This window comes from Poecilia mexicana, unplaced genomic scaffold (assembly GCF_051168715.1).
Source record: "Poecilia mexicana isolate PSO_F unplaced genomic scaffold, ASM5116871v1 scaffold_17, whole genome shotgun sequence".
Lineage (NCBI taxonomy): Eukaryota > Metazoa > Chordata > Actinopteri > Cyprinodontiformes > Poeciliidae > Poecilia > Poecilia mexicana.
The window spans coordinates 23,368,618-23,653,623 of NW_028263386.1; the positions used below are offsets into that span (position 1 = coordinate 23,368,618).

General features: G+C 40.1%; 16 protein-coding genes across 29 annotated transcripts; 5 read left to right on the top strand and 11 right to left on the bottom strand.

Moving 5' to 3' along the window:
• Positions 1-1,227: 1,227 nt before the first annotated feature.
• Positions 1,228-9,843, bottom strand: ankrd33bb (ankyrin repeat domain 33Bb). Its single transcript, XM_088014936.1, has 5 exons — positions 9,297-9,843; positions 5,638-5,767; positions 3,074-3,218; positions 2,768-2,927; positions 1,228-2,666 (listed from the first exon to the last, which is right to left on the bottom strand). Exons 1-5 carry the CDS (start codon positions 9,792-9,794, stop codon positions 2,010-2,012), a joined length of 1,590 nt encoding a protein of 529 aa, XP_087871062.1. The 5' UTR covers positions 9,795-9,843; the 3' UTR covers positions 1,228-2,009.
• A 3,136-nt stretch (positions 9,844-12,979) lies between these two features.
• On the bottom strand, positions 12,980-30,523 carry LOC106924066 (E3 ubiquitin-protein ligase MARCHF6-like). Its single transcript, XM_088014521.1, has 26 exons — positions 30,301-30,523; positions 28,774-28,873; positions 28,474-28,547; positions 27,782-27,925; positions 27,606-27,678; positions 25,809-25,989; positions 24,757-24,994; positions 24,407-24,465; positions 23,828-23,860; positions 23,592-23,643; positions 23,437-23,495; positions 23,269-23,349; positions 22,874-22,942; positions 22,627-22,701; positions 22,337-22,471; positions 22,130-22,249; positions 21,089-21,189; positions 20,820-20,957; positions 20,376-20,568; positions 20,217-20,286; positions 19,042-19,223; positions 18,831-18,965; positions 17,807-17,896; positions 17,056-17,188; positions 16,609-16,744; positions 12,980-16,008 (listed from the first exon to the last, which is right to left on the bottom strand). Exons 1-26 carry the CDS (start codon positions 30,317-30,319, stop codon positions 15,927-15,929), a joined length of 2,772 nt encoding a protein of 923 aa, XP_087870647.1. The 5' UTR covers positions 30,320-30,523; the 3' UTR covers positions 12,980-15,926.
• A 43-nt stretch (positions 30,524-30,566) lies between these two features.
• atpsckmt (fATP synthase c subunit lysine N-methyltransferase) lies at positions 30,567-34,268 on the bottom strand. Its single transcript, XM_014997574.2, has 4 exons — positions 33,764-34,268; positions 31,865-32,002; positions 31,245-31,295; positions 30,567-31,114 (listed from the first exon to the last, which is right to left on the bottom strand). The coding sequence occupies exons 1-4, from the start codon at positions 34,040-34,042 to the stop codon at positions 30,917-30,919; spliced, it is 666 nt and encodes a 221-aa protein (XP_014853060.1). The 5' UTR covers positions 34,043-34,268; the 3' UTR covers positions 30,567-30,916.
• A 305-nt stretch (positions 34,269-34,573) lies between these two features.
• On the bottom strand, positions 34,574-46,178 carry LOC106924067 (neuropilin and tolloid-like protein 1). The gene is made up of 9 exons (XM_088014831.1): positions 46,073-46,178; positions 45,033-45,266; positions 44,711-44,959; positions 40,560-40,601; positions 39,241-39,368; positions 38,184-38,412; positions 36,542-36,655; positions 36,309-36,453; positions 34,574-35,870 (listed from the first exon to the last, which is right to left on the bottom strand). Exons 1-9 carry the CDS (start codon positions 46,176-46,178, stop codon positions 35,345-35,347), a joined length of 1,773 nt encoding a protein of 590 aa, XP_087870957.1. The 3' UTR covers positions 34,574-35,344.
• Positions 46,179-48,281: 2,103 nt separating this feature from the next.
• Positions 48,282-63,424, top strand: LOC106924068 (cysteine-rich secretory protein LCCL domain-containing 1-like). 2 transcript variants are annotated; one of them, XR_015765838.1, is made up of 16 exons: positions 48,282-48,744; positions 49,239-49,526; positions 54,514-54,632; positions 55,521-55,653; positions 56,029-56,144; positions 56,236-56,336; positions 57,024-57,185; positions 57,287-57,347; positions 57,457-57,523; positions 58,374-58,504; positions 58,614-58,657; positions 58,746-58,818; positions 59,741-59,810; positions 59,923-60,056; positions 61,586-61,726; positions 61,807-63,424. XR_015765838.1 is itself a non-coding variant. In XM_014997572.2 (15 exons), the coding sequence occupies exons 2-15, from the start codon at positions 49,260-49,262 to the stop codon at positions 61,635-61,637; spliced, it is 1,530 nt and encodes a 509-aa protein (XP_014853058.2). In that variant the 5' UTR covers positions 48,282-48,744; positions 49,239-49,259; the 3' UTR covers positions 61,638-63,424. The 2 variants fall into 2 exon arrangements, 1 of the variants encoding a protein (XP_014853058.2); XM_014997572.2 differs by having other exon boundaries at positions 61,586-63,424.
• Positions 63,425-73,091: 9,667 nt separating this feature from the next.
• LOC106924071 (solute carrier family 12 member 7-like) lies at positions 73,092-97,470 on the top strand. Of its 5 annotated transcripts, XM_014997576.2 has the most exons (27): positions 73,092-73,840; positions 78,816-78,907; positions 78,991-79,116; positions 82,124-82,270; positions 83,496-83,550; positions 84,528-84,658; positions 84,755-84,864; positions 84,936-85,040; positions 85,599-85,771; positions 85,889-86,053; positions 86,165-86,263; positions 86,386-86,443; positions 86,664-86,838; positions 87,520-87,638; positions 87,727-87,825; positions 88,402-88,521; positions 88,797-88,901; positions 89,000-89,168; positions 90,581-90,776; positions 91,701-91,870; positions 91,994-92,125; positions 92,258-92,365; positions 93,558-93,656; positions 94,984-95,153; positions 95,464-95,478; positions 95,752-95,885; positions 96,483-97,470. In XM_014997576.2, exons 1-27 carry the CDS (start codon positions 73,693-73,695, stop codon positions 96,572-96,574), a joined length of 3,312 nt encoding a protein of 1,103 aa, XP_014853062.2. In that variant the 5' UTR covers positions 73,092-73,692; the 3' UTR covers positions 96,575-97,470. The 5 variants fall into 5 exon arrangements, 4 of the variants coding, with proteins under 4 accessions (XP_014853062.2, XP_014853063.2, XP_014853064.2 ...); XM_014997577.2 differs by lacking the exon at positions 95,464-95,478; XM_014997578.2 differs by lacking the exon at positions 93,558-93,656.
• Positions 97,471-117,156: 19,686 nt separating this feature from the next.
• Positions 117,157-153,456, top strand: col15a1b (collagen, type XV, alpha 1b). Of its 2 annotated transcripts, XM_088014567.1 has the most exons (43): positions 117,157-118,138; positions 124,240-124,427; positions 124,609-124,818; positions 127,030-127,182; positions 129,580-129,654; positions 130,574-130,663; positions 131,118-131,247; positions 134,811-134,851; positions 135,032-135,202; positions 135,700-135,726; positions 135,821-135,883; positions 136,480-136,557; positions 136,636-136,698; positions 136,766-136,903; positions 139,110-139,163; positions 139,326-139,361; positions 139,508-139,645; positions 139,821-139,880; positions 139,957-139,992; positions 140,379-140,420; positions 140,748-140,810; positions 141,637-141,672; positions 141,768-141,851; positions 142,122-142,187; positions 142,518-142,553; positions 142,835-142,897; positions 143,239-143,328; positions 143,727-143,762; positions 143,886-143,939; positions 144,072-144,128; positions 144,269-144,328; positions 146,017-146,061; positions 147,194-147,275; positions 147,388-147,413; positions 147,805-147,903; positions 148,142-148,286; positions 148,363-148,427; positions 148,502-148,633; positions 149,123-149,221; positions 150,047-150,121; positions 150,209-150,406; positions 150,546-150,661; positions 151,762-153,456. In XM_088014567.1, the coding sequence occupies exons 1-43, from the start codon at positions 117,757-117,759 to the stop codon at positions 151,982-151,984; spliced, it is 4,125 nt and encodes a 1,374-aa protein (XP_087870693.1). In that variant the 5' UTR covers positions 117,157-117,756; the 3' UTR covers positions 151,985-153,456. The 2 variants fall into 2 exon arrangements, with proteins under 2 accessions (XP_087870693.1, XP_087870692.1); XM_088014566.1 differs by lacking the exon at positions 146,017-146,061 and having other exon boundaries at positions 117,171-118,138.
• Positions 153,457-154,501: 1,045 nt separating this feature from the next.
• Positions 154,502-156,645, top strand: si:ch73-71c20.5 (PNKD metallo-beta-lactamase domain containing). Its single transcript, XM_014997596.2, has 3 exons — positions 154,502-154,715; positions 154,947-155,193; positions 156,210-156,645. The coding sequence occupies exons 1-3, from the start codon at positions 154,517-154,519 to the stop codon at positions 156,370-156,372; spliced, it is 609 nt and encodes a 202-aa protein (XP_014853082.2). The 5' UTR covers positions 154,502-154,516; the 3' UTR covers positions 156,373-156,645.
• tmbim1a (transmembrane BAX inhibitor motif containing 1a) lies at positions 156,482-167,510 on the bottom strand. Its single transcript, XM_014997595.2, has 12 exons — positions 167,315-167,510; positions 163,272-163,589; positions 162,096-162,163; positions 160,619-160,683; positions 160,483-160,536; positions 160,323-160,373; positions 160,198-160,237; positions 158,774-158,811; positions 158,614-158,701; positions 158,440-158,535; positions 158,294-158,347; positions 156,482-158,208 (listed from the first exon to the last, which is right to left on the bottom strand). The coding sequence occupies exons 2-12, from the start codon at positions 163,582-163,584 to the stop codon at positions 158,059-158,061; spliced, it is 1,017 nt and encodes a 338-aa protein (XP_014853081.2). The 5' UTR covers positions 163,585-163,589; positions 167,315-167,510; the 3' UTR covers positions 156,482-158,058.
• Positions 167,511-170,555: 3,045 nt separating this feature from the next.
• On the bottom strand, positions 170,556-177,846 carry casp8 (caspase 8, apoptosis-related cysteine peptidase). 4 transcript variants are annotated; one of them, XM_014997594.2, is made up of 10 exons: positions 177,648-177,846; positions 176,831-176,958; positions 176,564-176,739; positions 175,547-175,652; positions 174,831-174,978; positions 173,262-173,320; positions 173,052-173,166; positions 172,794-172,921; positions 171,660-172,027; positions 170,556-170,897 (listed from the first exon to the last, which is right to left on the bottom strand). In XM_014997594.2, the coding sequence occupies exons 2-10, from the start codon at positions 176,936-176,938 to the stop codon at positions 170,762-170,764; spliced, it is 1,344 nt and encodes a 447-aa protein (XP_014853080.2). In that variant the 5' UTR covers positions 176,939-176,958; positions 177,648-177,846; the 3' UTR covers positions 170,556-170,761. The 4 variants fall into 4 exon arrangements, with proteins under 4 accessions (XP_014853080.2, XP_014853079.2, XP_014853073.2 ...); XM_014997593.2 differs by having other exon boundaries at positions 176,831-176,961; XM_014997587.2 differs by having other exon boundaries at positions 177,652-177,845.
• Positions 177,847-178,197: 351 nt separating this feature from the next.
• Positions 178,198-183,865, bottom strand: catip (ciliogenesis associated TTC17 interacting protein). The gene is made up of 9 exons (XM_088014433.1): positions 182,207-183,865; positions 181,909-182,094; positions 181,755-181,810; positions 181,021-181,107; positions 180,566-180,736; positions 180,350-180,474; positions 180,144-180,220; positions 178,949-179,016; positions 178,198-178,813 (listed from the first exon to the last, which is right to left on the bottom strand). Exons 1-9 carry the CDS (start codon positions 182,850-182,852, stop codon positions 178,625-178,627), a joined length of 1,605 nt encoding a protein of 534 aa, XP_087870559.1. The 5' UTR covers positions 182,853-183,865; the 3' UTR covers positions 178,198-178,624.
• Positions 183,866-184,013: 148 nt separating this feature from the next.
• Positions 184,014-187,139, bottom strand: LOC106924079 (caspase-3-like). Of its 2 annotated transcripts, none has more exons than XM_014997600.2 (5): positions 186,472-187,139; positions 186,348-186,379; positions 185,168-185,273; positions 184,528-185,077; positions 184,014-184,372 (listed from the first exon to the last, which is right to left on the bottom strand). In XM_014997600.2, the coding sequence occupies exons 1-5, from the start codon at positions 186,797-186,799 to the stop codon at positions 184,225-184,227; spliced, it is 1,164 nt and encodes a 387-aa protein (XP_014853086.2). In that variant the 5' UTR covers positions 186,800-187,139; the 3' UTR covers positions 184,014-184,224. The 2 variants fall into 2 exon arrangements, with proteins under 2 accessions (XP_014853086.2, XP_014853084.2); XM_014997598.2 differs by having other exon boundaries at positions 186,348-186,382; positions 186,472-187,138.
• Positions 187,140-187,677: 538 nt separating this feature from the next.
• LOC148154814 (caspase-3-like) lies at positions 187,678-194,145 on the bottom strand. Its single transcript, XM_088014832.1, has 5 exons — positions 193,371-194,145; positions 190,394-190,428; positions 188,993-189,098; positions 188,338-188,887; positions 187,678-188,175 (listed from the first exon to the last, which is right to left on the bottom strand). Exons 1-5 carry the CDS (start codon positions 193,732-193,734, stop codon positions 187,989-187,991), a joined length of 1,242 nt encoding a protein of 413 aa, XP_087870958.1. The 5' UTR covers positions 193,735-194,145; the 3' UTR covers positions 187,678-187,988.
• Positions 194,146-196,953: 2,808 nt separating this feature from the next.
• LOC106924080 (interleukin-5 receptor subunit alpha-like) lies at positions 196,954-206,192 on the top strand. 3 transcript variants are annotated; one of them, XM_014997601.2, is made up of 10 exons: positions 196,954-197,070; positions 197,638-197,720; positions 198,417-198,454; positions 198,530-198,690; positions 198,800-198,975; positions 201,528-201,655; positions 202,727-202,868; positions 203,006-203,111; positions 203,590-203,671; positions 204,726-206,192. In XM_014997601.2, exons 2-10 carry the CDS (start codon positions 197,651-197,653, stop codon positions 204,810-204,812), a joined length of 990 nt encoding a protein of 329 aa, XP_014853087.2. In that variant the 5' UTR covers positions 196,954-197,070; positions 197,638-197,650; the 3' UTR covers positions 204,813-206,192. The 3 variants fall into 3 exon arrangements, with proteins under 3 accessions (XP_014853087.2, XP_087871197.1, XP_087871198.1); XM_088015071.1 differs by lacking the exon at positions 196,954-197,070 and adding an exon at positions 197,102-197,553; XM_088015072.1 differs by lacking the exons at positions 196,954-197,070; positions 198,417-198,454.
• A 2,250-nt stretch (positions 206,193-208,442) lies between these two features.
• On the bottom strand, positions 208,443-215,584 carry LOC106924081 (SH2 domain-containing protein 1A-like). 2 transcript variants are annotated; one of them, XM_014997603.2, is made up of 4 exons: positions 215,442-215,584; positions 211,056-211,116; positions 209,522-209,663; positions 208,443-209,325 (listed from the first exon to the last, which is right to left on the bottom strand). In XM_014997603.2, the coding sequence occupies exons 1-4, from the start codon at positions 215,582-215,584 to the stop codon at positions 209,276-209,278; spliced, it is 396 nt and encodes a 131-aa protein (XP_014853089.2). In that variant the 3' UTR covers positions 208,443-209,275. The 2 variants fall into 2 exon arrangements, with proteins under 2 accessions (XP_014853089.2, XP_014853088.2); XM_014997602.2 differs by having other exon boundaries at positions 209,122-209,325; positions 215,433-215,584.
• A 2,995-nt stretch (positions 215,585-218,579) lies between these two features.
• Positions 218,580-223,257, bottom strand: LOC106924082 (uncharacterized protein CXorf38). The gene is made up of 6 exons (XM_014997604.2): positions 223,017-223,257; positions 222,795-222,929; positions 220,950-221,072; positions 220,705-220,854; positions 219,301-219,498; positions 218,580-219,184 (listed from the first exon to the last, which is right to left on the bottom strand). The coding sequence occupies exons 1-6, from the start codon at positions 223,221-223,223 to the stop codon at positions 219,062-219,064; spliced, it is 936 nt and encodes a 311-aa protein (XP_014853090.2). The 5' UTR covers positions 223,224-223,257; the 3' UTR covers positions 218,580-219,061.
• Between the last annotated feature and the right edge of the window lie 61,749 nt (positions 223,258-285,006).

The window sequence follows — 285,006 nt, forward strand, 5'->3', positions numbered from 1 at the left end:
TTTAATACAACATATGAGAAATATCATTGTATTTTTTTATAATTGAAGAATTCAATAATTTGTGTGGGTTTTTTTATTTGTACCTTTCAATATAAAGATCTAACAGTAGGTACTAATCCTTGCAATGTCTCGTACCAAAAGGGAAAACAATTTGAATGAAGGACTCGAGCTTCAACATAAAATGTAGTCAGCATTTTTCTTTAACTGCATTAATTTGGAAGCCAACTCTGTTTTCCAAATGTTTGATAGCAGCATTTGGGAAAAATGCTACCATCAATGTGTAATATTATTCCCAAGCTTGAGCTCTGATTTCCAAGACAAACCCAGCATCGTTTTTTAGTAGTGATGCTACATATTCAGCATAATTGTTTGGCCAAACTGACATTAACTGCAACGCTAACTTGGATGCTAACTGTCTTCTTTATGAACAAAAATGAGCTTAAAAATTTTTAACGTGTAGTGTATAAAATAAGTAAATAACTGTTTTTATAGAACTGTAATGATTTGTTGCATTATTTTCCACAACTTAATATGACTTAGAAACCCCCTGATCCACTCCAGCATTTTGAAACCTGAAAATAGGAATTCAGTGATATAAACTATCAGATATAGAGATATAGTTTATATCACTATCCATTTAGATTTGGATGCTAACTGTCGTTTTTGCTCAGGATTGTTTTTGTTTAAAGATCTTTATATTTTCATTATCAAAAATAACTGTCAAATTAAATGGGCACTTCGAAGAAAAACACTTTTTTTGTACCATAGCTTTTCTTTTTCACTGATTAATGTTTTAGCCCCAGCATTTTGAAAGCTAAAGGCGTTTTGGTCTTTGCTGTACTTTGTAACAAAACCAAAACAAATTGACAAAAGTGAACTGCTGAGCTTTACTGCTAGAGCTAGCTAGCTGAAATAGCACATCTGGTTTAAACTGCAACATTAGCTTAGATGCTAACTATCAATAAAAATAAAAAAACAGAAAAAAAATAAATAATTTCTCTGTATTTAAAGTGGTGACCCTAAACCATGCAATCCTGGAACTACAATGTTTTGAAATTAGGCTATGCTCATTTTTCACTGACGCCTCTGCTTTTGCTTCATTTTCCCCTAGTTTAGCTCCTTTGAAGCAAAAACGGCTAATGACAGCTTTAATATGGCACAACTCACCGGGCCGGTAGCCTGCAGACAGGAAATTGTACCGTGATAACTTTAAAAGTCAGCATGTCAGAGTGAAGAACTAAGCTGTTTATTTTTGGCTCTGCCTTTCAGCTTCTTCACAAAGCCCTAACAAAGCCGCTGTGAGCTAGCTCTTCCACTCAACTCTAAAATGCTGCTTAGCTGCTCCTCGTCCTTAAACATACTCTGCAGCAGTGAAGAAGGATCTGTTGTCTTGTTTCGTTGTCCTGCTGTACGATCCATAGTCTCAACTTCCTTTATTTCATTAGGTTGTATTCAAAATTCTCACCATCTTTTATCTGTCTGGCCGGTTGTAAGATTATTTCTTCTTTGTGAGCCTATTCCTTTAGGCTTTTGTCTCCATATCTAAGTGAAAACTGACTCTAGCAAATTATTTTTTTATTAGCCCTTTTCTTTTTTACTGCTGTTTGCCACTCGAGTCTGTCCACGCAAGCATGACACGATGTAGAGAAATAAAAAAAAAAAGATTTGTGGCAAATGTGGGGAAAGAAGTAGTCTGATCTCCAAAAATACCTGATTCCCCTAACATTTTAATCCAAGTCACATGTTTATTTTTCTTTCCTTCTGCTCCCTCCTCTGCCATTCCTCATTACAAATTACACCTCTCAAGGGAAGTGTGCAAGTTCAAGTAGAAACAAGGCAAAGCAGCATCAGTGATCTGAACAAGTAGAAACAACAACTTGCAGTTAAATTCACAATAGAGGTTCAGATTTGCTAAGGCTGGGACGCTGTGCTTCGTGCCCGCTTTGCCACAAGACACTTTTCAAGCTCGATCTGGGACGCGCCGCAAAGTCATGTCCTCCTTCGATCCTTCACCTCCTTCTTAGTGCAGATAGCATTCGTTGCCTCTCCTCTTCCTGCCTCCTCTCTATTTTCTTCATCTTGTAATCCCATTTGGGGATCTGGAGCTGGCTGTCGTTGCTGTTCCTGCTCGGCTTTTCCGGTATGAAGCTCGGAGGCGGGGCTTTGCAGAGAGTGACCTTTGGCACCACTAGGCCTGGCCGCACGCTGCTTCTCCTCAGCATGTTGAGCGGCAGGAGGCTGGCTCGTCTGATGGCCACCGTGGACGCTGCCGCCACGTCGCTGAGCAGCTGGGGCTGCAGGCTCGCCCGTCGGTCCCTCGCTTTGGGGATGAGGAGGACCCTCGAGTTCTGGAAAAGCTTCTTGTAGTTGTTCAACCTGTCGGGTCCCAGGCGTTTGAGCTCCGCCACCCGTTGCCGCCTCAGGATCTCCTGTACAGCGTGCCGGCGCTTTCCGACGCACGGCGGGCTGCCCGGGGAGACGGTGTGGCACGCCGTGGCCATGAAGGGGCTGGAGATGCCCGTGGTTATCCTCACCATGTGTTCAAGGACACCATCGCTCACAGGGTTTACCTTGTTGTTGAAGTAGAGCCTATAAGGGCAGCAAGAGATGAGTTTCATCAAGCGCTGACAGAATGTCTGTGGGTTTTGTGCCTTCCACACGAGTTCCTGCAAAAGAACATTTTTTTGTTTTGTTTTGAAAACATGTTTGAACAAGTACCGGTCAGTGCATTTGATACTAGAACTGAAATCAATCGCGATGCATTAACCTCTAACAATGGCCACTCCAGGGGGAAGGAGTCGCAGAACTGCTCGGCGCAAGGCTTTGATATCAGCCGAAGTATCAAATCTGCCGTCTCGTATCGACCGGTGAAGAGAGCCCACTCTCTGGGGGTCATTCTCCGTCCATAGTCCCGAGCCTGGATATCACTTCCTACGTAGAGACATATTCTGGTGATTTCAGGTGTCTAACTTTGGCACAATTTGACATATCCTCTACACAAACAAACGAGTTCAGTCTACGCAACACTACAATCATGGAAATCTGATTCACTGCGAAGTGATAACTTTATAACTTGCCTGCCAGCATGAGGGCTCTGACACACTCAAGCCTCCCCTGCATTGCAGCTTTCATCAACGCCGTGAAACCGTGACAGTTCCTCCTCTCGATATCCAAACCGGGGAAGTAGTTCAACAGGTAGTTGGAGATAAACGCGTGACCTGTGAACCACAGAGAAAGAAACACACCGTGCATCACGAAGCACGGTGCTGGTTTTCTGAACCACCTGTCCACGTAACGTGGCATTGGAATTATCATCACAAAGTAATGCCTAATTGTAGAATGAGAGTAAAATAATGCAAGGTTTTCAAAACTACAAATGGTAGTTTTCATTTGTGCTTGACTCACTTTGGTACCATAACACAAGGCAAAATCTAGAGGAAAACTAGATTTTCCTCTAGATTCCATCAAAAACTGATTCCATCAAAGAATTTTCATTTGTTAGGATATGAGTGTTCTCGAAAGATAAAGAGAGATTTTTTTTTGTCAAAACTTTGATTCTTAGCATACTTCACGTTCAACAACAGAATTGCTTCTCCATAAAAAAGTTTTGAAGTGGTCTCTGCCAAAACCTGTGGAGTCAAAGTTAGACGACTGTTTTTGAGAGGAGATGCTGAATTTGGATCAATTCCAAGAACTCTTGCAAAATAAGTTTGGGGAACAAACACAGTAAAGTCAAGGTGAAGAAGACGCAGAGTGGAAACCAAATCAAAAGGTATGTGACCAGAGCATCTGCTAAATCGTTAAAGCAGTTTATTGATTTTTCTTTATGCCTTTGTTTTTTTTGAGCTGTGATACGATTTGTTTCATTCAAGCGTCAGAAAAACTTGCCACATCCCAGGGAAACGTCCACTGTTAGCAAAAACAGACCCTGGCTTGGATATTTATCACGAACAATGTTTCAACCAGTCAAGCTCACAAGGCTAAAGTCAAGGTAGAACCTTTTAATTCTTTTAAACAAGCACAAAAAATTATTGAAGCACGCCACGCGAATTTGTTGGCAGAGCTGATTGGAAGACTAATGATGCTTGAACTTCATCCTGGCCCTGAGCTGAAACCCCATGCTAGATCTGGAAACTGTATACTTTTTTTTTTTTTTTTTGCAGTCTGCTCTTGTAGCATGATGGAGCTTTTTTTCTTCTTTTTCCTTCCTTTCTTTTTTTTAATGAAAGGGGATCAATACTTCTTCTAACGAAGCAAAAAACAAGTCCTCGACTATTTATCACCGTCTCCAGAGAGCTATTTGTCATCATTAGGTGATAAGAGACTGGGGCGCCGTGTCTGCCACATCTGGCTGAGTCACTATGAAATTACTGATGATGCTCCTCCGTTATGACAAACACTTTGAGGCAATAAGCCTCATAATCTTCCACGAGGTTTTAAACTGGGCATACAGCTAATGACAACACGTTATCGTTATTGTCCGCTATTGTAAATTATTCTTAAACAGTACAGCTACAGTGTTGGAAAGTCGAAGTTGGCTTTCAAAGCTGAAAAATGCACTAAAATGTGACTATTGACCACTTTTTCAAGTATAATAACAATGAAGATTGCATAATCTGAACATTTTAGACTGATTGCTAGTCACTAGGCTCACATACAGAAATATATTGAAATACTACCATTTAAATCGTAGGCCAATCATCGTGATTTGTTTTGTACATCAAGTGCAGTAACACTGGGAACAGCTGCTGTACCGAGATGTGAGACACTTACTGTAAAGGTTAAAATGATCACTACTTAATATCTCTCCACTTTTTGTGTCATTTTAAGTCTCACAACTATTCATTTACTGGCAACCATTAATCGACGGGGCCACGGTGGCTGTAAAAAGTGAGTCATGGTGAGATTCCAGATTTTTGTGACGTAAAATTAAGACCATGAAGTTTCCTCTCAAAACTTGCTCCACCCAAAAAACATAAGCAAATCTGTTTAAAGGGAAAATAAAATAAAATAAAAATACTTGGTGGCTTCGAGCTGTTTGTAAAATCACATGTTAAAAATGTTGAAGGGATTCTGGGTTCTAAGTTTTAATCTTGCAGAACAGAATAGCTCTGGTAAAAATAAATAAATAAATAAATAAATACCATATATGTATTTTTTTAAACTGAGACATTTATCCAAAGTGAAACCAGTTTCCTTTACTCTCTACATCCTTTCCATCTGATGTTCATCTGTGTTTAGTTCCTCATCCAAAATGGCAGACGTGTGTGACCAAAAGAACTCACGTTAGCATTGTTAGCATCAAGGGACAGCGACCCATATTCCCATACTTTAAACAAATGGAGGACAGAACCAGGCGACTTATGTAACCTTTTTTTAAACAAACCTTTAGGTTTTGTCCTGCACAATCATCCAACCCTGGTCCATCTACAGCTCAAGTAAAATAATTGTGTGTAAAACTAATGGCATCGATGCTCCTGTTAAGTACTGACTACAAACATAAATAAGCAATTCCTTCTGTTTTCTTTCTTTTTCCCCCAAAAGCATACAGAAAGTATCAGTTCAAACAGAACCTCAGTGTCAGACGGAAATGAAACAACCGTCTGTGTGATAATCAGCGGTCTGAGCTGTGTTTACCTGCTTGAGCCGCAATAATAAGGGCAGTGTTGCCCTCGTTGTCCTGCCAGTTCACATCCAGGTAGGGACACTGAGCGAGGGCCATGACCACGTCCACGTAACCATGGTAACACGCAGCAATGAGGCCAGACTGTATAACACACACACACACACACACACAAAATAAATAGCAGGAGACTGATTTGTTTTCTTCTTTCAATTAGGATCTTTAAAAAATATCCACGTGGTTCGCTGAGGCGGACGAAGGCCCTGCATGTTTTCTGACTTTAATGAAAACTAAAAAAAAAGTTAAACTAACTGAGCTTCACACCATTTTATGGCTTTATTTGAAAAAAGAAAAATAGCCAAGTTGGATGCCAGAAATGGGTTTTTTGATGTTGATATAACAACTGATATAAAAAATATGACTTAATGTAAATTTACCCACAGTCCAGTGGGTAAATTTCTTGCTTGTTTAGTTGTCTTTGCCATGTTCCTCACTCAGACTCCTGTTAAAGTGGTTATAATATTCATACTTCAATACACAAATATGCACTGATTCCAAACTGGACTGGACATGTAAATAAAATAATTAAAATGGGAAAGGTATATCACTTATGCATCACTTATGTCTTACCTTTTTTTCTCCTATTTTCTCCTTTTACTCGGAGATCAAACTTTAAGTTCTGCTGTCCTGGGCGGTAAACCGTATGAACAAATTATGGTTTACATACTGTAAAAAAAGTGTTAAGAAATGTTTTTTTCCCCTTGTTCTCTCCAAGTAAACCCCATTCTCATATTGTGAGTAATGAATGCAGAGAAAGTGTAAACAAACATATTTTCATCAGTTATTTCTGTTTGTTCTGGAAAAGAGAAGCCCGAGACAGAGGTCTATTAATCATGCTGTTTGGTTTCTGGGTAAAAAAAAAAATAAATAAATAATAATAAAACAGCTGGAGGTTGCTAATCAAAACTGACATTGTTAAAAAATAAACTAATGTTGGACACCCAGGCGGTCCATCTGGCTGTGATAAAACAAAGACGGCAGATGGCGTACAGTTTGTCATCATTTACAAAATGAATTTTAAAAAAAAATTAGCATTTGATAATGTCTCCTGCTTTACTTGACAAGGCAGAGTTCAGCGACCACATCTGGAGTAAAATAAGCCCACAAAAGGATTATTTTAAACTTCTAGATAAGCGGTACAAACCTGGGTCTGCCAAACCTTCCCACAGTCCCAAGGTCAGTGTTTCTGTCCCTGTCCACGTCCATCAGCCTACAGCGTCTTTTACCCGGCACCAAGGTCAGTGTCTTCAGTGAGCTCTTTAAAAGCTGAGCCCTCGACTCAAGCTGTTTCTTTACTTTGACACCGAGCAGTTTACGCTCTCCATCTGTCCAGGAGGCTTAAAGTCCTCCCTCCAGAACCGGCTTTCTGCTGAGGATCGCCCTCGTTCTGTTTGGCTCTCGGTTAAACCTCACACCACCGTCACTGGGGGGGTTTTCTACTCTTCCATCACGTATCAAAACATTACATCACTTCTACGGTCTGCGAATTGAACTTATAACTTGCATCACTTATGTCTTGGCTATGTCTGCTGAAAAGATAGTTTCTTTCTTTGAGGCTGGTTTAGAAATAATACTTCCATCCATTTTCTACAGCCAGTTAATGCTTAAAGTGTGAGGAAAAGGTCAGCAGACGAGAGAGTTTGCCCAAAATGCTAAAGCATATGTGACTGGTTTATTTTCTCCTCTCTTTTTCATTTTTGCTTCCCTCAATCTGTGGCCTTCAGCATTTTTGGGCAATGTCACTTGCATCCGGTGTAAACAATATATTTTGCAACTAGCCGGAGAACGCGGAGAAAACTGAGTCCATGTGAATCGTTTGGAATCTTGTTACCTTTACGACTGCCTCATTTCTTCATGGTATAGATACGTATAAAAATTCTTGGGGAGATTTTTCAGAGATTTCGGTCTCTTTTCACAAGCTAGCATCACGCAGTGGCTTTGGGTTGGCTACATGTGTATCACGCTAATCTGCAGTCCTACCACATTCCAAAAGAGCTTTGTTGAAATATGATCTTGTGATTGGGTTATAATCTGCATCAATCTGCAGGAAGCAGCCATCAGTAGATGGGCACACTGTGGTCAAGAAGGGATTGACATGGTCAGCAATGGTACTATGGGAGGTGGTGGCAATTAAATGATGCTTAATCAATGCTAATGGGCTCAGAGTATACCAGGATACACCACCACCATTCTCAACCACTGAAACAGCAGGACAGGACTTTTTTTTGTATATGTGAATGCCAAAATCTGACCATACAATCTGAACCACTAATGATATCTCATTGGATTTGGTTGTGTTCTTTTTTTCTGGCTGACAGAGAAGGCACCCAGTATGGTTCAGTATGTTGTTCATAGATGGATGATCATACAAACAGACTATTTAGAAACAAAAGAAATCAAAATGTTCAAATTTACTGACATAGTTTGGAGTAACAAGCAGTTACCTTCTTTAAAACCAAAATTAATTTATCACTGGGAAACATTCAAAAGCTCTTCTTAAAAAGAAGGAAGGGCTTTATAATTTTGAATAAAAATGTGAATTCAAAAATGTAAAATTAAGAACCACAAGAAAAAGCTTGTGTACATCAGTACGTGTGGTGAAGCTGGAATGAGTTCAGCAGCAGCTTAAACATCGTTGAAGAAGCTGGTCGTCACTATCACAATATGAGAAATATTGTGATAGTGACCAATAATAATTGGTAATTACCAATTATTATTGGTAATTACCAATAATAATTACCAATTATTATTGGTAATAATTATCAATTATTACCAATATCTATTATCAATGTTATTGTTACTACTTAATGAGATTGTGACAATAACCACATTATGATGTATTGATTTAGAAAAAAAAAGATTCTTGCTCATAATGGCATGTAATTATGAATGCACTGTACTAGTTATAGATTAGGATACAGAAAATTACTAAGAAAAGTGTTAAAACTAAGTTAATATGGATAGTAATTTACTGGATGACGCTATAGATGTAAGAGAGGTGAGTGTAAAAAATAAGTTTGTACTTCTACCCACTTCTTTGAACATCTAAATATACTTTAACTTTTTTATTATTTTATTGTGGTACGTTCAATAAGGTCAAACTCAACTCAAGTCAACCCTACCAGTCTTTCCATTTCCCTCTGACATCAACATGCTGCTCAACAGATGGGTTTTTTAGACCACGTGAACCCGAGGATCCCAAAGTGAGACAATTAGGTCAAGGAGAAACATTAAGGTTATAGCTGGTTTATTTAACAACATGGGTGGTATGTGACTGTCTGGGTTACTGATATAATGTAAATCCTCACACAGTTTAATCTGAGGAAGCTTTAGCTTGAGAAGTGAAAAATCTATTAGAACAAAAGAGCATTTTGGTTCCTTTCTGAAAAGGGTTAAAGTGACCTTAACGTCTAAGTCTACAAAGGAGGTCTCCAACTCCAGTCCTCAAGAGCTACTGTCCTACAACTTTGAGATGCATCCCTTGATGGTATGCTGATTTGACTGAGGTATGCTGAAACAGAGATTGGTCTGAAGGTCCAGGACAGCAGCTCTTAAGGACGGGAGTTAGCAGAAAATAAAGAAAATGTAAAAGGTACTGAACCCAGACACCTACTCTTCTGTTTCGGTCGGTCTCCTTTACCTCTTCTTCAGTCACTCCTTGTCTGATCATGATCTTTACTATGATGGCATTGTTGTTGCAGCAGGCCTTAAAGAAGGAGATCGGTTCGGGGGTTTCCAGGTGGTAGAGGGAGCGGTTAATTTGGGAGATGACTGAATCGTCTAGGGGATAGAAGGAGTCTTCTGTGGTGATGCTGTGGGTATCCGAACGATCCGGTAGGGAGTCGAAGTCCAGTTCCTCAAACTCTTGATAGATATCGTCCTCATCCTCCCAGTAGTTTCGTGTGTAATCGACTTCAGCCTCTTCATTAGCGTCGTCTTCTGAGACCGCACACTCAACTCCATCTTCATCAACCTTGCAGATGGACATAATGGGTACATCCCCAGCCAAGATGTTGGCTTTACTCTTAGTCTTGCCAAGGGCAACTCCTCCAGCAAATCCATTCTCTCTGACCTTTGAATCTTTACCTTGTTCCTCTGTTATTAACACCATTTAAAGCATCCCCAGGCCCCGCTTACCTTTTGAAATTCATGTGGGGCGCCAACAAAAACCTTTATAGAACCCAGAGTTTACATCCAACAGCCCATGGCATCGTAGTTTCTCATTCTGTGAAAGAACCGTCTAACGGTTGACTCCTAAAAGTCTCACATTCAAATAACTAAAAGAAGTGAGAAAAAAGCCACAGGAAACTTGGCACTCCATCGAGAATCCTCCAACATCTTATTAGAATTCCTGTGAAATCAGGATTCAGCAGAACTTTGCAACGTATTGGCAAAAGTTTGATCATATGCATGATCTGAGGCAGTCACTCTGGGCAGTCCATTAGTGGCCAAAAAGAGTCAATGACAACAAACTGAACTTGCCGTTCTTCCATAATGACTTGTCAGTGACACAGTTTTGAAATAAATGAAGCTTCAAAAGTCGAAGATTATCCATGAGTTTCAGAACACAGACAAGCCTCGGCTGTCCTCCGCATGCCTTTCGACAATGTCCCCGCAAGTCCCGTCTTTCACATTCTTCGATCCTCACGCTGGAAAAATTCCTGGATTCTTGTGGTCCAATTCCAGAAACTAGAATGAGAAGAAGCCGACGATGCTGAGCAACTAATCCCGTGTTTCCCTGTAGGGGAGCACTTGGCTGTCTGATGGCCAGCAATGGGATGAAAGGGATTCTGTTGAACTGCTTCTTGATAATCCATTTAGTCTCTCTCTCTCTCTCTCTCTCTCTCTGACCTAAAACTGACTGAGTCAAACACAGGGTTGAAACTTAAAAAAATTTAAAAAAAACTCTTGAATTCAGACACTTTGGAGAAAATCTATTTCCCCCCATTACCTAAAGGGAACTCTAGTCAAAAAAATATGTTTGTTTTTTTACATTTGCCATCTTGGTTTGACACAAATATGCCTATCAGTGAATTGTCATTAGTTTAACTAAGCTGACTCAACCCCCTCTTTCTTTTATCTCCTGTTGCACTTAACACAACCATCTTAAATTGGATTTTCAACCCACGTGACCTCATCAGTATATAGGCTGCAGTGGAAAAACTAGGAGCAATCCAAACTTTAGCCATGCCACCTTTTTCAAGAAATGACTTTTGAATCGAATTCACCTCTACCACTTAGTAAATGAAGGAGATTCTTGACAAAGAGGATAGGAATTAGAAACACACAAGTGTCATTTTTAGCTTTCTGGTCAAATAAAGGTCCCAAAGAGATCCAGACCTGTCATGACAACAGGCTGTGATGAGGGTCTAAAATGGAGGAAGGAGCGGTGAACCTTTAAATGAAAATCCAACAAGTGGAGAATAAGCCCGACAGAGAAAACAAAACCAACAACTGGAAAAGCGTTGAGCAGCATAACAGGAGGAGCCGACAAGGAATGGGAAAAGAAACGGCCTCCAAAAAGAATGGGGTGGTGATTACTGGATGACATTATGCTGCAGCTGTAGGAAAAGCAGCAAGCTGGTAAAACCATGAGTGAAATGAAACAGAGGGAAAGTGAAACACAGAAGAAAATAACTAAATGGAGCATGACTGAAGAGGAGGGGTGTGGCAAGAACAAAAGTGACAAAACAGTCAAAGAGGTGGAAGAGGGAACAGGAAGTAATTATCTCACAATGTACAAGAAAAACAGCAACTGTAGGGTCTGCAAAGGGGTAGAATAACACAATGTAAGACTAGGCACTCTGCACACCACTGCATCTTGCCAATTATTGAGCCCTGATTGGTGCCTTCGAAGATAAGATATGGTTTTAACCTTATAACAGAACCCACTCTCCAAAATGTGGGCAAACCCTTTAATTTGATATGATGCGAAAAGGGAACATAGTTGAAACGGTTCCTACATGGCTGTACGGAGTAGGAAGTGAGATGAATGAGTTAAAAATAACACAAGGGGAAAGTGTAACATTTATGTATACAAGCCTGTTTTCATACCCAACATATGATGTGATATAAAGTTGCTGTTTAGGTTTAGCATAACTAGTCATATAATATTTTATGAATCCATATTAAATGTGCTAACCCTGTTTTTTTTTACAGCATAGCAGAAGGAGAAACTCTTCTCGACACCCTGCTAATCTGTCCAGAGCTCCTTAAGGAGCCACAGACGCTTACTCCACGAGTTGATCGCCATGACAACACAGATCCCATTGTGCTCCTGAAAAACGGAGAACGGGAGGGAAACATTTGGTCTGGCTTGGCAGGGGAACTCTGGCGTTAGCTGCATATGCTCCTAATCTGTGCTTGGACTAACTGTTCAGACTGCGCTTTGGCTCCAAGGTAATTGGATTCAAGAGAAATAACTCCACATCCTGTTTCCTGGAGCTGCAGCAGAAATGATTTGCATGTTAAGAGCCAGGCTGTTATTAAACACGGGAAATCGCAGTATGTTTTACTTGATGACGAAAGACTGATAGGAAGCATCGCAGTGCTCGTATATATCCCTGTGGCACAGCTGCAGCAGCAGAGTTAAAAGCTTCTCTTTTCTCTAAAATCTTTTTGAGTAGTTTTGGAATATTAGAGGGAAGATGTAATCTGGAGCAAGGAAGACAATTTAGATATTCCTTCTTCTGATTAGGGCTTTCTACAGAACAATTTAAGTTGTTGAGATCAGATCAGATCTTTGGAGATCCCTCAGGGCAACATTCTTGGACCACTTTTCATTTTTATATTTTGCTAAAGATTTACAAAATGTGTGCACATATGTTTTAAGTCCAAGTTTCTTAATTCTTCACTATTTATTGGTAATCAATATATTTTTAGGCCCTCTAAACCCTGGCGTTTATGTAAAATCAGAAAACTTTTAATGTGATGCTACACCAGAAGTTTGATTTAGTAGAAGTTTCAATATTTTGTCACCTATAAAAATCCTAAAAACTGTCCAATACATTATAATACTTTTATTAAAAAATACAATAAAATAAACACGACCATATTATACAGTTTATGCTTGTAGGTTGTCCATTATGATTTTATTATTGAACAGTTGTTTTTTTTTGTAGCAAGTGCATATTTTCTTGTGGCAAATTAACTTCCAAAAATGAATACTTTTTAAAATAAAATTTGGCGTTTTACAGGCCAGTTTAAATTTCATAAAAATACGAGATTCCAAAATAAGTTTGTCAAGCTAACATTGGTATTTATCCAAAAAAAAAAAAAAACAAAACAAAAAACTAATCCAGTCTTAACATCTGTTTATTGTTTATATCACAGAATCAACAATCAATTGAACTTTTAAGATTTGATTTTTTTCACCTTTATGTTACAGTACATGCCACTGCCTTTTGTTTTTATGCACATATAAAAAAATAGAAATCATTTGCTTCTAGAAATTGAAATTTAACATTAAAATTCAATGCGTCCAGCTCAGTTCAAAGGTACTAAAAAGGTCACTTTATAGCATCTTTCTAAAATGTGAGCGTTTCACACAGCAGCAGAGCTACGGGGTACTGGAAAGAAAGTCAAATTCACAATCCGCCTCGACGGAATAGTAGTAAATTCCAGCTAAAATGTAAAATTCATTACAAGGAACAGATGCAAAAGTCATTTCGTCCTTTAGGTTAAAAAAATCCGGGGCGTCGCCGCCGTCTCCGTCTCTTGGCGTCCGACTCAAAATAAAAAAAAAAAAAAAAAAAAAAAACCCAGCCATGTTGGTGTCGTCACAACAGACCGAAATGATTGCAACCGAAACATAAAGTGCGACACAGTGAAACACGTGGATGAATAAAAACCTTTTAACTCTTCGTGACCATTGCTGATCCGAAACAAATAAATTAAATGAAACGTCTCTCTAAGATTATAAAAAACAGCTGAAAATGGGATTTTCTCAAACAGCAGCAGTAAGAATTCAGAGAAGGGCCTTTTCCTTTTCTCTCTTTTGCCTTGAAAAACAACTGAACACTTGTGCACTTCTAAAGCATCTCAGCTGTCTGATTTTTTTTCTATAGGAGTGGTTAGAAAAAGGGGGATAGCAGAGAAATCCAGAGAACTCGGTCACACAATTGAGAAGCTCAGCGACCGACGACCAGTTCGATTTCATATTCACACGCGGCGAAATACGACGTGTAGTTTAAGGTAAAAAATTGCTAACTGAGATGTTCCCCTTTGAAATGAAAACCACATAATCTTAATAAAATTATACGCTTAAAAGGAAAAATAAAAACACAAAACTGCCATGCAGGTAACAGTGATTATCTCAGGACCGTGTTTTGTTGTCGCGGCTGACTCGTCGTTTTACAGATGCGCGTGGATCATTTTATGATTCCGTCATCTGTGAAATATGATCACGCGCGTTCACAAGAATATAAAAGTGTTTAGCTGCCCTTTGCATGAGGCTTGGCCTGTCTGACCAATAGACTGCCAACTGGGGAGCAGCTTTCTCTGATTTCTTGCTATGTTGCCGTCCGATGCAGTTATGAAGACATGTGAAGCTTAAGTTATGCCAGTTGGATTAAACAAAAGAACACATAAGGCCAAAGAAACGACCCAGTGAATTCCCAGATGGATCCCCCGTTATAAGCATGTCCTTACAAAGCGTCCACCAAAGAACCACATCTGAAGGGAACATCAGGGGAAAAATAAAAAACAAAACTCCAAGCAGCTAACAACTTTCTGTCCATCAAGAAAACTCTGGAGCTCACTGATCATTTCCCAGCTTTACTGTACAAACGTTATGAGTCCATGAAGAACTGCACGGTAAAGCTGGGAGCTGCGATTTGCGCGCTTGGCGTCGTTCAGTTGCGCAGCTCTCGCTCCAGTCACCGTTTACCGAAAGATGAGCAGAGCAGCTCAGTTTTACTGAACTTTTCACATTGTTTTGTCGTCGCATGACGGCCACAGACTTCTAATTTTACTGGGACAACGTGGATTTTACTCACCTGTTCAAATGAGTAAAGCTGGCAAATGAGTAACAACAAAACATTCAAATAAGCGTCTAGTAAAAATGAAGGACTAACAGCAGCTGAGTGGAACATAGTTGTTTTGATCTCTGAAACAAACATCCTCAGAGCATTGTCTTGTTTTAGATGCTGGTTAATCTCCTCTTAGTGTTTTCTTCAGACTTTTTTTTTTTAACTGTTGTCTTTTGAGTGTTTCCAGGCTGGTTTAGTTTGAGCATTTTCCAAAGTACTCTTCACAGAGTAAACATTGGATGACGAGCTGAACTCTGTGCAAATTCTGTGTTAAGAAGGTTGACTTACACCCTCCCCCTTCCCCGTCCCCAGTACTGGAAAGGACACTTTGTGTCTCAAAGTGTTACTTAATCAAATGTTTTTGGGTTCAGCCTAGAAGACGTAAGACAGACAACAGCCTTTGTCCTCTGTTTTTGCCCACATCTAAAAGGATTCAGTTTTAAAATGTCTAAAAAAAACTATGAAGAAGCCTAACGCTAAAACTCAGAGTGACATCAGAAAAATAAAAACATGTTCTTCACATCTTCACATTTTTTTGTTACAACTCTCCCCCCCCCTTACTCTCACCCATCTTGACCAATCAGTTTCCAACTCTGTTCTTTTCTTACAGATCCTCTGAGTACCGAAGTACACCAACTAAAGTCCAAACATCTCCTTCACAGCTCTAAGAAAATATATATATTTTCTTAGAGCTATATATATATATATATATATATAGCTATATATATATATATATATATATATATATATATATATATATATATATATATATATATATATATATATAAAATGGTGCACATGTTTATTCTACAATATGTTCAAAGGAAGCTCAATCTGAGGTAAAAGCTATGCTCATCTGACCTGAATTTTGAAGCAAACTTCCAGGAAATAAAAACAACAAAAAAAACATCCCCACCTGAGCAGGCGACTACAACGGAAGGACCGGCGAGTTGATTTTGTAATCCCACAAAGTTTGACTCAAACTGAGCGCTAAACAAGCTTAAAGACTTTGTTTTGATTTTCAGCCTCACACGAACACTTCGGAGGCAGAGTTTTTGCCTTCGCTTGTCGTCGGCTTTGCTTCCCCCGAGCGCTACTGTGGGAGATTGCTGGAGAAGAAAGGGATGAGGCTGCAGTCAGAGGTTTTATATGCAGTGTTTGAAGACGGGAGGCGAGGAGCTGCCGCTCCAGGTCACCCCACACCAGTGTCAGACTTATGAGGAGGTGGCGTGAGGGGTGGAGGAGCTCCGGCCCATCTTCCGCTCGTAGTTCACCAGTCGCTGTCCTACCAGGTATCTGGTAGAGAAGTGAGGGATAAGAAACGCAAAAGGATGTCACTTACAAAATACAACAGCGTCTCGCAACGGGGGAATAAATCTGTGAAAAAAAAAACGAAGTAGTAGAAGTAGAAAGCCATGAATCCTTTAATTTGTTATTCACATTCTAACACAACTCAAGTCTATGGAGAGAAAATGTGAAAAAGTTCAGAAACAATCAATCGGATTAATCGTGATAATTCGATTTTTGAAATAATAGTCAAATAACTTCTAAACTAATCGTAAAAAAAAAATCTAAAAAAAAAAAAAAAAAAAAATATTTTGCATTTAGGTAAAAAAACAAAAACAAAAAAAGCCCTAGGTTCACCAGGTTTAAATTCACTAACAGAATGCCATGGTGTTGCATTTTAGGCAATAAAATGTTTGTTTTCTTATTTTAAAAAGTAAATAAATCATTGCACACTGGTTCAATGATAAATCTGCATAATCCGTCAATTGTTTTTTTTTTCTCCAATTAATTGATTAATCGTCAGAATAAAATACTTGATTGCCGCCCTAGAGTCCTTTAGCAAGGATCTGTAAGCTGAAAGTAGTTAAAATGATATTAGATTTTACTGACTTGTCGTTTTTGATGTGTTCATAAAGTCGTTTGAACTGGCGAATCTGAAAGGACAGAAAGGCCAGCAGTATGACCACCATCAGCAGAAACGGATAGATCTTCCTCTCCACTAGTATCTGCATCTTCGGCTGCACTCCTGGATAAAAACAAAAAAAAAATCAGAGAATGAGGAATGGAAATGACTGGAGTGCGTGCAGAAATGATGATCACTTAATAAAACACCAAGCAAAGTGGGGGAAAACTCAATCACTGGGGATTTATTAGCTGTTTCACATTTAGCTGTTGAGGAAACAAAAATCTTCCCAAAATGCAATCCGAATTTTTTTTTTTTTTTTTTTGGAAATCGGCAAAGCTTTCTGAAATCTTTATAATTTCCTCAAACACTACTGTAGAGAAATCTGTTGAAACGGTAAGACATGGAAGATAAACATCCAGAGCTGTCCTCACCCAGCAGTGGTGTGAGGCCTTTAGAGACGGTGTAGGGAACACAGAGCAACAGCAGCAGGAGGCAAATGACGGGGGCGGCCAACCGCCGCACGATGAAGTGAAGGTCGATGTTTCTGATGCCGTTGGCGTACACCTGCGAGGAGGAGCGAGGAAATGCTTACGGGATTCCAAAACTTTTTTTTTCTTTTTTTTACAGACAAATAAGCGAGGATAATTTTGGAATCCCTTTGTTTTCTGCTGGATCCAAAACTAGCAACAGTACCAAGGAATTAGTTTTATAATCTACATATAAGAATTTGAATGAGCTCCTCTCGAAATCTGGATGGGCAGAAATCGAAAACAAACCAGTCATACTTTGAAGAAAAAGAGGACGCTGGTTCGACATGGAAAAGTCAGGATTGTAATTAGAACAATAAAAATAAGAAATTGGAATAAATTCCAGAGTTTGCATCTTTCTGTAGGATTCCACTGCAAATACCGAAACTTAAAATTCAAGATGGCTGGCAGCCGATATCTTAACCTATAGTCATTCTTAGCTTCCTGGAGGCAGATGTTTCAAATACAGTTTAAACAGTTGTCAAATTACCACACAGTTAAGAAATCAGATGTTAATCATTAATGCCTGTTGATGCATATAACACGCAGTGCATAGTTCTAAAGCACGTCTCTAAACAAGAGGCTTTAAACGTTTTAGCATCAATCGTCCCCGTTTCTGTTTTCTCCTTTCTGATTGGCAGGAAGTGAGACTGACCTGCTCTATGACCGCTTTGAGCCGCCACTGGGGGCCCATCAGTGTTATGGCAGCGATGATTTTTGCATGAAGGACTCCCAGGGCCCAGTCCTGCAGCACAACAAGAAGCCTTTCAAGTTAGAACACTGAGACAAGACATATTTAAAGACATGAAGACATATTTTTTAAAAACATTTTTAACTTGATTCCAGTTCTCCGGTGCAAACACAATGATTTTTCTACAGACCATTAAAAAAAAAAGAAGCTGGTGGCAGGCTTAGATGTTTAAAACTCTGGAGTTAGTTTGCTTCAGGTCTGTTTAATTTAAGACAATAAAAGCTGTAAAAAGCCAGCGTTCCAACACTAATAAAAAACTGAATTAGTCCATCACAGAGTTTCAGTAGGTCAAACATGTAGAGCTCATATTTTCCACAAAAAAAAATCCATAAAGATGAGTTCCTTCTCGCTTTTTAATTAAACATATTAATATCACCAGGCGGAGTTAAGCACGTAGTAAAGGTGCTGTTTAATTCCTTCTTTCCAGCACCACTGGTGCAGATGAGAGATTATCTGACTGGGATTATGAAGCATTCACAAACAACATTCAGAAATGCAGCTGTTGATATTAAGATTTTTTTTTTTTTACTGGGACTTTGAGATAAATATTCTAATTTGTGAAGGTAAGCTTTATTCTCGTACCACCATCCAATATTAACTGGAGGAAAAACAGGAGTTGTTTCTAGAGGTTGTAGAAAACCAATCCAGTTCTTTTCTGGCATCAGTTAAGAAGCAGCTGTAGAAAAGTTCAAATTTATCACCTACATATTATAAGCCTAAAACCTGGTAAAGTGGACAACTAGTCCAGGAGGAAAGGAAAAATGATGCTAGACAGTAACTATCAGGAGGAATTCATGTTAAGCTCTTTTGTAGTTCCAGAAAAAAAAAACACAAAAAAATACTGAATTTAAATCCAACAAAAACTGAAATAAAATGATAAAAATGATCACACTCTGATCCCACCGTGTATCTTACTGCATATTCCTACCTGCCAAGGGTAGAAGAGAGGCGTCTGGTCCATTGGGACTCTGAGAGGAGCAACGACGACCAGGTCAAACAGCAGGCCCAGCAGCAGGGGGATGACCCCGGCTAACATCACGGCCACCACCACCGTCTTAAAGATCTGCCAAACGAAAACAGTCCAGATTTCACTCGCCAGAGGTTTTCGTCGTCGGGCAGCGGCGGAGGCGGGACGTTACCATGAGCGTCCACTCTTGGACTTTGAGCATGATGACCATCCTGCCCTGCGGCATCCAGGACAGCAGCACGGTGGCGGCCCGGACGGACACCCAGCAGACGTACAGGCCGCTGGCTGTCGTGTACAGCTCATGGACCACTGCGCTGCCCATCCACAGAGACATGAGCCAGCGACCCACGCACACTGAGGAAGAGGAGCGGAGGGCCATCGCAGAAAGATGAAATATAACAACTGGACATAAGGGCACTCTGATGATATCCTTTGTCTAGGGCACTTCAAAGTTATCTGATGTATTCTGTGAAGGACTAAAGTGATAGTCGCCTTGTAGATTGTAGAGACGGCTATGCGAGTTAGGGCTGCAGCTGAAAAATCACTTCATTACTTTATTATGACTGTTGATCATAAAGAGTTTACAAAAAATGTACAAAGAAAGAGAGAAAGAAACATCTAGTTCAGGGTTTCCCTTCAGAAACGCCACATTTTTGTTTTAAAAGATGTTAAAAGTTAACAGGAAATTTAATGTTAATACGTTACACACACAACTATATAGTCTTAGGTTTTGGCTTGGAATGTAATGCTGGTCACATCCGCAGACCACCTGATTAGGGTCGCCATAACCGTCAGGGGCCCCCGTTAAGGTTTGAATTTGAACATTTATTGAGGATGACGACAGTATTAAATTTGATTTAATTGTTTCTGCATAAATTAAAAGCCTTAAATTGTTTAATGTTTACATTTAAGATTCAAAGGAAATGGCAAGTTTACTTTGCAAAAGTGCCAAAAATAAATCTTCATAGTTTGGCTTGTAGCATTACCATAGCTACAATCTGACGCTACGAGTTTAATCTTTGTATTTGTTTACAAATAATAATAATACAATAATAATAAGATTAATCAATTAAACTTGGTCCCTCTATCAGATTCCACCAAATCTGTATAGATAGTGTTGAAGTTTTTACAGGAGGGGGGTTGAGGGGCTAAAATATATTCTGCCTAAGGCCGTATAAAATCTTGGCCCAGCCCTGACCACATTTAAAAGTAAAATAAATTATTTAAAAAATGGCCTAAAATGGACAATAATATGTATTTGTAAACTTAACTAAATATACTTAGGGCACCAAAATGTAAGTTTTATTAGCCTAAGTTATCTGTGAATGCTCTAATTCCAGCGCTTACCTGGGAGTGTAAGACAGATTAGACTCGCGAGTAAAAGAGTCACACACATGAAGACCACCAGCAGAACAATCTGAACAAGAACATATGAAAGAAAACTTTTTAAAAAATCAGGGCGATGCGACTGACGTGGATTTGTTGAAGCCGTCTGTGAAAAGGCACCTTGAGGAGGAAGTGTGGGGGTCGGTGGTAGGGCTGGAACGCCTGAGGACCGACCCGCTGCAGGATGGCTTGGTGGGCGGCGTGAAGCCCGCCTCTGAGCCCCGGGTTGCGGTTGTTGTTCAGTCGATTGGGCAGGTTGTTCGGTTGGTTTGCATCGTCTTCGTCGTCCCCCAGGAGGTAGGAGTGAAGGTCGCTGTTGGCAGGATGTTTATTGCTTATTTCACAATTGGTCGCTGAATTATGTGTTTATAGCGTAAAGCACTCTGAGCCGCCTAAGTGATGACATGTTATACAAATAAACCTTATTTACTACTATATATACCAAATCCTACGACACGAGGACAAGAGAAGAACACTAACAAAAACTAAAGTAATTTCAACTTCCATTTAAATCTCACAGCTCGTTCTACAAAGACAAAAGCTTAGCTCGTGTGTCAGACCTACAGCACATATCCAGCCATGAAGGTCCAGGCGTGGACGAGACGTTTGAGCCACTGCCGGGTGTGACCCTGCTCCAGTAAGGCGGGCAGGACCACCTGAAGCAGCAGCAGCTCCAGCGACAGCTCGCTGACCGGCGCGTCACTGTGGAAGCCACACACCCACCAAGTCCCCCATTCACTACATAATGGTAACATCACTGTTGATAACCATTCATTTCTCACTTTACCTATGCGTGGACCGGCCAAATGAGGCTCGGTTTGAATTTGCCGCACCTGTACAGCATGACGTTGTAGGGGAGGAAGGCCGGGGAGAGCAGCTTAATGATCCTGATTGGAAGCCACAGCATCAGCAGGACGATTGAGCCGAACACCACCTGGTGGGAGCGTACACACACACACGCACACACAGTCGAATGTGAGTAGCTGTTCAGACTGATGGGCAAAGGCGCTTCAGCCGTCAGCCTCAAGGCTGAAGCGTGGGCTGTCTGGTAAAACACACAGCAGCAGCGTGACGAGGTTAGGATGAGGAAGAGACACAGAGAAAAAGAGAAGTCTGATCACCGCCGAAGGAGAGCTCCGAGTTGAAACCAGAGCGGCAGCATTTATGCAGACATTAAAATACAAGCAGGTGGCCTTTATTGGGGATTGGTTGTAAACAAGGCAGGTCACAATAGCAAATTTTGCTGGACGATAAATTGTCCCAGACCTTATTGCGATAAAAGATCATGTTTGGAGAACGTTTTCAAGTAATGGTGACAATAACGCCAGAGCACGTTCTCAAAAGGTCGATAAACTTTAAATTCTAATGAACATGTGACACTGGAACTGGAAGACATTTTAAATATCCAAAATAAATAAACAGAACAACAAATAAAATGGATTATAAAGGTTCATTAAACAAAAATTATCCTTCAGGGAAAAAAAAGGACTAATAAAAAAGAAAAATGGCAAATCATGCAAATGGAAATTATTCAGACAGTTTTAATTTATCATGCGATTAGTTGATGTATCGTTTATTGTGACAAGCTGTTGTTCAGGATATCATTGAGGGGCGTTAGCTTAAAAGTGCAATGGGGGATGAATTCATATGTAAAATAATAGAACATTTTAAAGCAGACAAAAAATTTGTCTAGTAGAAATAGTATTATTTTGTTTTGTGAAAAGAAAAAATATGAAGATTGTCCTTGAACGTAGAAAAACATTGGCTTCCAAAATATACTTTAGATATCTAAAATGTATTTTTTTTGAGAACCATTAATAAAAAAAAAATTAAAAAAAGAAAGTTTGTTGGACTTTTTTTCTTTTTAAACTTACCACTGAGAGTGTGAATCTCCGGAGGTGTCTGTAGATTGGGAGGTGAATCATCTCCTGCACTGGGTTGAAGTCTGGGTCGTTCAGGTTCCGCAGGAACCACAGCACACCTGGGCGAAGAACCTGCTCACGCGCAAACCAGAAATGTATCTCGGAGGGACGCTTTTCTCAAACGCAACTCTTCACACGTGTGAGCAGGTGTGGCTTTACCTCTCTGAGCAGGAGGATGAAGGAGGCGAAGTAAAAGACGTACACCATGCCAACCAGCCAGTGAAGGAACATTGTTGTACCTGGAGCAGAGTCGAAACTCTGCTCTCTGTCCTTCAGCGTCGCATCAAACATTTCCTGCAATGAAAACGATTACTTTTTAGTTCGTATAAGGATTTAGGCTAAACGGTCAAACGTTTAAACGCCGTTATTTTAACAAAAATCTTCACGTTGCCCAGGATGCAACTGAAGTAACACGACCACAATGTTTCCTCTCCACTCGTTTGCTTTACCAGTGAACAAATGTCGAGCCACCAGCCGCAAATGAGAGGGAACAAGCCGATCTCCATGACAACCAGAAGGGAAACCTGAGAGAGAGGGGGAAAAAAAACCCCAAATAAACAAAGTCTTGCAATTAAAGTTTGTTTTCATATCATTAAAATTATCCAAATTGCCTTTGAGATTGAAAGCTTTGCTACAAATGAACTAAGTGTGTGTGTAGAGAGGGATGGAGAGCAGGTGCTTCCAGTGTTTCTTTACCTTGACAACAATGTAGCAGACCCCCAGCAGGCGTCTGGGCCGCTGGAACTTAACGAGGGAAGCCAAAGCCTGCAGCAGCCACAATAAGGACTTATACAAATGGGCAAGAGAAACCTGGATTTGAACATGTTTGAAAACTCTCCATGCCGTTACTTGCACTTCACAAGCAAAAGCATACGGAGCAATTCAACGAAACCCCCAATAAAACACATTAAAGTCTGTGGTTGTAATATGATAAAACATATTCAAGGGATGCAAACACATGAAAGACATTGTACGACAGGAACACTGACTCAAACTGAAATTCTTTTGGATAAATGTTAAAGATTTCAAGATCATGTGACAATCATTTCCCCCCAAAAAATTTTTTAAAAAGTGCAGCTTGAAGAGGATACATGGCAGACTACGAGAGTAGCAGCCAGGAGGATGTACCCCACTACTGTGGTGATGAGGCCGTCGAAATGTGAGGCTTTGATCTGCAGATAGGGGGAAAAAAAAAGAGAGATGTTTTTGACCATGCTGTCTAGGCAGAAGTTCCTCATTGTGTATTCTGGTGAACTTACATAGTCTTCAAAGCCCAGCCCGACAACTGAGAAATGGCCGATGTGGTACGGGCAGAAAGCTGGAAGAAAATGCAGGAAGGTTCTCATGTCATTAAAAAAAAAGACAAAAGTTTGTCAAAGCTTGTGACCTCCATATAAAGACTGACTGAACTCACCAAACACCAAGATGAAGAGTGTGTTAAGAGACACCACCCAGAAGACGTGTTCCTGGAAACGGACGCACAACAAGGTTCATGTTTAATGTAATTCACACAGCTTAACTCAGCACTGAAGTTCTCATGGAAGCCTTTCGCTTTAGAACTTTTGGGCCCTTTAAAGATGCGTATTAATCTAACTTACAAGATTTTAAATTATGTGTGAAGAAGAAGTGCAAGAAAAACAATGCACCTACCAAGAAAACAAGGGAGCCATCCAATCCAAGCATCTGAGAAATAAATGGAGAACAAGACTAGAACTTAGCCAAACTGAAACAATATGTCTGTCAAGATGTGTGTGCAGCTCATTCCGGCTGCCAGAGAGCAAGAGAAAGCAAACCGTACAGAAAGAAGCAGTTTAATCCATTTGACCTTTCGACCTCTATCAGAGAACATGTTGGATTTAGAAACATCAGCAGCCTTGAGGAAAGTTCACAGTTACCACTTTAGTTTTTCTAGACTGCTGTTTTTCTAAAATGCTAAGATGCTAAAGACGATTTAAAATGTCAGTTCTGAAATTGTTGCCTTAGTTTTCAAAGATGAGAAAAACCTTACTTTAAGCTGTCATGTTGTAGCGTCTTTCCTCTTAAGGCAGATAATTATGATTTTTCACAAGAGCAAGTTAAAACAACAATCGGAGCTCGGAAATTAGCCACAGAATCTCTGATCTTTGCATTTCCATTAGTAATGGAGGCTATTTCTGTGCAATTTAAAAAAAGAACTTCAAATAAGATTAAATCAAGGGCAGCAATAAAAAGGGAAATAAAGATTCCTACCCTTTCCCAGGTCAGCTCCTCTGCTGCTCGGTCCCATTCCAGAGCGTTCCAGTTCAAATCTTTTGAAAAGAAGGAAGATGCTGTACTGACAGCCTAAGAATTTATTTTTTATTTTTTGTAAAATTATGTATACTGTTTTAGGCACGTTGAGTTACAACTTAAATTTATCCAAAGCTAAATCTCAGAAGTCCTAATCCCAACAATGTTAATTTCCCAACATTTACAGAAATGCAGTAAAATCCAAATGAGCAAAACTTATATAAAAAAAAATGTGTTTGAGCGCTGAAACAAAAGCATCACAAAACAGCAAGCAAAAAAAAAAAAAAAAAAAAATTAGGTTCTTTCCTCACCTTGCCCTGCATTGTTGGCATCAGCGGCGTCCTCCTCCCGCTCCTCTTCCTCGTCTTCCTCATCATCTTCTTCCTCGTCATCATCCTCGTCCTCTCCGTCGTTGTCGTCCAGTTCCGCTTCGTCGCCGGCTTCCTGCTGATTGGCCCGGTCCGGTTCGTCGGCGCCGTGCTCTCCAGGGCGCCCTGCCTCATCTGCGGCAGCAGGAACGTCGGCTGCTGCGGCGTCATCAGCCGCATTCTGCACAGCCATGAATTGTTTAAAAAATTAACGGATGAATTGTGGCTGCTACTATATGCAGCAGATATATTCATCCTACACTGCAAATAAATCTAACTCTTACCAAGTCTTTTTGTCAAGTTTCTAGTGTAAATATCTTAGAAAACTTGAAATACAGCAAAACAACCTTACAAGGAACTTTTCAGCAAGAAATGGGAGCTTGTTTTAAGTCAATAATTCCTTAATGTTAATGAAAAAGTGCTAGTTCCACTGGTAGATTATTTTATTTATAACAAGACATTTTCCCATGTAATATGTGAAATAATCTGCCAATGGAGCCGGTACTTTTCCCATTAATGTTAAAGCAAGTATTGACTTAAAACAAGCTTCTATATCTTGCTGAAAAGTTATTTGTAAGTTAGTTTCGTCTTATTTCAAGTTTTGTGAAATACTTGGTAGGATTTTGATTTTTTTTGTAGTGTATTTGCATACAGAAAATATTCAGCTTCCTATTTCCACATCCGCCAGCCTCACTCTCAGAATTCCCAGTGGCGGGTTTTGATTCAACAATTCGAAACCTGCTTCAGGAAGGCCTGAAGTGTTTTAGAAGAAGTGCACTTAAATATAACCTCAATTCCAATAACGACAAAAACACATTTTTTTAGTGATTTTTACCAATAGTTTTCCTATCATTCAGAACATATGATACACATTTATCAGATCGGTTTGCTATTGTGGCATGTTCACGTAGGAAAAACGGGGAATTAGTCGAACACATCCACATGCAGGAAAATTTTTAAAAAAGTAGCCGACCTTCAGCATGAGCGGCGCTCACCTCGTTAGCTTGTGCGGGACGGTTGGGCTGGTTTGGAACCAGAGGGGGTTGATTCGGCTCCAGCCACTGTGGGGCTCCACCGTGGACAATCTGCTCTCTAAGCCACACCAGGCTGATGAAGGCACACAGCGTGCAGGTGACCACGAAACAGCCCTGGAGGCAGTCGGCGAGCAGGTTTTGCCTGCAAAGTGAAAAAAAATAAAAATAAAAAAATGTTGAAATGTGCTCCATGATTCGTCTAATGAGGGGAGATAAAATAAAAATAAAAGTAGTGGGAAGATGAAAACATTGGTGAAATGAGCAATTAGGGGGGAATTGGTAGTTGGTTAGGACAATGGGACAGAGGGGTTTCTGTACATTTTCACCTTAAAATTTCAAATTTACTATAAAAATAAGAAAAGATAACTTTTTAAAAATGCATTCTTTTGGTCAAATGATTTAGAAAACTGACCTCTGCAAGTAATTTTATTTTTACGTTTGAGTGTTTTTACTTGCTTTGCAAATGTTAATAAAAAAAACAAACAATTTCTTCAGTATGATTTCCAGTGCTGATAGCCAGTGGTGGTTTGTGATACGGGCAGATGCCCAGGGCGGCATTAGAAAGGGATGGGTCGCCCTAAAAACTAGAAAATAAAATATCTGTAAGCTCGACTCTGAACGCGTTTGCTGCTAATTATATGCTTGCGCAGTGGAGTAATTCAAACTCAAATTCAGAAATACTTTATTGATCCCAAAGGGAAATTAATTGTTGAAAAAGAGAAATTAATGTTGAGGTAAAGTTTCTCCCGGCCGCGCAAGAAATAATTAAATATTTCCGCTTTATGTATTATTTGATTCTGGAGGATCTTTTATTTTGAAAATTCTTTAACCGGATTCTCTCAGTTACTTGCGCGCCAACACTGAACCCACAAGCAGCAAAATGAGTAAGAAACAGACCAGATGTCTTTGGAAAGTTTCTTTGCAAAGGGAAAAGGCCCAGAGAAGAGACAGGAGGATGGATTTATCCCGGACCGGTAGGTGAGTCAAACATTACAAGCCGCTCTGTGTAACACGGCGACCGGCTGCTAATGAGGCAATGAAGCTTCAAACTGCTTCGCCACGTAGAGACCCAGCAGGCTGTGGATATAAGCAACACTTCGGGTGTCATTGTCTCCATCACTCCCAGATGGGACCGTCTCGTTGCAGAGAAACAAGCTCAGGGCTCCCGTTAGTCTTTAAGAAACAAAAAGAAAAGGCGGTGGATAAAAGACACCGGGAGCAGCCGCTCTATTTGCTGCACTATGATTTGGAGGCGACTGTTTTTTTCATAGTTAACATTTTTAACTGAATAAACATAAACATATATAATAACGACCTTTACATATAATAATAAACATTTCCACATATCATCTCTGATATCCACGGACTCTCGGTTACGCGATATGTCAGCTGTTTGGGATTCCCCTCTGTTCTTACATCACTGAGCTTTCTGATTGGCTACCTGTCACATTCAGCAGGTTGTGTTCTCCCAGTCAGGGTAAACCCCACAGGCTGCGATAAAAAGGCCAAGACAACCCAAATTGGACATATTCAGTATTTAGTGGGAACACCAACATGCAGAAGCCTTATCTGACGGTTCACCCCTCCCAATTTTCCAAGTCTTGACCGGTCCGTGGTAATAAAAAGGTTGGGGACCACTGCTTTAAAGAATGGAAGAATGAATTTCATAGCTGGCTTTTGAAAGCTCAACAACATGACGGCCAGTGAAGAGCTACAAAAACCACAAACAGGAAGATAAACTCAAGGACAGACACTTACGTGGAAAGCATATCTAATGGCAGGGTAAGGAGAGAGCTCACGGAGCCGGTAAACAAACACTTGTAGATGCGACCTGGCAGGAAGACACAAAACGTCAGTAAGAACAAACGTGGTAAAAGCCTGTTTTCAGTTCTTCTGTTTATTTGAGTTGCTTTTTGTTTGTTTTTGGGACTTACATGCGGTGAGAGGCACAACGCCTAGCCAGGCAAAGGCCACCAGAGTGTAGTGGAACCAGTATCTGATGGCCGTCCCGATGCTGGTGACCAGCCCTGCAAAGATGTCTTGGACAGGCAGACGGGACGGCATGTCTGGAGAGTAGACTGGAGGAAACACAGAACAGATATGTGGAATGACTCGTTTAAGTTAAATGTCTCCGATGTTGATGAACCTTTTCACATTCTGACATGTTACAACCACAACTTTTCTTTTTGTTGACTGATACAAATTAGCACATAAAAATAAAGTGGAAATTAATGGGTTTTTTTTAAATATTTTTTTGCAACAAATAAAAATCTAAAAAGTGTGGTGTGCATTTTTATCCACCCACCTTTTGCTGTATTTAGAGTTCCAAGTACAGCTGCAAGTCTTTTAAAAAGTGTATGCATAATAATTTTATTTGCAAAACAACTCGAGCTCAGTCAGGTTAGGAACACGAATTAGGATGGTCTTTTCATTTGGCTTTAGGTCTGGACTTTGACTGGGCCATTTCAAACACATAAACATAGCTTCAATCTAAACAACTTGAGTGGCAAATTTAAAAAGTGATTTATAAATGTGTATTTGTCAAAATGTGAAAAAGCTAAAGGGGTGTGAATTCTACTGCATGGCACAGTTTTTTTTCCTCCTTTCTTTTTACAGAATGACTCACTTGGTGTAAATGCAAACCTGTGTTTGCATAATTCACAGTATTCTTTCCGACTGTGTTTCAGCCACTGCAGTAGGCTGTGAAGACAAAACACAACAGCATGAGTTCAACAGCTTCATCTGTGGTATTTATTTCCAAAGTAAAGTTGTGCAGTTAATTCTAATCATAACTTCCTTGTTTAAACATTTGGAGTTTGATGTTTAATATTATGACTTATTAAAGCAACGGCTTGACATCGAGAGCAACAGACAGTAGAGCTGAAAACACCTTCATTAGAGCATATTAATGTTTTCACACTCGTACCATTCCTGGTGGATAAACTTAATGCTGCCAGTGCAAACACAAGGGTGGTAGAGAGGCTTTTCCTGGGTTCCCTCCGAGCGACACACTCGACAAATGTCCGCTGTAAAACACACACATAAAAACATAAAATTAGGAAGGTTTTGAATGTTTTTGACAAAATTACTCCCGACACACCATTTCTCTCTTACAGATCACCTACAACCAGCAATAATAAATTCAATAAATTCATGAGTGACTTTATTGAACTTTTTCTTTCCCATAGTAAACAAATAAATGTCCTGAACAAAAGAAAACTATAAATGATTCTGAATTTTAGAGCCAGTATACGTTCCACAGGTCCAGTTCTCTCTGACGTTGAAGTTGTCTGGAGACTATAAAAGTGTTTCAATTTATTTTTTTCCCCCTCCATGTGCATTCAATCAGTAAGTCAAAAGAACAAAAATACTAACATATAAAAGTCTGAAATTCAGGACTGACTTCGCAAATGGAAGACACAGTATGCCACTTTTGGCACATTTGTACAGTGTTATTATTACCAGTCAAGTTGTTACTATTATCATTGCTATTATTTATTAGACTTGTGTCCTTTGGAGAATCAAATATTTTCTTGTCCACATCTTGAAAATGATAGCAACTCGCATACTTTTCCAAGACTGCTTAGAAACCCTGTATTACCTGAAAACGCAAATCTTGAAGCCTAACAAATGTATAATAGTCAGGTGAACAGGACAGGGCAACAGCGCCAAACTATAATCCTTGGATTACCCTTTGTAGTTCAGTGACCAAAATAAAATGCCTATAATTAGCCAGTGATGCTGCCGTGTGATGGCATTTAGAATACCCTCGTTTGGTTATCCGCAACCGACTACCAGCGTGAATGTCAATTTATTACAAGCCAGGCATAAGGGAAGCGAGTTGGGCGTTTTGAAAGATTATATAATTATGTAGTATGTAATGTAGCATCTATGGAACACCCGAGTAGACTGATTAGAAATCAACATAAATCTGGAAATGTAGCATTTTCAACTGTTACAAGTGCAAAAACTATAAAACAGTGCTGCCTAATTAATGGTATGCGTAGCTAGCTTGTTACTGTACTTAACCGTCTGATAACGGTGCAACTTAATCAACGTTATCTTGAAAAACCATAGAGAAACTTTGCACGGGGTTATACCAGAGTTGATTTGTATGTCGTAACTATTTGAGGGGTTTCAAGTGGAACCTTTCGGTATTTCATATCATGTTTCTAAATGCCAAACCGCAGCAACCAAACACAGCTGTTTGTATTTACAGCTCTGGGCTAACAGATGGAAGCTAATACCCGTTAGCTGCGGAGCTAACACTAATTGGCTAACGGTTTCTTAAATTTCACTCAACACTGGCCATCTCTACAGAACGCATAAAGCCCTCCTTTGACTCTGTCGTTGGTTCATACCTGCGCAAACCACGACGCGCGTAGCTTCAACACGAGCGGCATAATAAGTTGCAACACAAAATTAGATAATTTTAAGTTTGAACATTAGCTACCTTCTTCTGCGGTATCCATCTTGGCTGGCTGCTAAGCTCCACACATGCAGCCCGACGGTGGGGTGGAAAAGAGACAGCCGTCAACTATCTCCGAGTAAACATTTTGGCACCGTGTTTACTTTCAAACGGCCAGAATAACATGCGTTTAAAAAAATCCGTACGCTTTTTGATAGTTATTCGGCTAGCAGTCACTACATACTCAAAGCGACAACACGTGATAGTACGGTTTATTCACCACTAGATGGCACCAAATATCAATGAGACACTTTTTTTACATTACAGCATTTATTTTTTATTAAATACACACAAACCCAACAAATTATACAAGCATTAACGAGAGTAGCACTCTGTTGCTGTGAGAAATATAGCTCTCTCAACTTACCATCACCATGTTTGATTTAGAGAGTCTCGTTTTGAACACAAGATAAATCATTTCAAAAATACATTATTTATCCCAAAGGGAAATACAAATTACCCATGTAATCCAATTTTCTTCATACAGCAATTTTGGATAGGGATGCTGTGGGCAGTATACTTCTGCAAATAACAAAAAAATAAATAAATAAAATCTGGGAGCTTTAGGAAACACTGAATGATCTCATCAGTATGGGTGAGATCATTTTTGTTCTAACAATGTTTGGCCCGTTTTTCTGTGCAGATCTGAGTGAAATGTTTTGGCGTCATACACCCACACGGTGTCTATGCCTTCCCCCTCACTGCTTTCAGGGACCCATGTGGGAAAGGGGAAGCGGCAGGCAACCACCTTGGCTGAACTTGGCAGCTCATTTGCCAGCTTGACCTCTAGCTGATCCATCTGCAGTCATGGAAAAAAAACAAACACAAAACATATTAGGGATTTTGAATACTAAATACAAGCAACATCTTATTTTATTTGTACCGCAATTTCCACCCAGCAAGATTTTATACCAGAGTTACAAACTCACCATTTGAGGAACGCCAAAAATAACCACATTGGAATACTGAGCAAAGCTAGCCTGCCAAAAAGGACAAAAACATTTGGGTTTTAGAGAGTAGAATTAAATAGTTTTACCGTGTATTTGTCACACTAAATCAGGGGTCCCCAAACTTTTACCTGCGAGGGCCACATGACTGTTCCCTTTTCTGGTCGGGGCCGATCTTAGTTTTTCGAGAAAGAAACCTCAGAAAAGTTTTGTTGAGGGGGGGGAGGGGGGAGGGAGGGAGAGTGTAACTGTGGAGGGGGGGGGGGGGATAGGATTACTGCCGACGACATATTCATGTTTGTAGATAGATTTTTACCCAGAATGCAAATGGAAAAAAACCGTGAGCGAAATGGTGACTGGTACTGACTAGTATATATTCCATTGAGGGAAACTAAATTTCATATCTGCTCAAGAGCCCCCCTGGTGGTTGAAGAAAAATCCACATATATATGAAAAAAAACACTGAATGCTCTCTGGTATTGTTCAGGGGGCCGGACTAAATGAGAAGGCGGGCCAGATCCGGCATTGTTCAGGGGGAGCTTGGGGACCCCTGCACTAAATGAACACTCGTACGCGATCCGCTAATCATGAGCCAACCACACCTTCCACAAATCCGAGATGTGAAAGGAGGTGGAGTGGTGGACGCCCTCTCTCCAGGCCCTGTAGCGAGAATACCAAACCAACCAAGGGTTCAGCTCCAAACCAGAAGCCTGAAATCCACACTTTGCTGCTGCGATCACCTGCAAAAGAAAAGAGAGGAGACAGTAAAGTTAGAAGTGAGCTAATTTTGTTGTTTTAATAAGTCATTATTAAAGCAACAATAAAGTAGGAAATGGAATAAAGTATTCCATTTCCTGCTTTATTCCATAGTAGGAAATGGAATAAAGCCATCATGAGACATAAGTGGACTTTTCAGCTGCTGCCGGCTTCCCGCAGGACAGAATGTAGCAATACTGAAGATAATTAAGGACAGGCATTCAATTTATTTTTTTTTAAATTTCCTAAAAGGGGAGAAACCATTTTCTGGCAGGATGAGATTAGAGGGATCTGACTTCATTATGTGAGATGGTCATATTCTGCAGATTCACATACTTTATTCATGAATTAAATAACTGACTGGTGAGGCTTCGAATTCTGAAAACAAATTAAGTAAGCCATCGGTTTCCACCTGTCTGAAATGTTATTCTTTAACAGACTCGACGAAATCAACAGAAGCTATTGAAGTGAATAAAGAGAAAATACCAGACCAAGTTAAATTGCGTGAATTAGCTGTTTAGTCAACAAAACAAGGGGGTAAATTAAAAAAGTACTTTGTCTGATCAAAGTCCTCTGTTAAGTTTTTCATCTCAGGAAAACTTACTAGTTGTACTACAGTAATGGATATTGAAATAAGATCAAATGATCGGAGTAGGACATTATTCAGCATTCTAGGCTGCTATGCTTGTGATATATTTGGTGACACATGTTGCTTAATGCAGGGTAAAAAGGTATTACAAGGTAAGCTGGTGAAAATTACAAGTGAGTTGTTTTAATTCCAAAAACAGCAGGCACCATTCAAAAAAAAAAAAATCAATAAAAATGAGCAGTTGAGACAGAAATATCAGATTTTCGTTAATTTGTTCACTAAGCGCATGTATTTCTCACTGAATCCACCAATATTATTGTATCTGTTCTCAATGTTGTGCAGTTGTAGTTCAAATACATTAAGATTACATGCATTTAATTCAATAATTGAATTCAAAACTACTTTATTAATTACAAGGAGAAATTAAATTTTAAAAAATCAGTTCACAAACACGTTAGACAGCATGTAATCAGGGAAGTTGTAATTTCTCCATTTTCTGTTAGGTTTTTTTAAAAAATTGTCACTGTCAAAAAACCTGGAAAAGATTTTTGTGGGTTTACAACTTAAGGTTAAAGTTTTTAGAATATCATTTGTTATTAATTTTTTCTACAGGAGGTAAAATGATCAGATTATATGAAAATAATTTACAATTAATTTACTCTTAGGATCTAAACATATTTACTTTGAAAAAGAATGGTGATATTCTCTTTCACTGTTTAAAATTGAGAAAATATCAGAATAAACTGATTACAAGTCCAAATGAATTTCTAATGGTTCCCCCAGTTGGTAGAACATTCATGGGAAATTGCATGGTGACTGTTTTAGACTAATAATAATAATAATAATAATAATAATAATAATAATAATAATAATAATAATAAATGACCTATTTTGTATGAGCTTTAATGTAAATTTAAAAAACTAGCCAAGATTAAATTAGTTTTGTAAATCCAGCAACTGCATAATATTTAATTAGTATATATATGAAAATGATCATTTGAAGCTATTTTATTTGAAACTATAAATTTTGACATAACTGTTGTAAATTTGAAAACAGCCGAAAACAGTGTGTTTGATGCGTGCAGTATCCAAATTAAAATCCTGCCCGGGGCCTCAAAAAGCCTGGGAGCGCCACTGTGCATATACGCGCACTTACTATCCTTCCATCTCCGCTTCCGATGTCCACCAGAGTCCCCGTTCTGGGCCGCAGCACCCTGAGGACGTTCTCCACCTGAGCCGTGGTGGCTGGAACAAACGGGAGGCAGACTCTTCTGAGGGCAGGGGCAACAAACGGAGCGGCCACCACGTAAAGAGCGACCAGCGACCCTCCAACAACACCGGTGACGACCAGCCCGAGTCGACTTCTGCTCCGTCTCCCCTCGCTGACAGCTCCGTTACCCTGTCCAGTGTCCAGAGCCAGCTCATGTTGTGACATGATGCTACCCCCACAAGCTAAAAGTCAGCTAGCGTTAGCTAATCTCCATGAACAGAGAGGGTTAGTAGATATTAAAGTGTTAGCAGATATTTAAAAATCTCACTAAGCAAAAACAACAACAAAAACAGTTATTTATTAACCCTCTGCCACTTTTAATGTCCTACAACCGATAAAAACTGAATTAAAACTAGTTTTTTCTTCGGGATTTGTTTAGGCTCTGACTGCAAGCTGAGTGGTACACGACTGCCACCTACCGATATGGAATATGTTTTGCAATTGTTAAGCCTTTATTTTGATGTCATTCTACCACTGACATCAATTTTTGTTGGTTAATTTTATGATTCCACTACAATAAAACCCTTCTATAAATTACTTTTTCTCTTGAAAACTACAATGAGGTGTTTCTGAAGGATGTTTGTTGCTTTACACATAAAGTCCAGTACAATCTCTTTCTCACATCCAAGTGTACGACTATTCACAATCACACTTTTACAATCCTATTAATTCCATTAAAAACGCACAACACACATCTTCATACATGCATATTTATTTTTGTTAAAATATTTGAAGTTAAATATATCATTTTCCTTCCACTTCATGATTCAGCACTAATTTCCGTTCATCACATTGAATCCCATTGAAATACATTTATTGTTGTATCAAAATGTGGGAATGTTTAAGTGGTAGAAATTCAAGCACATAAAACATACTTTCACAATTAAAAGGAGCATGAAATTAAAAGAACAATGCCATGCTAGCTGTCAGGGAAAAAAAGAAAAAAACATTTAATCAAATTAATTAACAGTTGGGTGAAAACAGACACGGTACAGTATCTAGTACTCAATAAAACATTTGTTTTTCCTTTGGTGGCAGAAAAATTTGAATTCATTCATTTCTTCATAAAATAATAAATAGGGCAGTTTATACCTATCCATTAGATAAACAGGGCAGAAATACAGGAACAAAAAAAGGGAATTTGGATCCAGTAGAACTTCTGACCCAACTTTGTTGCACTTTACTTTCTTCCTTTGTGCCACAAGCAGCGTGGTATTTAATACCAAACTTAATTCTTTGGCTTGAGGGAACATGCATTAAAACGATCTCTAAATGCTCTTTCTGTTTGCTGAATGTCAAACATGGACTTTAGGAAGACGCACTCAAAGGAATCTAAGTTTTAAGAATTCCAGGATTTTCAGAAGTAAAAGGAGCAATAAGTCCCAAACTACTTTCTCCTGCGAACATTTCTCATCGACTTCAATGCCAACCGATTACAGACGACCCGATTTTCTAACTTCCACCAAATCAGAAGTCATTAGACAGCGTGCGGTCCAGCCCTGAGGTGCTGTGGTGGATGTGGTGGTGGTGCATGCGGTGCTGGCTGGTGGTGGGGCCGACGTCCATCATCAAGTCGTCCTCATCCTCTGCCCTGTATGCCTCCGCCCCGTCCTGCGAGTAGCTGTGCTTCATCACCAGGATGCTCCTCCGACCCGCCGGCGTGTTGTGGTGAGAGAGGTGCGGAGACATCTGCTTCGCCAGCCTCGGTGACATCGGGGGTACGGCGGCCCCTCCGTCGGGCGCGATGGTGGCGTCCCTCAGGCTGAGGTTGCTGCGGCTGCCGTGGATGCTGCCGTGGATGCTTCCCTGGTGCGAGCCGCAGTGGTGGTCGCGGATGCACTTGCTCTCCGCGCGCCTGAGCTTGTGGAACTTGTCGAAGTCGTCTGCCAGGGCGGCGTCGGCGAGGTCGCCGGAAGGGGCGCGGCGCAGGGTGCAGAGCTCGTAGTGGGGCGGCTCAAAACCCGGGTGGAGCAGGGCCGGGTCAAAGTCGTCTCTTAGGGTGCAAGAGGAAAATAACAACAAAACGTTTAGGATTGGTCCAGTCTGGGTCGGATTTGGAAGAAGGTGGACTCCTGGTGTTTCTTTTACGTATTCGTATTACAGTAGTTTGATAGTCGGATTGCACATTGGTAGGTACAACTTGATGAATAATGCCTGGAAGATGAATCCGTGTTGTTCTTAAAAAAAGAGTTGTACCACAACTAAGTAATTTTAAAATGCTAATATAGTTTGAATAAATAAATTAATCAATATTAAAACACCCCGTCTGATTTAGGCCTGTGAGCTTTATAGAAACTACAAAGTTGCAGTTGCAAAACAAGTTACTACCCACCTCTGGCAAGTATTAGTTTGTAACTTCCACATTGCACCAAACTATTAGCGGTAAACGTGTTGGTAACAAACCACACTACACCGGGTTTTCATCCCTCACCTGCGGATGACGTATTTCTTGCGAGGTTGCTTGATTTGAATGATGACGGAAATGATGAGCAGGATGACGACCAGGCCGCACGTGATTCCGATGATTGTGAGGTTGGTGTTGTCCAGCGTGTCCAGGATGCTGGCCTTTCTCTTCTCTGTAGGTGGACAACAACCACGGCTCAGCAGACAGAAACAAAAACAGAAAAAAAAGAAAGATGTTGCAAATGTAAACCGTCAGTGCACCCTTGCAGCGATTCTCGTCCCACGGGTAAACGCAGTTCTGCACGCCGTTGCAGACGAGGGTATTGTTGATGCACATGTTGCTGTGGCAGAAGAAGGTGTCTCCTTCACACGGAGCTAAGACGAAAGACGAGTGACATGCAGAGGTCAAAGTTTAAGGTAAACTATTTAAGTAGACTATTTCAGGGATTCACTCTGTTATTTCTCACCATTACAGATCTTTAAAAAAAAAAAAAAACATCACTCCGTACAAACATGTTGATATGAAAGCTAGTGGAGATCGCTTTTTTGAGAACTTTGAACTGATCGTTTATTATTTGTTATTTATACGACAAATTTGAAGTGTGAAACTTAGGCGGTGAACTGTGGACACAGATTAATTCATTTTTACTGAGTTTAGAGCAGGTTCTTATGAAAGGATGAACATATGCACTGCAAAACATTTGAGCCACATTTAGTGGTGTCTGCCATCTTCTGCTGTTTTAGTCAAATAAAACTTGTGAGTTTTAGATTTCTGACCTAAATGTGAGTTTGCAAAAGATAAACTTACAGTGGTACGTTGTGTTAACTTTTTAATTTTGTCAAACCTCCGAGAGTTGAATAAACGAGGGTTCTTTGGTTAGCACTTAAAACAAAATTGAAAGAAGAAAAAGACAGGAATGGGAACGATTTCCCAGTGTGCTTAGCGGCATGTTTTTGTATCCTGTGTGAGTAAAATGGAAGTGCGTCACACACTGATCTGTCTTAGTGCACATTTTCATGCAACTGTCAGTTTGCAAAGCTTGACGATAATGTTCTGTTCACAATAAATATGTTAGAGCAGAATTTGTTGTGATTTTTAATAAAATTCATTATGAGATCAGAAATTTTTGTTCATGCAATGTAAAACAAGAGTTTAAATTATTCTAAAGTAAAATAAGTAATTGTCACTCAATATTGTGAGTGAAAATAATACAGAAATGTTCTTTAACTAGATGAGGGCAGTTTTTTTTCTTGCATATAGTAAAATAACGACATGGTTAAAACTCACAATTCGAGATTAATAAACTTCAAAGAAAGGAAAAAAACAATGTTTAGACAACTTGTCTCTTGTTGTTAAATCAACTTCATAAACTTTAATTTCTGAGTGAAACCCAAACCAATTTTCTTGTCCACCTGTTGCATTTTCAAGTCAGCAGGTGGACATTTATTTTCAGGTTAAGACACCTTCAAGTGTTTTGCAGTGTACAACACTGTCAAAAAAGTGAACAAGAAAGATGTCCTCGTATAATCAGTGTGATTGGTTGAACGGGACTTTTGGCATCATACTAGCATAAGACCACAAAAACTGATAGAGTAAATTGCTATAATATTGCCTACATTGATCAACTACTGTAATGTCTTCTTGGAGAAAGAGATTGTCACACTTAACCAAGAAAAGACCATGAAAATGTTATCAAAAGTTTTTTGTTTTTTTTACGTGATTCAAAAAGAGTGCCATACTGACTGGTGGAAACAATTCATTGACTTCAAGAAACATACATTGTGTCAAAGAACACATGCCTGTTATCTTTTTATTTATCAAAGAAGCAAATTGAACGGAAAAATGCAGCAGTACCACACGCAAATGCATTTTTTCCTCATGCACGTATTGACTTTCGCTCACGTTCGTGGAAAGTGGTAAAGAGGATCTTGAATCTGCTCTTCCTGCTGCCTTCGTCTGCCCAGAGCCTCACCACACCCACAGAGGTCACCAGCATGACGTCGTTGGCCACCGTGGAGCAAAACTTGTTCTTCAGGTGTTCCACTCCGCTGCTCCCGTCGTAGATGGCGACGAAGTTGCGCTTGCACTCGTTTGAGTTGTGCATTTCGTACTCTAAGAAACGCATGTAGATCTGTGGGAGGGGGGGATCGGGATTGGGCGAAAGGCAAACCAACAAGCTGAAACTCTCCAAAACACACACACACACACACACACACACACACCCACAACAAAAGCCCAACACATAGATTAAGCTCCGAGGATAGGAATCCAACTTGGGGGGGAAACTGACAATCTGCCGATATTCTTTTGCTTATGTTTTATTTTTTAAGGTAAAAACTATATTTTTTGGTGGCCCAGCATTCAGCTGAAGGTTAACAACGCAGCGCTTCTAAGACTGGCATAGAGCAATCTTTTGAGCTGAAATTATTGCACGTCAGACATCAGAGTCCACCTACAGTAAAAATGTTGCAGACTCGTTTATGCCCTCGTAAAGACAAATATCATCTATCAGATTCAAAAGACACTTGCTACATTTATTTGTAACCAATATATATTATTACATGGTATAATAACACCCATTTGGTGACACTTTATTTGAGGGGTGTGCATAAGACTGACGTGACCCTGTCATAAACACGAAGGAGTCTTCATGAATGTTTGCAACTGTTGTCATGAAGTGTCATTCGGTAAATAACGACACTATAAATGCAAAGTTCTATTAAAATTTGCATTAAACGTCCATTAAAAGTGTCAATTTTGCATTAAAAGTGTCATTATTCACCGAATGACACTTCCTGACAACAGTCATAAACATTCATTAAGACTTCTTCACGTTCATGACGGATGTTATGTCAGTCTTATGCACACACCTTCAAATAAAGAGTTACCAAACATCTTTTGTTTCTTTTTACTATTATTATTTTTTACAATGAATGAACATGCTCTGTAGCGTGTCTACCTTTGCTCTTGGTGGAGCTCTGATGTACCACCTGCAGTCCACTGCTTCAGTCAGCTGCGCCTTTCCCTCTTTGCCTATCTGTGTGGATTCCACGAAGCCCTCTGGACCGCTCAGCTCAAAATCACAAGCTGTGTGGGGAAAAAAAAGAAATTTGTAGTACAAAGCAAAAATAGATAGATAGATAGATAGATAGATAGATAGATAGATAGATAGATAGATAGATAGATAGATAGATAGATAGCATTTATTGTCATTGAACAGAATTCAACGAAATTTCCATTGCAGCTCCCGTGCAAGAGGTCAAATATATACAGTATAAATAAGCAAACACCCAATAATAATACAGTATTATAAGACCCTTTTGTCCATCTAGCAATAACATCTTTGTTTACTGATCTGAAAGCTCTCAGTATGTTGGGATTTAAGCCTTCATAAACCAACGTAGAGCTATTATAGATCCACTATAGTGTTTTTATGTTGGTGCATGTGGAATAGTCTGCTCTTAACCAGATCGAAATTTTAAAAAAGAAAAGAAAAAACAAGAGGTAAGCAGAGAACCACACAAACACTACATGGCAAATTTATCTGAAGCTTTTAAACAGGGACAAACTACACAGAACTGTGTTGACCCACTTGAAAGACAGAAAGGCAGAAAGAAAGAAAGAAAGAAAGAAAGAAAGAAAGAAAGAAAGAAAGAAAGAAAGAAAGAAAGAAAGAAAGAAAGAAAGAAAGAAAGAAAGAAAGAAAGAAAGAAAGAAAGAAAGAAGGAAAGAAAGAAAGAAAATAAAAATTCTCCAATCCCAAAAAAGAATGACCGAAAAAAAGCAAATCAACAAGTTTCAGAATATGTTAGATTATCTTTGTCTTGTTTTAATCCAGTTTGATCTCCTGAGCTCGGAAAGCCTCTAACAGATTTTCTCTTCAAGCTAAAAATACAAAATAAAAATGCATGAAGATTGTCAACATGAGCACTTTATCCCAAGTCCCACTAATCCGTTAAATCATACAAACTGATTGATGCCATGGTCAAATAACACAAAGTTTGCTATGTAGTCAAAATTTAGAGGACAATGATGCTGCGTGTCAAAAGGTGGGTTTGTTCTCAAAGCCACATGCCACTGCTCATCTGACAATGCGCTTGAAAAGTAAGATAAGCGGTTGAATAGCGAATAGCAGTAGCAAAAGAAAAAAAAAATCTAATGAACCCAGATCTTTATCTCCTATGAAGCTGAGTAATAAAAATACTCCAAAGTCATAAAGTTGGATTTTATTTGTCTCCGCCTAGATGGTAAAATGTGGTCAGTAAAATGAATACTCACCTGGCAGAGCCGGCAATTCTCCAATTTCATCGAACTCGGGATCTGAAATTGAGAGCAAAAATTGTGGGGGGTGGGGAGAAAAATTCTACACATATGAAGAATTCAGATACTCTTTAAAACCTTACTTGAACGGCTGTTACAGCCTTATATGAGACACAGGATACTTCTGGATTTATTTAAGTCTTTCTGTTTAATTTAGTTATTGTCCTTTTTATTTTTCATTTCTCTTGTGTGGAGAACAGCCGGCTTTTATGCAAGCGATGCACTACCCGTGACAGTGTGGGACCTGGGGGTGCCTGGGAGCCGTTTGTGGCTCTTGAAAGGGTTTTGTTTGGCCCCTCACCACAAGTAAAGAGTGGTCGACAAAATAGAAAACAACCAAAAAATAATAATTCAGTTCAGTTTATCCAGCTATGTCTATCTTATATTTCTCTTCAAGTTATACGCTGCTCTGTACATTGTAACTACAATAGCAGATTTCATTGTGCACCCAACTTAAAAAAATGTATGATCTGTTGTTTAGTGGTGTGTAAAGCAGTAAAATGAGATTGAAACAAAATCACTGACCAAAGATTAAAAAAGAAAAACAACAACAACAACAAAAAAAAAAAAGAAGTAAAACCAGTAATACTCCAGGCATATTGAAAGGCATATGAAACACACAGCTGGCCGGAGCTTTAATAATGACGTTGCGGCACAGTTCTGCTGGCCTCGTTTAAACACTCAAAAACACTGATGCTCTTCCTAAAAAAAAAAAACAAAAAAAAAACACATATTGCGTCCTGAACCCTTTGTGCTGTATTAAAAATTTCAACAGACCAGCTTAGTTGAGGACAGATTAGGCTCCAGTGGTTTCTACCAACCTGGAGATAAAAATCACTGGTGGCTTCTCTTATGAAATGCTTTATTTAAAAAAAAAAAGAAAGAGAAAAAACATCTCATGTTGATGTAAGAGAATGTGTGCCGTAACAGACCTGTTAAGAAAAAGGAGAATGATTTTTCCCATCTATAATTTTTTTTGCCACCTAAAAGTTTAAAAAGTAAGAAGGTAATGTGGTGAACTGAGAGGTTTAAAACAACCAAGACTCTCATTAATCCTCTCTGTTTCTTAACCTTTCTGCTCCAGGCCAGGCCAGATTACTCACATTTATTCCTGCAAGTCTATGTGTGTGTGTGTGTGGGGGGGGTGGCATCTGTATGAGACACAACAATTTATCCTCAGAGGCTTTATGCCAAAAAGAAGAGCAAAACTGTAAGGCTGAAATAAAAACAAGATGCATGACGGTTAGCAGAATTCATCCTTATGTGGAGCACAGAGTGAGTAGGTTTACAAAAATAAAAATAAAGTTGGAGAATGTAAGATTAGATTGTTTTTTTAAGTATAAATGAAAATGCAAAATGTTAAAACCAGGAAGTAATATTTAAAAAGACATAATTTTTCGACATATTTCCAAAGACCTGGATTGCGGGTGAAAAAAGGCAGAAAAGATGTTTAATAACTGATCAAAGAAACCTACACAAACCCCGACTATGGATCAGCGAAAGAGTGAGCAAATTCTGAAAGAGGGTCAATGCTCAACCCTGATAATGACGATTCGTTTATAAAGGATCCACCGTTTCACTGCCCCATTTACATGGATGGATGGAAGGATTGATTGATAAAACTATTTTTCATGGACATCGGGAAAAATCTCCCTGATTTTTAAAGCTTCTGTTCTCAGGTCTGGAGAATCCTAGTTCAAGTTTGATCAGCTCTGGGCTTTGGGCCCCATAAGGAGCAGTGGGTCTGCTCAACGTAGTAGTTGGAAAGATGGAAATGCTAAACCACACACAAACACTCACACACACTGATTTAGTAATGCAGTTAGAATAGAATATTGAGACGTCCTATTTTTCAACGTGTCTCACATGACACATGAAAACACATCAGATTTTTTTAAAAACTGTGGTGATGATACCATGGTAACGCTTATCAATCATTTGTAAGGGCTTAGCTTTTACCACAATTCCTTCCACAACTTCATCATAACCATGACACATTATCCACAAACATTTCACACTGCTTGCACTCTTCACAGAAATACTTTAAAGAATACTGTCATTGCGTCAGTCGGTAAATAAACAACTTAAACACTTTCTTTCATTTTGGTTGACAAACTCTGTTATCAAGCACGCGGGCCTGTGGCCAAATTCTCTCCTGCCTCATGAGATGACTGGAATTAGGGATGAGATTAACTTTTGACTTGAACAATTAATTACATAAGATGTAGATGCACAAAAACCAGTCTTTCCTTCTTCCTCCCCCCAAAAGCCAAAAAAAACAAAAGTCCTCTCAAAGGAACAAATCATGTTAGGGGTTTCCTAACATGTATTTCTTAATTTTCAAAATACATAAGCGTCACCAAAATGATAGCGATCTTATAAAAATATATATATTCAACTCTTCTCTGTGACACGTATAACCAAATTCTTCAGGACTGACTGAGGAAACTCTAGCTGTGGTAATCACTTGAAGGAACAAAAACAATAGCAGAGACATTTTAATGCTTAAAAACAGTCTAAAGAAAGATACTCTGGTGGATGGACAGAGGGACGCGGATTAATCTCTGCCCCTTGTCGGTGTAGGTGGCCCATAAACTCTGTGGTTAATAAAGCCTCTGCCTCGGACACCCTTAAGCTGCTACCGCGGCTCAGCGCTGACAAGCCGCATTCCCTGAAGACAAGCTTTCATTAACTTGTGTGTGTGTGTGTGTGTGTGTGTGTGTGTGTGTGTGTGTGTGTGTGTGTGTGTGTGTGTGTGCGTGTGTGTGTGGGTGTGTGCGTGTGTGTGTGTGTGTGTGTGTGTACATGGCAGACGGACAGAACAAGAGCCTCTGTGTGTATGCCTGTGCTGCCCTTCTCTTGTCAGCTGCAGCTGCTGTGCCTGCACAACAAAACGGAGAGCAAAACATCCTACGGGAAGGACCGATTTTATTCTTGTCGATTACGATTTCCACAGCTAAAATAACTTCAAATACTCAAAATAATGTTCTAAAGGTGTGTATTTTTTTAAGTAATTGTGCATTATCTAGTTAAGGAAAGGAAAATGGCAGATGGGTACAGACAAATTCGAAGGAGGCTTTAGTTGAACTGCAGTTCATCTGCCTATAAAGTCAGGTTCGTTTGGGGTTGGCGTAGTTCTGGAGCAGTTCGAATGCTATATGGTAATAGCGCAAGGCATTCTGGGTAATCTCAATCAAAACAAATGCACCTGGCTAACACTAGCGGGGAAAAAATAGCTGATAGTCTTTTGGCAAAGACAAAAGAGAAATTCTACATCCTCTTAAATCTGATGCTGCTCTCTCTCTCTATTTAATTTTCTTAAGTTGTGTCTCCTTCAGAGGTTTTCATGTCGGTTTCTCCAGTAGTTCTTGGTGCAGCGCCACCACAGGCGAGGAGGTAAGCAGTTTTGTTTTTTTTTTCAAAGGTTTTGGTTGGTTGGTTTGTTTGACACTTGAATCACACCAGCTGAAAAAGTAATAAAATGTCGCAAATTTGGTTCCTAATCAAACCAAGTCTACCGGACTATAAGGTGTGAAAACACCCCAAATCTCCTGTTCGCAACTGGAAACTGAGACCCTTTAAAATTGGTGTTAATGCTCTCCAGCTAGTCTGACTGGAGAGGAACTACTGCAAATCTGGTAGACATAACCCAAAAGACTTAAAGTAGCATTTTCAGTACAAGTGGTACATTGTAACACTCTGGGATCTGAATACAAATGCACAACCCAATCAATTCCTCCCATTTCACAGTAATGTATTGCTTCGAGTTGGTCGATGCACAAAACACAATAGAATTTGATTGGGGCTATAAGGTCACTATACTCCAACAGACCGGGATCAGCTCTACAGAGGCCTGATAAGGAGCCATTCATTTGATTCAGGTTTGTTGAAGCAGGGATGCATCTGAAAGTTGCAGGATGGTAGCTGTCGAGGACTGGACTTGGGCACCCCTGCTATAGAGTACAAACTAAACTCTAACAATGAGTTCGATTGTGCCCAAACCTACACCAGTCGATCCTAAATGTAGACTTTGTCACAGCTCAACACTACGACGCAACAAGCTCACATTGCGAGCATGCAACCTCAAAACATCTCCACTTCTTGCTCACCTTGCGTGAAGTTATAGCGGGCTGAAAACCCGATGGCCTCCAGTTCGCCGTCGGCCACGAACTTGATGTAAAGGTACCGCCCGCTAGAGCGGACGTAGGCAGGACTCTCCTGGCCGCAGTAGCGGCCAATGATCGGAGAGAACCCGAAGGGCCCGTCGCGGATTTCAATGTGGTCAAACCGACACTCCCAGGACGGCTCGATGGAGTATTTATCGTCGAAGAACAGGTCGATGCACTGTCGAGGCGAGGCTGCAGCAGAAGGGACCGTTTAAGAAGTGGGAGGGAAGATCTGCAGCAGGATGGGACGGTCATTGTGTCTCACCTTCTATGATGTAGATGCATTCCCTCTCAGGTGGGTATTTCTCAGGGTAGTTTGGAGAGGTGAAGCACCCTCCACTGGGCTCCTTCACCCATGTTCCACACTGTCCAGCAGGGGTCACGCCTGAGTTGTTTTTCACTAAAAAAAAATTATAATAATAAAAAAAATTTTTTTTTTTAATCGAATTGGGTTTTGTCAATTTTCCACATGTGTTCACTTTTATTTTAGTTTTGATTTCTGTAAAAATTCTAATTTACAACAAAAAAGACAGATTGCTACAAAAAAGTAGGAGTGGCTGCTGTGAGATTCTCGTGGATTTCCTCGAGAGTACATATCTATGGACTTTTTAAAAAGGTATTTAAGCTTATTCAAAGCAAAAAATGTAAACGATAATCTAAGCGATTACAAGGTAATAAAACTTAACTTCAATCAGAGAGCTCTTCAGAGTCGTTGCAAGACTGACTGCTATCGGAGATTCATCCCGCCCACATCAATTATCACATTTCCTTATTCAACATATACTTGGATGATATGACAACATTTAATTTCCCTTTAAGATGAAGTATTTTTCATTTTGAACTGAACAGGATTAAAACCATAACCTTTTTAAACCCCTTTATTCTCTCTGATTTACAACACGAGCCTACACTGGGGGGTATTTCACTGAATTATCTGAATTTAAAAAAGTAGAAAAACATTCTTTTTCAAAGAAGTATTTCTAAAATAAGCACTAAACGACAAATAATTTGTTTGAGTGACGTTAAAGGCATCAAACGTATTACATCAAACTGTAATAACTTGTGCTAAGTTATACCTTGAGCTTTTTTCGTGTTTGCTGTTGAACCACACAGCTCAGGTGGAATGAGGCTCGCTGCTACAGCTGGGGAGCCAGAAGAGAGAGAGAGAAAGAAAGAGAAATAAGAGAAGCAGGGGAGAACAAGAAGTGAGCGAGACAGTGCAGCAGTTGATGAGTCTTCGCAGATGGTTTGCACTTGATTTTTTTTTTCTGCCAGTGGTTATATGTTCTCATTCAGCGAACTCACCGATGGGCAGCAGAAGTTTTTGCGCCATGACAGATCCCCGAAGATGCGCAGATCTCTCACATGGCTCCATGAAACTCCTGCGCGGTGCGGGCGCGTCGCCTCTCATCGGTCTCTGCGCGATGCAACATACCGTTGCGCCTTTCAGCTTACCGTGCATAATATGCGCCAAAGCAGCAGACACTTGTCCATCCATCCATCCACCCACCCCTCCCTTTTTCTCCCGGCAGCTTTAAGGATTAACTTCTCTGACACAAACCTTCACTTTTCACCCTCCTCCTTCTGTACCACCACCTCTACAGGCCGTTTTATTGCGCTTCAAACATATACATTTTTTAAAAAGTGATTTATGTAGCATATCCGCGTTTTGTTGCAAATTTCGTCATGTTATGAATTTTGCAGTTGTTTATTCATTTGTTTCACGTTAGAAAATACGATTCTTACATCGTATTGACATCTAGCAATCAAATCGGACATTAGAACCAACATTTATATTTTCATACCGAATTATAAAAAAGTATTTCCAGAAAATACTTTCTGGAAATACTTTCTATATATAAGACAAATACAACAGTTTATTTATTATTATTATTATTATTATTATTATTATTATTATTATTATTATTATTATTATTATTATTTAAAAGTTCTGGTCGTTGGTTTGATGGTTGGGTGTATGATTGAAGGATAGTTATAGGGAACTGAGTAATTTCTGAGGAAAAATCAATAAAACATTTTTTTATGGAAATTTCACATATATATGATTTGTGCTTTGGGATATTTGTAGAGTCCAGATTTGACAGTTCTATGTTGTGCGTTTTCACTGTTGTCTCATTGTAATGTGACCCCCACAGCCTAAAAGCATTCAAAATGTGATTTTTGTTGCGTTTATACAATTAAAATAAATGATTCACAAATCATACACTGTTCTTTCAATATATATATATATATATATATATATATATATATATATATATATATATATATATATATATATATATATATATATATATATATATATATATAATGAGTTTGAGCTTTAACCTTATAAAATATAGATTTTCAGTTGTAACTGCAGACCCTTTTAAAAAACACTGACTGACTTGGCACCAAATCATAAGTTGCCAAATTGAAGTTTAGCAACTTCATCCAGCACCACGTGGGGGCGCTGGTTTCCACTGAAATAAGCAGCAGGAAGCATGCAGTGATTGTGCTGTTAGTTCAGAAAACCTTAACAAGTCATTTGAAACCCGTTTTGAGGTTTGCTGTTGTCATTTTAATGATCAGTCAGAAGCTGGACAAGTAAGGAGGAATATGAACCTACATGACTTTACTTTATACTGAGTCTTGACAGTCTGTCTACGCAGCCCAAGTAGAATCAGAAGATGGTTAATATTTGACATTGACCAAGGCTTGATGTATGTTCATGTTTTGCAATCATGACTAAGTTGGAGTTCGTACTGTTTAATTTTTAACAAGTACACTATTTGCTAGTACAGTGCATATACTTCTGGTCAATATTTTTAACCTAATTTTCTAAATGATTGAGAATTGATTTCAACTGGAAGTCAAGGCCTGACATGTTTTTGCTCCAAGTAATGTAAATAATATATTCTGCGTGGTTTTTGAAGAGTTCCGCTGTAGCCAGAAGGGGGCAGCAGAGTCCAGAAAAAAGAGATGCAATTGATTACATTCTAATCTATCTATCTATCTATCTATCTATCTATCTATCTATCTATCTATCTATCTATCTATCTATCTATCTATCTATCTATCTATCTATCTATCTATCTATCTATCTATCTATCTATCTATCTATCTATCTATCTATCTATCTATCTATCTATCTATCTGGCAGAAGGTATATACATACTTGTACTCTAATTTAATATACTTTTATGGTGTATGGCACAAAGAATGAACTATAATTACCTAATATAACTTGCTAGCTAAATGACTAACTCACTCACTCACTCACTCACTCACTCACTCACTCACTCACTCACTCACTCACTCACTCTATGGCTCTCTAATTGTTTTTGAATGAGAGGTTGCCAAACTTTTATGTTATTTTCACCTCTTGCACCCTCTTGTTTCTCCTACTCCAGCCCAAGTGTTGATTTTGTCTACCTGTCAAAGCTAAAAGCCTTGAACCAGCAAAGCTCGCAGTATGAAAAAGGCATCATTCACTTACTCTCAACACGTCACTTCTAGTGGGAACCTGTTCCTCCTTAAATAGATAAACCGGGACTCTCAGACTGCTCACCATCGGCCTGTGTGTGTGTGTGCGTGCGTGTTTGTGTCGGTGCGCACGCGCGCGCACCTCGAAAAGGGGGAGAGCGCGCGTTGTCAGGGGGCGCGGCCGAAGCCTCGCGCCCGCGTTGCTAAGCGCAAATTTGTATATAAGTGCAAAAATGAGCGGCGATCCCGCTCAGCCTGCGGCGTCCTGAGGAATTCAGCAGGTACCGACAGACATTCAGCAGCTCTCTGTCCTGCTGCGGCGTGGATGTGGAGCTTGAAAGAGAACCCGGCTGTCTGAGCTCATCATGTCTGATGGATGGATTTAAGTGCTCTCTGTCAGTCCGCGCTGATCTCACGACGGTTCCGCATCTGGAGGGTTAAATCAGGCAGAAAATCAAGAACACTTTAGGACGAAGAAAAACTTCTTGCTGCTTGTAAGTATAAGATTATGCTTTTTGCTTTGGTTGCTAATTCCATTTAGGTGTAATAATAATAATAATAATAATAATAATAATAATAATAATAATATTTGCTACCTAGTAAGGTTTTACTCAATCTTTATTTAAGTAAGCATGCGCAGTGAGGCTTTGCTGTATAACATGTCGTGTGAACGCTGTGTTTACACTGGTCCTAGTGTGTGTACTGATGCAGTGACCTGCAGATGCACTCAGAGCGCTGAAAGGTGTATTAGTCTCACTGTTTTGAAGTTTTCTCCCTCCTACTTAAGGAATTATTAAAGTGGGGCCGAGAGTAAATTCAAGACGATACTGTTTTTATTAAGCTGCTTCAGGCATGAGAGTAGATATTAGTTTTATTTAAAAAAAAAAAATGTGTGGAGAAAAATGCAAGGTTTGACGTCAGATGAAATCGAGCTGATTGGTAAGAATGCCTAAAAGCTAAATTAAAACCTACTTCCTGTGTTGTGCAGTGAAAACAAACGTCCTTCGTCATGAGGAGGTCTCTCCCCTTGTCTTGCTGGGTCAGGGCAGCCGGCCTGATGCTCTGCCTGAGCCAGAGCGCCGTGGCCGTGTTCCTCTCAAACTCCACTCGGCTCGACTCGATCCTGGACAAGTACAAGGGCAAGGACGGGGAGTGGTGGAGGGCGAGGTCGAGAGGGAAGAGGGCCATCAGCGAGGAAGACAAGCACCTGATCCTCGACCTGCACAACAAGCTGCGGGGACAGGTCTACCCTCCGGCCTCCAACATGGAGTACATGGTAAATTTAGAGCAAGCCGTCTGTGCTGTGATGTTTCTCAACCTAATTACATAAAAGAATGATCATTTGGAAAGAAAAAACAACTTTTTGTCAAGTCACAATGTGGATACTGGTGTTTTCTGACTTTTAATTCACTGTTTGTAAAGGATCCTTGCTACAGCTATCAGAAGATTTGTATTTGTTTCACCAAGCTTGAGCTGGTACTTAAGTCCTGAGTGGAAGACCGAAACACTGAGGTGGTGAAGAAGGTTTGGTCGGGGAGCGCAAGCGTAAAACTGATGTAAAATGACATTCACTTTCAGTTGCTTCCTGAACATGTTCTCTGTTGCTTTAATGCATGCTCAGTCAATGGGAAGTTGACGCCTCCGGTTATGTTGAGTTGCCACCCCTCGGTTGATTGAGTGCTTTGTGGAGGATTGAACTGCATTTCTGTCTCTGAAGCTCAAAATATTTGGTTAAGTTGAGGAAGAAGGGCACAATCCAATGAAAAACTGCTGCCTTCACAAGTAAAGTTGAAGAAAGGTTTCACAAACTGCAACATTCGAAAGAATCTATAATCAATGTCGAGAAACCCAGTTCAGGTTTTACTACTGGTAAAACAAAAAAACATTAAAAATACCCGGTCTTCATATATTTTTTATCTTTTAAAAACGTTCTGCCCAGTGTAGAACTAACAATAAGACTGAAAGTGAGACACAATCAAATGCATCCCAGACTCATCAAAAAACTGTGAAATAGTCTTTTAGTTTAGCACTAACAGGAGCTTTAGAGTTGTTAGTTATTTGGTAGCATATAAGCAACCAAGCAACATGTTCCCTAAATGTTTGTACAATGCTTATGTGCAAGACTTTTTTTGTACATTTTTAGGGACCCATATTGGATTTTGCGGTGAGAGTTAGAGGGAACCATGGGATATTCATGTTGATTTTTCTGAATATGAACTCACAACCAAAACACATCATGGCTTTTGTCCTATTTACATTGTGTAATACTGCATAACATAACCACGCATAAAGTTGTTGATGTGTTTTGGGCCAAAGAGGCTTTAGTACTGCCACTCTCCACTGTTGGAGATATTCATATAAAAAAAATATTTAATGTCCAATATACATTCATATATTTTTGAGTCAACCAAATACTTTTTTGTTTGTTTGTTTTGTTGTTTTTTTTTTTTTACCAAATATGAGGCACTTAAAATCAATTAGCTGCATCGACTGTATACTAAATTTAATTAGTTTCAGTTTAAATCTACTTAAATAGCAACAATTCACAATGTAGATAATCCCAAGACACTTTACCCACACAATTTAGAGAAACCAATTATTCTTACAGTCATGGTTTAGGACTGCGGCAGGAAGCTGGAGTACCCTGAGAGAACCCATGCATGCACAGGAAGAACATGCAAGCTCCATGCAGAGAGATTTGAACCAAGGATCTTCTTGGATCTTCTTCAACAGTACTACCAACTGGACCACTACTGTAAAGATAAATCATGCAAATACAGTTAAATACAATCTGATCTTACATGTAATGTCAGACAGTCTAATTTAGACTTATACCAATTGGTTGAAGGGTATCTACAGAAGCCCAAGTCGGGTTTCAGTGAGAAAGCATCCTGAGTGTACAGAGCTGGGAATAATGAAACTGAGCTCTGCAAGCCTGAGCTACTGTCTGGCTCGCCCCTAAGTCATGCCTCCTTCTTGGACGCCCTCACTGACCCTGGCCCAGGTCCAGCTTTCACCCCCGCAGTGTTGTCCTGTCCTCCACCTCAACCACCCTGCCCATCGGCCTCCACTTCCTGCCCTGCCTACCCTCACTCCATCATTCCATTTCTCTCCATGTTGACTTTTTTTTTTTTTATGCTTTACTTGCTCAATCTTCTGCCTCACTCACTGGCTATTCTGCACACATTTCTTCACCGTTTCTTGCTTTCTCTCTAATCCCCGGGCCACATTTCTCCCTATCCATCACAACTCACTCAAACCAATGCTGTGCTTTCTCTGATCCCCCTGATGCCTCTAATTTTGGACGCAACATTGGGGAGCTTGTTTCAAACGGGGTAGACTTCACTGGCGTGGGGCCAGATTAGAGCCAACTCGCGAGTTTCTCAACTCGCACGCGAAAAGATGCCCGGGGAAGTTGTTTTATTGAGCCGAGTCATGCCAGTTCCCTCAGCAGACTCTCTTGATAAGTCAATAACAATCAAAAATGTCCATCATCGCAACCTTTTAAGATGCTACCTTGAGGAAAAACTAACTAGATAGACAGAGAAATACTTAAGCAAAGTATGATTTATTATATTCATCTAGATTTTATTCTTGTCCTCCTACTAATTTTTACATTGACGTTTGTAGTTGGACGCACGTCTGCATTTCGAAAAGTTCTGTTCCTTGGGAAGCGAAGACGAATTGGTCACTTTCCGCGAACCTCTCAGTGGGAGGATTTGTGGAGTCGATTTTCTCCTAAGCTGGATAATTGAGTTGGAAGAATAAGACTGACAAGAAGAACACACTGAGCTGCCAGGGATCGTTAGAAACTGCAGTAAAGTTGGCGCGGTTAAGGCTTCATTTTAATTTATTTTTTTTTCGTAAGTAGCAATGATTAATAACTAGGGAGTGAGGGCAGATTTGGGGTTTCCAGTTCTTCAAATGAACGAGGGTCATTGAGCTCTTAATCTGCCAGTAGAGTTAAAAGAAACAATCTCTGCCACTGTTTAAGTGTAAAAAAATAAAAAGAACGTACAGTACCAGCTGTGCTGCAAGCACAGTGCCTCAGAAAAGTATCATATCCTTTATGTGAAAGAGAGATCAGTGTGAAACAGTACAGTAGAAAGAACATGATTTACTTTGGCATGAATGAATGAAATTCAGTGCAACCAAATGAGTTTGCAAGCTGTGAATAGCTTCACTCAGAGTGAATTCATCTGAGTAGACATACAAATAAACTCTAAGACTCTGGCAGGTTTATGTGGTGACAAAACCGTGTTTTTCTGATGACATTATGTCCTCTAGAAACATAAAATGAAAGATAAATAGCAATCAAGTGAAAGAGGTACATCATATGCCGTGTCATATTGTTTCCACTTACCTCTGTTTCGTAAAGGTAAGCACACCATTTTCTACCAGTTTTCTTCACTTGGTAGTTAGTCCATTTTTAATATCCATGTAAGTACATAACGCCAAAACCGCATATACGATTTCGTTTAATTGCATGTAGGACAGATTTTATATTGCAGTAAGTTCTATTTTTGATTCTCTTTCACATTTTGGGGGCAGTCAGGATTTACTACTGCCCCCAAAATGTGATCAGTAATGATCCCTGATCAAACTAAGTTAACTGCGGAGAGCTTCCTTCTGGGTCATAATTTTGAACGGCGTGGCATAACCAGACAGAGTAGAAGATGCAGAAATTTTCATTGGGCGCGACCAGCATGGACGAGATCAGAGGAACAGAGAGGGAAGGCTGAGATGGTTTTGACAAAAGATAGACAGATAAGAATAGATGATGTTGGACATGGGAGCTGCCAGGCAACTCCACATCTGGCAACTTGCTATGTCATGGACGTAGCGAAGGAAGACAATGCGATGGTCTACGAGACAGCTGAAGAGGCAAAGGATAGACACAGCATTAATATGTTCTGCAGTTCAAATCTAGGCATTCTAGTACGTCCTCAGAGGTTTATTGGAAAGGACTGGTGAATTAAAAACCCTCACAAAACCTTAATAACACAAGGGATAGATTTAGACGTCAACTTGTGATCATCGTCTATGTAGCAGGCAACCCAAAGCGTCAAAGTCATTAATTGTAATAGAAAAAGTAAAACAATATCTTCAAGATTGGGAGGAACAAATGAAAATGAGAGGCATGTTTTGTTTGATTTTGAACAATCATTATCAATCTTAACCTAACTTTATTGTTTTAGGCATCTTTTTGTAACAGAATAAAAGGGGTAAACGGCGTCAGGTCTCCCTTCATAAACTTTGGCACCGGTGCGTTAGCTTCACGCGGAGCATATGGTAAGCATTATGGTGGTCCACAGTTAAGCATTATCCTATTACTGTTGACACAAGATAGGCATAATGCAGCTAAATGGCAGGCCAACAACAGTGCACACTGCATCTATTCTTTGCCCTCCCCAAGTCAACAGTACATTAATTTCACCATGGCATTTAAATTACCCAACCCCCTACGCACAGTCTATTTTGTTTTTTCTTTTTTTTTTCTGTTTGCTTCAGAACAAGATGTGAGTGAACTCCATTCAGGTATGTTGGCCTGAATTCACCTCTGTTTTGTTCAGTTCTTACATTTAAGATGGCATCAAGTAGCAAAACAGAGACTTTCTGTGTTGCTTGTTTTTTTTTTTTTCTTTGTTTTTTTTTAAGATCAGTTACTGGAAACAAGCTATGAAACAACCACACCGAATAGTAGCACACAGCTGCAAGCTGATGTGGTGGTCTCGCATGTACGTGTCTGTGTGAAGGGAGGCGGACGTGTGTGTTGATGAGGAGAGGCCTAGCTCTTACTGCCTGGTGTTAAAATTGCAAAAAAAAAAGAAAAAAAAAAAAAAGGGCCTTTGAACTGAGAGTAGAGAGCAGATTCCTCCTTCGGGTTCAGCCTGCCTCATGTACGGCTAGAGCCAAGCTGGTTTTGGTAGAACCTACAGTGGTTCGGTGTCCTTGTACAGAATGATGAAATCTTCAGACAAGTTGCTATGTGTGGCACTTACATCCACAAGTACGGTAAGTGGCCAATTAGCCAACTTAAATCAGCAGGGAGTTTGAGGTTCCCCTGGATGACCACATTTTTTATTTTTTTTCCCCCCAGATCAAACTTTCTCCCAGCAGCAGCAAGCTGACGCTCCCAGCCCCTTGCTGGGGGCTGATGCTGACCTGAGTTTACCTTTTCTTGTGAAAATAGCATTTTTTTCCCCCACCTCTGTGAACGTCGTCCGCTGATCTGTGTGTTCATGTGTGCTTTTGTTTTCCAGTTATGGGATTACGAGTTGGAGAGGAGCGCAGAGAACTGGGCGCACGCCTGCCGATGGGAGCACGGGCCGAGCCACATGCTGACACAAATAGGCCAGAACCTGGGAACGCACTGGGGCAGGTGTGTATGAAGCAGTACTTTTTAATGTTTGTTTCAACTGCGGATGTTGCAGGACTTATATCTTCACTCAGAGTGGAATGATACTTCGGTATTGGTGTAGAAAGTTTCAAAGTAAATCACTTTTCTACTGCGATCGCAGCACACTTTTGAAAAGTTATTTAATAAATGAGAGAGGGAGTGGGGCGGGGGGGGCCCGGGGGAGCACACATTGAGAAATGATGTTGCAATTTGACTGGTGCCTTCAGTAGCTGCCATCACCTACGTAAAACTGAAGCTTATCTTTTGTAGAGCTGGATCAGTTCTTTTAGTTGGTGATCCATGATTTGGCCTTCACGTCGTGGCTGAGTTGCTGCCCCAATCGGTTCCACCTTCTCTTGCCCCGGCAATATTTAGCAGTGAGAAAATTTCACAACTCGGACATGTTGCACGGGTGCCGTCACGTCATCGTACCTTGCTGTAACTTACAGAACTCCTGACTTCAACTAATAATAATAATAATAATAATAATAATAATAACATATCTTTGTAGATGAAATCTCCATGATTTCATTCAGCAGTGGATACTAAAAGAGTTCTGACAGGGAGGCATATCCTCTGTGATAGTATCGTTTAAATAAAACCTGATCTTCAAAAAACCCATCTCAATCTTCTTCAGTTCATTTGTGGCACATTTGGCAGACTAACATATTTGCTGGGGAACGAAATATCAAGAGGTTTCATAAACACTGAATTGTATTCAAATGGTCTGTTCATAACAATGTTTTTAGTTTCTTTTCCCTGCCTCATAGAAATCAACCGTATATGAAGATAAAATACTTGATTATATATATTGTAGTTCTTATTGGTGACAGTCTTTATGTTTAAAAATGCATAATTCTTGAACTTTAGAGACAGACCACCGACCTACCACGTGCAGGCCTGGTATGATGAGGTGAGGTACTACAGCTACCCGTACTCCCAGGAGTGTAATCCACACTGTCCGTTCAGATGTTCGGGGCCGGTTTGCACGCACTACACTCAGGTAGGAATCATCCTGTCACTTTTCTCAGAAGCTAAACGAGTACTTGTCGATCTTTTTTTTGATCAAGTTGTTGATTCCGTGATTAGGAGATGATCTTAACTGACCAAAGCTTGTCTAAAACAGACTGAGTTCAAAAGCTTGTCATAAGACATAGACATCATTCTTTAATTGTGCGACATCTTTAAATCTATTCCATCACTAGTGAAATACATTTAAAGCCCAGTGGTCTATTAATGTGCGTGTTGGGGTTTGATTTTCTAAGTGTGTGAAAGACTGATTGAGTGAAATGAGAATTGTAAGTGTGACAACGGAGGTGTTTAGTGTGTTTAGTTCACCTTCAAGCAGCTTGTAACGTTTAAACATCTTCCTTTTCAGCTGGTGTGGGCCACCAGCAATCGCATTGGCTGCGCCATCAACACGTGTTACAACATGAATGTTTGGGGAATGATCTGGACCAAAGCAGTTTATCTGGTCTGCAACTACTCCCCTCCGTGAGTCCGTGGACAAAGTGCAATTGATCGCAGACGTGGTTTTGGCTGTTTTCATAGTTTGACAGAAAATATGGAAATGTTGTTTTCTCAGGGGAAACTGGTGGGGTCATGCACCGTACAAATACGGCACACCTTGTTCTGCCTGTCCAGCCAGCTATGGTGGAGGCTGCCGAAACAACTTGTGCTACAAAGGTAGGGCAGACTTTCGTGCTGGTAGACGATCACCTCAGGGCAGAGGTGGGTAGAGTACCCAGAAATTGTACTCAACTACAACATCTTCTTATTCACAAAGATGTAAAAAGTAGCCGTCCAAGAAACTGCTCAAGTAAGAGTAAAAAAGTATTTGGTAAAAAGTCTACTCAAGTACTGAGTAACTAATCAAATTTTCAATCATTTAATATTTAAAAACTACATCATCAGATGGACCAAAAATGTACACTTAAGTGGAAATTTTGGTGTTTTAATGAGCAAAATGATAAAATCAGAAAATTTTTCAGGATCCGTTTCTTTCAATTTTACTCAAATAAGATACTTCATAATAACATTACTTAAGTAAAAGTAAAAAGCACAGTGTAGTAAAAATACTCCTAAAAGTATTTTTTATCCAAAAAGTTACTCATGTAAATATAATTGAATAGATCTAACTAGCTTCTACCCAGCTCTGCCAAAGGGCAATGCATTTTCTGACCCAGTAGGTCGTTTCACCTTGTAATGCAATTTTGAAGCAGTTGTGACCTCGAAATACTTTTATTTAAGCAGGTTAACCCTTTTATTCTCATTTCTGAAAACTGTCACTCGATGCAACTTCAACCATTAAAGAAAATGTTATAAGATGTTGAAACACAACACTTGAATGATAGGACGTCGCGTTGTTTCTAGACGGTGGCGTCGAACGGCATCCAGCTCCTGAAACGGAGGAAAACAACTACATTGAACCAGAACCAGTAAGAGACAGAGAGCCCCAGCCGAGGGTCCGAACACCAGACCCATCACTGAATGAAAACACGGAGGGAAACCAAGTTGCCAGTACAGAGCAGATGTGTATGCACGTCCCTCTTTAATAAACCTTCTTTACCGATACGTCTATTCATTTCTTAAAGCGTTTTGACTCCAGCTAAAGTGATTCTTTGTTGTCTCACAAGCCCAACAGGTTGAGTGTGAGACCAAGCTGAGAGATCAGTGCAAGGGAACAACCTGTAACAGGTAAAACGTCAGCTAAAAGAATTCAGTGCGCACACCGGAACCGTTTTGCCACGTTTGCGTAACATCGGTGCTGCGGGACTGTTGACCCACATGTGGCCTCTGTCCACAGATATGAATGCCCACCTGGTTGCTTTGAGCGACCTGGAAAAGTAGTTGGGACTTCTTACTACGACATGGTAAGTGATCACATAAACGGAGACAGTTCGTGTCTTTTGGAATGAAGTTCTGTCGAAAGGTTGTAACCAGTTGAGCTTACGTACAGTAGATGACCCTGTTGGTGTCTTCAAATCTAAGAAGGTAAATCCAGATGAATTGGTTCCCAGAAGCTGAAGTCAGCAGGTTGTGTGAGGGGCCAACACTAAAGCCAACCTCTGCTGTTCTGAAATAAATCTCCAATATGTCACAGCAGTTTACTGATGATTATATGCACAGGATATGGAGGTGAGAGGCGGCTTGCCACCAGTGGTCTTTGTGTATGAAACATGTACTAAGAAGAGAATCTGAAAGCGCTTTTCCTCTCACAGTAACTGCTGTAACAGTAAAGTGTGTTAAAAGTAAAAAAGTAGAGAATAGTATTTTAATTATTTTTACTTTTTTTGCTAAACAGATACTATGAGAGACAATATATATGTTGCATTTTCAGCACGTGTTTCACACAGGAAGAACATTGGTGGTACACCGCCTCCAGAATACATTCCCTCTGTAAATTATTATTTAATTCTTTGGAAACGACTACATAAGGGAAACAATATCAGAGTTGAGAGATTCCTAAAATATCTCTTATATAAACTGCGAGGATACGTTTGAATTTCTACTTTAGGCTGCTAGAAGTACACTGCGGTCTCATTAGCTTTATCTTCTGGGATCAATTAACTTACATTTATGCCAAAAGATGAGAAAAGAGTCTTTTACCAGAATCCCAACAAAAACTCTGAAGTTTCACTGAGAGACAACCACCAACACCATTACTGTATGTCGTAACGCCTCGTTTGTAAAGCCTGAGATAGACTTTGACTCATCTTTCAGCAATCCAGTGTGTGTGGAGCTGGGCTGCACTCTGGGGTCATTGACAATGACGGGGGATGGCTGGATGTGACCCGACTGGGTAGAAAACAACTATTCACCAAATCATACAAGAACGGCGTCCAATCCATTGGGTAAGAAATTTAACGTCGTGCCCGCACGGACATCTACAAAGTTTCTTACCCTGCATTTGTTTAAGTACCATACATCACCCAGGCCACTACCCTTTAATCATCTTTGCAGGAAAAATAGAAGTGCCAATTCCTTCAAAGTGGAATCAGTACCTGGTAAGAATGATTTCTTTTTCTTTTTGCTGTTATTTGCATAAGGACATACTGCGGAACAACTTTTAGCTGCATCTGCTTTGTTTTCCAGTAAAAGCAATAAGATGCGATACAACAGTGGCACATTTCTGTCCTTTCAAGAAACCCGTTCGACACTGTCCCAGGTACGACTCAGAGACTCTTATATTAATCACATGTTGTTTTCTAGTCATGTTGTAATCAAATGCATCAGTTTCTCACTGGCAGAGGTCCTGTTTACAATAAAATATATTTATATTGCTCCCATTTAAAAAAAAAAAGATGCCATCCCAAGGCACTTTAAATGACGTAACAGGTTCAGTTACATAGAGTTGAACTCAAATCAGTCCAATTCAATGCGATATAATCCAATCATAAAGTCAAAATAAAATGACATTACATGCAGTCTATTCCAGGTGACAGTTCCAAACATCTAAAAAGAAAAAAGTTGGTGGTGGCAGATTACAGAGTAATTGACCTCGCAGCAATCCCTCATCCTTAGCAAGCATGTGAGGACAGAGTGGAGGAGCTGCTCTCACTTATCAGATCAGGAGGACACAGAAACAATGAACGACAATCTTTATTGGGAAGGAAAATAAAGAGCAGACATAGTCACAATTTTTGTTCTAGTAAGACACAAATTTAAAACACTGGGACAGCAGTAACTTCTACTGGAAGGAAAAAACACGATGATCTAAGGGCAGCAATAGCTCGATTCAGGAAAGAGACGCAATTAAGCTCAGACTTCATGAGTACTGTCTATGGGAGGAAAAAAAACCCTGGATTTTTCATCACATTCTTTGACGTGGGACCACATGGAGAAAAACTACAACGGCAACAGCCAAATTGTCAGAGTTCAGGTTTGCTATGGAGCTACCGTGGAGAAATCAGCATCCTTTTCGTTTCCCCCCTTTCCCATCTGGAGAATGGGAAAAGGAAAACAAAATAGACATGGGGAAAAAAAGTGCGACTTCTTACATATCTGATTATTTATTCACTCACTCTACTTTCTTGCTGCTACTTGGAAAAAAACATCAGGAAATGTCCTACGACTTTACCTTTTTCCAGGTTGTATTGCCCCAAGAACTGTTTGCATGACAGTCGAGCTCGCGTCATCGGAACAAAGTACTACACAGACGTAAGTGTTTCCATCATTAATAACTCCTGTTCTTTGTTATTGTTTTATTTTATTTATTTTTCTTCACCTTTTGCAGAACGGTAAATAATTTGCTTTATAATATGTTGTGAAGAAATCTAGCATCTGCAGAGCTGCCATCCACGCAGGAGTAATCCGGAGCGAGTCAGGCGGCTACCTTGATGTGATGCCGGTGGACACACGGCGGCAGTACAGCGGCAGCTACCAGAACGGGATCAACTCAGAGAGGTAGATCATCTTCAGATCTCCTGGATCTCACGTGAAGCTAACAGCTGTACAGTTGAAGCTAGATACTTACAGACATCGTAAAAACAGACATTTTCTTTCTTTTTTTTTATGCTTTCACATCATCTGATATTAAATCAGACTGAACATTTGCTGGGTCACGCCAGGTACCGTTACTGTTATTATTCTCGTTTTGTAAATGCCAGAATAGTGAGATCGATTTCTATTACTATTTCTGCATCGTCAGAAGTTCACATGCGTCACGATTAATGTGCCACAACTTGGAAGCCCCAGATGTTGGTGACATGACTTTGCATTAAACTAATGCACACCTGTGAGTCACACAGGTGTGCACAGGTGTCACACAAAGCTCCCTTGTGTGACGTCTGGGAAAACTCAAAAGAACTCAGGCAGGACATAAGGGGGCTGAATTGTGGGACTCAACAAGCCCTGTGAAACCTTTCTGCACAGTGATGCCACAACAGAAAACTGTTTAGTTTATTACTTTTAGAAATTGTGGAGTATTCATTACTGTAGATCAACATTTAGCTTTGTACTTTTAATATCGGAGCAAGACCTAGAGAAACTCCTGATAGTTTACAAATCTAGAACAAACTTTCAAAGTACCATTTACTTACTTAACAACCAGGAACAAGAATCAAACATGGAGAACCAACATTTAGCTTTATATTGTACAAATTTAATAACCCAACCCAGAACAACTGGAACCAACATTTAGTTTTATACTTACTAAAAGAATCAAACATGGAGAACCAGCATTTAGTTTTTATCAAAACAAGAATCCAGAGAAACCCTCAATAGTTTATAAATTATGGACTACCTATTCTTATTCTTATTCTTACATGGGGAACCAATAGATGTAGTTTTATACTTTTACATTTTGTCTTTCTTTTGGTTTTGTTGTTTTGTTCGTATTTCCTTCTAATTCATATAAAGCACTGTGAACTTCTTTGTTCACAGTGCTACACAAATAAAGTTACCTTACCTTACATTCATCTGTTCAAACAATTATGTATGTGCAAGTGGGCAAATATTTAGCATTGATACCATTCAGAAAGGAAACATGTACCGAGTCCCAGAGGTGGATGTGTTTTGGTGAGAAATGTGAAATTAGTCTTTTACTAACATGGACTGAAAGACCAGTCTGAGAGGAAGAAGCAAGAAATTCAAAGAAATTGGAAAGAGGTTCGCTTGGCAGCCTGAAAACATCATCCTCGAGGGTTGCAGCATCGTGTTGGTGAACTTCACAAAATATTGGCAATCAGCTTTAAGACATTGAGCAAAAATGTTTAGCTTCAGCAGAAATGGCATACTGCCAAATCCGTTACAAAGAAACCTAAGAACGGTATTGTCAATCTTTTTTGAGTGGCCATCAGTTACATTTTCCATATCTGTTTTCAGTTGCATTCATTGATTAATGACACAACATTCGTACTTTGTTCAAGCAACATTCACGTTGTTATGTGTCTCAGCAGAATGTCTTTTTTACTCTCTGACTCGTGTTCTTTCAGCTTTCTGAACCCCACAGGAGGAAAAGCCTTCAGAGTTTTTGCAGTCATCTGAGGAAAAGCCCCGAAAGGACAAAGTACCGGCGATCGTATCTGAGAAGCCCACCCAGCATGAAATCAAAAACCGATAATTTTGCCCCCAGAGTAAATAACCCAACTTGTCTGACTCAAACACTTCCAAGTTCCTACGTGTGTTTTTCCTCAAGGATTTGCTTGTTTCTTAGGTCATCGGTGATCTGCTTTCCAGTCGGCCTGTGGCGAAGGATTTTCTAGAATTATAGTTTTTCAAAGTCTTCTGGTCTGAACCTTCAGAGTCAGCCGCAGAATACACGTGTGCCCACAATGCGCTTGTGGCTGCCGTGATATCGTGACATCATGCTTCTTAACACTTAAAAATAACTATTACGCAACCAGATAGCTACGCCGTTCCAGCATGTAATTTTAGGCCTTAAGGTCAAAGCCTGATATTACTTTTAGTCAGAACATTTCAGATCTCCTTAAGTTTTTTTTCTACATGCAGCAACTAAATAAGGGGGAAAAAAATGACTCAACTAGCATTAAAGTAGGAAGCATTGGCAGGAATTACCTATTAACTTTGAGGTGTTAAAGATTTATTTGAAATGTTAATCTTCCAAACAAGAATCCAATCCACTGGTTCAAAATCTAATGTATACACAGATTCCTCGTTATTATTTGGCCACAAGAATCCTTAGCAAGTTGCATTGTTTTCCGACTGGACGTTCAGCCGCTCTTCTGTTTTAGAAGAGCTTTAGTTGAGTTTTAAATTGGTCCGTGTCCTGGCCTGGACTCAGGAAACTCTAACCCTAATCTTTCCTAAATCCGATGAAACGCTCAGGTGTCTCCAAGTCTCAAACATCTGACTCAAAGTGTTGCCTTCGGATGAAAAGGAAACATCTTAAAGATAACAGCAGTGTCGCTGTTTGCAGTGAGTCAAGCTTACTTTCAACATGGCCCAGAAGCAGGGAAGAAAGCCTCGCTCCAAAGTCGACACCGTTGAGCCTGAATTCACTGTTTGGCTGCCCAAACGGACGAGCTGGATGCTTTTAGGTGTCAGACGAGACAAAGAAGGTTTCGTCTGACGCGTGTCAGAGACTTCAACATCAGCTCAAATCAGGAGCAAGACCGACGGAACGAAGACGCGTAACGGTGTTTTAAACTCTGGATGAGTCAAATTAAATCCAAGCTCATGGAAGGAGAGCAACATAAACAAGCTATACAGGTTGTATTGAGGAATATTTAGCTTCTAATAAATCATCAGAAGCCTTAAATTAGTGTCAAATTCATGTCAGCGATGACTATACGTCAAGTTCTGACTGGGAAAATATATGAACGAAATACATTTTTCAATTTTAACTTTAGAAGTTAAGTATTTCTCCCTATGTTAATTTATTCATTGTCCACTTATAACTAAACAGGCCACAGGGATTGGCTGCTGAACGGAAACATAACATGGGCTAAAAGGCACATTGTATATTTTTGTACATAGTTCTGTTGTACATAATGCTTAAAACATGCTTGCTGTTGTCGTCTATTTCTGTCTACATTTTTTCTTTTTTTTTTTTTTTTTCAAATTTTTGGAGGCTGTACAAAAAAAAACCCCAAAAAGTGTTAAATGATGAAAGTCAAACAACCTGCATGCAAAGATATATATTTGCAATGTATGCATTTCTTTTAATAAATTAAGAAATCTACACTAATGTCAGTTTTGTATAAAAATTGTAACATATTTGATGTTTTTCACTATATTTTTTCAGCTTCTGTTTAACCCTGGCTGGCCAGGAACCTGCATGGCAGAATCACGATTAAAAGAGTTCAAACCTCTTCGTGTCGTTTCTTGTCATATTTCAGATACTCACCTACAGATCCATTATCTTTGTGTAAAGTAAGGGTTAAAATCTAGTATAACATATAATCAAAAAGGATAAATGGAAGTTTGTGAGATACACTGATATAAAGTCTCTAGTAACAAAGTTTATTATTTAACAACGAGGATCCATCTGAAAGTATTACATGAGTTTATGGGGCTGGATATTCACATGTTTCTTATTTCTTCCTGCTCCTTTTTGAGCACGTTCAGATTATTGTGCCACAGAAATGTGTGTCTTTTGCATTCTTTGTTCGTGTGTGAGCTTTATACTTCTATCATGTTCGAAATAAAATAAAAAAGAAAACATAAAGCGATAAATGGTTTCATATTGCACTTATATGTATCCTCTTTTACCTTAAAAAACAAGCAAATGACTTTCTGAAGTTAACAAATTATTTGTAGAGATTTGAATTAATATCTTGGTAAAATTAAATTATTTTATGTTTCATCAGTCTCACCTAATCGATCAATCAACTTGTCTGTTAGATGCAAAATATTTCACTTCCCTGGAAGTGATTGCATTTAAAAAGACCAGGCGTGTCACTCAGACAGAATCAATAAATCATACTGCAAAATAACAACAATCCAGAACGCTAGCACTTTTATTTATTAAATATTCATTATATCCACCTTACTCTTGTGTTCTACTTTATTTCAGTATATCATGTAAAACCCAATAAAATTCCCATATATCAAAGAAAAAGCCTAATCAAATTTGTTTTTACATTTAATGTGATCAAAAATAAAGAACCCGAATGGGTATAAATGCTGTTGCAAAGCTACATCCTCCTAACCCCAAATGAAAGGTGAAGAGATCACTCCACTTCCCAGTGTATATTTCAGATATGCATTTTGTGTTTTTGTACATGTAAAACTTTAAATGTGTGTTAGAGCAATCATATTACACCAATCGTCCCACCATTTAGTTTGCCTGGTAGTAAATATTCAGAAGTCTCAAGCTCAGCCACGGATCAGGTTGTGGAGAACTCCGTGTATTTCCAGGAACTGAGGGAACCGCAGAGGAAAAGAAAGCTGGCTGCTGCAGGCCCAAGGAGGAGATCTTATCTGAAGCAGAGTGCAAAAATGTTTTTGTTTTTTTAACACCCAACATTAAGAATCAAAACACACATAATCTGTTCCGATTAGGATTTCAAAAATATTTAAAGTCGTGAATACAATTTATACCATCACAGTTAAGGGCTCCATTAAGGAGAAAATCACAACTCTGCACTGAAGGCTTCATCTTTAGCGCTGCTTCCTGTGCCGCTTGTTATCGCCTCAGCTTGTGGAGCTTTTGATCTCTATGCCATTGTGAGCGAAGAGATGTCAAAGCGTCCATCCCCTCCCCTCGCTGTGGCAGTAGCCGACATGCACAAAGACCAACTTTGTGTTTTGTGGATCTTATCGCTGAGACTCTCTTATCATCCCAGGATGCATTTCCTCTCCTTCCTCTGGCTCAGATGTGTTGAGGTCCTGGCTCAGAAATCTTCCTTTGATCAACTTTTATTTGCAGATGGAGCGCTCCACACAGGACAGATGGAATGAAGGGGCATGCACCACCCAAACAAAATCAATCTGCAAAACTATAAAACGATCCATGTGGGTAAGTGTGTATGATATTGAGGAGATTACGTTGCAGAAAAAATAAAGACAAGTACAGCTGGTGCAACAGTAACACAAGCCTGCTTGAAGTGGACGTGGCCTCCCACTGCATGTGAAGGATATCGCAAAAAGAAATCTAGAATAAAATGTGCTGACTGTGTCTGAGCCAGGTCTTCCTGGAGGAGGGAGCAGCGCAGCCCTGCTAAAATTCACAAGACCCTGCTGCAGGGGCAGCTGCTAGCACATGGACCTCTCTGGTCAGTTGCCCAACTCCTCAATCAAAACGGATCCATTTAACCAACCTTTCGATTAGCTTTTCCAAGCGTCAGATACAGGCTTATTTAGTCACGTCTCCATTCAACAGAAAGGTACTAAAATTTGCTTAGAAAAGTACCTACAGAGTCTATCAGTGTTAGAATAAATGAAGAAAATGGCGCATTGTCAGGCAAGTGGGTGACCAGTCAAACGAATGTCAATCAATTAAATCAATTCATGAATTAAACCAAACTGTCTGTTTTCTAAATACCAGAATTTTTTAGTTTTCCCCAAATTTAAAAAAAAAAAATCCAGCCATGTTCAGTTGATATTTTTAGTTTTCATTGGAAAACGAGTCATTTCAAAAACCTCCCAATTATAAAGTCACAAAAATGTATGGTTGTATAACTGCGCGCATTTCTTTGTAGCCGTTTTATAAACATGGAGCTGGGGGCCGAGTGGGGTGTGACCAGTAACAGCTCATTTGCATAAAAGTGACAGAGCCCTAAAATAAAACAAAGCTCATTCTGAGATGAGCTCAAAATAGGCAGAACTGAGCTGGTAAAATCTCATTTATCTGAGAATTATTTTTGCACAGAACATGTAAGTAACATGTCTTGTTAATTATACTACCTTGTTTAAGAGGAAGGATATTAGGTCTCCTTTAAAGTGGGCTACAGTTAGTTTTATAAGGCTACAGTGCTGCACATGTATAGACAGGATAATGCTTGTGAATGTCTCTAAGAGAAACTTGGAATATGTTAGACAAAGGACGTGGATGCTGAGGCATTTAAAAGGACGCTGAACTCGCCAAGGATAAGCTAAATCTTCTGAAGAAACTGAGAAATCGTTAGCAAAATTTCAAAAATAAGATATCAGCTGTTTGGAAGACCAAAACAAATCCTTGACAGTGTGGATGCCTGTTTTGTGTTTCATTTACACTTCACTCTTTTCAGATTTTCACTCATACAAAAAATATGGATGTATACTTATCATTCCATTTAACAGCTAAGCGTTACTTATGTCTACGACGTAAAAGCCTCAAGAAAATACATGGAAGATTACAGCTGTAATGTGGCAAAATGTGAAAAGTTGAAGAGGAATAAACACTTTTGCAACGCACTGCAACCCGGTAACATTACATTGTTTGTAATGCGTTTGTAATTTTTCTGTGATTTTGTTCCTTCACATAGACTTGAACCTACTTTAAAAACACTGATGGTACATTTCTTTGACAGTTAATAAACTCAGAAAATACTGCTACAGCTTAAAGGTAGCCTTAAAAAAAGTAAAAAGGCAGTATTTGTATCTACTTTAAAGTTTCTTTATATGGCAAGAGTTTGAAATTATACATCATCATCCCTTTAAGATTCAAGCTAAATAAAAGGAACAACGTATATCCTCGGGACCCTTCGTTGAATCTTTGCGTGTTGAACCTGCTTACACAAAGCCTGCAGCTTATAGCTCTAAAATGTATGTTCTTTCCACAGAAAGTGAATAAACACAGCTTCCTGGTGTTTGCATAGGGCTAACAACATACCCCCGTGTAGCCAGTTTTAGCGATAAAGTCTTTTTGATTGTGTGTGTTGGCCACTAAAACACAGAAACGTCAAAAAAGACGTGGCAATTATGTTGCGTGGGGGGTGGCGGGGGGAGGGGGGGTTGAGATATGGTTTAAATTTGAGCGCAGCTGGTCAGGCTTGAAGCATACCATCGTGCATGCGTGGACGTGCACACGTGTTTGTGTGCACATACACCTCTGCGGACTAATGCGTAATTGTGCATGTGTTCTGGGCAGCCCTTTTCTAAATATGTCTCGGGCAATCACGCTCATGCTTTACTGTCGGCTGAGCCGGCGGTTAACGTTTGGGCGGACACACACCGTGTACGTGGGCCAACAATGGCTACGGTGTGTGTGTGTGTGTGAGAGAGAGAGAGAGAGAGAGAGAGAGAGCGCGTGTGGTTGGACTACCTCCTCTCCGCTCTCCACCACTCACAGATATAGATGATGTTATTATTTTAACATACTTAGCAGCTGTGTTTTTGGTGGCGAAACAGAGTATTCATTTTCCCACCACCGACATCTCTGATGGTGGAGGTGTATTTATATCTGGGGACTGTTTCGCTCCACTTTCTCATGACAAGAAACCGACCTGGAAGCTTCTCAAAGTCAACCCTGGTTAGTCGTTGTGTCACTCCATTTGCTCTAATAGAGGCTTTTGATATGGACAATTCCTTCTCTGTTTGTTTGACATGGCTTCAGCGTTTTTAAACAGTATTTTTTTTGTCATGCAACGTCCATCCTAAAAATGAAATCATGCTTTCAAAGTCAACCGCGTTGCAACAATGTTCCCAGGGTCTTTGGACAGCCTTTAGCTACTGGGATGAGACTCTGTTCCACGTTTTCATTATTCGTTTCACCGCAAACCCATCTGGGGGGTTACTAAAACAAAATCTGTCTTAGTCTCATCTAGATCTAACAGATTAATAACTCATTTAGGTGCTTGTGTGCGTCTGAATATGGCTGCTTGTTCTGTGTTGCCTTGTGATGGATGGACTGGCAAACCTGTCTCTTGCCCAATGAATGCTGGAGAAAGGCACCACCTGCCCACTGAAACCTGTTGAGTATAGACAATAAATGTAGACATTGGATAAAGAGAATAAGAACACAAACTTAAAGTGCTTGTTTTAGTTTCGCAAACAAAATTTGAAGGTTCTCCCAAACTTCAACCGAAGCTGAACGGCTGACGAGTGGTCAGGTGGTTTGCGGGACTTTTGTATTCACACACACTTTTCAAACATGGCGCAGACCAGCTGGGGGGGCTCCCCCCTAGCTTTTCAGGGTAGGTCATGCCACATTCAGGTCACTAAACGGTCATGTGGAGAGTGCCGCAACCTCCTCCTTGGACACCAACAATTCAATTTCCATCCGCTTGACCATCTTCGTAGGTATTTTGTGAAAAAGCGTACAAATGATAAATGCTCCCTAAAAGTTGTCATAACAGGACTAGTTGAAACACAATGTCAACAAAATGTCAAATAAAAAAATAATAAAACACCCCAGCAAACTTTCTAACCAATCACAGAACGCCTCACACAGACCTCTGTGCCAAACAGCGTGGCCTGGGTTTGGTGTCGAGAAGGGGAATCGGATGCCTTCCTGTTACATGATGGCCCAATTTTTGTGACTCGGCTACACCACGAGAGTCGATTTTGACACTTTAGACGAAATATGGGAGAGCCTTAAGGGTTCCTGTTAGAACAATCTATGGACTTGGCCAAAAGTTAGCTGTGATTGGTTCACCAGGTAACCTTCTCGTGAATTAAATTAAGGTATCGCTCCTATTTGTAATTTGTTCTTGTCAAACTCTATCCTCCTTGTTCTAACCAGTAGATTTCCTCTACCTCCACAGTGTTTATTACTTGTTGACTGTCCTGCCATGTTTGTCTCATTTCAAACTGCTGACACAGAAATACCCACTGATTTAATTTCAACCGTTTCAGATTGTACTGCAAGGCTTTTTTTTTTCTTCTTCTTCCTCATTTTGCAGTTTAAATGTATTTTGAGAAATATTAATTCTGGCTGAATCGACACTTACCGCCCACACAACAAACACACTGACACTCACTTACCGGTCCCAAACTGATATTATGGGCTCGGCATCCCTCTCCTCCTGTTTTATTGGTAACCCACAGGGAGACTTTCAGTGCCAGCAAAGCGTGGCAGAGGGTCACTGGCTCCCACAGCGCCACAAGATTCATATTCTCGCTCCTTCCACTCAGATCCTTCACTGTTGATCCACCTAAGGAGCAAAATTTTCCACTCGGACCAAGAATAGTTTTCAGACTCCAGGCCGGTTTTCAGACTGCTTGGTTACGGTAGACTGAGTACAAACAAAGTTTCATTAGGTACAAAATGTATACATTATTTCTATTTCTTCCCTTAATGAAGAGAGCAGTTTTAGTTGTGAGTCTTGGTGAGAAAAACTGGCAGACGGTGGGATTTAGACAGAGAAATCACAAGCTTGTACTGTAAATACAGGGAAAACAACTGAAGCATACACTAGGGATATAGGGAGATCCGTGGTCGATATAACAAATCTTACTGGACGATAAATTGTTCCAGAAGTTTTATTGCGATAAACGATAAAATTGTTGTTTTGAGACCATTTTTAGATAATATAATGGTAATGGCAAAATAATATTGCAAGAACACATTCTAAAAGATCAATAAACTTTAAATTCTATTGAACATTTAACACTGGAACTGGAAGACATTTTAAATAATAAAAATAAAATACATTTTGACATTTTTGTAAACAAAATTCTTCTTCCAAAAAAGGCCTAGTTGAGACCAAATCCTCAAACTGAAGGCTTTTATCCTCCAGTTTTTGGTAGAAAGGAAAAATAAAACAAAAAAAAAGAGATAAGCGATAAATCAGGCCAAAGGAAATTATTGATCTTGTTTAAATTTATCATGTGATAAATTGATTTTTTAATTATTGTGACATACTGCATTATCTTTGTCAATTTAGCCTGCTACCAAACACAAATGCTAAAAAGGAGGCTGAAAATGATGCAGCACTTTCAACTTGCATTGTGTTAAATATCAAATTTATTCATGACATTTGCTCTCTCTAAGACAATGGCAACAGCAAACAAAACAGTGTAAATTTGAAGTTGTGCTGTGCTGCAGGCACCACTGTCCCTGGTTTATCATGTCAAAACAACAGCTTTATATTGGTTAGATGTTTTGACGGAATGACCGATGTCCGGTGTTGAATTTCACAGCTAACATCGGCCGATAGTGATACCACGCTGATAGTATCATCCATCCCCAGAGAAGACTTCAAACAACCGAGGATATGGCGATGCTCTGTGAACCTGAAAGTTATTTGTGTGAATTTCTGTAGATCAGCAAATTCTGCGATACATTCCCATCTGACCCCAGCAACCGTTTCAAGTTGAAACTCTCTTGAATCTGCTTTCTTCCTCATCCCGACGTTTAGTCTGAGCTTCAGGAAGTCTTCTTCATCAAGACTAAATGGCAGCATGAATTGAGTTGCTGTCATAAACTGATTGTTTAAGAAGTAATTGAACTGACACACTTGATAAAGTGGCCATTGACTGTATCTGGAGATGTATAGGGTAACATTTTTCTAGCAAGCGAAGCTCTAAAAGCAGTAAGAGAGTTTGGCCATTGTAGAAGTGATGCATTGCTTAACAGACTCATGCTTTAAATCTCCATGAACTTCCTGCAATTAAAATGCCCTGATGCACGGGAGTCTTGCTGCTCCCGATATTGCGTTTTGTGGTCTGGCACAGCAGCGACTCAATTGAAATTTATCCCCGGAGTGATGACACGAGACGTCGTCCAAACCCTCCAGCGTGTTTGCGCAGCTACCTGGTTTTGGAGTGGGGGAGTCGGTAAACAGGTAAAATGCTACAAATAGAATCTATAGCCACTTAAGAATACAGTCTGGAGGGAGGGCGCCCTGTTCCCCGGCCTGCGTCAGCACTGACCTTTTTGCTGTTTGCTAAACGGATTTGATTTCACCTCCACCTCGCTCCTTTTTACGTTTTCTTTTTTTCTTAGATTCACTCTAAAGCTACATGAGGAGGATAAAATGGCAGTTTTGTCCAGGAATGAGAAGTTGTAGTATTTCAGTCGTGGGCCAGGTGATAAAACGCTAATGAGGTGGAGGAATGTTTGGCATTTTTCAGCCAAGATATATGAACTTCTGCTGCTTTCGAAACACATTGTTAGACGGCACACGTTCTTGCATTTTGAGCTAAAACTGTTTCTACCCTGGAGAGATGACAGGTATTCTTGAAAGCACGACAAAGGAAGTGAAGTACTTTCTTACTAATTACCTTCTGATTTAAGCAAAGCTCATTTGGATTCATTCTTCTACCCTTTGATTCTAGGTTTTTAAAATCCTTTGCTGTAAATTTGACATTTATCTGGCATCTGTTTGGTTTCTGGTGTCTTAATTTAAGCAGGTTTGGCTGCTGTAGATCGACAGCTCCCTCTGCTGTTGATATCTGGGCAGTTCTTTGACTGACCTTAAAGATTGATGACGTATACAAATATAAAAAAACTACACATTGGAGACTGTTTTCACAAAAACCTACAGAAAAGTGAAAAATGGCAGGAGTTTTGACTGTGTGAAACAACTAAATGAAGTCACTTGTAACCATGTAGTTCCTGTTGAAAATGCGAACCTTTTGCTGAAGTTCCTCATACCATCACAAAGCTCCATTGTGTTCAGATATTTGAGACAATCGGCTGTCATTTTTTCAGTTGACAGACATTTTGTCTGTAGGCTACGTAAACTATATTACATAAAATTAAACTCAGGCAAGCCGAGATGGAATCCCCATAAATCTAATATTTTGCATAATAAATGAATTCACAATGAATTAGACAATTCTTTGTTGTGAATTGTGTATGGGTAACTAAGGTCTCTCAGGTGTGCAGCAGCTTCAAGAGTTTTGTAGTGAACAATTTCCCCAGCAGACTTAACCAACAGTAACACCGCATGGAAACACTGAAGTAGCTCGAACTAGCTTTAGGCCATGTTGACATTTTCAACAAGCTCCTGGTGACATGGCATCTTTCTAAATAAGGTAAGTGAACTACTACTAATAACTTGGAACCTTTCCTCCAGGCTCCACACACATCTGCTGCAAAATTGCAGAATTATGGTTTTCTGTCGAATTGCAATGGAAAGAATGTCCAATTCATTATGTAAATTAATACAAGCATACAATAAAATAAAAGCCTTACCAAGTATTTTTGTCAAGTTTCCAGTGGAAATATCTTAGTTTTGTCTCATTTCAAACTTTCTAACTTACAAATAACTTTTCAGCAAGACATAGAAACTTATTTTAAGTAAATAATTCCTTAATATTGATGAAAAAGTACTACATCCAGTGGGAGATTATTTGACTTATTTTGTGGGGGAAATGCCTTGTTATAAGTGAAAATATTTGTAAGTAGAACTGGCACTTTTTCATCAGTATAAAGAAATTGACTTAAAACAATTGCCTGTTTCTTGCAGAAAAGGTATTTCTAAGGTTGTTCTGTCGTATTTCAAGTCTTCTAAGATATTTCCACTAGAAACTTGACAAAAAAAAGACTTGGTTAGAATTAGATTTTTTCTTCCAAGGATTTCAAGTAGTCAAAAGATTAAAATTAACTCCAAAGAAATAAAGGAGATGTGGCAACTAAACACTGTTTTGAACAATAACAACAAAAAATATTCTTTTATTGGATGTTTTTGAAGAACACATTACAAAAAACAACAACAAAAAAATCCAAATGAGGATTTTTTTTTTTCCGGAGTGGAAAGTACAAGCTTTGTTATTGTAGATCAAGATCACTTTTTAATGCCCGCGTTGCTCTAAATAACCCTGGAAGGACGTGTCCAGCAGGCACCAGCACGACGAAACATGCAAGCTGCAGGAAACAGTGCCACTCCAGAGATCAGTGTCACAGAGTCAAAATCCTTCATGTTTCCGATTGTCCATTGTTCCTCAAGCTCATTCTCCCTCCATTGAAATCTACACCGGTGGTATTAATGCAAAGGAAAGCTCTTCCCAAGGTGTTTCCTTTAAGGCTATATAGTTGTGCATGGGCATGAGAAAGTACGGTGAACAGTAGCACTTCACTATTTCCCAGAATGCACTGTGGAAAAGTTAACACCCATTTTTTTCTTTTTTTTTTTTCAACAGGAGAGAAACCAAGAAGAAATTTGTCAGTCCGAAGGTAGAGGGAAGAATGTAAGAAGCAAAGCATCTGGACTGGAGAAGCTATTTTTTTTCACTCGTATTTTTCTCTCTGAGAGGGATTTCTGTCACTCTTCTGTCGACTTGTTTGGCTCTCGTACAAACAGTGGAGTCAGATTCGGTAGTTTTTGGCTTTCCAAAGGTGCGAGAGAGAGAAAGAGAAAGAGAGAGAGAGAGGGAGGGAGGAGCTCCTGTGCCCTGCATGTCAGGACTCTGTTCAAATGGTAAATAGATGGTCACATGGGGCAATCTTAGGTCTTCAGGGAGTGGGGGGAGAAAAGGGAGGGAAAACAACAAGGAGTGACGATTCAGCGGAGAACTTTGGTCTGTCTGATGGGCAGGAAGCAGGACTCTCGCCCTCTAGCTTAGAGGACGTTTCCAAATAGAAAGTTTTGTAATATTTGCCATGTTGTGGTGACACTGAAGATTTAACACTTTTCATCAGCCCCCTCCCCCGAAAGGGTTCTGGACTCTCTTTGGAAATTATCCTTTGTGGCAGAGGCGACTTCCATCAAGCCTCTGCCCACCTTCTTTCTTTCTTCTTCATTTTTTGACACCTGACAGAGGAACCAAGATGCCCACAAACTTCACTGTGGTAAAAGTTGAGGACATGGGGGATGGCAGCAGCAGCGGAGCTGCGGCTGGAGACGGCAGACCGATCAGTCTGGACAGAGTCTTCCAGGAAGAGGGGGATGTTAGCAATTCCCAGGAACCCGAACCAGGTAAGACGGCATGTCTGCTTGGTGCTAAACTAAACTAAAGGAGGGTTCTGCTGAAACGGAGGAGTTTTCCCTCCCAGGATGCGCCGAGATAAGAAAAGACAAAGTGTGCACGTATGATAAAGTTAGAGAGTGATTCTGTGAGTAAGGATATAGAGACGGAAAACCTCCGACATCGGCGAACACAAGCCGTAACATGCACATGCTTTATACACGGAGGACAGGAGTTTAAAGAGCCCAACCAGCTGGAACTTGCACTGAGCTTGAATGATGTGGCTGGGCGGAGGGCCCATGTGTTGTCTGGTTATTGCAGTCCTAAGTGGTTGTTTTAGCTTCATCACAAGCTTAAACTACCATGAAAGAAGTTTCATCAGCAGTTTTCATAAAACTTGCTTAACCCACATAGATTATTTTTTTTTCCATTCATGAGCTCCAAATGCTTTTCCTGTAAAACAGAGTTTGCTACAAAATTTCCTGACTTGTAAACAAATCCTCTGACAAAAGCCAAAATGATTAGATCCCCAGAGAATGTATCCCAGCTTTGGGGAACATTAGGAGCATGAGAACATGTATTGTTTACAGGTTTCATTCCTCTTGAGCGTTTTACATTTTGTCACAAACCATGAATTTCAATGTATTTATTGGGATTTTTATAGGCCAACACAATGCAGCGCAAGGAAAATTGTGCATTTTGCTTTCAAATATAAATATGAAAAGTCTAGCCTGCATTGCTTTTGCTTTCATCCCCCTTTACACTGACAACCATAAATGAAATCTATTGCAAGCAAATGCATTCAAGAGTCCGGCTGTGTAAATACATCTGGAGATCTAGTAGAGACGTTTAAAGCAGGGATAAGTTATAAAACAATATCTCAAGCTTTGGAGCAGTGAAGGTGCTCTGATAAGATGAGATCAAACATAAACCTCCTGAACTGCAGGCAGGTGTATGGTGATGCATTGGCTAGTACTGCTGCAAAGAGGTCCTTGCTTAAAATCCCGTCCTGCTCTCACAGCATGAAGCTCGCATATGTTCTCTCCAGTTACTCCAGTTTCCTCTCATTGTCTAGTAAAAAGAGTTGGAGTTGGAGTGTTGCTGTGTTCTGTATCTAATTTGGCCCCAGGTTTGAACGTGTCAGTGCATGGTGGTCTCTCCATTATGTGATGGACTGGTAATCTGTCCAGGCTGCACCTGGCCTCTCACTCAATGACTCCTAGAAACGGGTACCATCTCCCTGCAACAGTGAAGTGGGTATGGATGGATGGGTAAAAAGCAAAAATAGTAAAGATAGTGGAAATGTCACACTGGACATCACCATGAATGCACAATGCATGGTGGTGGAACTACAGTTCTGTAGGGAATCTTTTCAATATTTTTAGGGACAGTTGGTCAAGGTTGATGTGAAGATGGAGGTAAATATAGAGAGATCCTGGTGGAAAACTGCAAAAAAAACAAAAAAAAAAACATGGTGGGGGTTTCTGTAATTAAGTGACTGCAGTTCCAAAATATATGAAAAAGTTCAAGGGACATGAGTAACACTACAAGGCACTGTAACAATGAGATTCTCATTCAAGAAGTCCACAGAATAAAGGAAACGGGTATTACCAGTCAGTGGAGGTCAGACTGAATCGTTCTCTACTCATTGTTTTATGTTCAATAGGCCGACTAGCTTGCTTGGCAGCTCCTCTGTCACTTGTGTCCATGTTTCAGGGTGTGTACGAATCAGCAAAATACTATTGGACACAATTTAAATTTTTTTAAATTTTTTATTAATTTCGAACATATAGACAGAAGTATAAAATCACACACATGAACATGAACGCAAAAGACATATTTTTGTATAGTAATCTTAACATGCTCAAAAAGGAGCAGGAAGAAGGAAAAAAATAGGAACATGACATTAATTAATTTTTCCATCTTATCTGGGTTTACATGTCTAATACATCCATTCCCACACACACTCGTATGCGTTAGTCTCAATTTACACATTTGTGCTAACTCACCCATATTTCTATAGTTTGTGAAAATGACCTCCTTATTTTTCCTTTTAAATTAAAGGATATATGATGACAAAAAACTATATCTGGACCCCAAATAATAATAATTACCACAAAAACTGTGGCTTGGGCTGCACAGTGGTGCAGTAGGTAGATCTGTTGCCTTGCAGCAAGAAGGTTCTGGGTTCAATTCCCGGCCATGGGAGTTTGCATGTTCTCCCTGTGCATGCGTGGGTTTTCTCTGGGTACTCTGGTTTCCTCCCACAATCCAAAAACATGACTGTCAGGTTAATTGGCCTCTCCAAATTGTCCCTAGGTGTGGATGGTTGTGTGTCTTGTCTGTCTCTGTGTTGCCCTGCGACAGACTGGCGACCTCTCCAGGCTGTACCCCGCCTCTCGCCCGGAACGTTAGCTGGAGATGGGCACCAGCACCCCTCCGCACCCCACAAAGGGACAAGGGTGTAAAGAAGATGGATGGAAAACTGTGGCTTTGTTTTGTTCTGTATTATGTTGATTGAAAACAAAAGACCAACATTGTTTTCTTGCTGCACCTGTTTCATCAGCTGATGAATGCAATTTCCTAAGTCAATTTTCTAAAAAAAAAAAAAAACCAAACAAAACATTAGAAATTGCAATATACAGAGTAGAATTACAGTAGAACAAAGTAATCAATCTTTTGTCATCAAGCAAAAATATGCACTAATACATAAAAAACATTTCTAAACAAAACAGACTGAGTTAGTTGTGATTTTAAACACTCAAATTCTCAAGTGGAAATATATAAAAAAAAAAAACAACTATTATATGCTTGTAATCTAAATTTCATCATGAAATCAGAGAATCATAACACTATTGTTTTTTTGTTTCTTTTTAATCAAAAAAAAAAAAAAGAAGGATAATGTAGAATCTGGTCCAACCAAAATCTAGTGATTTTCCTGATTCGTAGGAGCTTCTTGCTTTCTTCTGCATGCCATGCTGGGAGGGGAAGAAGTCTCAGCCTGGGCAGAAATATTCACGCCCTCAGGCACCAAGGCCAAGTGCTGATTAGGCAAGATGCTAACTGTATAAACACCATCTCAGCACCATCATTTTCTAACAGGGTACTGCTTAGATCAGGTTTCGTTCCGACCCACTTTCTGCCTGTTCTGCCGACTGACTGGAAATTGATGCAATGTTTAGAGAGGATTTGTTCTCTTAAGTCTGTTTACATAAACTCCAAAGCTTAGTCTAAAGAGAGAGGAAAAAAAATCAGGATGTCAATGAGGATTTTAGACTTATTAAACCTCCCCACTCATGGAATGTGCCAAGTACTGTGAAAAAATGTATTTGATTACGGTTCAGACGGTTATGATGAATTCATAGCTCAGTTATTGATATGATATGCCGACAGCCTCTCCGCCCCCGCCTCCTCTCTGCCATTCCTTTGCTACATTCATACTTTCGCCTGTGTGACTCCAGCATACTTCACATCATAGTTCCACAATAAGCACACAGCCACAAACTCCTAAGGTTATTTTTTTTCTCCTTCCATTTAATTCAATGCAATTTGCTGACATTAGAAAATTAATCTGTTTGTCCCTTACTGGAGTTTTATCGAAGTATTTTTTTTTAATTTTTTTTTTAAACATTTTTAACGTTTGTAAGTTTTGTACATTTAAATGACTTCTGGTTTACTGATCTACTAATTCAGTCATTCAATTTTCTGGAAGCGAAATACAAAAGGAGAAGCCGGTGTAGAGGATACTGCATCCAAGGATAGTTAAAATACTAAACAATGGACTTTAAGGGAATCCTGCATTGTGCATGGACTTGATGAATTGATTGTATAAATAACCTGCAGTTGACCATGTGGAAATATTAACATATAGTGACTATAATTGACATTGTTTTAAATGATTTGCTATATATGTTAAATAAGTTATGTGAAAGTATTTAAGAGTTTTTGTATAAACCTAGAGGTGATTTGGCCCGTGTACTTTGAGTTCTTTTTAGTTTCTAAATTGTATACCCAATATCTTTTTAGCTTTGTTTTTTCTTAAAGTCTCTTTAAGGTAAGATTAGATTCTTAATACTAAACATAGAGCATCATTTTCTAAATACATAAATATTTAGAAATTATTTCTAAATGCATATGTTATGTAACAGACACCTGAAGTAAACATGCTGCTTATTATAAAGGAAAGAAGATGCAACAAGGACATTGTAGTATTGGAAAACATATTTATGGAAGATGACAAAAGCAGAAAATTATAAGGAAAGGAGCTTCACTGTATAGAAATCTCAGTGCACACAAAAAAAATCACCTGGTGAGAATTTCAGACCTGAGAAATCACCTAGAAACTTTAATCCAGGATAAAACGGTATGTTGCAGAAAAATGCACAAACCGCAGTAATATTTGACCAGACTAGAGTAAAAAAAAAAAAACTGTTGTTACACTCAATTTGTCTGAAAGTGCATCCAGCAGTGTCTCTCAGAAATCACCAGATCATGTGTGCACACTGCTCAGTTTTCATTGATTTTCATTCAGCTCTTCACTGTAATGAAGAGCTGCATTGTCTGAAGAAGAACTGGTGACTGTGTGACCCAGATAATTGACCAAATTGAACAGCATGAGACTACTGTAACAAGAGACAAAAGATGGAGGCAAAAAGGAAACTGGTCAGGCTGTAGCTGTGCCGTTTCGAAGAAATCTGGCGCCAGAAGCTCTTCAAATAGTCGCACACCATGTAATTGCAAATTACTGACACTCGGATCCATTAAAAGCAGCGTTTAAAATTGCTTTTGAACTGGTATTTTAGACTGTCACGGATATAGATCAATGTTAACCTTTTCTATCACCCAGGATACTAAAAACATGACAATTTAAAACAGTTTGGTTGTTTTTTGTCTTTGAAATGTCACTTTAGGTTTAGGGGTTGCTTCTTTTTAGTTTGTCAGCGTCTCATGTTGTTTTTTTCCTTTTCTTTTGAATGTTTCCAATAGATGATGAAAATCACAAAGAGTCCACTCCATTCATTTACTCAAACAATAACGAGGACTGCAGCTATGAAGGCAAAAACATGGCGCTGTATGAGGTAACTGATGCTCTCACGTTTGATTTCTCTGAGGTTTCATTTGTTTCAGCTTTACGGTCACACATTGATCTGTTTGCCTTCAGGAGGAAATGGACAGCACCCCCATGGTAGCGTCTCTTCTCAACAAGTTGGCCAACTACACCAACCTCACCCAGGGCGTCCGTGAGCACGAGGAGGCCGAAGATAGGGTCAGGAGGGTCGCGGTCATGGTACGGAGATTCCGCCTTGGTACCGAGAAGTTTCCGTCGTTAAACCGAACGAGTTGCTAAACCAGTAAAGTCACATTTAGATTACAATGGACCTGGTCATGCCCAACCATATAAACATGGAACCTTGCTTCCGAGAATAGCATCTTACCGTCTGTTTCTTTCTGGAGTAGACTTTGATCTCGCTTCATTACAACACAGAACCATAACACCAAAATGAACTCATGGATTTGTGCTAAAGGAACGAGGTGTGTTCTTTTATGGTAACCTTTCACTTCATAAGACTTGTCATAAACACATTGCCAAAAGGTTATATTTTACTTGTTGGAGTACAAAAGTCATCCTCCTGTCCTGAGCTATTTTTGTCTTGGGAGTGTTTGGGAGCATTGACTAATTTTATTTTTATTTTTTTTAGATAGTTTGGACTTAAGAAGCTGCTCCTGTGAGAAATTCCCCGTCTGTGAGAGAAACTGGTGCCTTAGAGCGATCCCACACATTTAAAGGGAATTGATTTTAAAAGGTCTTTGCTGCTGTAACTTGTGTGTTCAATTACTCATTCGTTTAGCTTGCATAACATATCCAGTAACGTTACTTTTAAGTTAATGAGTAAAGAAGCTGACGAAAATATCAATACCAACAGGCAAATACCAGACAGGAACTGGAAACAAAAAAAAATACAACACATTAAATCGATCTGAGAACTTTTTTTTATAATTCTAATTTAAAGTAAAATTTTGGTTGACTTCTATTAACGCATTAGGTTTTATGCAACGTATGACGGTCCAGTGTTGCGTCATAATCACAGATGATGTGCTGCTCACTCCAGACCTGTCATGAATAAACTTTTTATGTGTTTTGTTTTCTTTACCCGCTGTGCAAGAAGCTTTTGGATTAGAACACACAAAAAAAGCTTAAAGATGTCAAACCAAGGCTATTGCTGTGATAAAGAGAGAAGACAGAAGTGTTAAAAGATGGGCTTGGAGGAAATGTGCCATGACCCTCGAATACCTGGTAGTTAATGGATAAACGTCCTTCAGAACAGAGTAAAGTTGGCTGCACTGCATAAAGACTAATAGTTCTACTTCAGAGATTTTTCTCTTGATTTAAAGTTTATCGATCCTTGTACTCTTGCTCCACTTTGGGATTTGAGAACAGTTTCTTCTGCTATTATTATTATTCACACTCTCACGGCAAACCTGCTGGAATTAAATGCTAAAACTCAGACCAGGGAGCGTCCACTGAGCGCATATTTACTTATCAGACTTAATGTCTACCTGTTGGCCGATACGCAACGTTTACAAAGACAGTAATCAGTCTTCCGGTAAAGTATAGTTTACAGCGAGTTTAGTTGACCTTTTTAATGACTACCTTAAGGGCCAGGAACAGTTTTCCAAATAGCTTCACAAAATGTTAGAATTTTAATGTTTCAATGGTGTGTATATGAATGCTGCTGTCACAACTCCCCAAGAAATGACTTGCTGCATCTGCAACAAAGGTAGTCTGTTCAGCAGCGTGTCGAACAGAGAACATTGGGAATTTTCGATAAAAGCAGATCCTCCAACTTTGAACTCTTGGTCTGTTAAGAGACGCTGATTTTGTGTGTTCATCAAGACCCGCCCCCTGAATGATATCTTAGAGCACTCGGAGGAGATCTAAAGCTCAAGCCCAGCAGGAGTAAGAAGGACGATGCAGAGAGGTTAGAGGGGAAGGAAGGACAAAGCGGGAGGCAAATGCAGGGCAACTTGGGGGAGAAGATGTGGGAAATGTGGAAGTACACCTCCACAAAAGGTTATCATTTAGAGAAGCAGCTGTGGGCAGTAGAGAAGGCACAGGTCAAGGAGTTTGTGAGTCAGAAGATGGTAGGTATGTTTTGGTCTTTGGGGAAAGTGACAGTCAAGGTACGACAATATTTGATCCACCAGTTGTTTCTTGGCGATTATAAACAACATTTTTCCAACGTTTTCTGGATGTGATCCTACATTTCTGTTTGAGTGCTGAGGTTACTGCTTTAAGGTTTTATCTTCAATCAGTAAGTAAGTTGATTTCGGAGGTGCCGTTTTAAAAAGGGTGTTAAATGTTTTTGTTAAATCAAACAATGGATTTTTACTTTTCTTTAGAAGCAGCCTCACAACTATTCACCCCTAAAAGCAAAATGTGTGAGGATAAATTATAATAATTCTCCTACATCTTTATCATCTAAATGTAAATTGTTGTATTTTAGAGGAGTGGAAAATGCAGGCGTTGTTATATTCCTAAGTCATCATCTCTTGTGCTTTGGTTCATATGATGAGAAGGAAACGTTTGGCTTACGTCTAAGGATGCAGCTGGCATGGCAGCTGTTTCCTGCAAACACTCTGCATACCCAACCCCTCTTTGCTATGCAGTGAAGAAAAGCAGCTTATGCAGTGCAGCATTAAAAGACTACAATGCTTATTATAAAGAGTGGTAAAATATTGGGGTTAGGCATTACTTGGAGCTGAAATAAACTCACCAGCCCCTTGATTCGGTCCACTTATTCTATTGCTTGCTGCAACAAATAATGAATAATGAATCAGCCAATAGCAACTCAATGCATTAAGGCATGTAGATGCAACAAAGCATCAGCATGGGGAAGAAATTGATGACATTGTTGGTCTGAGTACTTCAGAAAGTGACAGTCTGCTGTGCTTCCATCCATGTCTGACCTTTCATGACCAGAATTCGCCCATATTTTGTTCAAAGCTTCGACCAGCAGATGACAAGAGTATGAAAATAGGTTCACTGTACTCTGATGGCCTCTGTCGTCACCAGATTTCTATCCACTAATGAAGAATCTTACTGAATCTGAGTTACAACATTGCATTTCCCTCTGAGATCAATAAAGTATTTCTGAATTTGAATTTGAATAGAGCACCATTCACATTTGTATCCTTGTGATGGCGTCATGTCAGTACCACGCAAGGGACCAGATTGGTATTTTTAGTGCAATTGTGACGTTTGACGTTTTGTTTGTGTGTGTTTCTGTCTCCAGGTTCCTCAGATGGGCACTTTCATTGGGGTCTATCTGCCCTGCATGCAGAACATTTTAGGCGTCATCCTCTTCCTCCGCCTGACCTGGATCGTGGGCACAGCAGGGATCCTAGAATCGTTAGCCATTGTTTCCATGTGCTGCGTCTGTGTGAGTTTTCCAGAATCCTTTCAGCGGAGCCCCGCTTGCATCATTCCACAAAGTCCCACTCATTAACCATTACTTATTTGAGTCCAAGCCTAATGTACGCTGAAGCGTAGAAGTGAACGCCTGTCTTGAGTTCACGGCTGGGCTCAGAAGAATTCCTCGCAAAGAGAACAGAAAGTTTGTGTTTCTTAAAGTCCCGTACGCCAGCAGCTGCAGACGGCCAAACAGAGCACCGAGTGTTTGACAGGTCTGACATAAACTTGAGCAGGACTCGTGATGTAATCCAACCACACGCTTCTGATGTTTCCTTAAATCAATGGAGCCGGTCTGGGAACATCAAGGATATTCACTAAGCTGTAAAGCATGGGGTAATTTACACATCTTTGATGTGACCACATTTTAAAAGTAATAATATGTATAAAACTTCCAAAGAGGGGGGGAGGGTGGGGGGGTGTTTTCTAAAACTAAAGAAACACTAAATTACCCCGCATGTTTTATTTTTATTTCTATTGCAACTTTTATACCATTCTTAATTATGATCTGAGGATGGGATTAAAAACTTCAGTTCACGCAAAAGGAGAATTTGGAGTTCTTAGACCAAGTTTTTAAAGATTAATATTAAAGAGACATATGTTTGTCACCAGGTTTAGCTCTACTGACCCATGCAGTCACTTTATATGTATAACCCTACAACAGATTTTGCTGGATAATAAATTGTGTTGTTTTGAGATCATTTTTAAGTATTGCATTAATGATGTCACAAGTTTGCCTTCTCAAAGACCCTTACATTTTAGTTTGTAAAGAACACAACACTGGAACTGGAAGATATTTTAAACACAAACCCCACAATAACAAAAAGACTAAAACTCAAACCGAAGTAAAAAAAACAAAAAAACAAAAAACCCACACACAGCTTAAATCAATTTATTTATCATGCGATCAATTGATTGATTAATTGCTTAATGCGACTACGTATTGATGAAAGCAGGTTTTTTTTACAGTTACAACTTGCCACTGCAATTATAGAAAAATGTCAGCTCTGGTCATCTCTGGAAACACGTTAGTGAAGCTCATCTTATCTTCTTATCAGCATCAGCATTACTCTTAGTTTAAATCTTTAGATGTTTTTGTCAAATTTCTGCTCTGCATTTGGTGGTAAAATGTTTGACCTTGAGTTCATTTTTTGTTTCGTTTGCATCTAAACATCCGTCTTCTTTCTGTCTTTCAGACTTTACTCACCGCCATATCAATGAGTGCCATAGCAACCAATGGAGTTGTTCCAGGTAGATTAAATTCACGTCTTTTTCAAACATTTGGTATCATATCATTTTCACCTTGATCCATTTCTGGGATTTGCAGCTAAACTGAAAATAACTGTATTTACATTTGTAGCTTTTGGAATACGTAACGATAATATAAATCTTGAAGTATATTAAAAAAAACAAAAAAACACTGCAAATACATGATGCTTAAATCACATCAGCAAAATATTTGTTGTAGCAGTCACTGAAATGATTCAAATATAGTAATTTGAGATATGCTAGATAATGAATTAGGTTGGTATTTTTAAAATATTTCTATCTGGGGATGTTTCTTTCTGGGCAGCTGATGGGATACAATGAAACATCCTGTGTTAATTGATTCGGCTATTTAATCATATCTTTTTTATTAATGTTCTTAAAATCACTGAATAAAATGAATCTGTCTTGTCTCTATGAATATTTAATGAAGCCTAAATTCTTTCACTTTAATTGGATACTTTACAGAACTGAAATTGGAAAACTGGAGCTATTCTCTACCAGAATCAATAACTAATCGATTAATAATTAGATTGACGCATTTTATTTGAGAAATGAAGTTGAGAGGAAAAAAGTTACATCACCTATCAAACATGAAGAAAGCAAATATAACTGCGAAAGCAGGTTTGCAATATCAGCTGATCAATCTGTTTCTCTTTATCAATTCTAATCACCTTTCCAAGCTTTAAAAGAAAGTCTTGTAGAACAAAATGAAGCACAGTTCATCATTCTGTGACTCTTGAGTTAGCATTAGCTAGCGCACACACACACACACACACACACACACACACACACACACACACACACACACACACACACACACACACGCCATCAGGCACTGATCATGAAAACGTGTCTGTGACATTTGGTCCAGTCAAAGGAGCATTTTTTAATAATTCCATCTCCATCGTCTTTTTTTGACCAATATCGTTAACACAACTGTGAACTTTGTCTCTTTGTAGCTGGCGGCTCGTACTACATGATCTCCAGGTCGTTGGGACCAGAATTCGGAGGAGCAGTGGGTCTTTGTTTCTACTTGGGAACCACCTTCGCTGGATCACTGTACATACTGGGCACCATAGAGATCCTGCTGGTAGATCCGCCCTCAGTAGCAGCTTCGCCTGCCGTCATCAGCTGCGGTTTTGTGATTCGTTGGCTCTGCTTTTTGTTTCTTTTCGTCTGCTCCCAGATGTACATCGTTCCGTTCGATACGATGAAAGCATTAGACGAAAATGACATGCGTCTCTATGGGACGTGCTGCCTCCTCCTGATGGCTCTGGTCGTGTTTGTTGGGGTGAAGTGAGTGTCCACAGTGACAAAGGCACGGAAACAATCATCCATTTTCACCACTTGTTCTTTTCCGTCTGCAGATATGTGAACAAACTGGCTTTAGTGTTTCTTTCCTGCGTGGCTCTCTCCATCATGGCCACATACGCGGGAGCCGCCAAGACATTAATCGAGCCACCAGCGTTCAAGTGAGTGTCCCAAAGAACATTCGTGACTTGTGAGAATACTGTCACTGACCAAATGTGAGCTTATTTGAAGCAGTTTTAACCGGTGTGTTTTACTGGTGCTCGCAAAAATGTCGCCACTGATTATTTGCAAGGCAAATACAAGAAACCAGTAACAGATACTATTGTCTGGATTTTTATTTACATATAAAGTCTGATTCTGACTCTGGGAGAGATGTTTAATATGACTTAACCAAGAGGTTATGCTCCTGAGCTTCAATAACAAACTGTATCCAAGCATGTTATGGTTTCAAACACTATAGCAAATGCCTTACGAAACATTCGTACAGCACGGATGGCACTGTGTGTGTAAAAGATTAAAGGAGATATAAATCATTGCAAGTGCAATAAAACATGTGCCAAAGTCAGTTATCACTAAATGGCATTTATTCAGATTGTGCTCGTCCTAAAACCCTTGAAAGCCAGCGTTTTACTAAAAACTGACTTAACGTAGGAAGATTACTGTCATCAGGGACCCGGGCTCCATCAGCCGCACTGCAATCTGCCGTTTCTTCTCTGCAGCGTTTGTATGTTGGGGAATCGCTCTCTGAAAAACGAAAAGTTTGACAAGTGCGAAAAGACGGAACTGGTGACGAGCCTTTTCTGCGACCTCAACTCCACCTGCGATTTCTTCGAAGCCAACAACATGAGTGAAATCGTAGCCATCCCTGGGCTCCTGAGTGACGTCATCAAAGGTGAGAGGGAGAGAATAAAAAAAATATTATCTAATCTGAACATCAATACCAAATAATAAGTCTTTATTATTATCAGCTGGAGTTTTCATTGCAACCTTCTCGTTGCTTTCTCATTAGAAAACTTGTGGAGCAACTATGACGACGCCAACGTGATCATACAGAAGAATACCTCCCCCAGAACGCCTAAAGTCAAAGCTGGAAGCACAGATCAGTTTTATGTCATCAATGACATCACCACATACTTCACATTGCTAGTTGGGATTTACTTCCCTTCTGTCACAGGTATCAGCTCAACTGCCAAAAGGGATAATTAATAAGGGAAAGACATTATCTTGAATTTAGAGTCTTTCAAATTGACTTTCTTCTGATACATTTATCATGTCGTCTTTTTAGGGATCATGGCCGGTTCAAACCGATCCGGTGATCTTAGAGACGCTCAGAGATCCATCCCAGTGGGAACGATTTTGGCAATTCTCACCACTTCTTTCCTCTGTATCCTCCATTTGTGTTCCTGCGACTGATGTTGCTGGACTGCTTTTGACTTTGCTGTGGTTCTCATTCATCCCGTGGAGCACAGATGTCAGACAGTGACAGTTTCTTAACGTCGCCATCAGATATCTCCTTTGTTTTTTTGTTTGGAGCCTGCATCGAAGGAGTGGTGCTGAGAGACAAGTAAGACCACGTTCAGTTAACGCTTATCGTACTGTGCAGGAAAAAGAAAACTGGAGTGAACTACAGCATTTATTTGTTGCTTTTTGTAGATGTGAAAAGGGAAAAATGACTGTACAAAGCAGCATTTGTTATAGTTTGGTTGCCATGCTAAAATCCAGCTGCGCTATTAGAAAATATGAAGACCAGGCAAACCTAAAAAGTTTGTTCTGGCTTCTTCCAGGTTTGGTTTCTCGGTGAAAACGATGCCAGTGATTGGTGTTCTCGCCTGGCCGTCCCCCTGGGTGATTGTGATTGGCTCGTTTTTCTCTTGCTGCGGCGCGGGGCTGCAGAGCTTGACTGGCGCCCCCCGTCTGCTGCAGGCCATCGCCCGTGACGGCATCATCCCTTTCCTACAGGTAGGTGATGCATGAGTTTTACTTGGAGAGATTATGATTCTCATAAAGGTTACTTGCAAAAAAAAGTTTTCCACCTAGCAGGATTTTCATAGCTGAACCGTAACCCTGTCTTCATTTATTTACTTTTTAAATTTATTTTACATAATTGATTCTACACTATACATTGCTGACCAACCAAATTCTCACAGATTTCTTAGGAAAGTCCTGATGCCGCTTGGCCGTCTGGAGATAGGAAGATACCTTGTACTTTTAAAAATGTATTCATTTATTTTTTTTAAGAAATGCTATTCCGCTTACAGTTTCTGTCATACATCATAGACGATGATCAAATGCTGCAAGGAATATGTTCTTGCTTGAGAAATGGATCCAGGTTTCCCCCAGACGTCCTGTGGAAGGGATGCTGGCCCAGTCCACCAGCAGCCCGCTGTGTTTTTGTTTAAAAAGAAAAAACAACAATCGCCCCACTGTTGCCAACCCAGTAACTTTCTTGCTATTTTAGACAAAAAAATAAAAAATCAGTACCAGACAAAATTAAAATCTGCAGGTCAGGCCTGATTGGACAGAAAACTGCAATCGGTTCACCAGTAATAGTAAATGTTCACAATACTGCAGCGCTTTGACCTGCAGTACTTTGTTAGGAACCTGATCAGATCTCTTGTCTTGTGTGTTTCTGTCTCTCAGGTCTTTGGTCATGGGAAGAGAAACGGAGAGCCCACCTGGGCTCTTTTGCTCACAGTTGGGATTTGTGAGATTGGGATCCTTATTGCCTCTCTGGACCTGGTGGCCCCCATCCTCTCCATGTGCGCTGCTGGAAGTCGCCCACCGTCCCTTTCCTGCTGCTCGCTGAACCGCGCATCACTAAACTCTCCATGTCGTTTGTGCTTCTAGGTTCTTCCTCATGTGCTATCTGTTTGTCAACCTGGCCTGTGCCGTTCAGACGCTGCTCCGGACTCCCAACTGGAGGCCGCGCTTTAAGTTCTACCACTGGTGAGAGACGAAGACACTCGGAGTACCGGGTTTCTACCCAGTGGGAAAACGTTTTGAATTCCACCTTTCCTCACATCCTTTCTTCCCAAATATCTTAGTTCTTTTCCCTCCTCTTGTCTTTTCTTCCTTTTACTCTCCATATTTTTGTCTTAGACTTTCCTCCTTTCTGCTTATCATCTCCATTTCTTGCCTGTTGCATTCGTTCCTGTCTTTCTTTTCCTTCTGTCGTGCCCTTGTTTCCTTTCTTTCATTTTTCCATCGTGCTCTCACTTCCTCCCTTCCTTCTGATGCACCATTTATGTCCAATACCTGTATTTCCTTTTTTCCTGCTTCCTTCCCTTCCTGTCATCCTTTCTTTTTACATTTCACATGTCTTTTGTTCCATCCTTTGTTCCTTGTTTCCCCTAATCATTTATTTATCCTCTGAGCTCTCTGTCATATTTACAGCCAAACAGCTGTGGATGCATCTGTCTTATACACACAGTTAACTTTAGTATTTTTACCGTTAAGAGTGCAAAGGACATAACGTTATGAAAGTGACACATTTTGACATGTTTATGTTTTTTTTCCCTGCAGGACTTTGTCCTTCTTAGGCATGAGTCTCTGTCTCTCCCTCATGTTCATCTGCTCCTGGTATTACGCCATCGGTGCCATTTTGATCGCTGGCTGTATTTATAAATACATCGAATACAGAGGGTGAGTTCAGAAGTTCGAGACCAAGAGATTCTGTTAAAATCGCTATAAACAAGGGTTTATTTTCTGATGTCGAAGTGGACCACAGGGACAGATTTGTTCTAACAGTGAAGCCTTTTCTTCATTAAGGCCCGACTGAATTATATCCAGAAAATATACATGTAGAGATCTCCACTTTATTATGGGTCTTTAAGATTGTCCTGCAGTTCATTACAACATCAAAATAATTTAGAGATGAGCATTTGAGTGGAGAGCTGATTCTTGCCTGTTGAATGCAGAGCTGTGAAGGAGTGGGGTGACGGGATCAGAGGTCTGTCCTTAAACGCAGCACGCTACGCTCTCATTCGCCTGGAGGAAGCGCCGCTGCATACCAAAAACTGGAGGTGGAGGATCACTCCAACTTGAATACACAGATGCGTTTACGGTGTTTCTCTTCTGCTCAACAAATATTTAAACTTTTTTTTTTTATTATTTTTTGCAGACCACAGCTGTTGGTGTTGTGCAAACTGAACTCTGACCTGAAAGTGAAGCATCCCCATCTCCTGTCCTTCACCTCACAACTTAAAGCCGGCAAAGGACTCACCATCGTCGGCTCGGTCCTGGAGGGAACCTACATGACGCGCAAGGCGGACGCCATCGCTGGAGAGCAGGTGTGCCTCTTCTGCTCTGCATGCTGTAGCTTCTTATGTAAAAACTTTTTTTTTTTTTATGTGTGTGTCCACTTGGACCTCGTACTAGTCATTTGTTTTTATACGCAAGTAACACTGAATTGCTAATCCGTTCAAACTCCTTGAACTTTTACGCATTTCGTCTCATTACAAAACAAAACATCAACATGCTGGATTGGAATATTTTCTTAATAAACATAAAAACTGAAATGTGTCTACTCCCCTTTTAACCTTTTAGCCTTGGATAAAATCAAGAATACATACGAGTCTTCAGATAAATTATTAATTAATAAACATTATTATTAAACAGCCTGCCAGCAAATAATTTCATCTGATCATAAATCCAGCTGTGCTGTGATGACCTTTTTGTTTAGAGAACATTGGTGAACAAATAGCATCACGACAGAAGGGTCAGGGTTTACTGTCATTGCTATAAAACGCATTTGTTAAACAATAACCAAAATCCAAACAGTGGCATGGTGAAAGAGAAACTTCTGGAAAGTGCATATTATTAAAAACAAGCAAAACACAACACCCTTTGCTTCTGCAGTCATTAGTGTTGTGGGAATATAGACAATATATAGTTTAGTACAAGGAAAACAAAGAGAAAATTACAAACTTAAAACTGCAGTTTGCAGGGAAGATGGTTCTGAATACAAATTCATATACTATTCAGATTCTTTGTTGTAAAAAGGTAAAAGAGAACAATTATTCACTGTTCTCAGTTGGTCTTTTGTATAAAATACTGATTGAAAAACATCACCGTTTATGGTTGTAATATGACTGCGATGGACTGGCGGCCTGTCCAGGGTGTAAGAAGATGGATGGATGGATGGATGGGTTGTAATAAGAAATAATGTGAAAAACAAGGAAAATAGATACTCCTTCTATGCACTGTAGCAGTAAACAAACGACTCCATGTCCAAGTCAGTTAGAAATAGACTGAAGTATAAAAACTTGTTTGTTTTTAGTCATGAAATGTGGCCAAAAACTTCCTCCTCCTCAGTCTCGCTCTCATTCATTGTGTTAACCGCAACATACAAAGTTTTCAGGAAATATGTGACAGATGCGAGTGCAGTGGGAAATTTTGCATTCTGGCAGAATGCAAATTCTGCATTAAATTCAACCTGATTCACCACTCTGCCTCATCCGCAGGGCAACAGTGAGCAACAAAAGACGCATCCATTTTGTCTTTTGGCTGTCATGGCAGACAGTCTGCTCTTAGTGTGAAAAGCTCTCTGAGTCTAGAGATGCGGCAAGCTGTGTGAAATGTATTTAACAATTTCAGTACAACTAAATAAAGGTAATTGTTATACTTGGAAAAACTACGGTAAAAACCAATTCTCACAGATGATCACTCCATTCCTTGACCTGGATTTTATTTTCTCCCGCAGAACATGAAAGCAGCCATGGCTGCGGAGCGGACCAAGGGCTTCTCCCACGTCATTGTGTCGTCCAGCCTGCGAGACGGTTTCTCCATTCTGATCCAGTCAGCGGGACTGGGAGGAATGAAACACAACGCCGTCCTCATGGCTTGGCCCGCTGGCTGGAAGCAGGACAGAGACTCCCTGGCCCAAAGGAACTTCATAGGTAAACCGCACAGAAGTGCAGTTCATCTTATTTTTGAATTTTTATTTGGAGAAGCAAGTGTTACAGACACATTCTGCTTGTGTTTAGAGAAAACACAATCAAGAGTCTTGAGTTTGCCAGAATCAAAGTCGGGATACTTTCTGAAACATGATGGTATTTTTATGTGACGGATATATTTTTACTCCAGGGGGATTAGTGGTTTTACATTTTCGTCCAGTTTGACCAGGTACTGAAAAACGTTTCCCTTCGGCCTTTAACAGAGAACGATAACTTCTCTAGAGTCGAAGGCTACGTTCACAAATACTGATAAAGTACATTGAAATTTGTGGTTCAAATCGGAAGTCACCCACATCCGATTTTTTGTCAAATTGGATTTTTTTTGCAATATAAATGCGATCTGTATGTGATCTACAGTGTGAACTGCAAACGACCTGAAAGTGTCCCGCATGCGCAGCAGGGGGCGCAGTAACGTCACGCATAGCGAGCGTGCTCAGTGTAAACATGGATGCTAACGGTGGAGCATAGCTTGCGATTTTGAAGTTGTTGTCTGACCGGAGCAGCACTTTAACAACTTAATCCTCATTATAGTCCATCATGGCTGTTATTTTTATTCCCACTTGCACATATCAGGACAGAATAGTAAAGTTTGTCGAGTATCAGTGAGACCTGCCTGTTCAGCTTCAGCTCACATTTGAAAAGGTCGGATACATGTCGGATTTCCAAGTGGCCTAAATGGCTTTAACGCAAAACAAAAAAATCGTAATTTGGTCACTTTGGTCTGCAGTGTGAACACAACCTAAATTTCCTGTACAATTTTTGAACCATTCATCAAAAGCAGGCGCTTCGGTTTATGCAATGAGTGCAGTAGATATTTAGCCGCGTAGCAACTTGAGGCTCGTTTTAAACATGTTCCTCTACATCCAGAGACGGTGAGAGAGACGACGGAAGCCCACCAGGCTCTGCTGGTCGCGAAGAACATCGACCGTTTCCCCGACAACCACGAGCGTCTGAAGGAGGGCGCGATTGACGTGTGGTGGATCGTCCACGACGGCGGGCTTCTCATGCTGCTGCCCTTCCTGCTGATGCAGCACAAGGTGTGTGTGTGTGTGTGTGTGCTCGCCACAGGTCGTGTGTGTTTTGCGACCCGTTCAGCTGCAGGACGCTCATCTGCCATCAGCAGTTTCTCATGCAGGTGTTTATTTTTTATTTTTTGGTAGGTGTGGAGGAAATGCAAAATGCGAGTCTTCACGGTGGCGCAGCTGGACGACAACTCCATCCAGATGAAAAAGGACCTGCAGGTGTTTCTGTACCAGCTGCGCCTGGACGCAGAGGTGGAGGTGGTGGAGATGGTGAGACGACACGGCGCCATCCAAACTGCCCCTCTAGTCAACTTAGCATAGCAGCAGCAGCAGCTTTACACTGATGATACCGCTGGTTGCCTTGCATCCTGAATCTGAAGGTGCTCCGTGTGTTTTCCGCAGCATGACAGTGACATCTCGGCGTTCACATACGAGAGGACTCTGAAGATGGAGCAGAGGTCCCAAATGCTGAAAGAGATGCACCTGTCCCGCACCGAGAGGGAGAGAGAGGTATGATCGCACAGGCAATACAAACTGCTAAAGTCTACCAACGTCAGCAGTAAATCATCCATTATTCATTTATATTTGATGCATCTTTTATACATTGTAGTATCTCAGGCCTCCAGACTTGCTTTTTGTACTGGTTGCAGTGGTTTGCCTAAACTTTTCACCTCAAAGCACCAACACAACGAGCAGGTGCATCAGAACTACTCACAACAGTTTATTACACTTTAAAGTAAGTTTAATGTAGAAAAGGTAAGTGGTGCAACGTGATTGTTTTGTATTGAAAAGTAAAAATACTGTCCATATCAGAGATAATCTGTATTTTCCTCTATTCTGTTTTGTATCTAAAACAGGTCTGTGTTAGGAAGGAGACTTTGTGTCTAACTGCTGGTATAGAAAAGGTTAAATAAAAAGAAATTAAAACATAGACTTGCAAAGGTCAATTTTTTTTTTATATATATTTTTTATTATTATATTTATCAGCTTTTTGTTATATAAAGTTAAACAAAACAACATCACAATACTGCCAGTTAGAGAAAGAAAAGGAAAAAAACCAAGAGAAACAAAGCAAAGGTCACATTTTTAAGATTATTGTCATTTCACATTAAAATACATTGTGGGATCCATTACATATGGTAATATTTTCACAATTTACAAGGGGTCCAATGAATAAATATAACGGCCCCCAGGCTGCCTGAAGTCTGTTGCTCGTTTCTAGCTTTTTTAAATAAAATAAATATTTGAAGTTCAGTGCTTGTTTAAGCATCTTATTGTGAAAGTTTAAAGGAAGCTGTATCTCTGGTCATTTAGCTGTTTCAGGTAAAAAAAAAGCGTCGGTATTATTTTTCACTGTTATAACAAACAGACTCTTGACCATAATGCCACATCCAGAATGATGATCATTTAAGCCGAGAAATCAGGCTTTTCTAAAGTTTCCCAAATTTTTCAGGCTAGTCAGAGCAAAACCAGGGAAGCGACAGGCAGAAGTTGAAGATTTAACTTGAGTTACGTCTTCCTTGGCATTGGACGGACGGAAATGCTAGCCACAACACTGCAACCAAGACAAAAACACGGTTGAGGCCCGTTAGCCGTACATCCCAAACAAGCGATGCATCAGCGTTCTCCCATCTCTGCTCTGCTGTCCTTGACTTTTGAACTCCGTCAGTAACGTTATGTTTCCAATTGACCATGGGCTCAGATTCAGAGCATCACAGATGTGTCGCGTGGCTCCATTAAGAGGAGGAAGTTGCCTGTCGTTGACTCGCCGCTCAACACTCAGAGCATTCCAGAGGATGAGGTAGCCAAGCTAACTAAGCAGCTTGTCGCAGCCATCCGTTGTGTCATCCTTCCACTCATTTCTCCGTTCTTCCTCACCAACGTCATCCAGTCATTCCAGCTGCAGGGCTTTGACAAGGGTGTGCCAGCAGAAGCTGAGTGCAGTAGTTTCAGGTTCCTGCTGGTTTTGGATGATCTTCTAATCAAAAAAAAAATAAAATAAATAAATAAGATGATCGTTCTATATCTGCTTTCTCTCATCCGTTTGTGTTTTTCATTCTTAAATTTTCAGGCTCTACTCTGGTGGTTTTTAAACTGTGGGTCATTCACCCCTAAAAGAGGCCAGATGTTATGACAGAGACCTTTCCTGGTATTGTTTAGTGATACAACCCAGTGTTTTGGTGATATTGTCAACCCATCAGCGTTTCCTTGGTGACAGGATGAGGGGCAGAGTGAATCTGAAATTTGATTTCATGGAGACAATTTAGAAACATTGAGTTTCAGTAATGTTATCTGGATTTTTTTTTTGTTTAAATTAAGCTTATTGTTCTTAAAAAATAACATTTAGTTTTACTTCTAGTTTTTCTTGGAGATGCCAACTTTTACTCTGTTTTAAGAAAGCAGGGTTCCTGCTTGATTCTTGATTCTTAAAAAACAAACACAAAAACTTAAGATTTTTGACACAACAAAAACCTAAGTGATTTTAAAATAATATTTTGAACTGATTTATTTTTAAAGTAGACCTTCCACAAGGGTTGCTTGGACTAGAAGGTTTGGGATCCATGGACAACGAATCCCAGCTGTAGTTACTCTTTCTGTTGGCTGTTGCCATTTAATTTTAGTTGTAGCATTAAATTAAAAAATGCTTATTGATGAGAATATTTTACATTTTTGTTCCCCCTTCTCCAGCCAAATGTGCTGATCTTGGATGATTAGTCAGGCTATCTGCTCAGGTGCCATCCCACCGTTGGATCCTTTGTAAAGAAATGGTGCACAGAAAATTTTACAGTTCATTCTGACAAAATATATGGGGACTGTGGATGCTGTGTGCTCTGCTGTGAATCTGTTGGGTTCAGTCTAATACTTAATTCACGGGGGCACACTAAGACGTTTGACCTTCTCCCCTCTTTACAACAATCAATGGGTTTGGGTTCTATACTCAGTGACTTTTGTCCATCTTCATCAAACCTGCTTCACACCTGACTCCTCCTATAACAGACTTTACACACATATCCTGATGGTGTTTTTGTTTTTCTCTCCGTATTTGTATGTACTTCAGTGAAAATTGTTTCAGGATACCATTTGATATTCCAGTGATGCAAACTTGTATTTCCCCGTGTGTCACTTAGGCCCAGCTGATTCACGACCGGAACACGGCGTCTCATTCTGCAAGCAACGACAAAGCAGCCGGCGCCGCGCCCGAGCACGTCCACATGACGTGGACCAAGGACAAGCTGCTGAACGAGAGGAACAAGCACAGAGAAGGCATGGCAGTGAAGGACATGTTCAACATGAAACCGTAAGTAGAACCAGCAGAACGTGATTAGAGAGAATTAAAATCCCTTATCGCAACCCAAATAGAAGCGGTTCAGCTCCCATGTTTGGCGTCTTAATGAACCTTTTAACTGGATTTTGAGAAGTGTGTTCAGTCGACCTTGTCTGTTTGGTTTTTCAGTTCATTGAGCCTCTAACATTAACAAGGACTGTCTGTTCAATGTATTCATAGTTTTCTGGTTTAAAAATATTTTTTGAAAGAATAATATTTTGGTGACAACTTTGAATGATTGTGCTTTTTTGTTGTTGTTGTTGTTTTTGCTCCTTTCCCACAGTGAGTGGGAGAATCTGTAAGTTGTTCCGTCTTTCAGCTTGTTTTGGTTGCATGCTTTGAAACTGTTGCATGCCTGCCTGTGTAATTCAGTTCGCCTTAAAGGGAGGGAGGTGTGCATGATGGCAAAAATAGCTTTTAAATTCAATGCGAGTTTACTTGCAAACGGTATAATCACAGTTGTGGCCATGCACGTTTGGCTTCATGCCGATGCCAGCTTTACAGCGTCGCCCTTCGCTCGTAGCCCGAAATTTTACTTGGCGGCGCGGTTATTAATGCGATTTTGCTGCAGCAACCAGTCGAATGTGCGGCGGATGCACACAGCTGTGAAGCTGAATGAGGTGGTGAAGAAGAAATCCAAAGGCTCCGAGTTGGTCCTGCTCAACATGCCGGGCCCACCGAGGAACAAGAAAGGCGACGAGAACTGTATCCTTTTTGATTATGATGTCCGTGTCGTTTACCACGTCTGGTGCTCATCCCCAGCAGTCTTTGGGCGAGAGGCGGAGTTCACCCTGCACAGGTCGCCAGTCCATCATAGGGCAACACAGAGAAACGCAGGACAAATAACTACACCCACACCCACACAACGAGGCAACTCACAGAGATGATTGACCGAGCAGTCAGGTTTTTGCATTGTCAGTCTGTCATTTAATATGGAAATGTATTTGATAATGTGTGGAAGCATGAGTGTAACCTTCAAAATAAAATCAAAAATTGTTTGTATGGCACAACAAGGCAGTTCGAAGAGTTTTATATCGTGAAAACACAACAAACAACTGAAACATGACATTTTTCCAAGTGTTGTCACTCCAAATCGAAATGTTGTTGGTGTGTCATTTATTATAGTACCAAAGTAACTCTAAACAGGTGGCTTTTTAGTCTAGGTTTAAAGAAACTCAGTGTTTCAGCTGTTTTACAATTTTCTGGATGTTTGTTCTAGGTCTGCGGTGCATAAAGCTAATTAGAAATTGGATGAAGCAGCTGATGTGTACGATTTGTCCTTAACCACGGTGCGTTTCTCAGATATGGAGTTCTTGGAGGTTTTAATGGAAGGCCTGGACCGTGTGCTGCTGGTTCGTGGAGGAGGTCGGGAGGTCATTACCATCTACTCTTAGCGTCTGGTTGCTCTCATTCATTTCACATTTGGAGGAAACTTGACGACGCAGTGGGAAAACCAGGCTGGAGGTTAACAAACGCCACGGCGGTAATGCTGGGACAGATCTCTCCTTCCACAGTGCCGCAGACGGAAGAAGTCGGTGTTTCAGTGTTGCAGTCCTGCTGCAAGGGGAGCGGGACTCGTCTGCTTGTAGAGAAAGCTCTCCATCGCTCCTCACCTTGTTGCTGTTTTCACTCTTGCATCACGTGGCCACACTGAAGAAAAAAAAAAACGTCCTGCATGCTTTCTGGAAGAACTGACCTTTCACATGGACGGCGTCTGATCCAGCAACGACCGTTTTCCTGGGGAAGAACATCTTCCTGTCTGCATCCACCATCAGCTGCTGCAGGTTCACAGTGAAATGGAGGCTAAACGAACATTTATTTATTTCAGAGCCAGTTTCAGATGGATTTGGAACTTTTCTCAGACCATATAGTTTCTCAAAAACTGATTAGTCTCACAAAAGGGTTTCATTACGGAGAACGCATTCAAAAGCATTGATGACGAGCTAATCAATAGTTTGGATTTGTCGATTCTTTGCTGAGGCTTTTGTTGCCTTTTCTCACTGTTATCTTTATGAGCAAGTAACAAAATGAAAATGCAGCACCACGCATTTCTTCTCCTGTATACAAGCAAATCTTTTTAGACATATTTTGTTAGAAAGCCACTTTTCTCATTGGTAGATACTCTTCATGTTTTAAGTTAATTTTATTCAATTGTTTGTTTTTTTCCTAGAGCTGAAGTTTTTCTGTAATGAGTGCATTTTAGGATTTTAAACAAAATAATTAAAATTTTTAAATGTAATGTCAGTCTTAGTAAAGTCTATATATTTGTGTATTAAATTTTAAACCGCAACATATTTTGTGTGACATTTTGAAGCTTTTTCGCATCATTTTCTGTCATTTCCAGCAGGTGGCCCGATCCTGTCGGGACAAGAGCTGGATTGTTGTCAAATCTTTACGTAACCGGCCTGGGCTCAGTGTCCAGAAATCAATTTAATCCTAAAATAATTATTGTTTGTTTGGATCACAAAGGAGCAAAGGGAAAACTTCAGAGCTGGCAGCAGACTTGGTCCGGGGATAAATGGCTTCCTGTTTGCCTCAGAGAGTGGTTAGCTGGGTCAGCGCGCACAGCTACATGCCTTGATCGCTGTCTCAATAACGGGCCGACAACTTGTCTGTTAAGCCGTGGATCCGTGGCGAAGGTTACGAGAGAAGACAAAGTTTGACACTCTGTTCTCGTGCCACTGAAAATGTTAGCCTATAAAACAAAAAAAGGCACAAAAGTCATGAAATAAAACGGAGTTTATGCCTCATGAAAAACGAAAACGGTGAAATGACGGGTTCTCTGAATGGAAAAGGTTTTATGAATCCAAGCGTTCCTGCTTGTTGCTTTTGTTTTGTGACTTCAACCACAAAAACAGAAGTGTAAAAAGAGAAAGTGTGAAGTACACCATCTGATGGGAATTTTTAAATATTGTATTAAAATTACATAGAACACATACTCTGTTTTATTTCATGACTATAATGAGCACTATATAAATATACTGCTCATTTCTTAATGTAACATACAAAACTGAATGCAGCATAAAATGGGTATGAATATTTTGGCAAGTTACTGTGAAGATAAATGTCTAAATATCTTGTGGGATTCTTGTAGTTTTTGTTGTTGATTTCTTCCTTGGAGAATTACTAATCTGATTCAAAATCTAAAGAAAGTAAAAACACCAGCGCTTGTTTGTTTCAGAATCTGCCAGACGTCAAATATTTTCCTCCTTTCTCCAACCTTTTCCTCAGATTTAAAACTGGTAATTAGAAATTCAAATTATGTATATAAAAAAAGGTTCTACATGTCAGAGATATGGACATGAATCTTGATCAGCTAATAATACTCTCAATGTTCAATTTTAATCCATTTAGGAATTTTCTTTATGGAGTCCAAATAAAATGTTTTATTTTGATGTTTCTTTACCAAATGAATTAATGCAAGTAGGTTTCACTAAAGTGAAGAAAAATTACAGCTCAGATAAGATTAACAGCAACTCATTCGGTAAATGCAACTATAAAACTGTGAATCTCACCAGATGGTAAACTTCACAAGATGATGGGCTTCTGCAGAAACGCTCAACACGAAAAAGTTCCAAGAGAAAATTTGGTAACATGCCACTTTTAGCTTTTTCTCCAAGCTAAGGAGAGACTTGCGAACAATGCCAGCGCCATATTTGGTAAAGGTCAGGACAATGTCTCATGTCTAACACGGCTTCTTTTCATTCTCCCACAGTCTCCACTGACCTCTGAGTAAACCTGCAAGTAATTTTTGGCGTATCCGCCCGCCTCGGAGCTAAATGTAGCTGAAGAGGGAAAATAGGAGAAGGAACGGCAAAAGAAAGCTTCACCTCGGAAAGAGCTGCAGGGAGAAAGGAGGGTGGTGGGATCCTCTCTTTTTCTGAGCCATTATCATTCCAGCATCGTTCTAACAGTGGGGTGTGAACCGAGATGGATTATTTCTCGGATTCCCCGCTGACCTTGTGAACCTCTGAATACCTCGTTTTTTGTGTGAAAGACTTAGGATATAATTTATACAGGTGCTACACTCACCTACTCAAACTTCCTTGTCGGGAACCTTTTGAATAGGGATTAAAAATACTAATTTTTCATAAATCTGGACAATGAAACCCAACTAAGCTTTCCTACAGGTCAGCGCCACAGTTGACAGATTCAAACCCTTCATTGATTCAGTTTTTAGCTAAAAACCCCCCCAAAAACTTACATGTAAATAAGTAACCTTTCAGTACAGTATGAAACAGCTGATTAGGAAATGATTAGGAATGTTTAAACATTTTAAGCTTAGACCCTGTTGGACATCCTGTGCAGTGAAGTGCATATGAAACATGCTCTAATCCAGCCTAAATTTATGTTTTGGTGACATGTATGGTGATTCTAATCTGTAAAAGTCATAAGAATAGTTGGTGGAATACAAATACAAAAACTGCTGATCCAAAAAAAAAGTAGCACTTTTTTTTCTAAATCACTTGAGTGTCTGGTCCAGAGAACTACCAGAGAGCAGGCACCATGAAAAATAAACTGACTGTTTATTAAAATTAAACAGTTTGCAAGTTATGCATGTTTTTAAATGGGGAATTGTTCCATGCTTCCTTGGAAAAAAGGAAAAGGGTTGAGTTTTTTTTTTTTTTTGTGAGATTCTATTTAAAGTCTCTTCACTTAGTGTAGATCCAGATTCTTTGGTCCTGGAGGCTGAGACTCATGACTAGTCTGAAAACAAAGTAGACTTCATCTCCAAGTTCAAAAATATAGCAGTGAATATGAACGCCATTTTTATGAATCTGTTACATTTGCATTGAACTGCAGTGAACAGTCATTGACTGATAAAGGTGAGAAATGTGGGCAATCTGTAATATGCAATAAATGATGAGTCTGTGGGAAACCCGTATAGAAATTTGTATATATAAAACATTTTCTCTCAGAGCAAAGTATGACACTGCAAAAAAAAAAAAGAACCCTTTTACTTAAACCACTGCAATATTGTTTTATATACATATTTAACATGCTCCATTATCGGCACGCGTTTCACACAGGAAGACAATTGCTGGCGCACTGCCTCCAGCCTTCGTCTCACTTGAACGTTTTGTGTCTGCTGTGTAAATAAACGCGCAAATGAAAGAATGGTTCAAATGTTCATAAAATAGTGTTCCCATGATCCAGAGTGGCATTTTAAAGTTGTTTCAAAATGGCAGTCTACCATTTTGGTCTTGGTACCCGACAGATTAGCAGATAGCTTTAGCCTCCGGGACCAACTAATCCACATTCAGACAAACAAACGATGCAAAGAGAGATCTCTGCTGCAGGTTAGATCAATTACTTTTAACCTTTTTACTAGATATTTACTTCAAAAACCCCAAACCGTCCTCTTTAGATGTCTATAAAACATTGTTTGCACAAATTCCTGAGTTTGTCTTGGTCCAGCTGGTTTGTCAAAGTGAAGCTAGAATGGGCCCTTTTCAAACAAAGCTGGGAAAGTCATTGTTTTCCCTGATGATCAAAAACTTCATTGTGGTTGAATAAATAATGAAGTTGGGGATTACCAAGAGAATATCTGTGCATCAGAGCTACCAAACAGTAAGGTCGACCCTAATTTACTTTCACACTTTCATTTTTCTTAACTTTAGGATTCGCCAAACTTTTCCTTACCTAAGTCAATGGCTGTTGTTAAAAAATTAGTTTTAATGACCAAAAATTGACATGATATAATCTCAAATGGCCATAAAATAATTTCTAAAGCAGAAGGTTAGGAGAAAGGGTCTACAGAGCGTGCTGAAGAAATACAGGGGGGGATTTTTTTTAAGAGTCAGATTTCCCTAGTCTGCAGATCCTGGGAGTCACTCGGCTCCTAACTGAGAGAGTCTTTGTGCAGAGAGAGAGAAAGAGAGGAGGAGAGAGAGAGAGAGAGGGAGGGAGAGTCGCAGTGTGACTTCAGGTCTGCACGGTGAGGGAGGACAGAGGGAACACAGAGTTTGCTGCACTTTCATCACACACATGTAGCTGGAATTGCCTGCCAAAGCAGCATTTTTGTGTTTTACTCTGCAAAATGTGTCAAGGGTAAGAAGACGTCCTTTGTTTTATCGTTAGGCGTGAAGTTCTTCAGTTTAACGACTTTAAGAAAGTTTTTGCATGGCAACTGCACTTCAGAACCCACTTGGGATTATTGCCGTATTTTGATTTGTGTGCGTTAGTTTCAACTGGAGTCCATGAAAAGCTACTTCATATCAAGAATACGGACTTTTCCTTTGTTTTTGGTGTTTTGAATGTACCTTAAGGTCTAACCCTGACCCTCATGGTGTGTCTGCTGCATCTCCGCAGGTGGCCTCCTGCCCTTCTTCTCGCCCTGCTGTGCAGGATGGTTGCAGCCCAGCAGCTCATGGAAGGTGAGTTTCCTGCTGCTTCATCTTTCTTTACATCATCTCTGTACATCAACAAGTTCCAAAGTGAAAATCAGGACGCCGACCCGACGCATGCTTCAGTGGGAGCGTGAAATGTTACTCCTTATGCTGACGATCTTTGATGTACGTCAGCAAATGTAGGAAATGCTCTCTCCATTTTGGAAGCATGTCAGCTTTAACATATGTGTGAGGAGAAGCATGATTCTCAGGTTATTAAGCTGATTGATCCTTGGTTGGTCGACATTTGGAGAAAAAGAGAAAACATAAGATTTTTATTTTTTTATTCAAATTAGTCCTTTTCATTCAAAAGTTTTGTTTGTGTTGACATGTGCCATGTTCTTTTTAAATTGTAATTGAATTAATAAAAAAAAAAATACAAGTAAAAAGCTTGTATGACAAGAAATTGTACAGCGACCGATTAAAATTTAGCTTAAATTTCTTATCCAAGAATCCTTGGAAAATGTATATTAGCTTGTTATCTCTATTCTTATTGCTAACTAACATATTTTACTATGACTAGTTACTAAAAGGCAGTGTTGTGGTACTCGAAGTTGGTCTTGGTCTCGGGTTAGGTGGTCTTGAACACAACACTGCTAAAAGGTTATTTTTAATCTCAATAAAGTGTGTCTTTCATAGGCTGTCTAAGCAAGAATCCCACTGAAATCAGCAGAAAATCTACTTCCAGGTGATGACACTGATTGTTAAAGTGCAGTTTGTTTGTTTTTTTACGTTAAATTGACAGATTTAAGGTGCCAGGGTAACAATAACAACCTTCTCACACTTCCATAATGATATCAGTGATATGACTCACCACTGTGTGTTGGGTTATCATTCAGTGACCCTCCACCCCCTGCTGTGTTGCTCCTCGTCTACAGATCCGCGAGAGAGTGATAGTTTGTTTGTTTGGCCATGGGGCCTGCTTTCCTCTAATCCCCTTTGTCTTATTTGTGTGTGTGTGTGTGTGTGTGTATCTGCTGTGGGGTAGCTGGAAGTGGCAGACAAGCCAAACACTGCACCAGGGTGGGAGGTGAAGTGTTTGGCTCGTATGCTAATGGCGTTCTGAGTTACCTCCTTTTTTACTGCCCTGCTGTTGAAGCTTTGAAGTGACACAAACACTTCATCGTAATATAGTGTTTGTAATTGAAAGATTGAATTCCTGACGTTAAAATTGAAAAATAAGCACACAAAAAAAAAAAAGTAGCTAGCATGGTTGCTGAGCGCAACAGTAAACGATTCTCATTGGTTTTCTTCCTGCTTTCAGTCACAATTGCTGGCAGAGCTGGTAAAGTTTGATAACTTTATAATGTAAATTTTACTTCATAAGCCTGTAAGATCCCTTCAAATCACAATGAACACACCATCATGAAACACGACAGATTAAACCTGTCATTCACGTCATACCAGGGGTCGGTCAGGTTCTGCACCTTGGATTTTCAGAACCAAAGAGATGGTGCATAACTGATCAATATGCAGAAGATGTGTATTGGAAATTTTGCTTATGTTTGCCATAACTCTGTTTCTGAAGACTGTCCAAACCCATTCAGTGTTTTAAATACAAATAATGGGTTTGGACGTAATCCTTATATTAATGGACTTTTTATGGCAAACGGTTTGGTTTTTGTTGATTTACTCATGACTAACTTTGCCTTTTAATTGCTGAATGAAGAAAGTTCTCCAGGTGTTGGTAATTGCTCCGAACTGATTCAGATAAAAATCCAGCCTGGATTTTCGGTCATCCGTGACATAGCAATCCAGACTCCTTACGTAGAAACAGGCCTGTCACAATAAACAATAAATCAATTAATCAGTAATTTTCATCTGCATGATTTATCGTTTTTCTCTCTTGTCTCTTTCTACCAAAAACTGGATGATAAAATTCTTCGGTCTGGTGTTTTGGTCTCAACTAGACCCTTTTTTGCAGGATAATTTTGTTCACAAAGACTTCACAAATTCATTTTATTTATTGTTTTGTTTATTTATTTTGGATATTTAAAATGTCATCCAGTTCCGGTGTTAGATGTTCATTTGAATTTAAAGTTTATTGAGCTTTGAGAAAATGTTTTCGCCTTTACCATCGTATCGCTTGCTCTCGAAACAACATCATCGTTTATCGCAATAACTTCTGGGGCAATTTATCGTCCAGTAAAATTTGTTACTGTGACAGGCATACGTAGAAAGCAGCTTCCACTCTACTTAAGCACTTGAAATTTATTCACATGTGCAGTCAGGAAAATGTTTGTTGCCTGAGTTTGACAACATGCTTTAAGAAACTCATGACAATGTGCGCTGCCTTAGGCGTAATTGGTAGAGGCTACCTTATGACTTGCAAATCATGAGTTCAATCCAGAAAAGTCATTTGAAACCACAGAGAAGGTTCATCATCATCATAATAATAATAATAATAATAATAATAATAACCAGTGTGCCCTTATGTAAATCCCTGGAGCCTCAAACAGCTGATGCAGCATCATCAGAAGACGAGTTTAGATTTTAGCGTTTGAAATAGTTTCTCTGTGATTCTCTACATCCTTGCTCCAAATATTATGTTTTCATTATGAAAGACTTCAGTTTATCTATGGGGAGGCAAAAAAAAATAAAAAAATTAGATTGATGGAGATGATTGACATAAGAATAATCTTAGAGTATTGTATGCTTCACAAAATTATTCATTGGATTAAATTTATTGTTCTTCACAGCATTGCTTATCCATGCAGAGGTGAAGGTGACAAAATGTTAATTTTATATGCATAGCTTCAGTCATTCCTGCAACAGTAGAGAGCAGTGGGTTACCAGAAGTTTATACGTAGTCAAATGCTTGAAATTGTTTGCATACAGCGTTCGAAAAGTCCAGTGGTTTTAAAAATGTAAAAACTAAAAATGTCAATGTCAGCTTCCTCTACCACTTTGGCAACGTTTAAATGTTCAGCAGAGTTAAATCTAACTCTAGAATAAAAATTTATCTTACATTCAAAAGTTAGTGAATGCTACTAGATGACGTCACCTCTTTTTGATGATTTGGTATTATTAATCATTTATTTGAACTTTTCCATTTTCATGGTTTGAATGATCACATACCCAAACATTTTAAGTTGATTTTTAAAAGAAAAATATATGGATAAACACAAAGTGTCTTATTTGCACTGTTTCTTTAACTATCAAGGGTTTTTATTAGAGGTGTGCCGATCGATCGGTCACCGATCATAATCGGGCCGATTTTCGTGAAAAAGTGCATGATCGGTGATCGGCGATCATTGTCTCTTTTACCGATAACGATCCCCTGCTTCTCATTTCGCAGCCTGCCTGTGCAGCTGGTCTCCTCTTTCCTTCACTCTGCGCAAACGCGCAGCAACAAATCCTAAGCGATGTGGAACTATAACGCACTGAGTGAATGGGGAAGTTTGCGTGTTGCGACGGAAAATTGAAGCACGTCAAAATGCATCAACACAACGAAGCTAATGCGACATAAAAACAGTGCCATATTTGACGGAGTTTGGCTACATCGAGGCTCACTGCAGTAAAAAAGACATACGGAGGATCAGATAGCAGGTAAAGCAGCGCACAGCTACAAACACTCACCCGGATTAGCATGACGGTCAGAAAGCTAAACAAATAACCCGCAAAGTTATTTAAGTCTTCGAGCTGCGATGTAAGACGTTGGTTCTGCTCTCGCTGTTGAACCGCTGCTACGCTACAGGTAGTAATATTTGACAGACGGAGCTTCGCTTCTGCTCCACCTGGTGGTGACTCTCACACCGAACCTGGTTAAAGCTGCAGCATCTAACTTTAAAAAAAAAAAACATTTTACCTACGTATTAAAACTTTGCTGTCCTAACATGAGACAGATAATCTCTAAAAAAATAATCGATCTCCTCCCTGTTCTGCATAATTACTCCGCTCAGTCAGAAACAGCCACTCAGAGCTAGCAGTAATCAGCTAGCCGCCATGCTAACAGGAAGTTTTCATTCATTAACTCTGGATTGTTTATTGTAAGGAACCCGTATTTGCCTTTGAATGTTAAGTTTTATACTTGAACTTTTTGGCAATGTTGAGAGGTTTTATTTTGGCTCTCTGCATTATATAGCCTCTTCAGAGCTTTCATATGTTATCAGTCTGTTAAAGATAGTATTACCAATAGCAGTACAATTTGCACAATGCCTTTTTTGTTTAGTTTTCTTCTTGAAAAAAATTTATTAAAAACAAGTTTTTGTCTAAATTAAGGTGAATTCATGGTTCCTTTTTCCACATAATGTAACCGGTAGTGTTTATGATAAAAAAATAAAAAAATAATTATGTGATCGGTATCGGTGATCGGTATCGGTGTATCGGTGTATCGGCCCTCATGGGTGATCGGTATCGGGAGGAAAAAACCTGATCAGCACATCTCTAGTTTTTATTATAACTCTGGATGGTTACTTGACCTCTCTTCTTGGGAGAAAGAGCAGAGATCGTGTGAATATGTAGATCCCTGGCTTGGCTTTTTGCATATTGTACAGATACTTGGCATGCATGAGCTCAGGGTTTTTCAAAAACGTAAAGTTTCCTCGCTTTATCTAGTCCAAAGCCAGCTTTGATTTGTGTTAAAATCAAAGCTGTCGTTGTCAAAGTTTGCATCATTCATCTCAGTGAAGCCAGTTCACACAGACTTAGAGTGATGATGCAAAAGGCCCTGCTCCGGTGTGATCTGCAACATTTTGTCCATGTTGTAAGTGAAATGATTTGAACTACCACTTTTGCATCAATATTAAGGAATCATTTACTTAAAGCAAGCTCCTGTATCTTGCTGAACACTTCGTTGTGAGTTAGTTTTGTCTTATTTCAAGTGCACTGAGATATTTGCACTTGAAACTGGACCGAAATTGTTTGGTAAAATGTTGTGTTTTTTGCAGTGGATGCTTTAAAATGGAAGCACATCACATAGCCTGAGGAGTTTTTAAGAAAACAATCAGGAAACATCATTTATGTGTGAACAGATCCACATTTTCTCTGGTTCGTATGTAAACGTAATTTCTCCTGAAACTTGTGCCGTGATTCGGGCCGAGGACAGGAATTTTTTTAATATTTGGGTTTTCAACGCGTCTGGCTTCACTCTTGATCTCCGTCTTCAGAGAATGGAGAGGAAACCCTTTTGTCTGGATGTAGGCACCTTCACTTTATATTTACAGCTGGTTGAGTTGCTCTGAATGGATTTCGTGTTTAGCCGATACGACTGATTCTAAGGTGAGCCCAGCAGGCATCTGTTTTGGCCCCTGTACAGTAAGGAAAAATCCAATTATTTTTACTGCAAAGTATTTCACTGCTGTTAGTGTTCATTTGGACCAATGCAGCAGTTACATTTTTTTCCCCCTTCTCTCCGCCGACCTTGTTTGCTCTCTGATGTCGCAGGAAGAAAAAAACCGTCTACGACGGTTTCATAGAGTTACATGAAAGAAACCTTCAGCGCACCGAACACCCACACCGTGAGGCCGTTCAGTCTGGAATGCGCCCATTCGTCCAAAGCCACTTTGGTCCGAACACGTTTCGACACAATGGGTCAACTGTAAGAGGTGTCATTGCTTTAGTATAACTCAATGTGATGTGAAAACGGAAAATCATTCTCTCTCTCCCTCTCTCTCTCTCTGGAAGGAGGAACATAAGGTCTCTTTTTGTGTTGCTGCTCTCCTTCATACTTTCCATGATGCGATCCCCATAGAGATCGTGCAGCTTCGCCAGCTATTAGCATTCAGGGCAAAGCGCCGTGTACCTGGGGTGAAAATGAAAAAGATGCTGATGAAAACCATCATCGTCCATCAGCTGACCTAATTACTTCACGAAGACAGCCGCTTTGAAGCATCACTGAAGCACAGCAAACACGGAGATGCCAGTGGTTGTCTGTTGTTGTTTGTCTGTGCCGTTTCCATGGTTTCTCTCTGAAGAGTTGTGTGAGAATCGCGATCAGTGGGAACGCCTTCGTTGCTCTCGACGCTTCAACAAAGACAGCCTTGAAGCAACTTTAAGGCTTTAAAATCTTCTTTAATTGTTCGAAGCAGTGTTTGTTCTGTTTGTGTGATGGGATCTGAGGTTCACCTTTCTTGTGTAAACAACACACAACGAGTTTTCTAGGTGTTTTTTTCACCCTTTTCTTAGATTTTGATAAAACAGGAATTTTTACACTCGTTTCAGTTGTTTGTCACACATAAATATTTCAGATAATCAAAGAAATGTTAATATTGAACAAAAATAACTGATGTAAAGATGAAAAAAACCCTACATTTCTAATTGTGATTTAATTTATTTAAAGTAGAAAAACTATCCAAACCAAGCTAGCTCTATGTTAATCATGAATCAGCTGATTAACCATAAACTACCTCAAAATCACTTCATGCCTCGGTCTAAGAAAATTCAGGAACAGGCGAGAACGGAAGACAATCTGAGAAGGCTTAGAGGGAATCCAGTGGCTGTCATCCACAAATGGAGAACAAACAAAAAAAAAAAACAGGAAGCAGAGAGGAATCTTCCTAGGATTGTCTGGTCTATCAAAGTTACTCCAACAATGCATCAATAAATCAGGAGGTCACCAAAACCAATCCCTACAAAAAACATCAGTTATGTTCAGCTCATAATTAAACATGTCTGGGCAAACATGAAACAAAGACAATACAGAGACGTCGCTCACATTAAACTCTTGATGATGCACAAAAAGTTTGCTTCTTCTTACGACTGGAGAAACTTAACTTTTTGGAAGTTGTGAATCCCATTACATCAGGCGTAAAACTGACCCAGCATTTGAGAAAGAGGACGTCACACCGACAGCCAGACATGACGGTAGAAATGCAATTTGCTCTGATTGCTCTAACTCTCCATCGATCGATCCTGAAGGAGAGCGTTCTGGAATCAGTTTTTAAACTGCGAGTGTGTTTGAGTGACGCAGCTGCACAGCGAGCGGCAAATCTGAATTATGCCAGCTTTCATCAAATCGTGAGAAGAGACTCTTGACTGACTGAAGTTTGGAACAACCCACCTTTCACTTCTTACAACGTGATGACGGCGAATGAAAACATCCTGCTCCGTTTTGTTCTAATCTGCCCAGATCTCATTCAGAGAACTGCACATTTTGAACGGCACAAAGTGCTCAGTTTGATTGAAATTCAAAGAATATAACTGGAAAAGGTGAGAATGCAGGGTGACTTTACTTTATTTCATTTTTTTAAATAAGAATTACACAAATGTGTTTGACACCATTCCTTGTAAAGTCAGACCAGAACTCCACCAGGCGATCTCAGACTCAACATCCAGAGCAAAACAGCGATTCGTTATGGAAGGGAGGAAGTTCTCCTGAGTAAAAACTGACTCGAAACGTTTTCACTCGCGGTGAAAGGAATTTCACGAGAAAAACACTCCAGAGAACCTGTTTATGTTCGGGTGAGCTTTTGCTGCTTCCAGGCGTCAGAGCGTGCAAAACGGGATGAGAGAGCGTCACGTTTTAATCCACTGAATGTTCAGGGAATTAAAATTAAAGTCAAAATCTGATTCATATTCCTATTAGCAATTTAAAAAAGAAATACCTACGTTGTTCTGGGAAAAGCTCTGCTGTGACATTCAGTCAGTTTGACACAAAGTGAAACACACACACACACATACACACACACACACACACACACACACACGCGCACACACACACACACACACACACACATCGAATAGGAGGTGAGAGAAAATAATAAATGGCTTTCGATATGTGTGCATAAAATGAAACCAGGTCATGATGCTGCAGATATGAGATCCACCAACTGGATAATCCTAAATATGATGTGGCGTTACTTTTAGGAGTGTCAAGTTTATATTTTTTTAATTAAATCTCAGCAAAAATGCTGCTGTTTGTGTGAACGCCTCAAAGTTTTAAAGAACAAACATCTTGTTCTTTAAAACAAGATGTTTTAAAGAACATCTTGTGAAGAGTAAGGAATACTCTTCAGGAGTATTCCTTACTCCTGAAGAGTAAGGAATACAGCAGACAGGTCAGATAAAGTCGTGTGGAATAAATTTGGGAATAATCCCAAGTGTTGAACAGCTCACATTTCTTTTTATGCAGTTAACGATAGGGTGAGGTTCCAGTGTTGCGTTTCCTATAAAGTGTGTCTCGCCCTCTTTCCAGTCATAAACACTGTAAACACTGCATCCTGAGCTGACTGTCAACATTTAGCTGCAGCGTTATAAACTAAGCTTTCATAAAACTCATCACGGAGCTACAGGAACGTAGCGTGTTTAGCTAACAGGAATACTTAGTCTTCCTCTGTATATAAACAGATCCTATGCAGATTTACTCAGTGTTCAGTCACCTGTGGATCCCTTCAGTACGCAGACAGGAAGGCCGGCAGCGTGTGCAGCAGCATTCTGCTTCCAGCTCCCAACAATGCGGCATTTTGTGGTTTTGCTTCCCGTGGGTGGTCAATAGATGGTCTTCTGCCAGCGGGACTGTGGAACAAGCATGAGCTAATATTTCCCTGCCACATTTCAGCAAAGGTTGCCTTTCATTCTCCCCCTCCGTTCCGAGTTTACGACACGAAATCACAATGCGGAGGGCAGACGAGGAGAAACAGGAATGGCACAAACGTTTTCACGTTAGGATGCATGTTCTGCGTTCTTCCTGAAGGAAACTTTTAACGATTTCGTAACGATTCATGTCGGAGGAGGAGAAGGAGGCTGAACGCATGAAGCTGTGAGAACAACACTTACAGCTGATCAAACATCACAGGGCACACAAACACACGCTGAGAGCTGCAGTTTAGGAATTCAGTGCTTAATGTGTGAAGGGAAAATCAGTCAACATGAATTCATTTACATTGAAAGTGATTGTTTGCATTTTACTTGTCTGATTGTATCTGTACAGACTTTTCAAATCTTAACATTAAGACCTCTGAGTCTGTTAGAGTCATTAAAATATAGTATGCAAAACTATAGTAGTACCTTATGGTAGATATACGAATAGCAGGCAGGATTTGTACCTGGTACCAGTAAAAACCACTGACAGAAGGAAAGGGGCCAAGGAACAGGGACACATGACAAGGAAAGGAGGAGAAAAAGGAAGGGGAAGAAGGACACATCAAAGAAATGGCAAACACAATGAAGGAAAGAAAAAGACAAAGAGGAGGAAGGAAGAAAAACAAGGAAGCAAGGAGGAAATACAGGAAGGAAGAAAATAAAGGAGCGAATGAATGAAGAAACGAAACAGTAAAGGTAGAAAGGACAGGGGGAAGGAAAAAGAAACACAAAGACAGAAGTGAAGACTCAACAAATACAGGAAGAGAAACAAAGACCAGGAGAAGTGAAGAAAGTTAAACAAAAAAAGGAGAACAATGAAGAAAGGACAGAAGTACACAAGGAAGAAATGGAAGCAAGAATCCATTAATGGAGGAAGGACAGAGGAAGGAAAGGAAGCATAAATGTTTCCCAAGGAGAAACAAAAAGACTGACACAAGACAGAAAGGAAGAACCACTGAAGCACAGAATAAAATCTAGGAACTGCTGATCACTTTGTAGATTTTAATTTTCTTAATCCATGTTATCTACACCTGGAAAATGTCCCGATGTTTCCCACCTGCGCAGGAGCAGCGCGTGAAAACTTTTAATGAAATAAAGCAACAAGAATTCAACTGTGAGAGGATGACGGAAGTTTGGATGGCGAGGCCAGAGGCAGCCGATGAAGCAACAAGCGCCGACACTCGATCTAATGGAAGAATGTCTCTCAGCAGATGTCCACTCCTGACCTCCCGCTGACTCCACACAATGCACTCATCCATTTGCATTGAGCAGTGGGCCTTACAGTGAGTCACTCAGCGCAACTGTGTCTGTATGGCGGCTGTGTGTGCCAAAGTCAGAAGTTCACGCGCCGCATTAGCTCAGTCGCTTGTTATCGCCTTGACAACGACAATCTTTGCAGGCCAAAGTCGTATCGTCACTTTCAGACGTGGGCAGAGTAGACAAGAATCGTACTCGAGTAAAAACAAGTACTTATTATTTCTGATAACTGATTAAAATTTGCTCGAGTAAACAAATTACGATTTAATCGAAGCTTTATAAGTTTGGCTGCAGGGAACTGCTCCCGCTCGTTTAAAGTGTTAAGGATGTTACATCAGTGTTGCAGAGTTTAACTTTGAACTGGGTTATGGTGTCAAACATGACTTCTACTAGTTAGGATAAACTTCTGTCAGCAGCTGCTGGGTGGGTGGGTGGGCAGGTCAGGGGTTTGAGTTAATCCCACCCTGAGGTCAAACTCTTCCTCTGATAACCTTTTGTGACATTCACTTTTCTTATTCTCACCATTTCCTCCGTGACTTTTTTTTTTTGACCCTCCCTCTAATCCTTCCTGTTCTTTTGCCTCCGCTACTCTTTCCACCCTCCCCCCTCCCCCCACACACAAAACAAGGCTGTCAAACAAACTAAAAAGCTCCCTATAAAACGACCGACCCAGGAATACAAATTCATTTTTGCTAAACTGCTCGGAGAATTTCTGTCAAATTTTCAAAACGAGCGATGCACAAAACGAGCGATGCACAAAACGAGCGATGCGGTCCTCGCCGGACTTTTATGGAGTTTTTGGTGCTGCACTGTGTTATCAAGACATTATTTATTCCAGGGAATATTTAAACCTCACTCTGTTTTTTCCCCCAATATAAATCTGTATCCCTTCATAGTTTTTTATTAGTTTTTTTTTTTATATCTTTTATCAAATTACAGAGGTTTGACATTTCTAGCTGAAAATGTTAAAAGATATATACAGCTCTTTCTGAAATTACTTCATATTTTTTTTGTTTTGATCAATATTTGGTCTGATTTGGATAAACTTTTAGGCGCTAAACTTTGCAGGAATGTCGCTTTTTAACCAGACATTATTTGAGAAACATGAACAGACAATATCCCTGAAAACTTCACAGTTATTTGTTTTAACAAGTTTAGACAAAACGGCTGCATTATGAAAATTGATTTTGCAATTGTTTTAAAATGTTTTTCCCAAACTTTGGTACATTATGAATCTATAAGAACTTGTTAAAATGAATGTGCATTTACTGCATAACAAAGATCCGTTAAAAGTTGAGCTTTATTCTTATCGGTGCTTCTTAATTATAGATCTACTTCATTAAAACATAATTTGTTTTATTTACTTTTCTAAATCATAGTTTATTTACAGTTTATTTGGGGCCCCTTTTCTTTTTTTCTTTAGCTCTTATTGTCTCCATCCAAATGTTTTCAGCAAACAAAACAAATTTGAACACGTCTTCAGTGCAAGTTAATGAAGAACGTAAACACTTGTGTCACCGCTACAGAAACTTGCGGCGCTCCCTGTGTAATCTTCACTGAATCCGATTCCTCGTTCGTTATGTGCACACAGAGGGAAGGAGATGCGGCTAAGCCTTAAAATGATCCACACCTCTATTAGATTTGAAATGATTATCTTTTTTCCAAGAAGTTGGTTGAAGGTTTCTTGGAAGTTGGTGGGAAATGTCTGCATGCGTGCAAACGTGTGTGTGTGTGTGTGTGTGTGTGTGTGTGTGCGTGCGTGTGTGTGTCTGTGCACATCTATTATCATCTGCCACATTCCACAGATACTCTGTCTGCCACCTGCTGTCCAAGACACAAAGGAGATTTGATCAAACAGTCAGACGCCGACCTTCTCCTACAGTCGCCACTGAACCCAAACTGACGGCTCCAGTACCGCCTCTCAGGGACAGAGCCTTAAGTTACAAGTCAGGCAAGTTAAACTCTAACATTTTGTTAGATATGGACAAAAAATTAATTTCGGCACATCTGACAAATGCAGGACTTTCCTTCAACTTGAGATCTGGCTCGCTGACCCTTATTCTGACTCTGTTTTGTTCAGCAGTATTTGAATTCTTTCGCCTTTTCTCATGTTTTCATCCAAAAGCGTCAATAAATGCTATTTAGATTTTTTATTTACTTATTTATTTTTTTTGCTATTTGGTGCAGTCTGTCTTGGCCAGTTGTTTGAAATATTGTTCACAAATTTTCCTGACTCGAAAGCAGCTCAGGAGGAACGGAAAGGAGGAAGGATGGATGGAGGAAGGAGGAGAAATCTCAGAGAAAACAGAGTGCCAACACAGGCTTCATTGACCGGTGGCAACATGGTGTGTAAATGTGAGAGAACAGGTCGTCTCTGTTAACCTCTGCAGACCGCCCTGCGGCCAGAGGACTGGCCGACACGGTCTGTCCATCCCGCCTGGGTGGATGTGAGACGTGCATCAACACAGAGATCGAGACACAGCAAACAGATGTCTTAATCACGTGTTTTCTCCTCCACTTCTTTAAGTAGCTGAACAATTTTAGGACAAATCATTTATTTAAAAAAAAAAATCCTTGGAGTCACATTTGGTTCTTCAAAAACAAATCCTCGCGATAGACAAATACGTTTTCACTTGAGTTGCTTTTTAAATTATGTATCGTGCCATAATTGATCATTTCTATTACACTGGATGTTCATTATTTATGTTTTTATTAGCACCGGAGTTTGCTGACCATATGTACTCATGAGAAGTGTTTTTTTCCACACATGGTTTTTATTTGCACTTAACTTTCAAGCCTCCTGCTCTCTGTGCTGGTGGGTTTTACTGATTCTGTTCAGTCACAGGTTTTATATCAACCCTATAAATATTTAACGATTTCTTTTTTTTATTTTATTTGTTTATCAGGAGATCATACATACATTGATATTACATACATTTTGCAAAACTTACATGACTTCTCCGATTTTTGATTTTTTTCCCATAATGAACATAAATCACCGTACTGACATAACAAAAACGAGTCAAAATAAGTATAAATACATAAAAAAAAGAATACAAAAAAAACAAACAGGGGAGAGAGGGTCGGACGGCATTGAGAAGCTAAAAGGCAACAACATTCCACCCATTTATTCTGTAAATTTTAGTCACATGACATGATGAGTCAGTCACATCAATCTATGCATTATAAAGGCAGGGATTTTATGTATGTCACAAAAGGTGCCCACTTGTAAGTAAATTTTGTTGAACTGCCTTTCACTGTTAGTAAAAGTTTTTCTATCTTTAAGCATGAGCTTACAGTATTAAGCCGTTGTGAAGTAGATGTAGGTGTCAGAGATTTCCAGCAGAGTAAAATGAAGCGCCTGGCAAGGAGAGAACAGAAAGCCAAGACCTCTCCCTGTAGGGGTGACAGGTTAAGTGAGGTCCCTGGAACTCCAAAAATGGCAATTAGTGGATCGCTTTGGATCTGGATTCCAAAAACCCCTGAGAGTATGGAAAAGACATAGTTCCAAAATGTTTGTAAGCTCGGGCAAAAGAAAAACATATGGCTTAAATTGCAGGGAGAGGTCTGGCATCTGTCACACTGGTCCAAAATCGAAGGAAAAATCTTAGATAGATGGGATGTTGAGAAGTGGACTCTGTTTATCGCTTTAAACTGTACAAGCTGTAACCTGGCACATGGTGTGGTTTGGCGTTTGCTGAGAATAACTTTATCCCACCATGAATCAGATAGATCAACACCCAATTCACGTTCCCAAAGAGTTCTGGTTTTACCCGATGAATCGGGCAATATTTAACAATTTCGCCAACAAAATTAAACTCTGTAACTACAGCAGAAGCTCTCAGACGATTTTTCATTTGTAGCTGTTTTGCTGATTTTGTCCACAAGGTGGCAGCAGAGATTAGAACACGTGAACAACGCCTCCAGTGTGTTGCGTTGAAGTGAGTAGCGTCAGTTTTTCTTTTTCCTGTTTACTAGAGGCCAGCATAAGGTGAAAGAGAGTGTTGTATTATTTGCTTCAAAGTCAGGTTTTTACACACCTTTTCTAACTATTTGTTTGATTTTAACCCAGTATTTCTAACTGTTTTTGAGTCATATTTGCGAGCTATACCTTTAACTTTTTCCAGATTTTCTCTGGAACTGTGATCAGGACTTTGCTGCGGTCGCTTCAAAACACTGACTTCGTTTTCCTTAATTATGCATCATGATTGGGGTCATTGTCCATTTAGAAGAATCATTTGACTCCCACACTTTAACTTCCTGGCTGACATCTCAAGATATTTGTTTAATAGTTCCATAAAATGTTCGTTAATCATTATATCTTTTCTTTTCTTTTCTTTTCTTTCCTTTTCTTTTCTTTTCTTTTTCTTTCTTTTTTTTAAGTGGATGTTCCTTCTGTTACAAAACTTCTACATATGAGTGGCATGTTCTCAGGCTTGCAAACATACACTTTTTTTCCCTTTAAATGTTAAACATTTGAGGTTTATCTGAATTTTAAATTGGTATATTCTGCACTAATCACTAGTGCTTGATAAGTCTGTGTATCTGAAGACTTAATGGTCAGAAAAAATAGGTTTGAAAGATGTTTGTTTTCTCCCCTGACTTGCTGTTTTTGAAAAATATGTCATTTATTCTCACTTTTTTGTTATCTTTGCTTATTTTGTTGTCTATCTGTGGGATGTATTCTTAGTTTTTTCCCCTTTTCTCCTCTGACATTATGTTATTTTCCAGAGCTTTTCCCCCCATCCTTTGTTGGATTGGCTGTGACACTAAACCAATTAGAGTTTATTGTGAGGTGGTTGCTAGGTAAAGCAGTCAGTAAATGAAAGGTGAAGGGTGAAGGGGGTTACTCCTTCAGGAATCCAGAAGTCCTTTTAATAGGGTCAAAGTGTTTAGAAAAAAGTAAAAAGAGGGACATATAATGAGGGAGATTCCTTCTTGTAAATACTTGGGTTATTTTTTTTAGATTGTGCTTTTATGCTTAGCTAAAGTCAATGAATGACTGCATTTTACAGTCAGTTCATTCTAATAATTACCTAATACTGCTGTTCTACTACGCTTGGTTGGACTTTTAGGGTTTTTTCATTGAACTATGTTTAAATGATTACAAAACAAAGTTCCCCATTTGAGCTGATGGACATTGTTTGAAAGAACAACACAAAATCATCATCATCATCATCATTTAAATTGACTTTCCCTTTAAGCCTACTCCACGTTGCCACCGGGTTTTTTTCCCACAGTGGTCTGACAATGACACACAGTCAGACCTTAGCCCAAGCAGACGCTTCCACTCCGTGTCAAACGTTCAGCGGCGCCGCAGACCCTCATCTTGGACCTCAGCAAACATTTATGGAAGCACAATGCAGCAGAACAAGCATCTCTTTGTCGTAATCAGGGAGCGGGGGGCCCCTGTAGTTGCTGCGTAATCTTTAAGCTCCACCAGAGAGAGAGGTTGTAGTTTATAGACAATTCCACTCAAGCTTTTGTTTCTGAAGGAAGAGAAATGAATGTATTTACTTCTAGTGTCGTCGTTTGCCAAATTCTTTGAATATTCCAGGCAATACATTTCTCATTTCCGCATTAGTGTTGTATGGCTTAGTCTATTTTAACATAGGATCCATCTATAAAGTTTCATTAAATGATCCTGGTCTGATAAATTTGACTTTTATCAAAGCCCAGACAAAAATGCAGTAGATGCCTTCAAATTTTTTCCAAAAGAATGCAGATACATGACATGCAACAAAAATGCCAGATTGCTGGATGACACTCTCAACCCCAAGCTGCAGATTTGCTAAATCCTTTTGAGAATGCAATATTGTTTCTAACTCAATTGTTCACACGTCTCGGTTCACGTATTTCGTGCAAATTTGACAAAGGGCACGGTTATTGTCTGTCTTTCTTTTTCTGATACTTGATTCTTATTCTCACACATTTAAATTCTGGTTTTAATTTTTAAAGATCAGTTCGCAGATTATTATTATTATTATTATTTTTTAATCTGAAATAAAAGAGCCAAGCAAGTCAGTCGTGGTGTTGACCCCCTCTAGAGGAGTCAACGGGAAAATTACACTGGGAGAAAGACGTGCGGAGGTGTGGAGGGGAGGAGACCTCAGATCGTTGGAGCGAGAGGCTGCAGCAGAAAACAAGTCATTACAAAGAGAGGAAGAAGAGAGGATAAAGGGAAAAGAGAAGAGAAACTGGAAAAACAAGGAGTTGGAAACCAGACAATTACATTTTGGAATTTATTTATTTTTTTTATTTTTATTTTTTTTTGTGGACATCATCTCCTGGATTTTCGCTTCCGTCAGAATCCACCTGTCACCTGTTGCAGATAGGAAAATAGCACCTGCTTGGCTTCTGTGTGTGTTACCAGTCGGACCACCTTCAGCCTCTCCACCACAGAGAAGAGGATGGGAGCTGTTCACCTCTGTCTCGCGCTGGTTTTCCTGACCTCTCCAGCGTGTGCCCAGTGGTGGAACTATTTCTGGGTGAAGCCAAAAACCACCCATCTTCTTCCTGCCCTTACCTCTCCAACCAGCTCCCCCCCGGAGCCTTCCCCAACCCCGGGGACTCCGTCGGAGTGGGGAGAGGGAGAAGAGGAGGATGCGGTGACAGCGAACCATGTGGAGGACACCGGGACAGGGTGGACTGCGCCGTCCTCTGCTCCACACACCTCAGGGGATTTAGTTTCCCACGACAATAAGAAAACGTTGACATCGTCTTCTAGGGCGAACTCAGGTGGAGTCACCAAAGGCAGGTCTGGGAATAAACCACTGAAACAGTGGAAGAGTGGTGAGTGATTGTCAATGGCTTTAGTTCCCAGTGGACCTTTTCTGAACAGTTCAGTCTCATAAACAAAAAGTAAAGCCAGTAAGACATTGGCAAAGTCATCCCACTGATCAAATGATCCAATAGTCTATTGGGGGGGGTCCTGCAGTTTTGGACCTCCATGCCTAAAAAAACACACTGGTGGTGTTTGTGAGAAATACGAGACAGGCATTCGTGCTGTTTTTGGTCAACCGTGATTTTGGTCTTGGCACTCGCAAATAGTGGCCACCACTGCCCAGTAATCAAATCATAAACACTGACCATGAGGAAAGTTGGGACATGCCGTGCTTTAGATTATGTTCTAGGCTCTTCTGTGAACAGCTTTACTGAGTTCACTTTTGAAGCAGGTTTCTTCCTCTTGGAAAGGTTCACTGTTGCACCACGTTGTCTCCATCTGTGGATTATGACTCACTGTGGTTCACCGGAAACACTAACAAATGGCTCTGATTTAGTGCAAAAACACTAAATCTTCAGCAAGATATAGGAGCTTATTTTAAGTAAATATTTCCTTAATATTGATTTTTAAAGCACTAGTTCCACAGACAGGTTGTTTAACTTATAACAAGACTTTTTTTTTTCCCATAAGTGAAACAATCTGCCAGTGAAACTACAACTTTTTCATCAATATTAAGCAATTATTGATTTAAAACAAACTCCTATACCTTACTAAAAATGTACTTGTAAGCTAGTTTTGTCTTATTTCAAGTGTAAGGTTTTGTGTGTAATTGTTAATGACGTAGTTTCTCATCTGCTCTTGAATTTCTGTAAGCTTGATGAGTTGCATTTTGAGATCTTCTAGCCTATGTCAGGTTGTCTGATGAGGCATTTCATAATGCTACAAGGTTGCAGTAATGTGTATTGGGAAAATTAAGTGAGTTGGACAACTTTTGATTTGGAAAATCAAGATTTTTATAATAACTTGTTTATCGATCTGAAACATTTAATAGCAGAAATCAGTAAGGGGGCAAATCGTTTTTCACAGCAGTTGATCAGGTGGGTTGATACAGCCATCAGGTTCCACCATTATGACGTTAGCGTAACACAGGGACAACTTTAAAAACCATCGGTGGTGCAAATATAGATTGATAGCAGTGTCACCACCCACATATACGAGCATTTTCAATTAAACTCAGTTGGAAATGGGGCCCTCATCTGACTGACTTTTAAGATTTACTTGAGTTTCCTTATTGGCTACAACTTCCAAGAAAGATTCTTCAGAAAATCTGGACCATACATTTAAATATCTGTACATGTATGACCAGTTTAACATTCTTGATTTTGTCTGTCCGCCTCATGTTAGCTAACGTTAAGTAAGATGTCCAATATCATCACACCAAGCAGTCTTTAATCTCTAATTTGTGTGCTGATGTTTTTTTTAGAATGAAGGTTTTCCCAGTGTGTTTCGTGATCTGAGAGCATCTGAGCTATGCGACACACGTCTACCACGAAACGGTCCAAGCTAAGTCTGCAGACTCAAAAAAAGAAATCTTGAGAGAGCGGCTCAGGCAGCTGGAAGCTTTTATGTGGCAGCCAGGGTCGAAGAGGTATTAAAAGGTTATAGATGGCCACACTGAGGGAGTCAGTAATATTGGTTTTTACAAGACTCAACAAGCCGATGGAAGCTTTCATGTGGTCGACATGACAAGGATTAGCTACAGGAGGAGGGACTGTGACAAGGGGAGAACACGACCCCAAATTTGTAATTAGACAAGTGACAGATCCGGTTGATTGGTATTTGGAAAGCGTTGAATGAAACTGAATCAATGGTGAATGGGAGGTCGCGTTGGGGACGGGTGAGCGTTAGATATTTTACTGGCAACAACAAAAGAATAATCAGAAATAGCTCAGAAGTTTGAACACATGATGGAGCTATGAGTATGGCTGATGCTGAAGTAAAAAAAATGGTCTAAAAGTTGGTGATAGATAGTCCTTTAAAAAAATCTGGAAAAGTGCGAAGTTTTATTACTTTCCAAGTCTGGATAAATGTAGAAATGAAGAAAACTCTGGATAAAATCGAGGATAGATTTTCCAGACTTAAAGAAAATCTTAAAGCTACAAGAAAGGAATTAAAAAAAACAAAAACTTTTACATCGATATTTACAGTTGAAACTAAATGTGTAGATGCAGAACATAACAAGGCACAGTTTTGGAGTTTTACAGAGTTGGAAATGTTTCATTTTCTTTACAGTAAGATTTTTAATCTTTTGTTTCATTCATCGAGGTCTACAGATCTCAGTTTCTTCACAGCTCTTCCAATGATCCACTGCAGCATTTCAGTCAGGTTGAAGTCTAGATTTCACTCTGGATCACCGATGCAACTGAGTAAATGTGACGATAGTTACTACTGAACTCTGCCAGAATCTGATGATGTGCTTTTTTTAAACAGACTTCAGAAACTTGAGTTGTTTTGTAGACGTGATCTTCAGACTTGTGTTTTCATTAGAGATGTGCCGATCAGGTTTTTTCCTCCCGATACCGATACCGATCACCCATGAGGGCCGATCACCGATACCGATCACCGATACCAATCACATAATTATTATTATTTTTTTTTTATCATAAACACTACTGGTTACATTATGTGGAAAAAGGAACCATGAATTCACCTTAATTTAGACAAAAACTTGTTTTTAATAACTTTTTTCAAGAAGAAAACTAAACAAAACAGGCATTGTGCAAATTGTACTGCTATTGATAATACTATCTTTAACAGACTGATAACATATGAAGGCTCTGAAGAGGCTAAATAATGCAAAGAGCCAAAATAAAACCTCTCAACATTGCCAAAAAAATTCAAATATAAAACTTAACATTCAAAGGCAAAACAGGTTCCATTACAATAAACAATCCAGAGTTACTGAATGAAAACTTCCTGTTAGCATGGCGGCTAGCTGATTACTGCTAGTTCTGATTGGCTGTTTCTGACTGAGCGGAGTAATTATGCAGAACAGGGGATTATTTTTTCAGAGATTATCTGTCTCATGTTAGGACAACTAAAGTTTTAATACGTATGTAAAATTTATTTTTTTTAGGTTAGATGCTGCAGCTTTAACCAGGTTCGGTGTGAGAGTCACTACCAGGTGGAGCAGAAGCGAAGTCTGTGAAATATTACTACCTGTAGCGTAGCAGCGGTTCAACAGGAGAGCAGAACCAGCGTCTTACATCGCAGCTCGAAGACTTAAATAATTTTGCGGGTTATTTGTTTAGCTTTCTGACCGTCATGCTAATCCAGGTGAGTGTTTGTATGTCTTTTTTACTGCAGTGAACCTCGATGTAGCCAACCTCCGTCAAGTATGGCACTGTTTTTATGACGTATTAGCTTCGTTGTGTTGATGCATTTTGACCTGCTTCAATTTTCCGCCGCAACACGCAACACGCAAACTTCCCCATTCACTCAGTGCGTTATAGTTACACATCGCTTAGGATTTGTTGCTACGCGTTTGCGCAGAGTGAAGGAAAGAGGAGACCAGCTGTACAGGCAGGCTGGAAATGAGATGATCGGTATCGGCAACAAGAGCCAATGATCGCCGATCACCGATCATGCACTTTTTCACGAAAATCGACCCGATTATGATCGGTGACCGATCGATCGGCATACCTCTAGTTTTCATATTTTAGGTTGTAAAATATGAAAACACATTACTTACCACATTAATTGATCGCTTTTATTTATTTATTTATTTATTTATTTATTTATTCATTCATTCATTTTTCTTGTTAGCCATGATAAATAATTCATATGTAATATTACTGACACAGTTTATTAGAGAAAAATAAAAAAAGTACAGTAGTTGGTATTTTAGGACTCATAAAGGTTTAGTTTCAGGAAACCTGACTTGGAACGATGTTGTGATTGACATTTCGCTCAAACCTGCAGGTTTGGGAAGTTGCCCAAGCAAACGACTGATATGATACTCTCTGACAGATTTCTGCAGCCAAGTCAAGTGTTGGATTAGTTTTTAACATTAATGTCAAATAATAACCTCAAAGCGCGGGAGCAAAACTGAACAATTTGTTGACCAGGCCGGTCAAAACCTCAGGTCTCTCGGAGTTCATCTGCTCCTTTTGGCCATTGCAGAAGCCTGAGGCCTGCACATCTGGACTGGAGGTGTGGGGTCTTAGCAGAGTTTCAGTTTATGCATGTGGACTTTGTTTGCACCTTTTCCCACCTCTGTTGGCAACAATAAACTTTTAAACATGTAGTTGTGTGAGTGACGCGCAGCTGTACACCCACCCACACACACACAACCACAAACCTCTAATCACACTCGTTTCCACTCGTTAGGACCGATGAATTAGAGACAAGCAAATGCTGGCCTGTCTGGCCTGGTCTGGTCTTTGTGTGTGTTCTAGAGTGTGAGTTTTCCATGTGTCTATGTGTGGGTGTGTGTGTGTGTGTTTGTGCACATGATAGGGATATAGGATGAAGGGGCTAGCCTGTCCTGAACGCTGATCTTGTTGCTACAGGAGACAGGCTCCTTCGGAAGGGGAATCACGGGGGCGCGAGGCCGTCCCTTTGCGCGCGCACACACACACACACACACACACACACACACACACACACACACACCGAGAATACTCTAATTACTACACACTAGGGCTGAAACGATTCCTCGAATGATTCGAGTACCTCGATTACTAAAATTCCTCGAGGAAAATTTACCTGCCTCGAAGCTTCGTTAATTTATGTTTTATTAGTTAGCGCACCGTGTTCCGGCCGGGACTTCATTTGCGTTGCGCGGAGCTCTCACTTCCGCCTCTGAGTTGTTGACAAAAGCTAAGTCTCAGCGGCATAAAGTCCAATCTTCAAGATTGGCCCGTGGGGATTTTATAGATTGATGATAATGCCCGACTTTTTATCGTTTTTGGGGAACCAATAAGCATCCTTAAAATGACTGGGGGAATGCCTGGAGTACGGCAGCATTTCTCCTCCGGGGCTGCTGGTTGAAAGCGAACGGCGGGAAGAGCGCTGAGGTGAGCGGATAGACTGAACAGGGCGGGCGGCTGAGTAGCTGATGCTTACCGTGTAAATGTAGCTTTACCGACGAACCGCACAATAAATTTCATATCCCGGTCTGAAGAAACGGGTGGCGGAGCGCATCGTACATGGCTGGTAGATGAGTTTCTGAGTGTGACCAGTGAAGGTGTCGTAAATATCCCGTATTGCTTCCCCCCGTGTTCGTCCCCCGGTCTAACGGTTCGTCAGTCCGCTGGTCTATTTCCTCCCCTCCACCCATCTTACGTTCGTTCATTCGCCCTCTCCTCCCACTCCAGGCGGCATTTCCCGTATTTTCAAACCCAAAGCGTGACAGGTTAGGTGGCAAGGTGAGTTTAATTAATCTATTAAACTCACTGAAGATGAATACATAAACTAAAAGCTGGATTGTAGACATTTTTTATAAGCATATTTGTGAGCCTGCCTCTTTGTTATTAAATTCAATATAATTTCAGATTTTTCTATAACTTTTCTTCTGGTTAACTTAGAAAGTGAGCTATTATTGTTACAGGTTAGTTTTCTAAACTACAAAAAAGCAACTGTTAGGGATGCTCAAATATGAAAAATTGGACTGATATTGATATCTGATAGTAACACCGGTATTATGCCAGATTTACCAATATTTCATTTTATAATTTTTTTTTATCCGATTACTCGATTAATCGTAAGAATAATCGATAGATTACTCGATTACTAAAATATTCGTTTACAACAGCCCTACCACACGGTGCGTGCTTTTCTGTTTGGAGGGATTATGTCGGTGTGAGGCAGGGCAGCGACGCGTGGTCGTCAGGATCAGGTCAGCCCAAATCAAAGTTGCGTCGGAGCGATTCGCGCGTACTTCTGCTCTTTTAGTCCCACGTTCTGGGATGAATTAGCAAAGCAGCAGACAGATCTGCACAGCTGTTAGAAACGTCGTCAACACAACATGAGGTATCAATGTCTGCATCTGAAGTAAAAACATCAACGCCTCCTTTCCCTAACTGAGCAGTTGGCGACGGATCGATGGGTTTTCTCCCAGAGTTGCTCTGTGTCGTTGACCTTTTCACCTTTGCGTTGTCTCCGTCAGAGAAAGCCTCAGGAAGTCATCTGGACCTGATGACTCTGATTGGCATCCCTCTGCCTCCCGCCGTCTCCTTCACTCCTGGCTTCCAGGGGTTTCCAGCGTACAGCTTCGGAAGCGACACCAACGTCGGCCGACTCACAAGGACGGTTGTGCCCGGGCCTTTCTACAGGGACTTTGCCATTATTGTCACGGTACTGATCCGAAGCCAAGACACTTTCAGACGTTGTTCTGTTATGGGATGGAGTCGCCAGGGTACTGATTTTAAACAATGTCCCTCCTCTATCAAGTGCTTTTGAGCTTAAAAACGTCATGTAAGGAAACCTTTGTGTCATTCAGCGTCCCTGATGTCCCCATTCTTTCCGTCCCTTTCAGATGCGTCCGGCCACCCAGAGAGGAGGCGTCCTGTTTGCCATCACAGACGCCCATCAGAAGGTAGTGGAGCTGGGTTTGGCCCTTACACCGGTCCACGGAGGCCTGCAGCGAATCGTTCTGTACTACACCGACACGGAGCAGGCGTCCCACAGCCACAAGGCTGCTGCCTTCAGCGTCCCAGACATGACCGACCAGTGGACACGGTTCACGGTAGGCTGATGAAGTAAACAATCGTCTTCATTTTTTCTTTTTTTAATATCTGTCAGTTTTTTTTAGTTGCTCGTGTTGTATGTATTTTTTTTTTTTTTTATACCATTTTCTTAAATATAATTACTCTTTTAATAAATAAAATCTAGCACTGACTTACCTGAGTGAAGTTGCCCCCTCCCACCTTCTTCAAATCAAACAAAAATGGTGTCAAACGTTTGTGCTGGTTTAAGCAGCACATTTTTATCTTTGTGCTGCTATGGCTTTGAAGATATTTATGAAAATTTAGAGGTCAAAAGGTCGTCCAGTGACCTTTTGGCACTGATAGACTGACAAACACTGACACAGTGCAGATGTTTCATGGTCATTCTGATGTCACTATTTATGACATCAGAATGACCTTTCAAATTCCATCCAAATCTTCAAAGTCAGATCAGCACAAACAAAACATTTTGCTGCACAAACCAGCACAAACGTGGTCGAGTTGATTGACACCAATTTTATCTGACAAAAGTGATAAAAAAAGTATTTTTTAAATCAGACAAATTGATAACATTTAGTGTCAAAATGCAGAAAGTATATTCTGCTGCTTTCATTAGATCACCCAACAAATGACAGGAGTTTATGCCCTCTTTGTTCAACAAGTTCTGCTTTAGACCCTGAACTCGTCAGAACACAGTCTCCCCACTTAGAGGGAAAAACACTGGATGGTATGGATTGACCCGTTGTTGGAGTGAAACATCCCATGTCAAAATGTATCATTTTGTACCCTAACAAGTAAAACCACAAAGGTGGAACTTGGAAAAAAGCAAAAAGACCGGCCCTTTAAAACTTCATGTTGTGAAGACACACGCAAAACATCCGTTCATGAGTGAAATTTCACTTTTTATTCCATGCTGTACATCATTCTGAGGGAAACCAAGAGCTGACAGGAGGCACTGTGATGTCACAGTGTCACAATCTGTCGCCACGATTCCACGCTGTGACATCAAAGTGTAACACAGTGACATCACAGATACATGTGATGTCAGAGTGTAACAGTGACATCACATAGGTACTGTGACATCAGAGTTAACACAGTGACATCACAGTGGTACTGTGACATCAGAGTGTAACACAGTGACATCACAGTGGTACTGTGACATCAGAGTGTAACACAGTGACATCACAGAGCTACTGTGACATCAGAGTGTAACACAGTGACATCACAGAGCTACTGTGACATCACAGTGGCACAGTGACATCACAGTGGTACTGTGACATCACAGAGCTACTGTGACATCAGAGTGTAACACAGTGACATCACAGAGCTACTGTGACATCACAGTGGCACTGTGACATCACAGTGGTACTGTGACATCACAGAGGTACTATGACATTGCAGTGTCACACTCTGATGTCAGTGTGGCATCTTTCAATTTCCATCCATATCGTTCTGAACTACATGATCTGACCGTGACGTCAGAGTGTGACCATGTGACATCACAGTGCCTCCTGCCAGGTCTTGGTTTCCCTCAGACTGATGTACAGCATGGAACAAAAAGTGAAATCTCACTCATGAATTGATGTGATCAAAACATGTTTTTATCTTTAACCTAAAATACTAAACACATCACTTTTGATGAGCGCATTCCTGAGACTTTGACATGCTCCACAAACTCTTTGTATCAAATCCTCTGCCTGTCGTGTAGCAACACACATGTAGTAAAGAGTCCAAGATGGCGACACAGCAGCATTTTTAAGCAATTTGAAATCCTTTTTTGTACTATCTATCTAGTAATTTTTTTTCTTCCATCTAATGATCAGTGACCAGCACTGCAGTTCTTCTATGAAAATTTTTTGAATAAACTTTAGTGAAACAAGTAACAGAGATAAACATGTTTTCATTTTCTTCAGGTTTTACTACACTGACATGGAGCAGGCGTCCCACAGCCACTTCTCTTAAGATAATAAAATCCAGCATTAATTTTGCAAACTCATTACTAAGTAATTGTTCTTAGGAGGGTTTTAAGCTCAAATGTAGCTTAATATTAGCTTTAAATTAAGATGACACTTTATTTTGGGATGTGGGACACAACAAAGATAAAGTAGCCAGCAATCATAAGCTGTTGAATTTTATGACGCATAGAAAACAATAATACTGAATGTATGAGTGGATTAGAAAGAAAACCCAGCAAAATATATTTGTATCAAGTAGCTTTTTCTGTGCTGCAGTTGGTGGTGGACCATAATGAGGTGCGTCTTTACATGGATTGCGGTGAGGCTGAGAGGACGACTTTCCATCGCCGGCCAGAGAAACTCACCTTTTCACCAAACTCCGGCATTTTTGTCGCAAGTGCAGGAAGCACAGGCTTAGATAAGTTTGTGGTGAGTAAAACACATTATTCATACATATGTTGTGTTTTTTAATCTCTGGTGAATAGCTAGAAAAAACTGCTTTTTTTTCCTAAATAAAGATAGACAAAAAGGAAGAACATGTCAGTATTTGTGTGCAGACGGGCCTCTCATTACCCTGCTGCAGAGATGAAATGCATGACTTCATCTCTCTCCTCTGGAAACGTTCCAGCATTCAGCCCAATTAATCCGTCTCTGTTCTGGTTTTAATTCATCCACCGTCCTGGATGCAGAGACAGAAAACGATCACTTTAGATTCATCATGCCTTTCGTTACTGTGGATATCAGATGAAAGTCGTCTCAAAAGGCACCTCTGAATGTTCAGCAATGTAGAAATGTCAGCCTGTTTCCTGCTTTCTGAGGAATAGCCATCGACTTTTATCATTTTAATGGTTTTCTAGTAATAGTTATCTAAATATCCATCCATCCCAGGTCTTGTATAGATATAAATGTATATAAGATCTATCCTGTATATTTCTAGCTGTCGCCACTTGAACTGGCACTTTCCATTAAGTAAATAGTCAAAAATCTCACAGGTCTTACACACCTTATTAACCAAGAACATCACCATTTCTTTGAAAAAACATTTTTACAAAGAGTCAATATAACTGTTTCCGAAAACCGGGATCGGCATTCCGCGGATTCCCATGCGTCCAGCAGGACTGGCTCTGCTGCTGGTTCTGTCCTGCATGTTTCAGAAGATCAGAGACGGGGAGAGGGCAAGATGAGAGGAAATAACAGGAGGAGGACGGAAGAGGGGGGAGATGCAGGAGAGGACAGCAAAGAAGGACGGGGGAGTAAACCAATAACAGACGAGGAAGTCCGAAATGTCGGCATGTCTTTAGTTGTGGTCCAGTCAAGGCCTTGGATTATGCCAGTCAGGGCAACCCCTAAGTAGTTTTCCACAAAGGAAGAAAACATATTGGATTTCAAAACAAGTTTGTTTATATTGTTATACAATGCGTGTGGCTCCATTATTTAGAATAGGCGGGTTTTTAAAGCCGTAGCAATGATATTATACCAACTTGGCAACTGATTGGACGTGATCCATTCCTGTTGCCATGGTGAGCCACTGTAGCCATCATCACTTCATTTAGTGCTTGTTCAAAGTGGCCTGACTTCCTCAATGGGTTATCTGAAGCATGAGCGGCAGAATGTGAGCCGCTCAGCAGCAGTTTGTCAACTTGGCTCTATCTGGGTCACAGAGCGGGTTTGTTCTCGGTGCTGTGGACCGGTTCAGTGTGGCACGCCGTCCTTTTTCAATCAGTGTGTTTATGGATTGGGGCACCGTAAATGTAATGATTAATGATGAAAGGAACCAATGACTTTTCTGTGTTTTTTCAGAAAATGCACCAGCACTTGTGCAATCTCCTGAGCAAAACAATAGAAAAGCAGTCAGTCATGTGATATTTATGTTCTTTATGACGCTTTAAGAAAAGGAATTTCTTACATTCTTGGGAATTTAAGAATTTAAGACACTGACAGGCTTCATGGACATGTAAATGTATGTAACTTCTTGAATTATTTCATCTATACATGGCATTAAACCACATTGTACTCAGTTATTTGTCTTTAGATCTCTAGCAGTGGGAACAGACAAATGGAAATGTCAAAATGCAGTTTCTAAACACAAGAAAATCAAAATATCAAACTTCAAAAACAATATCTCTGAAAACATATGAAACTAGTATACATTTTACTATATATTCTTTTGCTTTTACTATATTCACAAGGCAGAATTTAAAAGTTAAAACAATGGAAAACCAATTTTACAGCAACTGTCTATAAATCTCACAGGCTGCGCATAAATCAGGCGTTAGCTGTGCAAAATCACGTCTTTACAATAGGAAATATTTTGTGATTTCTTTGCAATGTAATCATATTTTGAACACCTATTAAAAAAAGTCAAAAACAGACTTTTACTAAAAGCACATTTTACCAAATCAAATGCTATTGTAAAATACAAAATCTTGGCATTTGGGAGCGCAGCAAAGCAGTAGCTTACAGCAGTCAGGCAGGACTGTTTACCCTCTGACCTGGAAGTGCTTTGGGGTTCTCCAGAATAAAGCGTCTAAATATAAACCCAATGTCTAACCATAAAAAAAAAGAAGTGCACAATTTTTCTGAAACAGAAGTCACTTATAAGAGCCCAACAAATAACTAATTGCAGGTTTCCCTGTTAGTGAAGGTAAATCATAATTCAAATGAGAAATTGAATCCAAATAATTTTACCTCATTACATAGGGATCGATGGCATTGCTTTTCTCTCTCTCTCTCTCTTTTTTTTTATGTTTTATTTCTTTTATGTAAGTCAGTAGCTGGTGTGACAACAGCAGCTCTGCCTTATTTTCCATGTATTTCCATGTTCAGGGGTCTGTTCAGCAGCTGGTCATAAGGGAGGATCCCAGAGCAGCAGAGGAGCAGTGTGAGGAGGACGATCCGTATGTGAGTCACTCAAACACAGCAGATAATGAGTTAGAACCAGCGGACATGTAAGGCTGGAGCGCCCTCTTCTGGATCAACAGTTTACCGGGAAGTTGTTGATAACATTTTTTTTTCTGTTCAAGAACTATTTATGTTATGGATTTTTGAAAAGCAAAAACATTATTAGTGTGATCAGTATGTGGGGGGGAAAGAAGCTAAATACAGGGCAAAATTACGAGCAAAGAAGATTTCTTTATGTTTTGCACACAAAGAAATCTGAGTTCTTTTACGCTTTTACTTTGACAACGGAGACTGTTTTGGTATTAAATTGTCAGAGTATTATCACAACTACACAACTGTTTGACAACGTCTGTTATTTGCCAATACAGCTGTTGCAAATGAGTGAAAATGATCTTACGCAAAGGCTGAAAATTGTATCCGTGATTACAGTTATCTGGAGATAAGTTGTATAACAAATGTCTAACTTTTGGCAATCTTTTATGCAAAATCTAAAAAAAAAGAGGCATATCTGAAGACTTTTTGCATAGCGATCGTTTCTTGACATCTGTAAATAACCTCAAACTCACTTCTTTATTTGTCGTATTTTCTGTCTTGGCGCTTATTGCCTTTACTTTCTTTTATTTATATTGTTGACTTCTGGTTTTGGATTTGATGCGTTTATTTTGATAAGACAACTTCCCCTGTATATATTATAGAACGGCAGCTTGAGTTTTAACAGTGATGTTAAAATGTGTCTTGTTATTAGCAGTTCCCTTGACATAGGCACGAGCTCTTACAGCGAAACTAAGGGTTTATTTCCAATAAACCTCTCTGTTCCTCAGTTAATGCCTCAAACCTTCATTCCATTCTCAGGGGTATGCTACAACATCTATGACAATCCTACCTTTTTCAACAAACATTACATTTCTAATGAACTCAGGCCTCGGGGTACGCGAGCGGAGACGATCCTCTGGATGACAGAGAGACTGAGGTGGACTCCAGAAAAAGGGAAGATGGCGTCAAACGGCCAGTAGGTGGCTCTCTTTTCTCCAGGCTCTGTTTGTTGTCTACTACTCCCACAGGCAGGAAGTCAGTTTGACCCAAAACAAACCCAGAATCAACTACAAAGGGCGAATCTTCAAAGGAAACTTTCTTTCTAAAGCAGAATAATAGCTTCTACACATTAAGGAGGTTTTAAACATTTGGAGTAGTTAATCTCCTAACTCCCAACAGATTCCTGAAGGATATTTTTGTTGTTGTTTGTAAACAAATATAGGAAAGAATTTATGAACATTCATATAATAAACCTGATAATATTTGACACTGTCTTGACTGAAATCGTGTGTAATGTAGTTGGATTGCCATTTCTCTCATTACTATTGTTATTATTTATTTCTTTATTTCTTTCTTTATTGCTTCTTACAGGAGGAACCCATTTGGTCTTACCAAATACAATCCACTTTTAACAATCTTCTCTGTTAAAGGTCGTCTCTCTGAAGGCTGAGAACAGCTTCCCTGTTAAAGCTCCGCCCACTGTTTTACCAGAGGTGGAGCTTGATGAGTATTCTGGTCACATGACTCCGACAGCAGCCAATGAGGATCTGCTGATCACAGGTGAGAAAGAGACTGGAAATGATTTATTTATTTTCTAACATGGGAGCTTACTTTCTTCATAAGGTGCCTCGTTAAAGAATTTATGGCAAAGATTTTCCACATTATGTCACATTACAAACAATATCGAATTTTATTGAGATAGCCGAAGGTGACGTATAATTGCGAATTGGAAAGAAAATGATTCATGGTTTTTAAAGTGTTTCACAATAAATAAAAAAAAATCTGAAAAATGTGAGTACATTTGGTTTTAGTTCACTTTACTTTAGTTGCAAATGGAAGTTTCTACCTCGTTTGAAACCAATATTTTAAGATTTAAAGATCTGGTTAATTCAACATCTGAAAATGGAATGAGTAAGGCACAATTGCAAATCTGTTGAGTTGTAGTCATCCATTGTAAAAGAGAGCATCAACAATACAAGCAGCCGAGAGCAACATGGCCGCTCTGGAGGAGATGCAGAGAACCATAGCTCAGGCGGGAGAACTTTAACACTCAATTATTCGTTATTTACCCCAGAAGTCTGGGCTTCGCAGAAGAAGGGTGAAAGAAACGAAAAACAGTCGAAGGAAAACTGTAAACAAAATCCTACTGGCCATTTGGCGCCACGACAAACATTCAAAGCAAGTGGATTGGTCAGATGAGGAAATAGTTGTGGTTTTTGGCCTGCTTGCAAAACGTTGTGGCAGAAAACAAACACTGCACCGCACCCTGAACACACCATCCCCACAGGGAAACATGGAGGTGGAGACACTTTTAGCAGTAACTGGTTGCATTTTATGGGAAGACGGATTGATGGTAAACCTGGTAGGTGATTCAACAGCATTGGAAGGTTCACCTTCTATGAGGGAGACAACCTAAAACATATCCAAGTGTTAGAATATATAAAAGTTGTGTTAATATATAAACGTTAAGACCTAAGACTAAATTATGAAATTGTTTCAAGTCTGTCTAGTCCAGTGTTTTTCAACCTTTTTTGAGCCAAGGTACACTGTTTTAATTGAAAAAATCTCGAGGCACACCACCGACCAAAAATGTAAACAAAGATACCCTGTAGCCGCCTATATTATATAGTCATTCTTATCAAAGTGTCTTGAATAGGAATCAGATAAACACAAAAATGTATTTTTATCACATTTTACATTTCTTATTTCAAATTGCACGTAACATGTCCACTTCAAAAATACACCTGAACAGCCACAACACTGTGGTGTTAAATTTAAAGAAGTTGTAGAAAACTTCAAAGTGTTTTACAAACTAATCCACAAGCATTTTTATAGCCGGAATACAGAAAATAATTCTTACTCTGAAAGAAGCAATAATATTTGGGAAAGATTTCACTGTTAAAATATGAAGATTTGCATGTACAAAATGTCAGTATCTGTATATTTTACCCATCTAGTGTGAAACCTGTGAATGTTTGGATGAAAACAGCTGATTTCCTGGCAGAAATTGAAGAAAGACAAAGCTCTTCCTCATCAGCTCTCAGTCTCTCTCTGGTTTTAGTTTTTATAGTAGTCAGGCTTGAGAAGCTCACTTCACACAGACATGTTGTGGGAAATGGGCCCATGTTCTTTCCAACTACTGCTGAGCTTCATGGGCTCTTTGCACCTAAGGCGTTGACGTCACATCTCCAGGAGCTAATGCGGCTCACTTTTTTCCGCTTTGAGTTACCATGACTGGTAGAAAAGACTAAGTCGTATTTCAGATGCAAAAAAAACAATACTATTAACATTGTTGTCTTCCTAATATAATGGGCTTTTAAGTTTTCATTAATTTCCAAGCGATCCTGAATTAAGAAGATGGCTTGTAAATATCTGTCGCTACCAGCTAACGCCGCACAGCAAAGTTTGCAGCCTTCACTTCACTCCGGATCAGCCTAAAACTACCGGGGATACGGATGGTAAATAAAGGAGCCTCCCTGAGTTATTTCTATGGAATCACTTCTATATTCAGCCTGAAAGAGTTTATGGGAACGAGAGAGCAGACCAGAGCCAGACAGCCGAGCAACTGATCCGCCTGTACATCCTGCTGTAAACACCGTCCTATCTGAGCTCTTCACAAGAAACATGCAAAGGTAATAAAACGAAATAACACGGAGACATGAAGCAACACGGTCATATTTTTCTAAAAGCAGCAACTTTGAACCTGAACAGCTGAACCAGATCTCTGACACCAGAGCTGCGCTACTGTTAAGCTATGAGGCTTGTTGTGCTTCGTCAGGCTTCGTTAGTAAAAAGCCCGAACCGTAACCGAACCCTGTTAGTCTGTGACACTAACGACAATAAACACATAATATACTTGAAAATAAGATAAAAACATTGTCCGTTAGAATGTTTAGATACTTAAATAGCACATTTTACAAGAACAATGTCCGAGAATATTGCCTACTAGCATAAGCTAACGTTAATGTTAGCCACAAAGTTTAAGTAAAACTCACCTTCGTGTCAGTGAATGTATAACGAGGCGAACATCTTAATACCTTTCTCCAGCTTACTTGTTGGGGCTTCGGATCGATGTACAAACCTTGGCCAAGCCCTGAAAGCACCTAATGTAAATGATATTTGTATTGGATCGGAAACAATCGAGCCGCTTTACCCCGAACGCGGAAGCTGAGGTGCAAAGAGCCCATTGTCTTTTCCATCACTGCTACCGTAACATTCATGCATCACTAATTCTCTCGTTTTAATGTAAAATGCTCTGTACCTACTGCCATCTAGTGGTAAGAAAATTACATGATTACGCCGCTGGTCTCTACTAACCATGGTTTCGTTCACACCGAGCTTAAGTGCAGCGGCTTTATTTCCCTCCTGTTCTGCCAGATCGACAGTCCTCAACTTAAAAGCTGCATCATATGAGTTTGAAAACATTTCTCCGTCGTGCCTGCTGCTAGCATGTGGTTGTTCCAAATGAAAATTAACGCGTTCTTCTTTGATTTACAATTTTGACTTCTAATGATTCACTTCCTGCTAGAGAGCCCCCTAGTGGTTGAAGAAAAATACACAGAAAAACCGCACCGGGCTACAATCTGCATGGTTCAAAGTTTAGGAAAAAAGTAGCAGCTTATAGTCCGGAAAATACGGTACCATAGGTGAAATTGAATAATTTCCACGGCACACCTGACGATCACTCACGGCACACTAGTGTGCCGCGGAACAGTGGTTGAAAACACTGGTCTAGTCAATCCCCATCTAGTTGGACTTCAGGGCAAATGTTTCAGTCTCTCGGCAAACCTGGTAGAGACATAATAACCCGAATGACTTGTATCTGTAACTGTTGCAAAAATGTTGGTCTTACAAGTTGTGGCATTTTTTAAAGCACTTTTCAGACCTTCTGAAACTTTTCTAATGTGATCAAATGTGAAAACTTTTGCTCGGCATCGTTTATTTCACCCCCAAAATACAAGTACTGTAATGAAAAACTTACAAACTTTTCACTTTAGTTCTCATTTTATAATGTCTGAAAAATCAGCAGCTGGACTTTCATTTATTATTCATTTCTTCATTTGTTTGCTGGTTTATTTATTATGTGTGAATTGTTATGTCAATGCACCACGTTTTATGTCCAGAGTCGCATCAAACAGAAGAGGCAGGAGAGCGACCTGGACACGTGAGTCCACACGTCGTCGACATTTTACTATTAGAAAATATCCACTGAATTACTTTTTTCATTTTTCAAAATTATTTATTCTGTCAGTGACCTATTTGTCTCAGTGATATAAAAACACATACAGACTGAATTCAAGTTCAGCAAATATAAACTCAGGCTTTAAAGACTTGAAATGTACAGGTTCTCATCAGGCCCGGCTTGAAAGGGGAACCAGGAGATCGTGGGCCGCCGGGGCCTCCTGGCTCTCCGGGACCTCGCTACACACACAAAGAGGGCCGTGGGAAACATGGGCCACCAGGACCACAAGGAACTCCTGGAGCCCCGGGAACACCGGGGGTCGATGGACAGAAGGTTTTGTTTGTTTCACTGCCTCAGATTTCAGATGCATAAGAAGATCTGCTGCTTTACGTAAATTGTTTCGGCTTCTCATACGTCTCACATCAGCAGGTGTATCACGTTGCCACAGAGCCTTTCCTGAAAGCATCACAACTCTGAAGTATTATATATTTCATGTATGCATAACGTGATTTAATGTTGTGCTTTCTTATGCAGATGCTCTGTCTGCACTGATGAAGAGTCGTTCGCTTTGTGCGACTGAACAGAGCAGAATTCGTACTGAAGTTTCATCCCTAAATTCTCAGTCGATCCATAATTTATAGTATTTGAATATTAATGCAGCAGCAAACTAAGAATCCCACACCCTTTGCCTCAGTACATACACAAAATACTATAGTCTTGTGTGTTAAGTGGTTTCAGAAAAGTTTGCAAGTCTCAAACATTTATAAGAGTTTTGTTGTTTGGCCATTTTCCCCCTAACCTTCTGAATCTTTCACTTTCGCTTTTTGCAGGGAGGCAAAGGTGAAAAAGGTGAAGTGGTGAGTATCTTAATACTTGAAATTCTGCTTTATTTGTGTTTGCATTGATGTTGTTTAAGACGTATGAGTAATGGAGATGTGATTCTCCCATCAGGGTCAGAAAGGACAACAGGGACTTCCAGGTTTGAGCGGAGAGGCTGGAGCTAAAGGAGACAAGGTGCATCTACAGACGATCCCAAATGATTTTTGGTGAAAGCATATTTGTTCTCCATTGAGTGGGTGGAGAATTCAGAATTTTACTCAAGTGAGAATAAAAAGTAAAGCATAGGAAAAATACTCTGGAAAAGAATTTTTTTCAAAGAAGTTACTCAAGTAAATGTAACTGAGTAACTTTAGGTGGTTACTAGCCACTCTGCACATGGTTGGCCAGAAATGTCCAGCAGTAGATGCATAATTCATTTACCTGAAAGAATGAACTACCAGCATTAAAGGTGTGAAATGATTAAGGAGTGGAATGACCAGCTGCACTTTTTATATGCTGTGCATAACAAATGTTTAATTTAAAATCTGTAATATTTTTAAAAGTTAGCAAAAAAAGGAGAAGAAAATAAAACCTAAACAACTATTAGTGGAGAACTCAAAGGCTGCTTCTGTTCTGGCATTGATTAGGTTTTAGACTTAATCCTTAACAAAGCATTTAATCTAAAAAGGTTGATGGCATTAATCAAAAAATGTTTGATCTTTTAATTAAATTTAAAAAAAGACAAAAGACAGGAAAAGTAAATGTTTGGATGATGTCTTCTCTGTTCACAGGGGGACCCAGGCGTTGGCCTGCCAGGCCCCCCCGGTCTCCCAGGACCCCCAGGGCCTCCCAGATCCCGCAGTGTGCCGGTGAGCAGACTATGATCAAATTTTACAAACGGTTTGTAAAATTACCTTCATATTTTTGACATCATATTTATGTTTTAGTATGGACCAGATGCCCTTGGTTCTGGCTTTGAGGATCTGGACACCGATACCATTTACATCAGGGTAAGAGCCAAACACGTATAAACGTTTACGATAATTTGAGATGATTTAATTTCTGTTTGATTCCCAGGGTCCAGCAGGTCCTCCGGGGCCTCCGGGACCACCCGGGCCTCCTGCACCCCAGCTGTCATCAGAACTGACCCCTGGCCACACTGGACCCCCGGGTGCACCTGGCAGTGATGGACTTCCAGGCGAACAGGGAATACCAGTAGGTTACCTGTCAACTTAAGGTGCATTTAGATACGAGTAGAAAAACGTAAATTATATATATCTATACTACTGTGTTCAGTCGTCCATGTTTCATATCTATCAGGCCCCCAGACTGAAAATCTAAAAATGTTTCATTCGTTGTATTTCCAATCAAGATACAGGTTCTGCCACCACGTTGACATTTGATCCTATGTTTAACCTCTATATCTGCATTTGTCTCCGTCATCTATGTGGTATCCATGTTTCACCCCATCCTGTTCTAACTTCATTTTTCCTGTCCATCCATCTTCTACACTCTTGCCATTTCTCTATCTCCTCTACTTTCTTGCAGATATTTGAGGATGACTTAAGTGGCTCTGGGCCTGTTGGTTCAGCTTTGAGTCCAGAGCTGGCGTCAGTTCTCAATACAAAACTCGCTACTGGTTCCGGTTCTGATTTTAGTTCCGCCTCCGGTGTCGGTTCGGGTTCTGGGCTAGAGTCTGCCTGGGGCTCGGGCGAGGTATTCTGGCCTGGTTTCACCCAGGAATAAAGGAGCAATGAATGACAGGAGTGCAATCCAATGCATGAGTGGAATGCCCAACCTCCGTAAAGACGTAATGAAGATGACACATTTGTCGCAGTGATGAAATTCCTGCCGAAAGCTTCTTTTTCAAATTCAAACTCTTGGGGCTTGTATCATCATTTATTTTATTTTTTTTACAGCTTTTAGTTTTTGGGATTGTAGTGACTGAGTTATGTTCATTTTCCTTTCTGAAGTCAAGGATGGCAGCCAAATATGCAGTCAAAAATATCACAACAACAATGGAGATTTGTGCAGGACACAAAACCAGGACGAATCAGACCTCATGATCTCTTTCTATTGCTCAAAAACCCGATTGTTGTCTCTTTTCCCTCAATGATCTGTGGATGTCTTACGTCTACAAAGAGCTTTAGTCCCCAGTCCTTGCATTTCCGTTGCATTCTGCCTCAGAAAATATTCTTACTGAACATTTTAGTGACCGCTGATCGCAAACATTTAAAAATTCGTCCACAAAAAAAGGGTAATAATTTTAGTCATTTCATCAATCTCCAAGGAGATGCTCCAAAAACTTCCTTCACGTTGGAAGTTCTGTGATTTAGTTTTGTTTCACAGTTTCAAGGTTACCTTTTCGGTTCTAAAATATGATGATATCTGCCCTTTAAGGTCACTGCTTCAAATGTCGAGCGATAATGACTTAACATTGTCGGCAGTCATTGTCTTTACTGCAGTCCGTCTGTGCTGAATTCATTTTTAACTCCTGGCTGAACATGCATCCATTCTGATTTTTTGTCAGCACAAAATGGGCACATTAGGCACCACAATCAACGGCCAATCAGGATGAGATAAAAGCTTCTGAGTCACACAGGGGGTTTATCCCAAGGTGACATTGAAACAATAATTCTTTATTTAGCACATGGAAAAAACTTTCAGGTAAACTTAAGTTTTATGCTAAAATCAAACTCAGTCCTGTGGTTAAATTTTTCATTTTGCACATTTGATCTCAACGTAAAACAGGAAGTATGAAAATGCTGTTTTTATCGTGTTGCGTCATATCGAAGAACAAATAAGATTCGTTATTCCTTTTATTGTTAATTAACAATTGAAAGAACAAACAGTGGCTATGCTAAAGCTGAACTCTGCTACACTGTCATGTTACTTGAATAATTGAGGAATATTCTTTAACATCAAAATTGTTGTGAAATGAACAATTCATTTCCTGATAACTACTTGGAGCAGCACATTCTACTCTAAAACCTTTTGGCGTTAATGGCACCTTCAGGGATGCGCATGTCGCCCTTTGCATGTACAAGTCGGCGGATTGCATTGAACACTAGACAAACATGGCTGAATACTCTCATTACTGCATCTGTGAAGATGAATAGTGAGATGAAGAAATTATCCACGCCATTGCTGTTGCTAACACCGCTACCGTCATGCTACATGTAGCTAAGTTGCATGTGGTCCAGTGTAACAATCCCATGGATGATTTCATGTCTCCATCAAACCGACTGTTATTATTCCCTTCCTCTATTCTCTGTGAAACTCTGTGTTGATCCCAGCTGGAAAGCCTGAGGGATCAACAGAGAGCTTTGTCACCATGCTAGCATGCACCATGGTACTTTTCACTTTCCCGTTGTTCCTTAGCAGCCATTTAATTTGCGTCTGGTTGTGTTTATCCATCTAGGGTCCTGCAGGGACAGCTGGCTCCCCGGGCCCACCAGGGGGTGCTGGACCAAAGGTACGCTCATCTTTGTGAAGTTCATAACAACAGGGAATAGATTTGACTGTTTTCTAGACAGTTTGGAGTTGCTATTTTTTAGGCCGTCAGTAAACGAGGCAGATGGAAGGAATGTCTGTTTGTTTGGTTTTCTTTGTTCATGTTGTATTTTTATACCTTCAGGGTGACCAAGGGATACCTGGACCACCTGGACCAAAGGTAATTAATTAACTTCAAACAGTTACAGGTTGTGCATAAACTGTGTTGATTCCCCCCAGATGAGTACATTGTTGGGTTGGTAAAAAAAAAGAGCTGTTCTGTTGAATGTGTCGGCCTTCTTGGTCTGTGTGTCTTTGTCTCCTTAGGGTGAAAGTGGAGATGTGGGCCCACCAGGGTCTCCTGGACTCCAAGGGCCTAATGGTCGACCAGGAAGAAGGGGCCCTGCAGGTCCACCAGGACCCCCGGGCCCACCTGGCCCTCCAGGAGCCAAAGTCCTTGTAGAGGTGATCTTGGTTTACGTCAAACACAGACCATATAAACAACAAGCATAAGGAATGAAATAAGCCATGGATGAGCAAAAGGGCACATTAGAAAGGAAGAGAGCAGGTTGGGTTCTTCATTCACTATTAGAGCATTTTAGTTTCACACAAGAATGTTTCCTTTGTTTCTTTTTCAAAGGACATGGAAGGATCAGGAAAGAGCGACTTGTTAATTAGGACAGGAGTCAGAGGACCTCAGGTCAGTGGAAAACATCTGTATGTTTATGTGTGTGTTCCTAATATAATGTGGTAAATCTATTCTTTTTTTTTTCAAGGGCCCTCCAGGCGTACCAGGACCCCCTGGACAACCGGTAATCTCTTCATATGTACACCGCCTCGACTTTTTCACACCTTTATTGTGTTGCCGACACAATTTTGTAAACAACAAATACAGGTTTCAGGGATCAATACAAACAGGAGCGCATGAGTTGCACTAATATGTGCGACTCATGGTGGATTTGATCTTTTTTTCTCCATTTCTGCTCCGCCGACATGTTCATGCGTTCACCGCGATGCCTCACAAATCTGTCCCACATCCTACTGTAAAAAACAAAAAATAAATGGAAACCACATCTTGCTTCATTTCCACGTCACTATAATGTACAACTCCGTGTTAGAGAACATCTCAGCAAAATACAGTTTGTTCCTGGGGAAACGATTTGCTTCATTAGTGACGGTGTCCTTGTGATGCCTTCAGGGTGAAGACGGCGCACCCGGAGTTCCTGGGATTTCTGTCAAGGTTTGGCCTTCATAAACCTGAATGGATCACATTTCTTTTGTAAACAGTTTGATGTCTATCAGCTCCTCATCCGTCCCTGTTCAGTGGGTTTCAGATATTATATTAAGTGAATTCCTTGTCATAATATTTGTTGTGCCAAACTCTTTCCAAGCTGAAGAAAATCCCTTTAAAGCCGCATCACTTCCACTTAGGAACAAATGGCAGCTCAGCAAACTAAACTGGAACATTGTGTACAAAAGAAATGTGTATTATTTTTGCCGCATCGGGCAAATATTTAAATACATAATATCCACTTGATGTTGCACTCCATAACTTCCATCATTTCAGGGGGAGCCCGGGAAACGAGGACCAGACGGCCTTCACGGCGTTGCAGGACTGCCAGGTGCTAGAGTAAGTGAGCATCAGCAGTAACATGGCGACGTAGGCGTGCAGAGTATACCAGCATTAACGTCACGTTGGTATGATGAGTAAAACTGGGCAGACATTAACGTATAATATTTGTTTCCATGTTGTTGGGTTGGCATGTGAGCATGATATTGATTCAACTCAGGATTCTGGGTCGTTATGCTGAAGCAGAGAAGCGATGTCTGCTGTCGAACTGGTGGAAAATATACATAAAATACCAGTTATCGGCCATAAAAGCAATGTTTTAATATTGGACTTCCCTGTTAAAGACACGTAAAAGTAAATGTAAATAAATGTATCTTTTGTTGCAGGGGCAAAATCTCTCTTTGAAAAAAAAAAACCAAAACTACTAAATACCCTTAAAAAATCAACGCAAACTGTTTTTTTTTTTTTTTTACTGTTCTACTTAATGTTTTAATATCTTTAAAAGGATAGCGGCACAACTTACAGTTTTGCTGCACAAACATTTGAGACTAATTTTGTTAGATTTGACGAAGGTGGGGGGGCCAACTTCACTCAGGTGAAACTTTATAGAATTAGAAAACGTGCCTTCCTGTCAGATTAAGGAAGTTTTATAAAGTGCTTGTTGACAGGAAGGGAATCCAAGAAGGGATTTCGTAAGAATTTCTTTGATTTTCTCCCTGAACAAACCCAAAGTCAAATTTAGGTTTCCTTATGGTGTTTTACACATCCAGCTAATCTGTAGTGATCTGTTAGTACAAAGCCTTGCGATTAGGTGGACTGTAGTTGTTACCAAAACATTCTATTTGATGTTAAGTAGAATAAAATACTTATTTCTTCTTTCAAACAGGGGTCCAAAGGAGATAAAGGCAGCCCAGGACCAAAGGTAGGAAGATTGGATAAAATTATAAATGATTTACGCAGGACAAATCAAATCCTTCAGTCTGATAAATGTAATAAATTTAAATATTGGCACCGCAGGGCGATCCAGGTGCTGACGGGCTCAGTATCACAGGACCGCCCGGGCCTCCCGGACCTCCAGGACCTGCTGTAAACCTGCAGGAAGTAGGCGTTCACACAAACACACCCGGTCTTCTCATTTAAATGAAACGTCACTTAAAATCCAAGATTAAAACTAAATACGTATGACACAGTTCAAATTAAATTCTTCTGACAGGATTTTGTGTTTGAATGCAGTCGGTTTAAAGCACAAGTTTAAAAAAAAGAAAAAAAAAAGAAAGAAAATGTACTACTTTTGCTGTAATACGTTGATCACATTGTTGGTGAAGTCATTAAAAGACGCTTTGTCTTTTGAATCATGCATTGTGTCTGCAGCTGCTCCAGAACGCTACAGATGGGATGTTAAACTTCACCGAGCTCAGAGGACCCCCGGGGCCCAGGGTGTGTGTCTCTGGCTGCACGTGTAAAAAGTGACAACGGTTATGCAGTTTGATGCATTTTTAAATATAAATACCCAGATGCGTTGTGCAACATGCAAAAATAAAAAATAAAATAAAAATACACCATGTTTTTGCAGCAGCTATAAGCAATGGAAATAATCACTGATTTTTTTTTTTTTTTTTTTTTTCAGAACTATAAAAGTGTAACCAAACTGCTGCCATTGGTGTTTAGCATAATGCTGTGGCTTTGTCAGAATAGATAAATAACTGAGACTCGCTGCTTTACCTGTTGGACACGAGTGTGTGTTTGTGTGTGTTTGACTTGCTCCAGGGCCCTGAAGGTTTGCCGGGACAAGCCGGATTTCCAGTAAGAAACTTTTTGCTACTCCGCTGTATGCTGAGCCTGTTGGCCCAACCGACTCCATGGCTCACTGTCTGTTTGCTACATCAGTAAATCTTTCATTTTCAGTAATCCAGCTGCTTAATTTGACAAGAATTTACTTCATACATTTCCTTTAGGCTACATGCAGTAGAATTTCCAAAATGGCTAACCCGAACAAATGAACCTCCAGTTTTATGGTCGTCCTTCCTGAACCTTCGAATTAAAGACGGTCAATAACAATTTACTGACTTTCTTCCCTTTCCCAGGGCCCTCGAGGACCAAAAGGAGACAGAGGCCCTGAAGGTATTCAGGGAGCCACAGGAGAGAAGGTTAGCAACGAGATTTTACCGCCTAAATGAACAGCAGACACATCCTGACATGTTCTGGGAAATTTGGGTTTTCTCTCACTTCCTTTTTAAGCATCTTACTGACTGTGAAAATCGCCATGATTCAGCCTCCTTCCCTCAGCAATCCACACTGAAGAGTGTTGTTGTCAGTGCAACATCATAGCTCTTTGTTTGTAGGATGTTTGAGTTTCCAGCTGCTGAGCAACACCAAGCTGGAGGAAAATATAACAATTTCTTTGTGTATCAGTCGTAAATATTTTTGAAAATATTGGGATTTTTGTATCATTTTTATTGTTTTCTTTGCTTTTTATTTGTTTTAACAGGGCGAAAAGGGCGATCCTGGCGTGACAATTGCTGCAGATGGATCTATCTTGTCTGGACCGAGGGGCCCTCAGGGGCCAAAGGGCCCAAAGGTATGTTAAAACAATAACTTAGGTAACTTGTTTATGTTCTGTTTAAGACATCGAGAAGAAGCATGTATTGCTGTCACTTCTGTTGTCATTGAATGCTGGTCATTCTAGTCAGCTGATTAAATACATTTAAAGTAAAAATGTAAATATTCAAGAAGGAAAGTGAGTCAAACTGACAAGAAAAGCAAGTAAGTTAAGATGGAACCAGATTGTAATGAAACGTGTATGAACATTAGAATATAAATAACTTTTTGAAAAAATGTCTCATCTATGCCATGTTACAAGGTATATATATGTTATATAAGTGCAAAAATTAAAGTTTTTCATTGTATTTTTTTTGTTTGTTTGTTTGTTTTACTCCATAATTTCATGTTTTATTGTTCTGCTCTGTGGTCTCCCAGGGCGACCGAGGTTTCCCAGGAGCCACTGGACCTGTGGTGAGTTTATAATAAGTTTAATATTTTAAAAGTTTACTGGTGTTACACTCCTAAAATGTCTATTTAAGAAGAAGTTGACAATCCTGACACTAAAGCTGTCTAACAGACTGCCTTTCCTTTCAGGGACCGACGGGGCATCCTGGTCAAAAAGGGGAATACGGTTTCCCTGGACGCCCAGTGAGTGGTTTTATACCTGCTGACCGTACAGTGCGGATAGCAAGTGAATAAACGCGGCACTGTGAAAACTACAATCTGCTCCTACGTTTATTTTTAGAGCCAACAGGTAAACGCTGCTGTCTCTTGTTGTAGGGACGACCCGGTATGGTGGGGAGGAAAGGCGACCGAGGAGAATCTGTCAGCCTGCCGGTGAGGAGGAACACTCAGGCAGAGATTAATAATAATGTGTGGTTAACGTAAACTCGGAGCAGTTCAAAGATTTAAGGAGCGACTTACTTTAAAACAAATGCAGAAACAATATTTCTTTTTTTTATTTTATTTATTTTTAGGGTCCTCCAGGCCCTCCAGGTCCTCCTGGTCCACCAGGAAGAATTCTGGGTCTAAATGGAGTAAGTATGCAGTGATCATGGCTAATGTGAAAGTTTTATAATTAGAGGAACATGTTAATTGATGTTTTTTTTTATTATTGTTATTATTATTATTCTATCTGGCTCTTCTTGCATTACGAAGCACAATAAGTATTATAGTATTGTAGGTTTATAGCACAAAACAAGTTACTGACGGGCCTGGTGTGTAAAAGAACTAAATGGTTTATATGACTTGGTTGTAGTGAGTTTGGAGTTCTGTTTCATCAATACTGACCACCAGAGGGCGCTGCTGAAAGCACTGAATGTTCCCTTCATGCATCGTTTGAGCAATAATATCTACAGAATCACACCTGTGCCACAATGGATGATCAACCAGAGGCCGTGTCGTCAGCCGAGGCTCTGTTCCTACAGAATCTCCTCGCGAAATGCCAGGATTCTGAGCGACAGGGAATCTCTGGCGGTCATCTTGGATTCATAGAAACGCAGTTACATACATAACTTTCGTTTTACCTCCTTTACCATCTTCCTCGCTGTATGTACCGATATAAACTTTGAAAGCACTGGGCTTATACAACTGGACATCAGTTCTGCCGTTTCTGGTCAAACTGCTGATTTAAATCTGATTGAGCTGCTCAGCATCAGATAAAACAGGGTGTTAGTGCATGGAAACCCTCCAATCCTTCAAAGATCACTGATTTAACGTCACACAGTGAGAAAAAAAACTTTTTTCAGTGACGAAGCAAATACTTTTTTTTACAACAATGTCTAGTTTAAGGGAAATAAGATGATAAACTTTACAAATAAATGTCCCTGATGTTCTGATCAACTCGTAAAAAAAGGCAAAGTATGACATTAAAAGTTCCCACAATTACTTTTATAATGTAAGGAATCTAAGCTCTGCAAATAATTGAGATTTCACAATTACCCCAAAATAAAACTTGTTTTTTTTTTTCGCCTTCTTTTTCTGTTCTTAAATAAAATGAGATTTTTCTTTCTCTTTAGTGCAAGATTTCAATAAAAAATATTTTTCTACACTTATTTTGCAAGCGTTTCAGGAAATGCTGAGGGGACTGTATTTACTTTTTATTACTTAGCAAAAGTTTATTGCAAATCGATTTATGATCAAAAGTGATTGTTATTCTGCATTAAAACATTTTTTAGTTTTGCTTCATTCTCTGTTTTGTTTAAATGTAATTGTAGGTTAGTATGTGTTAGCTTATCATAGGTCAACACTGATTTTATTGAAACCCAAGAATTTATATCATTAGACTGGGTGAAAAGTAAAACACAGAACACTTTTCTCATATATTTCTGTTGGGTAAAAATAATGCAACATAACTTTATTTTCAAAAAGTTCCCAACATTTTCGTATTGCATAGTTTCACCTGACATGAAAACTTAATTTTCTTCCATTTTTATTTCATAACAAAAAATGTTGGTGCACCAAAGTAAAACTACATCCTCAAAACTTAACAGCATTGAAATAGTACACAGACCGGTTATTATTGCCGGTTAAATTAGTTACTTACTGTTGCAGGATGTTAAATTAGTTACCATTAACATGTCTGAGCGTTTAAATACCCGACCGGACAGAAGATGAACGGTATTTAACAATGCAGAGAGTTTAGATTTCCACATTTTTGATTGAAACTCTTAAAGCTTCGTTGAAATGAAACTCTGCTCACACTGCTCTCCTTTGAACCCAAAAGACGGTGTTCCCGGTGCGCCGCAGACCGCACTGCAAACTGGGACGAGTAAGTCTGAGCCGGACCGTCTGAATGGTCCCTTCCTGTTGGAAATGGGACCATCTGGTGGTTCTGGTGGTGTGTGGGTTTTTGTCTGTTTTTTCTTTTTTTTTAATAAAGCATGAAACCTCTCTGGTGCCTCCTTCCCTCCTTGTTACCTTCCCCTCCTGTTCTCCTAACGGTGTCTGTTAGAGCCACGTGAATGTGGACGTGGTGTTTTACTTTGCATCAGGCTTTAACATTTGTCTTGCACAGATTCCCTGTAACATGGAAACATTTTAAAATTTTTTTTTAGTCCAAAACGTTACCAGGAAGATCAATTCCTGCATAGCTACAGATGGTTGAGCCGAGTCCAGTCAGTCACTAAAGACAAATGTTAATGCGAGGTGTTTGGGGGGAGCATGCCGACCGCTACTTAGCCCATCTGCTCTTTAACTCCTCTAAAGCTCATGGATGAGAAATGCTGAGTGAAGGGAAGGAAGATAACTTGTGCTTATGTAAATCAGAGTTGGTTCATCGTTTTATCAGTCGCTGAAAGAATGAAACCGCATGACATAATAATCTTCTTGGTTGTAAAAGCGATGGAGCTCCATCTCTGATCAACTTACTGTTGGGTAGAGAAGTAAGGTTTCTTCCTGGTGTCGGGTTTTTTGTTTTTAACTGTTTAGCATCTCGGAAAGGAATTCCTAGTGAAATAACATATCCACAAAGCCTGACGAGCAAAAAACACTGCGACTGGATCCCTATGTTGATGATCAAGTGCTGTAGGATGTTGTGTCCCTTTAATAAAGTAACGTAAAGCCAGAGTTACATTTGAAAGGAACGTTTCTGAGAGCAACGTCTGGTAGTTCATATTCTCTGAGAAAAACCCCAGAGCACATCTAACTCCAAACCGTTTCTAATTCACCCTGTGCTGTAAAACCTTCGTGCTTTATCCCCCGAGCGTTAACCTCAATAACTGAGCACGTGTCTCTTGGGTTTAATCAGTTTTTTCGCAGGGCTGGCAGCAACGTTATCGACCTTTTTACCCCGTTTAATGTCCAGCCGTATGTTTAACCCAAGCACACAACCTGAGCAGTGTGTGTGTGTATGGGTGTGTGTGTGCGTGTGTGTGTGTGTGGGTGTGGGTGTGTGTGTGTAGGAGTCGGTCACAAAGAGAGACTCTGTGGGACTTAAAGGAGACAAAGGCGACGAAGGGATGCCCGGTGAGCCGGGAACGCCCGGTAAGACCCGTCTCATTCCTGCAGCAGCCTCTGAATCTACATCCCTTCAACTTGTTGCTTTCTTTTTTTTTTTATTCATGGCACACCGGGTTACGACCGCGTTTCCCGCCAGCAACCCCGTCGCCTGATGCGGTAGAGGTGAGCGAAAGCCTCTCTTGCACATCTCCAACTGACATGATCAGATAAAACAGTGGAGGAGAAATCGTCGTTGTCACGTTTTTGACGCGTTCCTGTTCAGAGCGACACGCAAAGAATGTGAGGAAACGAGTTGAGATTCGCTTTAGACGAAGTTTAGCAGCTTAAGGTGATCAGAACGTGGAAGATGAACAACGAGCCCGTTAGCTGCATGTGCTAATCATACGTCACAATCCACTGTTATTATCACATCCACCCAGCAAGGATGTGTAAACAAAACACTTTCAAATAAGCTCATCTTTTATTTCAATAAAAACAAATTAGAAAGTCCAGTGTTTGATTTGAGGATGTTTACTTAAGATGAAATCATTTTGTTTTGTTCAACTTTGTTCAGGGAGCTAAAGGCGATCTGGGGGTCAAAGGTGAAAAGGGAGAAAAAGGCGACTCGGGCCTGCCCGGTCCTCCAGGACTTCCAGGGAAATCCGGACTTGTGGTGGGTTCAGCTCGAATCGGAAAACAGATCAAACTTTGGTTCTGTTGTTGTATTTATGGGCCCGATGCCGATGAGTTAAAAAAATGACTAATATCGTCCGATACCAATGTTGATGCCGATGTATCGTGCATCCCTATCAAACCCATTAAAATGTTATAATTAAGTAAGAGAGCGTTGGACAAAAACCCCACACAGCTTTCTTAATGTAATCCATCCTCCTTTGTGTTTGTGCCTTCAGGGTCCAAAGGGGGAGTCTGTTGTAGGTCCCCCAGGTCCGGTTGGTTCTCCTGGTCAACCCGGAGCTCCCGGGCTCGGAAAACCTGGACCCCGAGGCCCGCCTGGCCCTGCTGGGCCCCCGGGACCGGCCCCCGATTATGGATCTGGTAAATGTTTGACACAAAGAGATTCAGGAGGAACTGAGGTGCACGTCTGTAATCATGCTGCATATCTTCTCCTCAGACGTCAGTGTCCCTGGTCCTCCAGGTCCTCCCGGTCCACCAGGATCTCCAGGCTACGCTAACATGGTAAGATGGCTAATCCAAAGCGCTGGAAAGCACCGGAAAGCACCGGCAGTGACGTTGTGACGGTGTGTGGTCAGGTGACGACCTTCAAGACCGTCAAGGCTCTTACCAGAGAGACCCAGAGAGCCGCTGAGGGAACGCTGGCGTACGTGTCCGAGAGAGGAGGAGAGCTGTACATCAGGGCCCGCAACGGGTGGCGCAAAATCCAGGTTTGTACCGCAGATTTACATTCCTCTGAGCTGCCGTCTCAACTGGACACCTGGCATTGGATGGCGTCTGAGAGTTACAGCTGGAAAAATGCCACTGGGTTTTACCCATTACTCACATCAAAAGTCAAATGTGAAACTTTCAGATTTTAATTCTGAAAAAAATGATAAATACCCTGCGTTTTTATTCCCTCCCCAGTCGTCCTCTAATTGGTGTTGGTCTCATAAAATACATTATTTTTTTAAGGTTGTGGCTTTAGTCATTTGTCCTCTGTTCTTTGTTCTATTTATTTTTTGTCTTCTTGTGAGACTGGATGTGCATTTGTGATTTTGCTGAATCAGCTCTATAATCCTCCCATAATATCACAGTAAAAATGACTGTGAACAGCTTCGGTCTGTTCGTGATGACTGGAAACACTTTTCTCATAAAATGATAAACATCCTCACATTTGTTTTTGTTTTTTTTGTTTTTTTTTTTGTTTTTTTTTTTAGCTTGGAGAGCTGATTCAAAACGGAGCTTCCTCATCAGAAGCGTCTCAGGCTCTGAGCAGAGCGGGGGATTGGAGCAGACCACAAAGAGTTCACAGCCAGGTTCACACAAACACACACATATACACACACACACTGTTACTTGTTTTTATCCGGAAATTTTGCGCATGCGCACAACACTGGAGGGCAAAAAGACTATTCTTCTACATGCTACCCGTAGCCGCGCTGCTGCGGTAGAACAATTTCTTGAACTAAATTAAATCTGGAGATGTAGATGTTATTAATTTAGTGCAGTGAGTCACAGGAAAGGGACAAACGGCACCAAAGAACCGTTAAAAATACTTCGAAACCACTTTTTTCCTGCTCTCTGTCTCGGATACGCTACACGCAGACTCGTTGCCATAGCAATTGATTCAACACCAAAAAAAAAACAAAAAAAACACTCAAATATTTCCCACACAAAGAACATAACATTAAGTTTGTCACAGTGTTATGTTTTTAGGCTTGATGTTTATTTTGCGATTAATAATAAGTGACCGCTGTGGTTGGTTAGCTGTTACTGCTCTACTGATGAAATGTCAGTTTCTTTAGTTTGTAACTGAACCAAAACACACCGAATCACATCTACATGTTCCGGTTGTCGAAATCAAACATGAATAACTGAACTACTTCCATCTCACTCACTATTTCTGTTCTTAATTAAAACGTTTTACTGATCTTGTCATCTAGTTGGCAAAACACTGCGTCCCTTTTTTATATATATATGAGGCGTACATTTAAGGTTTAACGCGTAATATTGACAACTTAACAGATAAAAGCTTTGGTTGTTGTTGTGGAGCAGCTTTCTGCCCTCCAGCAGGGAGGTGGGGGCGGGACCTTGACGTCACGCTGCGTAAACCGCCGGTTTTCGTTGTTTCTGTTGTTCAGGAACTGCAGGACGGCAGCAGGGGATACCAGCCCAGCTACAATATCTTGCCACAGACCATTGAGTCCGTACCTGGAGTGAGTGGAACAAATGCCGCACTGAATCGTCTTCGCCTTTCCCTACCGCTTATGTCGCCTCCTCTTTGCCTCCTTGTCTGAATTTAGCTCCATCTCGTGGCGCTGAATGCTCCGCTCAAAGGCGACATGCGCGGCATTCGTGGGGCAGACTTCCAGTGCTACCAGCAGGCGCGTTCCGTGGGGCTTACCGCCACCTACAGGGCCTTCCTGTCATCACACCTCCAGGACTTGGCGACCATAGTACGGAAAGCTGACCGCAACAACCTGCCGGTGGTTAATCTCAGGGTGAGGAAATGCTCTTCTTAGTCCAGGTTTTTTTTTTTTTTTTTTTTTAGATTTTTAGTTTCTTGTACTATATATTTTTTAAATGACTGCTATAAATTCATTGTATTTTCAAGTGTATTTTCCCCCCCACTTCTCTCAGGGGGAAATATTGTTCAGCACTTGGGCCTCCATATTCTCTGAGAATGCGGGCATGTTCAACCCGTTGACACCCATTTATTCTTTCGATGGACGCAACATAATGACCGAGCCAGCATGGTGAGTGGATGTTAGCATATACTGCTAATGGAAAGCCACAGCAGAGAAAATGTGAGGTAGTACATGTGGAAGACTAAAGATATCAATAATCCAGAAGAGTCATTTTTACTACCAACACTTTTTAACTCCAGATTATTAAACTGAAGCATAATAGAGAGAAGAAATGAAGTTTTTCCAAAGCTAAACTTGCATGAAAAACATAGTACGGTCTAAGGATGCGCCGATTTATCGGCCAGTCGATCTGTCGGACCGATTTCTTTCATTTTGTGATTGACGATCAGTTGATACATGTGAAGCCGATCTTATCGACCAATATTATCGACCTCACTAAAGATCTAAAAATCACCCACTGTCCTCTTCTGCTCTCCCGTGTGAAAGGTTCGACTGATAGAACGGCCCACCATGTTAACGTTTGCATTTAACAATAGTCCCCCGGCTGTTACCAAGTCAGCAACTTTTTTGCTATCTTTAGCAACATTTCAGACTAAATTAAATTGGCCAAAATCGGAATCGGCGAGTCAGTCTTTTTAAAAATCGGTAATCTGCGATTGGCCTGAAAAACTGCAATCGGTGCACTGCCAGTATAGTCATTATACCAGTTTATAAGTAGAATTGAATAGATATGGATATAAATTAGTAAGGAATTGATAAGAAATGTAAAAATGCAGGTAACAAACATATGTTCTGCTTAGTGGCACATAAGTGAAGAAATAAACAACAAACTTGGTAAGCAAATTGGTAAGATAGTTTAGACGGGTTAGTAAGCAACTGAACAGATACTGGATGTAGGGCAGGTAAATACATAAGTAAACAAATAAATAAGTTGGACAAGTAAATAACTGACTTAGTAAATAAGAAAATATAGCAAGTAGGTAATTAATTAAAAAACAGGCAACTTATTAAATAAGTTAAATTTAATAACAAGAGAATAGAGTGATTTTTTTCCCCCTTTGAGCTAAGTATGTTTTTTTAGTTTCCACCTTAAAATATAGATTAAAAAAAAATTACACGGTGAATATAATCCGTTCAACTGATGAAAAGTTAAGAGGGAGAGCATTTCAGTTCTGACCGCTGCTGTGTCCCGCTTCTGCCCCCTGCAGGCCGGAGAAGCTGGTGTGGCACGGCTCCAGCACGGTGGGCACCCGCCTGACCGCCAACTACTGCGAGGCGTGGCGGACGGGCGACATGGCGGTGACGGGCCAGGCGGCGCTGCTGCAGACGGGCCGGCTGCTGGGACAACACCCCCGCTCCTGCTCCAACCACTACGTGGTGCTGTGTATAGAGAACACATACGTGGGAAACACACCCCAAAGGAGAACCTGAAGAATCACACACACACACACACACACACGCACGCACGCACGCACGCACGCACGCACACACACACACACACACACACACACATATTAACACACATGCAGGCATGTTGAAAGTGGGAAATATGATTGGGGGGAAAAACACATTTAGGCACATGAAACACACACACATAGATACATGTTGTTATTGTTTTGTTTTTGTGTTTAGTTCCCACCTGAAAGGCGGTGTGAGACAGCAGCTCAACATGTCCATCCATATCTAGAGCTCAATTATTTTTGTAGTCTCTAACAGAGTAAAAAATAAAATAAATATATAATAAAAAATAGGAAAAAAAAAAAAACCATTCTCAGTGTTTGAGGGCTGCCAGCTTTACGTTGTTTCTGGGGCTTCTTTGTTTTCCTGTTCTACAGGCAAACTAGTGGAGAAACGTAGCAGAACTGCTGTAAAATAAACCACAGAGTCACTGGTCTGGTCTGATAAGACAAAGTTTCCTTTTTCCTGTTTTCAAACTAAAGTGAAGTTTCTGACGAGACATGCAGCGATATCGGACAAAAAGAGAATCCTCATGTAGGATGACGACACAGTCATCCTACATTTATAACTCCAAAAGTAAAAAACAAAAAAAAAAGTCATAAAATATATTGCTTCTCTTGCAGAAGCTTATTCTCAAAAAATAAAAATAAAAAATCAAACCAAAACTTCTACAAAATATGTTTGTTTTTTTTTTCAACATTTTTCTCCCCCAAAAAAATTAGACAAAATTTTTTGAAAAAAGATTTTCTAAAAAAATAAAATAAAATAAAAATTAGAAGATTTTTTCTAAAATATTTTTTTTCTAGAAAAAAATTAGAGCAAATGTTCCACTTCTAAAAAACATTGTCAAAAATTATTTTTTAAGCAAATTTATGTGCTGCATCTATTGACATTCTAATGGTAACATAATCATTTTGTGATTACTTAACATTTTCAGATTGACTACTGAAGGGTAATAAGTTTGACCCAGTCCTCTATTCAAAATAAGAAAGACAGCAGAACATCCGATTCGACTATTGATCTTCCCAGAACAAGGAAACGGCTACGATAAAGTGGATGTTCATCTAAATTTGCCAATATCTCTATTAGTTCACCTATTAGAAAATGAAACAGACTGTGATTTTCTTGAATTTATACATTAGTATGTCCTAGTAGGAAAACATAGCTAGCATTCATTCACATGTTGCTGTTTGAAGTTGGAACTTGTACGTGTTTGTTGACATTGTCCAGTTGTTTGTTTCTTGTAATACTGTAGACATCTTTTTCTTTTTTTAAATGAATCACACTAAATGACTGATAATCTCCTCACCACGCTTTGATTGAAATGTTCTGCCTGTAAACTTGACTGTTAGTTGTTCTACTGTCTGTATCTTCTGATGAAACAAAAACTTGACTTTCTTGTACTTACCTTCTGGTGCTCACTAAATAAAGTGTCTGATTTTTTACTTTTTGTTTTTTTTTTTTTTTTTTTTATAAGCAGTGACTCTTTTGTTGAGTAGAAAACTTGCTTCTAAATAAGTTGGAATACAATCGCATAGATCCGTTTGTATGTTGTGGCCCTTAGCAATCTTAATCCATTTTGCATCTTTTTTTTCATCCACATTTTCCTTCCACTCAACTTTCTATTAATATTTGTAGATACAGCACTCTAAACAACAGTCACGTTTTGAGGCTCGTCTTTGAGGGTTATAAGTGAAAAGTCACTGCCATGTCCATTTTTTTGGAGAATGACGCCAAAGCATATTTGGTCACTTTGGATGCTTGAAATTTAGAATTTTGTACTGTGATTTTTTTGGGACAAAGTTTTGAGAAACTTAGAATTTTTTTTCTAACAAATTTCTCAGATTTTTCAAGCAAATATTTTGACCTCTAATTTAGAATTTTCAACTTCTCAAACATTTTGTGTCTAAAAAAATTTTTTCATAGAAAAACTAAGTTTTGTGAAATTCAGAAATTAAGAATAATAATAAAATTTTCTACTAAAATTTGAGTTTTGTCGAGCAAAGTATTGACTTTCTTGAAAATATGAAAATTTGAAATTAAAAAATTGGCAAAGTGTTTGAAAAAAGTGCAGTTTAAATATAATTCATATAAATAATATTTATTAATAAGAGTGATACTTTATAAAAACATTAGAGTTGAATGATTGAAACTTTATTTTGTTTCTTTCTGCATCTGTACTTTTTATCTCATTTTTAATGTGTTTTATTTTGATTTTATTCTTTTTAGTTTAATTCTATTTTTATTCTACAGCAAATTTGCAACTTTTCACACTTAAACTTATTTGTTTTCTTCTGAAAAATGTCAGAATTTTTTTCTAGCAAATTTTTGGCTTTGCAAACTTAGAAATTGTGTTTTTCCTTAATAAAAAAGGAATTATTTCCCTTTTGTCTTATACTGAAGAATAAGCTGTAAACCACAAATATCAAACACAACTGCAGTAACTATTTAAAAGTATAATTTTGTCTATGATAAATCCATAAACTGAATCCCTCTCACTTTTGAATGGAATTTCTTAAAAGATTTTCCTCGATAAAGGATGTACTTGTAATTCATAAAGCGAAATATGACATTTGTCCACCAGGTGGGGTAAGTCCAAGTTTGGATAGAAAAGCGCATGCGTGTTTTTTTTTGTTTTTTTTTCCTTGTTATTCAACAAACATGTCTGCCTCCTGTCTGACGGCACTCAGGGCATCTCTGACAGGTAAAACCTTTTTATCCTTAACTGGTATACATTCAGGACAGACAATATACTTTTTTTGTATTAGGACTAGATATTACCAGGGTAACATAATTTATCTTGTATTACTTTCGTAGCTTGTTTGTATTGTTTTTAACTGACTTAATTCCTGTTCCTGCTGTAAACATATTTTTTGCTGAAGAAACCGTGATAATGGATTTAGCGCAAAGTTAAAACACTGGATTCGTCTTCCAGCTTTTCACAGAGGTTCGTGCCGGTGGCTCCTCGTGCACGACGCTCGTCTGACCCCGATAGTGTGTCACCGTTTGCGGCTTCATGTCTCCCCCACCGCCGGGCTGTCCAGCTCCAGGACCGAGCCGACACAGAGCTCCGACGCAGCCGACAAGGTTGCAGACAGACTCGGTCAGGAAGAGCCGGAAGGTCCGGAGTATATCCCCAGGAAGAAGGCCAAGAACCCTATGTTGAAGTTAGGATATGCTTGGTGAGCACTTCCTGTTTATACCTCACGTAAAGACGTGATTATTTTCCCCAAATATTTTACGGAGAAACGAAGAAATCGCAGTTCATTCATCATTAATAGAACTATTTGTCCATTTTTCTGTGACATATTAAAAAATATGCTAATTCAGCCCACTCTCCTCCCTGTCTGGCCATATGGATAAAAAGCGGGGCAGAGAGAGAAAGATGATGTCACAATAACAAATTTTGCTGGATGGTAAATTGTCCCTGAAGTTATCGAGGTAAACGATAACGATATTTTTGTTTTGAGACAATTTTCTAGTATTATGATAATTGCATGGTAAGGCAACAGTACATTACAAAATAAAACAAACATACATTTATTAAATGAATTAAGTCTCTTTGAACAAAATTATCCTTCAAAAAAAGGGTTAAAGGGCCAATACACCAGACTGAAGTCAATCAGTTTTTGGTGAAAAGAGAAAAACGATAACTCATGCAAATGGAAATTACTAAGCTCGTTTTAATTTATCAAGCAATTGATTTATTGCCAATGGCTGCTGGCCTACTAATCAGCTGCTTCCATTTGAAAAAGCAATACATTGTTGCCACGTTTACACATCATTACAACTGTCTGATATCCCAGATTATCACAGTAGCTTCAATGAGACTTTTGCAATAATGACAATAAAATGAAAAAATGAAAAAAGATTTCAATATTGGTTGATGGCCTAAAATTCTGCTGATTAGTTTGCATCATTTCTTTGATAACATCTAAAATAACTGCTGTTGCATCGGTTCTACATTGCTTTTTCTGTTCATGCTGTGGATTGCGACCAGTTTTTATTTACAGTAGGAAGAGCTTTTGTTTTACAGTCGACACACTATATCTGAAAGTTTGATTTGATCTGCCTGGTAGCTTTAAAGAAACAAGTGGCAGACAGGAAGTAGGTCATTGTACAGAAATGGTCGTTTCTGGCGAATTTGACAATAGGAAACCTCACGGGCTTGACCAAAAATATCTCCCCTCTACTCCAGGATGATCGGACTCCCTGCAGGGATCATCGGCTTCGTTCTGGCCAAGAGACAAGTGGACAAAAACCGCCTGAAGCAGCTGAAGGTCAGACAGAGGATGAAACGATCCAACGAGGGCGAATACGACGGGAGCCGATATCGCCAGCACGCCAAGCTGGACCGGTGACGTGTAAATCCCGTCACGCCCCAAGAGACGCGAGGACTTCTGCCTAAAGCCACGTAGAGAAAAACTGATTTCATGAAAAAGCTACATGTAAACAATAAGCACTACCGGGTGTAAACAAAAGGAAACAGTTTATTTCATATGACAATGCAAACGTTATCTTCAGGAGCGATGTGTATTTACACCAACTGTGTGGTCTTTACATGCTGAGTGTTTGACACTGTTGCTTTAATAAAAGGATTACATGCAGCAGCAGCTGGGTGCGGTCGGGAAAAATCAGGTTTTTTTTCTTCTTTTTTTTTTCCCCCCCCTCCAGCTGAAACATTTCACTGGTTGTTTGGGAGGAGACTCCACCCTGCTGGCTCAGGGAGGAGTTCTGACCTGATCTGACTGAGTCACAACAGGACATCTTATATAATGAAGTAGTTTAAGAAAAAAAAATTGCCATGGATTTTGCTTATATTCAGATCAGTAAGTTGATGCAAAAAAAAAAAGACAGCAGCTATCTACAGTGAATCTCATACCAACACACCCCTGTTAAAATGCCAAGTTGTGTGACAGAAAAATATGAGCTGTTATTTCGTCTTTTTTTCCACCTCATGCGACATACCCTGTGAGATTCAACTGGAAAACAAAACGCATTATGAGGAAACTCCAATCCAAGGCTGTATAAACGAAAGAAAAATTAGCCTTTGGTCACAATCCAAAAGAACACTCCCACAGTGAGGCACGGTGGTGGCAGCATTATGTTCTCAGGTTGCTTTTCTTCAGATAGAAATGAGGTTTTTGTTAAGGTGGAATTATGAACAATTCAAACCTTCAGGTTGCCTAGGAAGCTGAAGATGAGGGATCTTTATTTTTGAGCATTTGATGTATCCAGGGCCGGATGTACGAGGGCCCCTAAGGTTTACCTTCCATTAAGAAAAAAAATTAACGCAAATTACAGTATCAATATGAATGTATTAACGGATGCATTGTAACTCAATACGTCACAAAGCCAATAATTAAACATTGTTCCCAAACAAATCGACAATAACTTATCCAAGATATGAATATTGTTTATACTCATGGAAACCCCACAATATTAATACAAGTCACCTAATTTGGGACAATGAGTTTTATATAATGTATGATGTTTGCAAAACATTCATTCATTTAAAAAATAAATTGGGAGGCGCCCTCAAACTGTAGCCCTGGGCTAGTGCCTCTGTAAACCCTTTATAAACTATCTCACGATAAATCTAGAGAACATGTAACAGATCTGCAGAAAACAGTGAAATATGATGGCAGTTACGTTATATTTTGTAATTTATTTATATTTTTGTTTTCCAACCGAATTCTTGACATGTGGCGTATTAAAAAGGTAGGAAAAGTTTTAAAATGGATCTATAATGCTTTACTTGATATAAATGTGGCATTTAAACAGGGGTGTTTATCATCACTAGATGACAAGTGCATAGTATAAATATGTATATTACAAGTATAAAAGTAGTTTTCATAGCTCCCTACATGGTAACAAAAATCTGATTGAGCCACTTGATTCTTTCCCTGCATTGGTTCAATAGCTTAATAAATGCTGTGATATATTTTTATATTTTAGTAAAAAAAAAAAAAAAAAAAAAAAAGGTAAAAGTTGTAAGAGAAAAAAGCAATGTTTTGCTTTCCAGCACCCATCCGGAACGCGCAGCCTCATTTGGTGACGGATCCGATAATCTGCAGCAGGAACAGGAAGATCTGGACGATGTCCACGTAGATGGACAGCGCGGCAAAGACGTACTCCTCTGGACTGATGGAGTGCTTCCTGTTTCCTATCAGGAGCTGAGTGTGATATGCCAGGAACTACAAACACACACAGATGCATTAACAGCAAGACAGTAGGAAGGCAGGGAGTAAAATCATTTAAAGGAAAAAAAGAAACACTCACCAGAGTGAACACTACGGCTCCTATCGCCGCGTACAGCATGTGAAGCCAATACATCTGCAAGACAAGCGTCAGTTAGGAGAACCTGAAGCCCGATAGGTTCTGCTTATGAAATCTTTTTTTTTACCCTGACGTAAACTCAGACTCACATATTTGAAGGAAAGCACGATGGCTGTGATTATGCCGGTCACAAACATGACAATCCCGAGGACACAGAAGAGGCCCTGGCACTTTGTGAAATCCACCTGGAGGGTGAAACCAGAAACCGGCCGGTTAAAAATGTGTTCCTGAAGCAGCTTCGTAAAGCAGAAACACACACACACCTTTGTCTGGAAACAGAAGACTGTGACAGCGATGCACACAACAGCAGTGATTCCGAGAGCCAGAAACACAGCTTTTGTGTTGTAGTAACTAAAACCGAAAAGAAACTGGATTAGTACTCAGGATAAAAATGGGCTTTTACTGTTTGGTGTTTTTTCTTACCTTGAGATAGTTCCAGTCATGTAAGACAGAGCCAGAGTCTGAGACAGAGGGGGGGAAGAATATAAAAGGATGAACAACAATGTACTGTGAAGTTTTTATAAACGCTGGAGAAACTAACCGATCATAAAACTAAAACGTTATTTGATTTGTAAAAGAAAACGCTTGCTGAGTTTGTTCACATTTTGTCACGTTACAACAACCTTCAACTTATTTTAAGATTTTTTTCTATTTTTCAACAAACACAAAGTTGTACATGGTTGAGAAGAGGAAGAAAAATTCAAGACAGTTTGACTTTTTTTTTTTTGAAGATACAATCTGAATGTGTTGTTATCCAATAGTTTATTGCTGCTCTGTTTTGAACATCTAGACACTGAAACCTTCATTTCTTCTTTCCAGAAACTCAAGAGGTTTGAATCTGAACAGCATTTTTTTTTCCCCAAGTGTTTTGAAATGTTTATTTGAATCCATCAGTGTCTTATCTCTGGCTCAAAAATAATAAAGAACTTACAGCTTTAAATAGAAATGTAATAACAAATGCTGGTTTTATCTGTTTGTTTGTTTTTTTTTACATGTAATAAGTTGATTTCCCATGTCAAATACCAGTGATGCTATTTTTAGATATTTTTTTACACTAAACTGGAAACTATGTGCTTCCCAAAATTTTCCACAAATTGCCACATCATCCCCTGAAATCACACAGAAAATTGGATTCTTTAAAAATGACATCAAATTTCCTGAAGCAGACGTTTATAAAAATTCAACGTTTTTATTTTATTTTTTTAAAGGTTATGTAACATTTGCGGCTCTAAACGAGCGCTGCTTCGCTGTACTGAGGGCAAATATGGCATTCAGATAGCATTCACAATCGTGAATATGTTTCACAAACAAAAATGTGCAACTTTGTGTTGTTCTATTACACTAAATTCTAAAAAAAAAAACTAAATCTATACAGCCATATGCAAAGCACAGTCAGTCTGGTGACATGGGAGAAAAGAAAGGAAAAATTGTGGCCATGACTTAATGACTTGTGGGAACGACTTGTTTAATTTGTGACCACAACTTAATTATAACAACTCATGGTGACGAGTTTTTTGCTTTTTTTTCTCTTGTCGGCAGACGATCTTCGTAGTAAAGTGACAAAATGTCACGTCGTTTCTACCGATGTGGCACCGCTGAGTGAGAGAGCTGCATCATTTTGCTGGTTGAGTAGATTAAACGGAGATAACGAAGCAAAGCTCAAACTGTCAGCAGGGAGGCTGCTGCTGAGTCACGGCTAAACCTCTAGCATGAAGGCTACGCTGGTCGAAGAACGCTGGAAACCTTTACGTAGAGCGCTTCTACGGTTGAATCTAAGAATAAACTCTAGGTCACTCCAGGAAGGTGATTCCTGTTTCTGATGACAAACTGTGAGAAGATGAACTCACAAAGATCAGCAGCAGAATAATGTTCCATGGGAACTTCCTCCTGAAGAGGTAAAAATGTAAACAGGGCAGCTTTAGTACTTAGCGGTTATTATTTACACGAATGTTTATTTTCCTATAAAACTCACCGTGGGCCTTTACAGCAAACCAACACAAGGTGGGTGATGAAATATACAGCACTTTAAATTAAACAAACACAATAATTAACATTCACTTTTCTTCCAGCATACTGCTTTAAAGCATGGGAAAAAAAAAAGAAAAAAAAAAAAAAAAGGAAGAAAGGCTTACTATGATGCCCAATACACAGCCTGGTTTCTCCTTACAAAATCTCTGACCGGTGAACTGTGGGGAAACGGAAGCGGTTAGCATTAGCATCAGGTGACGCTCCGATGGCGATGAACAATAGCTGCTGATGCGTACTCACACGAAGGTGAATATGGCAACGATGGCTGTGGTGACGAGGAGCTGGGAGGCCAGGATCATGTAAACCTGAAACACAGAGAGGGAAACCATTCTACTGCAGGCTGGAAGAGCAGCCAATCAGAAGAGGTCACGCTTTGTTTTACAGAAAAAAAAAAAAAAAAAGAAGAAATGAAGTAAAAGTTTGCGTGAAGCGGTGTACAGTGAAATTCATCTGACAACATGAAAAACGGCACTTAGTATCATCCATAAAGAAGTATGAATAATATAACGTCCTGTTAATGGTTTGTTGATGCACTTACAGCACTTAGTGTACGATACCGTAACTCAGTGCCTATTGTAGGACCACTGTTCATCAGCTTTTCATGGTATTACAAGTATTTTCAGTTTTGGACATGAAACTGTACAACATTAGCCAGAAGAAAGAAAAGTTGGCAACTTTCGGGTTTCTCCCAGTGTATTGTAAGCCATCAGGCTTACAATACACCCCCACCAAGCTAAGCATCATTTATTTGCTTATTATACTTTATATATATATATATATATATATATATATATATATATATATATATATATATATAATTCACTAAAGAGATATACATCTCTTTGGCAAAAGTTTTTTTTTAATTATTTTTATTATTCACACAAACTCAATAACCCAGACTTTCATTAGGATGAAACAACTACAGTACAAAAAAAAATCATATTTAATTTAATTGGATTTTTTAAAATGTTTTTCATTTTTGAGGCCTTATAGTTGGTGTTTAGGTGTTGTTAATAACGTCTTCCAAAAACACATAATCCCCTGGTCGCATTTTCAAATTTCCTGTCAGCTTTAAACATTTTTAACTCAAAGACATGGCCTCGCGTCCCTACCACTGGGCTCAGCTCGTTTTAGACTTATAACAAAACAACAACTACTTTTTATATTTTCGAAGAGGGGTCACATATATTATCTGAAAATCTAACTTAAATAAATCTAATTAGAATGCTGAAGTTGATTTAGAAGCAGCAGTTCTTATTTTTGCTTTAGACATAAAGCAGGAAGTTGCTTCTGGACATAATTCAACAGAAAGAAGAGTTTCAGGAAGTCCAACAAAACAAGACTCACTCGCAGCAAGGAAAGCTTAAAGAGAGTTCAACAGGTGACAGAATTTTTTATTTCTTCTATACTCATTCTTGATTGAAATAGGAAGAAAAATAAAATCTAAAAAAAAAAAAACATCAAATTTGTGTCACTGCTGGACTTTCTTGCTCCTCTCCAAAGCAATAACATCTCGTAAACGAGCCAAGTTCCCTTGCACTCCATTTAAAACAAGCGTCTGAAGAAAAGCAAAGGGAGTATCTACTATTCTTTCGTCTAGAGCTGGAGAGCAGCTGTGTGGAAAACGCTGCGCCTACAAAACAACATGTTTGCGTAAAACAGAAACAGCTGCGGCTCGTCAGACAGCCTGGCCTGGCCTTCCTCACCCGTTCCTTACCTTTCTGATGAAGGCATGCCGAATGCTCATGTCGTCCCAGTTGCTGCCGCTCGCCGCGAACTCCTCGTCTGTTTTATTCACGGAAAAGAAGAAGAAATAAAAAGAAAAATAATGTCACTAAAATCAGAGATGAAAGGAATGCACTCAGATCAGATCACAACAAAACATGTGACGCAGCTGAAAACAGCGTAGTTCAGGAGAACGGTTTAGAATAAAGCATTCGTGTGCTACAATGGCCCAGCTTGACACACGGAAAGCGATGCTGATTCCTCTGTTGATTCCTCTTCTTATTTCCTCTACAATGTCCTCCAGCCAAGAATGTTGAGATATGAGGGCCGTTGTAGATAGAAAAGAAAAAGAACAAATTTCCACACAAACAACATCTGAATTTTTATACAAGGATATTTGAGTTTGAAAGTAAAAAATAAATTGCAAGAAAAATTTGTAACTTTTGATATTAATCTCAGAAATTTTCTAGAAAAAAGCATGCAAGTAAAAAATTTTAGACTTTCGGAAATTTTTAAACTCAGAAATCGCCCAAGTTTTTTTTACAGAAAATTTCTAAGATCAATCTCACCGTTTCTGAGTTTTTCTGGAAAATTTCTGATTTTTTTTTTTCTTTTTTGCCAGAAATGTACTCCTCTGTTTTTTCTATCTACAATAGCCCTAATATCCCGTCGTAGCCAAGTGACCAATGACATTCGTGCTTCTGAAATTTTGCTTGGTGGTTGCTATTGAACACGAGAAAGTAGAAAAACGTTGGTCTTTTTGTGGCCGTCATGTCCCGTGTGTTGGCTTTCAACGCAAGTGGTAATCACTTTCTGATCCCTGTTGAGACCGCTACCAATGATAGACACAGAAAGCTAGCTAGCCTGTTAGCAAGGGTAGATTAGCAGTTAGTTTCAGACTGCAATGAAGATACATGCGTGCAACTCAAAACTTTTGCCTGATAGAAAAGTCCTGGGGAAAAAAAACATACATTTACAAGAATATATGAATATATAAGACCTGTGATTAATGTTCTATTTTAATTTATAAATTTAAGACATTTTAAGACTTTAAAGGACACAGTTTCAACAAGGTTGCTTTGTGTTGCTGATAAATTGTGGACAATTTCGAAGAAGTAAAATGCTTTGCATGTTCTGCAGGACAACAGTAAGATAAACGGCCCCTTACCTGAGCTCAGAACCCCTGATGGGATGGTGGGGGGCATGACTGGAGGCATTGGTGGTGGGGCAGGGTAGCCCGATCCTGGAGGTCCTGCAGGGTGAGGCTGTCCTGGGTACGGAGCGGCAGGATACCCCGCTGGCTGGCCCGGGAAGAGAGGGGCATTTGGGTCGCTTGGATAGGGAGCGAAAGGCTGACCCGGCTGAGGACCGCCATAGGAGGGGAAGCCATAAGAAGGTGGAGGCGGGTAGCCCCCGCCCTGAGGTGGGTACATCGGACCATGGGAGTTCTCATACCCTGGAGGGTAGTCTGACCTGGACATGACGCCTGTTGAGGAGGAAGAGGAATCAAAGAATCCTCATTGTAGTTTGTTGTTATTTTTTACACTGTGGAGGTCTCAGAAAATTACGACTTTATTCTGATTATATCCTCATAATATTCTGGTAATATCATAACTATTCTTGTGATTAAAAAAAAAAAAGTCTTATTTCGTCACAGAGTTGACCTGAATTCAAAGTCCAAATGAACAGAAGCTGTAAAACACACTTGTCAAACAAGATGGCGGTCAAGCTGACATCACTCTGAAATACGAAAACCCAAACCTTAAAAAAAAAAACAATCAACATTTCCAAGATATTAAATCTTGAAAAACAAAAATTCCATAAGATCATTAACACCAAATTATTGTCCAGTTCTAGACCTGTGTGATGCTATAAAAATATGGTACTGCAATGATGTTGATAGTGAATAAGCCAAATTTAGCACACTACCCTCCTCCTTTATCATGACCACAACATCTCCCACCCTCTTCCTCTCATATATGCTTTATCAGGAGGGGGAGTTCACTTACACAGCAACTGAAACTACCTAGTCGAACTTCAGCGACTCTTTATATGTAGAAAAGTTCCTTTCTGGCCGACGTTCATGTGCAACTAGAAGCAGACTGTGCTTCGCTCCTCAGACCTCTCTTCTCTGTCTTTAGAGGAAAGCAGAACAAAGTCCGGCCTTAACGAGAAGGCCTGTAACCCATCAGCCTGGTGGATTCCCCCATGAGACCCTGCTACATTATTAAGACACTAATAATATCCTTGCTTTTCCCTACGGACCAAATTAATCATGGAAATCCAAATACTTAGATATAAACTGATAAAAAACAGAGTCCAACTCAAGCCCAGCTGTGTGACTGTGTGTGTGCGCGTGCGTGTGTGTGCGTGTGTGTGTAAAGATTTTATTTAACACTTCAACAAGCTGAGCGACATCCTAATGGATGTGGACACGAATAAGCATGTGGTTAATTAAAAACACATGGACCTCCAATAAAATCTTTTAAAAAAGGGGGGGAAAAATTTAGCAAAGCCTGAAATATCATTTAAACTAACAAGCAGAGCCACCTATTAAAAAGAACAGATTAGTGGGTGGTTTTCCTATTTACATGTTGGCGTCTAAATTCATTTTTAACAGGGCTTTTAGGGGGAAAATACACACACACACAGCTGTCGTGACATCACGGTGCACTGCCAGGCAACCACCGGACACAAAACAGTCGCTGGAATTGGAAAAGCGCGGTCACAGAACAAGCTGCAGAGCTGCAGCTTGTTCTGGTTGGTTCCTGGAATCAGACGGAGAGGAGCGTCAGGTTTCGCTTCTAGACGAGTTTGAGCAACAGGGCGGAGCTTCAAACTTGTTGCAAACCATATCAGTCAGTATTTCATGAGGTTTTCTGTCTTTTTTTTTTTTTTTTTTTTTTTTAAATAAAAGCACCACAATAAGCCGAAGTCATGTGGTTCTGAGTCATGATGACTCGGGAACAAGCGAACGTGCAACATTTAAAAGAAAACTCTCCTACTTCCCGTCCAATAAAATCCATTTCCTCAATCTGATTAAATATTAAAAAAAAAAAAAAAAAAAAAGATCAGCCATGTTTCCTAAGATTATTAAAATATCCAGTCAAAACAATAATCTTTAAGGCTACTGTGTTACAACGTCGCATACAAATGATTCTGGTGTGGAATAATTGCTAAAACTGTGTTTAAATTTAAGAAAACGTACAGAAATAATTTTCCAATCAACTACAAGTAGGTTGGATTATGGTTGTTGTCGTTACACGTTTGTCTACAGACTCTTGGAGATTTATTTAAGAAAAATATCCAGGAAAGATGGCAATGTTTTTATTGTGATGTTGCTTTAGGCATAGAAATAAGAAGCACATGCTTCTATCTACACTTTAGTTGCCATTGACAGGAACTTAAATTTTGCTTGAGTATTTCTGCACTAGTTTTGTCCTTGTTTTTTATTAAAGCATTTTGTGTTTTTCCTATTTTTTTTTTTTTTTACATGTGTATGGAAAGATTAAAAATAGCCTAAATTAATAAATAAATCTGATCTTTTCAATATTTGGAAAGTGGCTATTTGGAATGACAAAATGTCATCTCAATAGTATAGTTACTAATTTAACGGATTCGTAAGCAATTTAGGAAACTAGTTACCAATTTACTAATTAGTAAAACAGGAATCTATTTTGTGTTAAAGGTAAATTAACACAGGAAAAATTTTATTTTTATTGTCCAGGTTTTTAGCTATAGCTAACAAACAGCTATAGAGAATTGAAGTTTTTTTCATGAATGAGGAGTAGCAATATCTAAGGCATTAATGAAGATGTTTTTTTTTCTATAACCTGAATTTACATTTCATGTCAAACCAATTAGTGTCAAATTTGAGATTCAAAATAAAAAGTTTTTCTATCAAATTTCTGTGTCACAAACACTCCCCAGCTTTGTTGGGATGTTGTTGAAGTAGTTCTTCTCTTACTCGTGTACAATTTTTGGGTACTCCACCCACCTCTGTGTCCTTTATGGAGTGAACTAACTAGGCTAAAAGCCTTTATTTTCTTGTTTTTAAGCCATTCGTAGGTGGATTTACTGGTACCTTTTGAATAATGGTCCTGCTGTATAACCCCCTCAGAGTCAGAAACTGATGAATGGACGTTCACCTTCAGGATTATATAAATAGATGCTATATTCTCCCCCAACTCAGGCAAGTGGACTTGTGGTTCCTTAGCTGTCACAGGTTCTTTTGTGAATTCCTGGATGAGTTTTCAATGTGCTCTCAGAGTAATACTGAAAGGTCAGTGAGGCCAAAGACATTCACCACTCCTCCATGTTTTGATGATAATGGCTCTGTAACTATTTTCAGACTGACAAATGTAAATTTCATTCAAATCTTTCAGCCTATTTAACACCGTTGGATAGGTCCACTTATACACATTTTATCCTACAGATTAGGTAAGGGTAATTATCAGGACTGGGTGCAGCTAGAGAAACCAAACTCATCTTTCAAAATACTGTTTTTAATCTCAGGTAATTCATGGTTTAGCATGTTGGGTACCTTTTTAAAAGTGAGGTTTGGAGAGGTTTTTTTTTTTAATTTGATGAAAATTATTAGAAAATTACATGTATTTACTCAAATTATATCTGTTTGCAATTCTTTCAAAAATAAAGATATTCTGCTAAAGTGTTGTCTAATCTAAGACTGGGATCAGCATACTGGCTCAGAGTCATGATGTCATGACTTACTGTGGCTCTTTAGGAAACCAGCCCTATTGTTTTCACAAAAACCAGTTCTATGAATATTTGAGTCCAAACGTGTATCAAAACCAAAAGGTACGTCCCGTGTCAGGGGAAAACGTTGGTGGAAAACAGATAAATTCACACAAGAAGCAAAATGAAGCCATTAAATCTATTTCACAACGGTTTCAGGAAAGGAGACTAAACAGCTGCTGGTCGAAAGAATAACATCTTAAGTGACTTTATTTTGACTGAACCGTGGGACAAAAACATGGCTGATAAAGTTTGAGTCGGAAGGCTCGAGCGTCCTCCTCCATCCTGATTCGGAGAGCCAAACACGAACAAACGAGCCTTTCAGGTGAATCACTGAGGCGCTGTTCGCTCTCTCTGTCTCTCAGAAAACTCACCATATCAAAATTGACTCCACCGTGAATATGCAGCCCTAAAAGGCCCCATCAGCTCCCATGGAAACTACGAGGTTCAACTTACCGAATTATGAAGCGTCCAGCTGCTTCTTATATTCCCACAGTTTGTCTCCCTCGAGGTGCTCACTTCCGGTCCTTTTACAGAAGAGACAGGTCGCTTTTAAGCCCTCGAGACAGAAGCAGTCGGGCAGATGTGTAGCAACAGTGACAAGGTTTTCCACGAACTGTGGAGCGAGGACGGCTGCTGGGTGGAGTCCGGAGGAATCTGTGAAACACACCCAATACACACCCGCAGAGGGAGCAACAGGGCCTCATGTTCGACACAGGGTCAGTTACATTATCACTAGCAGGTTTGTTTCAGAGCAGCCCACCCTGGTTTATTCCTTCGTTGACCTCCAACAGCAGTAACAATATTCCTGACTCTGATTTCTTTTTACTTTACGCTTCGATTTGAGTCATTCTAAGTATAAACCTGTGAATCTATTATTACTCTATAGTTTATGCCATGTTGTAATTAGGCTTAAAATCCATCAAATACAATTTAAGGCTTCTGGATATAGGGTTATATGACTCATCACCACCCAGGGTACAATTCCACTAGGGGGCGGAACAACCACTCGCCAAACAGGCTCTGTAATGCTACTGTAACATTACAGGGTAAAGATACTGAAATCAGTTTCTGATTTACATATACATTGTTTACATTTGTTCATCTGTAGCTTAAAATATTAAATTCTTGGACTGGCTTTTAATTCACTTTGGATTAAGACAAACATAATAAAAACATAATTGAAAGACCAGCCTGGGATAAATTGTTTAATCAGAAGGTGATTGAAAACACAGTTGTGATTTATGAAACTTTTACCCTACTTATGTCTTAACCTGAGCTGTAGCTCTGTATGTGGGAATATGACATGCTCATTTCAGTTTCTTAGGCAAATGCAGTTGCAAAACCCAAGTGAGACATCGTAGTTGCCATGTCTACCATTTAAATAAAATTAATGTAAAGAGAAATGCAAGTAATTTAGCAGTTTATGCATTGTTTTTCTCACTGTTTAGAACCTGAAGTTTATATTCAAATTACTGGCACTATGACATCAGTGTGAGACTGACATCAGAGTATGACACTGTGGCATCATGGAGACAATGTGACATCACAGAGGCACTATGACATCATATACAGGTGCTGGTCATAAAATTAGAATATTGTGATAAAGTTCATTATTTTCCATAATGTCATGATAAAAATTAAATTGTCATATATTTTAGATTCATTGCACACCAACTGAAATATTTCAGGTCTTTTATTGTTTTAATTTTGATGATTTTGGCAAACAGCTCATGAAAACCCAAAATCCCTGTCTCAAAAAATTAGAATATTATGAAAAGGTTCTCTGAACGAGCAATAAAAATAATCATCTGAATCAACAAAGTAACTCTAAACACCTGAAAAAGATTCCTGAGGCCTTTAAAAACTCCCAGCCTGGTTCATTACTCAAAACCGCAATCATGGGTCAGACTGCTGACCTGACTGCTGTCCAGAAGGCCATCACTGACATCCTCAAGCAAGAGGGTGAGAAACAGAAAGAAATTTCTGAACGAATCGGCTGTTTGCAGAGTGTTATATCAAGGCACCTCAGTGGGAAGTCAGTTGGAAGGAAAAAGTGTGGCAGAAAACGCTGCACAACGAGAAGAGGTGACCGGACCCTGAGGAAGATTGTGGAGAAGGGCCGATTCCAGACCAAATTAAATTTTCATCTCCATAAAACTTTTCAGCAGATGGAAGCATGAAGTGCTCCAAAATCTTCTGATAGCTGCTGCATTGATCCTGCCCTTGATAAAACCCAGTGGACCAACACCAGCAGCTGACATGGCACCCAGACCATCACTGACTGTGGGTACTTGACACTGGACTTCTGGCATTTTGGCATTTCCTTCTCCCCAGTCTTCCTCCAGAGTCTGGCACTTTGATTTCCGAATGACATGCAAAGTTTGCTTTCATCTGAAAAAAGTACTTTGGACCACTGAACAACAGTGGTCCAAAGTGCTGCTTCTCTGTAGCCCAGGTCAGGCGCTTCTGCCGCTGTTTCTGGTTCAAAAGTGGCTTGACCTTTGACCTGGGGAATGCGGCACCTGTAGCCCATTTCCTGCACACGCCTGTGCACAGTGGCTCTGGATGTTTCTACTCCAGACTCAGTCCACTGCTTCCCCCAAGGTCTGGAATCGGCCCTTCTCCACAATCTTCCTCAGGGTCCGGTCACCTCTTCTCGTTGTGTAGCGTTTTCTGCCACACTTTTTCCTTCCTACTGACTTCCCACTGAGGTGCCTTGATATAACACTCTGCAAACAGCCGATTCGTTCAGAAATTTCTTTCTGTTTCTCACCCTCTTGCTTGAGGATGTCAGTGATGGCCTTCTGGACAGCAGTCAGGTCAGCAGTCTGACCCATGATTGCGGTTTTGAGTAATGAACCAGGCTGGGAGTTTTTAAAGGCCTCAGGAATCTTTTTCAGGTGTTTAGAGTTACTTTGTTGATTCAGATGATTATTTTTATTGCTCGTTCAGAGAACCTTTTCATAATATTCTAATTTTTTGAGACAGGGATTTTGGGTTTTCATGAGCTGTTTGCCAAAATCATCAAAATTAAAACAATAAAAGACCTGAAATATTTCAGTTGGTGTGCAATGAATCTAAAATATATGACAATTTAATTTTTATCATGACATTATGGAAAATAATGAACTTTATCACAATATTCTAATTTTATGACCAGCACCTGTACACTGACATCATAGAGAAAATGTGACATCACAGATACACTGTGACATCACAAATACACTGTGACATCACAAGGGCACTGTGATATCACAAATACACTATGACATCACAAGGACAGTGTGACATCATAGATATACTGTGACATCATAAAGACACTGACATCGCAATGTCACACTCTGATGTCACAGTGTGGAACCGTGACACCAGAGTGCGACATTCTGATGTCACAATGCCTCCTGCAAGGTCTTGGTTTCCCTCAGAATGATGTACAGCATGGAACAAAACGTGAAATCTCACTCATGAATGGATGTGATCAAAACATTTTTTTTAATCTTTAACCTAAAATGCTAAACACATCACTTTTGATGAGCGCATTCCTGAGACTTTGACATGCTCCACAAACCCTTTTATCAAATTATCTGCCTGTCGTCTGGCCTGTGGTGTAGATTTTTTACTACAAGATTTTTTACTAAGTTTATTGTAAAAATTTTACAATAAACTTGAATGAAACAAGTAACAAAGACAGACCTTTTTTTCATTTTCTTCTTGATTTATTTAATAAATTTCAAAATATGTGAATCTGTGACAACTTTTATGTTTGATTTACCAAAATGTAAAAATTCACCTAACAAACAGAACCATTCAGAAACTCAAAGACTCGTATCCATGCACACTTGTAAACTAGAATCCAACGCATATCAGATCATCTAATACGTAGGCACGGTTCCGGACAGTTCAAACAAATCTCAAGACGAGCCTCTTGGTGAGAGTGTATTTGGGCTCTGGCATCTGCTTATTGCGTATCATAAAATGGTTGTTGACCTTCCTGTTCACACGCGTTAAGACGGTGAGTATGTCATCTCTCTTTGGGCTGTAAATAAATCAAGAAAAAGACAACAAATAAAAAAATTATTCAACCTGATTTATACAACGTAACAACACACCACCAAAACATAGTCAAGAAGACCAAGGTTGCTCCAAACCTGGAAAACTGGAAACATTTTAAAGTAGATTTTTCTGGACTGCTTTCTTTGCGCAAACTGGCTAAACTTTTACAAGTGGACACCAACTATGTTCAGGGTCAGCAAATGGCAGGTCGGGTTCTGTCCACCATTTTGCGCCTTAATGCATAGCTTAAAACCAGTTATTTCACTTCATCCCTTACATCTACTACTTTTCTTTAAGACATATGTTTTTATGTGTAAACTAATGGCTGACTTACAGACTGCTAGGTCACTAAAAAACTGTTTCCAGTGGCCTACTTAAGGAGTGTTAGAAAAAGTTTATTAAAAAGATGAAAAGAGATTGAACAGAAAATATTAACCAATGCATACCGACATGTATTCATGCTAAAATTTGTTTGTTTGGTGTTTGTCATTTTTCCATAAAGATTAGACTCACCTGTGGCTTTAAGTGTTGGAAATATTTTTTGTTTTTTGTGGGTTTTTCTTTTTACATTTCCTAATTTTTCCACAGACTACTCCATAAAAAACAAACAATAAAATCACAACAAATGACAAATTCAACCTGCATTAAGTTGCTTAAAATCCAACTATGGCGGTATCACTCAAAAATTATACCGGGCCTTTGTGTGAACTGGAGCGAATACTTTACCACAATAAAACCATCTCACCTGTTAGCTGCATTTTCCAGCTCCTGGCAGAGTACCTGGATGTATATGGAACCCTTTTCTGTGTGCCGATAAGCTTTGCTGTAAGGCACTGTGGCCATGCCAATCAAAATGTCTCCATCCTTAGAAGGACAACTTGCATCCGAGAAGACAGAATCGGATGGCGTCTCTTTGGATTGCTCATCCTGGTTTGTCTTTTGAGTTGCCGTCAGAGGCACCTCGTCCTGACATGCCTGAATGAAGAAGAGCTTGGGCTTCCCAAACAAGGAGGGGACGTTCTTGAACAGATCAAACAGATTGTCCAGTTTCACTTCCTTTCCATCAGTGCCAATGATGATGCCTCTTTCTCCATGGGATAGCACACACACCACCTTAGAGAAGATAAGAAGGAAGGGGCGGGGAGAATTATTCTAAGGTGTATCATCTCTAAGTTTGAATTGGATTTAGGTAAGTTTAGCTTAAACGGTAACAACTAATCAAATAAACTTAGAGGATTTGAGTTGTGCTGGAACAGAGGAACATCCAGCTAACAAATCTGCAGCAATTGTGTGATCCTATCAAGTCAAAATGGACCAAAAATCTCTCAGGAATGTTTCTTGTTTACGGAATTAAAGCTGCAGTATGTACATTTCATTTGAATTTTTTTTTAATTGTTGAAACTGGCACTATATCATTATAGTATGGTATGAGACGGATAATCTGTGAAAAAATTTAACTCCTCTACCTTCTCAGCGCTGACTAGAAACAACCAATCAGTGCCAGGAGGCGGGTCTTAGCGCTGTCAGTAGCAAATGCACAAGGACCCTTCCCTTAGCTCTGATTGGTTGTTTTGTCGGCACATTTCTTCAAAAGGCAATAGCAGCTTAGGGAAGAGGTGCAGGAAACCAATCTTTTCCCAGATTACCAGTCTTGTAACAAACTGTCACGACATGGTGAAAGTTTTAACAAATATGTAAAAATATATATTTTTTTCTTATAAAAGTTACATTATTGACATTAAAGGCAGTTCTAAACAAGGGGGTTTACCTTATACTAGTAAGATGCACCTAATAAAATTAGTGATGTGAGTGTATGTAATTTATACAATTTAAAACACATAAATAAAAAACTGTTGTATGCAAGAAAAAAATCCCTTACCAAGGCATCCTCTTTAGAAAAATCCCTCTTGCTCAGCTCTTTGAGCGTCTCTGTAATCTTATCAGCTGTCAGGTTTGTGTGTATGATTGGAACAAAGCCGAAGCGTTTGAACAGGTTGCTTAGATTTTCTGCGTCACATAGAAGAAAAATCCAAATCAAAGCACATTTAGATTCATGACTGCAATATGCAACACATGAAACTTAATGCAAATGCGTAAATCAGGACAGAAAGTTATTAAAAAAACTAGAAAAACCTACCGTCGTCCATTTTGCTTCCAAGACGTTTTCTGTATTTAGAGCCCGTGAAGTCCTCATTGCTGATGATCACACAATGACCTCGAGGATTCTGCGTCAGACTGTAGAACTCGTCTATCTATAGGACACAAGCACAGAGCCAGCTGAGACAAAGGCCTGAAAAGAACGAACAAATGGTAGAAGAAGCAACTTGGATTGTTCCAAGTTAATTACGTCTTCAGATGGCATCGTTTCCTGTTGTGCACTATGATTGTTAACGCCTCCTCCTGGACCTGAAAGACAAACAGACATAAATTGTATTCATTTATTTTAAATACAGCAACATAAAACACATCTTTGTGCTTTGCTCTTTCATATACAAGCACTCTGTTTTCCTGGCTAGTTCCTTTAAGCTAAGTTTAAGTAGCTTAAATAAACTTTTAGTTTAGTTATTAGAATGACTTTCACAAAATCATGCGTTTCCAAAGTAATGAAGGTTTTCCTGGCTTTTGCTCCAAATTGCCTACGCCAATATTGTGATTAAGTATAACTGGATATGTTCAGTCTCTCCAATGCCACGTAGGAAGTAATAATTTAGGAATATGTTCTGGATTTTGGGAACTTGTTTTTACCCGTTACACCAAAAGTCTTCTTTGGATTGGGCCTTCAAGTCACATGTGGCATCTCTGGCTTTGGCCATACGTGAGTTGAGTGACAGAAAATCGGAAAGTAAGAAACTTTTGACCATGAAGAGAAAGTTATTCCTTCTAAAATGATCAAATCTCCAATTAGCCTCTTACATTGGCTAACTGTGTTTTTCCATCCGCAAAGTACAATACATTTAAATTTCAAGGGTAACGCTTTCTCCAACACCACGGTGGAGCCTGCTTTAAAGGGCATTGAGGTTGTTCATTTGCAATTTGGATGCATTCAGAGTCACATTGGGAATCTCTGGAGCCCTAAAGTCCTGGTGGCAGAAGAGAACTGTCACTTTACAGCCCATTAATGGAAACGTTGGAAGACTGTATGTCAGAGCTAAATGCTCCCCGGAGTCAGAGGAGATGGATGCATTGGTCGTGTTCGCAAAGGGTCCAAATGACAGAATAAGGGACTATATTTCCAATTTTGCTGTGATAAATAACTCTGACAGGCTTGGACGTTCTGAAACTCTTGGTTTCATCTGTTGCCGCCATGTTTCTTTTCCTCCCTCCTCTTTCCTTCCTTTTAGCAAAACAGATCAAAATACAGCTTTAGGTTTTTCAATCAATTTCTTTGCTAACTATTAGATTCTGAATCAGCATTACTTACCAAAGTTCTTAAAATTAATTCATACCCTTGCATTGATAAGTTGTCTGTACTACTAATCTACAGACTCTGTATATTTAGATTATATTTTGTCTCTTTATAATCTTAATAAACAGTAGCTAAATGTCAGCCGACTCATAATAGATTAGATTTTTATCATTAAACTACTATTGTTCTTATCATAATCCTTAAATGACATGTTCATTTGTTTCTTTTTTATAAATAATCCAGAAAAAAATTGACATATCCCCAGATTTCTCTTTTAAAATGAACATCTTACTGCACAGAAAGAGCGTATTTTCAGATTGTTTTTGAAAACCACAAGGACCAATTTGACATTAAAGTCATTTTTAAAGTCAATGACACCTCACTAATTCCTACTGTAGCAACTAAGCCTTTGAAATGACAGGCCTCGTTTCAAGGTTGGTAGCTCTCTGACTACCAACCCTGAGGCAAAACTAACAATCACAAAACTTGTGTCACTGTGCTCATGTTTACCTGTGGGAGGGAGTCTGTCTTTGTACCCTTTGACAGTTTTTGCCAGCGGTACATTATCGGTGTTGATCATGAGCTCGTGGAGTTTATCGACGTTGTTTTTAGAGATCAGACCTGCCTTCTCCATTTCAGCAAACACATTTAAAGCTGTCTGTAATATTCAGAGAAAGGAAGATTTTTTTTTTTTAGATTTTCACAAATTTTATGAAAACTACAAAGCCCCAGCCACCACCAAGCCTGTCACAACAGAAAATTTTGGTGGACGATAAATTATCTTAGACATTGCTGCAATAAACAATCATATTGTTGTTTTGAGATCGTTTTCAAGTGTGTAATAATGCAACGACACATTTTCAGTCTAAGGCCAGCAAGCTTTAAATTCTAATGTGCAATTAACACTGGAACTTTACATTTTAAATATCCAAAAAAAACTAAACAAAACAACAGAAAGATTAGATATAATAAAATGTGAAGTCTCTGTAAACAAAACAAAGTTCTTTAAAACAAGATTCAAAAAAGAGCTGAGACCGACTGAAGACTTTAGAAAGAGAGAGAATAGAGAAAAACAATAAATCATGCGATTCAAAATGATGGGAGCTCATATTAATTTATCATGTGATTAATCGAATAACTGATTTATTGTGACAGGCCAACATATCACTGAAGTACAACATAGAGATTTGAGGTAATTATTTGCTGTTGTGTGGGTGTGTTCTCACGCTGCTCTTGTCCAGTTGTCGTTTGGCAATCTGATCGTTAACTAGGAACTTCAACGTTTCCACCTTATCGTCGGTCAAATCCTCGTGTATTTTGTATAGCATCAACCTTGGGGTGAGAGCATACAAGTTCAAATAAAACAAAGTTGAAACTTATACAGCTCTGTTGTAACGTCTGGAATTCGATTTCAGTATTTTCTTTCTAGGTCTTTGTGTCTGTTTTTCTTTCTCTCCTTTCTTAAATCCTTCATTTTGTATTTTTTCTCTTGGCTTTAGTTCCTTCCATCCTCCCTTCATGTCCTCCTTTATGTGTGCCTTTCCTATCTTTCTTGTCCTTTCTTGAATCTTTTTCACTTTCTTTGTTGTTTTCTTCCTTCCTTGTGGCCTTTTGATGTTTTTCATAAGACTTAGACTTATTATATTGTTGTTGCACAAAGGCACAACAATGAAACTGGTAACAAAATGTTGTCACCTGGCCACCAGAAAAAAACACAGAAATATCACAGGTGTGCCTTTAAATACATAATTAAATATACAAATAACAATTTATTGCTAAATATATATAACTTGGCATCTTCAGACAGTCTAAGTGTTATTCCTCTTCCTTTCCTTCATTTTGCCCTTCCTTGTATCCTAATTACTTTGTTTCATTTTCTCCTTTCTGGTGTCTTTCTCGTTCTTTCTTGTGTCATTTCTCCCTGATGCCCTTTATAGGATCCTTCTTTCTTTCCATCCTTTCTTGTGCCCTGTTTTTCTTTCAATCGTTCTGTCATTTTTCCCTCTGGTCTTCCACTTCCATTTCTTCTTCGTGTCTTTTAAAGATTTCATATTTAGTTTGTGTCAAAAGCATAAATATCTGCCATGGATGCATGGCAAACATCAGTGTTTCCAAATTTAAAATAATCGTAAAGGCCTGAGAGCTTGGAAAAGTTCATTATGGATGTGCAGGAACCCTGCACCTCATATTCAAAGTAACAAACCACAACCTGATCAACACTGCTACATCAGTACTCTTGTTACCTGTATTCAGACAGGTAGGCAGGACAGGCGTCAGTTTCCTCCCTTTCTCTGCTGTCACTCTCCAGCATGTTGAGGAGATCTGCTCGACGGGTGGTGCGGAACAGCTCAGCGAGGAATGTACTGTTCAGGAAACCTTTCTCCTCCAGTTTCACGAACAAGTCCCTTGCACACTTGATCTGCAGGATGAACAACAACAAAAAAAACACACAAATAGATGATGAGAGAAACTTCAGACACACTTAAGATCTCCAAACATGTGCCGCTCACCTCCTCAAGTTGCTTTCTGTTGATGACATCGCTACACAGGAAACACAGCTCGGCTACCTCTCCAGAGTCCAGGTCGTCGTCAATCTGAGCCAGCAGTAGCCTGTTCATCTCAGCTGTCAAAGCTGGAGCTGCTGGGGATTAAGATTACAAAAGAAATAATAATAATAAAAAAACATAATCAGAGAGTATCTGTAAAAAGGTCCCAAAAGGAAAATTGTCTTTCATTTCCATCAGACTGATAAATTCCAGCAAGTGAGGACTCTACTGACTCCCCTTTTCTGTGATGAATGACTTTAGGATTTTTTTTAGTAACTTCTGACTTGAACTAACTCTTTGGTATGCTCCTAGAGAAATTACATGGAAATACAGCACAGTTAAACTGGAAAGAAAAACAGGAGTACTTCCGTGTTAAAGCAATTAACTCCATCATAGTAGACAGAGGCTGTTAAGGATTTTTGTTTTTTTTGGTATGTAACTTGATTATTTTTGTACTTCTGTTAGTGTGTCTTTAAATAAAGGGCAACGAAAAATGTAGTTCATGACTGATCAAAAAGTAATTTGCTAATTTAAATCAATAAGACATTTTATGTTTTACATTAATATTACACATATAACAATTCAGCTTATGTCATAATGTCATCACTGAAAAAAACAAACTTTAAATTGTTCTTACTAAAACAATAAACTATTTCAATGATCGAAAAGGTTTTCACACCGCATTACGTATCATTGCCTGTCATGACCTAAGTTTTTAAGAACTTTGTTACCCCAGGAGAGCTACGGTGGCGAAGTTTGAAATGAACGAAGTTTAACATACTCACTGAAGCCGACGGCTGACAAGGTCAAATAAAAGCGTCGAAAAGAAGAAAAGTCTCTTCAGAAGTTGATAACTTGGTGGGGGGATTTCTTCTCGAAACAAAAACACAAAGTACCAAATTGGGTGGTGGTTATTAAAGCAGCTTTTCGCTGAGTGAAATGCGTTTGTTTCACTTTCAGAGGAAATGAGCGCATGTTTTGACTGAGCGGTAAGCAGAACGTCATTATCATTCAACATTGTGATGCCTGCCGCGTTTTCTTCAAACTACGTGACGCTTTCGTTCTTTATTTTTTCTTTTTAATTTATTTATTCTTAGAAAATTAGTCTACGACAACTTAGTTTAGAATGCTTGGTAAGCGCTCATAATATTCACCGAAACACTCCAAGCTTTTAATGTTAAAAGTACTATCTGCGTTTCCTTTATTTTTTGCGTTGCGAAATCAGCGGGGCAGAGGACGCAGAAACGTTCAGTAAGTACGTGAAGTTCGCCGCCATGTTGTGAGTGGCATTTGCTTCAGACATGAATAAAAAAAAAATCCTTAAAAAAATGTTCTTTCAAAGTTTTTTATTTAGTTCATGCTGTCTGAAGTAAAAGCAAAAATAGTATTAACATTTTTATATACAAGAATGGTCTTATTGCAATTATCAAGGTGGGAAAATAGTTCCAACATTTTTTTTACCAAGAAAGTGTGTCGTATCTGAGGCACATCTTAAATAGAAACGTTTTTAAATGGTTAAAAACATTTCTTGGGTCTACATCTTAAGTAAAAATAAATTCAGAAAGGCAACTTTAAAATTGCAAGTCTGCAATTTTTAAGTTTCCCTTCATACCTTAAATTCTATGTTAAAAATACAACACGACATGAACAAATAAGGTAAACTAATTAAAAATTACAATGAAATACATAAAAGCATTGATGGGCATGGAGTAATAAAATAATGTTTTTAGGTGTGGGTGATGTTCCTGTTAAAGTGTTTCAGGGTGAGGGGGTTTTCGGGTTAGACTCCGGGGAATGGTAGGTGGAATAAGGAGGGAAGTATTCTCGAGCAAACTGGAAGATGTTGTCCGGTTTCACAATCAGCAAGTCCTGTATGAAATCGGACAGGAGGGCTCGGAGCTCTGGGTGCTCCCTCAGGTATGAATTGTGTTCTGCTTTCAGGAAGTCCTGCCACGGTGGGAAACGGGGATACAATTAATACTCTTCTGTTTGTTGGGAAGGTTCGTGATTACCTCGAGCGACTTTAAATAAATAAGCATCCGATAATAAGCTTTTGTTTTGTAAAAACCAAACCATGGGTACCTTTTTATCCAAATACAGAGAGTATAACTGCATGTCCTCCTGCCACACCAGAGGGATCTTCATACGACCTGACACAGAGAGAAAACAAACATAGATGACTCCTCTGTCAACACTACTCTTCTTTGCATGGGATATTTTAGGGTCTGAGGGTCATTTTGTATCCATGCATTAAATTTTTGTCCCATTCTACTTCATTTTTGTACCTGTTAAAGTATTGTGTACCAATGCTGTGAAAAAGTAATTTATATTGAAGTTTTTTGATGATCTAAAACATTGAAGTATGACCTAAAAAAGAAAAACAGAAGAAAGCTGTAAGAGGGATTTTTTTCTTTAAACAGCACTGCATTTATGCAGTTAGTTCTGGACTGGGTATTTTGCAAATGGTAGCCAATAGAATTCAAGTACCATTGTTCCTAGGTATATAAGCTTTTGAAGTCGAATTTTCTTTATTATATCTTAAATATTGTCACCTCCCTAAAATAAAGGTGTAAGTCTTTTTTTGCCCAAAGTAATTTTTATTTTTGCCTAAAACATATTTGGCAAAGAAGAAGGTGTTTTATTTTTATGTTTGTTTTTTTTGTTGTTGTTTTTTTGCCAAAAATTACTTTTGGCAAAAATGATTTTAAAATAATAATTTAGGCCATTATTTTTCTTTTTTACATATTTGCAGAATATGTGAATAATATGTGAATATGTTAAAAATGTTCACATGGAAAAATGTGTGAATAGGCAAATTTTCTGCAAATAACTGGAAGTTCAGAGAAAAATCTGCAAATCCACAAACACATAACTGCAAATGGGCAGGAGTACACTGTATTTTCAGGTATTAAGAGATAATCATAAATAGAATGAAATGTGACATAATTTACCTGTGTGTTAAGAAGTTTTTTTTACACCTTGTTTCTGTTAATTGTGGTTCTGATACCAGCATAGAACAACTGGAATCTGATAAAATTGAGACATTATGACAAAACTAAAATAACTGAGAGGGCTCTTGTTGAAATATCTTTTTTTCAGAAGCACATAACCAAATTTCCTTTCAGAAGACTTGGAAAATGATTTTCTTTTATCACCTGACAAAGCATGCATGAAAACATCCTGTGAAGAACGGCTCATTAGCTCCATAAAGTAATGGAAGAGGTTGTGTACGAAACCAGCAAAACTACAACAAGGTGTCAACACTTTAATTATTTACCTCTGCCTTTCTTTGAAAGCTCCTGTATAAACTTCATTGTGACTGGAGATCCCACCTGTTTTCTGCTGGCCAAGTAACTAATAACAAAAAGCACATTTCAAGTAAACTAAAATCTCAATTAGATCATTTTCCAAAACGATTTTTAACAGTAGTTTTTACATGTGCAACCTATTTGTTGCAAGTCAAACTCACAGTCACGAACTCACCCGTTATCAAGGAAGTAGCAGTGCCACGTGGAATGGTCGGCATCAGCGGAACCAACCATCCTCTCAAGCCCAAATACCTCCACGGTCTCACCGCGAACCTGCATTTCTTTCACGTCCAGCTCACTCTGATTGTGCACCAAAACAGAGCAAAACATCACAGTTTACCCCAACATGCTAACGTTCTCCTGGCGCACGCGCACAGCTGTAGTTACTTACAAAAGTGGTCTGATTTATATGTAAACTTTGGTCCAAGATGATGAAGACCATGTTCTTTGGAACCTTCTTCCTCAGAGCCATGAGACGCATCAACAGCATGCTGGATCCCTCGGTGACCAGGCCACGCAAGACAGACATGGGATAAGACACACACTCCTCCTCGGTCACGTCCTTCGCTCACATTCATTCACACACACACCAAGAAGAAATACACCCAAAGGTAATCTGACAACAGAAGGTATGCTATTGTCTGCCAGGTGTCAATACAAAGACGGGTTGATGCTAAAAATGTTTTCAAAACTATTCATAACACTTGGCATGTCTTCTGTCTTATAAAACAGAAGAAATGTTTTGAAAATTATGGTTTTAACATGACAAAATGTGTAAAGGTTTAACTGTATGAATAGCTTTCCAAAGGCACTAAAAACACGGGAAGCGACATTGTTCATTTTTACCTCTCCCATGGCGGTGAATTTGTTGATCACCATCTGTTTGCCACGTTGCACCATGTGACTCCTCTTCTCAACATTGTAACTGTCGAGCTAAATGAGTTTTTAGAAAGGAGAAGCAAACTGTTAAAACAATAAACTTTGCTATAAACAGTTTGGTTATTAAAAGTAGGGACATTCAAGTTAAGCGGCTGATTAAGGCCTCCACATCACCAGGGGGCCCCCAAGAGCAAAAAAACAAGCGTGATAAAAAAAAAGAACATTAAATAATGTCAACTAAATGCTATTACACATGGAAAAGCTACAAGTTAACACGTTATTTGTGTTGGTACACAAATAATAAGCTAATTTCTTCCTGGTATTGGCTGCTGCCACTGTTTGGGAAATATATGTTTGTCTGCTGATGTTACTTTTAAATAGTTAAAATAATGTGGCACATTTAAATACCACTCAGGATTTCAAAATTCAATTTATTTATTAATTTTTTTATTTTTTAGTTTGCTACTCCTGTAAGGTTAAAACCAATAGCCATAATAACACCGGTACCATGAACGCTAATAACCTAATAACAAATTACGCTAATAATAGGTATGTTACACACTTAGGCTGGCCTAGAAATGATGGAGCATCTGTTGTTCAACTGTTGGTATGGTTTGTGGGGGGACCCAAATTAAAATCTGCACAGGGCCCCAAAGAGGTTTGGGTTGGCCCTGAAAGGAGGTGATGTTTAAAGGGCTCACCTTGACATACTCATGGTAGTCTTCCTCCAGGACCTCCAGATCAGCGGTTAGATAAGCTTAATAGTCAATAGTAGAAGAAGAGAAGACGTACAGTAATATACAACAAAGCACACATGGAACCATCAGTGATCACCTGATGGATAACTGATCTCACCGGTCACCGTTGTTCCACATGGAGAGCCGTCGATAGCTCCGTGGCTCCGAGCGTGCAGAATCACGCAGGGCTCCAGGGCTCTGTGGGTGAACTCCACAGACACGCTGAACTCCCCCAGGATGCCGCCACTATCAGACATCACCATCAGAGTCTCTGAAAACACACACTTCTGCAGCTCCTCGGGCTCTGGAAGAACACACAAGCCACAGCTGACACCACCAAACACCTCTAGTAATGTTTTCCCACCCCATGTTTGCTGTTTTTAATACATAACTGGAAGTTTGAATGTCAAACTCACCTATGGAGGTCAAGAAACTGACAGCCTCGTCTGAAGCTTGAAACTCTGCTTCAATTTTGGACTCTTCAGCGACAGCCTCGTCTGAAGCTTTGAACTCTTCTTCAGGTTTGGACTCTTCAGAAACAGCCTCGTCTGAAGCTTTGAACTCTTCTTCAGGTTTGGACTCTTCAGAAACAGCCTCGTCTGAAGCTTGAAACTCTTCTTCAGGTTTGGACTCTTCAGAAACAGCCTCGTCTGAAGCTTTGAACTCTTCTTCAGGTTTGGACTCTTCAGAAACAGCCTCGTCTGAAGCTTTGAACTCTTCTTCAGGTTTGGACTCTTCAGAAACAGCCTCGTCTGAAGCTTTGAACTCTTCTTCAGGTTTGGACTCTTCAGAAACAGCCTCGTCTGAAACGTTTAACTCTTCATATTTGAACTCGTCAGCGACAGCCTCGTCTGAAACTTTGAACTCTTCAGCGACAGCTTCCTCGGAAGCTTTTGACTCTTCATATTTGAACTCTTCAGGGACAACCTCGTCTGAAGCTTTTAACTCGTCGTCATGTTTGGACTCTTCAGCGGCAGCCTCCTCTGAAGCTTCCAACTCTCCTTCAGGTTGGGACTCTGTAGCGACTGTCGGAACATCCTCCTCCTCCATTATCGACTCCATTAATGTATCGCTTTTTCTCCCTCCAGCCTTTTTACAAACTCCTCACGAACAACGGTTGAGTTGCGTCGTACCCTCCAGCTTCTGTTCGGAGACGAATTTGGGTTGTCATGGTAACGACGCCGTGTTTGTCAATGCGCAGCCGCAGTAGAATCCGGAAATACAGTCTGTGAAACAGAGTTTTTCATGTATTAGGTCAATTAAAGGACAAGAAAACTGTTTTTTTGTTGTTGTTGTTTTTTTTGCTTGTTTGCTTTTAATTAAACATTAATGAAGCATCTACATATATATTTTTTTCTTTTAAGGAAAAATATATATGTAGATGCTAAAATGTACTGTTAAAAATGTTATTATTATTATTATTATTATTATTATTATTATTATTATTATTATTATTATTATTATTATTAATAATAATTAAAATTAATTAGGAACTGCAAGGAACTGGTGTAAAAATTACGGCGAGACACCCCGAGAGCTCTAAAAATAAACACATATGTTACAAAACGAATATGATATGCGACAAAAATGGTGTTTTTCCATCTAATAAAATTAACTTTGTGATATGAATACTGTGATTATGCTGTTGCAATCCAATACATCTAACAAACTGCAGTACAGGATCTGACCATTTGCTGGTACCAAAATCCTTGCAAAAACAAAGGAGGTTTGGAGAGCCATTAGTTGATCAAAGTCCAAGCAAACCATCCATTTGGCCACAATTTGAAATTTCTCAGCTTTTTTCCATTAGTTTCTTTTTCCCTCTCTTGGGTTATAAGAGTTTCCTTGTGAGCCCATTGTTCTTGACAGAACTCATGTAGTCTGCTCCACAGACAAATATTTGTAAATTAAAACCATTTTATTTTAAAAATAAAATTAATGAAAATCAGAAGCTTTCCTAAATCAGTTACATTTCTTCTAAATTTGAAGACAGTAATGAAAGCTATCTTGTTTCTGTCATTATTTGCAAATAATATTTAGGCACTTGAGCAACATTGGGTTTATTATTGGGATTTCATTTTATGTAACTTAAATCTATACATGTAGGCTTGTAATACGCATGCACAATGAATATGTGCATGCATATTATAAATATGTTAAAATTGAACATTTAGTTGTTTAGTAACTCTGCTGTATAACAGAATTGGATATTTAGAACAGTAGTATATTTGGCGTGCGTATGTGTTTAATAAAGGAGACAGTAGAAAAAATAAAAGCAGACATCCACCATCACAGGGCACACCTTTGACTTTGACCCTTTTAAATTTGGTAGAGGAAAACAAAAGTTGAGACTTAAAATTTGATTGGAAAATACAGTATGCTGAGGAAATTACACACACTATTTTTCACACTCTTGCACATTCGCTGTCGGACTTCAAGTGCAACGTGGCGACAGAATGAGTTTCTTCCTCAGAGTGAACTTCACTTCAGGCGCCTGTTTTTTCAGGCCAACACAGATGGAGCCCTCCTTCTGGCCCACCATGTTATTTACTCGAAGCAAGATGGAAGTAATGTCTTCACCACTGAAATTAGGAGAAAAAAAACATGTCACTGTAACTGCATATAGATTAGAACAGAAAAAAAGCTAACATCAAACATATAGAGGGCAATGGTTATACTGTTAGAAGTACAAAATGGAAAACATTTTACATGAGATTTATTAGACATAATGAGTTACCTAGGGCAGTGCAACTTGAGCTGCTCACACACCGACTGGATAAACCAGCTTCCATCTATTGGGTGTCTAAAGGACACATGATCTTCAACAGTGGATACAGCAACGAGAAAATCTGCTTCCTCAGGAATGGATGTTAAACTATCCTCCTCCACGTCTTTCTGCAACACTCCTCGTTGTATCTTGTCGCCTTGGCAGGCCTGGATCAGGAACACTTTGGGTTTGCCAGTGAGGGCTGGCTGCTTAGTAGCCACAAAATATCTTCTTATTTCCTTAATTGCAAGAGGCTGAGAGTCGATCCCATAAACTATACCTAATGACCCGTGGCTCAGAATGCAGCAAACAAAGGCGTCGCCGTGCCGAACCGGCTGCTGGGGAGCAGAGAGCCAGCCGCCACACCATTCCTGAACATCCAACTCTTGTAGCTGAAGTTGTTTCTCCTCATCATGAGGAGAAGCAAATAACTTCAGTGTCTGTTCCATCTGGTCTCTGGTTTGGTCTTTACACATCAGCACCTTGAAGCCCAGCCAGCTGAACACTTCTGCTAGACTCTCTGTGGGATTTTTTTTTAAATAGAGAGGAATTAGATTTGACCAAACATCAGAAAAGTTCAATTTTGAAAAACAAACCAAAAAGACCATACCAGCATCTTTATTTGTCCCCCTTCTCTCGTTGAGGCTGTGGAAATTCTCATTGTTTATGATCAGGCAGAGACCAACAGGCTGGCTATTCAGTTCATAAACCTCATCCTAAAACAGAGACAATGTGACACATTCAAACTCAATTCATAGCCAAGAAATGTTTTAATCAACATTTCAATACTATGCTGAGTTTATAAACCTCTTTAATATATACAGGTACGTTCCAGAAAACTCGCATGAATATCATCATGACGACATCACACACAAAACACATCCACTGCCTCGTTTCCATTGAACAGCACAGAATGTATTGGTGCGGTTTAGTACGGTTTTTTATGGTCTGGTATATTCAGGACAGTTTCAATTAAAGCTGAATGATATATCAACAATATCGGTACTCCACGATTAAAGCAAAGGAAATGACAAGTGACAAAATGAAAAAAAAGATGAGCATGGCTAATCTAACTTAAAATTCAAGGATCATGTTATGACTTTCACTTTTTTTTAAACAAAATTGCCAAATTAAATGAACTTTTTGGTGATATTCTAATGTACTTAGAAGGACCTGTATGTTGATAAAGCAATAGTTCCAGTTTGAATTTTTGTCACAAGCTACATTATATCAATTTTCTTAAAGTATTGAGAAATCAAGCTTGTTTTCTCGTAATAACTATTTAACAATCTCATTATCTTGAGATGGCAATGCTTGATTTATTAAAATAATGAGTTAATGTCTTCATTTCAACCCACAGATCATGTCAGCATTGCTTCCCATTTGTTTAAATTGTGCAACATCCTTCATAGACCAATTTATTATAACTACAGATCATCCCTGAATCAAACAACTGAAATGGACTGAAATGCAATAACTGGTCATCTGTACCATAGCTTTTTCTAAAAAGACAAGTTTATCTATAGCAAAAAATAACAGAAGAATAACTCAGTTTAACATTTTTCAAATTATCCAAACCGAGAAAGTCATACAAACAAATTTAATGACATACTTTTAAAAACTTGTGTAGAAAAGAGGACTTCCAGACTTAAGAAGTGTAACAATATTATAATATAAATTATTCCTGAGTTACCTGAATGAATGCAGGTAAACCTATTATCTTTAATAAATCCAGGGTTAAACTGGCCTGTTAGCCACAGCGTTCTGCTGTTTCCGCACAAGGAACTCACCTTCTTCAGCCTTTTAGCCTCAGGCACCATGTCTGCTAAAAGTGAAAGCAAAAACAAACAAATGAAACCAGTTTCCTCAACCTCTAAACCATATAAGAATGCAATAAAGTGATTCCTGAATTACCATTGCAAGGTGAGGTAGCTGGAACCGGCTTGGGTAAAACATCTTGGAGCTTTATACGCTCCAGGTCAGGATAAGTTTCAGCGACATCGTCGGTTTGCAGTAGCTCCAGAAAGTTTTGGCAGGTTTTTTCTCCTTTATTCATGATCTTATCCACAAGCTCTATAACGTGGCCCTCCACATTCTCTTTGTTGATGCTCTTGAGGTTGTTGTAATCCCTCCTAGTTATCAGCTTCTTCTCCTGAACTTTGTTGAGGATAAATGTGTGGTCTCCACATAAAACCTCGATGAGTTTTGTTTTATTACGCTTCAGGGTCTCCGTGGCTGACATTCCTGCAATAACTACACACGCTGGTGCTCAAGTATACAAAACTTCAACCGTCTGAACCCTGAATACCTTAAAGCTGTTGCTTCGTCTGATGTCTTTTGAAACAGGATTTCTCAAAGAAAGCAGGAAGTAACAGGTTAGCAGGTCAACGACTTACGAGTCAGAACCAGTCAGCCGAACGTCTATTTTCACACGACTTAGACGGTCCAAACATTCCGTCGTATGGGTTAAAGTCTAAAAGCTGTACTGATGGACTTTTCAAGGAAGTGAAACTCCCGCCACTTGGATAAGGACAAAGGAGACTTTTGTTAGTTACCCGTAAAATATCCTTAACCACAGTGTGGTGTTTGCTGCCCCCACATGGTAAATACTATGCAACAGGAAACAGGAGGCAGTAATTTTAACATGTAAGTGACAAATGATAAGTTTACAAAAAAAAAGAGCCTTTTAATAAAAGCCAAACTCTCACTTTACTGCGTCTTCCAGTTCTTCTAGATGTTACTTTTGCATAGTCCATAATAAGCACATTCATAAAGCATTTACACACAATTAGGTAAGTACAATTACAATAATACTGAACTGCATATTTTTAATGGCTTTCAATGAGCTAAATTTACTCCCATTATGACGTCATTACAGGCCTTGATTTCATTTGTGAGTCTCATCCCTCCATCTCCACCTGAACTCATGAGTGGAAGGTTTTCCTTTGACTAACTTTCACTTTAATCTGTTCTAAGGAAGTTTCTTATGTCCACATGTCTTAGACAATTTATAAAAAAAAATAAAAAATTGTGAAAATTGTAAATTAGCAGTAACTAACAGTAATAAAAGTTATCTTGTTTCCATTATTGTTTGTAGATAATTTAGGCACTTGACCAACACTGGATTTATTATTGGGATTTTATTTTATGTAATTTAAATCTACACACGTAGGCTGATAACATGCATGGATAAGATTATGAACATGTTAAAATTGAACATTTAGCAGTTGTATATTTATCATGCATATGTGTTTAATAAAAGAAAGGAGAAAAAATAAAAGCACACATCCACCATCACTGGCCACATTCCTGATTTAAATTTGGTAGAGGAAAACAAAAGTTGAGACTTAAAATTAGATGGGAAAATATGGCCTGTTAAGAAATTACACACTCAGTACATTTCTCAGAGATAAAGAATGTTCTTGAAGCCATCACTGTTTTGCAGGGACTGTTGTGCTTGAAGTGCAACATGGCGACAGAACGAGTTTCTTCCTCAGAGTGAACTTCACTTCAGGCGCCTGTTTTACCCGTTTTACCTCGCCATGATCTTTAATGGAGCCCTCCTTCTGGCCCACCATGTTATTCACACGATGCAGGATGGAAGTAATGTCTTCACCACTAAAATTAGATGTGTGAAAGAAAATAAAATTATGTCACAGTAACTGAATATAGATTAGAACAGATAAAAGCTAATCTCAAACACAGAGGGCAATGGTTATACTGTTAGAATTACAAAACAGAAAACATTTTACATGAGATTTATTAGACATAATGAGTTACCTAGGGCAGTGCAACTTCAGCTGCTCACACACCGACTGGATAAACCAGCTTCCATTTGTTTTGTCTCTAAAGGACAAGTAGTCTTCAACAGTGGATACAGCAACGAGAAAATCTGCTTCCTCAGGAATGGATGTTAAACTATCCTCCTCAACATCTTTCTGCAACACTCCTCGTTGTATCTTGTGGCCTTGGCAGGCCTGGATCAGGAACACTTTGGGTTTGCCAGTGAGGGGTGACTGTTCAGTGGCCACAAAATATCTTCTTATTTCCTTAATTGCAAGAGGCTGTGAGTCGACCCCACTAACTTTATGTAATGACCCGTGGCTCAGAATGCAGCAAACGAAGGCATCGCCATGCCGAACCGGCTGCTGGGGAGCAGGGAGCCAGCGGCCACACCATTCCTGAACATCCAACTCCTGTAGCTGAAGTTGTTTCTCCTCATCATGAAGAGAAGCAAATAACTTCAGTGTCTGTTCCATCTGGTCTCTGGTTTGGTCTTTACACATCAGCACCTTAAAGCCCAGCCAGCTGAACACGTCTGCTAGACTCTCTGTGGGATTAAAAAAAAAATATTATTTAAAAAGAGAGAAATTAAACTTGACCAAACATCACAAGAGTTACATTTTGAAAAACAAAAGGTCTGAAATGAACATACCAGCATCTTTATTTGTCCCCCTTCTCTCTTTGAGGCTGTGGAAATTCTCATTGTTTATGATCAGGCAGAGACCAACAGGCTGGCTATTCAGTTCATAAACCTCATCCTAAAACAGAGACAATGTGACACATTCAAACTCAATTCACAGTGAAAAAATGTTCTAATCAACATTTCAATACTATTCTGAGTTTATAAACCTCTTTAATACATACAGGTACATTCTAGAAAACTTGAATATCATGAAAAGTTAAATATTGGAAGCTCACGACATCACACACAAATCAACTCCTGAACCGTTTTGTGGGCCTCTAAAGCCTCATTTCCATTGAACAGTACAGAATGCATTGGTGCGGTTTAGATACCGAATATTTTATGGTCCGGTATATTCAGGAGATAATTTCAATAAGGCAATACATCAACATTAATGTCAATATCATTTGCTTGAAACAAAGGAAATGACACAAAGCTAAAAAAAATCTGCATTGCTAAGCCAATTTGAAAGTCAAGGATTGTGCTATAAGTTTCACATTTTTAAACTAAATTACCAAACTATATGAACTTTTTAGTGATATTCTAATTTACTTAGAAATACCTGCATGTTGAGAAAGCAATAGTTCCAGTTAGAGTATTTAGCTATACCAAGCTATATCAATTTTCTTAAGATATTGAGAAATCAAACTTGTTTTCTTGTAGCAACTATTTAACAACCCCATTAACTTAATATAAGGAATTTCAACCAAGAGATCATGTCAGAAATGCTTCCAGTTTGTTCAAATTGTAAAGTATTCCTGATAGACCAATTTATTACTCCACCAGATCATCCCTGAATGTTGTGACAGGAACCGTTGAAATGAACTAAAATGCAAAAATTGCATTTTTTGCCATAATTTCATTAAAAGTTTAGTGTGAGGATTTAGGTTTCTGTGTATGCACCCTGGTTAATTTAGTCTTCATGTGGGTGTGTCTTGCCCTTGTCTCCAGCTGTCACTTGTTCACTGATTATCCTGTGTTTTTAATCGCAGCTTTCTCGTCTGATCCCTGCTGGATCCTCGTCTCAGTTTGTCTTGGTACCTGCATCTCATTGACTTGTTACTAGTTTGACTCACATGCTTTTCTGCCTTGACGTTCTGTTGTTCCCTGAGTGATAAAACCTTTTTTGTTTTCTATAAACAATTTTTGATTTTCCAAATTATCAAAAACTGAGAAAGTGATATACAAGCAACCTTAATACTTTTTAAAACTGAGTAATCATGTGTAGTAAATGGGACTTCCACTCACAAGTGTGACAATACTTTAAAATAAATTATTCTTGGGTTAAACAAAACAAATGCATGCAAATCTTTAATAAATCCAGGGTGAAACAAGTCACAACATTTTGGTGTTTCCGTTCAAGGAACTCACCTTTTTCACCTTTGTAGCCTCAGGCACCACATCGCCTAAAAGTAAAAGCAAAAACAAACAAATGAATCTGTTTCCTCAACCTCTAAACAGTATAAAAATGATATAAAGTGATTCCTGAATTACCACTGCAAGGTGAGGTAGCTTGAACTGGCTTGAGTAAAACGTCATGGAGCTTTATATGCTCCAGGTCAGGATAAGTTTCAGCGACGTCATCGGTTTGCAGTAGCTCCAGAAAGTTTTGGCAGGTTTTTTCTCCTTTATTCATGATCTTATCCACAAGCTCTATAACGTGGCCCTCCACATGCTCTTTGTTGATGCTCTTGAGGTTGTTGTATTCCCTCAAAGTTATCAGCTTCTTCTCCTGAACTTTGTTGAGGATAAATGTGTGGTCTCCACATAAAACCTCGATGAGTTTTGTTTTATTACGCTTCAGGGTCTCTGTGGCTGACATTACTGCAATAACTACACACGCTGGCGCTCAAGTACACAAAACTTCAACCGTCTGAACCCTGAATAACAATAATGCCGTTGCTTCGTCTGATGTCCCTTGAAGCAGGATTTCTCAAAGAAAGCAGGAAGTAACAGGTTAGCAGGTCAACAATGACTTATGAGCCAGATCCAGTTAGCTGAACGTCTATTTTCACACGACTTAGACTTTGACCCAAACATGGGTCAAAGTGTAAAGGCTATAATGATGGACTTTTCAAGGAAGTGAAACTCCCGCCATGTATAAGGAGAAAGAAGTCCTTTGTTACTTTACTAGTAAAATATCTTTAACCAAAATATGGCGTTCGCTGCCCCCACAGGGTAAAAGACTATGCAAAACTATGCAAAGGCATTTCCTCAAGAAGAAACCGGAGGTTGTCATTTTAATGTGTAAGTAAAGCTAAAAAAAGATCAAGTTTTAATAAAAGAAAAACTCTTTTACTGTCTTCCGGTTCTTCTATCTGTTACTTTTGCATAGTCCATAATAAGCACATCCATAAAGCATTTAAACACTATTTAGTGTACAATTACAATAAAACTGACCTACACATTTTCAGTGGAGTTCAATGAGCTAACTAAAGTCTGTGGGGTTTTGTGAACAGGAAGATGAGGAAAATGTGGGCTGTTGATCTCCAGGTCACACCACTGGAGGAGCCCCAACTATGTGCTAAATGTATATACAAATATATATATATATATATATATATATATATATATATATATATATATATATATATATATATATATAACATAAAGATACCTAATTTTTAAAGTGAAATCAGTAATTATTTTATAACAAATTTATATCAGTAATGATTTCTTGGTTAATGTCAAGTTGTCATAACAACGGCATTTTGAATAATGTCAACTTTGTATTAAAAGTGTCATAATTTACCGAATGACGCTTTATAACAACAGTCATAAATATTCATGAAGACTTATTGATGTTCATGACAGGTGTTATGTCATGTTTATGAAAGTGTCATGTCAGTCTTATTCAACCCCCTTCAAATAAAGTGTTACCACTCTTTCTCTAATTGTTTTTCTGTAGCTTAACAGGCAGAACGCTCTGCTAGTTATCCTACTAAGACGTGAGCTGATTTATTTCCCAAACCTGGTTTTAAATATTCTGCTATTAGTTGAAAATAATCAGGTCCAGGTTTGAAGTGTCTAGGTGTTGTAGTTTTGGAATTAGATAAGTTCTAGTGTGATCCAGATGCAAAAAAAAAAAAAAAAAAAGTCTGAAATTACCATTTAAGTTTCACAAATCAGAAAAAAGTATCACAAATCCCACACATGGTTTTAAATATTATGCTATTAGAGCAAAATGATCCAGTCCAGGTTTGAAGTGTCTAGGTGTAGTGGTTTTGGAATTAGAGCAGTTCTAATATGATCTAAATGTAAGAAAGGGTAAAAATTGCCCTGTATTGCAGTTTGATAATTCAGAAAAAGGTTTTACAAATACCAAACATGATTATAAATATTCTGCTACTAGTTGAGAATAATCAAGTGCAGCTTTAAATTATAACCTGGTAACTACAGAACATCTATTAGAAGTCATTTATTGACAGTGCAATAGTTTTTTTAGCCAAACTAAATGATAACATTTACCTATGGCATGCTAAGTGTTTTACTCGATGCACAAATTGCTGATATTGGTGTTGTAGATTTGGAATTAGAGCAGATCTCGTGTGACCAAGATTTTAAAAAAGTGCTGAAATTGCCCCTTTTTTGAAGTTTCACCAATCAGAAAAAGGTTTTACAAATCCCAAACATCATTAAAATATTCTGCTATTAGTTGAGAATAATCCAGTGCAGGTTTGAAGTGTCTAGGTGTTGTAGTTTTGAAGCTGTAGCAGTTCTAGTAAAACCCAAATGCAAAAAATGTGGTAAAATCAACCTTTATTGAGGTTCACAAATCAGATAAAAATTTCACAAATCAAACGTAGGGTTTGTTGAGAAAATAAATTTATTTTACCTGTAGTTACAGCAGATGGTTTGCTAGGATCGTTTGAACTGCCTTTTGTCTGTGTGGAAAACAATACAGGAGAAGTTGTAGCTTTTCACACTCATCTGTGAAAGGCCGTAAACACGGCAGGGTTTCTGGCTTCAGATAGAGGGTCAGAGATGCTCCTGGTTGGATGAGCAAAGATACGCCTTATTTGAATAAATTAAAGAAAAGAAGATAAAACTTTCTACACAGAAGTAACAAATCAGATTTTGCTCTTGCAACTTCTCCAAAGACGTCTTCGCTTTTTGTTTGTCGTTTCCATCTCGTCTTTTTCTCTCTCAGGTAAATTCATGTGTTGTTTGTGCTCCGAGGTTTCTGATGTGCTTTTCTGGTGAATAGTATGCATCTGCCTTGAATAAATGCTGATTATTGTGACGCTGTTATCTCTGTGTGATCTCAGTCTTTGCGCACAGCATTTTTCTGAACCCGGGCACAGAGAGGATATAACGAGTTGAAGAATTTTTCCTCTCTTAACAGGTTAAATCACGCTGGCCTTGCAACAGCAAAATAAGGCGTGGTAAGGTGTGGTATCTTGGACCACCGGCTTGGGTAAAACGCCATGGAGCTCTATGCTCTCCAGGTCAGGATAAGTTTCAACAATCTCCTCAGTTTGGAGTAGCGCCAGGAAGTTTCGGCAGGTTTTTTCTCCTTTATTCATAATCTTGTCCACAAGCTCTATAACGTGGCCCTCCACATCCTCTCTGTTAATGCTCTTGAGGTTGTTGTATTCTCTCGAAGTTATCAGCTTCTTCTCCTGAACTTTATTGAGGATAAATCGGTAGTCTCCACATAAAACCTCGATGAGTTTTGTTTTATTACGCTTCATGGTCTCTTTGGCTGCCATTACTGCGATAACTACACACGCTGGCGCTCAAACTTCAACCGTCTGAACCCCAAATAACAATAAAGGCGTTGCTTCTGATATCCTTTGAAGCAATCTTTCTCTAAGAAAGCAGTAACAGGTTAGTAGGTCAACAGCAACTTACGAGTCAGAACCAGTCAGCCGAACTTCTATATTCACGCGATTTAGACGGTCCAAAAATTCCTCTCTATGGGTTAAAGTCTAAAAGCTACAATGACGAACTTTTCAAGGAAGCAAAACTCCCGCTGCTTGGCAAGTACACGTATCTGTAGCAAACAGGAAGAGGCGGGACGGACCACTCTCAGTCTCACATAGACATTAATACGTATTTATGTCTATGCAGTCTCATACCTTATTTGGAAATCCGGAAGTGAAGGGGGGCGCTCTATTTCCTATATTATCCGCGGTCGCCCGTTTTTATTTTCTTTTGAACTCTGATCTATCTTCACCTTTAGGAGAGAGTTTCATTCTTAACATGTATTTGAACTTCTTTCATTTATTTACTTCAGCGCAACTCATAGTTTTTAACTAATTTTGTGGCTTTCAATGTACTTCTAAATCTGCTCCTTAGTTGCATCTTTTCGGACTTGCTACTGCCTCTAGTGGCGTGGGGGTGGTAACACAACTAATATAATCATTACTAAATCAGAATACCACAAAGTCTTTATTATTTATTATTAATTCTGGCATTACTGGAACCGTAAAAGATAAAGTCCCTCACAAAACACCATACCGTTTTATTTTCTTGAGGAAGTAGAGCTAATTAAATGACATAAACAAGACCTGAAAGTGGTTCCAGTTTCACTCAATGGCCAACCTGTTGAAACTGTGGTAAATTGGTCTGTGGTAACTGTCATTCCTGGACAGTGAGCTCAGTTTTGCTGAAAATACTGGCTATACTTTTAAGAAATGTTTTCAGAGACTCTATCTTTTAAAAAGACCAAGTGATCTGGGGGTTACCTAACAAGATGTCGTGTATAACCTCTAGTTAGGTAGAGGTTGTTGAGTTAAAAAGTTAAAACTTAACATTTTATTTTAAATTAAATGTTAAAACTTAACTTTTAAACTCATCTCAAGTTTTAACTGTTTTAACTTTTCATCTTCTCAGCTGGTTTGGTCACATGAGCTGCAGACTAACAGACAATCTTTAAGAATACTTTCAATGGCAGGTAAAATAGTAGGTAATAGTTTGAGCTCATGAAGGCGTTATTGTGTTCCTCTAGTAACTATAGAACATCTATTAGAAGTCATTTATTGACAGTGCAATAATTATCCTTAGCCAAACTAAATTATAACATTTACCTATGGCATGCTAAGTGTTTTACTCGATGCACAAATTGTTGATATTGTAATTCTATGAATGAGTTTTAGTTTTATCGTTTTAGAGTCAAAGAAAAATTTCCACTTTCAAAGGCTAAATAGTTTAACCATATTTGTTCCTATATATAAGACTACCTACTAAAAGTCTCAGAATAATATACATGGCACAGTAAAAATAAAAATGTGAATTATTGCTTATATCTGTTTAACAACCCTGGTTATTTGTCTGTGAACCTAATTAATTTGTTCGTTATTGACTTTCGCTCAATTTGTTATGTATACATTGTAAATGGTATTTTCATTATAGTTGATCATGTTGTTTTACATGCCTTATTTCTTTTGTTTCTCCTATAATTGATGGAGATCTATAGATATTATTTATAATGTATGAAAGTATTATGTCACCTAATTAGCTCTACATCCTGAAAAAATGGAAACATATGGTGTTTTAGAAGATAAATTATCTTTTATGTTGCCATTAATGGTGAAATTAATGCTAAATAATAAAGATTGTGTGGTATTCTCGTTTAGTTACGTAATTATGTTAGTTGTCTTACCACCTACACGCCACTAGAGGCAGTAGCAAGTCCGAAGAGATGCGGCTAAGAAGCAGATTTAGGAGTACACAGAAAGCTACGGAATTTGTTCAAAACTGTGAGCTGCGCTGAAGTACATAAAAGAGAGAAGTTCAAGTACATGCTGAGAGTCAAACTCCTTCTTAAAGATAAAGATATATTACACATTTCAAAAGAAAATAAAAACGAGAGACCGCGGATAATATAGGAAATAGAGCGCCCCCTTCACTTCCGGAGTGCAATGGTCCCTTTTCCAAATAAGGTACGTTGACTGACAGTGGTCCGTCTCCGCCCCTTTCTGTTTGCACAGCTTGCTTGGGAAAGAGGATGAAGTTGTTAGTTAATAGGAAAATATCTTTAACCACAGTGTGGTGTTTGGTGCCCCCACATGGTAAATACAATGCGACAGGAAACAGGAGGCAGTAATTTTCACGTGTAAGTAAAGTAACAAATGGTAAGTTTACAAAAAAAAAAAAAAAAAAAAAATCGAGCGTTTTAATAAAAGTCAAACTCTGCTTTTACTGTGTCTTTCGGTTCTTCTAGATATTACTTTTGCATAGTCCATAAAAAGCACATTCATAAAGCATTTACACACTATTAGGTTAGTACAATTACAATAAAACTGAACTGCATATTTTCAATGGAGTTCAGTGAGCTAAATTTACTCCCATTATGACATTATTTCATTTGTGAGTCTCATGCCTCCATGAGGCCACCTGGCCTCTTTCTAACTGTCACCTGAACTCCTGAGTAGAAGGTTTTCCTTGGACTAAGTTTCACTTTAAATTCTTAGGAAGTCTCTTACATCCACATTTCTTAGACATGCCACCTATATTTGCCTAATTACCAAACACACATGTACATCGATCACAGACTCAAATGTTAATATAAATGAAAGCTGAGTCTGTGGGGTTTCGTGAAAAGGAAGATGAGGAAAAAATAGGCTGTGGACTTCCAGGCCACTCCACTGGAGGAGCCCCAACTATGTGCTAAATGCATATACCAAAAAAAGTCTATTGTTCTGTTGTAATAATCATATTTTCCGAGAAACTGAATTTTGGGTTCTTGTCAGCTTTGAGCCTTAATAATCAAAACAAACATTTTTAAAAATGTTTTCACAATATAAGTTGAATAAAAAAAATCCAATTCATTAAAACTCAAATATGTAAATGTTGATCTTTTATTTTCCATGAAATATTTACGTTTCAAGCTGTAAAACTGTGTGCCGGTACCAAGACATGCGCAACATTCACAGTGAGCAATATGACGAAAAACAAAGTGATGAAAAAAAAAAACTGCTTTGGTTTCCTGAAACTTTGTACAGTAGGTGACGTCATCCTTCATATTTCCCCAAAATCGTCTCATCGTGTCTCCTGGCAGAAAGAGAAACACTTTCAGCGGCAGCGTGGAGAGACAGAAGGAGGTAACAACACCTTATTAACTCTTTCTCTAATTGTTTTTCTGTAGCTTATCAGACAGAACGCTGTGTTAGAGTTGTCCTACTAATATACGAGTTGATAATGTACAGTAAGAAGAGACAGCTGTGTCCATTTCTTGAAGTAGCTGTGTGTGTAAACACAGATGAACCCTGATAACTCTTTGTGTCTCTTAGTTGTGGTTGAAAACTGAGTTTCTGAAACCTTGAAGCCATCGTGTAGAGAACCAGTACAGAAACTAGAAAAGCAGTTTCTTTAAATCCGTTTGTGCCCCCTCTGAGGTGGCTTACAAGAAGTCAGCCTGTGTATGAAGGAAGCTAAAAAGGGGAAGTCTAGAAAGCCAGGAAATCACCCGCAGTAAACTTAGTCAGTCGCTTCTTTGCTACTTGTGGTCCAACGACTCCCCAAAAGCTGAGGCTGAAACTCATGTCTGGATGGACATAATCCGTTATTCACTTGCTTACGGAAAGGTAAAAGTGTCTAATATCCACGAGGATTCCTCACATCTGCACAATCCAGTCGTGTGAATCTGATGTCTGTGTGTGTTTCGCCAGGTTTGGACCGACTATGAAGCTTTGTCCTGCTCTTCCTATACTGTGGTACAGCTTCCTCCTGCTGCTGAGGGTCTCGCAGAGTGGTGAGTGTCTTCTTTCACATTCCAACTTATTCACAATTAAAATAAGTATGATTGTAGGAAGGAAGCTACTATAATGACCGCAGGGTGGTGGTTTCCTTTTCTCGTTAGACAAACATTCCCGGACACTCCAACGAACGAGGATTTAAGGATTTAACACACAGAGCTGATGAATTCAGAATGGCTCATTGATACAAACTTGCTTCACTGCAAAAAAAAAAAAACAAAACAAAAAAAAAAAACAAAACAGAAAAATCCTACCAAATATTTTTGGTCTTGTTTAGTGCAAATATCTTAGTGCACTTGAATTAAGACAAAACTAACTTACAAATAACTTTTCATCAAGATATAAGAGCTTTTAAGTCAATATTTCCTTATTAATTTGAAAAAGTTCCACTGGTAGATTATTTCCATTTATAACAAGACATTTTTAAAAGTGACAACCTGCTAGTGGAACTAGAACGTTTTCATCAATACAAAGGAATTACTGACTTAAAATAAGCTCATATATTGAGCTGAAAAGTTGCTTGTAAGTTAGTTTGGTCCTATTTCAAGTGTACTAAGATATTTATACTAGAAACTAGACATGAACTGACATGATGATGAGCTACATGGACCTGACGATGAATGTTCTCCAGTGAAAGGCGTGTCCCCTCTCTCATGTTCTAACTCTGGATTTATGTTGTTTTCTTCTACCAGAAGAGTACTACGATGAAGGCGTCGAAACCCATTCTACTGTACGACCACCACATTTAAGCTTCTAATAATGTTTTAGTTCCTCCTAAATCTCCTCCTCTTCTATTCATTTGCAGAACATGACGGAGTCAGTCGATGAAACAGACGATGGATGCGAAGATATAGAAGATTTGGAGGAAGCGTCTGTTGTCTGTTCGGTCTCCCGAACGAACAAGCTCAACTGTTCCTGGTCGATCCACACTCTGGAGGCGGGTGCTCAGCTGTCCGTTTCTGTCAGGTAACCCCAGTCACTGCAATCCACTCAAAACAGAAAACATAAAGACTCCCCTAAACATATAGACGCGTAGAACACAACTGTGAGGGTGTTTCTGTTTACTTCTTTGTAGCTTTCTTGAGAAGAACCGCCTAATCGATTCTCGGAACCAAAGCTCAGCGAACGGCGATGGTTTCATATCCTGGACGATCGGTGGCGGCCAGGAAAAGTCTGTCGTCGTCAATTTTGACGTGCTCCTGCGTGGCAACAGGATGTGTTACACCGCTAAGTTCGAAGAGCAGCAATTGAGTAATCTTCAAATTCACACACTGTTCTGGTTTAGTACACTGTAAAGTTATTTCTTTGAGAACAAACGACATCATGAAGACCAGGAAGCTCAGGCAGGCAGGCCAGGAGTAGTAGTTTGAGAGAAAGCGATATATTTGAATATCTAACCGTTCAGTCCTTGAATGGTCCATCTCCATGGAAACTGGCTGACAGAAAGATGGGGACGGTCTTGGAAGGAAACCTGATGGATGATCACCTTCCACCAGGACGACCTTGAGCCCTGTAGCCAGAGCAACAATGGACTAGATCAAAGCATATTCACGCCTTAGATTGGCCCAGTCAAAGTCCAGACCAAAATCCAATTGATAATCTGATACAAGACTTGAAAATAACCATTTGCAGATTCTGACAGATCCAATCTGATTGAGCTTGAGCAAATTTTAGAATTAATAATAATAATAATAATAATAATAATAATAATAATAATAATCAGTTTCTAAATGTTGAAGCTGGTGGAGACATACCTGCGGAAGAGGATAGTGGCCAATGATAAAAGACACCAGAATCTGTAGTTTCATTGAGGAAAAACTTCAACTTCAACTTTAACCTGCTTTTACAAAGTCCTTAAAGTTAGAGTCAGCATTAGAGTCATTCTCCACTTCCTGTCTGTGTCACTCAGATCTTTTATTGGCAGAATCAATTCATTCAGAGAAGCTTAACTGAACTACAGAGATTGGGTGTAGATGGTTGTTTGGGCCAAGCAGGCGTTGACATATTTAATTGAGTAAATGGAACTACAAAGTACTGAAAACACAGGATTTGAATAACCTGAAACGAGTAAGATAATAAGATTACGTTGATGAAAATATGATGAGTCCAAATCCATCTGTGTTTGAGAATTTTAAGAAAGGAAAGCACCCATCACACCCATGCACTGAGCTGCATCCTTGGTCTTACTAATAACTCCACAGCTGCTGATTTTTCACTCCACACCAGATGGTTGAGTCCCACAGCTAAAAATAGCCTCTCACTGTTTTTCTAGTTGAAAACATGAGTAGTCTTTCACAGGAAATGAGCAGGTGAAAGTGTTGATACTGTAACCTGAATGAACTTAACAGTGTCGGAGTGCAGCAGGCACTTTCTTAACAACTCAGGGCGTGATGTCAGAGGTCAGAACTAGTTTGGGCTTTGGGAACATAAAAGCTTTCGTCTTATGACAGCCTGCTGATGGAGCAACACTTTCTTGTTAAAAACTCCAGATTTTGAAGAAGTAGAACATTTCTTCCTACATATGCTTATTCATGCAAAGAATTTCTCGCAGAGAGTTATTTCTGGTTAGTTCTGCTTCATGTTGGTGTATTTTTTTTTCTTTTTAGTAAGATCAAAACTAAAGTTACTTGGAATATGAAATCATCTGAGAGCTGCAATAATATATTTTTGTCTGCTCTGATTAAATTAAGGCCAAAATTATATAGTGGCTGCACAGTGACGCACTGAGATGATAAACGATGTTAAATATGGAATAAAAAAAATTCCTTGCACTCTTTTTGGCAATAGATTCTCTGTTACTGTTCCTAATTCCAGTCAAAGCCCCATAAACACAAAATACTGCTCTTTTTCAGAAAAAAAGGTAATAAAATCAAAACTAACTGATAAGACCACTTCAAAATTTTAGGCTCATTCTAAAGTTAAAGTGGTGCAATTTTATCACCAAGCAGATCACAATGACAGCATTTAATCACATTTTTAAAAAATATTAATATGTATTGCTGCGTTTATGGAACTAAAGATGGCAAACAATAGAAAAAACACCATAGATACTTTTTTTAAAAAAACGTCATCACGGAGAGTGGTTTCTGCATTAAGTCAAAACACAAAACGATAAATATGTTCAATAATTACCCACCCTTTAAGATAAAGAAGAATATTAAATTAACTGGAAAAAAAATTACGAGACCAAAATTAAGAATTATTATATAAAAAAATAATAAAAATTCCCCAGTGGCCCTAATGTTCTTCCATACAACGGCAAGAATGGCCTACGGTCTATTAGGGCCATTGTAAATAAATAAATGAAAGTAAATTTCAGCCCAAAAAAATTTCAGTAATCTTATAGAAAAAAAAGAAAGACATGAAAATTTGAGTTTCAAAAGACTTTGCTAGGAAAAAAACTCAAAGTTTTAGATTAAACCCAAAAATGTTCTAGAAAAGGTCAGACATTTTTGACTTGTCAAACTCAAAAACATTTCCAAGTTCCAAGAAAGTCTGACTTTTCAAACTTCCTCGTTTTTTTCTAGAAAATTACTGAGCTCAAAAGCTATGAGTTTTTTGGCACAAATTGTACTCCTCTCTCCACCCGCTTTTTTATCTATAAAGACCCTGATGTGCAAACGACTGGTCGGCTATTAGAATAAATCAAATTATTGTCATGCAAGTTTAGAATGAAATGCCTTTATTTGATTTTTCTTTTGAACCTGATTCTCTTTTCACATCGTTTTTCTTAGAAACAAACTTCCCGTTTTGAATCATTTCGGGCTCGACACTAACGTGTGGTTATTTGGGTTTGGCGGCAGATATCCTGGATCCTCCGGGAAACGTTGATGCATCAATCCGGGACGGGAACCTTCATGTAAACTGGGATGTGCCCAGCAGTAGGATTTATGCACATTGTTTTGATTACCAGCTGGACATCGGCGACCAGGTATGTCTGTCTCAGTCTGTCTCAGTGTGTGTGTGTGTGCATTTGTTTGTAATACCTTGTGGGGACGATTTTCCTGACATATACTACGTTGTGGGGACCAATCGCTCCTCGTGGGGACCTGAGCCTGGTCCCCACCAGGGGAAACCCTGTTTTTGGGTCAGGGGTCAGATTTAGGGCTAAGGTATGAATTGAGTTTTGGTTAGGGTTAGGGTTAGGTATGTGATGGTTAGGGTTAGGAAAAGGGTAAAAGTAAGGTTTAGGCTGTAGAAATGAATGGAAGTCAATGGAAAGTCCCCACAAAGATAGCAACACAAACATGTGTGTGTGTGTGTGTGTGTGTGTGCGTGCGTGTGTGTGTGTGTGTGTGTGTGTATGTGGCAGTGGTATGAAAGAGTGTTTGCCTCCTTCCTAATTTAATATATTTTTGCATGTTTGTCAGAGGGCAGGTTTGGACTTTTCTCTCTCTTCAAGAGGATCTATTATGCAAAATTCACATTTTGCACTTTTTTTGGACTTCCATTTGAGTTTCTACAGTTTCTAAAAACAGCCCATGTACTTTAAAAAAAAAACTCCACCCAGCCGGGTTTTGGCAATAAGTTCATATATTTGCAGGGAAAGACAAGTGTTTTGTTGTTGATTTCCCATCCAGAAACCACTTGCTGCGTTCTTGTTGGTTGTGCAGGAGGCTCCATTTCTGCTTTTCAAACACTACTATACAACTTTCACAGTTGTATAATTGTGCATCTGTTTGAGGCCATTTTCACATAAGAGCATAAACATTGAGTTGGTGGGTGTGGCCAGCAGCAGCTTCTTTGGATTTAAAATGACATAGAATCTAAAACAATTCAAACTTAAAGGAACTCAAAATAGGGAGAACTGAGAAGCTAAAAATGTTTCCTTGTGTTGTCTTTGACTATTTAAATTGGTTTGACGTGCAACAAACATGGAAAAGCATAGAAAGTCAGTAAGGGGGACAAAAACTTTTTCACACCAATGTAAATTGCACACCAGTCACAGTATAACACAACCTGAATCAACCAACTGAAGCAAAAAATAATTTTTTCAAAACAGGAAAAACCAAGAAACTTTTCAGGTGAAGTGGAATACATAGAGCCAAATGCTGCTGCTCACACCTACAAGGTGAGGATGAGGACCAAGATGTCGAAATTTTGCAAAGGGTGCACCCAGTGGAGCGAGTGGAGCCCCACAGTCAGTGAGTATGCTTTCATTTTCTCAGATTGAACGATCTGATCGTCGACTCGTTCCTGTTTTCACTCTGACAACTTCCAGCTGAAGTGCAGCGACGTCTTCAGTGAAATAACTCGACTCTGTGTGTGTGTGTATACGCAGCGGTGGAGCGGCCAACGTACAGACTCGATCCTCTCGTAATCGCCTTGATTTCGCTCGGAATACCCATGATCCTCCTGGCCGTGCTGTTGATCCTGCGCCATCAGAGGTAGACTGATGACCCGTTGTAGCCGTTTGTGTCTTCTCCTTGTTGCCCAACTGCTTCCGAGCTGACACATGATTTCTCATAATTACGAGACAAAAAAAAAGAAACACCCTGACAAAGGTAACCTTTAAGTTCGCAGAAGTGGTGAAGTTTCTTTCAAAGAAGAGTGCAGAAAGAAGAAGTGAGAAGGGTGTCAGTAGTGTCTTTTCAAGTGAGAAAACCGCAGGCCAGAGCCTTCACCAGACTTCTGTTTTTTTTCTCATAAAACGTAGGCTTGAGTTGTTCTGGAGTAGCCAATAAGAGGAAGGAAGATAAAGGAGAATGAGTTCAATAAGTAATAAAGAAAGCCTGGGTGTTTTCTTTCTTTTTTTTTTTCTTCAACATTCCCTGGGTCAGCTTTCCATATCATAACAAAGTTGATATAAAGTGACTTTGAAATATGGATTCAAAATCTTCCTAAAGCGTACCTTGTGTCTCTCAGGCTGGTCAAAGTTCTGTTTCCTCCGATTCCTCGTCCCCCCGCCAAGTACAAACATTTCCTGGAAAAGACCGATCCGCTCAATGTAAGCACATCCTCATACTGTACACACACATTCGCTCATACTTTACAGAGGTTTTCACACCTGGTGCGAAAAGATTCATAAACTTTTTATTTGTATTTTTTTATGAGGATTTTATGAGATAGACAGTGAGGCACCAAATAAAAGTATTATTGTGTTGAGGAAGGAAAAGGAGCGTGTGCGGATGTGTTTTTTTTTGTGTGTTATCAGTTCATTTAGTCCCTTAGTTGCCGTGTCTTTCCCCTGATTAGCTCCAGCTCTCTTCTTCTTCTTCTTCACTTTTTTATGGTGGTTGACAACTTTTACCGCCTCCAGCTGTCTCTTGGATGTATTTAACCCCTCCTGTGTCTCTTGCTCCCCCCGCTGCATCCTCGTCTTGGTCATGGCATTGTTTGTCTGCCACAGTCTGTTCGTGTCTCATCCTTGTATCCTGGCTTTACGTTCTTGTAGGACTTCATTAAACTTATTTCTCCACCTCATCCTGGGTCCGTCCGCGTCCTTCCTCCCTTTCGGAAACCCATTTCATGACAGATAGCATGAGTCTGTACGTTGGCCACTGAATATTTGACAAATATAAATTAAACAAACTCTGGCGCAGCTTGAACGCACACACAGACCGCGACAAGACACAGCGGACTCCGCTGATCGCTAAAAAAAGAAGAAGGCAGCGGACCATAGCGCAGGGCATTCTGGGTAAATACAACCAAAACAAATGTGTGCGTCTAGCGTTAGATGGAGAAATGTTTCATGGTCTTTAGACAAAAGAAAAGACGCTCTACAACCGCTAAGATGCGATTCGAATCCTTAAGTTTGAGTAACCCCTTAAGTTATATTCTTAGTTTTATTGCCCCTGACTATATTTAAGCATATCAGAATAAAGGTGGTGGAATACAAATGGATACCACACATTTCTGATTTTAATTTGTAAACAATTTTGGGAACCATTTGTGATTTTCCTCCCTGCTCCACTTTGTATTTTTGGCACCAGTGTAAGCATTAGTGTTTGTATCCACTTGGTTCTGATCTCTTCTTCTTCTTCTTCTTCTTGTTTTTGCAGTTCTTCCATCCTGTTCCAACAACTAAGCCCGAGGAAGAAATCACTGAGGTGGAGGACGCAGAGCAACCCCCCGTAACAAGCCATTAAAACAGTTCAGTGTGAAGGAGTGCGTTCGCTGCCAGTACTTATATTGATGAGCCAGCACACGTATATAGAGGGCTCGTAATGCTGCAGATATATAACAGCTTCTGGACAAATTGTATTGAAATGCATTCATAATCCTCTTCTGTGGAGCCTGGTCTAAAGTCACGTCAATAATTCATATTTTTTATTGAATCTGGAAAACGATATGCAAGATTGTGAATTTTGGAGCAAAAAATTGTTATTTACAGACTGAAATTGTGAAACATCTTGCTACAGGTTTAAAACGTAAGACTTTTTAAGACCATTGTGAATGAAATTTAAGACCTGCATCACCACAGAAATGTACAAAAGGAGACTTAATATTTTATATAATAGTTCCAAGCTATTTTTTTAAGCACATAATGCTTGCAGCTTCGTACGAGTTGACATCAGAAGTGTCAACCCATATGATAATTTACACTTACCAATGGTAGACGCAAAAGAGCTAGCTAACTAGCTAACAAGGGTTTATTAGCAGCTAGTTAGCGGCAGCCTCAAATCACAGAACGCAATAAAGAATTCAAACTTTTGCCTGACAGAAAAGTCTCACAAGAGGAATAAACTACATAGAATATGACATAAAAATCATCCTTCCACAACATTTTAAGACCTGTGATTAACATATTTAAAGTCAACTTACATTATTTAAAATTAATTCAAGACATTTTAAGGCTTTAGTTTTAGACGTATGAATTCAAGGCTTTTTAAGGCTCTGCTATATGGGTGGTAAATGTTTGAAGAAACTGAACCCGTAGAGAAGTGTCAAACTTGACACTCTCTTAGTAGATTATTCTTTAAGGGGAAAAAAACCCAAAACATTTTAAAAGTAACCTGTTGGCTGGAGGTTAATATTGAAAAACTCCACAAGGAGAAATGACTGGGATTATCTGAAAAAAAAAACAGCCCGAGTTAAAATGATCGTTCGTCTGGGTTTGTCTATTACATTAGAACATTTTAATTTAAACCCATGTCAACACACAGAGGATATCAGTATATCAGCACTTTGTAAAAGATGGTGAAGGATTTCTTGTAGTTCAATGGAGGTCTTATGTCTTTTAATGAGAAGCCAAGAGAGAAAGGCTGCCATGGCAAAATAAACTGGAACTAAATACTGACCTGGAATTGTACAAACTCTGTTACATATCAGATGTTGTTTGTTTGCACGTTTTGAGTGTTTTGTTGTTCGATTTCCCTCGTCGTACCTGCAGAATCTGAAGAGAGGGGGGTGGTTTAAGATTTTTGCACATGTGTACTAAACTGAGATTGTTCCAGTGTTTATTCCAATGTTCTGCAAAACTTGTACTCTTTGTAATGTTTAATAAAACTGAGTTCTTGAGTATTCCATTCGGCCTGGTACCCCAGTTATATTATTTACCCTTTTTTATTTTTTACAAAATATGTGACTTTTAGACACAAACCAAAGAGTTAATAAGTGATTTTGTTAATTAAAAGAGCGACGGAAGTGGAAAACTGTAATTCGGGACACTTGCTGGTTTGTAACCAAGGCGCTTTGTCCTGTTTTGTACAGGATTTCATACCAAACTCCAGATGGAGCATTTATTACTGAAAAGGCTCGATCTTTAGTCTCTTCTGACCCAACGACAGGGTTCCAGTTAAATCAATACTGGTCTTAATAACTTCAGATGTTAATGTTCATGATGATAAAACAGAAAAGACTCTATTTAAAAAATATTAGACGATTTTTTTTTTTTTTTTTTGAAACACCAATGACATAAATGACCTCTAAAGCAGTGGTGTCCAAAACCTTTACACCACATATGTCAGAGTCAAGGCCCGCGGGCCACATCCGGCCCGCGAGAAGGTTTTTTGCGGCCCCTGGGATGATCTTGATTTATTATTAGAACCGGCCCGCAGACCGCAGCAAGCCGGCACCCCGTCTGAAAAAAAATATCTTCCTTATTTGAACTGTAAGTAGTTCTTTAAATGTTCTGTGAGATGATGTACTTACCCATGTATCCATAACAACCGGAACTTTCAATATCCACCAAGTTATTGCCGAAATATGCCGTCTATTAAACGAGTGCCCCCCGGATTAATTACATTCTCTGCAGCTGCAGCTGCGAAGTTACCGTATTAACCCGATACTTGCTGGAAAGTGCAACGTCTCCCCTTTCAGAAACCGTTGGAATTTTTCCACTTAGCGCTACGTGTGGCGGAATTACGGTACTGCAAATTTAGATGTGTCGCCAGCGACACATCTAAATTTGCAGTACCGTAATTCGCCGGCGACACATCTAAATGCCTTGACTCTGACATATGTGGATTAATAGATTTTTGCACTTTATTTTATTGTATTTCAATCCAATTATATTTTAAAAATATTTCAGTTGTGTCTGTTGAAAATTAAAGATTACTGACAGAACCATAAGAAAATATTGCTTTATTTATCTGATCATATTGGAATATACTTGTTAGGTTTTCAGTAGGTTCAATTAGGTTCACTAGACTATATGCGTCATTTAAAAAAATTTCAATGAACATTCGATCAGTCCGGCCCTCGGCTTGTAGCTAAATTTTTTATTTGGCCCTCCGTCCATTTGACTTTGACACCCCTGCTTTACACCGACTGGAGGCCAAAATCAACAAGTTGAAAGCCGTATGGGGTCAATTTTTTTTTCCCAATTAAAAGCACACAATAATTTTATTGCAAATTCTTCACCCCAAATTTTAACCATTTGGAGACTTCTGACATGTTTATGCTCCTGGAAAATAAAGTTATGGATTACTTATTAAAAGTTCCTAAACACTGTCACCAAGTGAAAAAGTTTTTTTTTTTTTTTTATCAGAAATGCTTCAGTTGTATTTGTTTTATAGGAATTATTTAGGCTGTAAATGAGTCTGTTACTTCTTAACCACAGACAAAATTCTTGATTGAATGGTGGCTTCTTTCTTCCAAGAATTTCAGCGGGTGATTATATTCCAAGATTTTCACACATATAAGTGATATATGTGGATTATACTTTTTTGAACATATAAACTACTCTTGAATCTTGAATTGGTTTAGTTCTTTTCTGCGTCTATGTTCTCAAACCTTCAGTTGATGGGGGCAGATTTGCGCTCACACTGAGCCAGGTTCTGGTTCTGCTGGCAGTTTCTTCCTATTAAAGGGGAGTTTTTCCTTTTCACTGTCGTCATGTCTGTGATCTGTATTGATCGGTATGAGGGATTGCTGCCAAGTCCACAACATAACGCCAACGATCGTCCTCTGTCCTCTTGTCCAGGAGGAGTGAATGCTGCAAGTCAGTGACTCGATGCAATCTGCTTTTTTTTTTTTTTTTTTTACCAATTTGAATAATAAAATGAACTATTTGATAATTAGGACCAATTGGAAAAGTTGTACTTGACTTGGAATCTGCATGATTAGATTGAACTGTTTTATTTTTTCTCTAAAGGGCATTGAGATGACACGTTTTGAATTGGTGCTATATAAACAGACTGAATTCAACTGAATTACTTCAGCTATCCGTTTTTCAGATCTGTTAATGAAGCTAAAAGAAATATTAATACAATTCTCAACAAATGTCTCAAGGCACTTTACAAAAAAAAAAAAAAAAAAAAAGAAGCGGGAAAAAGTCCGGTGAAATTCTTTACTGAATTAAGTACCAGTTGCAAAAGCTAAAAGTTTAGGTGACAAATTCAACACGTCGATAATTAACTTGTTTATAGAACGAAAAGGAAATAAATAAAACCACACATGCCCTGCAAACGAGCGGTCCAATGCAAAAGCTTCAAAGTCTTTTTTTTTTTCTTGTTTTACCTGATACAGAGTGGAGGCTTGTGGTGCAAAAACAAACAATTAAAACTCTTGCAGTGAAATAACCTGTCCCGCAGCGCGCTGGTGCACCCGCCGTGCACTTTGCCATCTCCTTCACTGCTGCAACCGTTCTGATGCCCTCAGATAAGAAGGAGGAGACTGAGCCGCAGACATTAAGAGGTTCAAAACATAGCTATTAGCTGAAGCGCACAGAAAATCCCTGTGCTGTGAAATCTGAAGAAAAGCGTCGGGGCTGCGAGCCGAAGCCGTCTATCGCAGACAAGCAGCGATGGAGCTCAGATAAAGAATGCAGGTCTACAGAGAGGAAACCACAGGAGATCAGACAGAGGATTACACCCCGTAATTCAAGGCAGAAACACCTTCACCACACACACACACACACACACACACACACACACACACACACACACACACACACACACACACAAGCAAAAAATAAATAAAACAAAACAAAAAAAACCCCACTCTCCAGAGCTCTTCCCAGAACTTTAAACACCAAAAGATTCACATTTATTTCAAAAGGTATGTCAGAAAATACAAATGCTAATACAAAAATAAATACGGAAAGGTTTCGGCTGAATCAACAGATGGAAGAAGATGATCCGAGAGTGGTCGGCGTGGCAACGGGGTCTCACTGGCCAGACTGGCTGCTGCCGCCGTTCATCTCCATGTAGACGAGTCCTGCAGTGAAGGAAACGGTGGAAGAGTCCAGGAAGTGGTGAGTCAGATGATATGTCTTCATTTTTTTTTTTGTAAATCAAAACCATTAGAAGTTTCTGACTCATAACGATCATGCCTGGGAGTCTGTCTGCACCAATAATAGCATGCAATGGCGAGAGGAAGTGTGTTTTTTTTTTAAATCTGTTTTGCGTCGCACCTTGAATCCAGTTGCTCGGTACCATCGCTCTGTCCAGAGGAATGCTGAGGGGAGCTACGCCCTGATGGCAGGTCGGGTGGCTTCTGTAGTGATTGATCAGCGACTCAACAGTCCCAAATCTCAGCAGTCTTCCTCTTAAATCCTGTCAAACACACACACATTCAAATAGTTGTGAAAATCTCTTTGGTTCCCTTTCAGATTTGTGTCATGTTTTTTTTTTTTTTTTTTTGTCGAACTTAATTTAAATGTTTCCAATCCTCAAACACATCCGGGCCAGACTACGCTGCAAAAACACAAAATCTTACCAAGAATTGTTGTTGTGCAAATGTCTTAGGACACATTAAATGAGATTAATGAGATTCATCACTATTAATTCCTTAATAGTGATGAAAAAGTACTACTTCCACTGACAGATTATCTCACAACAAAATATTTTTCATATGTTAAGTGTAGCATTATGCAAACGAGCAATATGTGTTTTCCAGCCTCAGTCACATTTTATAGCACTATCAAGTAACTATGTTACATTCAGTTGTCAATAAAAAGGTGTACATAACAAATATGACAAAAGAAATTTGACTTTGTATTTGAACATCTTGAAATCGGGCCTCTGTCTCTTTAAGAAGCTCTTCCACTTTCTGAAACTCCGCCTTCAGGTAGTCATTACAATCTAGCTCCTCCATTAACCCTTTAACAACATTTTTACCAGCGTTGCACTGAAACATGGCTCCTTTAATGAGCTCAGCGGTTGTGCAGTTCCACCAGGTGTTTGCTAATTGCTGCTGGCTAGTCTGAAGGAGCAGAGAGGGGAAGTCAAGGTGTTATGTGAGGTGGAAGCTTGGAAACTTGGACACTGCGTCTCAAAGACGGAGCCCGGTCCACCCAGGCGTTTTGCACAGCTGACTGGTTGCCATGGAGATTAAAGGATTTCTCAAACATGCATGAAAGAATTAAAGCAACACTTCAGGTATGTATTTGATGTTTGTTACATCATCATGTAAATCTCAATAAAAAAGTCAATTTTATATTACACTGCTCCTTTAAGCCCAATCTCTCTGGGATTACACAGCAGGACAATGATCCAAAGCACACCGGCAGGCCCACCTCAGAGTGGCTCAAAGCAAAAATTTTATGAAGATTTTGGAGTGGTCTAGTCAAAGTAAGGACTTAAATCTTGAGTTAGATGCCACACCATGAGCATAAATAGGTCAAAATTCCTCCACAGTGACGCAAACAAGTCATCTCCAGTTATCACACATGCTTGATGGCGGCCGTTGCCAAGGGTTACCCTTCCACATAAGGTCGGACTAATTTGGCCGTTATCTTAAATTTGAATATTTATGGTAGTTCATTTTGTGTGATTTTAGTTTGTGACCAAAAAAAAAAAAAAAGCCAAAAGAAGAAATCTTTAGAGAAACAAGCTGTTTCTTTGTTTTAGCAGCGTTTGTGTTCATGAGTGGAAACAGCGACTGACTTCCTGGTCTGCGTTTCAGAGTCTGTACAAGTGTCACCTGCTCCTCTGATGTTCACCCACCTGGAGGTACCAGCCGCGGCCGTCACGCTCCAGCCTGTAGGTGTGTACAAAGGGCGCCTTCCTGTGAAACAAAAACTGCTTTCAGACCACTTCTGTGAAACTGAAATAAGGCAAAAATCTGAAACGGGCACTTTATCTGGATCTGAGGCCGACGGTGACTCACTGATGTTCAGGGGCCCACTCACTGTGAAAGCAGACATCAGTCGCTCTGCTCACCAGTGTCGCTTTTGCCTGCAACGTTCTTTTACCGCAATATTTTTTGAATTTTAATCAGTGCTTCCAATATTTTCTGAGGGGGTTTTCGCTTTCTTTTTGTCTTTTTTTTTGTGTGTGGTCGATTTCTTCAGAAACGACACCTGGCTGTAGCTCCTAAATGATTCATTAGAGCAGCTTTACATATGTTAGCATTATTTTAATTTCTACTTAATCTCTGCGATTTGACTGTGAATATTTTGTTAGCGTAGAAAATAACCTTTCTCAGGGTTTTGTTGTGATTCCGTGACCAGCCAGGCTGGCTCAGCAATGAGTCAGGTTTCCAGGAAAACAAAACACAAAAATAAACAGCTTTTGGTTCCTGGTCCGACCCGTGAACAGCCGTTAGAGACGGGACGGTCTGAACGCTGATTAAACTCAGTCAGAAAATAGTGGGTTTTGTTTGCAGGTTTGACCAAGACAAAAGATTTGACCAAAAGATATTTTAGACCAAAAAAAAAAAAAAAAAAAAAAAAAAGACGTAGGCCATTTTTCAGGAAAGTGGTGACATATTTGTTTGTTTTTAGGTGAGAGAGATTTTTAGGACGTGGTGGAGATTTTTCTCAAACTCACAGAGGTGAGACGGACGTCCTCTGGGTCTCGGGTAGAATTACAGATAACCGTGAGCTTTAAGGACATCGAGCGCCATCCAGCCTCATTGGAGGGTTTTGTATGGACGGCATCCATGTTAAACGGCATCCATCGTTTAACATGAGCAGAGATAAAACGTCTCAAAACGCCCTAAAGCTCTTAGAGCTTCAACTCATTGACTGATGAGATGCTAACAGTTCGTTGCTCAAAGTGTTTTAAATTCAGATCATCAGAAGTAAATTATGTTCCGATTTGGTTCCGTTTTTGTTTGTCCGGTTTGGTGCTGACATTTCTAATCAGTAAATATCTGATCTGAAATATTTAATAGTACAACTTGTATTAAATTGAAACTTTGATCATAGTAATAGCTCTGGAGGATTTTTTTTTTCGAAGGCCTTGAGTGACGTGTCGTCGTCTAAGATAGAAACGAGTGCTGAGAAATAAACTAACAGAGTCTTTTTGAAGCGTAATGTTGTGATTTAAAACATGCCTACTATATGATGCATCAGTCTAAGTGATGTAGTGATATTTACATAAAGGAGCGGTAGCATGTGATTTTTGAAACTGGAGTCATTTATTGCTCTCATTTTATGATTTGGGAACATTAATTCTTAGTTCGTCTAGAAACGTATTCAGAATATTTTTCCCCTTACATGAGTATTTTTCGTCCAGATTAGGTTTCGTTTCTATTTTTTGTCAAATTTAAATGTTGAAGAAAATCAAACACATTTTCTATCAGACAAAAAAAACAAACAAAAAAAAAAACCATAAATACAGAGAGCAGTTTTAGAGAACTGATTACAAATGTGAATGAAAAGAAGCCCTGGAAACCAACCTGGCCTCAGATAAAGCAGCGACTGAGAAAAACCACATTGATGTCGAGTCAAGAAATCACAAACATGCTGAAAAATGTCAAAAAGCAACACGTCTCAAGCTAAAGAAATTCAAGAACAGATGAAGAATAAACTCACTGCCATCAATAAGTCAGGGAAAGGTCAAAAGGTCATTTCTAAGCGTTTGGGTTCTCCAGTAAACCACAGTGAGAGTCGGCATCCACAAGAAAGAACCGGGAACGTCAAGGAAGTGGTTGACCTGCCAACATGACTTCAACACTGGGTTGATGATTCAACCAGGAGCAACATCTAAAGCGCTGCAGGCCTAACCCTAACCCGTCTCAGAGTGGCTAGAAAATGTCTCCGTGAGTCCCAGGAGTTTTGGAAAAGTATTCTGCAAACTAACAAACGTGAAACTTTTGACAACATTTTAGAAAGATGACATTTTACCAACAGTCAAACATGGTGGTGGCAGTATTATGATCTGAATTCGCCCATCAGGAACACGCGAGAGTTATGCAGCAGGGCAATGAGCCGATGGAATAATAAAAAAAACAAACAAAAGGATCTCCTGGCCTAGTCAAAGTCCAGTTGAGATGCACGGCTGAAAGTCCTCCAACATGGCATCGGATGAGAACACGTTTTGTCAGAGTTTTTGGTTCCCGTCCGGGTCCGACTTTACTTAACCTCTGATCAGATAAGATGGTCTCTCAAAAAAAGCAACAAAAAAAAAAATAAAAAATGAACGCAGGTGTTCACAGACAGCTGGTCTGTGACTGTCACTAAATATATCAGACATTAATTAGTGCTTTTCTGTGACATTGTTGTTACATGAACACATGTTGTTTGTTGCTGTGGTTTCGTGGCTCTCTGCTCCACTTTCCTTTGTCTCTCTCTCAGCAGGTCTACCTTTTACGTTTTTCCCATCTCACATTACAACTGAAATAAACCGAAAAAAAAAAAAAAGACACGTCAAGAGGAGCGCTGTAGCTGAAGCTGTAACGCTCCTCTTGGGAAGGTAAAGCCATTTATTTTTGACACTCAGACCGTAGTTCTGATTGCCGTACGGCCGGACAAGGACACACAAAAATAAAAAATTTAAAAAATTAAAAATACGACTGTTCTGCAAAAAAAAAAAAAAAAAGACAAAATTCCACCATGTTGACATTAAAGATTCATTAGCAGGTATTACAAATGCTTGATGTCGCCAAGTGAAGCACAATTAGGCTTAGGGGGTGATTACTTACTGTTTTTTTCTTAGGTAGCATATTGGACAGGTTTTTTGTGTCAAATATTAAAATCTGTTTAAAGATCTGAAAGATTTACAGTCAATCCCAAAATTATTCAGAATAATTTAGATGTGAAATTAGACAGATTAGGATTTCAAACTATTTTAAACTAAAAGGCTTCTTGACTTTTTGCATTTATATACATATTTTTTTTATTATTGTATATTGAAAATGATTTTAACAATCACTGGGAAGATCTTTTGTGGCATCAAAACTTTCAAACCCTTCTCATAAGTCATAAACTTTGAGAGTTCATCCGATTCCCTCCACAGATACGGAACAAGACTGAAGTCAAGATTGTGTCTGGGTCGCTCCACGACGTAAACATTACTTCCAGTCAGAAGAAAACATGTCGCTGAAAATAAAAAAAGATGACTTTAAACCTAAATCTGATAAAGATATGAATCCATTTTTTTGGCTTCAGTGTAAGTGGGATGTTAAAAAAAAAGTGTAAAAAGGAAGAAATATGTTTATGTTGCTTTTTTTGCAGTGCGGCTGAAGAGATTTTATCTTGTTCTTATTTTATTTTATTTATTTATTTACTAGTCAGACTCGATGTGTCTCGCACATTTCTTTTCACAGCTCCGTTTTTGGGGACGTTCTAGTTGTGTAAACTATAATTAGACATAAAAAGCCTCCCTTTACTTTAAAACGCTTCTTATCGTCACACCCGCAGACCACGAGCCAGGAAGGTCTCATCAGAGGAATTTGGTGTGACTAAATTTAAAAACATGAAGTCTGATGCACTAATGACAACTTCTTCAGAAAGTATTTAAAAAAACAAAGAACTTAGACTTCTTTTATTGTGCCACCTGTTCTTTTTGCTGCTGCTACTGTTACATAACCTCTAAAACTATTCTCAGCGCTTTCACTTACAGAAAACTGATCCGTTCTTAAGCAACGATGTGTGGCAGCACGCCGGAGCGGCGTGGCAGAGACCGAGCTGCCGTCGACCAAAAGAAACGCCGAGATCACGGCTGGCGAGAAGGCTTTTGTTTGGCCGTCAGAGTCATTTCTGCCTGCTTTCTGGGAACTTTTCGTTCCGTTTCTTACGTTTATATTTCTCAAGTCTGTGCGCCGGGGTGCAAAGCGAAAGCTTCCACGGACACAAATTTCATTTCTGCTAAGCGTCTTTTATCGGAAACGTGAGAAAACTGTTGAAATCGAGAAAAGAAGAAGAACAAAAAAAACACCTTAAAAGATTTGTGGTACAGCCGTGAAGGCAGCGTCTTACCCTGCCTCTGTGGGACCAACAGAGAAAACGCTACCGAGAGAAAAACGTGAGGCAAAAATCTGAAAAAGTCTGTCTAGTTTTTACGTTTAGATCAAAACCAATAAAAACAAACAAACAAACAAAAAAAACCCTCCAAACTCTTAAGGTGAGAAGTGAAAAGCGAGAAGTGGGACGTCACCTCACGCACAGACAGTAGGCCCCGGGCACCGTCTCGCTGTCTCTCAGCAGAAAGCTGCCGTCGCGTCCGAACATCTCCAGCAGCTTCTCGGTGACTTTGCTCCCGATCCGGCCGTAGTAGATGGAGCGAACGGCGGCGCCCTCCGTCTCCATGACGCCCTCAGAGCCAGGTGCCCATCTGCTACGCTCTGTGCAGGTGGAGGTGAAGGCACTCTGCTTCACAACGAGAGAGAGAGAGCGTGCGTGTGAAAGGTTATACGAGGCAGGAAAAGCTTTTCTGGTTTTCACACTTTTCTGTCATGCAGAGACACAAAACTGCAGCATGCATGTGATGAATCTATTTTTTTCTAAACCACATTAAGGAGTTCACGGGGTGGAGCAGAAAAACAATTATTCTCTTTTTTTTCTTTTGCTTTTTCTCCTTCGCGAGCGCCTCTTTTTGTAAAAAAGAAAACTGAATCGTTTGATCGAATTAAGGTAATCGATTTTTTTTAAACACAATCTGACTTTGATTTGTGTTTTAAACATGTGGATAAAATGCAATGATTTAGCAGAATGTCTTATGTGCATCTTGGACAGAGAGGAGAGGATTCAGGCGAACAGACGAGGCCCTGAAGCGGACAAACAACCCCCACCCTCCACCCAACGCCCGCAGCTACACAACATCAATAGCAGCTGTGGTTTCATTTGAACGCCTGAGGCCTGCTCACATGTTTTAAAGTAAAAAAAAAAAACGTTTCACCTGAGAAAGGTCAGCCCTCCGGGGCACGACAAGCAGCAACAACAGGACTGAACGGAATATATGAAGATCTATCGAGAATCGGTGTGAACCATGAAATCCCCTTCCCTGTTGTTGCGTTTGCAACGAATTAAAGAAGTTTTAAAATTCAAAATGAAGCTTTAAATTCAGCGTCGTGCCAAAGTGCACTCGCACCGGTTGAAACGGAAGTTAGCTGCCAGGTGAAATAATGACAGCATAACTATGTCTGGAAATAACCTCAACTGTGCAGTTCGGCTAAAAAATACCAAAAAACCCCCCCAAAAAAACAGAAGTGTTAAAAGTAGACTAGTTGCGTATGTTTTCACACTTTTTATCTCACGGTTTGTTGAAGCTAATCTTTTCCTTTACTGTATTTTCAGACTTTTATGGTCTTTGGCTGGAGTCCGACAGCCAACACACAAATTGACCTCACCAAAACCTTCTCCAAAATCCATCACTTGTTTTCTGAAACCTTTAGTTCTTCGTTCTGGTAATTGTCATTGCAAAAATACAAATTATCCTCTCACAAAGTCTTTTTATTTTTTTATTTTTTTTAATCCCACTTTGAAAGCATGCTTTGACTCGCCATGATGCTGAAGGATAAAGTCTCTTTCCAGAGGACATCTGAACCTTTGCGGTCAAAACTGGCTGATAACCGGAGCTTTTTGTGATTTATGATCGCTTCACAAAAACCCTAATTCAATCCGAGTAAAGAGAAACCCCAGAGCATAATGCTGCCACCTCCACAGTTTGTGTATTCGGTTCTTGTCATATGATGCCGTTTCATTTTGCTGTCTAACTTGCCTTCACATATTTTACACCGATCAAAAGTTCATTTGTTTCTCAGGAACCTTGATGAAGAAATTTTGTGGCACAATTATGAAATGTAGGTCTGCAACTAGCGGTTGTGTGGTAGCACTGTATTTGACGGGGTGTGTGTAAGACCGACATGACATCAACATGACATAACACCTGTCATGAACATGAAGTGTCATTTGGTAATTAATGACATCAAATAATGACTTTAAAAGTTGCATTGAAAGTCCATTAAAAATGCCAACTTTGCATTAAAGTGTCATTATTTACCGAATGACACTTCATGACAACATTCATAAAGACTCTTTCATGTTCATGACAGGTGTTATGTCATGTCAGTCTCATGCACATCCTGTCAAATAAACCACTTAACCTTTTATATGCAATGTTTGAAATGCATTAAAAGATGCAAATAAACAATAAATTAAACACCTTATTGCCTAAAATGTAACTACATTGCATTGTTTCAGTAAATTTGAAGCAGGTGAAGCTTGCCTGTAAAACACGTTTACAGAGATGTTTTTGTCTTAAATATGTTGTACAGATTTGTCTTAATTTGGCTTTTTCGTAATATTGTTTTTGTTTTTTTGAGTCTGTATACGCCACTTGATGACTAATCGATTAATAAATGAGTTGACGATTTTTTTTTTCCCAATGATCGATACATCACGATTGATCCGATTAATCGTTTCAGCCCCACTGCAATGGGATATTTACTTTATCTTAGATGGGAAATGAAACATGACGATAAATCTAATGTCTCGGGATTCTTTAGAGCTTTCTCCTCTTGGCACCAGAACCAGGACCAGAGAAAGGATTGGCAATCAGAATACTTTGGGTTACATGTATTGAAAATTTCTTCCTGGAGGCTTGGAAGGTTTTAAATTTTACCCAGTCTGTAACATTTAGCTGTGGTGTGTGATATGAAGCTTACCAGAAATGGCCTCCGCTGTAAACAACCATTCCCCAATTAGAAGAGAGAAGTGCTGATCCGATCAAGGTGGCTGTTAATGTTGATTCCATATTTGGAAGCGTGGCCGACACGGACTGAACGGCTTCGTTCACATTGCTAAAAGTAAGACGGCCCAGAAAATCAACGTCATACGACATATTATTTAAATTAATCTATTTCTGTGGCGTTAACTTGTCCTGTTTTTAGTTTTTCTTTAATATCTTCCAGCTCCATCAGGTTGCTTGCTGTAACCGCAGGATGAGTCAAGTGCAACTCTGCTGAGATGTGCGCATTGTGGAGCACTTGTTACAGGCTAATAAACTTATGAACCTTTATTTCTTTTGACAACAGAGTTACCCGTTTCCTCTTCTACGAGTAGATTAACACATCTTTACATTGTGCATTTTAGTTTTAGTCTTCTCTGTGCTGTACGTCTTCTAAGGTTAATAAACAAGCTGCAGAAGCCCGACCCAACCATAAAGCAATTGATTTTGGCCCGAATTTCAGGACAGGTTCAGACCATAAATATAAATATATTCCCTGATTTAAGGTTTTCCCAACAGGATCAGAGTTATTGTGGAGAACCACGACTACATCAAAGAAATAATGGATCAAACATCTCCTTTTTCTCCATTTATTTGAACCTTAATGTAGGATTTTGATCCTGTTTGAACAGGAGAACATTCAAAGCTGTGAGTCAAATCATTGCTAAAAACACAGACATACTGTCCTAATGGAGGATTATTGTAGTTAAATGTGGAGGAAAACTATTAATAGCCTTCTGCAAAATAAAACATTTAAAACAAAAGCCCTTTAGGTCAAGCCTCATTTGGTATTAAAACAGTAAATTATATATATATATAAAAATTATCTTCGGATATTTTCGATAGATACAGCAGACAGTTGATATTATTGGTAGCTAAAGTTCTTTCTTAAAAAAAAAAGTTACATTTAGCATTTGTCCTCCATAACCTGCTTAATAGGTGCAAACAGTCGGAACAATAAACCACGTACAGTCGTTCCCCAACTTGTTCTGACCGTAGCCCATTTCGAGCAATAAATTCAAGTCCACATAGAGTGTAAAACATACTCTGGTTCCCTTTTAATCTTCTTCTCCTCCTTTAGCCTCCAGAGAGTCGATAGCTTGGAGCTCGGAGGAGAACTTCTCTCCTAGATCTTTGTTTGCCTGGAGGAAGCCCCGCAGCCGTTCCAGCTGCTCTGCGTCCTGAGGAGCAGACAGACAGAGAGTCGGAGGGGAAAACGTGTGTCAATCATTCTTTACGTCTTGTTCAAAAAAAAAAAAAAAAAAAAAAGCAAGTGCGGGGCTTTTGTTCCGCCTACATGCGTCTTTGCATCCTCGTCTTCCTCGTTAGCAGCACGCAGACACTCCCGCAGCATCTCCTGCAGCAGCTCGGCTTCCCACCGGCTGACCGACTCGGCGCCGGACTCTGGCGAGTCGGGGTCCGAATCGGCCGATGGGCCAGTGGAGTCCAGTCGGTCGACGCCAAACACGCGTATCGAAAGATCTACGGTCAGCATCTGGATCACAAAAAAAAAAAAAAAAGGAAAAAAACTTAAACATGATGACAGCTGCTGCTTTTCCATTAACCATGTAATCGTGCATGTTGGTATTACGAAAATAAATATGCTTTAGAGAAAAACAGCAATTTAAAAGCAAAACTCATATTTTTTAATAAAAAGTTTTAGCGTTGGGATGAGTTGGCCGTATTGAAATGAGTGTATTTCTCAAAACTGCAGTGAAAACACTTTTTTTTTCTTTCGCATCACACCAATCACATGACCAACAACCAGAAGTTAACACTGGTGGAGAAGACAAAGAAAACGACAGGAAGTGGTAGGAGGATGACGGCGCCGCACGTTTTTAATCGCCTGAACGAACTTATTCACATTTGACTTTAATTGCGTTTCTTATTTGAAGTTGCCGCTAGGCCTGTCATGATAACAAATGTTATTGGACGATAAATTGTTCAACAGTTAATGCGATAAACGATAATATTGTTGTTTTGAAAGCATTTTCAAGTAATATAATGGCAATGGCGTAATAATGCAAGAACACATTGTCAGAGATCAGTAAACTTTAGCACAGTAAATGGAAAACATTTTAAATATCCAAAATAAATAAATAAAACAAATAAAATGAATTTTGAAGTCTTGGTAAACAAAATTGTTCTTCAAAGAAAAGGGCTGGTTGAGACCAAAGCACAAAACTGAAAACTGTTTTCATCCAGTTTTCAGTAGAAAAAGAGAGAGGAAAAAGAGAAACGATAAATCATGCCAATGGAAATTATTGAGGTTCTTTTAATTTATCATGCAATTAATTAATTTATTGATTATTGTGACAGGCTTAGTTGCAGCATGTAAATTTCACAGAAATATGTTTTTTCTATTCTTAAAACTGTCACCATGTCGTAACAGTAAAATATGAGGTGGACAATCTGTACAACAGTCTAATTACCCCGCCTGTACCATGAACTACAATTGCAATCTGCAGAAATGAATCGCTTCCCATCAGAAGCAGCCAGTCAGAGCCAGGAGGAGGGTCTTAGTGCTCTCAATCATCCTTGTGTACTTTAGAAAAGTTACATACTGCAGCTTTCATGGAAACACAACAATTGCTAAATTGTGTTTTCTTGACATTTTCGACAGTTTTGCGCACGTTTGTAGTGGAAGCGCATTATAAAGAGCCTGGAAGTGGAGCTGCCGCTGTTTTCCAAACAAACTCACGTCTTCGATTTGCTTCCCGACGGTCAGCATGTGGGGCACAAAGCTCAGCTGCTGCACAAAGTGCCTCAGAGCCGTCCTGTAGTGCCTCATCCAGTCGTCCTTCACCCGAAACTCGCAAGAGTGCATCAGCTCGTTCCTGCACTGAATCACCTGGAAGCAGAAGCACAGATGCGAAAATGCAGCTTTAGCCCTGACATGAAGCCGCGTTGTAAGTCTTTTTTCGCTGTTGTTGTTCCACTGCTCACCTGTCTCACCAGCTTCGGATCCACGGAACTGAAACAGTCGCAGTAGTTGATCAGGTTGAGCAGAGCGGAGGCGTCAAACTCGTCGGCGCGCTTCACCTTAGCCTGACCTCGTGGCATGTACGCCTGAAGACACACAGAGCAGCAGAGCATGGAGACCCAACACGAGGAACACAAAGTTCAAACCCGCCTGATAGACCCGTGGTTGGCTTAACGTCGAGCTGAAACGAAGACGGTTCTTTTTTCTTTTTCCTCTAGAATGCGTCCCGTCACCATGGTTTCCGCGTCTTCAGCCATGACGAATCCTGATCCTATCAGAGATGTTTGCTTATGTTATGCCTAGCATCTCGTCTCAGGTTTGTTTGCATGCGTTTTCACTTCCTCTGCAGAGGCGGTTCACCTTTCATCTGAATCCAGGCAGTGATTTCAGCTGCACGAGTCTCCAATACGCTTACCGGTGTGTTGGAGTGGAGAGATTTGTACTCATCTCATCTCAGAAGGGATCTAAATATATTTGGGGGGTTTTTGTGCTGATGTTTTATGTAATTTCCCTTTGTATAAAAAGTAGTTATCCATGAATCGTTTAGCAGAATCTACAGATTTTTTGTTAAACATTTAAACCTTTTTTACACAATCTAAGAAATACATTAAAATAAATAATTAATTAAATTCATTCTTTAAATAAGAAACTAGATATTTTATTGCCTAAAATGCAGTACAGCATTCCATTTGTGACTTTGAACTGGGTGAGCATATATATAATATATATATATTTTTTAAATACCACTTGAGAAGTTAACAATTAATCAATTACTAAATTAGTTAATCATTCCAATAACTGATTCATCACAATTAATTGTTTCTGCCTTAGTTTAGCAGAACCTCCTGAAAATTGAAATGAAATAGCTGTGGAGCTTCTTTAGGTATTAGATAGCGCCTATGTTTTTTATTTCAGATAGAAGCAATACTGCCATCTAGTGGAATTTTGCAGTATCGTAAGCCTCTATGTGTACAGCTCAGGAGTCTGCTGCTACAAGTGGCTCTTTGGATGCCTCTTAATCATTTTGGCTGAAAATAATACAGAACTAACAAATGTTTTTAAATCTGAATATAACAAATGCAGGTTTTTGACTGTTTTTATCCTGCAATTTTTGAATTTGATTTCAAGTAATATGTTTTTAGATCCGTTTTCATTGTCAATTGATTAGAATTTAAATGCTTTTTCAAAATTTTGTTTTCCATCCCACCAAAATAAATAAATAAATAAATCCATCCTATTCTTAGGGTTAAAACAAAGATTAATACCGACCTTCCTACAGTGGCTGTATATCTGAAATTATAATTTATCATCCACCAAAATTTGTTATTGTGGCAGGCCTACTCGGTGAGCAAGCTCTGCACTGGCAGCCAATACAATCCTGTCACACAATCTATGTGAGAGGTAACAGATGGAGGATTCCTCTGTGAGGAGTGTGTGACGGACATCATGGAGACATCTTCACTCCAACCAAACCCTCTGAGTTTCTGATGTCACTATGCTAAAGTTACCTAATAATTCAATGCAATGCTGAAAATTCAGATATTTTTGGGGAGAAATTTTTGCAATGAATGACTCATTTTATGCTCAATCATCTATTGACAACACAAACTGTAAGCACAAAAAGTAGAGGAATAAAGTTTGGGGAGCAACCTTGGAGTCCCTCCCACAACTGTACAAATGCGTGACGCGGTGCGTCAATTTTATCTGCAATCTGGCATAAAGAACAAAACGTTCAGCAGTTTGCTTCAGCATACGTTTCTGCAGCTTTAGGATGACTTTACGTGTGGATGGAGTGATGTGTGGTCTACCTTGGCCAGTTCCCAGTGGTCCGTCCTCCAGTAACGGGGAAAACAGTTTGTCCAGTGGATTGTGGCATCTGGCTGTCTGTGGTGTCTCAGGATAACTTTCTGCCACTCTGAACACACCCTGCATACCGAGACAAGCTGCCAGTACAGAAACCCAATTAAAGAAAATTACTGTGAGAAGTTATAACTGTAATATATTTAAAGGAATAAATGGTCAAATCCTACCGTATTTCCTCTGGGTTTACAGGAAGAGGTCTCGCAAGGTTTCCGCAGGAGAGGATACTGGTTGAGCAAATCTCCGTGGAAAGCTGTCAGCTGCTGGTCGGTGAACGGAAGGAGGCCGTCCTTCAGGATGAGCAGGCAGCGTCCTGCTTTCAGCCAGTTCTTGTAATCCTCGTCGTTGAGACGAAACGTCAACTCCTCGCGGACCATCTCAGCTCTACTTCCTTACAAAGTGAAACACAACAAAGGGGCAGGGCAATGTTCAGGCCACGTGGCCAGCTTTTCCTACTGGCTGCAGTTCAGCACGGCGGCCACCAGATGGCGGTGTGTTACCGTAGCTACATGATGTCGGGGCGGGAAAACCAGGTGGGCTGGAGGAAGACAACTTTATGTGTGAAATAAGGGAGTTTATGGCAGTATGTGTGGCAGATAACTGAAAAATTGGAGAAACTTAATTTTGAAAGATTTCTATCTGAAGCTGAAATATATACAAACTCATGTCATCACCTGCAGGACCAGGGAGGTCACCAGAGACAACTTGGAATCTGTCAATACTTGTGAGACTTATATTTTATATTGAGGATATTTTTATTTCAGATCACTCCTGTGTCTTTTTTTATTTGTCTTTAGGCATGGAATTATCTAAAACTCATCATTTCATAGGCTCTCGTATTTTAATTCATCTTTGCTGAAAAGTTTTCTTCACGTTTTTATTTCTCTTGACACGGCAGTTATGATGTTGATTGTCTAGCTAATGTTTTTAGCAAACATTTTGGGGAAATTCTAGATGAAAATCTCTGTATCAAGTCTGTACCCTGCGGGAAGACTTGGCTCTGTGAAGCAGCTATGTAGGAAGACTGGATGTTTGTGGAAGTCAACTAGGCTCTCTGCTCATCTCCTGCATCTGAAAGAGGTTTTGATTTCCCCCAACTAGCCCACTGTATAAAACAGTTCAATTTCTCTAAGTCATCTCTTCAAATGTGAGGACAGGATGATTTCAACATCTTCTGCTATAGATATTATTCTAGCATCACTATTTAAAGCTGTTTTCCCTTGTACTGTAAAATGTATTAGCTCCCCCCTAAATTTTGGTCAAGTTTCATCATTCAAAAATGGTGTGCTTCTCTTCTTAAAAAGTCTCCACCTTAGATTCATTGGGTCCTACGACTTATAGGGTTATCTCAAAACTTTCTTTCCTGGCCAAAATTCCACAGCAACCGTGGGATTCTGATGATTTTAATATTTCAGCCATATTTCAGTCTGGTTTTTGAAGAGCCTATTCAACAGCGTCAGGATTCCTTCGGGTGACTAACGGTTTGATGATGTGGAAATGAGAATCGTTGGTGTTAGCTGGACGTAAATTCCAGGTTTATGTTCAGCCCTTTAGTATTGGGGGATCACTCAGTTCTGCTTGTGAAACTGAGAGTCTTTCAGAGATATTTGTGTTGCCCAGTCCAATTTTAACTCGAGGTCTCAACCACGGAGTTCTACTGTGTTTCTGTTTTTGGGCCTAATTTATTTGTCTTTGTCTCCTTCCTTTATGCAGTCTTTTAAAATCTTTTAATGAAATCTCTTATCATTACTACGCTGACGATACTCAGGCTTTAATTACTTTTAAACCCCATTCATTTTCCAAGCTATCTGTTCTACAATGGTATATGAAATCAAGCAAATGAAGGTCGAATAATGATTTTCTCCAGTTGAATGAAGAGAAAACACAGGTTCTTATCTGTGCCGCAAATAACTCAGTTCCTTCATTTTCTGACCACTTGAGTTGCCTCATACATTAAGCTTCCTATTAAAAATAAATTTTTTGATGGTGCTGTATTGTTTTAATAATATGTCAAGGATGTTGTTTATTCCTGCTTTTTTCACTTGAGGAACATTTGGAAACTCATGTGTATAATTTCTAATGCTCCGGTGGAAATGGTGATTCATGTATTCATCCGTTCTTGTATTGATTATTGCATTTCCCTTATTACCTTTTCTCAGTGAAAGTTCTACAAATCATTGAACTGCAATATTTTTGACTCCCTTATGGGCTAAAATGCAACACCTGACTACTCTTCATAAACTACCAGTTCAGCACAGGACCCAGATCAAGGTTCTTGTGTGGACTCATAAGGCTCATTATGATAATGTTTCTGCATACATTACTAGACTTTTACGTCCATGTGTCACCACCAACGAGTCGCCACGGTTGACTGATCTGGGATTGCTTTACTGTCCTAAAGCCAGGATTAAAAATCAAAAGTGAAAGTATCTTTGCGGTTGTAGCTTCTCCAAAAACATGGGATTCAAAGGTGTTCTCATGCAGGCCAGAAGTGTCTCCAACAAATCTATCCAGCCCTTCCAGCAAGTTTTGGATCTGGCCAGGACTCTCCCCCAAGTTAGCCAGGTCATTGCCTTTCTATGCAGTACCGCTCCAGTCGAATCTTCCAAATACTGAATTAACATTAACAGCCATCTTGTTTGGCTCGGTACATCACTCTCCACAGTAGAGGATGGTTGCTTACAGTGCAGAAAATTTTCCAGTAAGCTTCACTGCCTTGAACTGGCACATTGCACACACCACAGCCAAACATTAGCAATAAGGTCAAATTTAAGACTTTCAACAGAGGCTGCGCTTCAAGGAAGCAATCGTTTCTCAATAGCCAATGGTCCAGACTCTCTGTACGAAGCAAATCGTACGACAAGGAACTAGGGGATGGGAAGCATTCCATAAAGATGCCCAAAATACCTCAGCTGATTTCTTTCAAAGTGGCAGAGGAGGCTCTGAGTCTTTCTTGACACACAGTTTCTCACCTTATCTCCAACACCAAATCCAGCCATGAAACAGAAGACCTTCCTCTCAGCCGCTTCACTCTCCTTCTCTTGATCATGATCCATCTCAAGAGAGATGAACCGGTAAATCAAGAACTGCACATTTTGCTCAGCTTTGTACTCCATGACAGATCGTATACCCATTTACTGTTCTATCCCAACGTCAATCATGTACAAAACAGAGGGAGTATTCCACGTTTGCTGATTGAAACAAAAGCTAATGCAGTAGGTGGTGCTGACACATTGCCAGTCTTCAGCTGGTGAAAATATGCAGACTTTCAATAAAGATATTATTTTTATACAAACGCTGTTTTTTTTGTCTGTAGTCTACAGGCCCTCTGGTAGTTATCCACTTCTTAAGAGAATCTGTGCCTTCCCTAGTGGTCCGACCATTTCAGTTGATGTTGAAACAAAGATTCACAGTTTTCACTCCTGACTCAGTTGCTGAAATTCTCTCATGTTCTCAGCACTGCTCTTACTAACATTTTCCTTTACATATTCCACGGTTCAAGAGAACTCGCTAATTAGGTACAATGCATTCAATAAAGATTTGATCAACTAGTTTTTCTATTAGAAGGCTGAACTACAAAACTAATTGCCCTGGTGCAGCTTTCTACTTTTTTAGATTCTGGGTTTTACAATTGTTTTGGATAATTCATCAGAAACCTTGATATCCAGCAAAAACAGTGTCTTAGTGTCTGATTAATCCCCGACCTGTAGAATCAATAGATCATTTAAAGAGAAGTAACGTCAAATCCTGGTGATGGAGATTCAAGAATAGGTTAGAAACTGGGGTGCAGCAGTGGCACAAGACATATAGAGGCCTCAGTCCTCTATCTGTCCATCACAGGCTCCTGCCCCGGTGCATTGACCTTTGCAGAATGTCTTCCCCTCTTTCACAACCCACTTTTCTGTCAATTCACTGTCAAAAAAAGGCCACTGGAGCAACAAAAAAAAAAAACTTGTAAAGAAAAGAACAGGTTATAAACAACGTGTAAAAAGCAAAACAAAACCGTTTTTGAGGGACTTGGGACTCCAAGTGAACCACAACGAAAGCAGTTGTCCACAAATGGACAAAACAGAATACTGGTGAACCTCAAGAGTGACCAGCCTACCAAAATTACATAGAGCACATTGATTATTCACATCCCTCGGTCAAAGCCACTATTCATGATTTAACAGTGAGAAACAGGCAGGGCAAAAATGGCATCTGGATTTCTAAGGTGATTAAACTACAAAGGCCCATGTAACATATGATGAATACATCTTGATGACCAACAGGACTTTAGAGGAAATATTCTGGTGAATGATGAATCCTAACTCACCATTTCAGAGAAAGTAGATCATGCTTTTCTTTAGGACCTGGATGACTTTCTGTAATTTTTGAGACCATAAATTCTGCTCTCTAGCAGAAAATCCTGGAGGAGAATGAACGGTCATCAGTTTGAGTTGATTAAGGTCTGACCTCACCACCATTGACTTCTTGTATGTATGTTTGATAAGCCAAACATGCGTCTGTCCAATAAGTTTACATATGTGCTCATTTCACTTGTTCCCGTTTCTTCCAGTTTTGTGTTGTGGTGAAAAACTAGGTCTCTCACAGATCTGTCTTTCACTCAAATTTTGCTTGAACATATTTTTATTCATAGCTCTGTGGAGAGCAACATGCAGCGTTCACTCAAAGATTAAGCCTCCCACCTTATCCCTATGTCTAAACCAATCCCTCTCAGACATACACCTACTTGAGAGCCTACATCACCTCGTTTCGGTGACTGATGTTCCTGACAGTAAAAACCTGTAAAGAAAGCCTGTGAGGCGGCTTGGTCTCTGTGAAAAGCTTGGCCGCATCTGATTAAGACAATTCCAACCCAGCGTTTCATCCGCACAGAATCCCACAAGACTTACTTTAAGGGTAGGATAATTAGGCCACGTTCAGCAAGCTGTTCAGCAGTTCAGTCGTGACTCCATCTGAGGACGCGTTCTCTAGTTAGGAAGATCTAAAATGAGGACTGAAACCTTGATATCAAATGAGCTGTCTCTGGATGTGAAGCTACAGTTTTTGCATTTCTGTGTCAAAGTTCTTCATATTCTTTCTTCACTTTGGACAGGCCTGGACTGCAGAGAAGCGAGTCCAGTGCCCTGCCTTAGAGAAATGTGCCGAACAGAGCATCACTTTGTTGTAACGTGCGTTGGACAATCCCTATTACCAGAGCAGAAACGCATGTTGTTCTATGTATTATTTGCAAAGTTCACTGCAATCATCAGGACTTTTTTTTCCCATTTCAGTTTGCAAATCGTTATCTGAGCCTGCCAGTTTGCCTCTCGTTAAAGTTTTCCTATTTCCATTGCCGCAATGTAACTGATTGATTCGGGAGACAAATTTCACTTTTAACCATGGGAATTTGGTCCTGGTGAAAGCCTTGCTAAAATATTTAAATTGATTTTTATTTTAGGCGTCAGGTAATTCCTCCCTGGCTGCTCCCGGCTCCTCGCTCTTCCTCCAGCTGCCCTCCAACCTTCTCCCGCTCTGCTCCTCTCTCATCGCCTCCCCTGCTTCTGCTCAGCTCTGCATTTAAATGAGGAAAATTGTCAAAGAAAACCATTAATACGAAGTGAAAGCACCTGATGGCAATTCTGACAGCACATGCGCAAAAAGGCACAATTAACTTGACCCGGCTTTGCAATCCAATTTGATACCTTTATGTCAAGAAATTGAATCATGATTGGATTACCTATAGGTACCTATATTTATAAATGACCTTAGCACATCCGACAGTTTCTACTGAATCATTGGAGATGCTGAACGTACCTTTTGAGCAAATATGCCAGCTTCCTCTTCCTCTTCTTTACTCAATAATCTCTGAAAATCCACTCAAAATAACTTAACCAGAGCTGAAATAATGCTAAAGATAGAAAGTTCCAAATAAGTTTTGAGAAAGCCAATGTTTCCACTACACTGTCAAAAGATACACCTCTTCCAAATTATAAATATTGGCTGTCAAAAGACACCTGCTAGAGCTAAAACGAGCATGTATTAGCTTAGCTTAAAGTTAGGAACATAAACACTCTGAAAAACTTGAGCTAAGTCTTGAATATTGTTTCACCTGAAAGTAATTTACTGTTCATTTATTAGAAAAATAAACAAAGCCAATGGAAATGGTACAGCTACAGCCATGCTAGCTAACGGTCTACCTGCTGAAAATTAGCATCAAGGTGCTACTTCCCAACAGAAACGCTGAAAAGGAGAACATTTGCATGCACCGCTGAGCTATGGCTTCAGCTCAACTTCATTTAATTGGACTGCTGACCTTGTATGAGCATTAAATCATTTCATGGGAATCCATTTCGCCTCAAGTATGTCTGACTCCATAATGATAGGTGGCGATGTGCCCCCTTTCAGCTTGTTAGCAATAGGGCCGACACAACTGAGTGTCCCAAGTAATTCAGGTAATATGACATGAGGTCTGCACCTTCATCAATACAGTTGGAAGTTATCTGACATGTGCAGCCTTTTCTCACGTGTCGTAGAGTCAGAAGAAGAGAATGAGCCAAACAGGGGGGCTCTCTGTTTCCTGTAGAGTTGCCAACTTCTTAGTATGGAAAGTGGCTTTTAGCTATTCCACATCTATTATGAAATGTGGGATTCAATGTGGGAGAAACTAAAAGTGAGCAAAACAACAGTATCTTTAGAATTACAAAGGCATTTTATTCTGTCCATTCTTCTTCTGTCTAACGTCTCAGTTCCTCCCTCCTTGTCTAATCCTTGATTTTTGTCAAGTGAAAGTACTCAAAAGAGTCACGAGCTGAATTATTTAGCTCTGTATTTTTATTTTATTGCATTAAATTTTAGTTCTGTTTAATTAGGTTAATTCAAGACCACATTGCGGATCAGCTGACTTCCTACCACAACCCAAAAATATCCATGTCAGGTCCATTGATCATTCTGATTTGCCCTAATTGACATGTGAATGACTGTTGCAAGTAAAAAGTTGCAGATAAACATTTGTTTTATTTGAAAATTTAACCTTTGCGTCATACAGGGGTGAGAGTGAATGGTTCCACGGTTGCCACTGTGGCAGAGTAACCTCATGGTTGAGGAGAGAGCACGGGGCAGCAAGGCATTTCACAAAAACACACTGACCTCCCTTTTTATTTAGCTCAAAGCTTTGGCATATGATTCATAATTAACCGAGTCAAAACAAGGCGCGACATCAAGCACATCCATAATCTATCCGAAAAGCGAGGGCCAATCAAAAGATTGGATCTTCACACAGAAAGGCAATCTGCTTTTTTTGTTTGATTGGCTCAGACTTTAACTTGTTTCTACGAAGGTGAGCAAACACAGATAGGCCCGCGAAAAGGGAAAAGGCATCAAATATTCAACACGCCAGTGAAACCCGGGGAGAGAAAAAAAAAATTACTCTGAAAAGATTTTTAGTCACGCACTCGATCAAATAGGTCGCACTCTGGGGAGCCGGAAAGCAAGAGAGCGGTTTGGATCAGGTTGATTGTATAAGTTTAATTGGACTCCCAGGTGCATTTTGCTGGCTTAGGGATTCCATAAATTATTATTCCAGACACTCCCAAGTCAGGGGCGTGTGTTATTATTTTTGGAAGAATAGTGTAATAGGAATACCTTGGACCATGTTTCATAGGAAGTGACAAAAGTTGGCATTGCTGTAAAATGTTAATTTGAAACGGTGAAGTGTTACTCCAGCTAGTTTTTAGTTTTAATTATTTATATTAACAGTAATGTTTCAGGACGTTCCAGGGAAAGGTCTTCTCTAGCTCTCCATGCCGTGGGACCACATCTGCCTCCCGATCCGAGTGGAGGCGGTGCCCCTCATGAGAGGTGGCATCACCAAGCTGCTACACCTGCCGCCTGCAGTGAAAAGCAAAGTTGAACACCCAGAGGAGGCCGGCCAGTCGGCCGGCAGCTGTGTGCACCGACGTCCCCGAGGCCGCCGCTGAAGGCGTACATCGGGGACCGGCTGACAGATACCATGCATCAACCGAGACCGCAGTGGCTCGCCGGAGGAATACCAGCGACTAACCCTCTTGCTATTTCGAGCCTGAGCTGAGCGGAGAGACGTCTCGCGAATGTCAAAAGCAACCAAATATATAAATATATACACATATATATAAAAAAACACTTAACATTGCAACCTTCCACTTCCATATCCGGGGCACGACTATTTTCAACGACCGTCCAAACCCGGAACGCTGTCAGCGGCGTTTCTCCTGACGCAGCGGAGTTTCTCGGTGCTGCAATTTCCCAGCAACCTGGAACTTCTGATTCTAGAGGAACAGAAGCTCCGGCCCACGGATTACAATTTATATTGAATTACACTCCTCTAGGATGTTTTGTTTTTTATAGATTGAACAGCAAAGCACCGGCTGTACATTTAATACCGCAGGCTCTTGCGTTGATGGCTATTAACAGAGATTCATCAACCCTGACGTGAGGGAAATCTTACACTGAAACAGGAGACCACTGAGGACCCAGAACTGGAAATTAAAACTGAATTATGTCAGTCAGGACTTGAATGATTACTTTGAAGCTTCACTACTGTGATGAACATTTCGTATCGAGTTAATCATTCAGGTTTTGTCACGTTTGCACCAAAACTGCCATCTTGGAGATTGACTCAGTCTGGGTTGGGGTTAGGATTCGTGGCAGCGCTTCACCAGACCAGAGAATAACACAACTTAGACAAATTCAGCCCTTACTGTGAATGTGTCTGCTAGGTTTTGAGTTCATCCTTTGACTATATCTTTTATACGTTGGTTTCCTTTGTCCTCTCCAGCTTATACATCTTGTTTTGCTCCCTTGCCTTATTTTTGCTTTGCTTTGCCTAAGGCAGTGCACTGTTTTCATTAAATCTCTGCTTTGATTCGGTCCTTCAGCTTGAGCACGCACAGGCTAGCTGCTCGCTACGGTGGAAAGGAGAAGCTGCGTTTGAACTGGGACAGGGCTTCAGAAGAACCAGGCTTCAGGAGGCTTAACGTCTGCTCTCATCAGCTGGGGATTGAGAGCAAAACTCAAACTATGAGCTTTCATACACAGGATTCCCGATATCGTACAACAAACATGCTGGGAAACAGTTTTACAGTACATTCAAAGTCAGTTGTGTAAGTTTTATTTTAATATAACAACTCAGAGTAAGGCGGACATGCGTAACCATGGCAGTAGGGTATTATTTTTACAGCTGAGAGCAGCCACCGTTGCTCTCGAGTTTTATTGAGAGAGAAAAAGTATAATTTTCCTTCCACTTCTCAATTAGGTTCTGCTTTGCATTGATCAAATAAAACACCAACAAAGCTGAAGCTTGCGGTTGTGATGTTACAGTAATTTTGAGAAATGTGATGGTGGAAAAATGCTCTCGCTTCACTTAGTTACAGCTGCCACTGTGATTAAGTGTTTCTCTCGCTCCCTTCAAAAGTTTTAAAATTTTTATGCCATCATTACGTCCCCTACTGAAAGTACCTCACAATAAACAACCTGACATTTACAAAATGTCAATACGCCGCTCTCCTGGCGCTTCGTCGGAGTGAATGCAGAAACGAAAGACGGGGGGCCCGCGCGGGGTCCGAACCTTCATCGTCTGCGGACGTTTTCAGTTTGGGTCCCGTCTATCACGCGCATGACCTCTGACCTCTCTGACCTCTCCGACCTCTCCGACCCCTGACTCAGAACAACGCATTGGGGACAGATTGGGTTTACACCCGTATACTGTTTCTGCCTCTCATTCAGGTTAAGTGGGCCAGGAGAAAACAAAAAAAAAAAAAAACAGCTTGAACAAGCAGAAGCTGTGACAGGAATCCTAATTAAAACGTATTACGTTACGATTATGAAAATGAAAAGACATTTGTGTTGTATCAAATAATTTCATCTTTACATGAAAATTTAATTAGTCTTTTAGGGTGTACAGAGAAAAACAAATATCCCTCTATCTTTGTAATTGGATCTCTGAGGATTTGATGATAGTTAAAGTAGATTAGACACCCTGGAGTACGTGTGTGCGTGTGTGTGTGTGTGTGTGTGTGTGTGTGTGTGCATGTGTGTGTTTGTGTGTGTGCGCATAAATGAACCCTATTCAGCAGTCAGTCGAGGGGATGCAACAATATTAATGTGACTGCGAGGATGTAGGTGCGTGTGTGGTACATGCATGTGTCTGCCCGTGTTGAGAGTGAGAGTGTGTTTGCGCTCGAGTGTGTGCCCACAATCCCGGAAGGGCATTTCTTTTCTTTTTTTTTTCTTTTTTAGCAGCAGAGATCAAAGGGACATTAGTATTCTGAAATAAATCACATGCTCAGGCCTCGCCGCGTTGGTCCCCTAACACATCCACAGGAGACACGCGCTCTCTGTCTCATTCTCCGCGTCTCCTCCTTTCTCTTTCTCCTTCCATCTCCATCTTCAAAAGACACCACCAAGCACCCCCTCCGCTCCCATCCACTCCTCCCCTCCACTCTCTCTCTTTCTCTCTCTCTCTCTCTATTTTTTGGCCCCCAGCGGCCTTCTGAGCTATCTGCTTACTGGGCTCCGAATCCTTTGTTGCATCCTTTTGGCTTCTCACGTTCCGACTCGAGCTCCTTCTCCTCCCCTCCGTCTGCAAATAAGTGAGGAAAATGCTTTGTCAGAAAAAAACTGTTGTTCATTGGCGAAAAAAAAAAACCTGAAAAAAAAGTCAGAAGCGCAAAGTATGGGAATTTTGACAAGCATATCTGCAGGGAGAAGACCTCTTATTTGGCTGACTCTCTCTCTCTCTCTCTCTCTCTCTCTCTCTCTGTCTCTCTCTCTCTCACACCTCCTCTTTTTCACTCTGCTTCTGCCATTCTCCAACTCTCTTCACAGCTCAGCGGCACAATCAGTCTACAGCCGAATGGTGATTATTATTCCTTTTCTCCACTTTTCATAGTGTGAATATCTTTTTAGTTGGGAGGGAAGTGTGAACACTTCTAAGACTTCTGACAATGTTGCTGCTCGCTCCCAAATTCTCCAGTAATGAGAGCCGTTCTGCACGGACGGACGGCGTCAGCCGGACCGCGCTTTCCCTCAGAAAGATGGCCGCCGCGTTTTGCCTTGGGGGGTGCGGGCGGAGGGAGGGATATAAAGGAAGAAAAGTGGGGACCTTCATGTTTTTGATGAGAAAGTTTCACACCTTCTCAGACTCTAATTTCCACAGTTCTCGGTGCTCTGTGAATCCACAAAATAACAATTCAGTCTGGACTCACTGCGGTTATTTCTGCATAGAGACATGGAAACGGGGAAATACAGAGGCTGACAGAAAGGAAGGGCGCAGGGAAGAATGGGAGGAAGGAGTGAAGGGGAAAAGGACACAAAGAAGCAAAAAGATGGAAGGCAGGACACACGGGAGAAAGGAATATGACAGGGAATGAAGGAGTGAAGGAAGGAAGTAAAAGAAATGAAAAAAGCATGAGAGATTTAAGAAACACAAGGAAGTAAAGAGAGGACAAATGTAAGAACTCAAAGGAGGAAGGACAATGTAGCAAAGTTTCCATTACAAATGTGTGCAAAACTTTGTCAAAAAAAAGCACAATTTTGCAATTGTGATGTCTCCATTAAATAAATAAAAAAACCAAAACAATTAAATATCACACATGAATAAGTTTGTTCATGTGACCAGTCACTAAAAAACATGCCGAGTCAACATCCTGCAATGACTCCCTGGCTATTTCTTTCGAGTTTTCAGCAGTGGCAACATCCAGATTGCTGATCACGTGACTCGATGCAAAAAAATATATAAATATATCTTTTTTTTTTCATTGCAACTTTTACAAAATAAACCAATGTTGATATGGCCAAAAAAGGCCCAAAACACACATCTCACCCCAGTGCCAAAACCTTTTAGTGATAAAGGAGAGGGTTTTTTAAAATTGATATTTCCATTAAGCAAATTTATTTTCAAAATATCAACTTTCATAATGATTTGGTCAATGAAAATGCAACTAGAGAGGAGGACTTAAAGGAGCAGTATTATGCAAAATAATATTTTTTAACTTTACATCATCTTTTGATGTTATTCCCTCATCAAAAACACATCTGGAGTGTTGCTTTTACTCTTCATACATATTTGAGAAATCCTTGAATCTCCATGGCAACCATTCAGTTGTACAAAAGATCTAGTTGGACTTAGCCCCTCCTTCAAGACGCAGCTCCTCCTCAGAGCTGCAGTTTCCAAGCTCCCGTGCTTCCGTCTCACAGAGCATCCCTCACTGTGACTCCACCACTCAGATCCTTCAGACTAGCCAGCAGCAATTAGCAAACAGCTGGATGAACTGCACATCTGCTGAGTTCATTGTATGAGCTACTTCTCATCAGCAATCCTGATAAAAACATTGCTAAAGGGTTGAAAGAAGAGCGCCGTTGTGACGACTTCCCGAAGGCGGAGTTTCAGGGAGAGTAAGTTTCGTAAAGAGAAAGGTACAATTTCAAGGCGTTAAACAAAGTCCAATTTCTTTAAGTTATGTTTGATATATATGTTTGATTTATACAGCATTATATTAACAACGAAAAAGCACGGGGAAAGAAATATAAGACTAAAGGAAGGAAAGTAGAAGGAGGGAATCAAGGCGGTAGAGGACGCAACAAAGGAGGGAAGGAAGATGAAAAGAACGGACAAATAGAAAATAAAATCTCCAAATAAAAACATTTCTCCGTACTTTAGTTTCTTTTCCGTTTGCTATTTTCTTCCAGGCTTTCCTAAACTTTCCCAGACAGCTTAGCAACCCCGTAAGTGGAGGCAGGGAAGTGGAAAAAAAAAAAAAAAAAAAAAAGGAGGAAAAATGATTGGCATAGCACCGCTGGGAGAGGAAGAAGCTCATTTTTTAGCCAGAGAATTAGAATGAGTGGAACATAAATGCCCCCTGTAGCTCCCTGACAGTTACAATATCCATGAGATTCAGCGTTTTCTTTGTGCCCCTGCTGTCGGCGCGAGCGCGCGTGCGTCTTACATGTAAGCGCGCGCGCGCGAAAGAGAGAGCGCGAGAGAGGGGCACGTGTGTGGGATGGATAAGTTTCGCGCCAGCGTGTACACGCGTGTACTTATTTATGTGCGCGCTTGTAGCTGCGCGTGTGTGTCATTCTGATAGCCACCCACATGAATATGCAGATCAGTTTTAGAGAGCGTATGTGCTCAGCATTAAAGCCCACTCTCCACTGCTGACCCAATTTCACACTGCGGTGTGTGCATGCACTTGCTTATCAATGTATTTCTCCGAGCTTGGATAAAGAAGGAAAATATATATATATTTATATAAATCAGGCAGGTTAAGACCTGGGCATGTGTGTAGGTTTGCATGTGTGCGTTTTTTTTACAAAGACAGAGAGAGAGAAAGAGAGAGAGAGAGAAAATATCACACATGTATGCATTAAGTCTCACCCAGCGCGCACACACACACACACACACATTCACAAAGCTGCCTGTGAATAACAAAATTCTCATTAATACAATTTGACCAAAAAAAAAAAAAAAAAGAGGAAGAAGAAGCCCAATCCTAATGCTGAACAAGCTGGACTGTACTCTATCACAGTTGGAGGAGTAGTTTATTTCTCACAGCCGACGGCTTCAGTAATACCTGTCTGCCTCGGTTTAATGCAGCGCCGTAATGATGGAAGACCTCACAAAACACGATCCTGCCCAGAATTAGGTGAAAACAGGGCTGCTGGGCTCATATCTGATGAATAAATATGAGGCTGCGGCCCAGCAGCTGGTGCTGGTACCAGATGCACTTGGTCTAACAGGTGGGCTCGGGGTCCTGGGCTTACAGATGGCGCCCGCTCTAAAGGGCCGGACTGCTGGCTACCACCGAAGGGAGCTGGTGTAGAAACATGCAAGCACCGCTTACTACTAGTTTATTGATGTGTCTTTGGAAATAAATGAACATGAAAAGCATGTTACCACAAGCGATGGAGCATACAGACCAAAACACAAGGAAGAAGTTGTTCTGGTCGGATGAGAGCAGAATTGAATGTTTTCGGCCCACAAGCCTATGTGTGAAGGAGAAACAACCTTGCACAAAACACCATTCCCACAGCGACAAATGGTAGAGGTGGCACCATGCTGTGGGGATGATTTTATTCAGCAGGGACAGGCGACCTGTCGAGTGTCGGGAAATTGAATTAGGATAAAAACAAGACACTCCCGGAGGCTGCCAAAGATTTGAGATTGGGGTGGAAGTTCACTTTCCAAAGGCTCAAAAAGTAAGGTTCTTATTATGTAAAAATGACATTTTTGAGCTTTATATCATGTTGAAATGTTATTCCATCAAAAAAAAAAACAAAAAAAAAACACCTGGAGTGTTGCTTTGATTCCTTCGTGCATGTGTCGGAAGTCTTTTAATCTCCTGAGGAATCATTCAGAGTGCCCTAACGCTTGCTCTCACAAAGCTCCGCAAAGCCTCCACATTACAGAGCAGCCATCCCCTGCCACTCTCCCACTCAGCTCCTGCAGACTAGTGGCAGCAGCAAGTCTGCTCTACTTATTGTACGAACTACTTCTCAGTCCAACACTCCTAAGAACAGCTTTAAACTGCATGACGGAAATACATTGTTTGGATGATGTGATGAAGGGAGAGTGTTGGAACAAGCAGGAGCTTCTTAAAGAGACAGAAGCCCAATTTCAAGGTGCCAAATTGCAAAGTCAAATTTCTTTTAAATCATGTTTGGTATATAAAACAATTTTATAACAACTGAAGACTGCATAGTTACTTGACTGTGCTGTAAAATGGCACTGTTTGTCTAAAAAATACATAACACTGCCCCTTTAATGAAACATACTATCAAAATGATATTATCTTCTCTTCTGCTATGCATTGTGAACTAGTCATTTCAATGTATACAAGCGTTAGCATTCATTTTGTCTTAAACTAATCTCAATTAGTTGAAAGCTAACTTGGCCTCATTTCCAAATTCCTCCAAATAAACCTGATTTATCAACTTTCACAGTTCATGCTGAACCGTGACATCATTGCATCATTTTATCGTTTGGCCTTTTTTAGTAGTTATCCACACCCAAACCAAACATTTCACAACAAGGTTACCACTTTGTGTTCTTCCTCGACATAAAATACTTTGAAGTTTGTAGTTGTGGCGTGACAAACAATGTGAAATTTTTCAAAGGCTTTAAATATCCTTGCAATGTACTGTATTTTCAGGTCTGTTTTTATTTTTCATTTATTTATTTATTCTTTCCCTGTTAAAACGTAGATTTTCAAAAGCCTTCCTCCCCCCGGGCTGCATGGCGTTCTGCCTCAGTGATTCCTGCTGATATCTCTTGCACTTTTTCACATGGGTTATGATGAGCAACTCTGCCAACGGGAGATTTGTTTACAGGCAGGAGCAGCTGGTTGCGCTACACCAAAGCCCCTACTAATGCCTGTGATAAGACCAGGAGTCCCCGAAGAGCTGGAGAGAAGACGAGAAGGATGCGAGAGAGTCGCAGAAAGGAGAGGAGTATCTCGTCCTCGGTTATGTGCCTATGTTAGGTCCCTGGGAGAAGTAATATATCAACACACAAAGGCGGAGTTTAAAAACGGTGCCTTTGGAAGGAGAATTACTGCGATTTAATTTGAACGTTTTAACATTTTGTGAACCATTTGTTAACTCAAAAGCAGGAAAAAAAAAAGATATGACTGTAAGAAAGAGTAGATGTCATAACACGTACGGAGGAAAATTCCCTGTATATGATCCTAATTTAAAAACAGATTTTATATTGGAGTGAAAATGTTTTAACTCCTTTGCAATTACGTATTTTGGATTGTAAAACTAATATTAATATAAGACAAAGATAACTGGAATAAATACAAAATCAGTTGATTTCATTCATTACTACGAAAATATAACTGCCACCTGTGTTGAGTTGTGAATTTACTTTTATTACCACATTGTTTTTGAATTCCTCTATCTAGACCTGATTACTGTATGACCTGGTAAATGGACAGATTTCTCCAAGAGAACCAGTCTGACAACATGAAGTAGGCTAAAGATCTCAAACACCAACAGAGAGAGCCGTCAAATTGAGTTTTAGCCAGGGGTGTCCAAACTTTTTGTCATGTGGGCCAAAAAATAAATAAATAAAATCAAGAAGACAAAGTAGTCCAATTCTTTTTTATTTGTTTGTTTGATTTCATAGAAAAGGGTTGTTACTCATTGTAGATCCAAAACTTGAAACAGACTTTTCCCATTTCTTGTATTAAGCCTCCTGCAGTCTTAAGAGATGGGCCCGCACAGAACCCATGTATGCTTTTATGAGTTTCTTTTTTCATATGTGGTTTCGGGAACTGACGATCTGATAGGACAACCCGTCCTCCCTCCCCCACGTTTCCCCGCTGTCTGACCGTGACATCTGTCACACTCCTTCTGAGCAGGGGGTTAAAAGAAACTCATCCAGTTTTCAAATTCTTGGAGGCTCGACTGAACAAATTTATTCTCAGTTGCAGAAACAGAATTTAGGTCACTTTCTTTCAAAAGTTTAATAAATTCAGTAAAAGCTGATTTGGTCACAGCAAAGTCAGCTTTTCAGAAAAAAGTCTCTGAACAGACGTGGTTCTAAAAAGACAAATACTTTATGTTGTACTTAACGTTTTCCAAAAATAAAAAGTCTCCTTCTGCATCAGCTACTTGTGCTGGACAGGCCAGATTCGTATCTTTCTTGAACTGCATTTGGGGGCAGCACAGAATCAGTCCGAGGGCCACTAATGGGCCCCTAGTTGCACTTTGGACAATCCTGGTTTGAGATCCAGCAAGTTCACCTCTAAAGAACTTGAAAAACCCCTCCAAAAATTTAAAATGAGCAGAAGGCAGAGATACAGTCTGGACTTAGATACCATGCAAGACCTTAAACATTTATGCCTGGAAGTCTTTCAATGCATCTGAATTTCAGCAATTCTGCCAAGAAAAGTGGGTCAGAGTTCCTCAACATTGACACAAAGATGGATTGTCAGCTACTGCAAATCCATGAAAGGTTTACTTTTCACACAAGAAGGTTGGATTTGACAGCTTTTTTTTTTTAACCCTTTGACAAATAAAATCATCATTTGGAAACTGCTTTATTTGTGTTTACTGAGGTTTATCCTCGGGTGAGAAAAGTTGGTTTGATGATCTGAAACATCCGAGTGAAAATGCAGGGGGAAAAAATGAGAGAGGAAGTAAAAGCTTCGAGAGGGCAAGAATCAAATGTCTTATGTAAGAGACAAGGAGCTGCAATACACAGGCCACTCGGTTCATTCCTAATGTAAGACAACCACTTCTAAGTAGTATTTGTTTGTTTTCACATAAAAAGTCTGTATAGGATGGTATACTGCAGGTTTTGCCCCTTCTTTTCAGCCTTATACCTCATCTGGCAACGGCTCCATGTCTAACTGGCCAGTTTAAGAGTAATCTGTGGAGAATAGAGCTGATCAGACTATCATTTTATCCCAACATGAAAGAAAAGCACTGTGGTTGGCCCAAGCAGCAGCCCAGCCCATCAAATATTCAGAACCGCTCCATCTTTCAACTTGTATAAATTTTAGACACTGGTGGTTCTGAGCTGCCAAACTGCTCCACTTGGCAATATGTTTTTCAGGAATACATTTTATTTATTTATTTATTTATTTATTTATTTACAGTAAACATTTATTACACTGCAACAGACATTTTATGAACCAACTTCCATGTTGTCAAGTCAGCAGTGCCAGTCGTGTGACCTGCCGTGACACAAAGCCGCCAGTAGGTGGAAACGTTGAGTTGGTAAGGGAGTTAGAGGCAGCGTTGAGGTAATGCCTCTCTGCTCTATTGTTCCCTGCATTCATCCTCACCCTCCTTTTTGCCTTCCAGTCTCAACTCCTCCTCACGGACTTCAAACGAACAGAAGAAAATAAGGTAATTTAATTTGCCCCTCTGCCCCTACATGTGCTTTTTGAATTCCTTATGCTAAATACCTAACCCATTTCCTCCCTCTTCCGAAAGTACAAACGCTGACTGTGGTGAAATAAATCCCATTGCTGGAAGGTCCTATTGAGCATTAGGATGACCTCGTGTAAGCGAAGCACCTTGAAAACAGGGAACCTGCTTCGGTACTTGCGGCACACGACCGACCGGCCGACGGCTTAATAAACTCTGGCACCCGGTGTGCTGCCAACTCTGACAGACATTCCTCAGCATCTTTAAACCTCAACCCCAGAAGCCCTGGCGCAGCGCACACTGAACTCTGTGAAGCAGATCAATGGGAGGATTATCGCAGGACCAAGATGCCAGCTACAGAGCGGCTCTGTGCCGCCTCGGTGAGGGGGGAAGATTGAGAGGCTTCCCTTTGATCTGTGGCTAGGCGCATCTGAGAGGAACCCGCTGCTGATGATAATGATGCCGAGGCCCGCCACAGAGAACCAGAGCGGAGCACCCCTCCGACCACCCTCCTCTCGCCTCACTCCCCCATCCCTCTGCTGCTGTTATAAAAGACCGGCCTGTTGAGGCCTGGACGGGACAAACGGATTTAATCGGTCGGATTGCAGATTCATGAGAATTTATTCCAAACAAATGTGTTTCTGTGCCTCCTCTCACCCCCACCTCCATACCCCTCTTCTCCTGAGAAGGAATTATATTGGTGCAACAGTGGTGTGTGAGTGTGTGAGGAAGTGTGTGTGCTCCAGTTGTTTCCTCCATCACATTAGATCCAGCTGAACACCTCTGTCCTCTTTCAAGGACACCCCTCCCTTCTGCATGTCTCCGTCCCTCAACTTCTCTCTCCCTCTCTCTCTCTCATCCTCACACACACACATATATGCACACACACTCGCTGGGTGCTGTGTGACAGGCCGCGGTGCTGGAGAAGGCTGCTGACATTCTGGACAGTAAAAGGCTTAGGGTGGAGTGTGCGTTTGTGTGTCTGAAAGACGGATGAGGAAACCTTGCAAGTCTTCCTCCCCGCTCTATCGCTCCGTCTCATCTGCAGGGAATGCCACGCAGGGTCGGACTTACAGGGGGAATAGCCTGGGCGCACCAGAGTACAGGTGCCTCTCAGTAATTTCGTCATTCAGTATTCAAAAGGTGAAACTTTTGTATTAAACCAAAACTGAACCAGCGACAAAATCAGCATTCCTACCCAAGTTAATGGGTAAAGGATTGAACCTTTGCTCAGAGGTCCAAAGTACTCTTTTCAGATGCAAGTCTGTGTTTCATCTGGAAATTGAGGTCCCAGAGTCTGGAGAGACACAAAACTCACGCTGCTTGAGGTCCAGTGTGAAGTTTCCACAGTCGGTGATGATTGTTGGAGCCGCGCCATCTGCTGGTGCCGGTCCAGTGTGTTGTCTGAAATCCAAAGTGAGCAACTGAACAATGAGAGACATGAGAGGCTACAATGTAAGAGGCAACATTAATAAATACCAAGGCTGTTTCATAAGTAGTGTATTTGCAAGAACATTTACAAATCTGAAGGATGCGTTGTAAATTTGCATCCTGCTCTCACACCTCTGACAGCCCTACGTCAAATTCAGCACATCCAATTGTCTTCAGAAGTCATAATTAGTACGCACTATTAATAGCTTTTGTTGAAAAGAGACTTGTGTGTGTTTGTCTCCCACGCCGGCTCCATTGCAGTGGGTAATGTTTTCCCAAGTCCAGCCTTGGTGCCATGGTCACACACAGAATCGGTGACCCCTCCCACTGTCCACAGCTGCCATGTGATTGACTCCTTCTTGTTGCTGTTTGACTGTTTGTCAAAGCTCGATGATTACGATAATAGGATGTGCGGTCAGTAATCTCTTAATTAGTGCTAAGTGGGAATTAGATTAGGCTTTTGTTCATTTCAGGAATGGCTCTGGTTAACCAGATTAGCCAAGTGTGTGTGGATTAGGTCAGATGGCGAAAGCTCCAGGTTAGAGACCGGCCGACGCCAAAAGCGTTCTCCGACCGCCTGCCAGTCAGTTCACGGCAAGAGGCGTCAGGATCGGCCAACATGCCAAGCGGTGGGGGGAACAACCCTTCGCAGCACGCTGGAGGGGAAGGGGAAGAGTCTTTGATGAGTTTGCGGGGACAACTTTTAATTGCTTCTGCATGTGCTATGATCCAACTCCAGACTCTAGAGTACATCTAACACCTCCTTCACATATTGTTGTGCTCTCCTCTCTCCGGCGTTGTGTCAATTCCTGCTCACTGCTTCGCTGCTTAAAAGCTTTTCTGTTCAACTGACCTCCTATCCACTTCATTTGATGGGCCCCCACTAAGAGGACTCCACCTTCTCTCCTCTTTCTCCCTTTTTCTTGCCTTCCATCTTCTTTTTGCTCTCCCTCTCAGTCTCTCATCATCCTCCTCCCCACTCGGCCCACCCTCGCCCCCCGTCTTCTTTTCAGCAGCCCAGCGTGGGTGGCTGAGTTTAATGAATTCTCTTTTCTCTCTACAGCCAGGCACTGATTTCTGATTGTGGAGAGGTGTGTGTGTCGGGACGGAGGGAGGCTGTGTGAGGCAGAGAGAGTCTACATAGGCACATATCTTTCTCAGCTTACTTCCCCTGCATCCACTGTGATCATTTCATAAGTCTAAACGAATCTTGGCCTTTGTCCTGATCAAGGAGTCGAGTTGCACTTCCGCCGTCTTTAAGGGGAAAGTCGGTCCACTGCTGGCTTTAAAATAGATCTGCCCCAGATTGTGTTTGTTGTTGTTGTGCACGTTACCTGCCATCTCCTGCAGCATGAAACATGAGTCAAGAGTCTGTTTTGTCCTCTGTCTGTGAAGCCTAACTAATGCACAGGGAAGAGGATACGGTAAATGACTCCACAAAGTGTCACAGACGAGACGCATAATGATTTTTGGCTAAGCACATTATCTTTTTGCTGGATCTCACGAGACGATGAAACCGAGTCGACAGCCGTGCAAGTATGATTGAAAGAATCACAATGGTGTTTTTCTTGGCAATAATTCAACAGCTTCGGAGGTGATAGGTAAGATAATGCATCCTTTGATTCGAAATAAGATAAATAGATCCAGAGCCTTGAACAAATATTCATACTCTCTTGAATCTTTTAACATTTTGTCATGGTACAATGGGATGGGATTTTTTTTTGTAATAGATCAACACAAAATAGTGTATTATTGTGAAATTAAACTTTTTTATGCTTAAGTCAGAAAAGTTTGGGATCAATTTGTGTTCCGCCCGTTTATTCTGACATTTGTGATTAAAATTCAGCACAGTATAGATGAGGTTGTGGAAAAGTTTAGAGAGGCAGTTTTATGTATTTTCCAGGCACATAGTGCCATTTTACAGCACAATTGAGTTTAATATGTTACCTTCATTTGTGATAAAAATGGTACACATATCAAACCTGACTGAAATGAAATTAGACTTCATAATTTATCGCCTTAAAACTGGGCTTCTGTCTCTTTAAGAAGCAACTGCTCTTTCTGAAACTCCACCCTCAGGAAGTCATCACAACGTTTCTCTTCTATTAACCCTTTAGCCCTTTTACGCCGGAGTTTCAAGCGTCTGCCTAAATAAACCTTCCTTATTTTAATTGTAAGTAGTTATTTAAATGTCCTGTGAGATGATATACTTACCCATGTATCGATAACAACTGGAACTTTCAATATCCAGCAAGTTATTTTCGAAATATACCGTCTATTAAACGAGTACCCCCCAGATTAATTACACTCTCTGCAGCTGCAGCTGTGAAGTTGCCGTATTAACCCGATACTTGCTGGAAAATGCAACATCTCCCCTTTCAGAAACCGTTGGAATTTTTCAGATAGCGGAAAGTGTGGCGGAATTACGGTACTGAAAATTTGGATGTGTCGCCGGCAACACGTCCCCGCGTAAAAGGGTTAACAACATTTTTACCAGCATTGAACTGAGAAGTGGCTAGTATAACAAGCTCAGCAGATGCGATGTTCTACCAGGTGTTTGCTAAGTGCTACTGGCTAGTCTGAAGAAGCTGAGCAGGAGAGATATGGGGGAAGGACTGCTCTGTGATGTGGAAGCTTGAAAACTGCAGCTCAGAGGAGGAGCTTCATCTTTGAAGGCGATGCTAGGTCCACCCAGGAGTCTTGCAAAACTGAATGGTTGCCAGGGGAGATTAAAATATTTCTCAAACATGCATGAAAGAATCAAGGTAAAACTCCAAGTGGAACAGGGATAACATTATAACCTGATGTAAAGCTCCAAAAAGTCAATTTCACGCATAATTGCCCCTTTATTAAGTAATTTAGCCATAAATATTATAACATCCTACAAAACCACAAAGATGATTAGTTTCTTTCCATGCATGGAGTACTTGGGTTGCTACCAACACCTGGTGAAAATTTCATACAAGCAGAAATAGGTTTACTATGAAAAATCAGGATGTGCTCAATACTTATTTCACCTGCTGTAACATTTTGAAAATGACCTATAAGTTTCATTTTGGTCTCATCTGAGCAGATAGCACTGCACATAACCCCGAACACAGCACGCCAGCAGGAAAACGTGTTTGAGATGCTTTTCTCCAGCGAGCAAGGGGGAAGCTGGTCAGAGTTGACAAGAAGATGGATGGAGCTAAATACAGGGCAGCTGACCTGAACCAGACCAAATTAGAGGCCGGAGAAGAGCAGAGAGTGGGGCGGAGGGCCGGTGTCCCTTCCAGCAGGATAATAGTGTTCACTGTCCAGACAATTTAGAACCGATTTTGTCTGATCCATACGTTTCTTGATCTTGATCTGTAGTTCCAGTACCTGATTATTACAGCATACCGGACAATGTGCGCTTAACAATTGTGACACACACACACACACACATGTTTGTTTGGCTATCTTTGTGGGGACTTTCCATTGACTTCCATTCATTTCTACAACCTAAACCTTACCTTTACCCTTTTCCTAACCCTAACCATCACATACCTAACCCTAACCAAAACTCAATTCATACCTTAGCCCTAAATCTGACCCCTGACCCAAAACCAGGGTTTCCCCTCGTGGGGACCAGGCTCCGGTCCCCACAAGGAGCAATTGGTCCCCACAACGTAGTATATGTCAGGAAAATCGTCCCCACAAGGTATTACAAACAAACGCACACACACACACACACACGCACACACACACACACACCCACACACACACACATATATATAGCAAAGAAGCTGTCACACACACACACACACATACATATATAGCAAATAAGCTATATATATATATATATATATATATATATATATATATATATATATATATATATATTCTTTAGTCAAAGTGGGAATGTTGAACATAATTAGCACTTGCATGTGCTAGCTACTTAGCTAGGCTGCAGTATTACGATAACGCATTCTTTAGAGAGAACTGAAGTTATTAACACAACCCATTGACATTAACATTATTATACGGCATCATTTTGCCATCATAACATGTTAAGAAAATGTTTGATGACCCGAAGAACTAGGCAAAAACAAAGTATGATAGTGTCCACTGATCTAATAGCTAAAATACATTCAACTTGCCAGAGTTCTTGGTTCCTTTACAATCTTTCCAAAATACAAAACAAAAAAAGTTCACTGTGAAATTATGGCACATATTTAATGCAGCGGGCAGGATCTACAATAAAAATATTGAACAAAAAAGAAAGAACAAAAAGAGGGACAATAGGACACAAGGATGCAAAGAGGTTTCATTCCAAGCGATAATTTTAAGTGTTTTTCTCATTTTTTCTGCTGTAAACTTTGATGTTTAACCTGGTGACTGGTTGGACTCGTAGGGCTTCTGATTTTGGGTTAAGTTGTTTCAGATGATTGTACCAAACACACCACTGTAAGCTGTCCTCATCGTTTTCCAATCTTCCCTAAAGTAGGATGATGGGGATCAGAGTTTGAACACGACATCAATCCATCCTAGACTGATGAAAACAAAAATTGATTCTTTTAGTTCATTGCCAACGTCTTTCCTTCTTGGTGCTCAAACCCTCTACTTTTATGGAGGCTTTAACATTTCCTGCTGATCCAAGTAGCAACATGCTACTGCTATTTTCCCACTTAAATCCCATGGAAGCACACACACCTCTGTGATATTGACAGTTTATTTTATTTTTTGTCTGGTCTCAGTCCCTGATGCTTATAGATTCTTGCTCAAGGAACAATATGATGGTAAAGATGGAGCTGGTTTAAAATCACACAGCAAATAACTTCTCATCGTTTAAGCATGACTTCATTGCACTTTTGAATAATTCTAGTATTTAGGCGATGCCTTTCAGCGTTTTTTTTTTTTTTTACAGTTTAAAAGCGCATCACATTATTATTATTATTATTATTATTATTATTATTATTATTATTATTATTATTTAGAGATGGTGAGTTTTACCAGAGGCTTGGGCAACAAAAAATCTTTATTTAAATAAAGCTGGACTTTTTTCCCCCCGCCTTTCTTGCTGTAGGGCCACTGCTTTATAATGTGTGTTATTAAGTATCATTATGATTCATCCAATTTCAGCCATCTTAAGGGTCCATCTTCAAAATGCTTTCACTGTTATCACCCCTCTGTCCCTCCCTCCCCCTTCCCCAAAGGACTGTCATCATCCCATGCTGCTCTTTGTTGTGCGGCTTGTTTCTTACATTCTGATGGTTGACTGCACAGTTTGATGGCATAATCATCATAATGCAGTCTGCAAATTATGGGGAGAGATACGTACAGTGGACTTTGGAGCAAAAATAATTTCCTTTTTTATTTCAAGGCTTCACTTCAGGCTCCTCCATGGTTTCGTAATTGGACCTGGTATTTACACAGTTGCACAACTACTTTTTTTTTTTTTTCAGAAATAACTAGTTCTACTGATTTTTGCAGGCTTTTGTTGTAAGTGTTTTAAGAATTGTTAATTATACCAAAATGTGTAGAAAGGAACTTCAAAAAGAGCTGCAGTAGAGGAAACAAATATGGGTAAATACAGAATTAATGTGCTGCTTTCAATTTTCACATAAAAAGTCTAATAATATGTAAACATGCCAAGAAGTGATGGTTGCGATTTTTGACAAAATTTTGGGAACATTAAATGGAACATAAATTTTCACGGTGGAAAATCTACGTGGACCCCCGGTATTCACTGAAACCCGCAAATAGCTAAAATCCACGGATTAAGACCCCCTCCAAAAACACTAATATTGCCTTTTTCAATAGTTTAAACACAAAATATACCTATTTATGCATTGATATTCATTGTGAAACCATCTTAGAACTACTGCAGAAGCTAACATTTAGTCTGCCTTATATCTTATGGATATAACCAATCAAAGCCAAGGAAAATGAGTGCTACTCCTGGATTGGCTGCTTTACAAATGCCAGGAAATGACACGTGAAGTAGCATTACAGCTAGGTATTTTAGGATCCCAAGCATCATTGTCTTTTGAATCATAATTCAAAAGAATCTGCAAATACCGAACCACCAATAGGTTGGGGGTCTACTGTACTTTATTATCTATTAAATTTTAATATTTTTTAAATGAAAAGGAAGGAAAAAAAAATTATAGTCTTAAGCCACAACATTTTAAATTTCTTTGAAGAAAATGGAGGGAAATTGATGGTGTATGTCACACCAGTGTTGTTCTGAAGAGGTTTTCCCGTTTCTTCCTCTATGCTCCACAGTATCATAGAAGGATTCAGGGAATCTCAGGGAGTGTCCACAAGGACACGGTGTAAGCACGCTGGACACTCCCAGAACCCGGCCCTGTCAAAAGCTGCTGGAACAACATGGGCGAGAGCTTCATTCGTGAAACATTTGGAAAGCCTAGCATGGTAGCCTTCTATGCAGCCAGCTGCACCTTTAGTTTGCCCAGAAAAGCTGTTCTATTAACCTCTGGGCCCAGAAGCATCATCACACAGAGGAAAAGTGGGCAGTGGTCAGATGAATCCGGTATTTCACATCTTGTTCACTAAAAATAGACAAGCTATAGGCCTGGGTCGGAGTGAGATCCCACAGTGTGATAACCTTGTTTAAAAGTGGCACTGTTTCATGGTTGCACTCAAAAATATTGGTAACAAAAATTAACATAAAATCTTATCTGCTGGTTTTGACTGAAAACAAATTCATCAACACTCATCCCACCCCAAATGTGCAGTGATCTAAAGATGTATTGTTGAATAATAGTAAAAATTTATTAAAGATTAGCTAAATATCGTAACGGCATACATTCAGTTCCTCAAATGAATGGAAGTAAATACAAGGTCCTCAGTTTGGTGTGTGTGTACCCAGAGTTGTTGGTTCTGTGTGTCTCGATGACGCCCTGTGATTGACTGCTGGTCTGTCCAAGGTGTCCTCCGTCTCTCTCCCACTGACTGCCAGAGATGGGGACCAGCCATCCACCACACCGCAAGGACAGCGGTTAGAGAGACAATAGATGGACAGATGGATTATCGTAGATCACACAAATCCTATTGTCACTAATCCACTTTGATTAAAGTGTTTGTTTTTAAATTAATTATATTTTTATAACCAATTACTTAATAATCACTAATTATTTGGGAAGCTTTTCGATTGATTTCATTTTACTTATGTCGAATCGTACTTTTGTTTCGACAGACAGAGACATAGGTACCATTGCAACGGGAACTGCTGAGGAAGAGGATAGTTCTGGTCTGGCCCGCCTGCAGTCCTGACCTTTTCCCCAAAAGAGAAAGTGGAGAATTTTTGAAACTAAAAATTGCAACAACAGCAACCCTGCACTGTTGCTTACCCTCAGGCGTGCTCTCCGAGAGAACAGCACTAAACAACACCTGCACAGAAACATGAAACGGTTTTGGGCTCATAGCGGCTGCGTCGACATAAAAAGTCAAAGGGAAACGTTTGTTGCTATTTTTTAATTTCAGATTTGATTGGTGAATCCACACGCTGTCACAAGCCTGGACTGATAGGAGACACCTGTCCTATATAACAATCAGACAGGAACACCATGCTTAACGCTCTGAGCTTGATCAACTTGCCCAAAACAAACAAGCAGGATTCTCTAAAACTGGGTTGCGGTCCTCTTCTCGTGCCAAACGCAGGACTTCAAACGAATGCAACTAAACAATCCTCCCCCGGATCAGAGCTGCTGTTCTGGAAAAGTGGATCATCTCCACATCTGTCCGGGGTCACCGCCGCCTCCTCCGTCCTTCCCCTCCCGCTGATTGGACAGATGGATTAGCTGCTTAACGAGGTGAATTTGTTTAATCTGCTGATTGTCTCGGCGATGAAAACATATTCGGTTATTCTCGGCGGCCTCTGTTTTTTTCTGTCCTCCTGATTAAAGACGCCCTCGCTCTGGCATGCTCGCGCAAATAACGGAACAGTTGTTGTTGTGACCAGAAGACAACACTCTGAGGTGTGCTGGCACAAACACACACAGGCAGAAACACACGGTCCCCTGTGCGTACCCCCACCCTCGCTCGCCCTACCCCTGTGGTATGGTAATGAGCTGCTAATCTCTACGGTTTACACAGCCAGAATGTGTGTGTGTGTGTGTGTGTGTGTGTGTGTGTGTGTGTGTGTGTGCGTGTGTGTGTGTGTGTGGGTGTGTGTACATTAAGGTGCAGTGTAGAAAAGCCTAAGGAATTCTCTCAGGCCGTCAACCTTCTGCTCTCACTTGGGCACAGGCTGTCAACACATTAAATTGTAGAGTCTGAGTGTGAGTGTGTGTGAGGTGGAGAGAGAGAGAGAGAGAGAGAAAGTTAAAGCTCGACAGTAACGTTGAAAGTATAGGTTGGGGGGTGGGGGTGGGTATGAGGAAATGAGGCTAGAGACAGAAAGAAACCATGTAGATTAGGCGTTTGTTTATTTCTCTTGTAAATGTGCTTCTGTTCCATCTGATCTGCAAATCCCGAGTCCTCTCCGAGTCCCTCTTTGGTATTCTTTTATGTGTTTTAACGCTGCGCTCGCGCGTGTCGGTGCGTGCGCGTGTTTATTTATCATGCCGAAGTCACATCGCTAATTAGTCCCTAGGAGAAGCCCGAGGCCATTTGCAAAATCCCACTGATTAAAAACAAGTCCAAATCCAACCTTGTGTCGCACACGCACACACACACACACACACACACACACACACACACACACACACACACTCTCCCTCTCTCTCTCTCTCTCTCTCACACACACACACACTCCCAGCACTCCCAGCGCATATACAGTTTGCTCTGGCACGTCCACACACGCGTCTGCGCCGAGGAAAGCTACTTACTGTCAAGGCTGGAACACGTGTGGGCGAGTGTTTGTGAAACGCATGTTGAACGGCTGCTGAACGGCTGTGAGGGAGCTGTCAGCCGCTAAGGCCAGTTTAATATTTAAACCGGGCCCTCTAAAGTTATCATACCCCAGGGTGACTCCTGTCACGCAGGGAAACAAACTCTCCGACGGCTCTCGCTGGGCGCCTTGCGCTACGCGCGCGCCGCAACGGACGCGCGCACGCACGCTCAAAAGCCTCCAGGAGCCCGGGCTTGTCACAAATCACACTCAAGATGTCAAGGGCACCTCGAGTTAGCGAGTGTGACAGACAGAAGCTGGGGAGAGACAGACAGAAGAAAACAAAACACAGAATCTCCGCCATGACTCTTCCTCCCCTTCGACCTAATTGTGAATTAATTTCGCATCCGCGCACCTTCTGCAACCTGCCTCGGCCGACAAATTAGAACCGTGTCGATTAATCCTATCTGAATTTTAATTCGCGTTAAAGACGACGAGGGCTGGGGAAGGTGGCTGGGTGGGGGAGCGAGAGGATGACATGACGGATGCAGACGGAGGGATGGGGAAGGAGGAGATTGTGACAGGGTGGGGAGGAGGAGAAGTAGGTGGAGGACGAGGAGGGAAGATGGTGATAAATTGCTTTGAACTTTAATGGACGTCTCAGATGCTCCTCTGGTGATGCGTTCGGACAATACACAACATTACAGGCGCACGTGAGGGCTGATTGCAGCTGACAGCGAAAGAGGCCCGTCTCCATCGACCTAGAGAGGGCGCGTGAGAGAGCATGCACACACACAGGCTGATATCCAGAGAAAGGAAAGACAGAAAAAAGTAAACTAAAAGAAACAGGAAGGGTTTTAGGAAAAGATTCACCGAACAGTAATTCTGGCTAATTGCCATTTATGGATTTTCTGTAAAACTTTGACCTGCTGCTGGTGGTGCTAATTTTGACAGGTTCTGCTGTCACCTTATGAACAATGTGCTTTGTTCTGTTGTAGAAAGATTGTGATTCAATTTTCATTAGATATCGAGGGCTACACGCATGTTTGTTTAGGCTTGTATGTTAAAAGCTGCTGACTCGTGGTTTAGCTAAGTTTTTTCTTTTGTATTGGTTGGATACTAAAGCACCTTCGGATATGTTCAAGCTTGGTCCTTCCCAAGCTTGAACATGTTAGAACATGATGTTATTGTCATTATTAGCATTGCTTATGTCATGTTAATAGGCAGCTTTCTGACCCACGTGGAGAATCAATCCAAGGACACCAAATATATAGGAAAGCAGGTTTTCTACAACAGGGGCCTCCAACCCTAGTCCTTGAGATCTACTGTCCTGCCGGTTTTAGCTGCATCCCTGCTCCATTAACCTGATCAAGTGATTGATTTACCTCTTTGACATGCCATCAAGTTTGGCAAAGGCCTCGTAAATAGCCTTTCATTTGATTCAAGTGTTTTGGAGCAGAGCTGCTTCATAAACCTATAGGACAGTAAATCTTGAGGACTAGGGATGGAGACCGCTGATCTACAAAACGTACAAGGAGTTGAATGTGTGACTGAAAACGTTTTCTCACTGGCTCGGTTGGCAGCGGCGTCTGGAAGCAGAAGGACCGGCTAATTGGGGGCTTTAATAGAGTTCAGAATGAAATTGGGAAGTAACGGATGGGTGACGGCTTATGGCGATGAAGTGAGGACGATGTATGAAGGGAGGTAGGTCTGACCCTGGAGTGGTGAGTTCAAGAGCTGTATGGTGGTAGAGAGCGCACAGGCCTCTGGAGGTGCAGAGGACATCCAAGAAGAGGACTGACTGCAGAAGAGACAAGGAAATGGATTGCAATGTTGGAGCAGAAGAGTGGACGATAAGTAGAAGTCAGGTAAGAAAACTTGAAATAATAAAATCAGAAGGTTTCTACACAGGAAAACAGAATGGCAAGATCTACCCAGTAAGGTTAATCATCGGACAAAGAGAGATCATCATGCTGTTCCTTAAATCCTCTGAACCCATTGAGGTAATTAATGCCAGGTGTGCCAGCTGTTCAGGGATGGAGCATCCAACCTCAGACAGCCTTTGACAAACGGTAACTCTCACACACAAACACGCACACACACAAACACACACGCCACAATCATAAAAGTTTGGAGCTGCATCTTTAACCACGTGAGTCTTAGCTTGTGTTTTCAAAAACTGGAACATGTGCCCAAAGTGAAACAGGATTATTCCTGTAATCAGTTGAGTAGTTTTGCATCGGTTACCAATGGAGGAGGACTCAGACCAAATGTGGTGTCAACATGCCAAAAATACCTCTAGGCTTGTCAACAAAAGCCCCCTGGAGGGAAATCCTTACCCCATCTTGTGGTTCAACTACAACCGTCCACCAGAGAAGAAACGTTAACTTCTGAAGAAGAACTTAGAGCGCTACTGAGAGCAAGTCAGGTATGATTTTAGGTTTAAGAAATGAGTATGTTTTATAATCTGTCATTGATTTTTGCATATCTTTATGTTGCTGACCGCATTCTGAGCTTACAGTAGAAAACGGACACTTCCAACCTCAAACAAACAGAAAGCTAAACTATCAAAACGCCAATGGAAAAAGCTGGTTGGTAGTTATATGAAGGACTACATTTTACCAAAATATTACTCAAGTAATTGTAACTGAGTAAATATAACTAGTTACCCCACTCTGTCTCCAACACAAAAGACCAGAGTGAGCATTGTCAGCCTCTACCTGTCACAGGTGTAAATGTAGATTTAAGAAAACAACTGTTTTTGAAAATGTCTGACACTAGACATTTTTTTTTACTATGCATCTCTAAACACGTTTTGCAGCAGAAGTGCAAAAGTCATGGACTGAAGAAATGAGCTGAGGCTGATGAAAGTGTAAGGGTGAGAGTCCTGAGTTCAGAGAAGATCTTTGGGAGAGAAAAAGGAGCCATATGGCTCTGGTTCAGTTCAGACAAATAAATTGTTGCCTTTTTCTCCACAATGGTTAACCACGCACAAATGAATCACTAATGGAGCTCCTATTCACGGTGAGAAAACACACACACGCACACACACATGCACACACACACAAGCAGACACACAATGGCCGACATGAGAATAAAACTCGAAGATATTCACACAGAAGGAGCAATAAATGTCGACGGAGGAGGAGGAGGGGCCGGGGGATGGGAGGGAAACATGGAGGATTGTTTGTGTGGATGAAGCTATGCGTGTGCATGTGTGTGTGAGTGTGTGTATGCGTGCGCAGGAGTGTATCACTGGAGCCGCCCCGCTACCCTTCCACCCGACTGCCTCTCTCTATGTGTGTGTGTCTTTGTGTGTGCTTGAATGAAGGGTTTGTCCCTCAATCTGTGGCCCTCTACTTCGCCAGATTTCTAATGATTTTCCAATGATGATTCGTTCCTTATGTGTGTGTGTGTGGGTGTGTGTGTGTGTGTGTGTCTAAGTGTGCATCCATGGGCTCACTCAGCCTTTCTTTCTCTCCGCTCTCCGCCCAGCTATTCTTCACGGTGCCGCTTTGTGCTTCTTTTCTGTTTTCGTCTCTCGACAAAGAGCAACGCCAGTTCGGCCCCCAAACACAACAGCATTCTCCATTTTGAAGGCTCCGTAAAAGAGAGACGGCAGATATTAAACGCCAAAGCCCTAAACTGCACCCTGTGTTGACAGTGCTGCGCGCTCACGCTCATCATTTCGCCGAGTTTACCATAAGATTTACATTTCATTTCCTACCTTCCACCCAGCTGTTGTTTTCTGATCAGCTCGGATGGAAGTAAGCTTGCAGAAGCTTATCAGATTGTACGAGGGAGAGAGAGGAAAAAAGAAAACACAACAAAACACATTCTTTTTTATTCTTTTATTTCTCCCCGTCCTGATCATTTTGAAAACTTTTTTTTTTATTAAGGCGTTTTCAAGGTTCCTTCGAAACCTAAAATGTTGTCCAACAAACCCCCCGCCCCGCAACTATTGAGCCACTGAAAGCCTTGGGCACAACAGAAACGACAAATCTGGTTCAGTATTTCTGTCACAAACACAAGGATGGTGAAAAAGCTTCAGTTTTTCTGGTTGTTCTGAACCGACTGTTCCTCGGATTTATGGCATGGTTTTAATCCAGAACGTCTCATATGTTACTACCTCCTTCTTGCTGTGGTGATTCGATAATAAAATGTTCATATTTTACATTTTTTAAGGGTTTTCTCCCGTCTTGATTTTTTTTCACCCACAAGCAAGAAAATTCTAATATTTTATTCCATTAGTTGTCTGAATCATCATGATTGTTTTATGCTTTCTGTGAATCAATAAACGGCTGAGATTAAAATTATGTTCTCAGGCTCAGAGATAATCACACAGACTAACGAATATTTGATTAAATGTGCTTTAGCCAGTTGCTCCTCTGTCTCACGTTTTTGTCTCCTCACATCGTTCTGGTTGAAAGAAACCAAGAAATGATCAAGGATATCAGATTTATTGCTTGATACAGATATGATACTGGTTTTCCACTTATTGACTTAGTGGCGTTAAAGGGGCAGTATTATGGGTTTTCTATGCACATAGTACCATTTTACAGCTCTAGTAACTATGTTATGTTCAGTTGTTATGAAAGTGTGGTATATATCAAACATGGCTCAAAAGGAATTTGACTTTACAATTTATCGCTTTGAAATTGGGCGTCTCTCTCTCTTTAAGAAGCTCCTGCTTTTTCCAACCTTCAGGAAGTCATCACAACAACATAGTCACTCAAATAAATGTAACTGAGGAAATGTAACTAGTTACTACCCACCTCTAGATGGGAGACAAACTTTCTAGATCGATGCCGACGTCCCTCTCCATCTCCAAACCCCTCTGGCTTCAAAATATTGTTTTTCTTTTTTGTTTGTATTTCACAACAACTCCACAAAATGACCAGATGGTATTCCACCATGTAGTTATTTTTTTTCCTACACAACAACTGAAGAAAAATCACTTTCCGTGGCTGAAAATGGATGGGGTCGTGACATTTAGACAGTTTTCTATACAGCTGCGTTGAATAGAGTGGTGTCGCACAATACAGCGACTAACAAAAGCATTCACCGCCTTGGATGTTTGACTCTTTTTATTGCAAATAAGTCAATCATGATCAACAAAATTTGACTTTTATGACAAAAAGAAAAATTGATGTTGAAATAAAAATGATTTCAATGACAAGTAAATACAAATGTATAACAAATCTACATAAAGCAATAGAAGAATAAGACATCCAAGTGGGCGAATACTTTCACAAGTGCTGTAACTGTGGGAAAGTCAGAGTGTTTGCGGCCACATTTCTACAGACACTGCTCAACAAACACAGTGAAAGAGCTGCTTGGGGTTTGAAACGGCACAGGGCTGCAGCGGAGCAAGGAAGCTGTCGTGTTTGCACCGGAGACGCAGTTATGTGTTGACTCTGCCTTTACTGCGGTTGTTTTGTTGCTCCTTTTGATATTAAGGAGTTAAAATGTTCAAGTCCACTCCTCGAAAAGCGCTCTCATTCGCTTCTCGAACACACCCGAAACAAATGGCTGAATTCCCTCATCAGCCCTCATTCAGCTCTGCAGAGGCCTTGTAATGAACCATTGATTTGATTCAGGTGTGCAGGAGGAGGGAAGCATCTAAAAGTCGCAGTGTAGTAACTCTCGAGGACTGCCGTCGGGTACCCCTGAGATGGGCCAGTACAAAGTTGCGCATAATTTTAAAGTGTGTCATGTTCCGTTGATGAGTTGGACCCAAATGCAAGCTGGAGCGGGGCTGCTTCACGCTGCAGATAATGGTGATTTATTAGGAAATGTACAAGAGAAGAGGAACAAGCACGAGAGGATCAGGGGAGAATGTGGCTCCAGCTGCGTTTCCATTGCGCAGTTTGACATTTCGAGAACAAATTCGCTTAACGGAAACAGAAACTGTTTTTCGATTAAACGTTTTGTCGCTAGGATGAGGTCATTTTGGCTGTATTGTATTTGGTTTATTTCGCAAACCTCCAACGGAAACACTTTTTTCGAATCACATGATCAACAATCGTATGTTGCCACTGGCACAAACCATGAAGAAGAACAGGAAGTAGTTGGAGGATCATTGAGCAGCACAATTTTTAATGTTAATGGAAACGACTGCAAAATTGTGTGTTTTTGACATTAGTGGGATATACACGGTTTTGATGCAGTTTCTAACAGCAAAGCAGTGGTGACAGGAACACAGGCAAACCAGCATCAAAGGATCTGATGAAACTGACTGGCTGAAATGTAAAACCAGACGACATACAAGACACAGAAACACATGGATCATGAGAAAATGAAGGAAAACTGTGTGTGGTTGACGACAATTTCCACAAATAAAAACATCACTGCCTTTTACTTCCGTTAGCTAGTTAGCTAGCTGCAGGTCTTTTGGGGTGTCTCTTTACAAGCCTTCCACAGCTACAGATCAAAAGATTTCTTCCATCGTTCTTGCAAAACAGTTTAAACTGAGTCAGACTGAACGCACGTCAATAAACCTCCTCATTGTAACTCTCTGTGACCACCATGTTTCTCTCAGGAACAGCATTTTTTTTTTTTTTATTGGATTTGTGGAGCCTAATGCCTAATGGAGGTCCTGTGACCAAATTCTTCCACCTGAGTTGTGGATATCTGCAGCTTATAATGAGGGTCTTGGCTACTTCTGCAGTTAATGATCTCCTTTCCCTGCCTGTCATTTTTGGTGGAAGGCCAAGTCATGTAGCGTTAGCAGCTGTGCCATACACTCTGTAATAACTTTCTCTCTGACCCGTCTGCTGTGTTCCTTGGTCTCCATTAGAGCTTGCGCCGGCCATTTTGGTGCCTTAGGCCCATCCCTCAGGGGCTATATATATATTTCAGTTATTCCAGCAGTTGCCACAATAAGCAACCTTCTGTATGACGAAGGCCAAGAGCCGGGTTGCCATGATGCCGGTGGTCCTCTATTGTTCTCTGATAAACTGAGGCCCTCAGAACAACAACTCACAGTGAGGCTCTCATTACTAATTGGGTGATTAATGAAGGATGGACTGCACTGGATTTTTTTAGGAGCATGGCCTGTCTGCACACGTCTAAATTATCAAGCAGTTTTTTCACTTCAGACTTTCGCATCACAATAATACTTGTTAGTTGACAAATCAATGCATTAAAGATTTGTTGTTGTTGTTGTTGTCATGTCAGCCTTCCAGACCTCTCAGGTCTTCTGGTTCTGGTCTAATCTGGATCCCCACAACCAGAACCAAACATGGAGAAGCAGCATTCAGCTTCTATGCACCACAAATCTGGAACAAACTTCCAGAAAACTGCAAAACAGCAGAAACACTGAGTTCCTTCAAATCTAAAGACCCACCTATTTAGAGTTGTTTTTGAACAATAGTAAGTGGAATATTGACCAACATATTTGATATGTATTGATGATTTTAATGATGGCACTCATCAAAATCTAATGTTTGTTGCTGGTTTTCACAATGTGTTGATGATGTTTTTTGTTTTCATAATGTTAACTTTTTACCTGACATGTTGATACAAATAAAACTGAATGATTGACAATATGTTGGTTGATCAAATAACTTAAAACAATGCATCGGGGTTGTAATGTGAAAACGTTCAAAGGCTACGACTGGTTTTTCCAAGACACTTTATATCAGGTAGGGGAACATTGTCATTGTGTGGGAAGTCATATATAGTTGCAATTAATTATGACTTTAAAGCTAAGCCATTGAAGGATTTTTGTTTAAATGAAAACTAAATGTTGCTCAGGATGCTGAAAAAACCTGTCATTAGTTGATATTTTCATAAAATACAGAATCAATATCCTGCAAAAACAAGGATTTTACTGTTTATAGTTAACGGGACAGTATTATGTAAAATTAACTTTTTTGAGCTCTCCATCATGTTATAATGTTATTCGCTCACCAAAAACACACCTGGAGTGTTAACATGCATGAAAGAATCAATTCAACGTCTCCCGTGGCAACCGGGACGTAGCGCCGCCTTGGCGACACGGCTCCTCCTGCGAGCTGCAGTTTATGAGCTTCCACCTCACGGAGCAGCCCTCCTCCACGATTCCCCCACTCAGCTCCTTCAGACTAGCCAGCAGCAATTAGCAAACACCTGGTAAAACTGTACGTCTGCTGGGCTCATTATATAAGCTGCTTCTCAGTGCAACACTGGTACAAACATCGTTAAAGGGTTAACAGAGGAGCCATGCTGCCATGAAGGCAGAGATTCAGAAAGAGCAGGAGATTTTAAAGAAACAGAGGCTTCATTTCAAGGTGTTAAACTTCAGTCAAAATTCTTTTTGAGTCACATTTGATATATGTAGCATTTTTCTAACAACCAAAGGTAACAGAGTTACATACTTGATTGTGCTATAAAATGTCATTATGTGCCTGGAAAATACATAACACTGCCTCTTTAACAGGAAAAAAAAGAAGAAGGAAAAAAAAAACTTGTGCTGTCCTGAGAGTGGTATGAACTGACAGCTGACACGTTTGAGGCGCTGGTGGTAAGTAGGTCAGAACTATGAAGGTTTTCACCAAAAACGAGAGAAGGCATGTTGGGAACTCAGCGAGGTGGCACACAACCTCCCCTCTGCTCCCTCCCCCCGCCCCCAAAGTGGCTATTGAGTCTGTGTGTGAATAGAGGATGAGGCCTGAGAGCTTGTATCAGTCTGAACACGCACGCAGCTGAATGTTTTATTGCGAGACAATAGGGATACGCTTGCGTTAATCTTTCATGACTTTACGTTCACCGAGACGTTCGGTGCAGACGGCTGCGCCCTCGGCCCGTCTGCGCAGCTCGAAGCAAGCTTTGCGGTTTTCAGAGAGAGAGAGAGAGAGGTGTTGTGAGCTTAGTGACGCCTCGCTTCCTTCTCCATGGCCGCACTCGTGGGAGGACGACCTGTGAGCTCCAACGTGCGGCAGGCGTTGGTGCGTCGGGGCTCGTGTGGGCTTTTTGAGCCCCGACTCACTGCTGCATTGTGGGTAGCAGCAGTGCGGCCAATGAAAGATTTAACTGCTCCACTGTATTGTTGAGGAGATAGCAAATGTTTCCATTTAGTGGTCATGCATGAGTTATAACTCCCAGGACTTCGGTGTGTTTGTGCGTGGCTGTGTGTGCGCCAGGCATGAGGTACTTGCTAGAATAGAGGAGTAGCAAGTTTTTAAAAGTTATGGTAAAAAAAAAAAGAATCCATGTATATTTTTTAAAAAACGCAACAATTTCCATCATGTCAATGCCAGAGTGATCCGTTTTCTCAAGTTGTACGAGGAAATCAAGGAATAATACACAACTCCCTTACCGTATTTTCTGCGTGAAAATGGTCTCTTGCACTTTTTCCTTCCTCAGAATAAGAAAAAATTGACACATCTGGAAATGTTTTTGAAAAAACGACGACTGTATTGTTTTGGAAAGTAAAGTAACGCAACAATCAGAAAACTCTGTTTTACTGTTCAGAAAGAAATGCTTCCAAGCATAAACTAAATCAACTTAACTGATCACATTTCTGAACACTAAAAAAAAGTTTTTCTCTAACTGAAGTGATGTGAAGCACTTGTTACATTTGTTACATGAAAATATTTAGCTTTTTAACATGAATCAGCGGGACGATTTGATTGGTAACGTGTGTGACATTTTGATTTCTGCACTAAAAGCAAAATGTGTCTTTGAAAACTTAAAATGCATCTTTGACTGTGAAGTTTTTGATGAAAGAGGATCTATGAAGTGTAATGAATCACATAAAAGATGGACTTTCATCATAACTTATGAGCTACAAGGTTTAACTTTTTGTGCACTTTCATAAAATTGCACTTCTTTATGTCAAATTAGATTATGTTGAATTGTTTTCATGTTCTCGTGTTAAAATCATCATCACCAACTTTCTCGATTCTGTAACTTTTCTTTAGAGGGTTTGTATGCCACACAGGCGTCTCTTTGACTATGTTACTGTATTTTCTAAAGCCTGATGTATTGTTATGATTTCTGTCTAAGTTGATGAAAGTAAGTTTCATCGGAAAAATGTGTTGTTGTTTTTAACAACCGTTGTTCCAGAAGCACATTTGTGAGGTCAGACTCTGACGCTGGGCAGGAATGCCGTCCTTCTGCTCCAATTCATCATAAATGTGTTCTGTCAGAACTTACTCATTTGTGTCCATGTTGGAATAGAAAGAGATTATCTTCAAACGATTCACAAAAAAGTTTGGAGCATGAAATTGTCCAAGGCATGCTGGTTTGCTGAAGCGGGGCTGAGACGATCTCAACCCCTCAGCTCCGTACGTCCGCCGGTGAACGTACGGACACACCATAACGTCCTCGACACAACACACTTGACGTAAAACAATCTGGCAAGTGCTGTTCACCTGGCAACAAAGCCGGACTCATCCATAGGATTTGCCAGACAAAGAGACGTGCAACCCCGGAACCAGAACCAAATGTGGAGAAGCAGCATTCAGCTTCTGTGCATCGTAAAGTTGGAGCAAACTTCCAGAAATCTGCAAAACAGCCGAAACACTGAGTTCTTTTCAATCAGGAATGAAAACACATCGGTTTAGAGTTGCTCTTGATCCATAATAAATGGAACATTGACCAATATATCTGATGTTTATTGACGACAAAATGTAAATGTCTGTTATTGGTTTCACAACTATTAACTGAATTATGTTTATGATGTTTTTTGTGTGTTTTCAGCACTTTGTTGCTGAAATGTGTCATATAAATAAACTTGATTGACTTGATTGATAATGTGGCATCTTCATACTTTGTTCTTTTGTTTCAAACAGATTGTTACAGAAACCAGCCTGTAGACTGTTGAGCAAATATTAAACATCTTCATCAGACAGCATTTGGCTTATTGAGGTGAAATAGGTACAAGTCATCCAAGCTGTGACTGTAACAAATCTAGCACTAGTAAGGCAGCCGGTGGTTCTACGTGCTGCAAAAGGCGCCCTTTTGCTTTCCCACTTGCCCCCTGAAACGTCTCTGCATGCCACTGCCTACAGCCAACAACAGGCCAGAATGAAAGGTAGGCGAGTTAAAGCAGTAAGAAATAAGTCCCGTGTGCTGTTCCCAGGCTTTTTATTCCACCGGTGAACGTACGGACACGTTGCTGCCGGGCATACCGCAGAGTTCGGTTTGATTCTTCCTTTCATCCTTTTACACAGACAAGGAGGCAGGGAGAAACACAGCTAGACACACATACGCAGGGAACTCCTTATCCGGCTGATCAGATACACGGGTTTAAGGACAGTCAGGAAGCGCTCCTCCTCGGAGAGCCGCGACTTTCTGAGAAGAACGACTGAACGGAGCCAGACTTTGCTCACTGTACACCTTCACAGCTTTTGTCGTGCTGAATAAAAGGTAACTCCGCTGGGAAACGGCGTCCGTGTTTAGCTGTGAGTGTGTGAATCAGTGTTGAGCAGCAGAGCACTTCAAACCCAGGTTCTAATCAGCCCCCCACAGCCCACCCACACAACCACTCTACCTCCCTCTCTCCTACTCATCTTTTTCTTGTCCTCCCCTTTTCACCTCCCACAGTCTTGCTTTTGCATTGCCCCCCCCCCCGCACCTCCTCCATCCCCCTCTTTTTCCTGCACCTCCCTGGAGGCGGCGGCGATGTTGGTACGGATGCTAGCAGTAAGGGGAGATGAACCCCCTGGGAACGGCGGGCACGGCAGCAGAAGTTTAACTTTGAGGTCATTCGAGTGCTTTCCTGCGTCCCGGCGGTGGGCTGATCTGGGATCTACGTCCTGCCCGCCCCCCCAGGGAACGGGCGGTGACAAGGCTGCTGGCGAACGCTGTGACGGTGCTGAAATATTAAAGCTAATGGGACTGTGGCGAGGCGAGGCGAGCATGTGGGCTTTGCATGCGTGTGCCAGTTTGCGAGCGTGTTGCTCATGAGTTGCAGCCACTTGATGTGAAGTGGAGTGAACAAAGTGGAATGGAGATGGATAATGCATTACACTCCAAAAACAACGGCATGGAAGAGAGAGCCGGAGCCGTAACAAAGCAAGAACTTAAACATCAGAGCGCATAAAGGAAGATCGTTAGGAGGCGAGGCAAAGACAGAGGAAGGGAGAGGAAAAGCACAACAGGAAGAACGAAGGAGCAAAAGTATTCGTACCCTACGTACTTTGTAACGTCAGATCCACAATTTAGATTTTATGTAACAGACTGATATGGAAAAAGTGTATATTTGTGAGATAAGAAAAAAGGAAAAAGGACAGTTTTCAACTTTCTTTACAGATGAAAATCCATAAACTGCCTTTGATTCAGCCCCACTGACTCAATGCTTTGTAGAAATATGTTTTTCTGACAACATAGCTACAACTCCTTTGTGGTACGTCTACCAGTTTGGCACATCTTCTTATCTTCAGAGTTCTTAGCTAAAGCCCAGTCAGAGTGGATAGAGAACATCTTCAATAAACACCAACCAATAGTTGATCTGTTCATCACAGTAACTCCTCAAGACTCATTAACACTGGTTTCACTTGGCCTGTCAGTTTAGGTCAGGGCTCTGAAACCTCTACAAACCAAAAAGAGACAATTTTCCCTTTAGTCCAGCAAATAAAACTCAATTAGAGCCACAAATGTTATATAACCTTTTGTGAAAAGACAACTTAAAAATGTTTCATAAATATCCAGAATAGGAAATTTGTGGTAATTTTTAAAGAACAAACATTTCATTTCTGTTTTTAGGTTTTAAAAGTATGAAAAACATAAAAGAAAAACAAACAAAATTACAAAGATAATTGAAAAATGTTTCTTCATTGGGATGTTGATATTTGTGGAAAATGATGCAACCTTCCTATGGTCTTGGCGGACTCATGAAGAGCGCGGCAGATGTCACGATCAGACAGCTGTGAAGCGGAACTGTGTTTCCCGTCAGTTCCCAAAACCACACGCAAAAAGAAAACTGGTAAAAGCGCACGCAGGGTCAGTGCAACCCTGCTGAACCGCGCACAGAGTAAAAAGCCTGTTAGATCCAAATGACCCTGTCTGTTAAGATCATGGGAGAGCTAAACAAAAATAAAACAAAACCTTTGTTTCCAACATAATGATGAGAAGGAAATGATATATTACTGTTACTTGTGTCATTCTGTTGGGGAAATTTAAAGTGACATTTATTCCAACCAAAAATAAGTACAAAAAATTGCATTTGTTACATCTTTTTTTATTTTTTTAGGAAGTTTGTTGATTAAGGACTTTTTGTAGCCAAATTATCAAGAGCCATTGTGAAAGATTCCAAAGAGCCACTTGCGGCTCAGGAGCCACAGGTTGCAGACCCCTGCTGGCTTAGGGGTATTTTGTTGCTGCATCTTCACTTCCTCTCTTGCAACGGTTCATATGATGGACTTAATGATACATCCTGAGATTTTCTTAAAGCTTGGGATATTGTTTTGTAATCTAACTTTCTCTTTGTCCCGTCTGTTGTATTTTTTGGTCTCCATGATGCTGTTTGTTCTCCAATGTCCTCTAAAGAAACCTCTGAGAACTTCACAGAGCAGAGAGAACTCTACTTACTTTGGAGGTACCAGATTTTACTCGGGTGTATTAACATGAAAGGGGCTGACTATAGATACTCTATTTCCATTATTAAGGACAACTTTGTGTTGGTTTAGGACATAAAATCCCAATAAACTGCGACGACTGTTGGAACATGACAAAATGTGGAAAAGTTTAAGCGGTATAAGTAGTTTTGCTAAGGAAGAAGATGGTGCAGGAAGTGAGGAAACAAGAGACAAGAAGAAAGTGAGACAGGAGAGTTGCACATAGAAATTAGAAAAAATGAGAGACTGTTAAGATCCCTCAGCTGCCAATAAGTAGGAACACAAACCGAAACACACACACACACACACACACACACACAGAGAGAGAGGCTCGGAGCTATCATACACATCGCCTGGAGCACAATACAGCTCGTTAGTGGGTACATGCTCAAAATGAGTCCCTCTCCCTCTCTCAGCCCCTCCATCTCTCAAGCAGTTGTCAATGTTATTATTTCCAAATGAATGCTCACAAATGCACTACATTGTCAGACAGAATACGCTATAAATACACGGTGTGCGCTGTATGACAAACACCGGGTGCTACGTTTGCAAAACAGCAAAGTATTCGCTGCTATATGTTTGGTGGGAGTAAGAACACGAGCAACAATTAAAAATGATGTGGTAGGTTGGGGAGTGTGTGTGTGTGTGTGTGTGTGTGTGTGCGTGTGTGTCGGAAAACACCCACAGCAAACACTTGTTCATGCGAGACCTGAAAAAAAAAGAGGGTTGAAATCAACGTCGCTGTGTGCACCTCGTAGGCATTCAGTTAAATTATGGATTTTAGCTCACACTTTCTGTCACTCCCTCTTCCCTCTCTCCCTTTCACACACACACACACACACACACACACTGACAAAAGGCGGGTGTGGGATGTTGTCGCTGTAAGATATAGACAGAGTGCTGTTTTATCACTACCGCTGCGATGTTAATTAAAAACAGACAGACATTCACAAGGAAATAAGTTGAGACAATTTCTGTCTAAGAGCGGGGAAAGTAGGCCAAGCTTCGGAGGCTCCGGATGTCCCACAGATGAGAAGTGACTGACAAGCCAGGAGAGGAGAGGACAGGAGAAGGAGCTGACCCCCATTGTTTGTTATCCCCCTGACAATCCACACAAACAGCATACTGCCATGCCAGTGTGTCACGCAATCTCCTTGTCACCTATCAAGCCTCCGAAGCAAAGAAGTGGGCCACGGCCTCGACTGCTTGCTAATTCCTCCCAGCGCCCCTCATCCCGGGGGCATTCCGAGTCGCCGCTCCCGCATCCGTGAAGGCCGACACACGTCCTCCGACGTGACCGAATCGGCTCTTGTTAGCAGCAATGCCATTACAAAACACGTGCAAAACTTTGCTGATACTCTGCTAATGTTGAGTAAACACGATTTCGCAATTGCGTCATTTCCATTAAATAAGAAGTGAAACTAAAATTACGCGTGAACACGTTTCTTCACGTGATGTCTCATAAAAGAAAAAGAAAAAAATGGCGCGCTATTATCCTCCTACCACTTCCTGTCGTCTTCTTCTTCATCTTTTTCTCCAGTAGCGACATCCGGATGTCGATGACGTCAGTTGTGTGGTGCAAAAAAAAAATTTTTTTCCACTGTAGTTTTTGCGAAATATATATATTTGGATATGGCTGAAAAACAACTTCAAAATTAGATTGTTTTGATTAAGCAAATTTATTTTCAGAATTTCAGTTTGAGCAATTAAACACAGCTAACGTTGATGTTTCTCCTCAACCATTCCCCGTCTAGCATGTGGTTTTTGAACCCTTCAGGAGGAGACGTGAACTTTTATCTGATGCGCTGAGGAATTTTGTACCTTTGTACAATTCTTCACCAAAACAGCCACGATAATAAAAATAATAATAATGAAAGTGGCAAACAGTGAACTCTTGGAGGCGTAGGCCCGTGAACTCGCCTCCCGCCTGAGTAAAGCCGCTGCTCTGCCCTGCCGGCGCGCCGTGCCTTGTTAGTCTCGGCTAAAACGCTGGCAGAGCGGCACATTAAGACTCCGTGTGAGGCGCAGTCGTCGTCCCCTGAGTTGGTCATACGAGCCGATTTGCATAAGCTGCCTTTTATTCGAGCGACGCTCGCTTGAGCGTGCGCACGCACATAACCACCCACAGCGTGGATGTGCCTTCCCCGTCGGCCCTCGTGGAGATCCATGCACACATACCTCAATTCCCAAAAAGCCCACCCCTACGTGCCGGGTGAGATTCAAGGATTTAAGAGACTTTGCCTGCCAAAGGGAACTGTGCTGGATTTCATCATTCAAATATGATATTCATACGCCTAAGGAAAATTTTGCAGTAACAAGATGGGAAAGTATTCTGCTGTCATGAATCAGTAAATTGACACTGATGTAGAAAAATGAAGTGGAGATGATATATTTGTCAACATAAATGAGGGACTTATTTATAGTTAAAAGTTGTAAGTTTTATTCAAAACCTATCATTCCGTCAAGTCTGAAAGTCTTTTTATGGAGAAAAGTAGACGTTGGTAAGGTAGTCATTCTCCAAGGTCACTGCTTCAGGACTATTACAATTTTGTTACTGAGCGCTGAAAGAACTGCAACTGTATTTTGGCAAAAAAAAATGTTTCACACAAACTACTGACTGACACCTTTAGGCCGAGTGAATTTGTACATTGAGGCAAATAAAGCTTTTATAATAACGATGGCAGGCAGAGATAATCCATCTTTTAACAAGATTTTATGTTGCATGTTGACACAACTGAAAACTATTTTACTTTTCCAATATCAGCTCTATATTGATAAAGAATGACAGCAAAATCTTAATTAAATGATTTCTCTTAATTCAAATGTCAGCATGATTAGACCATTCCCATTGAGATGAAGGAAGACCATCATCATCTCCATCCACAAGAAATTAGATAACCAAGAGTTCAAGAACGACTTTTGGCTTCGAAGACATTGAAAGCAAACTGGTTTCTGACCTGGTTGAAGATTTCATGACAAAAATCCTCTGCCGATAAAAGAACAAACCCACCGTGGGATCAAGAATGTAAAATTTACAGCATGCGACTGCAAAATAAGTTACTTTTTCTATGACCTTTTGTCCAAACTTAATGATCTCCTAAACATTTCAGTCTGAAAGTTCATCACTCAAAGACTGCAATATTCTGATATTTCTTAGAATTAAAGACCATTCTTCCACTGGAGTCCCTTCAATTATTCATGCTGACTGAGTGATTCTTCATCGGTGCTGACTGAGAATCTGCATAGCTTTGCAAGAGATTACATAATCTCATTATTGGGTTTTTGCTGCAGCGTTTCAGGATCAATTGCATAAACTGTGTAGCAGTTGTGTCTATTTTAAGAAAGTCAAGTCAACATGTCCAATAACTTCTACGACAGCCTGACTTTGCCTGACTTGGCTTGTGCAATAGTGTTGGATACATAGAAAGGCAATGACAGACAGTAGTTTTTATTCAAATCAACAAGTGAATTGTACGCCATAGGAATGTGAAGCTGCTAACATTGTAAGGATATATGAAGAAGGAACTCCTTTGACATAAAACCATCAGGCTATAAAATATGGAGATCACTGATTTTGTCTGGAGCGTATAAAACTTTAATCAGCTTTTCAGAGGGAGTTTTGACGTAAGCCGTCCAGTCTGATCGTATTAAGAGTCGTCTGTGACATTTGATAGCTTTGCTTTCATACTCATCACTTCTGAATGGAGGCATGGAGTTTACAAGCAGATGTTCCTGAGCTCGGTTTGCCTACGTCTAAGCCCTTATGGGATCTTTATGAATGTAAATTGCTGAATGTTTGTCTGTTGTTGAGGTTGATATCTAACAGTTTGGCGATTTACTTTAGTTAGTTGGCATTACGCTGCCAATATTCAACCTTTGTGATCATCAAAATGTAGTCAAGTCAAAACTGTAGAGAGGGAATTTGACATATCAAAACCAAGAGATGTTCACATTTACTATGAACATAGTGGATGTACACAGACATTTATAATGTGAGCATTGATATCTTTTGAGTCTCTACCAGACCTATATCTGCCAGCGACTCATAAGTCTCTACCAGAGACTTTACCGTGGACTTTTGAGTGGACGTTTGAGTCCATCAGACTCAAATGACTCCATCAGCTGACCAGTAGCAGCCGATTCATGTGTCTTGTTAGGAGTTTAGACTTACCTACTGTTTGGCCCTGTTGGGTCTTGCGGGCGGTGGGGGGGAAGGGGAACGGGTTGCAGCTACAATACGACTCCTGCAGCTCTGACCCATTCTGCAGCGTTTAGCGGGGGAAAAGCTCTCTGATGGCTTTTGTCTCGTATATGGCCTAATGGCAGAATGGCTCAGCACGGAGCGCCTTTGATGCTTTTGATGCGCCTCATTAACGGTTTAAATTTACACCTGCCTCATGCATTCCTGCGGGACCCCCCGCTCGCGCGTGAGTGGGACTGTTTGTTCTGCGTAACGAGCATCGTGAACACCTCGGTCTCTGATGTGTCGATGAAGCCACAGCTAATTGGTTTTCAAAACATTTTTTTCATTTTTCTTTTGCATGTGGTTGGAACATACTCGAAACGGCATTAATATTCCCCGCCTGACGTCTGTGAATGTACAGCAGTTTTTGCTTCGCCGCAGCAATCCTGCTCCGTATGGCGAAGGGAATCGGCTTTGTGAGGGTTAATTAGACTTGATTGATGAAGCGACAGGATGGCCGAGGCGAAGGAGATACCCAACCCGGCTAAGAAAGTCAACCCGAAGGCAAGACTCAAGCGGTGGGTTCGCCGCTGGACGCCATTATTCTTAGTTAATAAATGCAAACATTTGTTCCTGATGGCTCACTTAACCTCTTAATTTATGTATTACCACCAGAACCCTATTCAGCGGAGAGCCATCGGTCAAACAGGCCTTCACAGAAAGGCGCCGCATGGCCCCTCTTCCTCTTTCATCCGGCCTGTGCTCGCTGCGTGCTTCTCCCAGCGAGGAGTGCCACTGCGCAGCTAGAGCTGGCTCTCAAACGCTCCTAATTGTCCTGCTTATTGACTGCTCGGTTCCGGTGCGTTACTGATTTTCCGCCGCTTCGCGGACGGCGCTACAGCTTCAGTTTGGGACATCTGTGGAGGAGGGGGTCAGGGGTGAGGGCAAGTCCTGGGGGCCTGTGTCCATCTGCCTCGACAAATACTCCAGTCTTCTGAGACAAGGCTGCTAAACACCTCTAATAGCCTGTGTAACGTTTGCATTAGCAGCCGACTGAAAAGCGACTGGAGAAAAAGAAAGAAAGAAGGGAGGAGGGGAAGCCTATTAAGTTATCAATGCTGTACCGCCTATTTGAAATGATATCCATGGAGTAGAATGAAAATAATGACACTGTGCAAATTTCTCCCCATTATCTCAAACCACAGCACCATAGCCGGAGTAGCTTTTTTTTTTCTGAAGATATCGTTGAATCTGGGACGCAGACATGAAAGAGCAGCTCAGGAAACGGTTTCCTAATCTTCTAAAAGTTCTTCAGGAGGACAGTTTTCATTTCGTTTCACAAACTCAGGCAGCTGCTTTTTAAAGATTAACCGCCTCAAATCCGAGGGAGTTTTAAAGATAAAACAAAACAAAACAAAAAAAACAACAGGAATGGTAAATTCATCAGCGTTTCATTCTGGGTGAATTAATTCAGCTTTCAAACTGGCTTTTCTTTGGAGCTGAAGGTAGCACGAAGTCGCTTCATTAGTTCTCTCGATGCCTTCAGCTGTCTGGAATCATATTGGTGAGACTGTGAGAGAAACCAAAATGGTACAGAACAAATTCAAAAAGCTCAAGGAAATCTGTCAATGTGCTTTCGTGGTTCAATTTAGAGAAAAAGTAAGAAAAACATTAAAAAAAAAACGTGGCTCATATTCAGGCTCTTCACTTTGACAACCCCAACAATTGTCTCCAGAAATCACCCAATCAGATGTGGACATGTTTAGGTTCTAAAACAAAATGGCAGAGGAAAAGTTCAGGCACAAATTGAGCTGAAAATCTGCGTTAAGACCAGAAAATTGATGTTCATAGATGCTTTCAGACGGGCCCAAATTGAGCCTCTAGCTGTTTAAAAAATGGACGAGACCTTCAGAGACCTACCCCAAATGACATATGGTTACAATTGCAGCAAAAAGCGGTTTTACAAAGTATTGATTCGGCGCGGCTGAATACAAATGAAAGCCACATTATTCAGTTTGCAGCATTAAAGGAGAAAAATATAGGAATTTTCGTTCACAAGACGTTCTGTACTGATTACTGCAGCTTCAAAGGAGCATTCATTGAGATTTAGTGCAGTTAATATGTCTCCTTACTTTGCTATGCCACAACCGGCTTGAGATGGAGAGATTCAAACATAGCTTGGAAAGGTGACCATATTATTTGCTAAACCTCAAATTTAGATAAATAATGCACCTTTTTTTTTGGCTTCTAACAAAATTGAATCACTGACTACTAAATGTGTTTACTACGAGTTTGTTTTACACTGATTACGATGCAGATTAAAGTGAACATTTTCATGGTTGCAGCCATTTACTGAGCCATGTGTAAAGTTCTTCATATGAGTGTTGACCTGCAGTATTGCACTTTCAAGCATCCAAGAAATGGTCAGTAACTTTATTTAACCTGTGGAATATGTCAGCCATTGCATCTCAATGTCACACAGGCTCAAAAATTACTTCAACTTCAAAGCAACAAAATTGTCAGAAGCCCACATTTCTATGTAAAACAGCGACAAAATGATTGTTGACTTCAACAGCGTTCAACTTCGAGACCAATCGAATGTTGAAGAATGTTTCGGGTTATGATTTTGCGGCTGCTGAGAATTTGATTTTTCAACATACCTAGCTACGCTAACTAGTGTTGGGTATACAAATAGTTGGGATGGCAAGGAGGAAACGCTACTGTTTTAGTTAAGATCATCGAACCCGAGACCAAAAGAGACGAGACGATACCAAGTTACAGCATTAGACGGTAGATCTAGAAGCAGAAACAGAAGATGTAATTGGTGGCAGGATGAGGAAAGACGCTTGGGCATCTGACAGTCAGTTAAAAAATAAACGTAGGTCAACATACACAACTTTTCACCTCAAATGAACTGCATTACAACTACCCTAGAAACTCTAGGGTTCGCAACACTTCGAGGGAGGAGATTCATTTCCATATCCACCGTGATACATTTATACACTCCATATGCTGAAAACGATACGATTGGCTAACCTCTTGCAAACCCAAAATGTGAACCCTAGCAAAGTCTGTCAAGTGACTGTAATGATTTTTAACGCATCGATGAGGCCTTCTCTCGGTCCGATGACCTCTAGTTTCTGTTTTGACTGACGGTCAGATGCTCCAACTGTTGCCTGTAACACGACTCCGCTGGTGAAGCCGCCACCTTCCAGAAGGACCAGCAACCCGAGAATCGAATCCTTTACAGAACCGGAACTGGACTTAATGTGTTGAAAGCTCCATCCAAGCTGGATCAATCCGTCTGATTGCCTATTTTGTTTTCTTTGTCAGAAATGACAGTGGCTACTAAAAAAACAGAAAAATTGTCTGTGTAAATCAGTATTTGCCTATTATGTGCAGCTATATTGGTGAGCTCTGAGCAAAAGGTACAGGTATTCCTCCAGGACTTACTTGTTTTCAGTTTCCCTCCATTATACCAACTTGCCAACAACTTTTTTTTTTTTAACTACAAATTGTTTTCCCTTTGCTTCACAATTTTGCGCTTCTTTGAAATCCAGGTGAAATACATTTAAAGTTTTGCTTGAACATAACACAGCTTGTCTGTATTTCAAGGAGGATATGCGAGCTTCAGCTACAGCCTCTGAGGAAACAACGCGTTGTTTGAGATCGCCCAATCTACTGTGATGCAGCAAGAGAAAAATAATGACGTTCCGTCTGCAGGGAACATGTTTGAGCATATTTTCCCGTTCACAAAGTCCTCTCAGCTGGGAAGAAGTACCTGTTTTAAAGAGCTGGCCTGCCCCCAGTACCCCAACCGACTCCACCCACCGAGCCCAGACAAAAAGGCCCTTACTCCAGCGTAACGAAGCGAGTTTGGCCCACTCGTTGCGTTTGTTAGCCCCAGCGAGACCCTGAATATAGAACAGCTATTCCATTTAATGAGGCAGAACTTCACGGATGCCTCTCTAAAACTTTGTCAGCCGTCTGTTCTCTGGAAACAAAGGCTGACTTTTTTGTCTTCTATTTTTTTTTTTTTTTTTTTAAAGATTCATCTATGTCTTTTCCCAGCGACACACAAGCTGTTAAGATGAGTCGAACGCGGGCTTTTTCCCTCTCTGACGCGAGAGACAAGCGTCGCAAACAAAGATGGCTGAGTGAAGAAATGGGACACTTAGATGGGAGGAGTGCCGAAGAACAGCGCCTCCGCAGGGAGAGCTTTGATGGCACGCGGGTTGTAGTTTTATGAAATAGCCTACATTTGGTTTTGTTCTGACCCTCCACTAATTTGCCTATTTCTCATTTACTATGAGCAAAGATAATTGGGTGCTGCCTGCTGCGTGCGCGTTTGCATGCCTGCTAAGACCTCTGTTTGTAAAGCTCTTTCTTTTTTAGAGATTTGCTGACAGCAGTGGAGAAACAAAATGTGGAGCACCAACACGGTATCCGTCATCTGCGCTCGTTCTGTGGTCCAGTAAAACCCAACACTTCACTTGAGCTGTTTTCAGCACCAGTGCGTCGAACCGAACCAGAAACAACCTAAAGCGTCCGCAGCCAGCGAGGGCAGGCGTCCTCTACATGTGGCTCTCTTCAAGATGCAGGAAACGTTTATTTTTTCCAAGTGCCAACGGAAATGTTTATTTTGTTATATTTAGGGATGCGAAGCTGAGTACATTACTCTTAGAGGTGCTTATATCAATTTGTGCTGAGAGCTGGAATGTTTATCTTCAATAACCAGGTCTGGACCTCGAAATTTATTGGATTTTTCAATTACAGAGCGTTGTTCCCTTCCCGAACCACAGAGAGCAGCTAATACCTAATATCTGTGCTGAGTGGAGAGAAAACATGCTCAGGATTTGAGCAAATATTAGGAGTTTAATCTGTTTCTCTACATACTATGTTTATAAGAAAAAAGGAGAAGTGCAGTGTAGGGAAAGGTAAGCAGAATGCTACAACGCATCCCCACTACCCAATGTTGTAGCTGGATTTTGGAAAACCAGCGGGATTTGCTAATTGTTCTTGCCCAATGACCAGGCTAACTGTAATTAGCAGTAAAAATGTATTTCTGAGCATTTTAGGTATTCAAGCAGTGGAAAAGTTCAGTAATAGAGGTAGTACAGATCTGCAAAGTGCAAATAAAGTTTATTACTGCATCTATTACTATGTTTTATATAAAAATGCAGCCATATTGGACTTTGAGGTCAGATTTATGGTGGAAATTTTGACCTGGAAATTCCAACCTGAAACTTTTCCCAACCTAGAACCTGTAAATACAAACTTCACACTGATAGTTTTATGATCCCTGGGTTTTGGGGCTTTGGTTTGAGATGAAAGACGTCCACACCATGTGACAAACTGTTAGCCTTTTACATTTAAAACTTAAACTAATTTTAACCCTTATAACTTTTTAGGCGAGAATTAACAGAAACTTATGTGTTTCTTCTTTATGTTTCAGTGGCAAGTGAAAATTTGTGGTGGCAGCTACCAAATTCATTTAACTGCCAGACAAATGCCCCTGTAATGACCGATGATGTCATGATTTAATCTCACGCTAAGCTAGGCAGACACTCTGTCTGCACCAATGAAGATTTAGCTAGCTTAGTATGTTGAATCCTTACAGGGGCTGACCTTGTAAAGGAATTGGACCTACAGTAGCTGTTTACAGTGAAAAATTGTTAAACCACTTAACTTCATCCTTCCACTGGTCCTCATTGTAAATGTTATGCTTTTTCAAACTACAGATGCAACAAATGCTACCAAATGTATTTAACACACTTTATGTATATTATAGAATTTGATGTTTCACAATGTGGACTTAATTTTCTTCACATTTGGACTTTAATGTGTTTTAAAATAAAGTATATCGCATTGGTGTATTTGTTACACCACTATGTTGTACAGCAGCCCTGCAGTACAACAGCATGACAGAGGTCTAGTCAAAAAAAAAAAAAAATGGCCATACAATAAAGACAAACCACTTTTTTGCATTGCACCACCGTATTAAGCATGAATTAAAACATTTCCCTTGAGGTTTCCATCTACCCGTGGCAGTGCACATCAAATGCTGCAAACATCTGACTGAAACTAATCTTTCCTTTTCCTGCTCCTCTGTATTTCCTTATATTAACTGTTAGACGTGTTGTTCTGCAGGATTCTAAACATGCTGTAAAGCTTGCACTATCTCTGAATGGTGTATAGTACCCAACATAAAAGCTGGGAAAGTATCCTCAGAGCAAAGAGTTGTCGAACAGTGCAGTGTACTGTGACTCTTGTCCATGAGCCAACCTAACGAGCCCCCAAACTCCCCAGCAACAAACTCTTGATATTCGTCAGCAGCCACTGAGTGCATTCGCAGCTTTGTGGCTGTTCAGAAGCAGATACCATTGTTTGAACGCACGGCTTGGAAAGCATTTGTAGTGCCGAGCTGCAATCATTGAGTTCAGTCAGGGCCAGCAATGCTCAAAGCAACGGTTCTCTGTTGTGAGTTTTCACTCTAACCATGGATAAACTATTGTTGATTTTTGTTTTAGATTAACGTTTAAACGTCGAGTTGGCCGCAGGAGGTGTCGTGTCACGAAAGGCTTAAGGGCTTAATCGCAACGTTTCTGCAACCATCGTTTTATGTCACTGTTACGCTCTTCCAAACCCAAATCTCCAGAGTTCTCTGTCCTTCTTACTTCCCTTATATCTAAAATATAAAAGTTCCCATGTAATTTATGCCAGAGATTTGTACAATGATGTTGCTCACTGTTGCAGTAGTTAATTTTTGGGCCCTCCACATGCATAGCTTGAGTTCTCTGCTCACTGCTCAGCAACTTTTATGTTTTGCTAATTGGCTTCTCTAAGTTACTCCTAGGTGTTTCTCTGTCCCGTTCTGTCCAGTCCATCTTAGGGCAACATAGTGACACAGGACAAACACACTCATTCCTGTGTATAATTTGGATACCAATTATAGATACCAATTAAGGTAAAGGCAGAGATACGCGGAACAGATCTGCACAAAGGTAAGCTTTTACAACGTGGTGTCCCTCAGTAGGAAACATAGTTCACATTGAACTGTTTTGCATGTGTCACCGAGCTGATAATGTTGAGAGGCCCTGTCCCAATACTCACACTTCCACTTTTGTGTTATTCGAAGGTGTGTCCCCGCTGAAGGGTTCCGGTGTGTCCCAATTCTCCGGAGTGTGTCCCCTTTGCACCTTTGATTCACACTTCGGCTATAATCCTGCGTCCAAGCAGACTTGGGCAAAGTCTGTCACCCACAATTCATCACTGCATATGATATTTTGAATTAAAAGGCAGAAACATGCCAATGTTCATCGAACTAGTTCTGTCGCAAAAAATAAATAAATAAAAATCAGTTTTCAAAAATATTGAACAACAATTTTTTTTGTTTTGTTCTATAGTGTGAATGCCATCAAATTTTCCTCTGTATTCAACAAGTCATAACAAAACATATTTGAACAGCTAAATATCTCCTGCAGAGACTTTGGAAAGCAAAAATCCATACTGTACATCTACAATCATCCATACTGTACATCTACAATCATACTGCCCATCGACTGCTCCCGCCATCTTGGATGTCAAGGTTACAACCCAGAGGCGCAAGTCGATGATGTAACCTGTAGAGTCCCAATTCTCCAGTTTTTACATGCTTGTAAACTGCACACTCAAACCACTTTGTGCACTTCGACTGAGGACACACTTCACAGAGGGGCGTGGGATGTAGTGTGAGTGTTGGGACAGGGCCAGAGTCAGCGCAACCAGCCTAAATAAGGACGCGCGGCGTGTGCAGTGGCTTCTCTGGTGGAGAAAAAAACAAACAAAGTTTGTCCAGCTACCTGCTTATCCATTTAGCCTGCAGAAAATGACAGAATGTGTCACGAGAAATGTAAGCAATCGGTACGCTCGACTATGAAATCCCTGACGTCCGCTGACAGTGTGGCGGAATTTGCTCGACTCACAGAATGCCGGAGTACGTGAGAGCACTTAAAAGTCTTTTTTTTGGACGGTGGGAGGAAAGAAGAGTACTCTCAGAATAATGCACACATACTAACCTGGTGAACAGGCAAATTACATACAGAAAGACCCCAGGCTGAGATTTGAACCTATGACCTTCTCGCTACCGGATGACGGTGCTTCCTACAAACTGCCCTGCTGGAATAAAATCTAGAACTGCTGTTAGTTTGTCATTATCCATTATCTTTACCAAACTAAAATCCAGACTTTTCCAGACTCATATTACCAGTCGGTCAAGGGAAAATATTAAATAAACCTGTCAGCACATGCTTATTTTCTTGCAGTGAGCATGTTCTACGTAGATCTGGCTACAATGTCATGGCTTCACCCTCAGTAAACCTTGCTGCAGCCGACACGCACGTAGCACTAAACGATATTTACACCGTCGTTTTTCATGCTACTAAAAGCAGAAACCCACGGAGTTTTAGCGCAGCACATGAACAAGATAAACGACGGCCGTCCTCTGAGCAACAAACCTTTGTTCTCTCTCGCACTCTCTCCCACGGCAGAACTTTAGGTTACATAACGCACGCATAAACACTCTGCAAGCTGTCATTTAAGGGCGACTCCGACAAGCGGGATTCGCAGGCCGTCCACGTTTCGCACATAAACTACGATTCAAAGAGGGTTGACAACAATGAGGCAGGATTGCGTTGACAAAGCAGATCAGAGGGAAACCACATCTGCCGCTCTCTCCGAGAGACATGCCCATTCATTAACTGTCATGCAGGATAGTGGGGGCCTTTGGGGGGGAGTGGGCAGGGTTCACTTTAGTAAGTTCTCATTCTGAGGAGAGCGCGAAAGAACCTGCAGAACCCAAGGAGCGTATTGTCTTTCAGCGAACAGCCTACTTTTATGGAACACATTGTCTCTGCAGCTTTGCCTCATTAGCCCTCTTCTGGCCTGCGTGAACAATCAAGGCTGGGCTGCTGAAATATTGATTAGAGCCATGCTGGACGGAAAAAAAAAAAACAACAGTGCTGGATGTGTGTTGGTCTTTTTAGTGCGTTTGGACTAGTTGTTGAATATAGTTATCTGTCTTCTATGGGTGTTTACTCCTGAGGGAAAACAATGCCTACCCCCTTCAAAGTCTTGCAGAGAAGGACACACTTATTGCATGAAGCCAGCGCTCGCTTTTGCACCCCGCCGTTAGTGTATGTTTGCGACGAGAGCCTGGGGGCTTCAAGCGTGGGCGTGCACGGTGTCCCCTCTTATTTTCGTGCTGTTTTTTTTGTGGCGGGCGTGGGGGGGGCGCGGCGTTCAAAGAGAATTACATAGTGCTGCTCGTTCAGGGCAGGGTGACTCAGTAAACGGGGCGGGGAGGTGTGAGGTGCAGGGTTTGGTAGGGGGTGGGCGCGCTGTGTTGCTCGCACTGCTGAGTGCAGCACCAGCTGGACTTGTGTTACCTGTGCAATCCTCTTTAGTCCCATTAATATAGCTGTGTGCCACGCTCTAAATAGCACTGCAGGGACTTGAAACAGCAAGAAAAAGGTAGAGAGCTGCAGAGATGGAGGAAGGGAATGGGTGAGATGGGAGAGGAGTGGGGGAGGAGATAAGTGTGAGAAGCGGCAAAGTAAGCGAGAGTGGGCGTTCTGTTGCCTATCAAATAAGTAAGTTTAAGAAGCGTTTCCACCTCAGCTGCAAGTGCACACTGATTGTCTTGTGTGACTCATAAAGTCTATAAAGTAGGTCAGTGGGTTGTTACTTAAAGTTAAAGAACTAATATGTGACTTAAGTTACTGCAGTGAAGTTTGTGTGTAATATATGAAACATGTAAGAATCTCACGTTGTTAAGAACATTCTTTTTCCCTTTTTTGTCGCACCGCAGACATAATATTTGATCCTGGAGAATTTAATAGTTGAACCCTTTTATTGCCTCTGATTTCTCCCTGCTGCTGTAATGTTTAACACTTGAAGCAAGTCGAGAAAGAGAGCTAATGCCTGCAGAATGAGAAGCTTGATTTTATGTCTGGTCTGTTGATCTGGTGACACTCTTTGGATCGATATCCCTTTGAAAGACCTAATGATGGCCCGAGGTTTCTAAGAACCTCGGGAAGGACAAAATGGCCCGCATTATCACAGGTTCTCCTTGCCTGGCCATCGCCTTCCTACGCAATTCCACTCGATTCTAATCTTCCTTCAGTACTGCGTCTGGGTTTTCTCCCATTCACTTGGATACCTTTGGTAGAATTTCAACCAGGTCAATCAGCGAACAGACGGAGAAGTTGTGAACGATGATGTTTATTTTCTGAGCTGTTTTAGAATCGTAGTCTGCCTGTAGATTTAGTAACGGCAGCGGAGGAAGTGGATGAAGCCGTTTAGTCTGTGTTGGTCAAATATTGAATTAACAGTGACAGCCATTGTGTTCAGCTCAACACTTCTCTCTTCGCAGTGGAGAACGGCTGTTTACAGCACAGTCAATTTCCGGTAAGCTTCATGGCGTTGAATTGGTGCATTTCATACGTCACGGGAACACATTCGCGATTGAGAACAAAACTTCAACTTCAGCAGCTTCTACGCCTCCAGCAAGCAATCGTTTCTCAACAGCCGAGGGTCCACACTCTCTGTCTGAAGGGAGGCAAAAAACGAGGCTCTGGTTTTTACCAGGCTGCGGCTATGCTAACAATATGCAACAATGGGCATTGTTAAAGTGCAGTGGAATGGAGGAACCAGATGTAGGTAGAGAGGTCAGACATGTATGATGCAGAGCAGAGTGTTTAATAATAGAAGAAGAAACTGACAGAACAGAGTGCAGAATCAAAGCCAAAAACACACAGGAACGTACCACAGCAGGATATTGCACTGAAGTGAAGAAACAGGGAGTGATACATAAACAATGAGGACCGGCTGAGATAGGGAGCAGTTCAAATGAATGATTGAAACACCTAAGAGAAGCTAGAAAGCTGTACAAACACAACACAAAACATCATCCAAAACAGCAAATGGCTCAACTACCAACCCACAAGGACATAAAGAAACTCAGGAAAGCGGCACTAAAGGAACTGGACTACCTGTTTTAGAAAGACGTGCTTGCTCAAGATCTCAGTACGTCCTCAGAGTGGAAGATGCCAGCAGCTAGTCAGACATGTGCCTTGGGTTTTAGCTGAGCTTAGCAATTTTAAACAACCCGAACTGAAAATAGACATATTAGTTGGGGTGGAACGCTGAGTTGACAGACATTATCGGTCTATTATCTATCTTTTTCAGCTAACAATGCCTGTGGTTTAATGTGAAGCTACAATGTTGGAGCCTGCTGGCCGTATCAGCCAGGACTTGTCGGTCCTCTAGCTCCACTGAAAATGGAGTAAAGTTTGGGATTTTGTGTTGACAATAGTGTGTTCCTGCGCTACCCAGGTCCTTTACTTTTTCTGAAAATTGTCCCAGCAGACTTGAGGTCGGTTGATCCTCCGAATCAGCTGATGAGTGAAATTGATAGAGCTGCCCAGCTCAACCAAGATAATTCTACACAGAACCATTGCTTGGCTTAAAAACCAGGGTCAAATGTAAGAATGGTGTAAAACTGTAGACTGTTAAAATCTACTAAAATATTGCTCCATCTTTGTCCCTTTCAGCTTGAAGTTCTACAATAAGCACCCAACCCCAGCATGACATACATAATTACTCCAAAGTCCAATAACTTCCTGTAGAATACTCATTCTGGTGTTTTAAATACATTCAGTGCTTCAAATAAAACTGAAGCTGCTCTTCGATCGACACCAGATGATTGTAAAGAGTTGCTGCTTTTGTGCCGTCTTAATTATTAATGCGACTGTGAATACTGTCAAGTTCAGGTCAATATGTTGTAGTATCCTGGCCATTACCTTCCTACGCAATCCTGCTCGATTCTCATCTCCCTTCACTGGGAGAAATCTTTGTCTGGGATTTCTCCCATTGACTTGGATTTTTCCGGTAGAATTTCAAGCAGAACAATCATTGAACAGAAGGAGAAGTTTTAAACGATGTCGCTGATTTTTTGCGCTGTTTTAATTATTAATTAGTGCGAGTAAAGTCGTTCAGGCCGTGTTGGATCAACAGTCGTCTCATTCGGCTCGGCACTTCTCTCGTCACAGTGGAGGATGGTTGTTGACAGTGCAGGCAATTTCTGGTATTTAATACGTCATGGGAAAACGTTAGTGATTGGGTACAAATTAAAACGTCAGAGTCCGCCTCTCTAGGAAGCAATCATTTTTCAATAACCGAGGGTCCGGGCCCTCTGGACGAAGCAAAGCATAGAACAAGGGGCTGTTTTTTACCAGGCTAATTTTGAGCTGGCAATGAGCCACAACGCATTTATACGCCAGTTATACCATAAGTCATGGGTTACTAAAGTAAATATGAGGATTGTAGGAGAGCATATAGTCAAACTAAAGGTTATCTTTTTCAATTTCCAGTGTAGAATATGGCCCTGCAATACAGAAAGTACTTGTTTGAATGTTTTTTGGGCAACTTAACAGGAGTACCAATAATGGTGGAGTATGGAAATTGTACATAAAGTGCCACAGTCGCATTTTGCGGAAAATCTACACAAGGCATATTCTGTGCTTTGGTTTAAAGCTGCTCTGAGTCCAGAGTGAGACAGTTCCTTATTCCAATGTGCTTTGAAGTACTCAAGGTTAAGGCTAGCGCCCTGCGCAGGCCTGTTTTTAATAATCATACTCGTGCCTCGGAGTTGCGACTATTACCGCCTGCTTCTGCACGTTCAGACAACTCACGCAGCTCCGCTGACCTTGTGCCGTCTTCTGTCTTCAATTTAATCCTTTACGTATAAATTTGAATCAGAAAACAGTCCAGCCTAGCTCTGCGTTTTCACCGCGGCGTCTCACCCGTCACGTCTGAATTGGAAGATTAAGGAGGCTGCGCTCCTTCCAGTCAGGACGGATGAAGGCTGTGCATTAAAAATTGATGCTACAAGGTCACAACGTGATGCCGAGGGTCCTAAACAAGACGCAACGCTCACACGTTTGTGACTGGTTGTCATTCTGTTCAGCTGCTACGTGCTTGTTTTCAGTTTAGGCTGCATTCTGGACTCTATATCATAACGTGTCAGATTATGAATAGCCAAATCCAAGCAGCAATAAGAAGATTGTGGTACTTTATCGCGGCCTGTGACTTTAAGAGCGTGATCACGTTTGTGCTTTAAAGGCAAGCTAAGTCGTTTCTATAGAAAACATATGAAGTGCTTCACTGGTAAACAAAAGGAGCCGAGGGCATTTCATGAAGAATAAGAAAAGCATTAAAAAAAATTTAGAACTATACAAAGAAATGAACAGTACCATGTAAATGTTTTCTTTGCTGCGTTGCTCCTGCATCACACAAAGTCTCATTGAGTCTGTAACATTCACACTGATTGAACTTCTCTCCATTTTATCACTTCACTACAAAAACTTTCATTTTTTTATGGGATTTTAAGTACTAAACCCACACAGATTAGTGTATAATTTTGAAGTGGATGAAAAATGATACATGGTTTCACATCATTTTTTACTTAAAGGGGATGCATTAAGCAAAATTCATATTTTGCTCATTTCTGTACTTCTATTTGGGTTTCTACTGCTTCTGAAAATAGTCCAAGAGCTTAAAGAAAAAAAAACAAACAAAAAAAAAATAACACCCAGCCAAATTAATGTTTTTTGATGTCTTGATAACAACCCAGCTCATTACCTAGCAACCCCAGCATCAAGCCGCCATCACCTAGAAACCCAAGCGGAGCAGCAGCACGTCTGGTCAGCTGGTTTTACCGCTGTACAATGGCTTCTGGAAAAGGTAAGTTGCTGACTGACTACTTGTTGCATTCTTGTTGTTTGCGCTGGAGGCTCTACTAATAATTTTCAAAGATGTACAGTTGTATATAACCATTTTCACGTGCGAGTGTAAACGCTGAGTTGCGGAGGTGAGGGGCGTGGCCAGCAGCTTATTTGGATTTAAAGTGACAAGACGCCCTAAAACAACTCAATCTGAAACAAGCTCGGAACAGGGAAAACTAATCTTATTATCCATTATCTGTGCAAATTTTTTTACTAAGCATAAATCTAACCTGTTCAAGAAAGCATAAGTGGTCATCTATAAAAGTTTGCAAACCCTGCACCCTTCCACTACTTTGTCCTGAAAATCCACTGAAATACATTGAAATTCATGATGACAACATGACATGTTTAAAAAGTTGAAAAGTCCAAACTTACAAGTTTACACACATTCCTGTTCAGTAAGCTTTGACAGATGGATCATCCCAGGCTGCATCACTGTTTACCGTCCTCCTATAGACCGCATCACACACAGCTGCATGTCTAAGTGTATATGGCCCACGCAGTAACAACACATAACTCCACATGAGTGATATCCAGACGTGTGCCACTCCCTTCCTCCGTGCCTTTCTTAGCTCATCCACCCCCCATCTGTTCATGTAAGGCGCAGCGCAATCTGGCATAGTGCAACCATCAGGTGTGCAGCACACAAAGCCCCCGAGCTTTCCACTATGCTCACATGCTACCTTGTAGTTCCTGCTTGTTTTAAAAAGAGGGAAATGGGGCATTTAGAGGAGTTTGCATTTTAGAAAACCTCCTCAGAGTAACCAACCCCCCCACCCCCCCAAGCTCCCCCAATGCCCTCTCCTCACACACTGAAAAAAATGCTGGTTTAAAAATAACCCAACCTTGGGACGAACCAGTGCTGGGTCAAATCTGGACCGAGCCGACGCTGGGTTGTTTTAAATCAACAGGGTTGGGTTGGTGGTTTGACCCATACTGGGTTAGAACAACTATCCAAAGATCAAGTTAAATTGACCATTACTTAAAATTGGAGTATGTAAGTTTAAAAAAATTGTGTGTATATATATATATATATACCCCGCACTATCATCAGAACTATCATCATGTGATGACGGTACAATATGATAATCTGTTTAAAAAATTCAGCTCCTCTGCCTTTCCCAGTACAAACTTCAGAAATGCAGCACTCAATCAGGAACAACCAATCAGAGCCAGACAGAGGGTCTTAGCGCTCTTAATCACCCTCGTGTACTGGCTGCTCACACACTCCCCCGTTTCTCTCTGTTACAGCTGGTTCACCACAACAAAGCCTGCCATCAATGCTAAAACTAGTTAGCATGGGTACCGATGACAGCAGATAATTTTTTTTTCTGTCGTTTTCACATTTAGCAGCATACCCGAGGATGATTGACAGCTCCAAGACCTCCCTGCTGGCTCTGATTGGTTGGAGCGATCCATTTCTTCAGAGGGCAATAGGCTGGACGTTTTTACAGATTATCTCTCATGTTATACTGTCACCACATAGTAACAGTTTTTAACAAATATTGGAGGTCAAATATGTTTTGTAAAAGTAACTGTGTCACAGTGAAAATGAGCCAAAACTGGATTGAAACTTACGACCCATCACAAGGGTTATTATTTTTACCACTATTTGGGTTAAAAAAAAAAAAAAAAAAAAGATTTACTTTAAAATTTGCCATATAAAAACTGAAAGCTACTACTATCTTCTATTTCCGTGTGATGCATTCACAAATATCAGGCAGAACTTATATATGAAATTTACAAAACATACAACTAATAAAAAGTTTTAAAAAGTGTGTGTGTGTATGTGGTGGGCTGAAACAAGGGGCCAAAGTTTGCCCTGTGGAACTCCTTTATGCGAGGTTGATGTGTGAATCTTTACGGGGCCCTCCCCTCCTGGAAAAAGCAGAATGATGGAAGCAGCTCCAGACAAAAGCGGCCCAAACTGAAAAGAGGAGAAAGGAGAGAATGAGACGGGGAGATGGGGAGGCGGGTTGGAGTGCGAAACTGGGGACGGGACCGTGCGAGCCTTTAAATCATCATCGGAAAGTCATCAGAAAGCTGGCGAGGCCGGGCGGAGATGGCCGCACAGATTGCGCGCTCCCCAGCACAATACTGCTAATGAAGTGGAAGGGAAGAGGGGAGTGTCCGCGGACAGATTTCTTTGCTCTACTTACTCCTGCGGCCCTAAAGTTTCCCCACAATCTGTGTGCGGGGTGTAAAAGCTGTATTCATGAGGTGTTAACCGTTTTGTTTGTCGGGGCGAGGAATTTATTCAAAGTGTTGCGGCTATCGGCGACAGATGGGCTGGAAGGTGATAGATTGGGGCAGGAGTTAACTCTGGGAGAAGGAGAGGTGGAGGAAGCAGGGAAGGAATGTCGGGGCGTAAAACTGGACGTTATCAATCTGCTGTCGGCTTTGTGGTGCCAGCCCAGGCCTGCTGCTGCGCTCAGATCAGCCTCATTGCTGTTTACTGCCCCGTCC

Coding starts and splice junctions, on each gene's coding strand:
- ankrd33bb (XM_088014936.1), bottom strand. CDS start 9,794: ATGGTGTTAATAACAGAGGAACAAGGTAAAGATTCAAAGGTCAGAGAG. Junction 3,219..5,637: donor TATTATTGCGGCTCAAGCAG/GTAAACACAGCT, acceptor TGTGGTTCACAG/GTCACGCGTTTATCTCCAAC. Junction 2,667..2,767: donor TGGAGTGGCCATTGTTAGAG/GTTAATGCATCG, acceptor GTTCTTTTGCAG/GAACTCGTGTGGAAGGCACA.
- LOC106924066 (XM_088014521.1), bottom strand. Junction 24,466..24,756: donor TGCCAACAATGCAGGGCAAG/GTGAGGAAAGAA, acceptor TCTTTTCAAAAG/ATTTGAACTGGAACGCTCTG. Junction 20,287..20,375: donor CCCCACACTTCCTCCTCAAG/GTGCCTTTTCAC, acceptor GTTCTTGTTCAG/ATTGTTCTGCTGGTGGTCTT.
- atpsckmt (XM_014997574.2), bottom strand. CDS start 34,042: ATGTCACAACATGAGCTGGCTCTGGACACTGGACAGGGTAACGGAGCT. Junction 32,003..33,763: donor GAAGCGGAGATGGAAGGATA/GTAAGTGCGCGT, acceptor TTTCTTTTGCAG/GTGATCGCAGCAGCAAAGTG. Junction 31,296..31,864: donor ACATCTCGGATTTGTGGAAG/GTGTGGTTGGCT, acceptor CCTTTTTGGCAG/GCTAGCTTTGCTCAGTATTC.
- LOC106924067 (XM_088014831.1), bottom strand. CDS start 46,178: ATGAGAGGCGACGCGCCCGCACCGCGCAGGAGTTTCATGGAGCCATGT. Junction 36,454..36,541: donor GGACGAGAATCGCTGCAAGG/GTGCACTGACGG, acceptor GTCCACCTACAG/AGAAGAGAAAGGCCAGCATC. Junction 35,871..36,308: donor AAGAAATACGTCATCCGCAG/GTGAGGGATGAA, acceptor TTGCACCCTAAG/AGACGACTTTGACCCGGCCC.
- LOC106924068 (XM_014997572.2), top strand. CDS start 49,260: ATGAGGAGGTCTCTCCCCTTGTCTTGCTGGGTCAGGGCAGCCGGCCTG. Junction 55,654..56,028: donor TTTGCACGCACTACACTCAG/GTAGGAATCATC, acceptor CTTCCTTTTCAG/CTGGTGTGGGCCACCAGCAA. Junction 58,819..59,740: donor CCCGTTCGACACTGTCCCAG/GTACGACTCAGA, acceptor ACCTTTTTCCAG/GTTGTATTGCCCCAAGAACT.
- LOC106924071 (XM_014997576.2), top strand. CDS start 73,693: ATGCCCACAAACTTCACTGTGGTAAAAGTTGAGGACATGGGGGATGGC. Junction 90,777..91,700: donor GGCCCAAAGGAACTTCATAG/GTAAACCGCACA, acceptor CTCTACATCCAG/AGACGGTGAGAGAGACGACG. Junction 92,126..92,257: donor AGGTGGAGGTGGTGGAGATG/GTGAGACGACAC, acceptor TGTTTTCCGCAG/CATGACAGTGACATCTCGGC.
- col15a1b (XM_088014567.1), top strand. CDS start 117,757: ATGGGAGCTGTTCACCTCTGTCTCGCGCTGGTTTTCCTGACCTCTCCA. Junction 130,664..131,117: donor AAGATGGCGTCAAACGGCCA/GTAGGTGGCTCT, acceptor TCTCTGTTAAAG/GTCGTCTCTCTGAAGGCTGA. Junction 131,248..134,810: donor TGAGGATCTGCTGATCACAG/GTGAGAAAGAGA, acceptor TTTTATGTCCAG/AGTCGCATCAAACAGAAGAG.
- si:ch73-71c20.5 (XM_014997596.2), top strand. CDS start 154,517: ATGGAATTTCTTAAAAGATTTTCCTCGATAAAGGATGTACTTGTAATT. Junction 154,716..154,946: donor ACTCAGGGCATCTCTGACAG/GTAAAACCTTTT, acceptor TTCGTCTTCCAG/CTTTTCACAGAGGTTCGTGC. Junction 155,194..156,209: donor TTGAAGTTAGGATATGCTTG/GTGAGCACTTCC, acceptor CCTCTACTCCAG/GATGATCGGACTCCCTGCAG.
- tmbim1a (XM_014997595.2), bottom strand. CDS start 163,584: ATGTCCAGGTCAGACTACCCTCCAGGGTATGAGAACTCCCATGGTCCG. Junction 162,164..163,271: donor ATCAGGGGTTCTGAGCTCAG/GTAAGGGGCCGT, acceptor TGAATAAAACAG/ACGAGGAGTTCGCGGCGAGC. Junction 158,536..158,613: donor TCTTCTGTTTCCAGACAAAG/GTGTGTGTGTGT, acceptor TTCACCCTCCAG/GTGGATTTCACAAAGTGCCA.
- casp8 (XM_014997594.2), bottom strand. CDS start 176,938: ATGAACAGGCTACTGCTGGCTCAGATTGACGACGACCTGGACTCTGGA. Junction 176,740..176,830: donor ACAGAAAGCAACTTGAGGAG/GTGAGCGGCACA, acceptor TTCATCCTGCAG/ATCAAGTGTGCAAGGGACTT. Junction 174,979..175,546: donor GACAACTGGACAAGAGCAGC/GTGAGAACACAC, acceptor TGAATATTACAG/ACAGCTTTAAATGTGTTTGC.
- catip (XM_088014433.1), bottom strand. CDS start 182,852: ATGGAGTCGATAATGGAGGAGGAGGATGTTCCGACAGTCGCTACAGAG. Junction 182,095..182,206: donor CAGTTTCTTGACCTCCATAG/GTGAGTTTGACA, acceptor GTGTTCTTCCAG/AGCCCGAGGAGCTGCAGAAG. Junction 181,108..181,754: donor ACTACCATGAGTATGTCAAG/GTGAGCCCTTTA, acceptor AAACTCATTTAG/CTCGACAGTTACAATGTTGA.
- LOC106924079 (XM_014997598.2), bottom strand. CDS start 186,799: ATGTCAGCCACGGAGACCCTGAAGCGTAATAAAACAAAACTCATCGAG. Junction 186,383..186,471: donor AGCTACCTCACCTTGCAATG/GTAATTCAGGAA, acceptor TTTCACTTTTAG/CAGACATGGTGCCTGAGGCT. Junction 185,078..185,167: donor GGGGACAAATAAAGATGCTG/GTATGGTCTTTT, acceptor AAAATCCCACAG/AGAGTCTAGCAGAAGTGTTC.
- LOC148154814 (XM_088014832.1), bottom strand. CDS start 193,734: ATGGCAGCCAAAGAGACCATGAAGCGTAATAAAACAAAACTCATCGAG. Junction 190,429..193,370: donor TTGCAAGGCCAGCGTGATTT/AACCTGTTAAGA, acceptor TTTTACTTTTAG/GCGATGTGGTGCCTGAGGCT. Junction 188,176..188,337: donor CTGAAGTTGCACTGCCCTAG/GTAACTCATTAT, acceptor ATCTAATTTTAG/TGGTGAAGACATTACTTCCA.
- LOC106924080 (XM_014997601.2), top strand. CDS start 197,651: ATGAAGCTTTGTCCTGCTCTTCCTATACTGTGGTACAGCTTCCTCCTG. Junction 202,869..203,005: donor CGAGTGGAGCCCCACAGTCA/GTGAGTATGCTT, acceptor GTGTATACGCAG/CGGTGGAGCGGCCAACGTAC. Junction 203,112..203,589: donor TTGATCCTGCGCCATCAGAG/GTAGACTGATGA, acceptor TGTGTCTCTCAG/GCTGGTCAAAGTTCTGTTTC.
- LOC106924081 (XM_014997602.2), bottom strand. CDS start 215,584: ATGGAGACGGAGGGCGCCGCCGTTCGCTCCATCTACTACGGCCGGATC. Junction 209,664..211,055: donor GCCGCGGCTGGTACCTCCAG/GTGGGTGAACAT, acceptor TGTGTTTGACAG/GATTTAAGAGGAAGACTGCT. Junction 209,326..209,521: donor ACCGAGCAACTGGATTCAAG/GTGCGACGCAAA, acceptor CCTTCACTGCAG/GACTCGTCTACATGGAGATG.
- LOC106924082 (XM_014997604.2), bottom strand. CDS start 223,223: ATGGTCCGCGAGGAGTTGACGTTTCGTCTCAACGACGAGGATTACAAG. Junction 221,073..222,794: donor ACCACTGGGAACTGGCCAAG/GTAGACCACACA, acceptor GTGTGTCTTCAG/GCGTACATGCCACGAGGTCA. Junction 220,855..220,949: donor ATCCGAAGCTGGTGAGACAG/GTGAGCAGTGGA, acceptor TTCTGCTTCCAG/GTGATTCAGTGCAGGAACGA.